We start from the raw sequence: 288,358 nt of genomic DNA, 5'->3' as shown, positions 1-288,358 counted from the left end.
TCCCTGAGGAGCAACTGCCTAGGGATAGAACAAGAGGTCTTGACTTTAATGTTGGCCTGGGTCTCATTCCCCTTCCCTTTGTCCAGAGAAGTATCTTGCAAGCTTTAAAAGGTCCAAAAGATGTTGGACTTCACAACTTCCCATCATTATCCTAATGGTATCCAGATGAACTGATGGCAAAGTATGTGTTGGGAGTTTAAGAATGGAAGGAGATTCATGGCTGTACTTGGAGACAAGAAAAAAAAATATATTATGCTGAAGGCAAAGTAAGCATCCCATGAATGGAAGAAAAGAATTTCCAGTAGTCAAGAGCTATGAATTACCCCTTTGCCATATGTGCTCTAAACTTAAGCCCACTTCCTCTTTTATTCTGTATATGTTTATGGAGGAATATATCAGAGACTTTTATGGGCAATGTTCTGTATCAACTTTTTATTATGTCACCTTAGTAAACAATCCTTTCTCAATACTACTTAAGTATGGTGAACTAAACTGACTATCAACTGATAACTTTAAGGGGAAACACATGAGGGGGGCTCGGACTGATAGTATTAGAGAATCACCCTCAACTCTCCAGGGGTATCCCTAGAACCCTGAGACAGAGTTGTAGCCTTTATCTGAGACTCAGTAGTTACCTGTACAAGTAAGGATTAGAATAAAGACATTCAGGGTTTATGTGGGTTACTCTTCTATTTTATTCTGTTTGTTGCACTTATGACATATTAAAGATAAATTTATGGGAAAATGTAATCCTGAAGAGACGCTGGCCAGCTACTTCTAGAGTTTTATTTCTCATAGCAATTGTCTAATGACTTCTATGTTTTAAAGATTAATTTCCCCCTTTCTTCAACACCAGAATTTCTGACATTTCCTGACCTTAGTGCTTTTTTAAGCTGAAAATTCTTGCATCATCTCAAGAACTGGGTTAATTGTGTTCTTATCCCAAAGAAAGAATTCTTGTTTCTCCACTCACAGTCCATTTCTTCTTAGAGTAGAATTCATAAACAAATAGTAACCAGGAGACAATAACATAATAAAACATATAAATCCTTCCTGCTATAGGCTCAATCTACACTAGAATTTCTAGGATGTAGAGATACTGAATGCTCCTTTATGCCAGAAGAATAATATAGCAACACCATTTCAGAAGAGTACTTGACTTACATTTCACATGTGACTTATCATCAGGTGAAGATGGAGTCAAGGTCTCTACTGACTTAAACAGTAGATGGAATTCAAGGTCCAGTACAGGAATGATCTCAAAAGCATTGGTTGTTTGTCTTACTGAGGCAACATCCTTTGACTTTATCTGTCTAGAGTTAATCTCTCATGGAGAAAAATTAATGGAATCAGCAGGAAAGTGGCAGTGCCATTGTTGTCTTTTCTTTCTTTAATTTTTTTTTAGTTTTCAACATTCATTTCAACAAGATTTTGAGTTGCAAATTTTCTGCCCATCCCTCCTCTCCCCCAACCCAAGATTGCATGTTACCTGATATAGGCTCTCTATGTACATTTATATTAAACATATTTTCAAGTTAATCATGTTGTAAAGAAGAATTAGAACCAATTGGTTGTTGTTGTGTTGTTTTGTTTGTCCTTCACTTTTGAAGAGGACCATGACATCAGGGAAATGATGACATGACTTGCAGTTGACTTTGAGTGACAGAGGGCTGTCCCAGGTCACCAGTCTCACTTTCTCATCCAGAGTCATATGGATCCAATGACTAGATATTCATCAGGATGATAGGAGATGACGCAGGATGTAATGGGAGACCCTGGCCCTTTCAAGCTAAGGCCTTTAAAGGCTCTCACTTGGAATGAGGTAGCAACCTTTCAGTGAATAGGCTTCTTAAAGACGTGAGTCAAGGGAAGACTCTTTAGCTAGAAAAAAGAAAAAATCAAGCTGGGAGGGGAAGACCCTCAGGGTTGCTCTTCCAAAGAAAAACAGTTACCATTGACAATCACTCTAAGCCAGGAGGATCCAAAAAACAGCCTTTAAGTGAAACTTGGGCAGAGTTCTATTGTGGTTCAATCTATAACCAATTGGAGAAAACACAAGAAAGAAGAATAAAAGGGAGAGAGACCAAATAGTATTCTTTGATCTCCACTTAGATTCTGTAGTTGTGTTCTTGGATTTTTTTTTTCTGTATGTGGATAGCATTTTCCATCAAGAATCTTTTAGGATAGTCTTAGATTCTTGCATTGCTAAGAAAAGATAAGTCCATCAAGGTTAGTTACTATACAATGCTACTGTCATTGAGTACAATGTTCTTCTGGTTCTACTCACTTCACTCAGCATCAATTCATGTAAGTCTTTCCAGGTTTTTCTGAAGTCTGCCTCCTCATCATTTCTTACAGAACAATAGTATTCCATGACATTTATACACCATGAGTTGTTCATTCATTCCTTAATTGATGGGCATCCCCTCAATGTGAATGTCCAGTTCTTTGCACCACAAAAAGAGCTGCTATAAATATTTTTGTACATGTGGTTCTTTTCCCCATTTTTATGATCTCTTTGGGATCTTTGTCTTTTCATCCCATTCCAAAATTCTTACTGATGTTTACAGCCATTCTCCGCTGCTGTTAAGTCACCATCATTTCCTCTCTCACTTGACCAGTCCAGAGCCTCTGGTGGGTTCTTGTGACTCAATAAAAGATTAGCTGCACAGCAGGGATGTTGAATTTATTAGTATTCTGAACAGGAACATTATTAAATAAAGTATTTCCACACTCAAAGAAAAGAAAAAGAGATTATACACACTGTGTACAGGCCATTTTTTGATGAAGTGGCTCATTAATATTTCCATTTTTAAACAAAAGAATGGAGAGAGCAATGTGTCTAGAGTTAGGAGGGGCTGAGCTAAAATTTGATCTCACATACTTACTAGCTGGGTGACCCTGGGTGAGTCATTTAACCTTTTCCTTCCTCAATTTCCTCATCTGTAAAATGGCTGAAAATATCACCTACCTTACAAGGTTTTTGTAAGGTTCAAAGGAGATAATTTGTATAAAGTACTTTGAAAAGTATGAAGCGCTATATAAATGTTAGTTAGTGTTATTATAACTACTATTGTTGCTGGCATTACTGTCCCTGGGCCTCTGTTTCCTCGGGTGTAAAAAGATAACCAAGATCGATAACCTCCAGATTATTTAAATAGCTTCTAAAGTCTTTGAGGTATCTGTTCTATTTCTTTTTCTTTCCTCCCTCTACACTTTTTCACTTGGTGATTTCATCAGCTCCCGGGAATTCAATAATTATCTCCAGTTCTAAGTTTGACTTGTCCTGCCCTAACCTCTCTCTTGATCTCCACTCTTGCATCTCCCACTGTTTACCAAGAGTCTTTAACTGGATACCTTTTAGATATATTTTACTCAGTATATGAGGCAGCTAGGTGGTGCAGTGGATAGAGCACCAGTGCAAAAGTCAGGAGGACCTGAGTTCAAGTCTCACCTCAGACACTTGACACTCACCAGCTGTGTGACCTTGGGCAAGTCACTTAACCCCTATTGCCTTATCCTGGGTCATCTCCAGTCATCCTAACGAATATCTGGTCACTGGATTCAGATGGCTCTGGAAGAGAAGTGAGGCTGGTGACCTGCACAGCCCTCCCTCACTCAAAACAAAGTCAAGTGAAAGTCATGTCATTACTTCTCTGATGGCATGGTCTTCTTCAGCAATGGACAAACACACACAACTCAGTATACCCAAAATTGAACTCATGTCTTTTCTATCAAACAGCCCATTCTTCCTAATTTCTCTATTATTGCAGTTTGTTATCATAGTCCCAATCATAAGGTTTACAACCAAGGTGATACTTGTCACCCTCTCATTCTCCCAAATAGAATCTAATGCCTCCCTTCACCTGGTTTTTAAACCTTTCCTAAGGTGGCCCTCCCTACCTTTCTAATTTTCTCATTCCTTCCACACCCCATCTCTCAACTCAAGGATATTTTACTGTGGTTGATCCCCTATTCAGAAATCTTGCCCTTCTCATCTCAACTTCCTGGATTTCCTAGTTTCCTTCAAGTCTCAGCTAAAGTCCCTCTTCCTTAAAGTCCCACTCTCAGTTCCCCTTAGTGTTAGTACTTTCCCTGTGTTGATTATTTCAATTTTATTCTGTATATATTCTGTTTTTATATAGTTTTCAGCAATATTGGCTCCTCCATTAGATTTTGAACTCCTACATAGCATGGACTATATTTTATTTTTCATTATCCCTAATACTTAGTGTTGTACCTAACCCATAGTAAGCACTTGACAAACAGGTGCTAACTTGTTGTCGACTGAATATGATTCTACATATTGGCTATTTTACTTTGAGCAAGCTACAACCTTTCAGGGCTTTAGATCAGTGGTCTCAAAAGGGGAGGTTTTGACCCAAGAGAACAAAGTGTAGGGGGTACGCTAGTAATGAGGGAAGGATTTTACAAGCTCAGTGCAACCTCCTGGATTAGATTATAAATACCTTGAGGACCAGCACCTGAGAAAGGAAGGGAGAGGGTGGAAATTTGCATAGCTAAAACCATAGAGGGTAGAGAGTGGAGTGAGGAAGTTCTGGATAATGGGTAAAAGCATTGCCTTGAAAATACATCCTGAGATTGGTCATCACAAGAAGAGGATGGGATTCATCTCATCTTGTCACCCTTAGTTAGTTTGATGACAAATCCCTTGGAGCCATTCCATGGTCCCCTGGGGCAGGGGCTCATTAATATTTAATTTAAGATTGAGTGAGTATAATAGGATGAGCAAGAAGGATTAAGATCAGATTTTAACAAGTTTTGCTTCCCTGAAAACCCTTCTTTCTCTTAAATTGCCTTAGGAATGCTTTTTAAATTCCCCATTTCTGTCATCATAATTACTGTACTTCATTGCATAATCACCGCAGTATAATCATTGCACCCTGGCTTTGAGATTTGTTTTTGTTTTTGTTTTTTCAGTCCAAAAATTGGTTTGTAACCTTCCTTTGCAATCTAATTGCATTGTATAATTCTGGTCATCATACCATGTAGAAGGTAAACAGAGCAGCAATGCATTCATCAGTGGCAAGTATATACACATCTATTAGTACAAGCTCATTGTCACTATTCAATTTTAACATATATTCACAAGTATTCCATCCATCTGAATCTTGCATCAAAGACAGTTTAGTAATAAATGATTAAGTAATACCAGTGTCATTTTTTAAAAGCTTCATATAATGGTTTCATCCCACTTTTTTGCAAGAAAATTTGGCATAAAATTGGCAACAATTATGCAGTGAAATATGCATTCTCAGTTTTTCCCTCTTTCTCAGTAGCCAAATATTAATATTTTCCTTTAACACATCTTTTGCATCTGTCCCTTTCTTTCTATTAACATAGTTACCACCTTGCTTCAGAATATCCTTTTCCCTTACTTGGAGGATTGTAGGAACTTCCTAATGGATCTGTCTAAATAAGTCTCTTTTTCTCTCTAATCTGATCTCCATACATTTCTTAAAGCAATTTTCCTAAAACACATATCTATCTATATCACTGCAAAATTGTTTCTTTATTTAAATGGAATACTTCATCCTTTTCCAAATTACAATTTTTACATTGATTTTTAAACATTTTTGAGTTTCAAATTCTCTCCCTCCATCCCCTTGTTCCTCATTGAGAAGGCAAACAATTTGATATAGGTCATACATGTATCATTGCAAATTTAATATACTTTAATGACTCTCTATTGATTCAAGAATCAACTCTTAGTTAAACTTTATTGTAATGTTTTTATATTTATGTTTTATATATGTTTTATGACAGAAAATTATTAGGACATCTGTAAAATTTAAAATATATGAATATATACTCTTTTTTTAATTGATGGGGCATGTGATCAAAAAAGTTTGAGATTGCTGCTTTAGACAACTCTTTAAGACTAAAAGTTGCAGATACTTTTTAGAAAGCCTTTTTGATCACCACTCCCAACAGTTCATACGTATAGAGTGTTTTAAAGTAAACCTAGCAACTTCCTCAAAAGGGTTCTGTGTGAACAAAGTGATTTGTCTTGTGTCACACAGCTAAGGAGAATTAACTACCTTTGTGGGATAATATAAAGACAGCTCACCCTATACTGAGAAGAATGCTTACTGAAAAATCCAAATTGTTTTGCATTTGAATGAGTAGATTTCAATAACTACAATCTGGAGAGTAATTTGGGTTTTTAAAATCTATGGCCTTAAATATTTTAAAACTAAAATTCGAAGATTTCATTAATGTGAATATTTCTTCCACCAAATGAATTAAATTCAGTCAACATTTAGTAAGTGCCTACTGGAATCAAATAACTGCACAGTGGAGACCACATCTCTTCTGTAAGTAGAAGATGGTCTTTGGATGTTGTTAAAAAAAAATCATGACCCCAAAGTCAACATGCTAATGGCCCTCTATGAAATGAACTTGGCTAGTGCTTGGAGATCAGGTATATGGCCGATCACCAGGCCTGCTCTTTAAGCTTATCCATCTTGGTAGAATGTCCACAAATTCTTGCTCCAAGGGCATAGAAATTGAGAGCCCTGAGTCATATCTACACCTGGATAAGGTAGGACTTAAATGGAAGAGGGGAGTCAAATATAATTCAAAATACTGTCTTTTGCTCAACAAAAGACAGAAAACTGTCCTCTTCCTGAACCCTTTCATTTCCTGCAGACTCAGGGCTCAGGCTACAAACACACACACGCACACACACACACATATTCCTCTTTAACCACAAACATCAGCTGTCTTAGCTTGTGGTTTCTGTCAGTCAGTACAACAGTAACAATGGGCCAAATTCATCATTTGTTTTCTGAAGCCTAATACCATCTGGTAAATTACAAGGGAATTCAAGAACATTCTGTTTTCTCTGAGGCTGGACTATGCTAACTTTTCTGTTAAAAAGAGAGGAAGAGAGAGAGGGAGGGGGAGAGATAGAGAGAGAGAGAGAGAGAAAGAGAGAGAGAGAGAGAGAGAGAGAGAGAGAGAGAGAGAGAGAGAGAGAGAGAGAGAGAGAGAGAGAGAGAAGAGAGAGAGCAGAAGAAAAGCCTGAAGGCAAGCTACAGGAAAAACATTGAGAAAAGAAAAATCCCCAAATAATTTTCTATCATTGCTGAGGGAGGGAGTAGGGAGAGGTTGGATGAGGGAGTCCAATTTCATGATGAAGTTTAAAAAATTTTCAGCAGCTCATCTTGATAGAATTCAGAAAGGAATTTCAGGCTCCTTAAGTTGTTTTGGGGTATTTTTTGTTCCGTGTCACCAAGGAACCAGTGAAAAACAGGCATGTTGCTGAATACTTAACCAATCACATTGGAAAAATAGTAGGAAGGTATAATTAGAGTGAGAGATAGAGAAAAGGGAGAGAGCAAGACAGAGAGAAAGAGAGAGACACAGAGAGAGGAGGGGGCACAGATTAAGCAAAACAGGAAATGCTTTATCGATATATCCCTGAATAAAATAAAATTATTGTTAAATTTTCATGACCTTCAAAAAAGAAAAGAAACTAGTGAATTATAGATCCATAATAACAGAACTGATAGATAGATAGATAGATAGATAGATAGATAGATAGATAGATAGATGGATGGATGGACGGACGGACGGACGGACGGACGGACGGACGGACAGACAGACAGACAGACAGACAGATAGATAGATAGATAGATAGATAGATAGATAGATAGATAGATAGATAGATAGATAGATATGTATGAAAGCTGGCATAATGGATAAAGGATCTAGGTTCAAATCTTGCCTCTGACATATATTCTGTGTGATTACAGGCCAATCATTTAACTCCTTGTTGCCCAAGGCAACCATCTAAGCTATAAAATCGATTTTGGTGACCTACATTAATGGAAGTTGTTTCTGTGTTGGAGAATTCTTTACTTCAGTGAAATCACAGGTTTTGTGGAGACCCTGAAATAGACCAACCAGGGTGGATAGAAAGTAACATCAAGGTAGCCTCAGGAGAGTCAACTCACATGTAGGGGTCTGATCTCATCAGTGGCCTGAGCCAAGGCCAAGACACCTTGAAACCTTAAGTATTTGGCTGAAGCAGTTTAGACCAAGAAAGAAACCTCAGGGCATTACAGATGGAACCCATTGCTGCAAGAATGCCCAAGGCCACTTAAAGGGAAAAAAAGTGGTAAATAAAATTCAGTCCTTGCAGTCCCATATCATTCATTGTGTGGACTAACCCAAGTATCAGCTTTCCAATATGGAAACTGAGTTACATGAGATGTAGAAACCAAGGAAAAGTATGAATCCTATGAGGAAATATCAACTTGATTTAAAAGATGGTCAAAAGGTAAATCTCAAGAAGGACAGTAACATAACAAGTCCAGGTAGTAACTCAGTGAAAAAAAATATTCATCACAGGAACTACAGGAATCCCTAGAATGAATAAGAGATGTAGAATGGAAAACCCAGGGAGGAAAAAATGACAAAGAAATCTGACAACTTAAAATAGTATGCAAATGTGTTGGTTGGTTGGCTGACTGATTGTTGTTCTGTGTTCTCAAAGACGACCAAAATGACATCACTATGTTGGGCTCAAGATATTGTGTCTGACTGTGGCTAATCAGACCAATATGAGTTTGGAAGGCTTTATCACAGGTCAGGCATAAAAAGTCCATGGGAACATTTGAAGTGGAGATGTCTCTAAATTTGTACATGCAATGTTTTTTTTTGAGCTACTTTCATTCTATTTTTCTCATAGAGCACAACACTTTGATATAGGCATGGCATACTTGGCAGTCCTGTGCCAATGTCTCCCATATCTCACAACTGATTCCAATGTTCTTCACAGAGACATTGAGACTATCCTTGTATCACTTCTTTTGATCTTGTCAGTGCTTGCCTTGTACGAATTCTATATAATATAGTCTTTTAGGCAAATACATATTTGGGACTCAAATAATGTGGCCATCACAACAAATTTTCACTTTTTGCAGTAGAGTTTGAATGCAGAAGAGTTTAGCTTGAGAAAGGACCCCACTGTCCAGTATCTTATCTCGCCAGGTACTCTTCAAAATCATCTTAAGACAATTCAGATGGAAGGGACTCAGTTTCCTGGCACGGAGCTGGTAGACTTTCTAGATTTTATAGGCATACATCAATAAAATCACTACAACAGTTCTGTAGAACTTCAGCTTGGTAGGCAGTCTAGCACCTCTTCTCTCCCACACTTTCCTTGAGAGTCTCTCAAACAGTGAGCTAGCTCTGGCAATGTGTGTATCTACCTCATTATCAATGTGTACATCCCTGAAAAGTATACTGCCAAAGTAAGTAGACTTATCCATATCAAAACATGGCGTAGATCAAACAGAAAACAAGTCAATAAGACAGGAAGAGATATTTCCAAAAAGAAGGAAGAAAATATAAGATAGGCAACACTGAACAGTTTAATCTAGGGAATCAAGATAGTGGATTATAGGTAGCAACTCAGCCAAACTCTCACAACACTCCCCTCCAAACAATTTTAAAACAACACTTCAAATAGAATTTTGTATCAGCAGAGTCAACAAAATATCAGAGTGGGATATTTTTCCACCTTAAGTTAAATGAGAAGTTTGGGAGAAAAGGTCTGTGACACCAGTGTGGGGACTGAACCAGAGCACATACTGGGATAGCAGAGAGGAAAAGTAGAACTTGAAGTTGGAAGGGAACAGGAACCCCTCCAGGGTAAAGACCAGAGCAGAAAGGAAAGAAAGAGATCAATGACCATATCTCTTGCTAATCATACCACCTGGGAAGCACCAAAAACATATAGAACCAGAAGTAGTTAAAAAACACAGCATGAAAAAACCTAAAACTTGGGACAGTGTCTCCCCACCCCAAGGTGAGGAGACCCCAATTTTAATATACAGTTCAAAGACAAGCAATAGTCTGGAATAAATAAGCAAAAACCCAAAGTAAAACTTAACCATGAAAACCTACTACAATGCCAGGAAAACCAAGACACAAACTGAGAAGGCAACAACATGAAATAGCTACAACCATAGCCTCAGAGGGAAAAAATGATCATTGTGTTCAATTATCAAGCCCAATATGAAATCCCCATAAAAGGTTAAAGAAAACAACAATGGTAGAGGAAAAATTGGGAAAAGCAAGGAGTGATGCAAGAAAATTATGAAAAGAAAATTAGCATCTTGCAAAAGAGACACAAAAAATAACAAAGAAAATAACATTTTAGAAAACATAAAAGGTCAAACATAAAAGGAGTTACAAAAATTCACCAAAGAAAAGAACTCATTGAAAAGTAAAATTTGTCAGCTGGAAAAAGAGGTAAAAAGTCTCACTGAAGAATATAATCCTTTAAAAAATAGAATAGGATAAATTCTAAGCATAGAATTCTAAAAATAGAATTTGTTGAAGCAAATGATTTAATGTGACATCAAGAAACAATAAAACAAAGTCAAAAGAAAAAATAGAAGAAAATGTGAACTATCACATTAACAAAACAACTGACCTCGAAAATAGATTAAGGAGAGATAATTTAAAATTATTGGATTACCTGAAAATCATGGTAAAAGAAAGAACTTAGACATCATATTTCAAGATATGATCAGAGAAAACTGATCTGATATCCTAATACCTGAGGGTAAAATATAAATGGAAAGACTCCACCAATTAACACCTAAAAGAGATGCCAAAATAAAAATGTCTAGGAATATTATAGCCAGAGTTCCCAGGTCAATGACAAAATACTTCAAAGAGTCAGAAGGAAACCATTCAAATATTGTGAAATCATAGTCATGATAACACAAGATTTGGCAGCTGCCAAGTAAAAGAAATATAAGACTTGGAATATGATGTTCTAGAAGGCAAAAGGGCTGGGATTACAGCCAAGGATCATCTGTACAGAGAAACAGTATAATCTTTCAATGGGCAAAATGGAAATTTGATTAAATGGAGGACTTTCAAGCATTCCTGATGAAAAAAAAACCAGAGCTGAATAGAAAATTTGACTTTTAAATACACACTCAAGAGAACATTAAAAAGGTAAACATGGAAGAGAAATCATAAGAGGCTCAATAAAGTTAAAATATTTACATTTCTATATGGGATGATGATACATGAATCTTCTAAGAAGTTTATCATTATTCAGACATTGAATGGAATTTAAATAGACAGAGGCCATAGGTGTGAGTTGATTGTTTCAGATTATTTTGGAGCAATCTTTTAAAATAAATAAAGAACTAAATTTATTTAAAATAAATAAAGAGCTAATAAAATGAATAAAGAACTAAAGGGATGCACAGAAGAAGGGGGAAGGGAGAGGTAGATTGAGGAAAATTATCTCACATAAAAGAGGCACACAAGAAAGACCTTTTTACAGTAGATGGAAAATTGGACAGGGTTGCATGTAATGCTTGAACCTAACTCTGACTGGAATTGGCTCAAATATGTATATGCTCTGTTCAAAGTAGAAATTTATTCTACTGGGGCAGAGCCAAGATGGTGGAAGTCAAAAGATGCATATAATCTAGTGCATCCCCCACAGCCCACAAAATACTAGTAAAAAATGATTCTCAACAAATTCTAGAGCAGCAGAAGCCACAGAACAACAGAGTAAAAGAGATTTCCACTCAAAGGTAACCGAGAAGGCCAACAGAAAAGGTTTATCTCATGGGATGCTGAGCAGAGCAGAGACCAGCCCTGGCTACTTGGCACTGGGAGGAACAGGATCTGAATAGAACTCCAGAGCAGAGTTCCTAGCAGGGAAGGTCCCAGATTCCTCAACCCGCAAGCAACAAAGAAAGGTTTAAAAGTCAGTGTGGGAGGGCTTTCCCAACTGGGCAAGAGGGAAACATGGTTCCTCTAGTAATAGCCCCAGGCAAGGGCAGCAACAGTAGCAGCAGACTGCAGGCAGCTACAATGACCAGGAAGCAACCTGGGTCCACTGTCCAGGCAGCTCAGCTTAAAGCCTCTGGGGCTAGGGAGCAGTTGATCTAAACCTCAACCCTCAGTAATGACCCCACTCCCACCCAAAGCCCTGGGGAATCCAGAAGCTGAGTCAAATCTCATCCTTGAACATGATACTAGGGAAAGGAGGGGAAATAGGACCCTCCTCTTGACAAAGGATTCAGAAGTCAAATAACTGGCTGGGAAAATGACCAAAAAAGGGAAAAAAATAAGACCATAGAAGGTTAATTTCTTGGTGAACAGGTGTCTCTTCCATCCTTTTGTCTGAGTAAGAACAAGGCATACTGTTATAGGGGCCTCCAAAGTGAACTTAATCTGGACTCAGGCAATAGAAGAGCTTGAAAAGTGAGTTAGCAGCTTGCTAAAGGAGAATCAAAAAAAGCTGAGGGAAATAATACCTTTAAAAAGAGGCTAACTCAATTGGGAAAAGAGGTCCAAAAAGCCAATGAGGAGAAGGAGGCTTTAAAAAGCAGAATTACTCAAATGGAGGAGAAGGTTCAAAAGCTCACTGAACAAAATAGTTCTTTGAAAGAGAGAATTGAGTTCAGGGAAATGAATGACTATGAGATAAACCAAGCAGCTAAAAAACAAAACCAAAAGTTTGAAAAAATAGAAGACAATGTGAAACATCTCATTGGAAAAACAACTGACCTAGAAAATAGATCCAGGAGAGACAATTTAAAAATTATGGGACTACCTGAAAGTCATGATCAAAAAAAGAGCCTAGCCATTATCTTCCATGAAATTATCAAGGAAAACTGTCCTGATATGCTAGAACCAGAGGGCAAAATAAATATTGAAGGAATCCATCAATCACCTCCTGAAAGAGACCCAAAGAGAGAAACTCCTAGAAATATTGTGGCCAAATTTCAGAATTCCCAGGTAAAGGAGAAAATGCAGTAAGCAGTTAGAAATAAGCAATTCGAGCATTGTGGAAATATAATCAGGATAACGCAGGATCTGGCAACTTCAATATTAAGGGATTGAATGGCTTAGAATATGATGTTCCAGAAGTCAAAGGAACTGGGATTAAAACCAAGAATCAGCTACTCAGAAAAACTGAGTATAATACTTCAAGGGAATAAATGGTCATTCAATGATATAGAGGACTTTCAAGCATTCTTCATGAAAAGATCAGAGCTGAATAGAAAATCTGACTTTCAAACACAAGAATCAAGAGAAGCATGAAAAGGTAAACAGGAAAGAGAATCATAAAAGACTTTCTAAAGCTGAACTGTTTGCATTCTTACATGGAAAGAAAATATTTGTAACTCTTGAGATGTTCTCAGTATTTGGGTAGGTGGAGGGATTGTACACACACACACACACACACACACACACACACACACACACACACATAGATGGAGTACAGGTTCTGTTGAATCAGAAGAGATGTTATCCACAAAAAAAAATAAAATAAAATAAAATTTAAGGGGTGAGGGAGGAAAATACTGGGAGGAGAAAGGGAGAAATGGAATGGGGCAAGCCATATTTCATAAAAGAGATAAGAAGAATCTTGTTCAATGAAGTAGAAAAGGGAAAAGGGGAGAGGGAAAAAGTGAAGTTACTCTCTCCACGTATAGCTTAAGGAGGGAATAACATGCTCACTAAATTTGATATGATAATCTATCTTACACTAAAGGAAAGAAGGGGAGGAGGTGATAGAGGGGTTAGGGGAATGATAGAAGGGTGGGCAAATGGAAGAAGGGAGTAAGTAGAAATAAACACTTTTGGGAATGGAGAAGGTCATATGAGGAAACAAAAAAATAAGAGGGGTAGAGTAGGATAGAGAGTAATATAGTTAATATTACACAACATGATTATTATGAAAGTCTTTTGCAAAACAACACACATTTAGTCTTTATTGAATTGCTTGCCTTCTCAGTGGGGATGGGTAGGGAGGGAGGGAGGGAGAAAAGTGGGAATTCAAAGTATTAGAAAGAAATGTTGAGAATTATTATTGTATATAACTGGGAAATAAGAAACACAGGTAATGGGGTACAGAAATTTATCTTGCCCTACAAGAAAAGAGAGAAGATGGGGATAAGGAAAGGGTGAGGTATGAATGAAGGGAGGGTACACTGAAGGAAGGAGTAATCAGAATGCAAGGTATTATGGGGTTAGGGGAGGGGAGAGATGGGGAGAAAAATTGGACATATTATTAAATGATGCAAAAGCAATTAGTATTAACACAATTGACTGAATTAATGACTGAGACTAAGTCAGAGACATCTTTAGTTTGGGGAAAAGAAATTTAGTCTAAGCTTCCTAGAGGCAGGTAACCTTGGGCAAAATTTGACATTGATGGAAGAGTTAAGGTTTTAATGGTAAATTTGATTTTATGATTGTTACTTAATCAGGAAATAGAACATGTATAGAAAGGCATGTAAGCCACTTAAGACTTGCCTCGAAAGATGTTCCTTAGCCAATGAGAAATTATAGTTATATCTAAAACCTGGTTGTTGGAATTTTCTATTTTAAGATTCTATGGGATTATTAACTGACTGTTCTTCTGAGTCTAACTCTAGGTATCGATAGCAAGAAAGGCAGCCTGAGCCTCCAATCCATGATGCCAGTAATCCTGTGAGATGCTAGTATGAACTGCAAAAGGTGATCTCATGGGAAGAGTTGGAGAGCAGCTGTTCAGCTGGAGCTGAGGTGGAATTCTCCTGACTCAATTTCCCCACTGACACTTTTAAGCCTGACTGAATGCAAGTTGACAATCTACTCCTGCCTGGAACTGACATGAAGTTGGGGAGATATTGTTTCCCTGTGATACCACTACTCTTAGTGGCAATTTCCTATAGTCAAAAGGTTTGTAAGCTTAATACCAGATCCATTAAATTATAGATTGTTGGTAGGGGAACATCCAAGGACAAGTCTAAAATTAAGCTGTCAGACTTAGGATTTTAGACTAACAACAATAAGTTAGAGTCTGTTAATTCTCGGTAATACTATGGAGACAATTACGTCAATTGCTTGTGAAGTTAGCATATATAGTTATTATTTGTGTCTCAGTTGGTTAAGGTTAAAAAAAAATTGTGGTTTATTTTGTAAATGCTTCAAAAGAAGTATCACCTGACCAAAGTTGGAATTGTTTCATGTGATATGTACTGTTAAAAATGAAAAATAAATTAAAATAAAATACACAAAAGAAAAAAACAAAAAAAAATTATCCTACTTAACAAGAAAATTGCAGAGGAAGGGGATAAGAAAAAAAACTGGGTGGATCAAGGGATGCAGTGGTCAGGAGGAAGACAGATTTTTGAAGAGAGATAGGATAAAAAGAGAGAAGAATAAACAAAAGAAAATAGGATAGAGGGGAAAACACAGTTAGTAATCATAACTGTGAATTAAAATAGGATGAGATCACCCTTGAAATGGAAGCAGACAGCAGAATAGATTAGAAATCAAAATCTAACAATATTTTGTTTACAAGATGCATCCTTGAAATAGAAAGAGAGAAACAGTTAAAATAAGGAGATGGAGTAAAAATCTATAATGCTTCAGCTAAAGTCAATAAAGAGCATGTGTAGCAATCATGATCTTAGACAAAGCAAAAGCAACAAGAGACTTATTTAAAAGAGATAATTCATCACAGCTGATAGAGCACCAGACCTGCAGTCAGAAATAACTGTGTTCAAATCAAGCCTCCTATATTAATTAGATGTGTGACCCTGGGCAAGTCACTTAACCCCAGTTTGTCTCAGTTTTCTCATCTGTAAAATGAGCTGGAGAAGGAAATGGCAAAACACTCCAGTATCTTTGCCAATAAAACCCCAAATGGGGTCACAAAGAGTAGTACATGACTGAAACAGCTGAAGAACAAAAACAAGAAAGAAGCAGGGAATCTACATTTTATCATGGACAATGAACTAATACAAAAAAAATGACAATAAAATTCAGGCCCTTTTCTTCAAATATATAGGGAATGAATCAAATTTATAGACTGACAATTCCCCAACTGATAAATTTTAAAATTATAGGAACAGAAAGTTTTCAGAAGAATAAATCAAAGTTATCAATAGGCAAAAGAAAAAATACTCAAATACTATCTTTGGAAAATAATTTGGAATTGTGCCCAAATGGACTATAAAACTAGGCATACCCCTTTACCCAGCAATACTATTTCTAGGTCTGTACTACAAAATGATCAAAGAAAAAGATGAAAAGGAGACATATGTTCAAAAATATTTATAACAACTTTTTTTGTGGTGGCAAAGAATTAGATACTGAGAGCATGCCCATCGTGGGTATATGACTGTGATGGAATACTATTGTGTTCTAGGAAAATGATGAGAGGGATGACTTTGGAGAAATATGAGAAGACCTGCATGTAATTATTTATGCAGAATGAAATGGACAAAACCAGAAAATCACTGTACTCAGTAACAGCAATATTGTAATTATGATCAACTATGAAAGACTTAACTACTCTAAACAATGCAATAATTAAAGGCAGTTCTGAAGGACTCATGATGAAAAATGTTATCCACCTCCAGAGAGAAAACCAACGTATTCTAAACAAGAACTGGAAAAGAAAAGCAAATCTATTAGAAAACAGATCAAGAAGAGATAATCTAAGAATTATTATGCAATATGAAAACCACAATAAAGATAAAACCTGAATTCCAGATTTTCAGAATTTATGAATGAAAGTGGCCCCAGAAAAGGGAAAATGAAAATTGAAAAAATCCAATGGTTACTTTTATCTTCTTCTGAGTTTGTGTTTTGATTTTCCCTGTCACTGTAGTAACTTTCTATAGTCAGCATCTTTTTCTACCATTTGCTCATTTTTCTTGCCTATTCCTTGTCTTTTAACTCTATGGTAAAGCAGGGCTCTGCTTTTAGAGTGGAGGGGACACTATTTCAAGTTTCAGGATTTTTGTGGAACTGTTTTCAGAGATAATTCTGGGGACCTACAAGTTTTTGGTTCTTTCAAAGATCTAAGGAGAGATACAATTAATATTCTCTTGGTCCAGAGAGTATGTGAATGACCACAAGCACTGTTTTCTGCCCTGGGACTGTGACCAGCATCCCAGCTCCTCAATGGCTACAAACTCTGGTGTGCTAGTGCTCTTCCTCATCCTGATACTGAGACACAGGACTCCAACCCAGATCCACGTATGGGCAATGCAACAGAATCCTGCCTCCAACGTCAGAAAAGAGACTCCTGTAATCTCTTTCTAACCAGTTGTCTAACCTATAACTTCTGTGAGCTGAGAGGCTTAGAAATGACCATTTTTGCTACAAATTTCATCTTCCCCAAGAACTTCTGTTGGTTTGCTAGGGCTTGGCCTGCACTGGGCTGCATTTCACTCTCACCCGGGTGCAAAAGACCTTTCCTGCCAAACTTCTAATTGTCTTGGGCTGGAAAATTGTTTTTGCCCCATTCTTTTTCTGTTTCTACCACACATGAATTAGGTTTAAGGCATTATTTAAGGTTGTTTGGAGGAGTTTGGGGAAGAGGTCTGCAATCTTGACTCCACCCTCCCCAATGGTTATTTTTGGAAACTCAAGAATAAAAACTCTCAAGACATAACCAAAACTCAGAGTTTTCAGATTTATAAAAATACTGGAAAGAAAAAATGGAAAGTATTTTCAAGTATCCAGGAGCTATAATGAGGAGTACACAAGACGTTGGAACTGTCATCTTAAAGAAGTCAAGACTTTGGAATATAATATTGCATAGGGCAAGAAATAATGGTTTAGAGTGGAGAATAATCTATCTGGTAAAACTAAGAAAAATACTACAGTGGAAAATTGAATCTTTAATGGCATAGAGGATTTCCAAGGACTTATGATGAAAATATCAGCACTTAAGAGACATTTTGATGGAATTGGCCAATGGTGTCTCTATTCTATCATTGTTGTTCTTGTTTTAAAACATCTAAGTTTTTCAACTTTCAATTTTATCATTCTCTTATTTTGATATTTAGGATTTTTCTTTGATACTTAATTTGGGGTTTTGTATTTTCTGTTTTCTAATGTTTTTAGAAAATATTGTATGTCCAATTCACTGATTTTATCATTCTTTTATTGTATGTAAGCATTTAGATATATACATAGTTATGTATATATATGTATGTATGCATACGTTTGGGTATATGTATGTTCGTATATATATACATATATATGTGTACATAGATATACAAACAAATAGATATGTACTGTTCTGGCTACATCCCACAAATTCAGGTATATTGTCTCATTGCTGTCATTATCTTTAATGAAACTACTGACTGTTTTTGTGTTTTGTTCTTTGATCCACTCACTCTGTAGGATTAGGTTAGTTTCAGACTAATTTTTCTCTTTTTTTCTCAATTTACTTATTTATTTTCAGTTTTCAACATTCATTTCCACAAAATTTTGAGTTCTAACTTCTCTCCCTCCCTCCCTCCCCACACTTCCCCACTGAGAAGACAAGCAATTCAAGATAGGAGATATATATATATATATATATATATATATATATATATATATATATATATATATATATATATATATATATATAAAATGTAATTTTGCTAAAGAGTTCCATAATAGTCATGTTGTGAAAGACTACCTTATATTTCCCTTCATCCTATTGTGCCCACCTATTCATTCTATTCTCTCTTTTGTCCTTATTCCTCCCCAAAAGTGTTTACTTCTAATTACCCCCCTCCACTCATTTGCCCTCCCTTCTATCATTCCCCTATACCCCACTTATCCCTTTCTCCCCTACTTTCCTGTAGTGTAAGATAGATTTTCATACCAAAGTGAGTGGGCATATTATTCCCTCTATAAGCCAAATGTGATGAGAGTAAGCTTCACTTTTTTGTCCTCTCACTTCTTCCCTTTTCTCCTCCATTGAAACAGCCTTTGCTTGCCTCTTAAACAAGAGATAATTTGCCCCATTCCATTTCTCCTTTTCTCCTCCCAATATATTCCTCTTTCACTCCTTAATTATATTTTTCAAAAAATATCATCCCTTCCTATTCAACTCACCCTGTGTCCTCTGTCTATATGTATATAACATTACTACTACATATAATCCAACTACTCAAATACTAAGAAAAGTCCGAAGAGTTACAAATATTATCTCTCCACAGAGGAATGTAAACAGTTCAGCTCTAGAAAGTCCCTTATGACTTCTCTTTGCTGTTTACCTTTTCATGCTTCTCTTCATTCTTGTGTTTGGAAGTCAAATTTTCTATTCAGCTCTGGTCTTTTCATCAAGAATGTTTGAAAGTCCTTTATTTCATTGAATAATCATTTTTTACCCTGAAGTATTATACTCAGTTTTGCTGGGTAGGTGGTTCTTGGTTTTAATCCTAGCTCCGTTGACTTCTGGAATATCCTTTGATCCTTTAATGTAGAAGTTGCTAGAACTTGTGTTATCCTGATTGTATTTCCACAATACTCAAATTGCTTCTTTTCTAGCTGCTTGAAATATTTTCTAATTGACCTGTCAACTCTGGAATTCGACTACAATATTTCTAGGAATTTCTTCTTTTAATTGCTTTCAGGAGGTGATTGGTGGATTCTTTCAATATTTGTTTTGCCCTCTGGTTCTAGAATATCAGGGCAGTTTTCCTTGATGATTTCATGAAAGAAGATGTCTAGGCTATTTTTTTGATCATGACTTTCAGGTAGTCCCATAATTTTAAATTGTCTCTCCTGCATCTATTTTCCAGTCAGTTGTTTTTCCAATGAGATATTTCACATTATCTTCCAGTTTTTCATTCTTTTGGTTTTGTTTTGTAATTTCTTGGTTTCTCATAAAGTCATTAGCTTCCATCTGTTCCATTCTAATTTTTAGGAATTATTTTCTTCAGTGAACTTCTGAACCTCCTTTTCCATTTGACTAATTCTGCTTTTTGAAGCTTTCTTCTCCTCATTGCCTTTTTGGATCTCCTTTGCCAATTGAATTAGACTATTTTTTGGGTCTCCTTTAACAAGCCGTTGACTTGCTTTTCATGATTTTCTTGCATCACTCTCATTTTTCTTCCCAAATTTTCCTCCACCTCTCTTACTTGATTTTCAAAATCTTTTTTGAGCTCTTCCATGAACTGAGACCATTGCATATTTATTTTTGAGGTTTTGGACACAGGAGCCTTGACTTTTTATTTCTTCCTCTGATGGTAAGTGTTGCTCTTCCTAACCTGAAAGGATAGAAGAAAATACCTGTTCACCAAGAAAGTAACATTCTATAGTCTCATTTTTACCCCTTTTTTGGGCAGAATGTAGCATATCATTTTCTTTTGTATTACATTTTGGTTTGTTTTATGATTTCTCCCATTCATTTTAATTCTTCTATGCAACATGACTAAGGTGGAAATGTATTTAATAGAAATGTGTGTGTAGAACCTATATAAAATTGTATGCCATCTTGGGAGAGTGAGGGAGGGGGAAGGAGGGAGAGAAAGGGGAAAAAAATCTGAGTAAATGGAAGGGATTGTAGAACACTGAAAACAAATAAAATAATAATAAAAAAAGGAAAAAAGAAAAATATTAGAAAGGTGTCTTGTTTTCTTATTTTTGCAAATAGCTCATGAAATATTTGAAACAATTTTTCTTTGAAGGTTTAATATTATTAACTGTTAATCTCATCTGTCCCTGAAGGTTTTTTTTTAGTAGGGGGGGGGGGGGGTCTTTTATAATGTGTTCAATTTATTTTTCTCTTTTGGTTTATTTAAGTAGCACATTTCTTTTTTTTTTTTTACTTTTGGTAAATTTGAGAATTTTTATAATTATACATTTATTTCCTCTACCAATTTTGTTATTCACATACAAATGAATCAAAATAATTTATGTTTCCTTTGTCTTCTCTTCAATTTTTTGTGTTTTATCCTTTTAAAAATGTTACATGAGCAATTTCTCTCTTTTCTTAAATAAGATTTCAAAGGAAAATGGACAGAAGTCTGGCAGAAATTAGGTTTAAAATAACAACTCACTCCACATACATCTCACAACTTAAAGCTCATATTAATAAGCTTGAAATGGACACACCACAAATATATACAGGTATATTGAATATCTGGTCACTGTACTTAGATGACTCTGGAAGAGAAAGTAGGCTGGTGACTTTGCACACCCCTTGCTCATTGAAAATCAAAGTCATTTGCAAGTCATGTCACTTTTTCTCTCATGACATGGTCCTCTTCAAGAATAAAGGAGAAACACAACTTGTGAGTAGTCTGAGCTGCCTGAATGGGAACCAAGTCAGTTGGGTAATTCAGTTCATCCTCTACCTCTTCCCCTCCCTCTTCCTGTCCCCTTCCCCCTCCCTATCTGCTCCCCCATTCCATTTTTCTTCCTCTTCCTGTCCTCTCCAAAGGAAGGTAAAATTTTATGGCCAAAAGCTGTTTTTTTCCTTGGAATTTACTGGCTAGATTTCTTTTTCCAAGACTAATCCTTGAATCCAATTCACTCTGAAGCTCATAGATTGCACAACAGTAGGTTCCTGCCCACGCACCACTTACTGGTTGTATTTGGGCCCTCTTTGATCAGAGTGAATGTCAATAATAACAGAAACCTGAGGGTCTTCCCCTCCCAGTTCGATTTTTTTTAACTATCATCCTTTGACTCACTTCTTGAAGAGGGTTTTTCACTGAGTGGATCTTACCTCACTCAAAGTGAGAACCTGAAAAGACCTTAGCTTAAACAGGCCAGGGTTTCTCAGTGCATCCTAGGCCATCTTTAGTTGTCCTGATGAATATCTAGCAACTAGACCCAGATGGCTCTGGAGAAGAAAGTGATGCTGGTCAACTTGTATAGCCCTGCCTCATTCAAATCAAAGTCAACTGCAAGTCATGTCATCATATCCAGGATGTCATGATCTTCTTAGAGAATGAAGGACAAACAAACACACAAAATGTGTATATGTATATATGTCTAAGTATATGTACACGTTTGTGTATAGTTTGCAGTGTAAGCACCCTTTGGATCACAGTTTCTATTTCTATTGCAGCCTTTACAGCCATCATCTGAGGAGGCAATTTCTATGGAGAAAGAGTTAGCCATTCCCTCCAATCAACTATCATTTTTGGTGGAGTTAAGCTAACCTAGCTAAAGTATCATAGCACACTGAAGAAGAGATAGAAAACAGAATGTGCCAAGTCATACGGCTATCACCATCACCAGCTCCACCTTGACCACTATCTCCCTGCAGACCTTAATGGAGTGAACCTAGGACCCTGAAACCAAGAGCCTTGGAAATAGCAAACTACTATTTCTTCTTCCAAGCCCCTGCAGTCATCTTTGAGGAGAGATATTATTACAAAGAAGGGGCATTCCTGCCTCATCACCAGTACTAACAGCTGCTCACCAGTTATCACAGACAGACAGATAGGCACAGGGGCCAAAGAAGTGGTAACTTCTGCCTCCAATCTAGTTCTCATGACCATGATCTGTGGAAGTGGCTCAAATGTTGGAGCCAGTTATCTCCACAAAATGCTGACCAACTGTCATTCACAGGTTACACAAACCATTCTTGCTGATGCAGCAGGGCTCCCTGGGTGAGAAATGAGATGCAGCATGTGCCAGGAAGCTTTAACCATCACCACCACCTTGACTATCATTATATCCCAGATCCTGATGGAGACAGTCCAGGAGCCTGAGACCAAGAATCTTCTCAATAATAGTATTTCTGGTACCTTTCCTCAGTAACCATTCTGGGAAGCAACTCATGGAAATGCTTATCAGCAAAGACCTTGCTACTGGCTCAACATCAAAATTAGTATGGCTTTATCTGGTGAAGTGACATTAAAGAAAAGGCAGTACTATCTAAATCATCACTGTACCCAAAGGCTCATGGGAATGTTTTATCTGACTTGTACCTAAAATCTTCCTGTATTGTCTCCCCCATTAAAAGGTGAGTTCCTTGACAGAAAAGAAAAACTGTCTTGGGACAGCTAGGTGGCCCTTTGGAGAGAGCACCATTCCTGGAGTCAGGAGGACATGAATTCACAATGTTTGACATTTACTAGCTGTGTGACCCTGGGCAAATCACTTAACCCAGATTGCTTTACCACAAAAAAAATTGAAAACAAGAATGCTGAAAAAAAAAGAAAAATGTTTTACCTTTCTATTTGTATCCCCAGTATTTAGCACAGTGTTTTGCATATTACAAAGATTTAATAAATGCTTCATTTCCCACACTCATTCAGATAAAATATTTTATAATGAACAAATTAGAGACCAAGGAAGAAGTTATCTTTTGTATTTATGAGGGGAAGAGTTCATAATTAAACAAGTGAGGATAACCAAAATTAAAACGGGCAGTTTTTTAAAAAAATATAAGATTCATGAAAATTTTACAAATATATAATGTAGCTAAAATTAAAAGGTAAATGAGTAACTAGGGGAAAAATCCTTGAAACAAGTTGTTTTTTTTTTTTTATAAAGGTATACTAATGTATATTCATAGTTGCTTGGTTGTTGTCCTTCCTTCTCAAAGAGGACCAAAATGACATCACCATGATAAAGTGAAATTTCAGTGTGTCTGACTGCGGTTGATCAGACCAATATGAGCTTGGAATGCTCTACCACAGGTTGGGCACAGATAGTCCATGTAATATTTAAGGTGGATACGCCAAATTTGTGCATCCAACTTTTATTTTGTGCTGTCTCAATTCTGCTTTGCTCATAGAGAACATCACCCTTTCTGATGTGGGCACGCTATGCTGAGTGGTCCTGTGCCAGTGTATCCCATGTTGCATAGTTGAATCCAAAGTTCTTGAGAGACACTTTGAGAGTGTCCTTGTTTCACTTCTTCTGACCACCATGTGATCTCCTGCCCCATTTGAGTTTTCCATAAAATAGTCTTTTTGGCAAGAGTACATTTTGCATTCAAATAACATGGCCAGCCCATCATAGTTGCACTCTCTGAAGCAGAGTTTGAATGCTTGGCAGTTCAGGTCGAGCAAGGACTTTAGCATCTAGTACCTTATCCTTCCAGGTGATTCTCAGAATCTTCCTAAGACAGCTCAAATGGAAGCAATTCAGTTTCCTGGTATGATGCTGGTAGACTGTCCACATTTCGCAGGCATATAACAATGAGGTCAGCACAAATAGCTCTATGGACCTTGAGTTTGGGAGTCTGTCTAATACCTCTTCTCTCCAAAACTTTTCTTCAGACCTCCAAAACGCTGAGTTAGTTTTGGAAATGGGTGCATCAACTTCATTGTCAATGTGTACGTCAGCCTCATTGTCAACATGTACGTTAAGCTCATTGTCAATGTGTACATCCCTGGAAAGTATACTACCAAATTCAAAACTATTCCATTTGTTGTAAGTTCCACATATGGATGGTGTGGTGGTGGCAACCAAATTTTGACATAATTCTCCATAAACTCTCATGACTAACAGTGTCAAAGGACTTGATCAGATCTACAGATGTTGTGTAGAGACATCTTTTCTCCTCCTGGCATTTCTTCTGGAGCTATTGGGCAGCAAACACCATATAGATTGTTCCTCAGCAGTTTCTGAAGCCACACTTGCTCTCATGTATATGACTATCTTCCAAGTGAAGGATCAGACTATTAAGGAGAATTCTAGCATGAATTTTGCCAGTAATGACTAAGAAAGAGAATGAACTGTGATTGTCACAGGATAATCTATTCCCTTTACCTTTATAGAGATAGACAATGGAGATATCCTTGAACTGTTGGGGGATAACTTCCTCTTTCCACATAGCCTAGAAAATTTCAGTCAGCTTTTATATGAACAATGGTCCCCCTACCTTGTAAATCTCAGCTGGAATAGAATCAACACCAGGTGCTTTGCCACATAAAAGGAGCCTCATGACCCTCAAAACCTCTTCTTCAGTTGTAACTTCAGCTAAGGAGAGAATGACTTCAACCTGAGGAAAATGATCAGTGGCCTCAGCTTTGATTGATGATGGTCTAGTGAGAATACTATGGAAGTATTCAGTCCATCTCTCTAGGATCATATCCTTTTCTCTAATCAATGTGGCTCTGTCAGCAATCAGGAGTTGTGATGCACCATAGGTTTTTGATCCATAAAATAGCTTTCAGGGAATCATAAAAGTGCTTCGGATTGTTACTAAAAGCCCTGAACCTCCCTAAACTTTGCTTGTACTTTGCTTTTGATGGAATTGAATGCTGCCTTCTTACAGGTGGATGAACTATGCTGTTGGTAAATCCTTTAGAGTTCTCGTTTTTCGTTTAACAGCTTCTGACTTTCCCCATCATTTTCATCAAATCAGTCTTGGTGTTTGAGAATGTTTTGACCCAGATGAACAAATGCAGTACTGTACACCAAATGTCTGGAAGCTGCCTGCTCCTTTTCTTCTCCACTGTTGCCAACTGTGTGTTGGCTCAACTTTCCCTCCAAATCAGCAACAAACTGTTCACACTTAGAGGAGAGCTCTAATTTGCTGACATTAATTCTTCTGGTAGTCATTTTGCTTTGGGGGTGGCTCTTTTGATGAATGTGAATATTTAGCTTGGAAAGGATAAGTCTTTGATCAGTCCAGCAATCTGCACTTCACATCACCTTTGGCACTCTCACATCTTATCTGTCTCTTCTCTTTACAATCACGTAGTCTTGTTTACAGTGAGGGTGCAACCATGAAATTTTATTGCATTTAGGTAAATGGAAGACAGTGTTGGTGATAAGAAGGTCATGGGATGCACAAGTCTTCAGCAGTAAATGACCATTGCTGTTGCTGTTTCCAACTCCATTTCTCCCTAGGACTCCCTGCCAAGTATGGTAGTCTGGGCCTACTCTAGTATTAAAGTGGCCCAGAATTAAAAGCTTGCCCCCTTTTGACACATTGACAATAAGGGTCACTAGGTCTTCAAAAAATTTTTCTTTGACTTCATCAGGGTTTGTCATGGTGGAAGCATAGGCACTGATGATGGTGGCATGGTGTTTTCCTGCAAGTGGCAATCGCATTGTCATGAGCCTGTCACTCACTCCTTTTGGCAGGCATACCAGCTTGCTGATTAGATTAGTTTTGATTGCAAAACCCACACCAGCTTCACAGCACTCCCCTTCACTTCACCCACTCCAGAAAAAGCTGTATCCAGCTCCAACTTCAGCATGCTGGCCTTCATTTGCCAACCTTGTTTCACTCAGGGCTGCTATTTGAATGTGATACCTGTTGAGTTCCCTTGCAACAAGAGCTGTTTGTCTTTCAGGTCTACTGGATATTGTGCTGTCTATTAGTGTGTGCACATTCCATGTGCCAGTGGTGAGTGGAATTATCTTTGCAAATGTTCTTGTACATTTTGTACATTTTTTTGTATTTTGACCTTATAGTGGGATTCCCTGCCTGCCACAGTAATCAGGCCATATCACCTGCTTCACCTGCCTTCATGGCGGTGAACAAATTGTTCTCATCTGCCCATTCCACCAGAGGAAGTCTTCACATGTTTGGGGTAGATACCTCCCCAACTCAACAATGTGTTTGAGAACCCTTGGTTGCCCTCAACTTGGTTTAGCCCATCTGCCAAAATGGTTTTCTGGCATGTGACTGCTGTGCATGCTGCAGTTCCTTGGAGCCACGGGTAAGACTTGGGTGGAACATCTTGACACCAAAGGTAGAAAGAGATGGGAAAAGGGTTCTGTAGCCATCACACCAAAGGTACTGGTCCTCCCTGAACACACCCTATACCGCTATATTCATAGTACAATTCATAATAATGTATCCTAATTCCTATTTAGAAGTCTGAGAACCATTTCCAGTTAGTAAATGAAGAACAAGTGGTGGTTTCCAAAGGAAGAAATGAAATTATTACCAATTTAAATATTTCAGTTTAAAGCAACTTTATACCTTTACATCACACCCATATCAGACATTCAAAGATGACAAAAGGGAAATGACAAATACTGAAAAGACTATGGAAAAAGAAATACCCTAGTACATTATGGGTGGAGCTATGAATTGCTCTATATTTTCTGGAAAGGTATTGGGAACAATGCTATAAAAGTAAATACTCATTCCCTCAACCACAGCAGCAATTTGCCCAAGAAATCAAAGGGGAAAAAATGAACTTACATGTACAAAAATACTTATAGCAGCTGTCTTCACAGCAACAAAAATTGGAAAGTAAGAATTTAGTAGGGTTAATATGGTACATGTGTGATATGCCATAACAAATTATGAAGTGGAGGTAATTGTGAAGACCTCTATGAACTTACTCAAAGCAAAGTGAACAAAACTAGGAAAGAGTATAACAGTGACAACAGCAATAAAAAATATCAACCTTAAAAATTTTAGATATTCAATGAAGAGAATGATAAATTATGAGTTCTTTTTAATTGTTTGTTTATTTATTATTCATTAGCTTCCATCTGCTCCATTCTAATTTTTAAAGAACTATTTTCTTCGATGAGCTTTTGAACCTCCTTTTCCATTTGACTAATTCTGCTCACACAGCATGGTCAGGGTTGGGCTGCACTCCTCTTTGAGGCTGGTGTGATTCCTGTCCACCTTTCAGTCTGTCTTTCACTCTGTCATTTTGTGGCTTCTGCTGCTCTAGAATTTGTTTAGGGTCATTTTTACAGGTATTTTATGAGGGAGATTTGGCAGTAGGGACACTAATTAGATTGTGGAGAGGAACCAGGACAGCTTGGGGGATGCCCTCTGCCACTCAAAGCCTGAGGAGTCATGATGAAGAAGCCCTGACTCTTTTTCCTATCTCCCAATGTGTGTTTGCATGACTGTTGTCAAAATGAAGTAATCCAGGAACCATCAAAAATTTATATTACATGTAATTGGGGGAAAATAAAATACTATAAAAATAGGAAAATATATGATAAAATTCCTAAGCATACCATTTTTTTCCATTTTAATGTATGAGTTCATTGTAACTTGTAAATACAGAGTAGAAATTAACATACACCAAATCCAATTTAAACTTCTCCATGAAGAGATAAGTAATCAATTATATATAATAATAGAAAATCAGAACTGCTGAACCTTCATGGAAGAATTTTAGTGATTGCCTATTTTAACCTCTTCCCCTTTGTCCTCACATTACAAGTTTTATAGATTAGGAAAGCGAACTCAGGAATAGCTTTCTCATAATAAGCCAGCTAAGAAGTGATTAATTTGGTACTGTACTAAGACCTCCTGTGATCCTCTTCAGTGTTTTTTCAATGCAATAACTTTTTTTTTATTTTTATTTTTCAACATTCACATCCACAAGATTTTGAGTTCCAAATTTTCTCCCCATCTCTCCCCTCCACCCACCCCAAGACATTGTACATTCCACCGACCCTTTCTCCAATCTACTTTCCCTTCTATCGTACCCCCTCACTTCTCTCACCCTGTTCCCCTCTATTTTCTTATAGGGCAAGATAGATTTCTATATCCTCTTGCCTGTATGCTTTATTTCCCAATTGCATGTAAAAACAATTTTTAACATTAGTTTTTGAAATTTTGAGTTCCACCATCTCTTCCTTCCTCCCTCCCATCCCCACTGAAAAGACAAACAATTTGATATAGGTTATACATGTCTAGTCATGCAAAACATTTCCGTAACAGTTAAGATGTGAAAGACTAACTTTATTTCCCTCCATTCCATCCAGCCCCTCATTTATTCTACTCTCTCTTTTGACCCTGTCCCTCCTGAAAAGTATTTACTTCTAAATACCCCCTTCTCCTATTTGCCCTCTCTTCTATTATCCCTCCACCCCTCCTTTAGACCTTCCCCCCTACTTTCCTGTAGTTTAAGATACTCAATACCAAATTGAGTATGTATGTTATTCACTTCTTAATTCAATTCCTGTGAGAGTAAGGTTCACTCTTTCCCACTCACCTCCCTCCTCTTCCCCTTCATTGAAAAAGCTTTTTCTTATCTCTTTAATGTGAGAGATAATTTATCCTATTATATTTCTCCCTTTCTCCTTCTCTCAATATATTTCTCTCTCATCTCTTAACTTATTGTTTTTTATATCATCCCTTCTTATTCAACTCACCCTCTGCCCTCTGTCTACATGTACATAATCCCTCCAATTACCCTAATACTAAGAAAAGTCTCAAGAGTTACAGATATTATCTTTCCATGTAGGAATATAAAAAGTTCAACATCAGTAAGTCCTCTTTTCTGTTTACTTTTTCATGCTTCTCTTGATTCTTGTGTTTAAAAGTCAAATTTTCTATTCAGCTCTTGTCTTTTCATCAAGAATGTTTGAAAGTCCTCTATTTCGTTAAATGCCCATTTTCCCCTGAAGTATTATACTCATTTTTGCTGGGTTGGTGATTCTTGGTTTTAATCCTAACTCCTTTGACTTCTGGAATATCACATTCCAAGCCCTTTGATTTCAGTGAAGAAACTGCTAGATTTTGTGTTATCTTGATTGTGTTTCCACAATACTTGAACTGCTTCTTTTTGGCTGCTTGCAACATTTTCTCCTTGATCTGGGAGCTCTCTAATTTGGCTACAATATTCCTAGTTTTCCTTTTGGGATCTCTTTCAGCAGAAGATTGGTGGATTCCTTCAATATATATTTTACCTTCAGGTTCTAGAACATCAGGGAAGTTTTCCTTGATAATTTCTTGAAAGATGATGTCTAAGTTCTTTTTTTGATCATGGCTTCCAGGTAGTTCCATACTTTTTAAATTGTCTCTCCTGGATCTATTTTCCAGGTCAGTTGTTTTTCCAATTAGTTATTTCACACTGCCTTCTATGTATTCATGCTTTGGTTTTGTTTTATAATTTCTTGATTTTCATAAAGTTATTAGCTTCCATCTGCTCCATTGTAATCTTTAATGAATTCTTTTCTTCAGTGAGCTTTTGACATCTTTTTCCATCTGACCATGATTTTTAAGGCATTCTTCTCCTCATTGACTTTTTGGATCTCTTTTGTCATTTGGGTTAGTTTATTTTTTTTAAAGTATTATTTTCTTCAGCATTTTTTGGGTCCCCTTTAGCAAACAGTTGACTCATTTTTCATTATTTTCTCTCTTCACTTTCATTTTTCTTCTCAATTTTTGCTTTACTTCTCTTACTTGAGAAATCCTTTTTGAGCTTTTCCAAGGCCTGAGTCCAATTCCCATTTTTCTTGGAGGCTTTGGATGTAGAAGTTTTGTAGTCTTCTTCTATTTGTGTATTTTGATCTTCTTTGTCACCAAAGTAAGATTCTATAGTCTGATTCTTTTTCCAGCTTTTGATAATTTCCCCAGCCATTTACTTGATTTTTGAGCTCTGTGTGAAGGTAATTCTCTGCTTCCAGTGGTGGGGGGTGTGGTGTCAGTCATTTGATCCCCTCACAATCTATGGGTCTAGAGTTCCAGAAATAGTGGCTGCAGCTGCAGCTGGCACTGCCATGGGCTCCTCCACCCCCTCCACCACCCTGGGGCTGGGGTCAGACCACTCTATTCTCTCACACAGGTCTGACAGGTTTTTTTCACTGACCTTCTAATTTGTCCTAGGCGTTTTGGGGTTGTGAAGTCTGGAAGTCATCACAGGTGCCAGAGACTTAGTACCCCTGTGTCCTGCTTAGGTCCTGGCTGTGCCAGTATGGCCCACATTGAATTGTGCTCTGTTCCCAGTCTGGCATGATAGATGCTTCCTGTTGACCTTCCAGGCTGTCTTCAGCTGGATATTGGCTTCACTTAGTCATTCTGTGGGTTCTGCAGCTCTAGAATTTTTTGGAGTCATATTTACAGGTATTTGACTGGGCTTGGGGAGAGAGTACTAGCAATTCTTTGTTTCTATTCCACCATCTTGACTCCACCCCTCTTCTCCAGTGTTTTTTCAAGCATTCAACTCCATTTTAATTGTTAAAGAATCATGTTTTAATATATTCTATCTACTTAAAAAACCTGATGACATGATTCCAATGTATTTGTAAGAATAATATACCATATGATTCTTCTCCAAAACCCTTCAAGATAGGCACGATGTTTTTTAAGATTTGATGAACACCCGTATGGAAAAGTTTGAACAGAATACAGGAAATGGATGGAATAAGGCTTAGATCCTTTCTTCAATATGTAAGAAGAGCCATGCTCTCTAAATTCCACCTGCTGAATGTGAGATATCAGTATCTATTTGGGAAGGAGATACTATGAATTGCATTTACTTCTCCCAGAGAATGTTGGGGCCAGTGACCACCAAAAGCAAATGTAGCTTAGGAACAGAAAACATTGTAAAATCTAGAATGGAAATAGGATTCCCCACATCCTCAGCATTTTTATTTTGAGATGTGAAACTTGTGAAGGACAGCAAAACCTGCTATCAGTAATCTCTTCTGTTCTAAATTTAAGCTTTCATTTTTTAAGGCTGCTAATTTTAAGAAAGTAACATAAAAGCAGCCAGACCTTGAGGCCTGTGAGGTAATTGACAGCTCTTATACTTTGGAAGAGAACAGAGTTCAGTATGTCTCTCAGTGACATCAATAATCCTCTAATTTTTTATTTGCTTCCATTAGAAATCTTGACTTTTCCTCAACTCAAGGAACTAACTTGAACTCCGCAGCATCTCTCCCAGTCACCTCTCTTCCCTCCACCAACACTCTCATGCCAGTCCTCCCTATCCTCATCTTAGACTCTGATAGCAAACTTCTAATGGATCTTTTATAGCCTCTTTTCTCCAACTTGTCCTTCATACCATTGCCAAAAAAGTCATGCATACATAAAGATATGAGAAAGGGGGCAGAGTCAAGATGGCAGAGTAAAGGCAAAGATTCAGCTGAACTTTCCCAAATCCCCCCCCAAACAATATTTAAAATGCACCTCCAAATGAATTCTGGAGTTGCAGAACCAACAAATGGACCAGGTAAGATAATTTTCCACTCCAGTACAACTTACAAAGTTGACAGGAAAGATCTCTCACAATGGAGTGAGAGTGGAGCACAATCCAGAGCTGGTTGTGGCCTGGCAAGCCAGTAACAGACAGTGAAAGTGAATGAATCTTCAGTAGGGACTTCCAGAGCTCTCAGCCCATAGATGCTAAGGGGGGGGGGGGGGAGGGTGTCAAACAACTGTTCAGAAAAAAGATTCTGGGGAACGCTTTGGTGGCAGTGGGAGCAGGTGTCTGCTGCATTGTACATACATAGTTCTTGATCACAGTCCCAGGTTTAGCATTAGCAGGATCAGGAACAATGGTTATAGTTCCAGGATAAAAAAGAGTAGCTGTGGTTATTCACAGACCAGAACATAGAGCAGTGATCACACCTCTCCTTAGATCATACCACCTTGAAAGAATTCCTTGAAAGAATTGAAAACTTACAGATCCCAAGAATTAGCTTTGAAAATAGCAACACAGAAAACCAAAATATTGGGACAGTGTCCCTAACACCATAGGAAGAAAGAGAACATTTTAACATAGTTCAAGGTTGAGAAATAGGCTGGAAATAAACAACAATAATAAAAAAACACAATCTTACCATATAAAGTTAATATGGTGACAGTGAAGGTCAAACACAAATTCAGAAGAGGACAATAGAAGAGTGTCAAATTAACTACATACAAAGACTCAAAGAAAAATATGAATTATTCTTAGGCCCAAAATGAATTCCTGAAAGAGCCTAAAAAGGATTGTAAAATCATATGAGGTAGAGGAACAATTGGAAAAAGAAAAGAAACGATAATGATATAAGAAAATCATGGAAGAAGAGTCAACAACTTGTTAAAGGAGGCACAAAAAATAAGGAAGAAAATAATATCTTAAAAAACAGAATAGTCTAAATGGTCAAAAAGCACAAAAACGAACTCTTTAAGAAGCAGACTTGACCAAATGGAAAAGGAGACAAATAAACTCACTGAAAAGAATATTCTTACAAATTAGAATTTGATAAGTAAAAGCTCATGACTCCATGAGAAATCACAAAACAGTAAGACAAAGTCAAAAGAATGAAAAAGTAGAAGAAAATATGAAATATCTTTTTGAAAAAACAACTGATAAGAGGGTGGTGTCAATATAGCAGAATAAGACAGGAATTCACCTGAACTATCTCAAGTTCACTTCTAAACAACTATAAAATAACACCCCAAAATGAATTCTGAAGCAACAGAACCAACAGAAGAAGGGGGTGAAATAATTGTCCATCCCAAAACTTAGAAGGTTGGCAGGAAAGATTTGTCTCACTCAGGTAAAAAGGGAATATAATCTACAGCAGATTGCATCATGGCAAACTAGCAGTGTGCTATGTCCTAGTAAGCCAGCAAAACATCTTAAGCCCCAGAACAGGTCAACAGTGAGTCTCTATGGTTCCAGTGCAGCAAGCCAGCATCACAACAGGTCAACAGTAAGGCTTCAAGCCCCTAGCACAGCATACTAGTGACCACACCTTGGGTCCCCAGTGCAAGATGTTTGGAACAGTGCCTCCTCTACACTAGAAGAAGAGCCTAACTTTAAAAGTCATGAAATACACTGGAAAAAAAAGAACAAAAAAGAATCTGACTATTGAAAGTTTTTATGGTAACAGGAAAGATCAAAATATAAACTCAGAAGAGGATAACAGTGTCAAAATGTCTATGTGTAAGGCCTCAAAAATAAAGTGAATTATTCTTGTGCCCAAAAACAACTTTTGAAAGATCTCAAAAATTATTTTAAAAATCAAATAAGAGAGGCAGAAGAAAAGTTGGCAAAGGAAATGAGAATGATACAAGAGAATCATAAAAAAGAATCAACAACTTGGTAAAGGAAGCACAGAAATAAAATTTTTAAAAAATACGTACAAAAATGTACTCAAGAAAACAACACCTTGAAAAGCAGAATTGGTCAACTAGAAGGAGCTACAAAAGCTCAAACAAGAAAAAAAATTAATTTAATATTAGAATTGACAAATGAAAAAAGAGGTGCAAAAGCTCCCTGAAAAATGAAACAAAATGCAAAAGATGCAAAAGACAAAAAAAAACCCAAAATAAGAAATATCTCATTGGACAAACAACTGATTTGGAAAATACATCCAGAAGAGATAAATTAAGAATTATTTGACTGGCTGAAAGTCATGATGGAAAATAAAAAAGAGCCAAGACATCATTTTTCAATAAATTATGAAGGAAAATTGTGCTGATATTCTAGAACTAGGGGATAAAATAGAAATTGAAAGAATTCACTGATCACTTCTTAAAAGAGATGTCCAAACAAAAACTCCCAAAACTATTATTGACAAATTTCAAAACTCCTAGGTCAAGAAGAAAATATTAAAAGCTGTCAGAAACAATGGAAATATCATGGAGACACAGTCAGGATTACTCAAGATTTAGCAGCTTCTACATTAAATAATCTTATCCTTAAGAATGAGTGTGTCAAAGAACAAGACATAGAAACAATCATTTCATTGAAAATGATAACAACTATTAAGCAACATACCAAAATTTATGGGATATAGTAAATGAAACATTTAGGGGGAAATTTATATTTTTATACTCTTACATGAATAAAATAAAGAAAACAGATCAACAAACTGGGTACACAAATAAATAAACTTCAAAAAGAACAAATTAAAAATCCCCAATCAAACACCAAATTGGAAAACCTGAAAGATGAAAGGAAAGTTTAATAAAATGGGAAGAAAACAACTGAACTAATAAATAAACCTAGGATCTGGCTTTATGAAAATAAACAATAAAATAAATGAGCAAATAAAATAGATAAAAGGATTGGTCAATTTGAATATAAAAGGGAGGGGGAACAAAATCACCAGTATTAAAAGTGAAAAGGGTGCATTATCCAAAAATGAAGATGAAATTGAAGTAATTATTAGCAGCTATTTTGCCCAATTAAATATCAATAAACCTAAGAACCTAAGTGAAATGGATGAATATTTATAAAAATAAATTGCCCAGATTAACAGAAGAAATACTGTGCTAAAATATCCCTATTTTAGAAAAAGAAATGTAGTCATCAATGAACTCACTAAGAAAAAAATCACCAAGATATAGTGGATGACCAAGTAAATTATGCCAAACATTTGAAGAACAGTTAATTCAAATACTATATAAACTCTTTGGGAAAATAGGTGAAGAAGAAGTCCTACCCAATTTATTTTACAACACAAATATAATACTGATACATAAACAAGAAGGCTCAAACATAGAGAAAGAAAACTACAGACCAATTTCTCTAAAGAATATTAATACAAAAAATTTAAGTAGAATACTAGTAGGAGATTACAGCAGTATATCACAAACATACTCTATGAGTAGGCTGAATTTTTGCCAGGAATGCAGGACTGGTTCAGTATCAGGAAATCTATCAACATAATTGAACACAACAATAACATTAACAACATTAACAACAAAAATCATTATCTCAGTAGGTGAAGAAAAGTATTTTGACAATTTGCAATATGCATTCATATTAAGAAAAACTAGAAAACATAGGAATAAATGGAGTTTTTGATAAATAGTATTTATATAAAATCATTATAAAGCATTATCTGTAGTGGATAGTCTTTCCAATAGGATCAGGGATTAAGAATGCCCATTATCACTATTACTCTTCAACATTCTTCTAGAAATGTTACCTATAGCAATACGAAAAGAAAAAAAAAATTGAAGGAATTAGAATAGGAAATGAAGAAACAAAACTATAACTCCTTGCCAAAGATATGACATTATGCTTGGAGTATCCTAGAAAATCAGCTAAAAAAAACTAGTTGAAATAAATAACAAGTTTAGCAAAGTTTCAGTATATAAAATTAACCCACATAAATCATGAGCATTTCTGTTACCAACAAAACCTAGCAGCAAGAGATAGAAAAAAAAAATTGTAGGGGCAGAGCCAAGATGGCAGAGTAGAAATATGGACTTGTAGAAGCTCCCCCATATGGATCATAAAATAACAGTAAAAAAATGACTCTAAACAAATCCTAGAGCAGCAGAAGTCATAAAATGATATGGTGAAAGAGATTTCCAGCCCAACACAGTCTAGAAGGCTGACAGGAAAAGTCTATTACACCAGGCTTGGAGCAGAGCACAGCCCATGGAGTGCAGCCCAGTTTTGGCCACATGGCACCAGTAGTAACAGGACTGGAACAGGCCTCAGGGGACAGAATTCCCAGCAGCAGTTGAGGTTCCCAGATTACTCAATCCACAAATGCCAAAGATAACTTCAAAGGTCAGTGACAAAGCTCTCTCACCTGGGTGAGAAGGGAACATGGTACAGTCCCAACAGCAGCAGTGACCAAAGCAGCAGCATCCATTTTTTGATTCCTCAGCCTAGAGACCTTGGGGAAATTGGGCTGCTGATCTGGATCTCAGCCCTGAGCAGAGGTACTGGGCTGGCAGTTGAGTTGGGGGTAACTCTGGAGAGGGACTCCTACTGGCAGATCTTGGGAAGAACAGAGTCCTTGTGGTTGCTCATAGGCAATAGCATAGGCCAGGAGAGGGGCAAACTCCTTTCCCTTGATTGTGACACCTTGGAGGAACTGAAAACATACAGGTCCCCAGAAGATACCCTCCTCTTGACAAAAGACTCAAAAGTCGAGTAACTGGCTGGGAAAATGTCCAAAAAGGGGGGAAAAATAAGACTAGAGAAGGCTACTTTCTTGGTGAACAGGTATTTTCTTCCATCCTTTCAGATGAGGAAGAACAATGTATACCATCAGAGGAAGATCTAAAAGCCAAGGTTTCTGCATCCAAAACATCCAAAATAAACATGCAGTGGTCTCAGGCCATGGAAGAGCTCAAAAAAAAAAAAGATTTTGAAAATCAAGTAAGAGAGGTGGAGGAAAAGTTCGGGAGAGAAATGAGAGTGATATAAGAAAATCATGAAAAGCAAGTCAACAGGTTTCTAAAGAAGACTCAAAAATATGTTAAAGAAAATAACACCTTTAAAAATATGATAGCTAAATTGGCAAAAGAGGTCCAAAAACTCAATGAGGAAAAGAATATTTCAAAAAGCAGAATTAATCAAATGGAAAAGGAAGTTCCAAAACTCACTGAAGAAAATAGTTCTTTAAAAATTAGAATGGAGCAGATGGAAGCTAATGAGAAACTAAGAAATTACAAAACAAAAACAAAAGAATGACAAACTAGAAGACAATATGAAATATATACATTGAAAAAACAACTGACCTGGAAAAGAGATGAAGGAGAGACAATTTATAAATTATGGAACTACCTGAAAGACATGATCAGAAAAAGAGCTGAGATATCATATTTCATGAAATCATCAAGGAAAACTACCCTGATATTCTGGAACCAGAGGGTAAAATTAATATTGAAAGAATTCAACAATCACCTCCTGAAAGAGATCCAAAAAGAAAAACTCGTAGGAATATTGTAGTCAAATTCCAGAGTTCTCAGGTCAAGGAGAAAATATTGCAAGCAGCCAGAAAGAAACAATTCCAGCATTGTAGAAATACAAAAAGGATAACACAGGATCTGGCAGCTTCTACATTAAGGGATTGAAGGGCTTGGAATATCATCTTCCAGAAGTTAAAGGAACTAGGACTAAAACAAAGAATAACTTACCCAGCAAAAGTGGGTATAATACTTCAAGGGAAAAAATGGTTATTCAATGAAATAGAGGAATTTCAAGTAGTCTTGATGAAAAGACCAGAGTTGAATAGCAAACTTGACTTTCAAACACACGAATCATGAGAAACATGAAAAGGCAAACAGGAAAGAGAAATTAAAAGGGACTTACTAATGCTGAACTGTTTACATTCCTACATGAAAAGATAATATTTGCAACTCTTGAGACTTTTCTCAGTATTTGGGTAGTTGCAGGGGTTATATACATACAGACAGAGGGTACAGGGTGAGTTTAATAGGAAGGGATGATATTTTTTAAAAAAATAAAAATAAGGGGTGAGAGAGGACTATATTAGGAGGAGAAAGGGAAAAATGGAATGGGGCAAATTATCTCTCATAAAAGAGGCAAGAAAAAGCTTTTTCAGTGGAGGGGGTAAAGGGGAGAAGTGAGAGGGAAAAAAGTGAAGCTTACTCTCATCTCATTTGGCTTAAGGAAGGAATAAAATGCACACTCAATTTGGTATGAAAATCTATCTTACACTACAGGAAAGTAGGGGAGAAAGGGATAAGTGGGGTGTGGGGGCATGATAGAAAGGAGGGCAAATGAGAGGAGGGGGGTAATTAGAAGTAAACACTTTTGGGGAGGAATAAGGACAAAAGAGAGAATAGAATGAATAGGTGGGCAGAATAGGATGGAGGGAAATATAAGTAGTCTTTCACAACATGATTGTTATGGAACTCTTCAGCAAAACTACATATATATATATACATATATACATGTATACACATGTATATATGTATATATATCCTATATTGAAATATTGAATTGCTTGCATTCTCAGTGGCAATGGGTGAGGAGGGAGTAAGAAAGAGAAGTTGGAACTCAGAATTTTAGGAACGAGTTTTGAGAATTGGTTTTGTATGTAACTTAGAAATAAGAAATGCAGATACTGGGATATAAAAATCTATCTTACCCTATAGGAAAAGAGAGGAAATGGGGATATGGGAAACAAGAGATGTGATAGAAGGGAGGGTAGATTGGGGGAAGGGGTAATCAGAATACATGGTGTTGGGAAATATGGGAAGAAAATTTGGTACTCAAAATTTTGTGGAAATGATTGTTGAGAACTAAAAATAAATAAATAAACATTAAAAAAACTGCATTTAAAATAACTGTGGACAATATTAAATTCTTGGGAGTCTGTTTCCTAAGACAAATCCAAGAACTATCTGAATACAATTACAAAACACTTTTCACACACAAAAAAATCATTCCTTTATAACAACTTTTCATGCTCAGTTATTAAATGAAACTTACCCAGAATTGAAGTTTAAACTGATGGCACCAAAGTAATGGATGCCAGGTTCTTGGGGGAAAACCTAGAATAATGAAGGAAGAATGTCATAGTCTGATTTTGGGTTAGCAAGCTCAGAAAATACTTGCTATGTATCTATATCAAGGCTTACATCATCTCATACCAGAGTGTGCTGGAGTCAATTCATATCAACTCATGCAAACCAATTGTGAAATTTTCAATGTGAACATTTGTACCTCAGAAACAGACAATGACATAAATCAGGATTTCATGTATTGTTTTGTTGAGTGTCTAGACTACCATTCTGCACTCTTTAGTTCAAGGATCAATTCTGGCCCACTACCTGTTTTTATAAGAAAGATTCTTAGCTTCTGTATCAGACAAAAACAGGCAATGGGCGAGATTTGGTCCATAGGCTGTACTTTCTTTTTTGACCTCCTGGTCTAGACTTAAGAAAGTAATGGAGACCATGTTAATGATAAAGATTGCGTTTTAATTTTTTTTCCCATAGAGCTTGTTGCTAAATATTTACCAGCATAACTCCTGTCTCAAACCCTCAGTAGTAACAACAGATGACTCCTCTTCACTTGTGGAAAACTCAGTCTCATAGAGTTCAATTCAATCCAGATACTCATTAAAGTCTCACGAAATTCCTTCAAACTTCTCCTTAAGAGTTAGATGCAGTCTCTTAGGAAGTAAACTGGATTATTCTGTTCTTTTCTTTGTCATCTCTTTGGTAAATACATGAAAGTCTTTCCAAAATCTGTATAATTGACAGCTTCTCACAAATTCTTCACAGAATTTTCTTTATTAAGTTTTCTCATTAATATATCATTTATAATATCTCTGACAAGAAAGATGTTTCACACCACCTCTTTCCTACATCTCCACAGGTTTCTCACAGATCCTCATTTATCACACATAAAACACAAATTTTATCTCTGACTCTTTAAGGATAAGTATTTCATAGTCAGAAATTGCTCAATTGTCATTCATAAACTGATCATACAAACTGCTTTTCTCAAACTTCCATTGGTTTTTGTATGTCTAGGGAGACAATATTTCACCCTAGTCTTTCTGAGAAAGATATTCAAAACAAGGATTGAAAAAATATGAGTTATTATGCTCATATTAAATATTTCTCAATTAATAACGCAACATGAGGTGAAGGTAACTGATTTCTTCAGTGCTGTGCAGAAGTGCGATGAGGCTCAAATTATAAAATAGATGCAAAACAATTTTCAAACTTTCATAAGCCATATGAATACTGGTTGTTATTAGTATCACTATCATTATTATGATTAGCAGCAGCAGCAGTAACCTACTTATAGTCAACAACCAGGCCTCTAGTCTGAGGATGACCAGTGTCTGAGCCTTCTACTACACTGCTGCTAAGCTCAAGCAATGCTTATAGAGTAATACAGGTACACGATGGTAAATATTTTCCAACTAGGATGGGGGTGGGTGGAGGAAATGCATACATACTTTTAAATTTAATCTGCATTATCGATTCTTTCCTAAGTTTAGCCAATCAGTACAACAATAAATCAAGTTCTGACTTAAAGTGATTGCTGATTTCTGCAGAGGAAATGCTTATATTGAAAATTTTACAATCATTTCTCAATAACCAGTTAGAACAGACCCTAATGTATTCCTGGAGCTATAAGAATAAAGAGTAACTGAAAAAGCTTAATTTTGGGGACCAACAATGGACTATATCCAATCTAGCTGTGTCCAGAGAGTCTCACCCCCAAATTGGTCATAGGGGTAAATTTTTCACAATAGCAACCCTAGATTATCTACTAAATAGTAAAGTTACTATCTGCATGTGTATAAGAAGTGTCCATCACTGTACTTAGTACTTTTTTAAGTACTAAGTATTAGTAGCATCATTAAATGATATTACTGATGGTTGATTGGCTGTTGTCCTTTGCTCTTGAAAAGGACCAAAATGATGTCACTATGCTAGTGTCAAGTTTCAGTGTGTCCAACTGTGGCTGATCAGACCAATATGAACTTGAAATGTCCACCACAGGTAGAACAAATAGTTCATGCGAACATTTGGGATGTATTCTCTAAGCTTGCACGTCCTGCATTTCCTTTGAGCTATTTCAATTATGTTTTGTTCATAGAGCACAGCACCCTTTCTGATGTGGGCACACCATGCTGAGCAGTCCTGTGCTGGTGTCTCCCACGTTGTACAATCAAATCCAAAGTTCTTCAGAGAGATCTTGAGTGTGTCCTTGTATTGTTTCTTCTGACTGCCATATGAGCACTTGTTCCAGGGGAGGTCTCCATAAAATGGTCTTTTTGGTAAGCATATGTTTTGTGTTCGAACAACATGGTCAACTCATCAGAGCTGCCCTCTCTGAAACAGAGTTTGAATGCTTGGCAGTTTAGTTTGAGAAAGGACCTCAGTGTCTGGTACCTTATCCTGCCTGGTGATCCTCAGACTCTTCCAAAGACAGTTCAAATGGAAGCAATTCAATTTCCTGGCATGGTGCTGGTATATAGTACAGACATACAGCAATGAGGTCAGCATAATGGCTCTGCAGATCTTCAGTTTGGTAGTCAGTCTAATACTTCTTCTTTCCCATGTTTTGCTTCAGAACCTCCCAAACACTGAGCTAGTTCTGGCAAAGTGTGTTGCAACCTCATTATTAAAGTGTACATCCCTGGAAAGTGTACTACCAAGGTAAGTGAACTTATCCACAACATTCAGAACTTTTCCATTTCCTGTAACTGATGGTTCTGATGAAGATTGGAAAGCAGGGGGGTTAGATACCCACAAAGGTGAGGTCAAGGTAAAGATTTATTATGCTTTTCAGCGTGCAAGAGTTCTTAGGGAACTTGCAACCTCAGAGAGGTAGAAAGTTTATATAAGATATTCTATAGGAAATATGTGCCAAATACACTAACTAGGTGTTTTGGGGTGGGATTAGGGAATGGTCAAGGAGTAGTTAGTTCTTAAAGGAACATGCACTTTTGATATCTACTGCGCAGGTATTTTACCCAGAGTTCATCGGGAAGTAGCCCAAAATGAGGACTACCTGGAGGTGTGGTTTTAGGTCTGAAACATCACTAAGTTAACTAAAGGTTAGGGCTGGCTCAGAAATACCTGGTTGCTCATATCAATGTCTCGTTAGATAAGATAAATGTAAGAGAGTATACACATGTCTAAGTCTAGGATACATATGATTGGTCAGTGAGTAGTAAATGTCCTTATGACCCAGTGCACACCCCATTCAGCCAGTACACAGATGGATCAGATGAACAAGCTCTATAGATGCAGTTGGCTACTATAGCAGGAAGGGAGATAACTGTTGTTGCTAGGGCAGGCTGTGTCCTTGGGCTAGGGAGAAACTGTCTGGGATAGTGTTTTGAACCTGAGGAGAAATGCGACTTTTAAAGAGAAATATTATTTTAGAATTGGGGCCAAAGCACACATACCCAAGTCCCCATCAGTTCTGCATATGAATGGTGTGGTGGTGGCTGCTGGAGCACTTGTGTTTTCTTGGTGTTAATTGTTAGGCCAAAATGATCACAAGTAGCAGAGAACTGATCCATACCTTGTATCTCAGCTTTAGAGGCTGCACTGAGTACACAATCATCTGCAAACAGAAAATCATGCACCAACAATTACCCCACTTTGGTCTTGACTTGTAACCTTTTCAAGCTGAAGAATTTACCATCAGTGTGGTAGCTGACCTTGATGCTATGTTCATTTCATTGAAAACATTTGAAAACATAGCTGAAAACATTATGGTAAAAAGCATAGGAGCAAGTACACAGCCTTGTTTCACTCTATTGTTGACTGGGGAGTCATGAGAGCATTGCCCACTATTCAGAACCCAGGCAAGCATGCTGTCATGAAATTGATGTCCAGTGCTGATAAACTTCTGTTGGCGACCAAATTTTGACTTAATTTTCCATAAGTCCTCATGACTGACAGTATCAAAGTCCTTGATCAGATCTACAAACTTTATGTATAGGCCTCTGTTCTGCTCCTGTCATTTCTTCTGGAGTTGTGGGGCAGCAAATACCATACCAACTGTTCCTTGGCCCTTTCTGAAGCCACACTGGCTCTCAGGTGGATGACTATCTTCAAAGTGAAGGATCAGCCTATTAAGGAGGCAAGAATCTTGCCAGAAATGACTAAGAGAGAGATTCCCTACCCCATGATTGTCACAGGATTATCTATTTCCTTTACCTTTATAGAGCTGGACAATGGAGGCATTCTTGAACTCTTGGGGTTAACCTCCTCTTGCCTAGAACTTGGAAAATTTCATTCAGCTTTTGTACAAGCAATGGACCCTGACCTTGTAAATCTCAGATGGAATAGAATCAGTGGCAGCTGCTTTGCCACACAAAAACATTAAAAACATCTTCTTTAGTTGGAATGAAGGAAAATGAAAACTATGACTTAATTTGGTACAGAATTAAATAAATGTGAGTTACGGTTACTATTGTTTCAAACTTTCCAGGGTACACGGTTTAATCAAGATGGATATTTCTTCCAGTGTTATAAGTCACAAACCCTCTACCACTTAGATGACCTTCAGTAGTCCTTGTGGATGAAAAAAAAGTGTGACCTTATGGGAGACCTTCTAGTTCTCTTTGAACTTAGCAAAGGTAGTTCTCATTTTTACAAATAATCAAGACCTACATTTTCTTTGATAAAAGAATTCACGTTCACCTCAGTACCAAATGAAGTCTTCAAGAACTTCGGTAGAAGATCAGAATTATAGCTATTTCAAATTTTAAATGATAGGTTTCAGTTTCCATCTTCACTTACGTATGATTAACACATAAACCAGAAACAATTATGCTCCCACCCATTCCACAGAGACTAAAAACCATCTCCTCCCTAAATAAAGAGGGCAAACAGATGGGCCTTCCCCTGCTCACTGAAGGTCAATAGATTCAGGCTGTGCTAGATAAACAAGAGTAATTACTTCCAAAATATCACCACCCACAAATTCCCTTGCTCCACCTCCCAACAGAATCCAAATCCAGAGTTGGTCCCAATCTGTTGGACTCCTCAGGAGACTTGACTAGAAATGTCTCATTTTTTTAGTTTTATCTTTTGCTCTTCTCCAGCACTAGAAATCACTGACTGATACTGAGTAACACTGAGAAGCTGAAGGGACATTTTGCTATTGAGCTGAGTCTATATCCTTCAGTACAACATAACTTGGTCTTGCAAGATTGCTTCATTCTTTTTTGTCTCAGCCACATGGGCTTCACTCTTGCTTCTTTAAATTTCACTTTGTTTTATTCAAGATCAATAAGAAAATATAGTAAAATAGTAAATAGGATTTCCTCACCAACAAATACTAAGACTTACTCTTGATTACTTGATCAAATGGGGAAAATGGCATGTTAACTTACAGAACTCTTTAAGTAATTAACAATCATATCTCAAACATGTGCAAAGCACTGAATGAGTCTCTCATGGAGACAGAAAGCAGCAAAATCCACATTCTCTACCTTTCAAGGACACTTAGTGGATCAGTATATAGCGCACTGGAACCTGTAGAGAGGAAGACTTGAGGTCAGGTCTAGATTCTTCACTAGCTACATGATCCTGAACAAGTCATTAACCTCAGCTTGTCTCAGTTTCTTCATCTGTGAAATGGGTTGAATAATAGCACCTGCTTCCCAGGGCTTCTGAAAAGATAAAAGGTGATATTCTGATAGAGCTTGCAAAGTTTAAATGACTATATGGTAATGATAACCACAATAGCAACCACAGTCAGCATTTATATAGTACCTACTAAGTATCAGGCAATGTGCTAACATATTTTTTTTTATTCTTGCAAGGCAAAGTAAGTACACATAAAAACTTGAAAATAGTCACAAAATTATACAATAATAAGAGCAAAGTGGTAAGTAAGTGAAAGATTTGGGATTCAAACCTAGATTCAACTTTAAATCTAGTATTTTTCTTCTTAATTAAAAAAAATCATGCTAAGGAAAAAGAAAATGAAAAAAGCAATTCCCCTAAAACTAATCAACATTCTCCATATATATTTATATATTCATTCATGCATAAACATATATGTGTATACACATGGTGATATGTGCATATACATACAACCACATATGCATACATACATGTACACACAGATATAATTCCATACCATATCTACTGAGTTCCCCATCTGCACAAAGAAGGGAGATAGTTGAATCTTTTTATCTCTTCGTGGGAGCCAAACTTCCTCACTGGCATTATACAATGTTGAGTTTTCATTTTATTTTACTTTTTCCATTAGCATTGTGAGAGTTATAATGTGTATTGTTTTTCTGGTTAGGCATATTTTATTCTATAGAAATTCACCTAAATCTCTTGTAGCTTCTCAGAGTTCTTCATATTTCTCATCTTGCTTTTAGAGCAGCTACATCCCATTATATTCATTACATATCAAAATGAGCTTCTGTTTTGTTTCCAGTTCACTCCCTACACACACACACACACACACACACACACACACACACACACACACACACACGTACACACACACACACAAACTTACACATATACACTCACACATACATTGCAATGAGGAATACTTTGGTGCATAAGATGCTTTTTTGTTTTTGACTTCCTTAAGTTACATGCCTAGCAGTGGGATCTCTAGATGATTTAGCCACTTTCTTAGGGTAATGGATCAATTTACAGTTCCACCAGCAATGCATCAGGGTGCCCCTCTTTCCACAACCCCTTTAACACTGACTGTTCCCTTATTTTGTCATCTTTGCCAATTTGCTTGGTGTGAAGTGAGGTCTCAGATTGGCTTTAATTTGCATATCACTCATTATTTATCTGGATCATTCTTTCATGTGGCTGTTATTAGTTTGTAATTCCTCTTTAGAGAATTATTTGTTCATATCCTTTGACCAGCCACTCACAGGGGAATGGATTTAGTCCTTAAAATTCTGCTGTGCCCACAGGCTGTCTTTCTAAAAGCATAGTCAAAATCTGTTCAACTCCTGGATTTTACAGAGCTGTGTTGATGTGCAACAATGATTTAATAAGCAATGGTCACATTGATCAATCTGGTTCCATTGCTGTCATAAGTGCATCAGGCCTTAGAGCTACAAAGGCCTTGGGAGATGAATCAGTTCAACCTCTCCTTTTATAAGAATGGAAATAAAAGCAAAGAAAAGTCAAATGACATTTCCAAAGATACACAGTTAGGAAATCTTAGTTTGTTTGTTTTTTTTATTTTAATAAATAATGCCACAGATAGAATGAGAACTCAAGCATCATTACTTTCAGAACAATGCCATTTCCATCTGAGACCTATCACACTGTCTATCAGAGGAGAAAGATGAGTGAAGAGGCGTTCTCAAGTTCACACAATTAGAAGAAAGTTAGTATTACCAATACTATCGAGGCAACTAGGTGACATAGTATTTAGAGCACTGGGCCTTGAGTCAGGAAGACCTGAGACAAAACCCAGACTGAGACACTTATTAGCTGGTTGTCCCTAGGCAAGTCACTTTACCCTGCTTGCCTCAGTTTCCTCATCTGTAAAATAAGCTGGAGAAGAAAATAGAAAATCACTCAAATATCTTTACCAAGAAAACCCTAGATTGAGTCACAAAGATTTGGGCATGACTGTAAATGACTGAAAACAATTTACCTGACTACCAATATCAATGTTTGACAAGAAAAAGAGCCATGGTCAACACACACGAAATGGAATTATTGGGTACTCTGCAATGTTTGATGGTAAACCCCAACAGCAAATCCAGGTTTCATGGGAAAGAGTCATCCAATAAATGAAATATTTAGGGCAAACATATACTAGATAGATAGATAGATAGATAGATAGATAGATAGATAGATAGATAGATAGATAGATAGATACATATATGTATATATATATAGATATCTAAATATATAGGTAGATTGATATACATATATAGAGATATATAGATATAGATATATGCATATATATAGATAGATATAGATATATAACATATCTCTATATATACTATATATATGTATATATAGTATAGATAGATAGATACTAGATATATATACTAGAAATATATCCTTATTCATCCCTGTTGTTTGCTGATAAAAAGAAGTACAATTAAATATTTTCACCTAAAAGAATTAGTCAAATTGACTACAGGCTTTAGCTGATCTTTAAAATATTTTGCCATCATGATTAGTTATCAGCATCAAATATAATTTTGTTCATTTCTCCTTGCTCATTCTCTATATCCTGAAAGAAAATTTCTTATTTTTCATGATAGATTCCTAATTCTATCATTAAAAATAATGATCTTAATGGACATACATGAAAGAAAGTGACTAGCTACAAACAAAAATCAACACTGAGTATCTAACCAAAACCCACATAAATAAGAATGAGAATCTGTATTACAGTCAAAATTCACACATGTGAAATTTGGGCATTTGCCATTTCTGAGAGGAAAGAATCATCAGCTTTGTGCCTGACAGGTCAGAATCATAGAATTGGAAAGCTTTAAGAGATCATCACACTGAAATCCTTATGTGAGCAGTCCTGTGAAAAAAAATTATAAATTATCATTTAAGGCATAGAATAAAGTGCAACAGGAGAAACAAAAGTTTTCTGGCCACAAACAACTAAGAATGATTATAAATCATTTTGCTAAGTTCTGATGGATGTGTAATGGAGTCAACTTAACTAATTTTTATAGATCAAGGTATTTAGTAGTATTTACCACCAAACAATAGGTAGAAAGCTGACCACATATAGTATAGGTTTCTCTTCAACATTTAATTTATTGTATTTCAATTTCCTTTGAATGTTTGTTTGTTCGCTGTTAGAGTTTGAGCTTGAACAATATAAAGTAGTTGATGACATAACTTCCTGTATATGAGCCACAGTTCTATTTTCCTTGGCAAACATTAATGGTCAGATTAATAACTTGTTCTGCTCATTGTTAATATTCAGAACTTGGAACACTCCATGGACAGATGTATTGGCTCATAGTTGTGTTAAGTTCAGTTTCTCTTAAAGAGATTCCTTCTTGCCCAAAAAAACCAAAATTAATTGTAGATAGTCCATCTAAAGGAGAAAAAACTAAAATAATTTTAATCCTGTTTCTATCTCCATTTGAATAAAGGCATAGAAGATAAAAATCTACAATATAACATGAAATAATTCAATGACTACAGAAAGAATGAAGCCAGCTTATAATTTTATATTCACTTTCAGAAAATGAGCTTCTCATATATATATTTCTCTTTTTCTTAGAACACCTTTGCTTGTTAATAATGTTATAAACACAAAGGATTAGAAAGTGAAAAAAATAACTCAGAGTATGGAGACTTAGAAATAGGAGTTTGTACATGAAAATCGGTAGAGGCCCAGATGGGGAAAAAAGGAAACAATTAAGCCCTTCATTTAGAAATCTATTCCCTCAAAACAAGAGATTCATAAAGAGAAGGATTGCTTAAATAAAGGGAAATAAGTTGTAAAACTGCCCTTGGATAAGACATGCAGACCAGGTTCAGGGATTAGGGATCTGGGGTTGACTGGAAGTTGTTCCATGACCCTTAGGTCATAAATTGAACTGTACTGGGTGATAACACTTCTCTGCATCCCTGCAGCACATAAGGCAACTTACATTTTTCACCAATGGATCGCCTGCCAATGTACAGGGTAAATTCAGAGGGATGTTCAGAAAAAATTTTCTCTAGGGGTCAACACATAAGGCACTCCACTTTTTTCCAATGGATCTCTGCCAAAGTACTGATTGATTCAAATGGAGGTCCAAATTTGCCTGAGAATGAACAAGTAGGATTAGTTTGAAAAGAGAGCAAATATATTCAGATGAGCCTAGAACATATGTATTACTACCCAAAAGGGATTAAACACTCAGGGTTGATTGGAATCAGTCTTTCAGGTCCTGGATGAGTCCCCAAGGGTAATAATACACTCTTGGTTCCCAGAATGCTAGGGCACTTAGTGTTTTTTCAATGTGGAGCACTTACCTCTAAATTCATATCCATGGATTGGATTCAGTCCCTGGAAACCTTGATGTCTAACATTATGTTGAGCTCTTTTTTTCTAACTCTCTGGCTCTTTACATCTCTACCATAAAGCTCAAGGACAATACGTTAAAGCCTAGGAATGGCTCAGGACTCGGCTTACTTCAAAAAAGTAGGACTAGAAGATTACTCAAACTATAAAGTGCTAAATAAAAACTAGCTATCTTCATCAAACAGATATAGGAAGCCATTTAGTATCTCCCTATGAAAGAAATGCTAAAGACATAAAAGACTCATAAGTACATTTTACCCAAGAAACTTAAACATGAAGCAATAACATAACTATCTCAATATTCTCCCAATGTTGATACTGAGAACAACAAAACTTGAGTCATTTTGTGAAACAGCTAAATTGCTATTACACCTTCATCTTGACTCTGTATTGTATGAACAATTTCTGTATAGTCCTTATCTCCTGAGAAGTCAGTCTAGGACTTGAGATTTGTGATTGTGATTGGAGGAATAATCTATCTCATGGTCCCCATGAAGAGAAGGACAGTGTGTCTTCAAATTGTATTGAAACTATGCTTGAGATCTGATTAACTCAATGGACTACAGTCTCTAGCTATTGATAAAACTTCAATACAACCAATTCTCTTTGAGGTTTGGTCTGAAGACCACAGAAGACAACTCAGAAGCAGGAGACTTTCTATCAGCTATCTCAATTCATAGAGTTCTTAGTGCATATGCTTATTAAATAGTGGAATGGCTTGTGTGTGTCTCATTTTTATTCCAATATCAAACCTAAAGTACCAGGGAAATGGCCTGAATATAGCTTAACTTAGAACATTTTGAGTAACCATTATAGAATTAGAAGAGAATGATTTTGTTGAATGAGGAGATGGGTAGTGTAGAGAACAGTGAACATGGATTGGTTCATGTTATTAGTAATTGTTTAGGATAAGGTCTCCTCTACCACTAAGAGATTTGATAGTAAACTCTCTGTGGCCCTTCAGCAAGGAATGAACAATGTGAATATACTATATCTTTAAGGATGATATTGGTATCCAGACCCATTGATTAATGGGCCTGAGCTTGGAACAGTGTCTATCTCCTTTTCCCTCCAAAATTGTAATTTTAGGATATTTTGAAAATGAAACTGAAGTAAGTACTTCTCTTACTAATCAATCAAGAATTTTGTCACTATTAGGGCACTCAGAAGGCATGGGAGTGAGTTAATTATGTTGGAATGATCTAAAAAAATGGATGGGAAAAAAGAGGAATGTATTAGGAGATGAGGGAAGGGAGAGGAAAATGGCGGAAATTATAATTATCTCACCTAAAAGAGACATAAAAGGAAGAAATTTTACAGTGGAGGATAAAATAATTGGGGGCTAGGGGTCAGGCACTTCTTGAACCTCAATGTAAACTAATTTCATTCAAAGATGGAAATTATATATACATATATGTGTGTAGATATATATGTATATATAATATATGTGTGTATATATGTGTATAGATATATCTACACACATACACACAGATATATACAGATATCTATGCACATGTATTCATAGATATATGTGTATGTATATAGATAGACATACACATTCGTGTGTGTGTGTGTGTGTGTATGTGTGTGCTTTTAAGTATTGAAATCTATCTGACCCAACTGGGAGGTAGGAATGGAAGGGGGAGATTGGAATCTTGTTTGAGGGTGGTCCATCCTGTCACATACCATAGCATAGGTGAAAAGATTCTAAGTATCTTCTAGAGGACTCTCATCATTTAAATGCTCTTGAACCTTTAACTAGGTACTCTTCCAGACAGAGAAGTACTAAGAGGGGAAAGAAAAAAAAATCAAAAGTTAAAGCAAAATAAACACAGAGAAACAGTAACAAAAAATTTAGCAGTAGCCCCTGCTCTTGAAGGTGTTATCAATAAAGGAAAAACACAGACAAAATACAGGGAGAACAAAACCTAGAAATCTCTGGCTTTTCCTCTTCTTTTCAGAAGACTGAGTCTCAGATCTCAATGATCTGGTCTATGTGATGACTTATAAAATCTTTTCAGTTTACTGTCAATCTCCTGATTGAAGATGGTGACAATAAGCAAGAGAAGCACCAGGAACATTAAAGCCACACAGACAATGACGTCTCTGCCACAGTCAATAATTCTTCATCACTTATCAGGGTCATCTGTAGTAAAGCAGCGAAGAGATCATATACTCCTTGCGTCCAACCTATCCTGGCATCTCGGCACCTAAGTTGATACCTAGGCTTTCCCAATACCATCACTCACTCTGCATTAGCAGTCTCTGTGAAAGGGCTATACCCTTCTTTCACAGAAACAAATAAAGACCAGTCCATAGAGTACAGTTTTCTACTCAGTTGCTCTGCCAGATTTGAGATATATTGCCCCAAATTTCATTTAATTCAAAGGTTAAGTCATAGCTCTACAGAGTTTAGTACAGGGCCTGATACATAGGAGGTACTTAAGAAGTGTTTATACACTACAGTAGCACGAAATATATCCCCTTAATTTTCATCATCATCACCATCCTCATCATCACTTTCCATTTGACATCATTTTTTTAACTAACAATAAGAAAACCCTCTGCCAATATACATCAACAACTTTTTTGTAACTCTTAGACTGTTGCCTGAAGCCACTCAGATAGTAAAGTATGTCACCAGTGGGACTTGGGAACTCAGCTTTCACTGACTCCAAGGCCACTTTTCTATCCATTATTTCACACTGGTTCTATTTGATTTCATCTCCTTTCAAACATATAAAGATCAAAAATCAATCCTCGTAGTAGCCATTTCTTCTACAGTAAAAAACATCCTCAATCATTTCAACCATTGTTCAGAGAACATTGTTTCTAGCCCCCAGTCATCCTCCTCTGGAATCAATGAGATGTGCCAGCTAGCTGATATTTGATGCCCAAATAATGTATTTTATAACCACATGGAAAGAAAAATTGCTTTCCTTTCCTCAACTTTGATTACTCCCAGAACCATGGGGAGACATTAGTGTCCATCTTTTGTTGTTCCATCATTTCAGTTGTGCACAACTGTTTGTGACCCCATTTGGAGTTTTCTTTGCAGAGATGCTAAAGTACTTTGCCATTTCTTTCTCCAGCCCATTTTATAGCTGAAGAAATTGAGGTAAACAGGTTTAAGTGACTTGTGCAAGGTCACGCAGAAAATGTGTGAGGCCAGATTTGAACTCATGTCTTCTGACTTCAGACCCAGTACTCTCTCCACGGTGTCATTTACCTGTCCTCTGGTGGCTATCTGGCCATATCTTATTCGATTCTCTATTATCTGTCCCTTATAATAAAAGAAGATTAAAGATTATTACTTTTATGGTATTGTGCTCTTAAAAAGAACATATTTATCACATACACTTCATCAGAATTTTTCTTTCACCAAAGCATCATATTGATTCAGGGAGAAGTCATGACCGAAAATACATCCATATAATGCCATAAAACATTGTTAAAGCATTTAGTTTTAAATTCAAACCAGAGAGACACAAAAGCTTTTGTAATTTCCTCTCAAAATGGGATGACAATGTCTTACTAGCACTGATATATTGTTCTGTAATTGACCCAATATATTCTGGCAGAGTCATTACATTTTATCCTATAAATATTCAGTCAGACTTGTATAAACACCTATTATGCATGATGAACTCTCTAAAGAAAACACTTGGGTCATTATACAGTAGAGCGGTTAGTTCTTGCTGAGTAACTGGCATGTTAAATAATCTCCACTTTTCTAAAAGAACTGAGTAAGTTGAAGTCTACAAACAAGAGGCAGGAGAATTTAAATATTTGGATTTATGTATCAATGAAATGCACACCTCCAGCATCATACTCTCGATGCTTTCCATTAGTAGCTACAATGGAAAAATGAGTATTTTATTATCTCAAAATAAAAGTAGACAACCATCAATTGGAGAACAAGAGATATCACATTTCAGGTGAAGTCACACTTGACAAGGGTTTTTCAGGCTCTACCTAGAGATCTCTAAGGGAAAGGAACCTACTGCCTTTCTATGCAGCATATTCAACTTTATTTTATTTTATTTTATTTTTATTTTTTATTATTTTTTTTATTATTATTTTTTAATGTTTAACAATCACTGCCATACAATTGAGATTTTATCCCCCCCACACCTACCCCCCACTACCCCCCTCCCTCCCCACGACTGCATACAATTCTGTATAGGTTCTATATATACTTTCCTATTGAGTATATTTTCACTATAGTCATGCTATGTAGTCAGACTAAAATAAATGAAAGAAATCATATAACAAATCAAAACATGATACACAAACACATACACATACACAAACATGATCTGCTACATTTTGTGAATGACTTCCATATTTCTTTCTCTGAGTGTGGAAGGCATTTTGCCTTGAGAACCACCTTTGGGATTTTTTTTTTTTATAAGAAGTTTTTGAGTTATTACAAATTCCAAGTCTACCAGAAAAAACTCTCACACACTGTGGTCGTTGCTGTGCACAAAGTTCTCCTGGTTCTGCTCCTTTCACTCAGCATCAGGTCATATAAGTCCTTCCAGGCCTCTCTGAAGTCTTCTTGTTCATCATTTCTTATGGCACAATAGTGCTCCATTACATTCATATACCATAATTTATTCAGCCATTCCCCAATTGATGGACATCCCCTTGACTTCCAGTTTTTGGCAACTACATAGAGTGCTGCTATAAATATTTTTGTACATGTGGGACCCTTTCCCATTTTTATGATCTCTTGGAGATATAGTCCTAGTAGCAATATTGCTGGGTCAAAGGGTATGCACATTTTTGTAGCCCTTTGGGCATAGTTCCAAATTGCTCTCCAGAATGGTTGGATGCACTCGCAGCTCCACCAACAATGAATTAGTGTTCCAACTCTCCCACATCCTCTCCAGCATTTATGATTTTCTTGTTCTGTCATGTTTGCCAATCTTATAGGTGTGATGTGGTACCTCAGAGTTGTTTTGATTTGCATCTCTCTAATCAATAGTGATTTAGAGCATTTTTTCATATGATTATAGATATCTTTAATTCCTTCCTCTGAAAATTGCCTGTTCATATTCTTTGACCATTTATCAATTGGGGAATACATTCAACTTTTAAAAGCTGATTATTAAGAAGGTTTTCCTGATATCCAGCCTGATTTTTGCTCTTTGCTACTTTCACCCATTGCTTCTGCCTTTGCACTCTGGAGTCAAATGGGAAGACTTACTTTTCCCCTACAAGACAGTCTTTCTAATACTTCTAGACATATGTCTCATTCTACTCAGGAGTCTTCTCTTCTCCAGTCTAAACATGCCAAATTTCTGTAACCAATACTCATGTGGCATGGATTCAAGACACTCAGCCATCCTGGCTGCCAACCTCCAGGTACCCTCCAACTTATCAATGTCTTTCTTAAGTCATGGTACCCAGAACTAAATTCAATATTTCATACAAAACCAAATAAGGGCAAAGAGCCATGTGACCATCACCTGCCTATTTGTGGAATCCATACTTCTCTTAATGAGCCTCAAGATTTCGTGAGCTTTTGTGTCTGCTGCATCACACTTTTGACTCATATTTAGTCAATATACAATCCACTATCCTCTCTGCCCTCAGATCTTTTTCAGAACTACCGCCTATCTATGCCTTCCTAATGTTATAGTTGTGAACTTAATTTATGTGCCCACATATCCTTGTTAAATTCCATATTATTAGATTCAGCCAAATACTCTACCCTTTAGGGAAGCTTGTGGATCTTTTCCATGATTCACTGTGTTAGTTAACCTTCCCAGTATTGTGTCATCTGGAAATTTTGTCAGTAGACCATCTATGTCTTTATCCACATCACGTTTTTTTTTTTTTAAATAGCAAAGTATCCAGGGTCAAGAAAAAGATCTATGGATCATTGGAAACCTCCTGCCATATTGATGTTGAGTCATTAACAATGAGCCCTTGAGTATGGCTCTCACAACAGTCCTGAATACATTACCCTGGCTTCCTTTATGGTTTTTAATTTTGGCCTCTCCAAAGAAGACCTGATAACTCATATTACTCACCTCTGCATATTCTATGATTCAGTCGAATTTGGACTGCCTCAAAAACAGCACCTCCTATCTCTGCAGATGGGATAAGATTGTCCATATGCCTGAAATATATGCTCTCCCAGAATGCTTCAAATTCTTCAAGGTTCAGCTAAGATTTCATCTTCTATAGGAACAATAGTAATTATTGTTGTTAATTTTGTTATAATAATTTTATTGTTATAATCATTTTATTAATACTTTTGTTGTTAGTTATTTAGTTAATATTAATTAATAATAAATATTGGTCATCAACAATAATGTCTCAGTTTTATGCCATTTTTATTTCCAGATGTATCCCTCCTTCTACCCCTATTGACATCTTTTGACACAAAGAAAAAAGCAGACAAAAGAAGAAAAAAGCATGTAAGCAACATTAACCAACATATCAACTAAGTATTTATGTCATTACATATTATGATTCATATCCATAGTTTACTACCTCTGAAAAGAAAGGATAGTGGTACCTTATCTCATCTTTTCTCTGACACCATGTTTGACCATTAATATTGAACAGCATAGAGTTTCATTCTGTGATTTTCTTGACCTCCTCATTTAACTGAAATTATTCTCTCCAAAGTTACCAATACACATTTAACTACCAAATGTAATGGATTTTTTCCTTAGTCTTCATCCTTATCCTCTCTGAAATCTTTAACACTATCAATCACTCTCTCTTTTTTATACTCTCTTCTTTCTAGGTTTTCATGACAACTGTTCTCTACTGGTTCTCCTTCTACCTGACTAACCATTTTTTCTCAGTCTCTTAGACCATCCAGGTCATGTCTGCTAACCATGGATATTCCCAAAGGTGTTATCCTGGGTCCTCTTCTATTCCTCTTCTATGTTATTTTCTCTTGGTGGTTTCATCAGCTTCCCTGGATTCTACTCTCATCTCTTTGCTGATGATTTCCAAATCTACTTATCCTCTGTGCTGACCTCCAATTTCATATCTCCAATCTGTCTGTTGTAAACCTAGAACTAAATGTGTCATAGACATGTTAAATTCAAGACGGCAAAAACTGTACTCAGTACCTCTCTCCCATTCCTCACACAACACTCCTTTTTTTCCTAACTTTCTTATTATAGTTGAGGGCATATACACTACCAAAAGAGCCAGTTGATTGGTTTTCTTTCCACTCTGCATCTGGAATCTCCTTAATTATAATACCCTCCTTCTGTTGATTATTTCCTAGTTATCCTATGTTTAGCATGTTTGTTGTACATAGCTGTTTGCATATTGGCTCCCCATTAGATTGTGAGCTCCTCAAGAACTGGGATTATATTTTGCCTTTCCTTGTATCCGCAGCACTTAGTGTAATACCTGCACACAGCAGGCATTTAATAAATGTTCATTGACTGACTGATACACCCTACTCTCTGGGATTTATTTTCCTTTTTTTATCCATTGAGAGGATCATTTATTTAAAGAAACTAAATCTCATAACTACTTACCCTTGGAGATTAGGACATTTTGAAACTTTTTTTTTAGGATGAATTGGGACATTTTGCTTGGGGGAAACTTGCATTCTCCAGCATTCTTTCTTATTTTAATATTTTATTTTTCTCAATTATATGTAAAATCAATTATAACATTTTGTTTTTACAATTTTGAGCTACAAATTCTATCTATCAATAGAATAGATAGAATTTCTCTTTCTTTCCTCCTCCTTGAGGTGGTAAGAAATTTGATGTAGGTTATACATGTGCAATCGTACAAAACATATTTCCATATTAGTCATTTTGTGAAGAAAACGCAGACAAAAACAAAAAAGGTAAACCAAAAAAAAAAAGAGTTTGATTAAATCTACCTTCATATTTTATCAGCTTTTCCTCTAGAGGTGGGGAGCATTTTTCATCCTAGGTCCTTCAGAATGTTTAGGCCTTTATGTTACTGAGAATAGCTAAGTCATTTACAGTTGATCATCATTATAATACAGCTGTTACTATGTAAACTGTTCTTTTTCTGCTCACTTCACTTTGCATCAGTTCATGTAAGTCTTTCTAGATGTGTTTGGTTTTTTTTTTCTGAAAGCATCCTGATCATTTTACTATAGCACAATAATATTCCATTACAATTGTATACCACAACTTGTTTAGCCATTCCTCAGTTGATGGGCAGCTTCTCAATTTCCAACTCTTTGCCACCACAAAAAATATTTATAGCAGAAATATTTCTGCACATAAAGGTCCTTCTCTTATTTTTAAATCTGAGATACAAACCTACTAGTGTTATCACTGGGTCTAAAGGTATACAGTTGTATAGCCCTTTGGGCATAGTTTTAAATTGCTCCCTAGAATCATTAGATCAGTTTTCCTACAATGCATTAGTGTCCCAATTTTACCACAGTCCCTCCAATATTTGTTATTTTTCTTTTCTGTAATATCAACCAATTTGAAAAATGTGAAATGGTATGTCAGGGTTGTTTTAATTGGCATTTCTTCAACCAATGATGATTTAGAACATTTTTTCATATGACTCTAAATAACTTTGTTTGTTTGTTTGTTTTTTCATCTAAAAACTACCTATACATAGCCTTTGCTCATTTATACATAGGGGAATGACTCATAAAATAAATTTGACTTAGTTCTCCACATGTCTGAGAAATGAGACCTTTATCAGAAACATTTGTTGTAAAATATTTTTCTCGGTTTTCTGCTTTTGTTCTAGTCATGGTTGCATTGGTTTTGTTTGTACAAAACCTTTTTAATTTAATGTAATAAAAATTATACATTTTGCATTCCACAATGCTCTTATCTTGTTTGACAATAAATTCTCCCTTTGTCCATAGATCTGATAACTAAACTATTCTGCACTTTCCTAATTTGCTTATTGTATCACTCTTGTCTAAATCATGGACCTATTTTGACCTAATCTTAGTATACTGGGTGATGTGTTGCTCTATACTAAACTTCTGTCAATCTGCTTTCCAGTTTTCCCAGCAGTTTTCGTTATATGCTGAATTTTTGTGCATAAAGTTGAGATCTTTTCATTTATCAAATGCGAAATTGCTTTGGTCATATCTTAGTGTGTATTGTGTACCTAATCTATTCCACTGATCCACTATTCTACTTCTTGGCCAGTGCCAGATTGTTTCAATGATTGCCACTTTGTAATACAGTTTAAAAATTGATACTGCTAAACAATCTTTCTTCACATTTTTTATCAAATTAATTCCCTTGATATTCTTCCAGGCAACTTTTGCTACTAATTTTTCTAGTTCTATAAATATTTTTGGTAGATGGATTATTATGGTACTGAATAAGTAACTTAATTTACATATAGCTGTCAGTTTTATTATATCAGCTAATCCATTCCATGAGCAATTAATATTTTTCATGTGTTTATATCTGATTGTATTTGTGGGAAAAGTGATTGTGATTGCAATTGTTGTTCATATTGTTCCTGGTTTGTCTTGGGAGACAGACTCCCAAGAATTTTATATTCTATATATTTATTTTAAATGGAATTTCTTTCTCTACCTCTTGTTGATGGACTCTGTAAGTAATACATAGAAATGCTGATGATTTATGTGAATTTATTTTATATCTTATGATTGCTAAAGTTGTTAATTATTTCAACTAGTTCTTTTAGTTGATTCTCTAGGGTTCTCTAAATATAACATAACATTGTCTATGAACAGTGATAGTTTTGTTTCCTCACTGCCTCTTCTAATTCCTTCAATTCCTTTTCTTCTTCCATTCTTACACCTAGGATTTCTAGTACAATATTGAACAATATTGGTAATGAAGAGCATCTTTGCTTCACCATTGGGAAGGCTTCAAGTTTATCTCTATTATGGATAATGCTAGTTCTTGGTTTTAAATATGTACTACTAAATCATTTAACAAATATATCATTATTTCCATTCTTTTCTAGTGTTTTTAATAGGAATTAGCATTGTATGTTGTCTTTTTTTCTGAATCTAATAAGAAAATCTTATGATTTCTGTGATTTTTGTTATTCAAATCATCGATTATAATGATGCTTGTCTTAATTTTAAGCAAGTCAAGCATTTCTTGTATAATCCCACCTGATCATGCTCCATAATCTTGTTGTAATCTCCTTACTGATATTTTATTTAAATTTTTCACATCAATATTCATTAGGGAAATTAGTCTATAGTTTTATTTTCCAATGAGGCATTTTACATTTTTTTCAATTTTTTTCATTCTTTTGATTTTTTTCTATTGTTTCTTCACATTGGCTTTCACTTGCCCAATTCTAATTTTTAGAAAATCATTTTCTTTTTTTTTTTCATTTTTGACACAGTCCATATCAAATAAAACAATTCCAATTTTTGGTCATGTGATATTTCTTTTAAAGCCTTTACAATATAGACAACAAATGATTTTTTAACCTTAACCAACTGAGACACAAATAATAACTATGTATGCTAACTTCACAAGCCCTTGACCTAATTATATCCACACTATTACTAAGAATTAATGGATGCTAACTTATTGTTGTTGGTCTAAAGTCCTATACCTAATAGCTTAATTTTAGACTTAACCTCAGATATTCCTCTACCAACAATCTATAATTTAATGGATCTAATATTAAACTTACAAATCTTTTGACTATAGGAAATTGCCACTAAGAGTAGGGACACTGCAGGAAAGCAATATCTCCCCAACTTCATGTCAGTTCCAGGCAGGAGTAGATTGTCAACTTGCATTCTCAGGCTTAAAGTCTGCCAGGTGTCAGTGGGGAAATTGAGTCAGAAGAATCCTACCTCAGCCCAGGCTGAATAGCTGCTCTCCCACTCTTCCCATGAGACCACCTTTTCATTGCATACCAATATCTCACAGGTTTAGTGGCATCATGGATTGGAGGCTCAGATCACCTTTCTTGCTATCCATACCTGGAGTTAGACTCAGAAGAACATCACTTAATAGTCCCATAGAATCTTAAAATAGCAAGTTCCAACAACCAGGTTTCAGATATGACTATAATTTCACATTGACTAAAGAATATCTTTTGAGGCAAGTCTTAAGTGGCTTACATGCCTTTCTATGCATATTCGAGTTCCTGATTAAATAACAATGATAAAATCAAATTTACCATTAAATTAACTTTTCCATCTATGCCAAATTTTACCCGAGGTTAATTGCCTAGGAAACTTAGACTAAATGTCTTTTCCCCAAACTAAAGATATCTCTGATTTAGTCTCAGTAATTAATTCAGTCAGTTGTTTTAATACTAATTGCTTTTGCATCCATTCTGTAACATGTCCAATTTTTCTCCCCATCTCTCCCCTCCCCTCATCCCATAATATCTTGCATTCTGATTACCCCTTCCCTCAATGAACTCCCCTTTTTATCACACCCCACCCTTCCCTTATCCCCATCTTCTCTCTTTTCTTGTAGGGCAAGATAAATTTCTATATGCCATTACCTGTGTTTCTTATTTCCCAGTTATGTACAATAATAATTCTCAACATTTGTTTCTAATACTTTGAATTCCAAATTCACTCCCTCTCTCCCTCCTTACCCATCCCCTCTGAGAACACAAGCAATTCAATGCAGACTAAATATGTGTCATCTTGCAAAAGACTTCCATAATAATCATGTTGTGTAATACTAACTATATTGCCCTCTGTCCTACTCTATCCCCTCTTGTTTTTTTCTTCCCTCATTTGACCTTCTCCCTTCCCAAAAGTGTTTATCTCTAGCTACTCCCTTCTCTCATTTGCCCTCCCTTCTGTCATTCCCCTCACCCCACTTATCACCTTCTTTCCTTTAGTGTAAGATAGATTTTCATACCAAATTTAGTGAGCATGTTATTCCATCCTTACGCCATATGTGGAGGGAGTAGCTTCACTTTTCCCCTCTACCTTTCTCCCTTTTCTCCTCTGTTGAACAAGATTTTTCTTATCTCTTTTATGAGTTGTACCCTGCCCCATTCCATTTCAACCTTTCTCTTCCCAGTATTTTCCTCCCTCTCTCCTTAATTTTTATTTTATTTTTGTTTTTTGTGGATATCCTCTCTTCTGATACAACACAACCTGTACTCTCTGTCTATGTGTGTGTGTGTGTGTGTGTGTGTGTGTATACAATCCCTCCACCTCCACAAGTACTGAGAAAATCTCAAGAGTTGCACATATTGTCTTTCCATGTAGGAATGTAAACAGTTCAACTTTAGAAACTCTTTTAAGATTTCTCTTTCCTGTTTACCTTTTCATGCTTCCCTTGATTCTTGTGTTTGAAAGTCAAATTTTTTCTTCAGTTTTTGTCTTTTCATCATGAATGCTTGAAAGTCCTCTATATCATTGAATGACCATTTATTCCCTTGAAATATACTCAGTTTTGCTGGGTAGGTGATTCTTGGTTTTAATCGCAATTCCTTTGACTTCTGGAATATCCTGTTCCAAACCTTTCAATCCCTTAATGTTGAAGCTGCCAGATCCTGTGTTATCCTGATGGTATTTCCACAATACTTGAATTGCTTCTTTCTAGGTGCTTGCAGTATTTTCTCCTTTACCTGGGAACTCTGAAATTTGGCCACAATGTTCCTAGGAGTTTCTTTCTTTGGATCTCTTTCAGGAGGTGATCAGTGGATTATTTCAATATTTATTTTGCCCTCTGGTTCTAGAAAATCAGTACAGTTTTCCTTGATAATTTCATGGAAAATAATGTCTAGGCTCTTTTTTTGATCATGGCTTTCAGGTAGTCCCATAATTTTTAAATTGTCTCTCCTGGATCTATTTTCCAGGTCAGTTGTTTTTTCCAGTGAGATGTTTCACATTATCTTCTATTTTTTTCCAAACTTTTGGTTTTGTATTTTAACTGCTTGGTTTATGTCATAGTCATTAGCTTCCCTGAGGTCAATTCTCTCTTTTAAAAGACTATTTTGTTCAGTGAGTTTTTGAACCTTATCCTCCATTTGGCTATTTCTGCTTTTTAAAGCCTCCTTCTCCTCATTGGCTTTTTGGATCTCTTTTGCCAATTGAGTTAGCCTCTTTTTAAAGGTGTTATTTTCCTCAGCATTTTGTTGGTTCTCCTTTAAAAAGCTGCTAACTGGCTTTTCCAGCTCTTCTATTTCCTGAGCCCAATTTAAGTTCACTTTGGAGGCCCTGGAGCCAGGGGCCTTGACTTCCTGTGACAGTATGCCCTGTTCTTACTCAGACAAAAGGATGGGAGGAGACACCTGTTCACCAAGAAATTAACCTTCTATGGTCTTATTTTTTTCCAGTTTTGGGGCATTTTCCCAGCCAGTTACTTGACTTCTGAATCCTTTGTCAGAAGGATGATCCTATTGCCCCTTCTCTCCCCAATATCATTTTCTTTTTTTTTTTGACTGCTGTTGTTTAATCAGATTTGTGACTTAATAAAACTCTCCGTTGTTCAGAGCTGTGCCTTTCATCCCTAAGCAGAGCTTTTTCTTACATATGTACACTCTCTCCAATATAAAAATCTTTTTTTTTTTTTTGCACAGAAAAACAAACACTGATTGATTCTTGGTGAGGATGGACAGTGTCCTAGCACAAGGGTCAGGCCCAGAGGGAACAGGCCATATGGTGTGTGGGGGGTGTAGAGACAAATCAGGCCAAGGATGCTGAGTTCTGGACCGCTCCTCCTCCCTTGGTCAGGCAGCCACAAGGCTGGGGGAGTAGAGAGAGGAGGCAAGGAGGTTACCACTAGCCCACAGCTGTGTGTCTTAGTTGAATGGCATGCCAGGGGGCCAATAGTGGCTCTGCGTGGGGGGAGGGATAAAGGGTGACCAGGGCATTAAATCCCTGCCTTTCAGGACTTGCTTCTTGGGACAAGTGGGGTCTAAGCTCTTAGACATGCAAGTATGAGGCTAGCACCCACCTTCTGGGTAACCCCTGGTGTACAGCTGGGTGGATTTCATTTTGCCCCTAAGCCAAGGTGAAGCAGAGGCAGGAAGTGACCTGGCCCATAGACAGCACTTTCTAAATGCTTACTGATGCATTGCACTCCCTCATGCTGCCTGTCTCTCACCTGCAGAAGCTTGAGAAGGGAAGAAAAGAGGGGAAAGGGGAGAGAAAGAGAAACCCATCCCTTCCTGGATGCTGGTTCTTCCGCCCACCCCCACAACCTTGTGACTGACTATAGGGGAGTGTATGGAAACCTGGGAACAGAGGTTAGTAACCTAGACTATAGACACCCTGAGGGATGACTTGGGCCACCACCTGAATTTTCTGTCTGTCCCAATATCATTTTCAAGGCTGCTATTGGACTCAGCTGCTCAATTCCCCTTGGGCTTTGGGTGGGGTCAGGGTCATCACTGAGGGCTGAGGTTTAGAGTGGCTGCTCCCTACCACCAGAGGCTTTCAGCTGAACTGCCTGGACAATGGACCCAGGTTGCTTCTCAGCCACCGTAGCTGAGTGCAGTCTGCTGCTGCTGTAGGTGTGGTCAGGAATCCTGTTTCCCTCTCACCCCATGGAAAAGTCCTTCGACGCTGACTTTTGGAGCTTTCTTTGGCACTTGTGGGTTGAGGTATCTGGGACCCTCTCTGTTAGGAACTCTGCCCCAGAGATCTGTTCAGGTACTGTTCCTCCTGGCGTCCTGTGAGATAGACCTTTCCTGTGGGTCTTCCAGGTTACCTTTGGCTGGAAACCTCTTTCACTCTGTTGTTCTTTGGCTTTTTCAGCTCAAGAATTTGTTGAGAGTCATTTTTTACAAGTATTTTGTGGGTTGGGGGGAAGTGCTAGAGTATATGCATCTTTCTACTCCACCATTTTGGCTCCTCCCTAGAAAATCATTTTCTTCAATGACCTTTTTAAACTTTCTTTTTCCTTTTGTCCAATTTTACTTTTTAAAGAGTTATTTTCTTCAGTGAATTTTCTTTTGTTACCTTTTATTTCCATCTGTTGAAATCCACTTTTTAAAGAGTTCACATCAGTGGATTTTTGTGCCTCTTTCACCATTTGGCCTATTTTTATTGTATTATTTTATTCTTTCAACACTCACTTCTTTCCCCAAAATGCATCCTCTACCTCCCTTATTTGATTTTTAAAATCCTTTTTGAATTCTTCCATGGGTTCTTTTTGGTCCTGAGACTAATTCATATTTTTCTTTGCAGCTTTTCATATAGTCATTTTCATATAGCCATTCTGACATTGATGTCCTCTTCTGAGTTTATATTTTAATCTTCCCTTCATCAAGGTAACTTTCTGTTGTCAGGTTCTTTTTATGTAACTCATTTTCTAGACTACTTCCTGACTTTAATTTCATGATAAAGTTGGACTCTGCTCCAGTAGTGGTTTTATTCTGTTGTTAGCAGAGTTTGTTCTAGGGGTCTGTAATCTTTCAGTGATTCTAAGATTGTATGATAAAAGGAGAGGTGTGGTCACTTATCTCCTGGTCTGTACTCTGGTCTTTAAGTGACCACAATTGCTGTATTTTGACTTGCAACCATTACCAGCATCCCCCCTCTCCCAAGGCAGGGAATTGCAATTTTTAGTGCTCCTCTCCACTCTTGGACTGCTATCTAAAGCTGAGTATGAGGAATGTAACAGAGTCCTGCACCTAGTGCCAACAGAGGCTCTCTTGCATTCTTCTTCTGACCAGTCGCCTGACCCTCTTGTTGTCTGTTAGCTAAGACCTCTGGAGGTTGCTGTGGCAGCTTTAGTTGCTCTCAAGGCCTGCTGCCTTGGGCAGAGGCACAGGGCCTTGCTGCTGACTTGCAACAGGTTCAGGGGCTCACTGTTTGCCAACCATGTTGTATGCTGAACTGTACTCTTCTCTTATCCTAGCAAGAAAGATTTTTCCTGACAACCTTCTAAATAGTCTGTATCTGAAATGTTTTTTTAACTCATCTTTTTGTTGGTTTTACCACTTCAGAATTCATTTGGATGCATTATTTTAAAGTTACTTGAAATGGAATTTTGGAAGAGGTTGGATGACTCCCCACCTTCACTCCACCATGTTAGCTCTACCTCCACTCTGGGACTTCTTGTGGGAAGCCAAGGTGAGCTGCTGAAGACCAAGAGCTAAGGGAAACTACAGCTAGTGACTTTCAGGAATCAATGGCATCCAAAAAGTATATAAATGGAAACAACACTGAGGCCTCTGAGGATTATTTTTCATTTCTATTTCTCCTTAATGGGAGCTTAGCCCATAGGCAACTAGTGCCCAATTAAGTGTTTGGGCAGTTACTTCCTGGCTTCCTTCTTCCAAACGAGAAGATAAGGTCAAAGAAGGATAAGTTAATTGGAGATTCTCAGCCACCCTTCAAAAGAGACTAGAATCTAAACTTGTGTTTCTGTAACTATTAACACTTCTTTCCTTATGTTTTTTTTCAGTTGCCTGATATGAAATTAATGACCACCAATTCAGGTTCCTGTGATCACTTTCAAAAGTGAGGCAAGATTGGGAGAGAGAGATTCTTCCCCACTTCCAAGAGATAAAAGACATTTTCCATACCTTAGCAGGAGTAGGAGTTCAAAAGAAAGAATCTGGAGTCCACAGGAAAAAGAGAGAATATATGAGTCTTGATTATCCCCTAAATACAAAGAGATGTTAAAGAAAAGTAAAAGTGCAATGAGATGAGCACAAAGGAACTGTGACCAAAGCTACAGAGAGTGGTAAGACTCTCAAATAGGCTGAAACAGTTAAATCTTCTGCCATTTAAGTAAAAGACATTGGGGATCCTAGCCTTGTTTGGTATTACATTATCATCATTAACAACAACCAGTTTTACTGTAAACATTCAGTATGTGCCAACTACTTTAAATTATTATCTCATTTGACCTTCACACAGATGAGGAAACTGAGGCAAGCAGAGGTTAAGTGCTTTGATCAGAGTTACAGATATGAAGTGTTTGAGGTCAAATTTGAACTCAGTTCTTAACTCCAGACCCTGTACTATACCCACTGCATCACTTAGCTGCCCATAACCCCCAAATTCCATCATGACTCTAATTACACCTGAAGTCCCACATTACAAGTTGACTATGTCACATACAAGCAGCCCATTATAGGTGGGCCCTTTGTGATAGAAAGAAGGTACACTGGGTTGGGAAATTCTAGAGCACTTTCAATAAAACTATGCAGCATCCCTATCCCAAAAGAACATTTTTCATACTAATAATACACCATCCTGGTGGTGATCTATGGAATATCACCCTCTCAGAGGAATCAAATTTATAAATAGCTCAAAGGGAAATGGGACATATGATGAGTACAAGTAAGCTTCAATATATATCTCTTGATGATTTGGAAATGACATGACATAGGACTGGAAAAGTTAGTAGTGACAGTGATAGATTTAGATGAAAGCCAGTGAATGACCAGTATCTCAAGAAGGAAGTTCATCTTTTTCCTTAAGGTCAAGCAATCCCTGACTATGATACTTTTGCACTGATCAGCACCTACCTACTCTCACACCAAATGAATTTTGTTCGCTGTTTTCTTTATATGTTCTAATTCACACGCCTTGATTAAAAAACAAACAAAAAACCATTCATTTTTATTAGCATAATAGGCTTTACTGTGGTTATTTGAAGAAAATTGGAAGTGGAGAGAGGTGGAGATAGAGTTCATCTGGAGTGGGGACAAAATGTTCACTTAGTGCTTGGTTTAGGGGATAGCTCCCTGGCTAAAGAGCAGGGAGAAAAATGAACTGTCCATTCTGCAGTGCCAGGACTTACTTGGGTTTAAGCCATGCTGAGATAATAAATAAAAGAGGCAAATAAAATAAAATTTTAAAAATGTTACATTCAACCATGCATTCACCCCAGATGCAATTCATGCCTAACCTTACGTAATGGCAAGTAAAATGTGATCTTTCGCTGTTTTTATTTTAGTATAGTCAAAAAGTATATTGCCTCAATCTGAATGTGACTGGGGAGGATCTTTCCCACCCATAGTTGGCCTGGGAAGATTTGTAAAAAGGTCCATGTTTTTTGTTAATGAGGCATTGGTTCTCAAGGGATGTGATGCCCCCTGGCTCTTAAAACTGTATAAAGACTCTGAGGGTGAGGTTTTTCTTTGGGGCTTAGTTTTGGTAAGACAGTTTGAGTGCCAGAGGAGGACTCTGGGAAGCCACTAAGGAGCCCCCTGGTTTTGAGAACCCAGATGTTGTGTTTCCTTCTCTGGTAACTATGATCAGACAGAGAAAGTGATGTCTGTTGATTATTTGGAGGTTCCCCTGAACTAAGTGCATGATATATGTACTTGACAAAAGGAAAGATACATGTACTTGATTAAAGTGATTGTTAACCATTCAAAAGTTGCCTTTCCTTTTATTAATGCAGATCTAAGAACTTGTGACAGCAGGTCCCCCTGTGTATGTTGGGGTGCTTAATGATACACCTTATCATTATTGGATACTAGAATGCTTATTGGAACTAGAATAAGAAAAAACCATTCACAAAAGGAACTGTGCAGTCTAACATTACCTTAACTCCCTCTATTCATGACACTTGTTCATTACAAATGGAACGTACCATATTTCATTAATATACATGTGACATGTATGAATTCTCCAACCACAACCTGGCTGTCACAGAGTGCATTCAGGTTGGCAAAAATGCACTGTCTGCCTGGTACTGAGTAAGAAAATCCAGGAGTGGGGGAAAGGGCAGGACCAGTGGGAGAGGGTTAAAGGGGAATACTGTCTACTAAGAAAACTACCTTTGCAGAATTCATGGGTTGGAGACCAAGAAGACGGTCACAAAAAGAGGTAACTCTGTCAGAGACAGTTTCTGTTTAGCTTTTTCTAATGATTCCAAGACACAATGTAATGAGATGTAAATTACTATCTTTTATTTGACTGTTCTTAGTTTGTTTGATTTTTAAGATGGTTTTCAAAGCTAGGAATGATCATTTCAACATATTAAACATATTTTATCAGGTTGCTATTTTGTGAGTGCAATGGCTGCCTTTTTTGGAGCAAAATGATGCCTTTTATTCATGACAAATAAAACAAAGTGGGGGTGGTAATTTAGACCCCATTTTACTCCTTTACTCAAAAGTTCTTTTGGTGAAGAGGTACAAAATGTTAATTCCAGAAGTCCTGGAAAATTTCCCCATTTTTTTAAACATTAAGAATTTGTTGAAGATTTTTTAAGTCTGAACATATTGTTTAAATTATAATCTTTTTCCCCGTGTGACAACCTCACACAAACAAAGTATTTAAAGATGAAGATCTGTCATTGCTATGTTTAATTAATGGAGATTTTTGGAACTAAGGAACAAGGTTTTTAAAATGACAAAAACAAAATCACAAACTAACATTTTTCCAACTAGCATGTCAACCTGTTTCAAACCGGCATTCCAAATCAACCAGAATTTCTGTTTACAGGTGTCATCTGTTTAAAGCGATCATTGGCAATCTTGCTTCACACTTGAAAATATTTTTTCTATCAGTTCTAAGATTCTGGTGACATAGCATATAGCATCTTGAAAGGTTTGGCATCCTCAGTATCTTGGCACATGGCATCAGAGTACCAGTCTATGGCATTCAACATCTATGACTGTGGAACTTCTGGGGTCCTCAGGGTTACCCAAGTACTTACACCTATGACTGACCTAATTTTCTGGGTGTAACTCCAGGTTTTGGGGATTTCCATTGGTCTTTTAAGTTCAGAAGGACACTACCAGGAAAGCTGCTTTTTAAATTTTTTTTCCATTTGCTTAAGTAGTGTGTGGAATATTTTGTTTTAAATTTAGAGTCCCTGATGAACCTTTTTGTCACAATTGTCTAAATCCAATATGTTCATATTTATTGATAGCCAGAGTTCTCACTAAATTTAACTGAAATGGAAAGTATTTTTTATGGACAGTACCATCTTAACAACGAGGAATAACGGACTGATAGCCTTTGTGTTCAATTGGTATCCATTCAATGACCACCACCCCCTTAGAGGAGGTTGCCTACATGGACAAGAGTAGATTGATTTCTTGTAGTTTCATTCAAGGGAAAGAGTTCTCATACTGATGACACCACAGAACCATAATAGTAGAGATTTTTTAAAAATAATTCAGGAATACAAATAACTTTGCTATGTTTAGAGAACTGTAATTTTTCCAAAACAATTTTTGTCAAAGTTAAAACCATATTTTATTTTCTTCCTGATGTTTCTTTTATAAAAGGTTAGTTGTTTTGAACAATCCTAAATATATAAAATGTAGTAAAAGCAAAAATATTTTTAGTAATTTTGGATTAGTATGTTTTAGAGTGTTAAAATGATGCTGGTATACTCTCCCATTGCTCCTCCCCTGTTCAATGACTTTCCAAGTCTTACTGATTTTTCCTTCAAATTTTTGCATCTGTCTCCTCTCTACTCAGTCTAGCAGAATGGAGTGAAATGTATGGGATACCGTATTTGGTCTCAGAAACACCTAAATTCAAATCCTACCTTAGCTACTTACTAGCTCTGTGACCCTGCCCAAATCATTTAATTATTTTTCCTTGAGTTATCTGTAAAAATGAGGAGGTTGTGGTCCATGACATCCTCCAAAGTCTCTTATGACTCTGAAACTATGATCCTATATCCTAGGTCAGGTCTTCATCCCCTCCTAAGAGGACTATTGCAATAGTTTCCAAGCTAGTCTATTTCTTAAACTGTAGGTCATGACCATGCAGTGGTGATGAGTCACTATTTAAAGAATGCTGAAGGGGTCCTGAGTGGAGAAAATGTAAGAAGCCCTGATCTAGATCCTCTCTAAACCATGTTTCACTCATTGACTTGACTTGAGTTGAATTGAATTGAACTGACATTGACTCTTCTGTCAAATTGACATTTCTAAAACACACAGTGATGACTATTTTCTCCCTTATTCAAAAATCTTTGGCTCTATTTTTTTATCTCAGATTTTATGAAAAACCTTTTCTTTGACATTCAAAACTCTCCACAATTTGGCTGCAATCTACCTTTCCAGTTCTGTCTCATATTACTTCCCTTCATATCCACAGTTCTAATGAAATTGGACTACTAGCTGTTTTCTAAAGACTCAAATCTGCCACCTCCACATTTTTGCTCAAGTGGATCCCTATGTACATGTCTGGAATGCACCTCTATCATTTCCTTCAAAGCACAAAGCTTTTCCTGATCTTTCTCCTCACTTAGTTTCACCCTTGAAATTATTTTGTATATCTCCATACGTAACATGCAATATGATTGTATCTCATTGAAAGACCACACTCACCCAATCTCAAAATAAAACTGGTTTTCAAAGGTAAGACAAACTGAATTGTCATCAACTTCTTATTTCCATATTTACCATATATTTTAATGGCACTGGAAAAGAATAAACATATCAGGTTGTGCAGATTTAAAGGTATGTGTATGTATATATATGCACATATATATATATATATATGTTTTGCCAAAACCTTTCAACTCACCAGATTCTTCCCCTTCTTCTGCTAAAACATACCCCTTTAATATCAGCATTCTAATGCTGTACATACACATTATATGGCAACAAGTCATAAAATATAATCCTGAATAATTAAAAAAATGAACATTAACACAGGGGACATGGAGAAGAGAACTGTAGGAGCAAGTAAGCTGCAACATGTAACCAATGAGGAGGTTCCACCTTCTACCCAACAGCTTCTCCACTAATGTGTAGTGTTACTGGTCTTCTTTCTGTTCATCAAATAAAATATTCCATCTTTCAAATGAGGACATTTTCACTAGCAATTTTTCATGTTTGGAATGCTCTCCCTTGTCATCTCCACCTTCTGGCTTCCCTGGTTTCCTTCAAATTCCAGTCAAAATTCTACTTTCTATAGGAAGCCTTTTCCAACCTCCTTTAATTCTAGTATCTTTTCATTGTTGATTATTTCCAGTTTATCCTGCATGCAGCTTGTTTGTGAATTTGTTTGCACATTGTCTTCCCCATTAAATTGTGAGTTTCTTGAAAGTAGATACCGTCTTTTGCCTTTTTTTGTTTCTCTAGTACTTAACACAGTACCTGACATGTAGGAAATACATTTAATAAATGTTTACTGACTGCCTGATTAAAAAAAATAGGAGCAAAGAAAGCAAGAAAGGAAATATATAATAGGAAGCTATAGATTGGTCATGAGGTAAGAGTGAAAAATGACAAATAAAGAGACAGAGTAGAGTATTCCACTGGTATATATACTTACATTGTCAGGAGAAATTGAGGAAAGGCAAATTTGGGGGTGGTCAACCTGAGAACTCATGAGAGAGAATGCACAAGAGTTTCATGGAACAGGTAGAAGTAGATGAGTTGGGATTTGAGTCATTGGAAAGGACTCCAAAATTTGTAAAATTTCACATGCCCATGAATATTTCAGTAAGGTAAAAACACTATGGCTATTGTATACAGCTTTTATAAAGAAATGGAGGAACAAAAAAGAAGATCCCTGTGTACATCTCTCCTTCCACCATTTCTTCACAGCAATAAAGCAGTAAGAATTATGGCGATTTGCTACTGTGTAAAATTTAACACTGTTAAAACAAAATCAGCCTTTGCAATGTACACATTCATGAGGAAATTTTGATGTATGATACTCGTGAATTCACCATATCTATTTTCTATTCTCATACTTAAATTACTTACATTACTTATATTCTCATACTTAAATACTTACATTATCTATTCTCATACTTAAAATTATAATATTGAACATACATTCTTGCTTGCCCATCCAGTGATAACCTAAAATCTCTTTTTATTTATGTATTATGTAAAACAGTATTGTTTCCAGTGAGAAGTGAGAAAATTAGCTGATAACAAGGATAACAAAACATTTTAATTCATATAAATACACCTTAGCAACTAGATATTTCTTACAGAAAAAACAAACTTTATTAAATAATTTATGGTTTAAAATTAAGTATGAGTAAAGGGTACAGTGGGTAATCAAAGCAAATCATGTAATTTTCTACCATTTTCAATTGGAGAGACTGTAAAACTCATATTGTCTATTTTGCCAAAACAGGAACTCTCCATGGATGACAGATGCTGTTCCCTGCTTAATGGAAGTCCTCAAATTTTATTCTGCATCTCATTGGAAAGAAAATATAACTTTTTTAAAATAGAATAAACTTGGGGAAAGGAATCAGTGTGCAATGCTTAGCACCAAATGTTTTTTTTTCCTCCCTCTGAGCACCAAATGCTTCAAGGAAAACATTCCAAGTATCAAAGTTTTCAGATAGATAAATATTTATGGATTAAATCCATAAAGAACAGACACTGTTATGAAATATATATAGATGCCTTCAAAACTTTCTATCTAGGCAGAGTAGACACATAAGTTAAGAGTCATTTCCCACTTAATTGTTTTTACCACCTTATGCAACACAATTGGGATAATGGATATGGGTTTATTGGTATATGCTGAGAAAATAGCATCAGATTGACATCATGTCCAGTAAATAAAGCAGATTTTCTTCTTCATGCATCAAATAAATACAGAATTTTATTGAAAGTTTAAGACATAGTTATATTTTAATTGTGAACATCTTTACAAATATGTCCCCTGAAAGGGGAAAACTGCATGCATGTTGTGTATGCTAAAAGTAATATTTTTCTCCCTGATGATTGTCAGCTTTTGGTGACTTGTACATGCTAGAGGTGACTAAAAGTTCTGAAAATTTCTAGTCATCTAATTGGGACAGAGTCTCTTAAATACATTCCATTAAAGTGTTCTTAAAATGCATTATATACAATGTAATGCTATGTTTGTTTCTAACACTTATATGAATTAACCTTGTTATCCTGAGCCTCTGATATTGGAGAAGTTTTTATTCTGTTCTACTTTGGTATGCTCTCTTTGTGGAAAGAATACTGCTCCAAAAAAAAAAAAAGTATGATTTTTGTTTTAAACTTAACCTGAGAAATTCTAACATCTTGTATATCTCTAAGCAGAGTTTTATTCAAGCCCTGATGAATTCTTTTTTTTTTTCTTAATCTAGGGCTAGACTATTGCCTCTTTCCTTCAAAAAGTACTCCAGAAAGTGCTATCAAGCTCAAAATCCTTTTGCATGACAATTTAGGAAAAGCCACTTGTCCTTGGGGTGGGGGCTATTTACATTGTTCACCAACCATTTTATAAACATGTTATTAGACAAACTGAAAGCCAACATCAAAGAGTCATTGGCCTCTTGCATTAACATCACTAACAGTCCTTCCTGAAGTTCAAAAGACAGCATACTGGTTAGTAAATCTAGAAAGAAGAGGCTCATTCCAACCAAAGGTAAGTTGAAGAGGCAGAGGTGACAACAGTGATAGACCCTAAAACCACAGTTACAACTCCAAATCACAGGCTGATCACTATGCAGGTATGGACATGGTCCTCTTTCTGATCAATCCTGCACCCATAGAGAGCACTACTACATTCAGGTACAAAATACAATTTTAAATTGATTGAAACAAGGCACATTCCTTCAGTGAACCAAAAGAAAGTTGTCAGATCGGCTTAGGTAAGACTTTTATTTATGAAATACTTGCACACATGTCTTGGCTTCAGCCAGTGACAGAAATAAACTCAAGCAAGAAATTTAAGCAAAGGCAAAGGATATCTATATCTCCATATACAGGCATATAGAGATATAGATATGGTGTCTTTGAGCAGTGCCACCAGTTTAGTGACTGACCAAGGGAATCATTCATATCTCTTGAAATGTCCATGATGAGCACAAAAGGGTGGTGAGAACAGGATGCTCTACATCGCTCTTCTCATCTCGCGCACGCAGCGTGCCCATTCAACGGGAAGTGTTCGCCTGCGCCCTCCCCCCGCCATGTGATGGTTGTTGAACTTATTTTTAGTGTCATTTGATAAGCTTCTCTGCTCACAGAGAGACATCCCACTGACCCAGCCACTGGTCATTGTCTATACCAGTTCACATCAAAGCAGGCGCGCTTTGTCAGGTTTCGACTCGAATATCCATTTTGCATCTGAAGTACAGTATCAAAAGCGACTGGATCATTTGAGTCTTTTTCTTCAGCTGCTCCCTTCTTCCTCCCCCACAGTGTTTCTGCTCACACTAACATAATTTGGCATCGTCAACGTGACATGACGATGGTTTTTCTAAAAAAATTATAATACATACATTGTCAATGAATTGTGATAGCTAACGCTCTTGAAAATTCTGTTTGTAAGTTGAAGAGAGGAGGTCTTTTTCGACTGCTGAATCAGAACCAATGTAGAGTGCCCCTCAAAATCCGAGTAATGCGCATATAGTAATAGGTCATTCAATGTCAAAAGGCATAAAAAAGATGAGCAAAATCTTCACAGGCTGCTGCTTGCTGTTGCCTTTAATTATATTAATTAAACTTTGAAATTCTCATGCAAAGAGAATTGCTGGCTTGTGACGCTGAAGAGCCCTTGGAGATTTGAAGGGGGGACCCTGAGATACTAGATTTAAGGCAACCCCTTCTTGTAAATTTGAAGGAAAAACCTACCCTAATGTATAAGCCTGAAACAGTCAGGTATGGTATAGAGGACAATTGTTACAAGCATTATTAAAATCTAAAAATAGAAAAAGGAAAAAAAAATCTCCTGGCCACAGTGTCAAGGACTTGAAGCATCAGTCTCTCAAAATCTGCTCAGTATCTATCTTTGGTTATGGGGCTGTCTTCCTAGAGGATAACGCTCTATTAATTTCCTTCTTGTCCCGGGTGTGTAATGAAAGAAAGGTGTCTTCGAAAACTAAAGGGCAAAGTCTTTCTTGCTACCAATACCTTAAGGCATCCTGTCTACATTTTGTCATGCATGTGCACTTCTCAGTGTTAAAATGACAAGATTTTCCAGTCAGAAACTTCCCGTAAGGCACACTGTGATAGGGGACTCACAAGGATTTTATGATATGACATCGCTATAAGGCAATGAATGAACTTTTCAATTTGCCTAGCCTGGTGGGACTCTTCCATACGTTCTGCCTATGGCTAACAATCTCTCTATATTAATTACAAGTGCCATGTTTCCATCAGAGAGGACTTACTTCTCTATTAATGATACACCATGGCCAATTCTTTTGTAGTCTCAATCTAGATATCATCTTCATGGTATTCTGTTTCCTCTGTTCCAGCTTTCTCTCTCTTTACATATAAATACTGGATTTTCTGTCAGCATGCTACATGAAAATTAATGTTCCTCTTCATTTCCACTGCCATGCATCATGGGTTACCACTATGTTGTAATGAACTCCTACCTAGATGGTAGAACAAGTGACTAAAACAGCTTGGTGCAAGCAAGGCTGGTTTGTGAAATCCAAAAAGAGGAGAAATCACAATAGAACAATCTAGGCTGAGAGGCATTAAGCTGCTTTTCCAAGTAATGAAAAAAAATGTTTCGTTGTCTTCATTTGTTTGGAAACTGGTAGAGAGACAGAGCTCCATCTTCGTACCTTCAGTTTTTCCTGTCATCTTTTTTACTGAGATTGAACACGGGAAAAGTTTATGCATCGGCCCTGAGAAAGAAAAAAATCAGAAAGTTTTATTGCTTTGTTGCATAGTAAAGATAAACTCACACACCACATATCCACAGACATGCGCGCACACACATGCACACACACACACACACACACAGCTTCCAGCTGTTGGTTTTTTGCAATATGTAATGAGCTGTTTACCATGGTTTCTATTTTTCCCAAAAGCTGGAATATTAAGAAGGTCCTTCCTAAAGAATAATTTTTATTTTCCAGGTGTCAAACTGTGGCAGTGTATATGATTTCCCCCCCCAAAAAAGGTTCACCTAAGTCAGTTTCATTAGCATAGTTAAGTAAAAATGACAGGAAAAATAAACCTGTTGCCTAAGTATCTAAGGTACAGCATTTCATTCCTGTGATAGTTATCCAAAGCTACACTGTACAACAAACTGAAATAAAAACATGTTTTATATAATATATTGCTTGTAAAACAGGTAAAGCAGCACAATCACAAATTTTAAGCCTCTCTTAATGGGTGCATGGGTAGAGTGAAATAGGAATAGGAAGAAGGAGGGCAAATATTCCATTGTTACTGATGGATTTTCTTCTGCTTAGTGCACAATACCACTTTGATAAAGGCACTTTCCATATATCTCACATTTTCAGTACATTTTTGTCGCAGTGTTTCTGATTAGTGACTTTTCTCTCCTCTTGTTTCTTCTAGTTATTGCACTGAACAATACAGGTGACAGCCAAGTCACTCAACCGAGCTGAAGGCCAGGAACACATCTGGTGAGGCAGGCTCTGATTTAGCATCAAGACTGCCTTAAGCTACTGAAGCTTTTTTTTTTTTTTTTTTTTTTTTTTACCATTTAGTTCAGAACAGGCATATTCACTTATATTTGAATTATTTAAGAGTTTTCAAAGTTCTCTCTTTTCTACTTTAGATAATGGTCAAATGGCAGTCCCACCACTAAAGAATTTCTGAGCTCTCTATGCCACAATTTCCTTATTTGTAAATGAAGGAGACAGGACAGGTAATCTTTATAGAATCACCTCTCAGCTTCCCAAGTCAATGATTCTTCCCAAGTCGATGTTACATATATTATCTGCATATCTAGGTATATAATACCCCATACAAGTCACAAGGAAGTACAAATCAGAGCATCCCCTCATTAGCCTGTCATTCATATGAATATGAATGAAAATATGAAATGAATAAAAAAATGAAAACACATACATGTGAGTGATACAAGCCTGTTCACTTTAAATGCCTGCTACATAAATGTGCCCAGAATCACTAAAAGTATCTTATAAAGAGCCTAAACCAAAGAGGATTTCCTTCTAATGATGATATTCGACAATCATCCCTGTTTACACATGGGATAGGGAAAGGGAATGGACCTGTGATGTCCCTGGTATTGAGAACTCCAGTATGAGAGAACACCTTTTACCAGTGCAATGTAACCACCTTCTCTATAATGTACAGTTTTCAAACCCTGCCTAAGATCATTGACAGTTTAAGTGACTTGTTCAGGCTTAGAAAGCCAATATGTGTCAGAAGAGGGATCTGAACCCATGTCTGCTTGACCCTATGACCAACTCCATCCACAGTGTTATGATATTTCATGCTGTTTCATGCTATTTTATACTATTCATATAATATTATGCTAACTCCATCAAATCCTAGGAAACCACAAAGTTTCCTCAGGGCTTCAGTAATGAAAAAGAGACTACCATAACCATCTACTTTTGGGGAAAAAAGTGAATGCACATATGGGCCCTTCTATTTCTCTGATCTTTGTAGAATAAGGAATGTCGCACCTACTTTGCACCACTCCATGTACTAGACATTTTTTAAAAACAAATACCTCATTTTACCACAACTCTGTGGGGTATCATTCTTATTTTACAGTTGAAGACAAGCTTAAGTGACCTGCCCAGGATCACACAGCTAGTAAGTGTCAGAGGTTGGATTTGAACTTGAATCACTTTTCTCCAGGCCCAGAGTTCTATCTACTGTTGCTATAAGCTGCCTCCAGGATAGGCCTGGTAGTGATTGCACTGAGCCAAAGGATATGAAGAAGTTAGTAACTTAGGGACATAGCTCCAAATTTCCCTCCAGAATGTCTGGACCAAATTCATACCCCCCACTAATAGTGTATCCATGTGCCTATTTCCCCACAGTCCCTCCAATATTTGTCATTTTTCCTTTTTGTCAACAATGACAATCTAGTGGGTATAGGCAGAAATTCAGAGTTGCTTTGAACTTGAATTTCTTAAATTATTATTATCCCAAGTTTTTCTTTAATAACATGGCCATGAATAGCTACAATTTCTTCCAACCTCCTATGATAGAGGAGGCAAATAGGCAACTTGTTGGTGACACATAGTAGCAAAATTCCCCGCTGAACCATCCTAAAATGGCATTGGGAAATTTTTAATTAATTATAAATGTTATTTAAAAATATAATAATTAGGTAAATTATTTTAGATGTCTAAAAGTCAATAAAAATACAACAGAACATAAATTATTTGAATTTGAGTTTTTCCAATATGGAGTTCCAAGAGATCCCCTTCTATTTGAGTGTGACACCACTGCTCTTGTGTAAATTTATGAAAAGTTCATTGAGTAAGAAAGATCCTTAAAAATAAACAAAGATATTTCAATTGGAGGAATATAGTTTCTCTTCTCTCTGTGTGATACTGATAAATATTGGAAACCAGAAGGAGTAAAATTGTTCTATGTGAATTCAACCACTCAGGTAACAATGTCTAGATTTAGGGAAATATTTGATATTTTTTCCATTTATAACATTAAGCATCTATAATGTTTTTGTTTTTTGTTGTTGTTGTTAAGTGCATTTTTTTTTTCTAATCTAAATGTAAAATAACATTTCTTGGGAGAAAAGCAATATTGAAATTCATCCTCCATCACATTAAAACTAATTAAATGTAGTTAAATACAGTTTTATAACATTTAAAATTTTAGGGTGTTTTTTGGAAATTTCTGAAAAAAATTTTCTTTTAAAATTTTTAAAATCTTATTAACTATTGAGTGTGTTAAATTTATTTTTATAGCGTTTTATTTCATTCTCAAATTTCTTTATAAAGCATTTATTTTTCTGGCTCATTTCCTGCTGTGGATTTAAGATAATATGAATCAGTTAACCAAGTCTTTTGCCCCAGAATTACTTTGGAAAATTGCACTTTAATCTGTTAAGATGGAAATTAGAAATCCGGGGAGTATGAGAATCATAATTTTTGACAATACTACTCTTATGAATTAAAATACAATCAAAGACATATACTCTGTATCTTCATTGCATAAAACTGAGAATTAACAAGGTTAATTTGACAACTATAATAGAGAACCTGTTTGGTTATTGAAGATGAGGAAAAAAAAACAACTGTGGATATGAATTGGCCAGCATAAGTAGCCATTCAATTTCTAATTTTATATCTCTTTTGGTATAGTGTATCAAAAGACATGGTACTAGAAAACACAGTAGATAGCAAAGTGCATTAAAAAAAATTGTCTAGAACGCAGACCACAGTCAGATAGGAAACCTTTTGAGTGAGACCATTATTCTCTACCATCTTGCACAGGCACTGAAAATAAGAAAATGAACTGGTATTGAATAGGAAGACACGAAACTTCATTTAACTTGAAAATCTATTCAGATGATCAACTTTATAACATCAATATTCATCTGGTGATAGCAGATGATTCCAAGTCATCAAACAGCATAATTTCAGAAGAGTCAAGATAGTGAATCCAAAAGAAAATGGACTGGTATGTGACAGTTTTATATACATACATACATACATATGTTATAATTATGTGTATGTAAGATATAACTACAATTAGTTATAGTTATAATATGGCATATTATGAGCAATGCATTCCAGGTAACAAGGGATAACACACACAGCACCTAGAAAGAAGGTGAAAATGTAGATGAGTGAAGTATAACAGAAAGAAAACTCATTTGCTACGAGAAAATTCACAACAATTAAGCAAAAAAAAAAGAAGAAGAACAAAACACAAGACAAGAGTGTCCAATGAATAGAGTAGATTCTGCAGGGAGGATTAATGGAAGGACCTGAATAAGAATTGGGTTGGGCAAGAAGGGAAGCAGAATTTGCAATCCACATATTTGGAAGGAGTGCACCCAACAATGAAGTAGCAGATCTATTAAAGTGTCTAAGCACCCCAAGACACAAAACAACATCTAACAAGCATGTTGTGAATGAAGACCTGATGACTTGTATCCTGGGAGTCTTACAAACAGCTCCTACTCATACTGGCATGATTCTAGATAAAAATTCCTTATGATCTGTAAAGTGTCCACTAACAAAATACACAAAATAAAGCCTGATAAAAGAAACCATGTGGTAAAAATTTTATATTACAAATCAAAAATAAGCATGACTTCTAACACCTTCAAATCATTTCCACAAATGGATATTAAAAAGAGGAAGATAAAAACTATAAAATTAAAGTAAATGAAACACTATGTGACTAGTATGATAAGTTTTTATTTGTTTCCTCATTCCAATATATACCTAAGAAGAATATGAATTGAGTTAATTCATTAACATTAAGAAGAATATTAATCATAAAAGCCAGTCAGAGAAGCAGTGTGCCATAGTGGATGGAGAACTTCAAAAGTAAAAAGACTTGGTTCAAGTCCTAAGCTCTGGCACATACTGACTTGGGCAAGTTAATTACCCTCTCAGGGATATAGATCATCTCTAGACTAAGTTATAGAGAAGGTGCCAAAGTATTTAGATAGAGGGAGTTCCCTTGGATGGTGATTCCCTCTACTAAAGATGTCACAGGTCCAAACTCTATTCATGAAAAAAAAAAAACCCAAAAAAGATATGAGAAAGCATTTTCTCATCTTTGTTGTTGTTTTTCAGTCATGTTTTTCATGACCCCATGGGGTTTTCTTGGGTACGATAATGAAGTGGTGGGCCATTTCCTTCTTCAGTAGATTATGGCAAACAGAGGTTAAGTGATTTGCCCAGGATCACATAGCTAGTAAGTATCTGAGGTCAGATTTGAACTCAGATCTGCCTGACTACAAGCCTAGTACTCTATGCAATGAGCCACCAGCTGCCTCCTCCTTGTCATTAATTTATTTTTCTTTAATTATTAATGATATAAAAGTATTCCCTAATGAAAAACCCAAGAATACCATTATTTCCCACTCATACTATCACGTTGTTTTATACAAAAACCCACAGCTTCTTAATCAACAGTCAATCTGAATTCAGATGCATCATGCCCTGTAATTCAATGAGTCATAAAACTTAACAATATAGACGTATAGTCTGTATAAAACTAAACTCAATCAGTGGCTTAGGACTACATTAATTGAAAAATGAGTTATGATTTTCCTTTGGGAAATTATCATTACTTAAATGAATTCAAAAGCAAGTCTCTGTTTTACAAATTTTCATTGAAATTCTGAATTATTTGAGGAAAAATTTGCAAATGTTTAAAGCAAAAGATCTAACTACAGAGATACATAAATATATTTTTAAGAAATAGGGGTGATTTGTATAGTACCATAATATCTAATTACCAAGGCTTCATTAATTTAGAACTTCCTTACTAAGAAAACTAACAGTACTTGAGATTACAGGAACATATCATCTCCTTACAACATCAAACTGTTTTTAAGTCGATTAGATCCAGCTAATGTGCTGCCTTAGATGTAGCAGGCACTTACAAAAAATTGTTGTTTTTGATGGTTGCTACTCACAATGCAAGATTTGAAGAGAGCTCATCTGCAGCTAGAGATAAAATGTAAACTACCAGGGAAACTGCTTTGTCAATGATCATATATAAGGAAGAATGGCTATTTAAGAGTTTGTAGATCAATGTATCATATATCAAAGGTCCTGATAGCTTATAACCTTAGGATTCTTTTCAGATGCACATATCTGGTCTGGGAAAGCATACTCAGTAGTCCTACAGGCTTCTAACCCATGACAGAAGGAGAATCTACTCATATTTTTAAATTAAGATTTCATTTACTCAAGTTTCACTTTCTTACATTAATCCCATAAATTAATGAGATTTTACTGTTTAAAATGCTATTTTAATGATCAACACTTAGAAGTAACTACAACATTTTAAAATCTCAGAGATTTCATCCATGTGGGTACAAACCATAAATGAGTAGATATTCTCAGGAGTTACCACAGCCAAAAGTAATTTAGTACCTGATCTTCTATTGATAAGTCTCTCTATGGTTACAGTATATCATTGAGATATATGCTCTAAATGTCTCCAGTCTAGGAATATTATATTAAGGTTAATGTACTTATTAATTTTATTTTTGTCCCAAAACAAGTAAAACTAGCTTTAAGTAGGAGGAAAGAAGGAAACAAGAAATTATTAAACACCCACTATATAACAGACCCTGTGTGAAGTATTTTTTTAACAAACATTAGCTCATTTGATCTTTACAACCCTGGAAGACAGTTTTTATTATTATTCCTGTTTTTTAATTGAGGGAACTGAGGCAAGTAGAGGTTAAATAAATTTCCTAGGGTCACACAGCTAGTAAGTTTCTGAAGCTAAATTTGAACTCAAGTCTTCCTGATTCTAGACCCAGCACTCTATCCCCTGAGTATACCTAGCTGCCTCTAAGGGATGTTGATATGGTAGTAAAAGCAGTCAATTTGTATTTAGAGGATGTGGGTTCAGATTCCTTCCTGTGTGTCACTTAATTTCTTACCTTCTTCATTTCCTTATCTGCAAATCATAGACTTGGACTAGTATTCATCTCTCTTTAGAGTTCATGTGCTTCATTTTTAATTTAAAAAAGAAAAGAGAATGAGAGAAAAGTGGCAAAACTCATACAATTTCAGTAGTTCACCTTGCCCATCTCCAGTCTTTAGGCAGGTATTTATTCTTATTTCACAGAAGAGGCAGTCAAAGGACTGAATGTGATTGTCTGAAGACCTCTGAGGGCAGAGTTCCTTCTACTTTAAACCAAACTGGTTATGGTTCTGAAGTTTTCCTTTCTTTGTTTGCACAATTCTGGAAATTGTGGTTGGTTGGTTGTTGTCCTTCATGCTCAAAGAGGACCAAAATGACCTCACTATGCTGGGGTCAAAGTAAGTGTGTCTAACTGTGGCTAATCAGATCAATACAAATTCAAAAAGCTCTACCACCGGTTGGGCACAAATTATCCATATGAATATTTAGAGTGGAGATGTTTCTAAATTTGCATATCTCATATTTCTTCTGACATACTGCAATTCTGCTTTGCCCGTAGAGTACAGTGCCTTCTTGGATGTAAGCATGTCATGCTGGGAGGTCACACATTAATAGGAAATGCCTTTGTAAGTACAAATATAATAACTTTAAAATGTGTCAAAATCATCTTGAAAAAAGAGGTTGTATTCTATGACACAGGAAATGATTAATTAAGAATTAATAGGAATAATTCTGTGAAGAAAAACTGAAGTAGCTGATAAGTTTGGATTTGCTTATCCTTTTTGTAAAGGCTTGAGCAAAGAATGGTTTTTTTGATAACTTACAACTTTCAGGGAGTCATAGAATAACAAAGAGCAGTCTTTAAGAAATATAGTTCACCCTACAGGACCTCATTCCTCATAAATAAAGTCACTATCTCTTAGATTCAGTCCCTTGTATTCTGGGCTATTTTTAATACAATTGCATAAGACTGAAAAATAGTGATAAACACCTCTGTCTTTAGTCAATTCAGACTAATGGGTTGCAAGTCCACCTCACTATCATTGTATTTTTATAATTTTATTTTCTCTCTTAATTGTGAAGTTTCTAAAGAGGAGAGACTTCCTCTTTTTCTTTCCACCATTATACATAAATCTTCTGGGTTCTTCACTAATCAGAAGATGGATAAATAAAATCTATAGCCTCTTTGCTTTTACTAGCTTCTCCCTTTTCACTTTCAAGTGGGTTCTGCTCTCACTTTTATTGGAAAACCTCTTATTCAACTTTATTATCCATGTCTTTTACATCCCTCAAAGTACACTTGAGTGGACAGTCTACATCTGTTCACTTCAATTTCTAAAAAACATATTTAAATCTCTGTTACTTGGGCTTTAGTCACCAACTCTCTATCATAACTACTCCAAGGTCACCTTGATGAATGCTTGACCAAAACTAATAGTCTTTTTCCAGTTCTTTCTCTCTCCTTTAAAATGAACTGAATTGGACTGATATCTTTGACCACTGTTTCCAAAAAATTCTTTACTTCTTTTGTTTCTATATAATTCTTCTATTGCTGTCCTCTTGGGTTTCCTTTTCCTTCTATAGTTGCTCTTAAAACAATATTCACAAGTCTCAAGCCAAAACTCTTTTCTATTTCTTGTTGCCTGGATCATCATGGTATCAAGTATTCTCTATATCCAAGTGTAATGGTGTGTGTGCGTGTGTGTGTGTGCATGTGTGTGTGTGTGCATTTGTTCATCATTGCTGAAGAAGAGTAGGCCATCAGAGAAATAATGACATGACTTGCACTTGACTTTGTTTTGAGTGAGGGAGGGCTGTGCAGGTCACCAGCCTCACTTCTCCTCCACAGCCATCTGAATCCAGTGGCCAGATATTCACCAAAATGAGTGGGGATGACCCAGGATGAGGCAATTGGGGTTTAGTGACTTGCCCAAGGTCACACAGCTAGTGAGTGTCAAGTGTCTGAAGTGAGATTTGAACTCAGGTCCTCCTGTTTCCTGCACTGGTGCTCTATTCACTGCACCACCTAGCTACTCCAAGTGTAATGGTAATTTAAACAGGAAGATCTTTCCCATTCATTAACAGACCCTGTGTCACATGGAAGTCTGATTCACATGGAGTCTGTGGTAAGAGAAGTTTGCTGAATCAGTGGAAGACGAAGAGGTAGAGCTAGAGCAGAGCTGAGAAGAAATTAGTGAGAGAGCAGAAGCAAGCCTGAAGCTGACTTTGAGTGACAGAAGGGTATTTTGTTTAGGGGAAACTGTTTGGGATTTATTTAAGAAAGCTGGCTTGTGGGAAGCCTAGCAGGGAGATGACTTGGAGCTGGTACTGTCCTCTGCACTGTTATTGTGTGTAGATTTTTGTTGGTGTGATGGATTTGGCATTCCAATGTCTGAATAAATGTTTTGTTTCTGTCTTCCATGTGGAGAGCCTGTTATATTTTGGATTCAGAATTGTATTGGGATGTTCGTGGTTGCTGTAGGCACTGTGAATATCACATTGGTGCTACCTCAGGTGACCACTGTAACATTATTCCCCCTCTAGTTCTATATCTATATATGCTTACTATAAATGAAAAATGTGTTATCTTGTCAAAGCTGCATTCAAAATTTTGCTCACAAAATTTGCACAAGTCAATGCTATTAAATTTCTCTCCATTCCTTTCCATTTTCATATGCATCACCTCAATCTAAATTAAGATTAATTACCTTATGCATACCTCATTGTCAGGCACCTATATTTGACTTTTATCTGTGGTCATATCATCCTCCATGTAGCTCTTTGAATAATCTTCCTTGAGTACTAAAAAAAGAATAATTCATATCTTTCCTGCTGAGAAACTCATAAAACCACTATCATATCAAATACAAATTCTTGATCATTGACTTTGGAATCAAAATCATGAGCTCAAATCTTGGCTTCTAGCCACATAATTTTTATTTCCTCAACTGCTGATATGGTTCTGTTGATAGAACTTTGAACTTGGAGTTAAGAAGAGTTCTTTTTGAATCCTAGATAAGACCCTTCCTAGCTGTCTGATCCTGATGAGTCATTTTACCTCTCTTAACTGTTTCCTGATCCTTTAAGTGGTAATAATAACAGCACCTACCTCCCTAGGTTCTTGTGAAGATGAAATGAGACAATAGTAGCTGGTATTTATATAAAGCTTGAAGGTTTGCAAAAAGTTTTATAAATATTATGTCATTTTACCCTCACAACCACTTTGGGAGGTAGGGACTATTATTATCATCATTTTACAGATGAATAAATTGAGACAGATAAAGGGTAAGTGACTTGCTCAGTCACATAGTAGTATGAATCTGAGTCAGGATTTGAACTCAGGTCTTCCCGCCTCCAGGTCAGGCACTTTATTTACTGGAACACACACACACACACACTTACTTTTCAGACCTTAAAGTACCACAGAAATGTTAGTTAAATGATAATAATTGCTACTGTTATTACCTATAGAAAAACTAAATGACCTCTGATGTCTTTTGTAGATCATGATTTTCTACTAATTGTGCATTTCCCTCTCTGCAGACCTCACTTCTTTCCTGTACAAAAGAAATAGAAACTTCGCATCTATTTCTTTTGCATCCCTTTTCTTCCTCGTTCTCCCTTTGCTATTTCTCTAAATACTAACATTGTAGTCTGCACAGCACAGATGCTTTCAAAATGCAAACCAAAATGCAAACCTGATGGAAAACCGTGAATGAAATAGTGAAGAGAAAGCCTGCACTCAGGCATGCCTGAATATCACTATTCTTCACTTAAATCTACAAGGTCTTCCCTGAATACCTAACTCACTGAGTCTAATGGCAAAAAAAAAAAAAAAAAAAAAAAAAAATACCCTGGTCAAAACAGCTGGCTTTATTTCATTCAGTCAGTCATTAGTCTGTTTGTTCTGTAAGAAAAAAAAATGGGATTCTCTAAACAATGACAACGTTACCATCCACCTGGCCTTGAATTCTCCAACAAGATGGCCCATGCAACAGCTTTTCAGAAAAGCTTACTCAGGCAATATATTCTATTGGGATAAAACAGAATAGATTTGAGAAAGGGATTCACAAATAGAATCTTGGTCACAATTATCACCGAGCTGGTTCAGCTCCACAGTCTACCAGGCATAACATAGCCAATGCTCCAAAGACTTTCAGATTCATGAAAGAGTCAAAAATGAGTTCTTTAAAAAGGAGTAAGAGATAAGGTTCCTTGTGGTTTCACAAGTAGGAAACAGAAGTAGATATTTAGTTAAAGAATAAAAAAGATTCATTTCCTCCAAGTAACTTTTCAGTTAACTAAACAAAGAGGTAACAATGTGATGAGCACATGCTGACAGATGACAGATGGGTCTGGAGTTAAGAAGACCTGAGTTCAAATCCAGCTATCTAATTCTACGTGGATGACCCTGGGCATGTCCCTTAACCTCTGCCTTGGTGTTGTCAACTGTAAGATGGGATAATAATAGCATCTGTGCCCCAGAGTTGTTCTAAGAATCAAATGAGATGTCATTTGTAAAATGCTTAGCACCATGCATGGTAAGCAGTAGATGCTACATAAATGCTGTTATTATTAATTATTTGCTGTTGCTGTTTTCTGTTGTAGGTATAGAAGCTGGGATCCAACCTTGTCCCACCTTTGGAAACAGACATCATTGCTTCACTTTCACCATAGACAGTAAAGGCAACATTAACCAATGCAAGTGTCAGATTTCCTGGTTTCAAGGAGCATTAAAATTCTGCTGGCATTAACATTCTCATGCTCCTTTACTAGCTTTCTGCACAGGGTATATTTCACTGCTATAACAGTTATAATATTATGCTCACCTCATAAATATCCGTTGACAAGCTGAGGCATACAACTGCATTTTAGTTTAGCGTTTTTAAAATACAGATAGCTGATTTATTTATATCTTCACTTCTTAAAGAGGTTACTAAACCTCTGCAGGAGTAAACAGTGTTCAAAGTTTAAAGTTCGATACAGCCACATGTTCCAACATGCACATGCACAGTACATGAAGATGAATAAAGAATTGCAGAAACTTGAAATGGACTTTAAAAGGAGAGCACGACAGATTAACAGAGTGCTCTAGGGAAGATTCCCCATAGTCAACAAGAGTCCAACTGATGAGAGGGTGGAGGAACTGTAGTCACGTATGCACAGATGTTGAAGTTGAGGTTGTTCTACTCTAATCCAAAAATAAAATGAAATAAAGAAAACGCAAAATCCTTTTTGCTGATATTGTCACTTGGAGACACAAATTGCTGTATCACTGTCTTCCATGAAGATCTGGGTAATTTAGGATAGATTATATTATTCAATTTTTAATCTGCAAATATTTTATTATACAAGGGGATTGTGTACCACATGGTTATTCAGCATCATATCTGACAATTGTAGCCTCTAATTCTAAATGTGATCTCATTAGACAACCATAGTACCTATGGTCATATAGTGACTACGTATATACTATTTAACTGTCGAAAAGTTCAGACAAGTGGATATATTGATATTTATGTATTGCCCAACTGTCAATACTCAATCAAAGACAAAACCTGACTCAACAGTTTTTCCATGGGGATTCCAATTCTCTAGGGTTTAAGGTATAACAAGAAGATAAAAGAAAGAGAATCCTTAGTTTAATTAAATATGTTGATTAAAGAGCTGGAACAAAGATAATATAAAGAAGGAAACAGAATAAGTATCAAAAATTTGATCTGAATTGATTTGCGGTAAAATGAAAAATCTAAATGAAAAGGTTAAAATTTCTTAAACGTTCTTCTGGATGCAAACTCATATATGTCCTCATCACCTCCTTATTTCAAATGAGCACATGAAGAAACAGTCACAATGAGTTTTTCACTATGGTCTTGTTTCAAAAATCCAGAGATCCACTGGTCAGAAAACCAAAAGCATTTTTGGTTTGCAAAGGAATAGTCGGCTAGGAAACAAAAGGGCATATTTATGTATGGAGAGACAGTTTTGTTTCCTCTCCAAATAAAATCTTCTCACTATGACTGAGAACAGGTAAAGTTGATAACCATAGAAACCTTGGTAGGAAATTAAGATTCTTGTAATGCTTTTCACAATGGACTACTCTTTCCTATCTCCCCCTTTTAATTTATTTCAGTCCACTCCCCTTTCCCCAAAATATGCATTTCTAAGAATAATGATGATAGCTAGCATTTATATATCCTTTATTATTTGTCAGGACCTTCCTCAATCGCTGTCTTGCTGTGGTGGAGGAGCTTGTGTAGCTCAATGAAACTATGAGCTATACCATGCAGAGTTATCCAAGATGGACAGGTCATATCAGAGAGTTCTGACAAAAGGTGATCCACTGGAGAAGGAATTGGCAAACCACTCTGGTATCTTTGCAAAGAAAAACTTATGGACAGTATTAAAATGATAAAAGATATGACACAGGACGATGAGCCCCTCTTGTCAGAAAGAGTAGAGGACAACTCCAAATAGCTCCAGTACCAATGCAGTGGCCAGGCCAAAGCTGCAAGAAGCTCAGCTGCAGATGTGTCTAGTGAGGAAAGGAAAGTTTGGTGCTTTAAAGATCAGTATGGAACAGGAACCTGAATGTAAGATCTGTGAACCAATGTAAGCTGGATGTGGTCAAATAGGAAAGGGAAAGATTAAACAGTAACATCTTGGATATCAGTGAATGGAAATGGATGGGAATGAGTGAATTTAATTCAGGTGATCACTGCATATACTACTGTGAGTATGAATCCCTTAAAAGAAATGAAGTAGTCCTCATAGTCAATAAAAGAGTAAAAAAGCAATAGTGGGGTATAATCTCAAAAATGATTGATATCTGTTTGACTCCAACACCATTTAACTTCATACTATTACAAGTTTATGCTTCTACCACTGATGCCAAAAAAAATTGATCAGTTCTATGAAGACCTAAAATATCTTCCAGAAATAACACACACACACACACACACATGCACACGCACGCGTGCGCACACACACACACACACATACAACATATCACATTCACATAGGAGATTGAAATGCTAAAGTAGGAAATCAACAGATAATTGGAATAAAGGGCAAGTACGGCCTTGGGTTACAAAATGAAGCAGGACGGAGATTAATAGAGTTTTGTCAAGATAACACTGCTCATACCAAGCACTTTTTCAACAACCCAAAAGTCAGTTCTAAACATGGACATCACCAGAGGGTCAAAATTGAAATCAGATTGATTATATACCATGCAACCAAAGGTGGAGTAGCTGTATACAGTTGGTTAAAACAAGATTGGAGCTAATGTTGGCTCAGATCATGAGTTTCTTATTAAAAAATTCAGACTTAAGAAAAGAAATAAAAACCATCAGACCAAATAGGCATGACCTCAACAACATCCTTCAGGAATGAAGAGGAAATGATGAATAGATGTAAGGGATTAGATTTAGTAGATAGAGTTCTTGAAGAACTATGGACAGAAGTTTGCAATATTGTATAGGAGGCAGAAAAAAACAAAACAAAACAAAAACATTCTAAAGAAAAAGAACAGCAAGAAAGCAATATGGTTATCAGAGGAGGTTTTTACAAATAAGTGAGAAAAGAAGTAGAGTTAAAGGTAAAGGAGTACGGCGAAGATATACCCATCTGAATACAGAATTCTACAAAATATCAAGGAAAGATAAGGTTTTCTAAAATGAGCAATACAAAGAAATAGAAGAAAACAATAGAATGGTCTAGACAAGAGCTTTCTTCAAGATAATGAGAGATAAAAATGGAATGTTTCACCCAAAAATGGTCATGACATGAGACAAAAATGGTACAGAATTAATGGAAGTAGAAAAGATTAAAACAATATGGAAAGAATATGGAGAATAACCATATAAAAAAGATTTTAACATAACTGATAACTACAATGGTGTAGTTGCTAATAGAGAACCAGACATTTTGGAGAATGAAGTCAAATGGGCCTTAGAAGCATTACTAACGACATGGCTAGTGGAGATGATGGAATTTCAGCCAAGTTATTTAAAACCCTAAAAAATGATGCTCTTAAAATGTTGTATTTAATATGTCAGTAAATTTGTAAAACTCAACAGTGACCACTGGATTGGAAAAGATCAGTTTACGTCCCAGTCCTAAAGAAGGGCAATGCCAAGGAATGTTCAAATTACCAAACAGTTACACTCATTTAACAAGGTTATACTTAAAATTCTGAGAACTAGGCTTCAGTAACATGTGAACCAAGAATTATTAGAAGCTGGTATTACTGGTTTTTCAAGAGACAGTATAAACAGGGACTAAATTGCCAACATTTGCTGGATTATTGAGAAGACAAGGGAGTTCCAGAAAATCATCTACTTCTGCTTCATGACTACACTAAAAACTTCGACTGTGTGGATCATAACAAAATGTATCAGGTCCTCAAAGAGATGGGAGTATCAGATCATCTTCTCTCCTGAGAAATCGGTATGTGGGTCAAGAAGCAACACATAGAACCAAACATGGAACACCTGAAATTGGTTTAAAATTGGAAAAGGATTATGATAAGGCTATATGTTATCACCTTATTTGACTTATACAGAGAGTACATTATGGAAAATGCCAGTCAATGAATCAAAAGCCAGAATTAATGTTGCTGGGAGAAATATCAACAATCTCATATATGCAGAAGATATTACTCCAAAGACAGAAAGTGAAGAACTAAGAAGACTTAATGAGGATGAAAGAGTAGAGTGTGGAAGCTGGCTTGAAGCTTAACATAAAAAAACCCTAAAATCTTGGCAACTGGTCCTATCACTTCCTTGTAAATAGAGGGAGAAGAAATGGAAGCAGTATCAGATTTTTTTTTTTATTCTTGGGCTCAAAGATTACTGCAGATGGCAACTGCAGCCATTAAATTAAAAGATGCTTGCTTCTTGGAAGGAAAGCTGTGGAGAATCTGCATAGCATACTAAAGAGCAGAGATGTCACCTTGATGACAAAGGTCCATACAATCAAAGCTATGGCCTTTCCAGTAATAATGCAGGCTGTGAGAGTTGGACTGTAAGGAAAGCTTAGCATCACGTAACTGACGTTTTCAAATTATGGTGCTGGAGTAGACTTTTGAGAGTCTCTTGGACAGCAAGGAGATCAAATCAGTCAATACTTAAATAAATTAATTAAGACTATTCACTGGAAGGTCAAATACTGAAGCTTAAATACTTTGGCCACATAATGAGAAGACATGACTCATTGAAAAAGACCCTGATGTTTGGAAAGATTCAAGGCAAAAGGAAAATGGGATACCAGAGGATGAGATAGATGGATAGTGTCATGGAAGTGATGGACATGAGCTTAGATCAGGAGAAGGTGTAGTATAGAAGGGTCTAGCATGCAATGGTATGGGACCATGAAGGGTCAGACATGACTGAACGACTGAACAACAACAAAATTATGCTAAATACATTACAAAAATTTTTTTATTTGACTTTCACAAAAAGCCTCTGGGGTAGGAGCTATTATTATCCTCAATTTATAGTTAAGAAAATTGAGGCAGAGAGAAGTTAAGTGACTTGACCAGGACCACACAACTAGTAAGTGTCTGAGGTCAAATGTGAACACAGGCTTTCCTTACTCCAGGTCCAGTACATTATCCTCAAACCATAATATGGTATGAGCAATGGGAATTTGGGATTAAACCTTTGCTATAATCCTACACTAATTTAATCAGTAGTGTTACTGAACCCAAGTTCCTTACTTCTTGCACAATGGTTTTTTCAAGAGAATAATGCATTCTCCTCTTCACAGAGCTTAGAGAAGCAGGTTTATAAACGTTTTGGAGTCAGAGGTATGAAAATTATTATCATAATAATCTTTTAGGGTCAATACTTTCATATTTTACATTATTTTTCACTTTACCCATTAGTAAAAAATATAAACTAGATTTGGTTTTTCTTCAGTACTTTCTGCTTCTTTTGTCATAAACTGAAAGGATTTGGGAAACTGACCAGCTTGTTTATATGTCTAGGTGTAGGAATTAGCTTTCTATAATAAAACAAATACATTTTAATTTTCTCCTTCACTAGACTGTATGGCACATGGAAGAGAGATTTTAGCTCTTCTATCTTTGTATTCAGAAACCTCCAACAGTGTTGCGCTTGAAACATTTGTTTTTGTTAAATTGAATTGAATTTCTTCTAAATTCATACAACAGTGAATAAAACTTTAAGAAGAGGATAGCATATTCTGTATCACTATGAGATTACCCGAGGCTCAGATATTTTGTGCATAAAACATATGCATGTCTACTGTATATAAAAGTCCTCTAAAAACCACTGTCATCTAACCCTAACTTTACTTGCCACTAACTCAAGCCTTCCTAGCTGATGTAATGGATAGAGTGCTGGACCTGAAGTCAGGAAGATGTGAGTTCAAGCCTAGCTTCAGATACTTAATAGCTATGTAACTTAGGGAAAGTCATTTAGTATCTGTCTGTCTCAGCTTTCCTAATGGTGAAATGTAGATGATAATAGCACCTACCTCCCAGGTTTGCTGTGAAGATCAAATGAAATAATATTTTAAAGAATTTGGCACACTGACTTGCACATAGTAGGTGCTTCATAAATGCTAGCTATCATTATTATTCATAGTGATAGGAATCCTTTATGGTTAATGATGAATTCAAAGTAAATTACAATGACTAGAGAAATCTAAGTGGACCAGTGGATAGAGCACCAGACCTAGACTCAGAAAGACTCATCTTCCTGGGTTCAAATCTGACCTCGGGCAGTTACTAACTGCATGATACTGGGCAAGTTTCTTAACTCTGTTTGCCTCAGTTCCTCATCTGTAAAAATAAGCTGGAGAAGGAAATAGCAAACCATGCCAGTATCTTTGCCCAAGTATACCACAAATAGGGTCACGAAGAGTCAGACACAATTGAAATGACTGGACACATAAAGAATAAAGATGTACACTATTTTCTTCTGAAACAAAGGTAGTTTTACTGCTCCAATGAACCTGTCATATATCACTTTCCTCTCCTAGAATAACTGGAGGAAAATTAAAAAAATTCCTAGACATGCAATTAATCCAACTACATTAATAATTAAAAGGTTCTAAAGGTCAAATATGTGAACTTATATGCTTGCATCCGTAACAGCCATCTCAATACTCTGCAAGGAACCACATGCAGCCTGTGCCAGGGCCCGGGTTCTCTGATACAAGAGCCCTTCTTACCTAGCCTGAGTTTTCCTTCTAGCAGTATGATAGATATTTCCTTTTCTGTTCTTGACCATTACAGAAATCCAGATTGTACATTGTGATAATTTAATTTTTATTAATAACATTTCACTGTATTTCTAACCAATTTAACTTCTTTGTTACTTGAAACTTTATAGGACTTTTTTTTAAAAAAGCCATACATTTTTCAGACTTCCAGTTAAGATGACAAGCTGATAGAGGAACGGAGATCACTCATGAATATTCCAGTAAAGTTCTAAAAATTTACCAGAAAGTACAATTATGAAGAAAACCAAAGAGAAACTGTTAAAACCTCCTTCATCTACACCAGGACTAACTAGAAGAATTGGAGAAGCTTATAGGCGTTCTGAGCAAAACGAAAGAGACAAAAGCCATAGCACTCAGGGAACACATGCTAGAGCAAAATCAGGAGACAAGACCTGCTTGGCACCCAGGTGGCCCAGCTTAAGGTAGAAATACCACAACAATGAGCGTTTTGCAGGAGGGCTGACACCAGTTCAAATGGAAATAACTGCTTGGGAATAAATCATAAGCAAAAGATAAAGGAATGACTAAATCTAAAACTTGATTTGAGTCCCCAGATGGTAGAGCCAATACTCAGGGACTGCAACCTAATCTTAGCTCTCACATGAAGGATATAAAGACAGACATATAGAGAATACAGTGGGGAAAGGATCAAACAGGACCTGACCAACCCATCTACTAGGATGGAAGGAATAGTATTCCCTAAGTACAAAGTCCCACAGAAACTGACTTCAAGCTATTAGTGAACAGTAAGACTAGTGTCTTATGAACAGTATGACTACGTCTAATGAAACAGAGAAACACTATGGATTGAGTGAAGTCAAATGGGTAACCCCAGAAAAGAGTAACTCCACAAGTGCTAATAGAGCCTTAGACAAAAGCAAGGGTTTGGGCATAAGAAATTCATATACAACTGGACTTAAAGTTCAATTAAAGAAGAGAAAAATATGGATAACACTGAATGAAAAAACAAAAATGTCAAGAAAATAGTTTGTTACATAAGGTGCTATAACTTTTCCAAGTAGCAGAGTGTCTGGAAAAGGAATAGGTCTATCAGAAACCAATAATTTCATGAAATAATAAATATTAGAACAAAGTCCCAAAATTCAGGGAATAAGAGAAAATATGTTAATAGTAGTAAATATAGGCAGTTAAATAGCAACAGGGGATTGAGTGCTGGGTCTGGAGTCAGCAAAACCTGAGTTCAAATTTGGCCTCAGATAGTTACCAGCTCTGGGAACAGGACAATTTGCCTAATCCTGTCTGCTTCAGTTTCTTCATCTGTAAAATGAGCTGGAGATAGAAATCGCAAACTATTCCAGTATCCTTGCCAAGAAAACCCCAAATGGGGTCACAAAGAGTCAGACACAACTGAAATGACTCAACGGCACAAACACGAGAATACAGAGAATCTACAGCAAAAAAAATGATTTACTTAGAAAAGAGGTAGAGAGTTAAACTAAGAATTTTCAGACTACCTGAATACTACAACTAAACAAAAATCTGGCTGTCATATTTCAAGAAGTCGTGAAGACCTGCTCAGATATAAGAGAATCAGAAAGCAAGGGGATAAAATAAAGAATCTACTGGTTATATCCTGAAAGAAACTACAAAAATAAAACTCTTAGCAATGTTACAGCCAAAATCCAGAGTTGCTAGGTCAAAGAACCAACACCCAAAAGATCCAGAAAGAAAGAACTCAAGCACAAGGGAACTGTAGTTAGGATAACGCACAACTTAGAAGCCATTATAAAGGAGTGAAATCTTGAAAAACAGTATTCTAAAAGGCTTCCAACTTGTCAACAAACATTTACTAAGTGCCAGGCCCTGTACTAAGTGTTGGGGACACAAAGAAAAAGGGGAAAAAGCTGAGTATAATTCTGTAGATGAACAATGGACCTTTAACAGATTTAAGAACTTTCAAGTATTCCTGATGAAAAGATTAGTTGGAATCTTTGAAATGTAAACACTGGAGCTAAGGGAAATGTAGAAAGGCAAATACATTTTAGTAACTGTAGGACTAAAATATAATGAAATGCTTACATTCTAATGCCCAGAGGTGGGAGGAAAAAGAGACAAGCATTTCTTCGGAATCCCACTGGTTTCTAAGATCAAAGAAATAGTTTTTTGCTTTTTTTTTTTTTTTAAAGAAAAGATAAACACAAGTCATGTTCAGTGAGATAATGTCAGTTTTAAGAGAAGAAAGGGGAGGTTAAAAAAAAGGACATACCATGAATAAAGTCAGGAAGATCATGGAGAAAAGTGCTATTTCTAATAGTTGAGGTGTACAAGAAGAAAAGCAAACAAGCAAAAAAGAGGGTTATTCAATTTAGAGGGCATCTCAGAAAGCTTGCACATCTGAAATGGACAAAGAAGGGTTGAATGCACAAAAATAGTTTCATCTAGAAATATATTCAATTTCATGGGTGTTGGGAGGGAGTGTAAGAGGATGTGATGGAGGGAAAAATATACTTATCAATAACTGTGAAAGTGATAAGCTTACACATGAGAAAAAGGGTAGTAGAACTGATTAGGAAACAGAATCTAACAATATATTACTTACAGAAACATAATGAAACAAAGATTTTGGGGATGTTAAAATGAAGGTTGGAGCAGAATTTATTGAGCCTCAAGTAAATTATTCAAAAAGCAGGAGTGACAGTCATGACATCAGATAGATCAACAGTGAAAATTAACATTTTAAAAAATAAATAAGATGTTATGCTTAACAGAGTATGAAATATTATCAATACTGTATATGTGTATATACAAAACACACAAATATATATATATGTATATATGTATGCATACACACATATATACACATATACATATTGAATAGCATAGGATCTGAATAGGAAAAGCTAATAGAATAACAGGGTGAAATAGGTAGTAAAATCATAATCGGTGAGGAGGTGAAAATGTTCCTAAAGACTTAGATATCAGGGGTGGGGAACCCGTATTGTGGAGGCTACATGAGGCCTTCTAGGTCCTTGGGTAAGTCCTAATTTATAGAGCAAATCCATTTTATTAAGCAGATTTGTTCTGTGCAGTTTTGTCAGGGCAAGAAAGTAGGATCTTTTGTTGTTTTTCTTTTAGCATAATCAACTGCCTCTGACTGAATCTTGCCTTTATCACCCAAGAGTCTTTATTAAGGATAAAGAACAGAGTTTCTTTAACTAGAAACAGTATATGTATTTATATTGCTAATGCTAGTAAAGATCTTCCCCCACTCATTAATGGGCCTGCTCATTAAAGGGAGTGTAACTAGGGAAGATTTGTTTAGAAGGTCCACATCTTTGTTAATGAGGTTCTCAGGGGTTGGGATGCCCTCTGGCTCAAAAAAAGGTATAAAGACTCTGAGTCGAGGTTTGACTTGGAGGCTTAGTTTTTGGAAAAAACTTTGTGGGTCAGACAATACTCTGCAAGCTACTAAGGAGCCCCCAGGTTTGAAAAATCAGGTAAATGTTGGTGCTACCCTCTCTGGCAACTATGGTCAGACAGTTGGACCTGTCTGTTGATTTGTGGTATATGTATTACTTATTTTGGAAGTTTGGAAGTGCTATCTGTTGATTTCCTGAGCTAAGTGAAAGACATATGTACTTGATTAAAGGAGAATGTTAACCCCTCAAAAGTTGCCTTTTCTTTTAGAAGAGCAGATCAAAGAACCTGTGATAGCAAGTTCCCCTGTGTATGTTGGGGTGTTTACTGATACAAGTTTGGATTAAGTGAAAGAGTTGCACTTGAGGACCTGGAGGGCCACATGTGATCTTGAAGCTGCAGGTTCCTAACCCCTAGGGATGAATGTAATAAAATAAAAACGAGAAAGGACCTAAAGAGAATTTTAGACACATTAGTTTTGATAGTGCTCTAGTAATTAGAAAACGAGATGAGAAAAGGAATTCATGCGTTTCTCAGCTTTGCAAGACAACTTTACAAAAACTGATCATGCACTAGAACATGAAACACTTCATGAACAAATGAAGAAGATTTAAAACATCCGTTGCCAAAAAACAATGCAATAAAATTAAAATAAATAAATAAAGGATTTAAACTTAAATAGACTAAATAATTTAATCCTAAAGAACTGGAGGGTAAAAGAACAAAATATAGAAGCAATAGGCATTTTCATCAAAGAAGTGTTTGTCATGTAAGTCAAAACAGCTTTTATGAGAAAATTCATAAGCTTAAATATGATCATCAGGAGAGAAGAGAAAGAACTAATCAAGGAATGTGGCATGCACCAACAATAAAACAATTAATAAATAAAAAAACCCAATCAAATGAAAAAATGAAAATCTGAAAAAATCAAAGAAGAAATAAAACTGAAAACAATAAAAGAGCTGCTATATCGTTAAAGTATGAAGGTTTGGGGGGAAGGCAGAAAAAAGCTGATAAAACAAAAGAAAGCTACATTGATTTTAAAAAAGAGGAAAAGGAAAACCTAACTGCCAAAATAAAAATGCAATTCATAGTAAATTAAAGGAGAAATAAATAAAATTATTAGAAATTTTCATATAATCAGGTCCCAATTAATGTAAATGAAATGGATAAATGCTAACATAAAATACATAGATTAATAGAACAAGAAATAGAAATTTTAAATCAATCACAGAAAAATAAAGTTATGAAGTCATTTCAGAAGAAAAAATGTAGTTACAAGTACATCTTTTGAAACATTCAAATAAAAACTAATTTCAAAATTACATTATTTGCAACAATAGGGAAATATAGGATCCATTAAAACTTGTTCTGAGACAAATATGGCACCAATATCTAAACAAGGGAGAGACAGTGTAGAGAAAGAAAACTGAACACCAATATATCTAGTGAATATTAGTGCAAAAACATTAAATACAATATTTACAAAGAGACTGCAGCATCATAATTTAAATACAATACTCTATTTTTAGATTGGAGCTATACAGAACATAGAAATGTATTATACTGAGCTGTCATAGTGCGTTCTGGCATCTTCCCACCACCGGTATAAAATTTATAGGAGATAACAATAGAATACATGCATTCCTTTTCAGTGAATACACCCCTAAAAGAAAGCATAGTAGCATCCTTTCTAATTCAATTAAAACAGAATGAAGATTCTAAAAGCATAGCACTGTAATTGTTCAGCACATCCAGAACTAATATTTGGAAGTCAGATCAGTTTGAAAGCACAAAATAATCTTATACTGGTAAACCCTACCTTTAAATAATACTACCATTTTGACTCAATTTTTCTGATATCAGTGTACCATGCAACTGGAAAGCTAATTGCTTATTTAATTTTGTACTATTAAAAGTCACTTTTATAAAAATGCATTTTCACAGTTATTTTTGCCTGTAAATTATGAGAGCAGTGAAGCTTTTGATAAATGCAAAAACATATTTTTGTTAGTTTTTTTCCTGATATTTCTGCTTTTAAATATATGACTTAACATATGTTTAACACATAGCATATGGAAATAAGAAAAAGCAAAGTCTGAATTCCATGCACAAATATTGGTTCAAAAGCTAACATTGTATATATATGTAGTGATAGAAGGCAATCTCAAATCATGTGGGTTATTGGGTTTGAGAACTAATACAGGAATGTTTTTCTCTGCCAAAATCACAGTCCTTTAAGATTTTATTTTTTTTCTTGTTGCTATCACATTACTCAGAATCTTTAGAGTTTACTTAACTTGATGCAGGACTATTTCAGGAAATTATTGTATTCATATGTTTGGCAATCATTTTTACAGTATATTTCTAAGAATAACATATTTATAACATAAAATCATTAAAACACCATACACACGCACACACACACACACACACACACACACACACACACACACACTCATGCACCAGCAGTGACCATTAAAGCAACTGCATTGTGAAGTCCAAAGTGAAAATCATAGATTTGTAACTGGTTAGGAACTTATGCTCAAGTGTCAATTCTGTAGCTATGTACCTTGGTACCTATGTACCTTTGTACCATAGGTAGCTATGTTACCTTAGTAAGTGATTTCACTTATTTGGCATTTAGATTCCTCATTTGTAGATTGAAAGGATTGGGTGAGATGATCTCACAAGTCCCTTCTAATTCTAATATTGTACATCTATATAACTTGCATTTATACACTTAACTCAAAAACAACACTGATACAAATGAAGAAGTAAGCATAATAAGTCTAATGAAGAATGGGAAAATCATATTCTTCGAGAACCTAGGTAAGTAGAAAATCCAACTTTTATGCAAAAGGGACAAATTTGAGATAAACAATCTAAAAACACAATTATCTTAATTTTTCAAAAGTAAATTACTCCAGGATATGTCACTGGATATAAGTAGAATCAGTCTAAACACCTTCTACATCCCAAAACAAATATATACATGTATATATTTGGTTCAATAAGGCAAACCATATTTATTGGATGTCTGTTATTTGTAAAGTCATTATCGTCTACACCCCTGAAATATGAAAGATTTTGCATATACGGTAATTTCATTACCCTGAACATTTAATTAATGCCATAATGTCATTCCTAAACAATGCACCAAAATGATGCTTTATTGTATTAGATTCTATAGAATCTTGCTCAAACCCTTCCAATAGCTGAAGAGTCAAGTTAAACATTGTTGGTGGTGTTCATTTGACCATGGATTCGGGAAAATAAATTAAATAATTCTATTAAGTTTATACAGTACTTTTAAAAGTGCTTGACCATACATGATTGCATTTGGTTCTCAAAACTATAGGTCTTAAATATATATATACGTACACATATGTGTGCACATGTGTGTGTACATATATACATATATGCATGTATTACAAAGAATTACATGTAAATAGCTTTATTTGATGAAGAGACAAATGTCTTTTCTTGAAGTTAACGAGTTAAGCATATAAATGTAGACATTCTTCTATGAAGCTAAAAATCCAAGCAACATTCTTATAGGTAGGAACAGCAGTGAGGGTGCTATGTCTTAGTAAGACATAGGGTAAAAATGACTAAGCTATTTTAAAAAAAATTAAGTCAACATTGGCAGGATAAACTTCAAATCTATCTTCATCAAAGACTTTGATTAAAAGAATAAAAACTTCAGGCTACTCTTTACAAATATTTTGAAGTGAATATCATATCATTCTAGTTCATTTTCATTAAACAAAGGTTTATCCAACATGTTCAATATTAGTTTGATTATGTCTTCTGAATATTAGAGATGAATTAAGAAATGCCGTTTAAGATCATTCCTCTCAAATATATCCCCCATGTCAATCAGAGCAGATATTAACCCAAAATTATATTTTTAAGTTCACCTTCCATGTCTTCTCCCTCTTTCAAATGCTATCAGAGTGCAGTTGCCCCTTGGGCAATTCTTCAAGGAATAAGCTATTTAGGTGATTGATAGATAGATAGCATCTAAACTAGATATATCTGCATATATAGCCATCTAGATGTATCAATATGTATATATCAGTAGATAGCTATATATCCATATCTAGATCCATAGATAAACTTATCTATGGATACACATCTATATGAATTTTTCAGCTAGTAGAAAGCTTACAACTTTAAGCAACATTTAAAAATGTTTTAGCCACTCTTCATGGAAATCTGTATTAAAGTATTTCTGCCTTCTTAATCATTGAATATAATTTAAGTTATTAATCATATATTCAGGAAACTTTAAGTACATCTAATGACTATTGCACCATATTAAAAGACAATGATAGGTTCAGAGCTAATTGAGGCATATATAGACATATACTAAAATGGTCTGTGCTCTTTGAGTTCTTTTGTCTGCCTTGTTAAGTTTTTTTTTTTATCTTTTCCCTTGTCAGACTGCCAGCTGTCACCTGTCATTGCTATCAGTGTGCTTATTTCTCTCAGTTTTATCCTATCCCCCTTATATTTTGCCACTTCTAAATCTAGGGTTGACAGGAGTATCAGAAACAAGCTATAGAATTGTCTGTAAAGTAAGAGAAAATAAGCTCAGAGCGAGGACATGAAGAACTATTCTATCAGTAAAGCTCACAAACTTTAGTGTTTGAAATTTCTTAATATTCTTTAGCTGTGTTCCATCCACACTGACAATACTACCAGCTCACTGAATTTTAGGTAGGTGAAGGATCAGTGTATTTTGCAGATCTCTTCAAAGGGATGAAAAAGAATAAATATACAATTCATAGTCATAAGCTGACCATACGTTCATGTTTTTCTTAATCCAAATTTTCAATCACGTTAGATATTTTCTAGACACTAAAGGGGTCAAAATGAAGTTCTCTACTCAACGAAATCCAGTGAACATAAACCAATCACATCGGTGCTGAAAAGCACATGTGCATAAAATCAACATTTAAATTGTATACATTTTTTTATTTTAAAATCTTGCAGACAGACTTCATCTTGTTTTCTTTTGAAGGCAGTGTTGTTATTGTTATTTTTATTATCATTTTATTTGTTTTCAGTGTTCTACAATCACTTCCATATCACTTAGATTTCCCCCCTCCCTCCCCCTCTTTACATCCTCTCTCCCCCTTTCCTCCTCCCTCCCTCCGCGAGACGGCACACAATTTTATATAGATTCTATGTTGTTATTTTTTAACTGCTTTTGTATAGGACAAACTTAAAATAAACCCCTTCTATTTTTTCTTTATCGCTGAGAGACAGAAAATTAACAGTAGAGCTCGTCAAGATTAAAGGAAGGACACCAGCTACAGATATTTTATACTCAGTGACATGCCTCCTTTTCTTGGCTTTGAAAACTAGGGTTCCCTCTCTCTCCCTCTCTGTCTCTCTCTGTCTCTGTTTCTCTCCCTCTCTCGATCTCTCTCAACCTCTCTCTTTTTCTCTGTCTTCTTCCCTCCCTTCCCCCCCCCTTTCCACTTTCAGATAAATGCCAGTCATTTGGCCAGGGCTAACTCACAGAAGGTACAGCAGGCACAGATGGTACTAATGCATAAATGTAATCTAGCAAAAGGATGCCAATGCCAACTCCGAAAAGCTTCCAAATAACTGCAGTGCACTTACAGGGATTCTGTGATTGGCAAGGTTAAAGCTGCAACTGTGAGAGCTTACTGTTCCCAGATCAACAATAGAAATTCTAAAACAAATGAACATATTTAATTTATTTTGCTTGCCTCAAACGTATTAATTTAGATGTTATTTAGATAGATTATATATATATTGTTAAATAATAACATTTAATGGGGATAATTCTCGAGTTAGTGCTTTCCCCATTCTGAGGCTTATATGCAACCTTCAGGTTAGCTTTTTTTTGAGCCAGATAGAGAGTGCCTGATGAGGACGTTCCTCAACCAATGCAAATTGGTATTTCCTCTTCAAGATGCAGAGTTAAGAGTTTTGCGATCTTCAGCAAAGAGATATTTAGAGAGTCAAGCTTTACCCTTACGAGACATGCACACAGGATGAAAAATACTCTTTCAATGCACATTTCTATTTAGTATCTGTAAATTACTGGCACTAAATCTTCCTTTAGATAGTGAATAAGTCATCTATTTCTTTTCTCTTCAAACCAAATGACTGCTCCACGTAGGTAAGCAAAGAACAATTTTAGGATTCGGTTTTCTGGGGAAAAATTTAAATCTCACAATGCACCTTATTGATTATGTTATATTATAGGCCTATGCTAGAATTTAAGTGTGTGTTCTTAAATAACTTAAATAACTATAGGATTGCTACCTATACCTAGAAGGGACTGAGTCATCTAACATATTGCTCATTAAGACAATTTCCTCTTTTATTGAAAACCTCTCCCTAGGAATTCTGAGACTGAGTAAAATCCCAAAGAAAGGATTAATTGTAACTTTGGAAATGCCTTACATGGAGGGTAGGAACTTTTTAAAATGACTTTTCATTATCAATTAACATTTATGTATACCCTATTGAAACATTTTGCTCTATTAGCCATATTTGGGATTATTCTGAAGTCAAAATAAAGATTTTTGGCTTTGTAAGAAAGAATATGCATTAATTCATAGAATTTTGTGCTAGAAGGAACCTCTGACTGTCTAATTACACACACCAAAGTCAAGGGAAGTGAAGTGGTCACTCAGATAATTAATGCTAGAGATGGCATTATAACCCAGTTTTCTTGAACCACTTGTTTTCACTCTGTTTGGTCTATAGGAAATGAAACATTGTGTGTGACTTCTAAACTGACTGTGAAAGAAATTCCAATACAGGGTTTCAAAAATACTACATGAAATAACAGTAGCAAAGGAATAAGTTTAAAGACTGCCAAGATAACTTCTTTCAAGTTCAACACCAATTTGACCAAATGTATTATGACATATTTGTTTAAAAAAGCAATCAGTGTACCCACTTTAGAGTCACATTTTTATGAGCCAACTTTCAATTGTCTAGCTATAGGAATGAAAGGTATTAGTGATGCAAATAATCAAAAAGACAGAAAATTTTAAAATGTCCTCCATTTAGTTTTAGTAGGTGATTTTGTACTTATGCTTCCATTGAGATCTCTGATAACATGGAGATTCATAACATTTCAAGTCAATTAATAAACCTGGCCATAAAAGTCTGACTCAAGAGAATAGAAATGGAGGCAAGAGGGTACTGGAGGAACACCTCAATGAGCCATGGGAATAGGGTTGGCAGCAAACGTAAGGAGACAATTTGACCTGAAGTTGGTGTGCCAGGCATGCCATGCCCTGACAAATGACACAGCACCTGTCATCAAAAGCATCATCAAACTTTCATGATTACATTTTACTGGAACAATCCTCCTGGGACAGAAAAACTGACAGTCTTCATATACTACACTGATGTTTTGGCCAGCCAGCCACCTTTACCAATGAAGACACTTTAAAAATGGAAGACACATTTGCAGTTATTTTTTTTTTTCTGGGGGAACTAAAAAATAAATAAAAGTTGACAATGAAGATATAATTCTCTATTTTTTTGTATGATTTCTGTTTTCTCAATTAGACTGTAAGCAATTCTAAGTCCCATATTATTCTAGGGCATAACTATTGAGAAAAACAAAGTTATTATGATAATAATTTTAATTATTGAAATCTGGAATTTTTTTCTTTGTTGTCTAAATATCACTAAACTTCATATATATGGAAGAACAAAACACAATCTTTCCAAAAAGTTTATGAAATAGTAAATTTTCAAACCATAGCAAAACTTTGTAAAAAATTACAGTTTCCAAAGGATATTTTTATTAACAATTTGCTTTTAAAGAAAATTAAGATATTGTAAGAACAAGATCTTACTGAGCTCTATGTCACATGTATCATTGATATGGCACAGGATAGGAAGCACTAGAAATGGGATCAGAAAATACCTGGCCCAAGTCTTATCTAACACACAGAAGCCTCTGGAACTATGGACTTCTCTAGGAGCAGTTCCTGATACGGATAATACCACCTCACTGAGTTGTTGTAAAAGAACAAAATGAGATGAACTGTAGAAAAGGGCTTAACTACATTAACGTGCTATAGAAATTTCAGCTCATCTTATCCAGGAACATTTTTCAAGGAGAGAGAATCATAGAATTTCAGAGTTTGTAGGGTCCTCACTAGCCATCTAGTTTAAAACACACATTAAAGGAATCCCAGCAAAACAAGCATTCATTTAGCCTCTCATTGAAAACCTCCAAGGAGGAGTAACCTACCTCCTTTACCTGTTCCTAGAAGCACAATAGACTGTTAAGATTCTTCTAAGTCCTAACTTTTTCATCCTGTGTGTTAACTATTCCTCCTGACTTTGTACTATTTCTAAATTAAGTAACTTGGTTAAGTAAATGAGGTGCTCAGAAGGACCAGCAATTCTGATGTGAACACTTGCTGAGCCCCATTGCAGGGCTGCTCATTAACTATGGTGTCCATTCAGTTCACCTGACTCTCACCCATGGCTCCAAGAAGCTGTAGCCTGTGCTGTGGTCGCACCGGATGAGACTGTTTCAACAGATGGGTTCAACCAGTTTGAGGGTAACCATCAACAGATCTCAAACCTGCTGATGAATTAGGGGGATGTCTACTCCAAGCAAGTGGGGACTTCCCCCAGCAGAATGGGAGGATAAGAACAAAGTGTTCCAATGGACATCAAGGTTGCTAAAGCAAGCATTGTGGAATGCTCAGAGTTTGGTCATTTATTAAAGACACCAAGGTCATCCATTGGATCCTTGGCCATCTCCAGTCATCTTGATTTTTATCTTGCCACTGGACTTCAATGACTCAGGAAGAGAGACTGAAGTTGATGATTTTGTGTAGTGCTGCCTTACTTAAGTCCAACTCACACATAAGTCAAGGCATCATCTCATGATGTCATTGGCAGCCTTTGAAAAGTGAAAGACAAACAACAAATTAAGTAACTATGCCATTGACAGAAATGCTAAGCACAACAGGACCAGAGAAAAGGAATAACTAAGTCATGCTTCATTATTCTCCATTTTTTTGTATGAGTTCTGTTTTCTCAATTAGACTAAAAGAGACTTGAGGATAGCAATTGTGTCTTAATTAGTTAATTTCCCTTTCCCTCCTACAAACAACTAGCACAATATTGAGCAAATAACAGACACTGAATCAATAACTATTGACTGAATAAAAAGCAAAATAATTCAGTGAATAAAAACATATATTGCAAAAAGTAGAATGCAATAAAATGTCACATAATGCCATACAATGGAACTGAGATAGAACTAAAGAGATGGGTGGGAGTTAAGTGGAAGAAGAAAGGAGTATTTCACTGCAGGCAATGGATACTGTACAAACAAATTCATAGAGGCAGGAATTCATATCTGAGTAATCCTAAAGGAAACAACTTTACAGGAATGAAAGGTACCCAGGGGAGGATATAGCACTGATCAGAGCCCTGGACTGTTAGAGAAAAGTTTGAATTTGATGCAGAAGGAAATGGGATGTTGCTACATATTCCCAGATGGAGGCTGATGAGATGAAAGTGTATAGGAAGGTGGATCTGTCGGTAGAAATGATTTCTGTGGACCAGAGACATATAAATTAGCTTTGAGGTTGCATTAATTCAGATGTGAAATGAAAGGGGTCAAGACTGATATGGTGGACATTTTAAATGGAATCAATCCAAGAAATACTCTGAAGGATGAAATCCCAGGTTTTGGTGACAGATGGCACACAGTGTATAAAAGAATGGTAAAAATCAAAGGATGATTTTAAGATTTCTAGCCTGAGAAACTGGAAAACCTGAAACAGACAAAAGTTTTAATTTCTCTACTTGATTGCATAAAATTCCTTGTGTCTTCCTTCATTCATAAGTGTGTGACAATGGGCAAATCACTGAACCATTCTGAGTCTCTAATTTCCAATGGAGTATAATACCTATTAAATTTAACTAACAGGATTGTTGTGAGGGGTAAATATGATAATGTATCTAAAGAGCTTTACCATCCTTGAATTCTATATGAGTTATCATTTCTAATCCTTAACTCTAGACATGTACATACATATTTATATTTAGTTATTTTTATTATGTATTAGAAAAACTAAGACTAAATTAGTTCAAGTGCATTAAAAAAACTAAAAAGCTCAGAAAGAAAGGAAAATACCCCAACACTAAGGAACTCACAAGTCCAACTCCCCTCCCTCCATGCATTTGTTACACCATTCAGTGCTGTTCCAAAAGAAGGAAAACTTAGAACACAAATGTCACACTTTTAATGATTGAATTATACTAGTTCTCTAAGAAAGGGAGCTGGTCACGTGATTCTGGAACAGGGACCTTTGTCTCCTCTCTTTTGTAGAAGTAGTGAGTGAAGGTTTTCTTCCCCTTACACCTTCACAAGTGGTTGCTATCTGCTGACCAGCAGGAGATAATTGGTCAAGTCATTCTTCACTCAAAATTGTAGTCATCTCCTAAGCAAGTCATCCTACAGATAAACCCTTCCATTATACCTTGTTAACGCCACTACCTTCCCTCTTTACAAGTCCCATAAGATCTTAGATCTACAGTTCAAAAGGAGATCAGAAGCCACCTAGATCAAAGCCCTTATTTTACAGATAATGAGATGGAGGTCTACTGAATGAGGGAAAGTCACTGGCCCAAGGTTCTACAGGCAATGAGCATCAGAGACAGGCTTCAACTGGTCTTTTTGATCCTGAATACATGCTCTTCCTACCATATCACACTGCTTAAGCTACAAATGGTTCAATGTAAGCAAAAAAGAACTAGGATCAGGAGAACTTTGAGACTTCTTAGTTGTTTGTGCATAGATAAATTACTTTACCTTGAGTCTCTATTTCATCTCCTGCAAAATGGGCACAATCTTTTTACCACATTCCAGGGATGATGTGAGGAAAGTTCTCTGAAAATATCAAAATGCTATATGAATGTGAACTACTGGAGGTGAAGGGAGGAGGGGGTTGAAAGGGAGAGGGAAGAAAAACAAGCAACAACTTCATAAAGCAACTCCTATGTGTCAGGCACTGCTAAATTCTTTATAAATATTATCTCATTTGATCCTCACAACAACCTTGAGGTTTAGGTGCTAATATTATCCCCATTTTACAGTTGAGGGAAATGAAGCAGACTGAGATTGAGTGACTTGCCCAGGGTCACAAAGGCAATATGTGTCTGAGGTCAGACTGAGATTATTCCAGCTCATTTTAGGTCTTTTCTTTTAGAGAATGCTATCCTGATTTTTCCTTCTGTCCTTTTCTTTGATTTTTAAGACAACTAAAATTATATATTTTATCCATGCCATCAATAGTCACTTGCAGATACCTCTCATTTTAAATTTTATAAAAAGTAAGAAAAAAAATAGGTTCCTATTCCATTCCTTGCTTTGGTTCTTTGAAAACATACAAGTGTTACTACAATATATCACAGAGATTATACATGGTAAGGAAGTGGGATTGTTAGCAGGAATGCAGAAATGGCTTTAAGGAAAACTATTGGGATAATTGATTATATCAATAATAAAAGTAACAAAAAGCTTTGGATCTATCAATAGATATCTATCCATAAATCTGAGGTAATTGTTCCATATTCTAATTTTCTTGTAATATCTCTCTTTATATTTAGAGGATGTGTCCATTTTGACCTTATCTGGGTAAATTCTGTAAGATATTGGTCTATGTCAATTTTTGCCAGACTGCTTTCTAGCTTTCTCAACATTTTTTTTTTACCAATTAATGAATTCTAAATTTGCATTTCTCTGTGCTTTTTCTCTTTCTATGCCATGCATGACATCCCCTCTGTGGGATGCTTACCAAAGCATCTAAAATGCCTGTTTAGATTCAGTTACAGAATGTTTCTTTAAAAGATGGGCCATGAGTCATCTCAATGACAGTGGCAAATATCTTTAGCCACTGCTCTGCCTGATATTAATGATAAATGCATCATTAAATAATTATTTCCTGACTCCCATTACAAGAGTTGGGCCCAAGAAGGGAACTTCCTCATCCTTTGGAGCTTCTATAGGTAATCCTGAGGAGCTGCGATTTTCTAGAACCCTCATTCATGAGCCCACACCACTGTATTCCCCATTGATCATCAGCCAGATTTAATTAGCATTTAGAAAGATATATTTATTAATGTGGTGTAGTAAGAACAGTTGGTCCAAAATATTGTCCCCTCCCCCCAAACAAAAGTCTAGGACACACCCTCTTTCAAATATATGAGAAATCCTAGGGAGGCAGCAAAGATACTGATTGATAGAATTAATAATTCAAACAAAGTTGTAAGCCATGAAGTAAAACCTAAAAATCAACAGCATTTCTATAAAACAAAAATAATATAAGAGGCAATAATAGAGGAATTACCTTCCAAATAATTATATAGGGCAAATAATCTCTGGGGATCAGTTTACCAAAGCATGCAAAAGACTTGTTTAAATTCGATTACAGAATGCTTCTTTAAAAGATCATGAATCTTCCCAACGGCAGTGGCAAATATCTTTGGCCATTGCTCTGCCTGACCATGAAAAATGTATCATTAAATAAAGCTATCTCTTTTATACTTTCCAAGAAATCTTGGATAATTTTCAGATATGGATAGAGGAGATATTCTTTTGTAAGATACCTTAAGATAGCTTTCTTTCCTCCTACTGGAAAAAACAAGCTTTTTTTCTTCATTTAATTATTAGCATGGTAGGATCTCCTATTCTCTATGTCTTTCAATCAATTGTTTGATTGCAAAGATTCGGCCTGTAACAGAATAATGCTTGCAAAAACTTGTCTGATTCCTCCAAATACCCTCATTGAAAATGCCCTTGATAGTTTTCTCAGCAACATTTTTATATTTTAATACAATTTCTAGATCCATAACTGCTGAGATTCTCTTAATCAACTTGTATTAATAAAAACATTTTCATCCTCTCCCATTCAAGTACTTTGCAAAATGATACTTTAAAAGTCCTCAAAATTATGCTATATTCAATATGTATGAATGTGTGAACACATTAAAATTTAGCTGCTTTTCCCATCTTTGTTATAATGACACTGAAAAAACAAGTGTATGAAAAATGCCTATTGTCTCAACTATGGTTAAAGCTGGATGGATAGATAACCTACAGATTTTGTTCATCTATGTTTGTATGCATATTTGTGTATATGTATGTAAATGCATATGTGTATGTATGTGTGCATATGTATGTATGTATATGTGTACATATTATATCTATATATATAGCTGTATCAGTTAAAGTAAATGTATTAATGGGCCTAATAATTTAGGCCCAAGATGAAAGTGGAAAATAAAAGCCAAGAGAAATGCCTATGGAAAGTTACAGAACTCCTTCAACAATTCCAAACTATGTCCCTAAATAAAGACCTGTTTAAAAAATACCACTTTATACTAGTTTCTTTTGTCATGGCTTTTAGACTCAGCAAACTATAAGTTTCAAATGACTGAGAACAAGTTTTGCCCAGAGGGCAACTGAGAGGCACATGTTGGGTAAAAAGGCTTTAGCAAATAAGGAAAAATAAAGAATGCCATCAAGGAAATATGCAATTTTTTTAAAAAGAAAGTGTCATATGGTCAGAGCAAGGGATAATCACTGGAAATATAAGTGCTCCATTGATTCTTTCAGTATCAAGAGGAAGGCTTCCAGCACATTTCAGCAGATTTCTTTGAGTATAAAAACAGACGTATGATTTTGTAAACTCATGGAGGACATGGGCAAGAGTTGCATAAGATGAACAGATAGGATTTGGGGTCATCTTCGGAGGGAACATTTACATAGTCCATAGATCCAGTTTATTTTTGAGTATGACAACAGATACATGCTTATGTTCATTTATTTCCTCTTCTCCTCTGCCTTTTGCCATCTCTATTTTCCTTCAATTTAAGCTCAGATTTTATAAAGATGCTAATCTGATGAATCACCTCAGCTCTTCATATTTTCTTCCTCCTCAGATTGCCTTACATTTACATGTCTGGATATGTCTTGCGTATTTCCAGTGTAATAGAAGCATCTTGAGGGCAAAGACTCTTTCACTTTTGTCTTTGTCCTTAAATATTTTAGTTAAATTGATTTATTCTTCTAAAACACATAAAAAAGTAAATGAATAAAAAAATAAGCCCTTCATGGGATGAGAAGGGTCAGACGTGGAACAAATATGTATCTAAGAAATGCAAGGTAACTAATTTTGGAATATTCAAATACTAATGAAGTAAGGGATATAAGATATGTTAACTTCCCTTGCCAAACACAAACTTGGTACCTCAACTTCAGAGTACAATATCAAAAACAATACATAAGGAAGTATATTTTGTAATATCCTCAAACTGTAGTCTGCAGTTACTGGAACAATCAGAGGAAATAAACTCATTTTAAATATTTCTCATTTCCTTCATGATACTAAAATAATATCTCATGAACGGCCCAAAATGAGTTTATAAACTCCCTCTAGTCAAGTTGAATTTAAGTCCAAGGTGGATAATCACTGAAAAAATGGGAACAATTTACATTTGTTTAGCATAGTCATAACTGTTAAACCTGTATTTTACTCATATTTTTTTTAGTTTTGATTTTACCATTTTCCAATTTAATTCAGGACTTTGTCCCAGCGATCATTTTCCCTAACATGGCTCTATGGCTACCCCATTTCTCCTCTGCTCTTATTTAGCTGTCTTATATAAAGGCATAGAATTTACTTAAATTTTTAATACTTATCTTTTTATGTATCTCCCCTACTTTTGACTTTCTTCACCTTCCTAGGGGAGTATGTGGTCCAAAATTTTAGCTATCTTTTCAGCATCCTTTTGTTTGTTTGCTTACAATGGCTTCAAACTCATGATCAGTTGGAGTTTGAAGTAGTCCAGTTGTCTAACATGAGGCTTTTACCTTATATTATATTTCTTTCTCATTTGGGGTTTCAGCTTTAGTTGCTCTACCTCTAGCACTTAATTCCTTTTTTTCTAAAGGATTTTTAGGTTGGAAAGGTTCGTGCAAAAATCACCACTCTGCCATATCAATCACATCAAAGAATCTGTTTTTAATTTCTTAAATGATATATATGCAAAGCCCTACTCAGATCAAGATTAGCTTGACATAACTATCATAAAAATGAAGGTACTGCAAAGTAAGCACGTTACTGATATAAACAACAGCATAAAAATGTCTATTATTTCCCTTTAGCAGAGCACTTTCTAGCCTACAGTATCTAATCATCCTTTACTGTGTGTGATGTCAAAAACGCTTACTGCACAAGCAGAGATCTGTGTTTCTTTTGCCACAGACAATAAATCTTTAGTGTCTTCTTCTGATATGCATCACTCCACTTGATCTCAAGGGGCACTGTACGTCTCTCTTTTTTCCTTCTCCCTCTCTGAACAAGGTCACTTTCCAGTGATGATATAAGATATCAAAGATTATGTATAGGGACATTCATTAATTAATATCTACTAGTAATTACTTTCTCAGCAGATATTTTAGAACGCTAAATAAGGACTTCTCAAACAAAACACCTGATGTATTCTTAAATATCCATTTCAGAAATAGAAAGAAACATCATGAGTTTTTGAAACACTTTTATGTAGTTTTGTTTAATTATTTTGGGGTAATAAGCTTAGTTGGGGGAGTTTCTATAATTGTTGGGAAATGTCTTACGTAAAAATGAAATGTGTGAAAATTTAGAAAAAATGAGGTGAACAATTAAGAAATAGAGAAATGAAAATTTATAAAACTTAAAATTAACAATGAGCATTGAAAAGCATATTTAATAACTGCTTATTAGTTCTATTTTTATTTTCATCTCTTTAAAAGACAAACATATATTTTATAGACACATAATTTATAAATAATATATATAAATACCAAAAAAATATATATATATACACATATACGTACATTTGTGTGGTTATATATATATACACACATACACATTCATACGTAAATATATACACAAATAATATACATGCACTATTATAGAGTGTGTATATAAAATCAAATATACATACACACATTTATGAATATGTATATGCATATAATCATTTCAGAAAGTATTGAGCACTTTTTAAAGTTGATTGTTTTTATTATTTCCTTTTTTTAATAAAAACAATGTCCTTTTTACATTATTTTATCCACTATTCACTGGATTAGAAAAGTCATATAAAACAGGAGCTATTCTCTACCATGCAGTTATTGTAATACAAACACAATTCACAAAGAACTTTCCTCACAGTTATTTATAAAATAAGTTTTATAAGTATCATTCTCCCCATTTCCAGATGAAGAAATCATAGAGGTGGAATCACGGTCACATACAGAGTAGACAGGTTAGAATGAATAATTAATAATAATAATGATGACATTGTCTTCATGATCTAATCTTCTTAATTTTAAGGGAGGCTGCCCTCTAGTTTTTGCACTAGAATTGCTTATTTTTGGAGAACAGCTTTACGACTCTTTTTTTTTTTTTTTTTTACTTCTGAATGTTATTCTATAGCTTAATTTATTAACCATATTATAAAATCCATATCTGCATTTAAGATTTTAAATAATTAAACAAGATCTTCACACAGCCCACTGTAATGATAGAAGGGTTTCCCAAAGCTTCCCTTTCTAGGATGAGGTCTAAGGAGGGTTGTTGATATGGAAATAGCAAAGTCTATTCGTTACTACTTTCCCATTTGCTTAGCATTTTAACAAGCTAGCAATTTCTCAAAGTAAAATGAAATAAGACTTCCTAAGGAGAATCTGTGAGTCTGCCTCCTGGATTCTGTGCTGGTAACACAGGGAGAACTCCTAGAGAGAACAATACAGAATGAAATAATCACCTAATGAAATATTTATATGAAATGGTGAACTTTCTTTCTTTGAAGATTAATGTGTGTGTGTGTGTGTGTGTGTGTGTGTGTGTGTGTGTGTGTGTGTGTGTGTGTGTGTGAAAGAGAGAGAGAGACAGGGAGAAAGGGAGAGAGAGAGAGAGAGAGAGAGAGAGAGAGAGAGAGAGAGAGAGAGAGAGAGAGAGAGAGAGAGAGAGAGAGAGAGAGCTGTCATCTAAAATGTGTTGGATTCTACCATCACACTTTAGTAAGAAATAACTTCTGGGTGATACTGATCACAAGCCAGTTGTTTTAAAGAGTGAAAATATGTACATATTCTTTAAAGCACACTTATTTGCTGATTTCAATATATAAAGAAGATCTGAATCAAATTCTGTCTTAAAATAACAGCACTTTTTTCATAAAAACACCTACAGTTATGGCACACACTCATTCATTAGAAGCCATTTTCTTTTAAAGAGTATTTTTTAGACTTTTAGTTCTACCACTTAGTGAGGACCAGAAGGCTTTCAACTGCATGACATCATGAAAGACCAGAAATCCATTTTTGTCATTCTTGTTTTACAGAGGAAAGTAAATCCTTATCTGCTTATTGATATTAATCAAGCTTAAATTTTCAAAACATTTTCTCCAACGAGTTGGTATTCTGAATTTTTTTAAAAGAAAGTTACATCCCATAGAGCACTGGACTTAGACACTGGAAGAGGTGAGTTCAAATCTTACCCCAGGAACTTAATAATTGTGTGATTTTGGGAAAATCATTAGCTGTCTCAACCTTAGTTTCCTCAACTGTAAAATGGGGATAAAAAAAGCACCCACCACACAAGGTTATCATGAGGATCATATGAGATAACATTTGCAAAGTGTGATGAGCACCTTAAAAAACAACATAAATGATAGCCATTGTTATTGTTGTCATCTCTGATCTCTAATATAGCTTATTAATTTCAACATTATCTTTTCTTCCAGTTTGCTATTATATGTAATTTCAGCTGCTAATAGATGTTATTTCAAAATCTGTACTATAATTTCATCTCAATCCCTGAATAACCATTTTTAGGAGGGCCGAGTCATTTATTTTTCTTTTTTACATACAGAAAATTAGAGAAAACAGGAATGAAGTGACTAACCAATTTTTAAAAAGCAGATTTGTTCAGGAATTGTACCCTGGCACAGGCACTGAATAAGCACTTAAATACCTGCTGATTTTTCCAGAGCTGGCTGGGACATCAGACTATTAGTCTAAACTTGTTTTACAAAGCATGAAGCTGAGGCTGAGGGAGGTAAAGAAACTTGTTACAATAAACTTTAGAAGGCGGATTTGAATCTATATCTTCATCAGTCTCCTCTCAAGGACAATGTTATTTCCACTGCATGCTTGTTTGGGTGTTTGTTAGAAAATCTGTTTTGGGACTAAACAAAATTTGTTTATCAAAAGTCTAAAAAAGAATCCACATGATGAGCCATATTTTTTACAATCTAAAGAAAAATGTTAAATTTCTTGGTTCATCTGATCCTTTTACAAAAATTACCAGTTTCTCATTTCTGGATCATTCTTGTATAGCATCACGACTTTTTGACCATAATAACAGGCCCTCGGGTGTGAAACAAGCTTTACCTGGGGATAGGGAAGAGTGGCTCACTTCAAACTTGAATCAATAATATATGTGCTTGTATACACATACTGTTGTCCCTTCCACATTGACACTTTCTCCACTCTCTATATATCACAGGTTGGCAAAAAAAATTAAATGGAAAATTTTGAGGAGTTTTGCAGAAGCCGCAGATGATACATGAAGTACAGTAGACAATGGAGAAAAAAGTTTAGAAACTCAGAAATGTATAAAATATATGCATCGTATCATACAATATCAATATGTTTTATCTTATAATACCATAATAATTCAGATTTCTTCTCTGGTATGGAGGGCCACAAAATTTTATGCAGATTTTCCAGATTGTGGGGGTGCTATGCTTCTAACTTCCATGATATGGAAGGCATAACTGTACATATGTATGTATGTGTATGTATTGTTTACAGTATATACATACATGCACATATATACGCATATGTGCATATGTACATATGTGAAATATATGTATAATATGTTACACAAATACTTATATGTGTATGTATGAAATGACAAGTCTAGGATATCTACAGACAGATGACTGTCAGTGCTATCAACATGAGACCATGATACTTCCTTAGGTCCCTGTGTTACCTTTATTCAAAAATAAGTAATAGCTCTTCAGCATGTAACCACATGCTTACTGAGCATTGTGCTTCTTCTTGTAACATCCAACACAATGCCATGCACACAAGATACACTAAATAAATGTCTTTTGAATAAAATGAGTTTGTATCAAGACAAAATGAGAGACTCAAAGAGCATTAATTTTATGAAGAGAAAGGCATTCATTACATAATTTTGATCTATAGCAGATACCAAGGAGATAGAAATTGAGACAAATGATGGAAAAAATCATTTCAGCCTGCATCCCTGCAAAGGGAATTTAGGCTTGAGATAGGTCACAGTTAAACTGAGATATCTATGGCATTCTATACACTCCATACCTCAAGTCTCTCCCCTCTCTGCTACATCCTTCACACAGTTGCCAAAGGTAACATTATAAAGTACAATCTGAGCATGGCATTTCCTTGCTCAATTAAATCTATGAGGTCTTGCCCTAATGCACTCAACTGCCAATACCTCCCACACCTAAATTGCCGTGAACTTATTTGAATATCCACTGGTACATATGAACATAGTCTTCCCTGAAGACATCAAGTTTCATGAGGTCAGAGACTGTTTCACTTTTGTAATTATGTCCATGCCTATGACAGATTGTAGGACACATTTAATAAATAATTGTTGGTTAATTTACTGATAGAGCTAACATATTTTTGATTCCAAAATATTTAAGGTGACCCAGAAACAGGAGAAACTCAACATGAGTGAGAATAGGAAATTAGTAACACATTGTGAATAAATGTGGCTAGATTTTTGAAGCTGGAAATAAATTTGTCTGCTTCTTGCTTTAATTGTTTCTAAAAAATAGTTTCCTATAGAATATAACTTCAGTAAAATTGCTGAAAATTAATCCATGCCAATTATCAGCATGCCTGTACAGCTAGGTCCTGATTAGTGTGAATAATGAATCTTTGAATTCATTAAAAGTCAAATTAATTGAAACTATTAAAAGTTATAATTACATAAAATAAGGTAATTGGTTACAGCCCAATATATAGATAGTTTGAATATATGGTATGAATTCGAATTATACCACTACTTCATGAGATTCATTATTCACACTAATTGGAAACTAGCTGTATATTACCAACAAACCCAGTGGAAAGAGATAGAAAGAGAAATTCCACCCCAAATAATTACACAATGTATAAGAGAATACACACACACACACACACACACACACACACACACACACACACACACTAAAACAGTCTTGAGAGAAAGACAGGCAGGCATAAATAATTAGAAAAATAAATTGCTCATAGGTAGGATGAGCAAATATAATAAAAAATGATCTTACTCTCTTAGGAATTCATTTATCAGTGTCTCACCAAATAAACTATCAAAGAAATACTCTGTAGAATTAGAAAAACATAACAAAACCCATACAGAGGAACAAAGTATCAATAATCTCAAGGGAAAAGGGGGGTCTAGTAGTACCAGATCACAAACTATAATACATAGCAATAAGCATCAACACTAGTTGTTACTGGTTAAAAAACATGAGTAGTCAAACCATGGAACAGATTAGGCACTTGATATACAGAAACAAATGAATATCAAGGTCCCCTTTTACTATGTTAAGGACCCAATACTTGGAACACACAAGCAAACTTCTGGGGGAATTCTAAAGTAATGTGTCTGAAATTAGGTGTAGGCCAAACAAAGTCAGCTCCAAACAGATACACAACTTTATATATATGTATATAACAAAAATCATGTAATAAATTAATTAGATGAGCAAGGAAGAAATTAACTTTCAGATGTATGGAGAGGGAAGAATTCATGACCACATATGGAAAAGGAAGGATTTAATTATATTAAATTAATAAGATTTTGCACAAATAAAATTAATGTAATTAAAAATGGGAAGGTAAATTGTTACCAGAGAGGAAAGAGAGGGATTTTATAGCAAGTTTCTCTGATAAATTTCTCATTTCTATGATATAGAGGAAACTGATCCAAAATTATAAAAGAATATGAACCACAAAGATGAATAATCAAAGGATACAAATAGTTTAAAAAGGAAGAAATCCAAACTACCAATAGGCATGGGCAAAAATGTCCCAAATCACAATTCTAACCCATCAGATTGGAAAGATTAATAAGAAAATGAAAAGTTTAAGGGCTTTAAGAGAATTGATACACTAATGTCCCATTGGTGAACATCTTTGTTTGACAACTGTATCCTTACCAGTGAAGTAAATCTTCAAAAATAGATATACATAGATACAGCTGTCTATCTATACCTACATCTTTCTGTCCATCTGCAATCTTTGTATCTATGTATCTGTCTATCTATCTATCCATCTATCTATCTATCTATCTATCTATCTATCTATCTATCTATCTATCTATCTGTCTATCTGTCTATCTGTCTATCTGTCTATCTGTCTATCTGTCTGTCTGTCTGTCTGTCTGTCTGTCTATCTATCCACTTCTTGCTTGTGCCAAGTCAATCACTTAAATTGCCTGATACTTGACTTAGGACAGCTTCATGAAATGACTAGCATATACAGGTAATATAGTTTTTCTGTATAAATATGTATTTGGAAAAGCACATTTTATTTGGTGTATGTTAACCTCAATATTACATTTAAAAAAAATAACTTGAAAAAATAGTTGAGATGGTATAAACTAAAATTTTTGTTGTTTAATTATTTTCAGTCAGGCCTGACACTTTGCGTCCCCCTTTGGGGTTTTCTTGGCAAAGATACTAGAGAGCTTTGTCATTTTTTTCTCAGCTCATTTTACAGATGAGGAAATTGAGGCAAACAGGGTGAAGTGACGTGCCCAGGATCACACAGGTAGTACGTGTCTGAGGTCACACTTGAACTCACAAACAGGAGTGTTTCTGATGCCAGGCCCTCTGTGCTCTGTGCCACCTAGTTACTCATAAACTAAAGTAGCAATGGAAAAAAAAAAATAAAAACTATTGCATATTGTGAAGGAACCAGGAATCCTCACTAGATACTGTGAAGAAACATTTGGAAAAGTATTTATTCATGAATCCTCCCAACATGAGAACTTTTATGTTCTTTTATTTTAAATCACTGTATATAACTCTAAGGTCTGATCTCTGACTGCAACTGAAAATAATCTCTCCTTAATTTTTTTTTTCTACCTTTGGACTTTCTTCTGCTTTTATCCTATTTCTACCTTCAGAGTTCTCAAACTATACTTTGGCAAAGCCTTTATGGATAGTGTTATGAACTCCTCTTTTGAAATGCAATCTAACCATTTTTGTCCTTTGCCTTACCACTCTTCCTCCTTCAACTCCATATACGTTTTCATATTTATTAATATTTAGTCTTAATATTTATACCTTATCTACACAAGGCAGATCATTAGCTAAATGACCAAGAACAACATTTAACTGTTCTTCCATATAGCACTCAGAATATGCTGTCATAAATCATGAAATTTAAAAAACATAGCAATTTCATAACCTGTACTTTCAAATTAAGTGACAGATATATGACAACCTTAGGATATAACAGCTTAGGACAAAATGGAGCATTCTTTCATCACACTGAAAAGAGAGACAAAAATGGAAAGACAGGAGACACAGGAGACCACAAACAGGATGACGCATCAGCGATCAACATTGTTTAGTATACTATCACATGTCACTTGTATGTCTGGGCTGACTAAAAGAAGGATGCCTGTTAAATAGAGGATGACAGGTAGTAATTATTCTAATACAGTACATTGTACACTAAACAAGGATGGCTGGGATAAAGTGTCAAATACAGGTCATTAATGCTGACAAGAGCTGGAGTCAGCTCTAACAGCTGTCTACCTCCCAGGTGGGCTGACCCCCACTGCCATAATCCTTCCTCAGTGGTAAACCTAGCTCATTCATGATGCTGTACAGTGAAAAAGCATATAATTTACAATAGCATCAAAAGCGATATAAAGTATTAAGCTTCCATGTTCTTTATAAACTACTTTCTGAGCATGGTCTATATCTTTAGAAGCCATTTAATTCATAAGATGGTTAGATCCAGACTAAAATGGCTCTTTTTTTTTTTTTGCAGAAAACTTTGCACAACATTTTGGTAAAATATATAGAAAGCTTTAAAAAATGCAGTTCCATATTCAGTGTTTACAAACAGATTAATCACCTGATACAGTGATTAAAATATTTTAGGGTGTAGAAAAAAGACAAAAATGACTATTACATTAGCTTTGCCCATTAACTACAAATGGTTATATTTGGAATAGAAAATCTGTTTATCTTGGAAAAGTCATTTAATCATCCTCATCTTCATTTCCCTTATCTATTAAATATAGATCGTAATTTCTGTTTTTTTCTTTTTTCATTCTATTATTGTAAGGATTACAGTGAGGCTCATATTAAATGTTTACATTAAGTATTTCTAAAAACCCATTAATCCCTACAAAACTGCCAGCTATTATCAACTAATGCTCCAAAGATCGTTGTGTGACAACACCCAACCATGAATTTATTATTTGTTCATTTCTTGAAGCATAAGCGGAATTAAAATTATCTTTTAGGAGACAGAAATACAAAAGCTTCCCTCCCTACTCATATCACCCCATTAATTTTTTGTCCCAAATGCGCGCTCTCTCTCTCTCTCTCTGTCTCTCTCTCTCTGACTCTCTGTCTGTCTGTCTGTCTGTCTGTCTCTGTCTCTCCATATACCCATACATACATACACACATATAATATATATATGTTTAATATTTCTCAAAAATGTCAGAAATATCACTGACCTCATGCTTCATCACCTCCTTTCTTTTTCTGTAGGTAGTCTAGCCATTAGAAACTGGCCAATTTTCTTTCTGATACCTTAGTTACTATATCGGTCATTTTCTGAGAGATAGAATGGTATAGTGACTAGAGTGTAAAATGTAAAATCTTACACTTTGATTCCAAACATCAGTTTCCTAGTATAAGATAAAGGAAGACCTAATTAAACAATAGTTTGGTCTAAAAGCTGATCTGGAAGTTTTGACAAGTTATGAGCTCAATATGAATCAGAAGGGTGATAGAGAGGCCCCAAGAGCTCAAATGATCCTGAGATGCTTTAAGCAAGAACTGCCAGGTGACTATCACATTAGTCAGACCATAAAGGGAGCACTGTATTCAGTTGTAGGTATCTCTTTTTGGGAAAGGCACCGCTAACCTAGACCAGAGGTGTCAGATGCCACAATCTCAGGGTCACTTGAACAAGATTAAAAGAAAATGTTTAACAAAGTAAATACAATACAATGAAAATAGATAATATTTCATTTAAAAACTAATTCAATATGTGGTCCACAGGGATGGGTTAGTGACTTCTATTTCTATTTGAGTTTGACACCATTAAGGTACACAGCTTTCAGGAATGAGTAACCAAGGACATGAAGTCTGATCCCAGGAGGATTGCAAGAAAGAACTGGGAATCCTTAGTTTATAGAATGGACACACTAGTTATCTTCATGAATCTGGAAGTTGATCATGTAAAAGAGTGTTTAAATTTTTTTTTGTTTGATCTAATAGGAAAGAACTAGTCTCCACGTTAAGAAAAAAAGGAACATAAAATCATTGACATACCTATATTTAAAATAATTTCTTTTAAGAGACATATGGATGTTTCAATTAACCCTTCCTACTCCATAAAACTCTAAAGTTTATTCACAACATTCATAATCTTTAATTAAAACTTTATTATATTTTCTTCAACTATACTTGTTTAAATTTTCACATATTTTTTTCCTCCGAAGATGATATCTTGACTTTGTTGACATGTCTTCTTAAAAATTTTAAAGTTGGGGGCAGGTTGGTGGTGCAGTGAGTGGAGCACCAGCCCTGGAATCAGGAGAACCTCAGTTCAAATCGGACCTCAGATACCTGACACACTTACTAACTGTGTAACCTTAGAGAAGTCACAATCCCAATTTCTTTGCCTTCTCCTCTCAAAAAATATATCAAAGCTGGAACATTCTATAAAGCAACAGTTCTCAAAATGTGGTCTATGGACCCCTAAGGGTTGTCAAAATTTTTCAGGGGTCTGTAAAGTCAAAAGCATTTTTACATAATATTAAGATAATGGTGAGACTTAATCCTTCTTAAAATACTCCTCCCTTTTCCAACTACATATATGTGTGAGGATGAACTGTCTTCATGTGCATTAGCCAAAATAACGTATTGTAACAGATTGAAAGGAGGAGCAGATATAAAGATTCCATCTGTCTTCTATCAGCTAGATATTTAAGATATTTGTAAAAGTAAGTAAAAAAATGTCACTTTGCTCACCAATTTCTTTGTGTTGCAAAATGTGGTTATTTTTCACAAACTACATTAACCAATAATGGATTTATTGTTCCCATTTTTAAATTAATTATTTTTAAATAATCAGTTTTAATTTCTAATGTAGTAAATACCAAAAGAAATAAGCAACAGTGCTCTGTGGAGTCCTCAATATTTTTTTTTGAGTGTAAAGGTGTATTTAGCACTTTAACGGTTCAAAGAGGTCCCTACCAATTCAAAGAGGAACCCATAGCTCAAAGGCCACATGTGGCTAGGTCCTCAAGTGTGGAAAAGTTAAAAAAGGAAATTTAGGGGAGCTGTTATAAAAGTAGAAGTAACTTTGGAATGAGCTACTATTTCAGCAAAACATATTTTACATTTTCATCAGGTGATCAGAGAGTCTTTTGAGATGTCTCATCTGTATGTCACTTCCCATGTATCATGTACTTGTGTGTATGTGTGTGCATTGAAAAATCTTGAACTTACTATCTTAAATGTAGAAATGAATAATTGCTGGTGGCAAATATACTAAAAAGTGAACCTGAAGAAGCTTTATCCCCTTTACTTTCTCACTCTTCGAACACCATATTTACCATAAACAGAATTATTAGAAATGTTGTCCATATCCATTTTCATTAACACAGGGGAAAAAACAAACTGGAAGTGTATTTTTAGGAATATGTTTAGAACTGTCTTGGTAATAGTCACTTTCTATTAGATCACAGAGGAAACTTGACAGGCACAATTACTTGTATCACATACCAACATGGAAATGTTAAACAGAGATTGGAAAAATAATAAATTCAAAAATATATTTGTCTGAAGTTTGAAATAATCATGTAAATTTACATTTTCAGGTGTAAAATAAATGAAAAGTATTCTGATCTAAAACAATGTCAATTCCATACTTAATACAGTAGCTGTGAAAGCAACTACATTTACAGAATATTGTCTTGAATTTTTGTCATGATGTCTGTCTCATCACAGGGAAATTTTCTTCATATCAGCCTTCCCTATTAAGAGAAATCTGTTTTCCTAAGCTAAATATAATCAATGATTAATGGATCTAATTATTTCCTACCCCTAATATCACATTGGTGGAGAACTATATTTTTTGCAGATATTTTCATAGATTAGCTCTCTATTTCCAGTAGTTTGACTAAAACAATCACAGCTCAATGTCTGACTGCAAAAAGATGTGTTTATAACAATACTGGCAATTTTATTATGCTTATCTTTCATATTTAAGTCCTTTTCAATTATTTGAAGAAAGAAATTAACTCTAGTCCAGCAGCAACTTTTATTTCCTTTTCTTCTTATTATCCTACAACTGTCATTTCATTACACATCAAGTCGGGTTCTGGGTTGGATATGAGCCATCATGTCTACATGTCTACTACCCTGGTAGTTTATGTCTGATATTGGAACAATATGAGACACTAGTAGATCACTGAAGAGTTAAAAAGCTTTACTTAGCCACAGTAGGAGAAAGATATCCAATAAGGATAGGCATTAAAAAAAAACTCAAGTTGATTCAGATGAGTGGAACTTTCTTACTTGAGATGCCAATCATGACCCACCAGTTAAACATCAGAAAATTCTTGAAGTTAATGGTGGCTGCTTGGTACTCAGGAAAACTGGAATGGATCTCAACAGCCTGAGATGTAGTTCTGTGAACCAACCAAGTCTAAAGCCTTTTAAGGAAATACTCATTTGCATAGGGAGATGGAGAGTTACTAATACAAATCCTTAAATTACCTGACACAAATGGTAAATCATATCAAGGAAATGTGTTACTTTGTTGAGATGTTCTAGGAAACAGCACACCAAGTTCTTGACACAGAACCTCTTCCTTAATATTTCTAACTTTCATCTTTCTATCTCAAAGAATAGGAGTATATTCATCTTTTAGTAGCTTAGAATATTTTCTAACTAGATATCAATTTAATTGATGTAAAGTATCTCAATTCTAAATTTTAAATAGAGTATTTTAAAAGATTAAAGCTATATGTACAATCACTTTTAGACATGCTTACCAAAGAATTAACTTCATGTTGCTTATTATCAAATAGATACTTGTATGAATATTTACTTTTAATGTATCATAAAATTAATGTTTCAGTCTTTAAAATAAATATACTGAGGTTTAAAATATATACATTCTAAAAAAACTGACACAAAGGAAAATTTCTAATGTATACATATGTTTACATATGTACATTTTTTCATAATATTCTACAAGTAGAGTCAATAATTTTGACCTGAGCTAAGAAAGTCTACCACAGTTGCCAAGAAAACATCCAAAAATATTAATACAAATTTAAGTCACATACATTTTTGGTCTATTTAAGTAGACCCCATAAAATCATTCTGTCAAAGAAAATTGTTATTTATCTGTCACTCTATCTATGCCAATCTAAACAAAGACAGATATAGATAAGATTGAAAGATAAATGAATCATATATAAGTAAAATTGGATCAAAAAACTAAATCATGGGAGGAGTTTAAAACATTGGTAAGAAACACATTTTTTAAGACTTATATTCTCTAGGAAAGGTTTTTTGGGGGTAAAATTTGGGATGAATTCAAACATAGACTCTGTTTCTCCCCTTCTCTACCCAATGAAACCATGGCAAAGATGGCATAAATAATTAAAGGTAAACAAAGAAATTAGAGCTATTTTATTCTGATTTCAATAAAAGGGTAGAAATCTGGATGACAATCAGATGACTTCAGGAAGCCAATAAATTAAGGCACATCATGCTGCCTTATTTAAACTTCATAACATTATCTGAACCATTACAAATTTTTGAGCTGCAGCAGTTTGTAAAATTTTCAAAGCAATCTACTCAAAATTAAATATATATATATATTTTCCATTTTAGCTGTTTATTTTCTGTGAAAGGGGGACAAAAGAAAGGAGAAGGAAGAGAAGAAAGAAGAGGAGGAAGAAGTGGAGAAGAAGAAGATGGAGAAGAAAGTGGAGGAGGAGGAGAAGAAGAAGGAGAAGAAGGAGGAGGAGAAGCAGGAGGAGGGAGAGGAGAAGGAGAAGGAGAAGAAGAAGGAGAAGGAGAAGGAGAAGAAGAAGAAGAAGAAGAAGAAGAAGAAGAAGAAGAAGAAGAAGAAGAAGAAGAAGAAGGAGAAGAAGAAGAAGGAGAAGAAGAAGAAGAAGAAGAAGAAGAAGAAGAAGAAGAAGAAGAAGAAGAAGAAGAAGAAGAAGAAGAAGAAGAAAGAGGAGGAGGAGAAGTAGACAATGATGAAAACAGTGACACTACAGACTTTTTTTTTTTTGGTCAGCACACATCTTCTAATCCAAATGAATTATCATTGATCATTGTTTCAATGAATTAATCAGCTTTGAAACAACTTTTAGGTAAACATTAAACTTTCTGGTCAAAATCACTGATCTTTGGAAAATTTTCAAGTAGTGACTCTTTCTCTGATTTAAAAATATCAAGAAAAACATGTATGTATAAAGAACAGAGAACTAGAGAAAGGAACACTAGGACAAAACAGAATGAAATTCAAATAAAAATCTACTACGTTCTGAGTGTTGTGCTTTTTATAAAGCATTTAAACTTTATTATAGGCTTAGCTGTCTCACAAGACTAATATTAAAGATGCATTTTGAAGATTTAAATTAAGATGATTGTTTTACATTTAACATTTTCCCACTATACAAGTTGCAAAATCGATTTTAGAATTGAACAAAGGGAGAACACTCTCTCCATATATTCATATAAACATATGTGTTTATATATTGGTGTGTCTATAGAGAGAGAGATAACATACATATGTAGAGATAAGATTTGTATATGTAGATAGATTGGGTAGATAGATAATGTACATATCAATACATGTGGTGACATGAAGCCACATTAATACATTATTTATAATTAAAGTAGATTTTACTTTTAAATCCTGTTAAAGCATAAATCATTAAAAAATTACACACATCAAAAGGCAATAGTTTCTATGTTAAAATTTGATATATTCCATTATCTCACATTTATCTTTTTTTCCCCTTCCTTATAGAAGGTGATAAAAAGCAGATAGGTTTTATAAGGATAAAAAACTGACAGATTTAAATGTAGTAGCTTAGACAGGCTATAATCATTGTTACATTCATTTTTAATCACCATCAATCTATATTAATTTTTAAAAGATTATTCCAAATGGTATTGGCAAGATATTAATTAAGGGTTCAGAGTTCCCACACTGTTACAATCATCCAAATACAATTTGAAATATTTTGAAGTATCTGCAGCTATTTTAGGGTGTAGAGATGGAAAATGGAAAAATTGAAAAACATTAAATCTAATCCCTTCATGTCTTTTTCACAGATCAGGAAACTGAGGCTCAATAATTTGCCCTGAGGTCTCATAAATAGCAAAGGCTGCATGTGAATCAGGTCTTACTTATTTCTGGGAAGACTGATATCTTTTCAGTCTCTCAGGCTGAAATTTGAGAATCATCCTTCAATCTTCACTCACCCTCACCTCCTTCAGATGTTTCATCATTTTCAGTCTTGATGACTCAACTTCCTTCCACAAGATCTTTCATATCTGTCCCCTTTCTACCATAGTTAGAATTCTCATGAAATTTCACCAGGGCTATTGTAACAGATGCCCTTATCTCCAATCTGCCTCCCCTCTCTGCTGCAGGAATTTTATGGCACTACTCTCTCTTGGTTCTCCTCCCATCAGTCTGGTTGCTCCTTGTTGAATTTATTGGCTCTATGTCCATAACATGTGATTTTACTGTAGATGTACCTCCAAGGATCTATCCTGGGCCCTTTGTTCTCTATATACTCTTTTTTCTTGGTGATTGTACTGACTTTTACTGATTTAATTATCATCACTATGTTGATGACTCATAGATCTGTCTATCCAGCTGAAGTATTTTACTGGCAAATGGATGTTTCAAATGATATTCGCTATAGACACCATCAACTCAAATTATCCAAATGAGAACTCACTATCTTTCTATCTCATTCTTCCCATTTACCAATCTTCCATATATCTGTCAATGGCACCACCATTCCTCCTATTCTCTGATAACCTTGATATTTTTTATTTCATTCTCCTTTACTCATATATCTAAGCAACTGCCAAACCTTACCATTTCTCCCTCCACTCCTTCTCTCTATTCATATCCACCACCACAGATCAGGTCTGATCACCTCTCACCAAGAGCCTATTAATTGGTCTCCTTCCTCATGTTTCACCCCAAACAAATTCTTCTTCCACACAGCTGTCAAAATTATTTCCCTTATGGACAGATATGACTATGTCACTCCTCAATGGCTTCCTATTACTTATAGGATAAAATGCAATCTCTTCTGTTTGGCTTTTAAAATCTTTCATGATCTGGTCTCAAATTGAACTTTCAAGCCTCAGAATATATTATTTCCCCTCTCATGCTCTATGGTGCAGCCAAAATGGATTTTTGTCTATTTCTTACACAAAGCACTCCATCTCCCTTCTCTATGCCTTTGCGCTACCATTGGCTATACTAGAAATACACTGCTTCCTCACCTCTACCTCAAAGAACCTCCTCACTTTCTTCAAGATTCTATTCGCCCACTATTATTTGCATGGAGTCTTTCCTGAACCCCCGAAATGTAAGTACCCTCCCCTCAACTACTTTATGGTAATTTTTTAAAAATGCATTCTGTATTCATTTATGTTTGTATCTGCTATTTCCTCTGAAAGAACTCCTTGAGAGAAGAAACTGTTTCAATTTTTTTGTCTTTTTTTATCCCAGTGCATGAACATGTGAAATATTCAATAAATCCTGATTGATTGATTTCAAAGACTATTTCTAAAATATTTCTCCTTGATGAATAATCAGATAAGTTTCTATAGCCATTAAATACAATTAATGTCTTTAAATTGCTACTTAATATTGGAAATCATATTAGAAATAAATTTATCAATGAAAATTAACCCAGCAAGACTAAGTCGCACGATCTCACTACATGGAAATACACAATGAGAAATTAAAAGTAACTCTTAAGACAAAGGCTCCTTCAACATTTCAAGATTGGCTCTAAGTCTGAATGAACAAGGCTAATTGGAAATATAGTCATGGATTTTCAACTTTATTAATTCCATAATTTAAAACTCCGCATTTACAGAAATACTTCATTCCTCCCATCAATTGCTTCTAAGAAATCTCTCTCTCTCTCTCTCTCTCTCTCTCTCCTCTCTCTCTCTCTCTCTCTCTCTCTCTCTCATCCCCCCCCCCCCCCTCTCTCTCTCTTTCTCTCTCTCTCTCACTCCCTGTAACATCTTCACCTCATAAACTCACATTTCGTCTTGAGCAAAGTATTTTGTATTCAGGTAAACATGAAGGTGATATTATCAAGATTTACCGCTGTTGCTCTATGCAGGGATTTTATTTGGATTTATTGTTACTTGTCTATCTATCCTAACTGCCCTACAAGTAACTGTCAAAAGGTGAAGGACTGAATATTAACTCAGGGAAACGTTTGAAAGATGCAAATGAAAATATTTATGTAGGATACACACACATATAGAAGACTATCTGCTATCTTTACCTGTTAACTTTCCTATCTCATAAACAAGAATCTGATGCTAATGTATGAACAGGACATTAAGCGTTTAACTTCATAATTAATAACCAATTTTAAAATCTTGGTAATTAATAGCAATGACAGGGCCAATTCCTTTTTCCTGTTTTGACCATTATGGCAACACTCCTCATGTGTTTCTTCCCTAAGACACTCCACCACTCTCATTCCATCCTTATCTTCGGATAGAAAAACCTAAGGTTGTGAAACTTTAATTCTATTATCTGAGGTCTTCTTAGTCTGAAAAGCTGACAGGTTAACATAGCCAACATTATCAAATTTACTACCAGCTTCTTGGACAGCTGCCCTGCTTTAAGCAGTTAATGGAAAAGGAAGTAATCTGGTTAAGAGTATAGTCTAGTCCATAAATCTGGGTGCAGAGGACAGTTAAATCCGACATTTTTTCTGAAGAGAAGAAACTGAATTAAACTGTCAGCTGTCTGCTTGCTAGTTCTTGAGGCTAGCCAGCATTTCCATAAACCAGACTAATGAGATACTCCCTATTAACTTGGTCACATTAGGCTTCACAGTCCATGGCCACTTTGAAGGGGCTGGAGTCTCAATCTGCCTGAGATTGCTGAGGCTTGAGGTAAGGGAAAAGCTGTTATTCTTCAAAGACTTTTCTATCCACAGTAAACAAACATAAAACCAAAATGTTCTCTAAGTAATAGCCAAAATAGGAATACAAAGGAAAATACAATAAACTAATTAATACATGAATATAATATATTAAGCACTGAAGAATATTCGGCTCTTTAAAAATTAGGCACCTTCTCCCCCTACTTCTGTTTAAAGTTGAATCTAAAAGGAAATAATATATTTAAGATTTATAGCACGTATAAACAAAAATAATGCATTTACCATCCCAAACAGGTAGATTTTTCTGTGTCCATTATTAGTTACTAATTCTATGCATCAGTAGGCACAACTGAATCTGGGAATAAAAATGCAAAGTAATTTGATAATTGCTATTTTGCTTTAATCATCAGTTCTTCACTAGCATTATCTTAAATTTATTTTTTGTATCTTTTATATTACTTCTATGTGTACATATTTTCCCTCAATAAAATAGAAGCTACCTGAAAGTGTGTTCCATATTTTTCATGGTAGCGCCAGCATTGATCAAGATGGCGGAATGCTTACGAACCATGGAATGTTACGTCAGTAAGATAAGCTAAAAGGCCTTGTTCAGGAAAAGGTCTAGATGCAAGAAAATATGAAGCATGTTTGGGGTGACTTCCTATCTATATTCTGTACATATTTTTATTTACTTTTCTGTGTCCATGTTATTTCACAATAAATTATAAGTTCCTTGAAGGAAAGGACTGTTTTATTTTGGTCTTTGTGTTGGATCAGCAGGGAAAAACAAAAACAAAAAATTGACCAGGTGAATCTCATTAACCTTTTTCTGTCTTTATGTCATATAATTCATCAAGAGTGACTGGATGGGAGGAACAGAGCTACCTGAACAACTTGATGAGTTGGAAGTCACCAGTTCTAATCTTTCCTTTGAGAAGGAAGACCATCAGGGCTTCCCACTTGCCCTACTCCTGTGTCTTAAGTTTCTCTTTTGTTTTTCTTCAGTCATTTTCAGTCAAGTCTAATTCTTCTTGACCTCATTTGGAACTTTCTTGGCAAAGGTACTGGAGGGGTTTGCCATTTCCTTCTTCAGCTTGTTTTACAGATAAGGAACTGAGGCAAACACAGTTAAGTGACTTGCTCAGGGTCACACAGCTAGTAAATGTGAGGTCAGATTTGAATTGAGGAAGATGAGTCTTCCTGACTCCAGGTCCAGCAACCTAGCCGTCCCTACTACGTTGTAGTTAATATTCTGGGTGCTAGGGTTACAGACAAAATGAAAACATGCTTGTCCTAATAGAGATCACATTCTATGAAAAGTAAAGGATTTGTACTTTAGGTAATAGATTGGGGAAGATATTTTAATGTCATCTGGGGACAGATGCTTTAAACTTTCCCAAAATGTTTCTTCCTCTATGGATTCAGCTACCATGACTCAGTTGTCTTCCCCAAGGCCTTGTTTTGTTTGTTTATGTTTGGCCAGAGTATAGGCCAGAAGGCCTGAGAGTCTTCCCCTCTCAGATTGATTTATTTTTTGCCTAGGTAAAAAGGCTGCTCTTTGCTTCATTTCTTACCTAGCCTTAATCACTGAATGGGTATTGCCTCAATCAAACTTAGACCTGTTAAAGGCCTTAGCTTAAAAAGGCCAAGCTCTCCCATGGCATCTGGGACCGTCTCTAGTCTTCTTGATCTATATCTTGGGCACTGAACCCAGATGGCTCCAGAGGAGAAATTGAGGTTGGTGACATTCCATAGTCGTCTCTTGCTAAAATCTACTTCACGTGCGTGTCACGGAATCACCTTCCTGATGTAAAAGTCCTTTCTGAGAATGAAGGTCCAACAACAATATCTATTACATTTCACTTCATGTTCTCATCACCTTCCTTTAATTTAATTATCAATATTATACTTATCTAATCCCAACCTCTCTGCTTTTATATTCAATGACCTTAAATTGGATGTCCCATAGATAAACGTTAACTCAACACGTCCAAAATTGAACTCATTATCTTTTCCTCAAAGCCCTCACTTCTAAATAACATAACAATAAATGGATATTTCCTTAGCATTGTGTGTGTGTGTGTGTGTGTGTGTGTGTGTGTGTGTGTGTGTGAGAGAGAGAGAGAGAGAGAGAGACAGAGACAGACAGAGAGAGAGAGAGACAGAGACAGAGACAGAGAGAAAGAGAGACAGAGACAGAGAGAGACAGAGAGAGAGAGAGAGAGAGAGAGAGAGAGAGAGAGAGAGAGAGAGAGAGAGAGAGAGAGAGAGAAAGAAAGAATCAGAATTACATACAATTAGGAAAAAATAGGACCCTTTCCTATAACATCACAGCTAAAGTAAGGATGTCCATTGTCACCAATGCTATTTAATATAGTGATAAAAATGTTAACTACAGTAATTAAGACAAGAAAAAGAAATTAGGGAAATAAGCAAAGGCAAAGAAGGAACAAAATGATTACTTTGGACAGATGACATGATGATGGACTAGAGAGTCAACTGAAATTAATTGAAACAATTAATAACCATCAAAAGTTTCAGGATGTAAAATAAATGCACATAAATCATCAGTATTTCTGTACATTATCAACAAAATATATCAGGAAGAAGTAGAAAAAGAAATTCTATTTAAAATAAGTACAGAATAAAATACTTGCGAGTCCAACTATGAAGATACATATAGAAATTCTATGGATGTGACCAAAAAAACATGTTTCACAAATAAAGATAGATCTAAATAACTGGAGAAACATTAATTGAACATGGGTAGGCCAAACCAATATAATAAAAATGAGATGATTACCTAAATTGATTTACTTATTCAAACCATAATAATCAAATTACAAAAGGGTTACTGTACACACTTTTAAAAATTGAAATGCATCTGGAGGAACAAAAGGTCAAAAATCTCAAAAAAACTGAAAATAAAAGGGAAGGAAGTGGGTTTAACAATACCAGATGTTAAACTAATCAACAAATCACTAATGAAAATAATTTGCACTGGTTCAGAAATAGAGAGGTTGGTATGTACAATAGATTTAGTATACCATATACAGAAACAATTATACAGAAGCCTAGTATTTGATGAACTCAAAGGTCTTAGGTATTAGGAAAAGACCTCATTATTTAACAAAAAGTAAAATTGCTAAGAAAACTGAAAAATAATATGCAAAAAACTAGATCTAGTTCCATATCACATCATATCCCAACATAAGTTCCAAATAGGCACATGGTTTTGACATAAAGGATGATATCATAAACAAATTAGAGGAGCAAGGAAAAAAATACCCTTAAGTTCTATAAATAGGGGCAGAGTTTGTGATCACAGTAGGGACAGAGAGGATCATGGACAATAAAATGGGCAAATTTGATTACAGAAATAAGGTTTTGCACAAACAAAACCAATGCTGCTAACACTAGAAAGGAAATGATTTATTGGGGTGGGGGTAGTCTTTGCCACAAGCTTTTATGATAAAGGAGTAATTTCCAAGGAACCAATTCAAATCTAAAAGAATAAGAGCTATGCCCCAATTGTTAAGTGTTCAAAATATTTGAACAGTCCATTTTCAGAGAAAAAGAAGGAATTCAAGCTATCCATAGTCATATAAAAAATTCTACAAATCAGTAATAATTAGGGAAATACAAATTAATTTTAATTTAATTTAATTCTACTTCACACATGCAGATGGGCAATATTGACAAAAGAGAAAAAAATATGTAAGTACAGGAATGGCTTTGGAAAAACAGGCACATTAGAGCTACTGGTGTAGCTGTGAATTGGTCTTGGCATTCTGAAAATAAATTTGGAACTATGCCTCAAGTTTTACTAAATTATGAATAGCCTTTGACCCAGCAATACCACCACAATGCCTATACCTAAAGAGATCAAATAAATAGGGGAAAGATCCATATGTACAAACATGTTTATAGCAGCTTTTTTATAGCAGCAAAGAACTAGAAATGTCGAGGTATTTATCAACTGGGAAATAATTGATCCAAAAATATGGCATAAAATATAATAAAATATAACTGATTACAAGAAATGATGAAAGGATGGTTTTAGAGAAACCTGGGAAGATCTGTATGAACTGTTATGGTATGAAAAGGATACAACCGCAAAAGCAATTTATAAAATAACAATACTGTAAAAACAAGAGACTTTGAACAAACTGTTATCAGTATTCAGTGTTCAACCAGGATTCCAAAGGACCAAAGATAAAATTTGCTATCCACCTCCAGATAAAAGGATGATGGACCTGGGATAGGAATGTGTGTATATACAGATACATACACATATATTATGTATGTGCATATTATATGTACACATATACATACATACATAATACACACATGTGCATATTATGCATTTATCTATATGTATGTATGTGTATGTATGTCTATACATGCCCAATGCAGAAATTGGTTTTGCTTGACTATGCACATATGTGACAAGCTTTTTCTTTTTCTTTCTTCCCTTCTATTACTGGTGGGAATACGGAGAAGGGGGGAAATTATCCTTGCTAGTTCATAACATAAAGTTTTATTTATAAAAGGAAAGAAAAAGAAAATCATTGGAACTAGCATAATCTGGGGGGGACCTAATAGCTCAACTAATTTGAGGTATTACTTAAATCTTCTGAAATCTCCAATGCTGTTAAGGTTCACCTAATACTGCTTCAGTGTAAAAAAAATACGAAAAAGTTAATTAAATACAAACTTTCAAAAATCTGTCAATAAATTCTGTGTCCAGCAATGCCCCTGACAGACATACACGTATCTCAAATGACATATTACTTTAAGAACTAAACCACAAAGTCCCAAGTTAAATTTTGAAACTTTTTTCTTGAAATCAAACTTTCAGAGTTTGTTACTATTTTTAATCAGATAACGGAAAAGCACATGCTATTTTATTTTTTCAGTTCTAGTAATCTATGTGCTGAAAAGTGGTGTAGTACACGAACAATTATTTTCCAATCAAAGTTCAAAATCATTTAGACATATTCAACATATTTTAAATGCCACTGTTTCACATAAAAATAATTCAAGTTACTGGAAAATGAAAATGCAATTTAAACAAGAAAATTAAATGACCCTTTATCTGTCAAGCTCCCTTACAAGAATAATGTCATCAATTTTTATTTGAATAGGAATTTACACAAGCCATACTCAAAATTACAAAAGAGAATGAAGTAAAAACTAAATAAAATCTTCTCACTAAAACCCCTCCCTTAATCAAAGGGAACATTTTCTTAACTGAATTGTAAGAGTGTCCTTTCCTCTTAGAGCACCTTTATTTTAAAGCTTTAAAAATGAAGCTTATAATAGATTTTCTCATAGCTATAATGGTTTATTGTCACACAGATTAGGTACTCAGGGATATCTCATTTGGAAAGAGGACATTTAGTTAATAGAGTCCTAAACTAGAATTTGTATATTCAACACAAGGGGGTAAAAAGTTTATTTTGAATCATAATATAATAAAATTTACCTTGGATATTACATAAATTTCACACACATATGAAAGGTAATGTTCTCAACGACTAAGCATATTACTATGCCATATATGTTTCAAAATTTCTAATATCAACTGAAGGTTGTCTTTATTGTCATCTGCATTTGGAGCAACCAGTGCCTCAAATCTAAACTGGTAAGCCCACCAAAATTAAATAACATGCTTACATGTACATAAAGATATCTAAACATGTCCTTTTGTTGACTCTTTAACACTCAGTGCTAACATAAACTGTAAAAAAAAAATACATTCTTTAATTGTGAAGTTATTTTAAAAAACAATGTAATGGGATTTTCAGAATGAACACTCTATTGATTTTTTTTATTGTTGATTATCACTAGCTCAGATTAATTATTTTTAGTCAAAGCACAGACACAGATATACAAAAGCAAAAAAAAAAAAGTAACATCTGTAATAGTAGATTTGGAGCAGGAGCATGTGGTTTCTAATCCAACTTCCAACTCTTAGTATTTGGGTGAACCTGCGCATGTTATTGCAACCTTTTGAGAGCCTTCGTTTTCTCATTTATAAAATAAAAGAGTTATATTTTCTGCCTCTTAAATTCTTTGATTCTATCATCCTTCATTTCCTCCTTGGTAAAATCCAACTTGATTAAATGATTTCTAAGTCCATGGAAACTCCCGAACCAATGCCTAGATGATCTCATAATCCCATGGCACACCTAAACATCAACTAATCTATAGAAGGAGTGAAAATGATTAGTAAATTCATGAATTAGAGCTTAATTTTTACTTCTACCATAAAACTTATTTCAGTAAATTAAGATGCTTTTTCTTGACAGAAATCATTTAAAAAGGTCAGGATGGGAGAATTTCATATGCATTTTATTTGCATTGGGAACTCAGACCCACTTATTACTTTTATGCACACCAATCTATAACCAATCAATAAAAACAATGACAGTTTTAAATTCTCAAATCTTCCAAATAAAAGTATAAACGGAACTCTGATATATGACTTGTGAATTACTTATTCTTCCCTTGAACTGGTGACATATATAGATTTAGATATAGATATCCAGAAAATATGTTCTGCATGAACATATGTATATAGCTAAAAATTTATAGTCAGTGAGATATTATTCTAATCATAGAAGGCTCATGCCCTAGGCTACACTGGAAAATTTTATCTCTTAATTACATGTAAAACAAAGTCGATTACATCTCCTAGCTTGTTCAGGACATAATGATATTTTATGGGTGCTTTGTAATGAAAAGACGATAGATAATAAAGAATAAAGGATACTTAGCAACATAAAAGATAGAAATATTTAGTTAATACATTTTTCCAATGATTTCATATCATAGTAAGCCCAAAGGATCCATCTAAAGTACAAAGAGAGATGGCAAATAATCTGATTAGTGCAAAGGTTCTTAGTATGTGTGCATACGTGTGTGTGTGTGTGTGTGTGTGTGTGTGTGTGTATTACTCCCATTTACCAGTATGGACTCTAGGGTACCTATGGACCCTTTCTTGGAATAATATTCTGAAATTCATGATATAAAATACAAAGGAAATAAACTGTATTGAAGTGCACATGGTTAAAATATTTTAAAATGTTGATATTTACAATTCTTTAAATTTTAAGAAATTGAATTAAAGAACAGTAAAGTCATCTTGCACAAGTCACAATTTCACTAGATCTCAGTATCCACATCTGTAAAATGAAAGGATTTAAATAAATGGTCAGGGGTTCATTACAGCCCTAGGTTAATGATCTTGCAATGTGAATATGGCAGAAGATACACATGCATTCAGCTGAGTTCAAATACAATACATGTTCTAATAATTTCTAAAACTAAATAAAATATATCTACACAATACAAAATTTCTAGATAAAAACAAATTTAGATCACAGATTTAGAGTTGGAAGGGGACTTTGCAATCATCTTGTACAACCCTATCAATTTAAAAAAGAGGGAACTGAGGCACAAAGAGAGGCAAAATTGAATCAGTGGTAAGTAGTAGTCCTGAGACTCACACCCAAACTGACTCCAAAATCCAAGAGACTTTCCACAGTACTCTTAGATGATACCAAAGACTGAGGCATTTAAAACATCAGGATGTACTAAATGATCACTCGCTCTATGGGAAACATCTTCCACTCGCTAGGAGCTTACCATCAAACTGAAGACAAAAGATGAACACAAAATAACAATAACATAACAGATACAACCTGGCCATTGTTCAAACCTCAGGTTCTAAGTGTAAAAAAATACAAGATAATAGGAGCAAAGGAGAGAGAAATGACTGGGGGTCAGAGGAATTAGTGAAGTAACTATTAACATAATGAGACAGAGCCATATGCATAGTCACAATTTGTCATATAAATTTATATTTTACTGACTTTTTGGTCCTAATGACACAGAAATTGGTTCAGAGAATGAACATACACCCAGACCTAGAATTGTAAGCAGTACTGGCCTTCAGGATGCCAGAACTCTGGAATGCAGTTCAAATGGTCTATATTCAAAAAGAAATAGATTTATTTTTTTGGTTACATATAATGATCTCACCATCAGTATCAAGTGATATGTAATGTGTCAGCTTTCAATAAGACTTACATTTATAGAGAGTTTTTGACTGTTTCAGAGCAATTTTAAATCTGTTATGGAATTATGCTCCCATTAGCTGTTATTTATTAGGTGGGATGGTGGATTCTATCATAAAACACACAGTCACACAATAATGAATTTATACAAAGTTTCCTTTTAAATTTGAAAATGATTTTGCTTTAATTCTAAATTTATTTGATAAATAGGAAAAAATAACATGGAGAAGTGTATTTACTTGGTCTTTCAAAATAATAGATTTTTAATAATCCTTCAATGACAATGAAATTTTTTTTTAGAAATCAGGAGTATCTGTTAGTAAATTTTGTTCTTAGTCACAAGAATGCAACCTAAGAAATTTTTTTACTAAAATTTTTACTAAAAACATAAAACTTAATCTTGTTTCCTTTTTAATATAATTTTTAAAACCCTATGAAATAGGTGAATTGGTAAACTAAAATGATGTTGGGCATTTAGGTTCTACTATTGGAGACTGTAAATTTACCTATGTAGAGTGGTTGGATGTGGTAATGCCATCTGAAGGTTAACATAACCTCAATTAAAGCCAAGAAGCTCTTTAGAGAGTTAATTGGTTTGTGGAAAAACTCCAAAAAACTATTGCTTTTGCTTTTTTTTCCCTCTGCCTTGCTGCCTCTTTTCCTTCTCCCTCAGTCTCTTCAAACAAAAGCGAGAATGTTGGTGATGCATCATTTATAAATTACTTTCAATTGCACAAAACCAAACATTACTTTGAAAACAAAACCAACTCCTGCTGTGGAAGCAGCATGTTTGATGGGAGCCCTTCAAAAGCATTCATGGCCTAATGGAGGCTGTTTACGTGGAGGCTTCGATCCATACCTGCTGTCCCCTGTCACTCCCTAGAAACTTGGTGGCAGATGTTGCTGTGCTAAGTTGTCTCTGAAGTGGCTCTCTGTCCTCATCTCCCCACCACAACAGAGTCAAACTATATTAGATCTCTTTATTTGTGCCTAAGGCAAGTTTAGGAGCACAGCTGTGTCCACCCCGGCTCTACCTTTGGTGTTTTGGACCCCCAGGCAGCAAATGTGGGACCAAAACTGTTCTGCCACTATCAACTACGTCCACTGACAATCCAGCAGCCTCCCTGCAGGCTGGGAAGGACCTGTGCCTCTGTTCCACAGATGTCAGAGACAACCTGCTAACTCACACCTGTACAAGCTTCCCTAACCTTGTGGATTGTGAGATGAAAAATGGATGACTCTGAGGACTTCCATTCACAATCAAAGCTCCTTGTCTTGTCTGTGTGCAGCCCTCAAACTGGGCCACCCTCCGTAGAAGCAGGCACCATGGGATAGTGGGTGGGGGCAGGGATTTTCTCTCTCTCTCTGCTTTGATACTTTATGCCTAAACTTCAATTAGTTGATCAAGGACATTAATTCAGCAGTGAATTCTTCTGAAAACTAGTACAATGAAGCCTCTGAGCTGGAGAAGAAAAACATTTGTTTGGCTTAAAATTTAGCATAACAAGACTTCCAGAGTGAGTGGGGGGGAGAAGGAGAGGGAGAGAAGGAGAGAAGGAGAGAGAGAGAGAGAGAGAGAGAGAGAGAGAGAGAGAGAGAGAGAGAGAGAGAGAGAGAGAGAGAGAGAGAGAGAGAGAGAGAGAGAGAAGGAGAGAGAGGGAGAAGGAGGAGGAGGGGGAAAGAGGTCGAGAGATCTTGAGAGATCGTGTTGATTCTGCTTATTGAAGTAAACTCTCTTGAGGGTCTAGAAGCTTATCTGTAGTGAAAAACTTATGAATAAATGTTTTTAGGAGAGAAGAAATATTGTTAATTATTATTTTGATGCCATGGGTCAGACACCCTAGAGATGACAAATGTATTTTTTACCTTGTTAGCAATATGCCTGTCTTTTTTTTTTTACACACATCTCTACAGATTTTTTTTTAATTTTGTTTAATCTTGCTTTTGAAGTTCACAGAAGACAGAACACTTATTCACTGTGGCCTCAAGAATAGACACAAATTTTTCTTAAGTTGTCAACAAGGTATAAAGACTGCCAGGGCATCACAAATAAATATTTCTCTTAGCACAGTTGTCTCACTGTTTAGATTAGGTTCATACTTTTCCAAAACAAAGACTTTTTTGGTAACAGTACATTTACAAAATAAGACTTTTGTAGAGTATGGTTTACATTAGAAAATATCTTTAAAATGCTGATTCAATTTTTTAAAGGGATCATTTTGCAAGAGAGTTACAAACAACTTTTAAAAAGAGAAAATAATATTGAAATCCATAATTAAGTATTCCAATAAGTGCTCCCAGACTATCTCCTCTGTCTGTCAACCCAGCCCACCAGCTGGCAGTTTAGCTTATCAATAAGCAAGGATCATGAGCTGCATTCCCCTTCTGTACCATGCTTCCCACTGGACCCAAATGGAGACTCTACAGGCCCACTAGAAAACAGGCTGTTCAGGCTGCCCTACTTTGCAACCTTCCCACTAATGCAGGAACTCTGGGCTCCTTCTCAAAGAGAAAGTGTGGAGGAGGGAGAGAGTCATAGTATAACAAACAAATGAATGGGCTTTTACCAGATATTCTGCACCAGCCCCTCCAGACTCCTAGGCATTGCCATTTGACTTGACAATGTGACTTAAGGACTTCTGGGCATTGTCATAAGCTCTGAAGCACCTTTTATCTGTCTGGCAACTGACCTTCTTCTAAATGCTGCCTCTTTATTTAGAAGGTGAACTCATCAAGAGCAGAGACTGCCTAGCTTTTCAACTTGTACCCTCAGTGCTTAGCAAAGTGCTTGCTTGTCACATAGCAAGCACTAAGCAAATGCTTTTGTTCTTCTTTCACATATGCAAGAGGCGTGCTGAGTGGTTAACACATAAAGGCGATTATTTGAAATATTGAGTTCAATTTTGAAGTGTGTCACAATGAGTTTGGTTATCTCCTCAGTAACTAGGGACCAGCTTTACAGGGATGCCAAAATGCACAAAGAAGAAACATCCATTCTCTTATGTCATGAAGTTTGGTACAACTTTACATCAGTGCTTAAAGAGATGACAGGGCAGAGCCAAGAAGGTGGAGTAGAAAGATGCACATATTCTAGCTCTTCCCCCACAGTCCATAAAATACCTGTAAGAAATGACTCTCAATAAATTCTAGAGCAGCAGAAGTCACAGAATGACAGAGTGAAAGAGATTTCCAATCAAAGGAAACTTGGAAGGCCAACAGGAAAGGTCTATTCCACAGGATGCTAAGCAGAGCAAAGTCCAGTCCTCATCTGGTGGCACCAGGAGAAACAGGACCAGAACAGGCCTCCAGGGCAGAATCCCCAGCAGGGAGGGTCTTAGATCTCTCAACCCACAAGCACTAAAGAAAGCTTCAAAGGTCAGTGAGAGAGCTTTCCCAGCTGGGTGAGAGGGGAGCAGGCCCCCCCTCCCCCCCCCAGCACAAGCCCTAGGTGGTGGCAGTGGTAGCAGCAAAGGTGCTGGCAGCAGCAGTGGCCCCTGCAAGCTTCCACCTGTGAAGCACTCCACCTGAAGCCCCTGGAGAAATTGGGTAGTTGATCTGAACCTCAGCCCTGAGTGGCAGCCCTGCCCCCCTCAAAGTACCTGGGGGAATACAGCAGCTGATCTGAGTCTCAGTTCTGAGTACTGTCCTGGTGAGGAGGTGCACTAGGATCCTCCTTTTGACAAAGGATACAGAAGTCAAGTAACTGACTGGGAAAATGCCCAAAAAAGGGAAAAAGTAAGCCCATAGAAGGTTACTTTCTTGGTGAACAGGTACTTCCTTCCATCCTTTCAGATGAGGAAGAATAATGCATACTGTCAGAGGAAGTCAAGGCTTCCGCCTCCAGTACCTCCAAAATGAATGTGCAATGGGCTCAGGCCATGGAAGAGCTTGAAAAGCAAGTCAACAGCTTGCTAAAGGAGACCCAAAAAAATACTGAAGAAACTAACACCTTAAAAAATAGCCTAACTCAATTAGAAAAAGAGGTCCAAAAAGACAATGAGGAGAAGAAGGCTTTAAAAAGCAGAATCAGCCAAATGAAAAAAGAGGCTCCAAAGCTCACTGAAGAAAATAGTTCTTTAAAAATGAGAGTGGAGCTGAGGGAAGCTAATGACTTTTCGAGAAACCAAGAAATTACAAAACAAAACCAAAAGAATGAAAAAATAGAAGAAAATGTGAAACATCTCAATGAAAAAACAACTGACCTGGAAAATAGATCTAGGAAAGACAATTTAAAAATTATGGGACTACCTGAAAGCCACAAACAAAAGAAGAGCCTAGACATCATCTTTCGTGAAATCATCAAGGAAAACTGCCCTGATATTCTAGAACCAGAGGGCAAAATAATTATTGAAAAAAATCCACCGATCCCTCCTGAAAGAGACCTGAAAAGAGAAACTCCTAGAAATATTGTGGCCAAATTTAAGAGTTCCCAGGTCAAGGAGAAAATATTACAAGCACCTAGAAAGAAGCAATTCGAGTACTATGGAAATACCATCAGGATAACACAGGATCTTGCCCTTTCTACATTAAGGGATCAAAGGGTTTGGAATAGGATATTCCAGAAGTCAAAAGAACTGGGATTAAAACTAAGAATCACCTACCCAGCAAAACTGAGTATAATACTCCAGGGGGAAAAAATGGTCATTCAATGATACAGAGGACTTTTAGGCATTCTTGATGAAAGGACCAGAATTGAAGAAAAAATTTGACTTTCAAACACAAGAATCTCAAGAGAAGCATGAAAAGGTATACAGGAAAGAGAAATCACAAAGGACTTTCTAAAGTTGAACTGTTTACATTCCTACATGGAAAGATAATATTTGTAATTCTTGAGACTTTTCTCAGTATTCGGGTAGGTGGAGGGATTATACACACATACACACACACACACACACACACACATACAGACAGAGAGCACAGGTTGAATTGAATCAGAAGGGATGATATCTATAAAAAAAATTAGATTAAATTAAAGGATGAGGGGCATATAACGGGAGGAGAAAGGGAAAAATGGAATGGGGCAAATTATCACTCATAAAAGAGACAATAAAAATCTTATTCAATGGACAAGAAAAGGGAGGAAGTGAGAGGGGAAAAGTGAAGCTTACTCTCTTCACATTTGACTTAAGGAAGGAATAGCATGGTCACTCAATTTGGTATGAAAATCTATCTTACACTACAGGAAAGTAGGGGAGAAGGGGACAGATGGGGTGAGGAGGAAGATAGAAGGAAGGACAAATGGGAGAAGAGAGTAACTAGAAGTAAACACTTTTGGGGAGGGACAAGGTCAAATGAGAGAATAGAATAAATGGGGGACAGGGTAGGATGGAGGGAAATATAGCTAGTCTTATACAACATGACTATTGTGGAAGTCTTTTGCAAAATGACATATAGATAGCTTACGTTGAATTGCTTGCCTTCTCAGTGGGGATGGGTGGGGAGCGAGGAAGGGAGAGAAGTTGGAATTCAAAATATTAGAAACAAATGTTGAGAAATGCTGTTGCTTATGACTGGGAAAAAAAAAGAAATACAGGCAGTTGGGTATAGAAATCTGTCTTGCCCTACAAGAAAATAGAGAAGATGGTGATAGGGGAAGGAAGGGGTATGATAGAAGGGAGGGCATATTGAGTGAAGGGGTAATCAGAATGGCAGGTGTTATGGGGTTGGGGGGAGGGGAGAGATGGGGAGAAAAATTGGAACTCAAAATTTCATGGAAATGAATATCTTTATCTAAAAATAAATAAATAAATAAAATTTACAATAGCATAGAGTAAGGGAGACCTGTCTAGGTAAGAACTTCATATAGAAAATTAGAAGATAACTTAGTCAACCAGAACTCATTATGAGTCAATAGCTTAAAACAACTACTAAAAGAGTTAATTATTTGGAATCCAGAATTTTAAAAAAAATGAATGTCAAAAATTTTGTTTCACAAAAGTTGAGAAGACATAAAATAAAAATTAAATTTAACAATGTAAAAAAAATATAGAGTACGACAAGGGGGATAACTACCTCAAGGTCCCAAGAAAAGAGTTGACAATTCTTGAAAGGGCATGCATTTGGGGAAGAAATGAAGGCAGGGAGAGAGAGGTAGTGAGAGAGAGAGAGAGGGAGAGAGAGAGAGAGAGAGAGAGAGAGAGAGAGAGAGAGAGAGAGAGAGAGAGAGAGAGAGAGAGAGAGGAAGGAAAGAAGGAAGGAAGGAAGGAAGGAAGGAAGGAAGGAAGGAAGGAAGGAAGGAAGGAAGGAAGGAAGGAAGGAAGGAAGGAAGGAAGGAAGGAAGGAAGGAAGGAAGGAAAAGAGAAAAAAAGGGAGAAATATCTCTTCTTGAAGTAAGTTTAACTTTCTTATTCTTGTGGCAATTGCAAATTCAGGGTGCAGGATAGTGACTAATATTGGAACTTAGACTGGCTTGAAGAAAGAATCATAGAAATTAATGGGACGGTAAAATTGTGATTCCCTGTACCTGGTTTCAAATAAACAGTATCTTCACTATGTTTTAGAGTTGGAAATGTTTCTATAAATTACCATCAAAATACTTAATGATCAAATGAACAAGAGAAGAAGAGGAAAGCATATGTAATGAAGACATGCTTTTTGCCTCTAAATAAAGTTCAAATATAACGTAAATCAAAGTTTTCAAACATGGGCAGTGAATGGTGTTTAGACATGCAGAATGTCCCAAGAGACTTCTTGAAGTTTTAAGTTACAAAAAATGTATAGTAATATAACCTTCAAAGAGGCTGGATGCAATACCTTTTACATAATCAGGAAATATTTTAATGACGGAGGAAGATTTTAAGATGGGTGTCTAGATGGTGCCCCATGCTCAGCATTAATTGATGAGAGTTGAATGTCTAATTTTAGGGATAACTTCTTCTTGGAAAAATAGTCATCATACTCATGCCTGACATTCTTAACACATAAAAACTCAAGAGTTTAGAGTAACAAATACTCTCAATTCATCATAAACTAGGATCAAAACATAAGCACACTCCCCCCCCCAATATCATATGATTTGAATACATTCTTCTCATAAAATAAGATCTTGAGTCAGTTCATTAAATGAGATATCTAAAGCTTCCAATATAAAACTCACTAACACTTTAAGGTTTACCTAAACAACAAAGTGTGAAACATTACAGAAAGGCACTTCTGCAATACAATCCCAGAAAGTGGTTAATAAAAATGCTGCTAAAGTCTATGGCTTTGTTTTCCTAAAAATATCTGATTCATAAATTAAGTTTTTCCTTTTAAAGAAGTGTTTTGGAAAATATGTTGTCTAGCAAAATTGAAATTTTGAAACTCATGCTAGATTTCTTTGCAAATTTCTCTAGAACAACACTTTGCGAAAGAAATATCTTTAACTCACTGGATCTAACTATCCAACCCATTGGATATAAATATCCAATGACTATTATTTCTCTCCCAATATGTTTTCCCTTACTATTGTTACCAACTTTACCTAGTTTCAGGCTGTGTCTTATTACAAAATATTGAGCTGGGTAAACATTTCAGATAATTATTTCCTCAGAAAATCCATGTTTGATTTTTGATGTAATTCAAGTTCTTTTTTTTAAATAAATTTTTATTGGCATCTTTTTTTAACATCATCATAGTTTTCCTCAGTATCCTTTCTCTTCCCCCTCTTTAAATGCCATCCCATATAAGGAACTGCATTTTTTAAGACAAAAAGAAGGGGAAAAAATTCAGCACAATTGAGGTCTAAAAATTTCATGAACAATGTGCAACACTTGTGCACCTCCCACCTCTGTGAAGAGGTGTTGACTTTTCATCTCTCGCCTTTCAAGCCATACCTGTTCTTTTACATAATTTTGCAGCATTCATTTCTGATTGTGTATGTTGCTTTTATGAATTAATTTTATTAAATTAATGAAGTAAAAACTATAATCCAAGCCTAGAAGAATGATATTCAGAATAAACTTCGAAAAAAAATGTAAACCCACTAATTTTTTAGCTTTGTTCAGTCAAACAAAACAAAACAAAAAGATAAAAAAGTAACTCTCCAGGGAAAAGTGTGGCTGCGTTACAGCTATGTAACACCGCAATAGCTATGTTACTCTGTAACAGCTAAATGGGGACAGAATTACTCAACTCCTATTTTGCTTCTGTTTTTTTTTTTCCCACTAAGGATAATGGTCTTCAACGGGGAAAAGATGGAATAATCACCCCAAAAATAGAAATTGTAGTTCAGATATATCCTGGCCCAGTGGAAAATGTGGTGGATTTGGCACTCGATGATCTAAGTTCAAATCCTAGCTCTACTACTTACTGCCTTTGTGAATTGGGGCGTCATTTCCCGTGGGAAATGAGTAGTTTTAACTAAGGTTAAAGGTCTAAAGTCTCTTCCAGCCCTAAATCTTTGATGCTCTAATGCTAAAATAAATGTTGAACCAGCAAAAGAACATCGATTTGTTTTGAATGAACCCAAGAAAAATGCATCCTAATCAGCCTAGAGAATTTGTAAATGGAACCATCAGTAATCTTTGAGAAATGATAAAAAATGCCTTTAAAAAGATAAAATGTTTTCTTAATTTCCAAAAAAAGGAGAAAATGGTAGATTTTGGAAACTATGGGCCAAGAAGCTAAAAGTTCAGACTTAGTATAATTCTAGAGAGAATACTGAAGGCATGGATTGTGAGTACTTAGAAACGAATAAAGTGAGTACTGAGAATTATAGAGGGTTATTAAAATGTTATGGCAATTTAACCCTATTTTTTTATCTCTTAAAAATATTAGCAAATCGAGATAACATCATATATATATATGTATATATGCATTTATGTGTGTTATGTATATATATATATACATATATGTGTATAACATTTAGCTTTAATGGAAAAGATTCATGAAATCTTCTATAATATATTTTTCTGGTTAAGATGGTGAAATTTGGGGTCAAATAGCAAAAATGTGAAGTAAATCCAACAGAATCCACCAAACGTTTGACCATTCAACACCAACCTAAAAGAAGGTAATTAATGGAATGTTACAAAGAAATGCTTTCCTACTCTTCTATTAAACACTTTTGTCAATCACTCAAATGAAGATGTCATAAAATAAATAGAACACAGAAAACCAAGAGGATAATTAATGTGATAGATAATAAGAATTAAGACCACAGTTACTTATATACTTGTCCCATTCTTTCCTCTATACTGGAAATGGTTTTAGGACACAGTCTGTGTCTTTTTCATCTTTCTAGCTCTACATATAGCACAGTGTTTTGTACCTAGTAGGTACTTAACAAACATTTATAAAATATAATTAAATCTTTATAGCTTAGATTGATAAACCAAAACAAGCAAGATGAAGTTAAATAGATAAGTGTGAAGATAGGCATTAAGTTCAGAAAACCAGCTGTTAGCATATGAGAGGGAGATTGGGGTTTGCAGAGGTTCCTGTTTTCAATGAGCTAAATTTGAGACAGGAGTGCAATGTTGATGCCAAGAAAGCTACTGCCATCTCAGGTGGCATTGACAGAAAAATAGCACCTCAACATGAGAAACAATAGTCTCTTTTGTCAGACAACAGGGGGAGGATTGTGCAAACAATTCCACATGCCACAGTGTAAGGGTTTTGGCAAAGTAGAGTGTGTCCAGAAGATCTGAAGAAGGGATCTAGGAATTCTAATATAGAAATGACTACAGAAGAAACCTAGTACCTTTAATCTTTCTACAGAATAAAAAGCTAAGAATATATATGTCAGATGTCTGAATACATTCTAAATTTCCCCACAAGGAAGGCCTGAGACCAAATGGATGAAAAGGTACAAAGAATTTTCTAATTAGATTTGTACAATAATTTAAGAAGCTGCTTCATAAGGCAGTGAGTAAAGTCCTAGAGATATTCTAACAGAGGCTGTTTTACTGTTTCTCAGGGATACTTTAGGAGGATTGCAATTGGTAGATGATTAAGGTATATGGTTATCAAATATTCTAGGATTCTATACCATCTGACTTATGAAGAGGCACTATTCTATGTTTTGGGAAAGATATAAAATTAAAAAAACTAGCATCTATGTTTATTAAAATAAATTAATTTAATCAGTTCAGCCACCTTTAAAAGAAAATAACTTACACAGTTTTAATGAATATAATGAAAACAACATTTCTGAAACCAAATAAATAAACATAAAATGAATTAACCTCAATCACAAACCTCTACTAACATTTCATTATTCTTGTCTCAAATGATCTCTATTATACCATATGAAAACCTTTAACATTGTATTTCTGAAGTCGTACTTCCATATTTCATTAAGCATAAATATTTCTACTCTAAAATAGGGCAAGAGAAAGTACAGAAACTTATATTGGTCAGATCTTCAAGTAACTCCAGTACCTCTAACACAAAGAGTAAATTCAACAAATTCTTGTATGTATTTATACTTTGTACTTACGTTTGTTTCTTGGGAACATCACAATCATTCGTGCCTATGGCTTAAACAAAAAACTATGGCAAGTGTCTATCTAAGATGCAGTGACTTAATGATTCAATTTCCCATCACTATGGTCGATAATTCATTAAAAATTCTCTTGGGATAGAAACCATTCCTTCAATAGATAAAACGAGAACTTTGAATTTTTTTCACTTAAGAGTTTGCTGCATTTACTGTCCTGAAATGATCACACTTCACATTCCCTTCATACCATCACCATAACATATACAAACCTCATCTCCTTCCTGAGGTCGCATCAAAGAAACTCTGTCATACTGTCGACGTAACAAAGCCCAGAGTGCATCGAGCCGGCCCTGTAATGACAAAGGAATCGCATAGTAGTAACTAATACATAGTAAATGATGAATGTCTGTTGAATAAATGACTCAAAAAAATGAAATAAAAATAATTGTACTACAACTGAAGGCTCCTGGCTCTGATTTCTGACATGTGAAGGAAAAAAAATCAATTCTTTAATGTGGAAATTTGGACCTGTCTTCACTCCTGTTCCTTACTATGACAGACACCAACCATTTACTATTAGCTATGCTTCAGTTTACTTGGTTCTGTGAGACTCCCTGAACCCTAACCTTGGAAATAACTTAAGAAATAGATCATTTAAAGGTCTGATTTTCCCTTCTTTTCTTTTGGTCTCCTTTGTTTCATTGTCATTCATTTCCTTATCATCCCCATATTCACTCAGTATACAAGCAGAAGGAAGAACCTCTCCATGTCAGATATTGCTTATAATAAACGATATTGAGAAACACCTAGGTGATACAATGGATAGAGCACTGGACCTGGAATCAGGAAGACCTAAGTTAAAATACAGAATCTGACACTAGCTGTGTGACCTTGGGCAAGGTACTTAACTGTTATTTGCCTCAGTTTCTTCAACTGTAAAATGGGGATGATGAGGATCAAATGGAATAATATTTGTTGAGTACTTAGCATAGTGCCTGGCACATAGTGGGCACTATATGAGCTCTATCTACCATTATTATTTATTATCACCATCATGATCATATTGAATGGGATACTTAAAGAAACAAATGGAACTGTTTCTATTTTTTAAAAATATCTTATATTTCTATCATACAATAATATGAATATTTTCTTTTCGACTATGTAATCATGTTAGAAATAATATAAACAAAAAATAGACTTTTTTTGGAGAAAGGATAATTTGTAGTCTGCTAAAAATGTCTAGATCTCATAGTGTCTTGTGAAGTCTTTCAATAACAGTTTTAGTATAGCCTTCAACGAAAGTGAGTTTCATCAGAAAAATTACCTTTTGTCAAGGTAATGTCATTATGATATAGTGGTTAGGGAGTTTTTCTTGGACCCAATAAAAACAGTTCTGGTCCCACCTCTGACCCATGCTGGTCATGTGACCTTGAATTTGACATGGAATTTCTCAGTACCCTAGGCCACTCCCTATGCATTGCCAGGGAAATGCTGACTTGCTTAGTTAAAGGGTGTTTCCTCTTCCAGGTATTTTCTATATCATTGAATTTACAGATCCAGTCTCTATTGAATCCCTTCCAGTCTTTGAACTGTCTTGTCCATGACAAGCATTTTTTTCTTCACAGGAATATTTAGCAGATTTTGTATATTGAAAATAATCTTCTCCCCCTTGTTCAAACTTCAAGAAGGCAATATCGCATTGCAAAAGAATTAAGAAGATCCCCTTCCACTATCACGTCTCTCTGGTGATTTCTAAGAGACTATTTTGTAATAACAGTTAGTCAGTTCCTTGAATTGTTTTTCAGTGGCAACCACAATTTCCTCTATGCTTCTCTACAGCTGATCATGTATCATCACAAGCTCAAAGGATCCTTGAAATTTTTGATTCCCCATCCCAGCAGTGACTTCAACATGTCTTACAGCCTCACTGAGGTGCATTCTCTTAGAGTTAGAACTTAAGCTCATATTTCCCTGAAATAATGTTATTGTTGTTCAGTTGTTTCAGTCATTTCTGACTCTTTACGGCCCCATTTGAGGTTTTCTTGGCAAAGACACCAGAGTGGTCTACCATGTCCTTTCCCAGCTCATTTTACAGATGAGGAAATTGAGACAAACAGGGTTAAGTGCCTGTCCAGGATCACACAGCTGGTAAGTGCCTCAGGCCAGATTTGACCTCCACCACCTAATGGTCTTGAAGTAATATAGCCACTCTCAAAAAACAGAATTAAAAACACAACACATGAGAGCAGGGAAATACATGTAGATAGCATGACATCTACCATTCAATTAATGGAAAGGGAAGGAAACCAGCTTGGTCCAGTTTCATCTGCTGACAGTCAGATGTCTGAGTCAGCTTCATCTCAGTAGGAGCATACATGCATGACAAAATGAAACCAAAATCACTGTTTGGCTCAAGTAATTTGCACGCAAATGTCAGTATTTTATAAATATTTGCATTTTTTTGTTCATCCAGTGGATAGAATCAGAAGATTTATGAATTAGAGCAAAAGGAATTAAGAAAAACTGAAAACACTCAAACTTCAATAATATGAATGTATAGAGGAATACAATAAAATGGAGTATATGTAATTGTATTGATTATTCCTGACTCTGACAATAGATAAGGAAATGTTCCTCTTTGCTTTCATTGGGGAGATGAGGGGCGATAGGTGCAGAATGGTACACAAGACCATTATATCTGATAGCTTGGCTTACTGTTTCTCTGTTACGTGGAATAGATCACTGTGGGGACATGGAGGAGAGAGAGAAACTTCTGGGATGTAGGATGCTTATCTTTTATCAGGGATGGAAAGATAAAAGGATTTTGGGTCATCTGAATATGGAGTCAATACTGTAAACTTTCACATAACTCAACTTGGAAAGACAATTCCTTCAAGGATGGAGAGTGTACTGAGTGGAATACTTCTTTATTCCTCTTCCTCACTGAGTTGCAGAAAGGGGAATGACAAGTTGACAGAATCATAAGCTCTGATGATGAAAGTCAGAACCCAAGTCAGGGTAGGAGAGATCCTTCTAAAATCCCCAATGGCTAATGCCAATTGTAATTGGAAAAAGAAATGCTGCAATGGATGTGGAAGGACACAGATGAGAGAATGCCTCAGCTGCAGCTATGGTCATCTGAGAATTGGGCAGAGGCATCAGCTCTAAAAAGGGCCACAGCCCACAGTAAAACTGAGGAACATTTAATGAGGAATTTTGTTGGAGTTGGGTAGAATATAATTCACCTGTTATAGAGGATACACTATTCTTTGATCCTTCTTTCCCCTTAACTAAAACTTTTGGATATAAAAATACAATACTTCTAAAATAATAATTTAGAACAATATTTATAATAATTTGTAATAAAAATGTATGAAACTTTTATGAATAAGACCAGCATACTTGCAAGTATAGAGTTGTAGCCAGTATGTTGGCCTGTCCAATTAGGATACTTTCCAGGGATTTCTAAGTAGGAGTCTGAGCCAGAACTCGCTGAACACCTTCCAAAAATGTTCCTAGGATCCTTGCACCATAAGCATCTCTGACACAAGAGCTACATATGGTTGGGGTTTTTTAAACAAATTTCAGCCAACAAAAAACATTAACTAAATGAAAATGAATCTCTGAATATGCAGAGGCCTAGGTGAGGTTGGATGGCAGATTGGAAGGTTACCTTGATTGGAGTGTACCACTTTGTCTGAGGGGCCTGGTACGTAGGTTTGGGCCGAGGAGGTCTAGGCCTGACAGGTTCTTCTGTTTCTTCAGGAATCGTCACCACAGCATTTTTGGCTTTTTCTAGCCTTGCACCTTCTTCAGTAGAGCCTTTATCACCCCAACGGACCTGAAGGAAGAAACCAGTGAATAGATGTTTTCAGAGGTAGAGCAGCACCTCTACGGGTGAGATTCTTATGCCACCTAACAGGAGCTTGGTTGCTTATATCATAGTGAAAAAGAGAACCTGACTGGAGCCAAAGCTCAAAGGCTTTTCCTCAGTGGAAAGTCCTGAAGACCTGAGTTCAAATAGCGCCTTAGACAAACTACCCCTGAGTAAGTCACTTAACCACTGACTTCCTCATTTTCTGCAGCTGAAAAATGGGTTTCTAAATAGTCATAACTTCCCCCGATTGTTGTGAATATCAAAGAAGACAATATTGTTAAAGTGCTAAGCAAAGTGATTGGCACATTGTAGGAGCTTAATAAACTATTGTATCCTTTGTTCCTTTCTTTTATGAAGCACTGAAACATGTTTGAAAACACATAAACAATAACAAATCACTAAGCATTTGTTGAGTGCATTGTATGTGCCGAGTACTCCACCAAGTGATAGGGATACAAAGATAAATGAAAAACACTTCCTTCCTTCAAAGAACAATATTCCTTCCTTCCCTCCTTCCTTTCTTTCCCCTCCTTTCTTCCTTTTCTCCTTCCTTCCTTTCTCCCTTCCCTCCCTCCCTCCTTCCTTCCTCTCTTCCTTCCTTCCTTCCTTCCTTCCTTCCTTCCTTCCTTCCTTCCTTCCTTCCTTCCTTCCTTCCTTCCTTCCTTCCTTCCTTCTTGGAATATTCTGCTTCTTCAAATCTGTCTCTTAGAATCTACTTCCTTGAAGGCTCAACTGAAATGCCTTCTTTTACAAGAAATTTTTTTCTAACTATGGTTAATTTCCATTTACCTTACATGTAGCTTTAAAGTGTCTATTTATAAATATGCCTCTCCTTCAAGGAATGCTAGGTTCTTTGAGGAAAAGGGCTGTTTTTAATTGATCTTTGGATCCCCATTACTTAGCACAGCTGTTGTTCGGCTGCTCAGATGCATCCAACTATTCCTGACTCTGTACCACAGCATATCAGGCCCTTTATCCTCTAATATTGCTTGAAGTCTGTCCAAGGTCACGTTCATCTTTTCTATGATGCGATGTATCCATCTTTGCCCTTCCCTTTTCCTTTTGCCTTCTGTCTTTCCTTCTGTACAGTACTTAGCACTTAGTACTTAATGGGTACTTACTGATTCATTTATTTGTATTTATCAAGCATGTTTTATTTTGCAAGCCTTACATTTTTACCCAAAGGAATCACTTGGTCAAAATTTTCATTAGGCATGATGAGCAACTGAAGATTTCCAGTGGAGATTTGATGGGGAGGCTGATTCTTGTGTATAGTTTGTACCAGATGACCTCAAGTTCCTTTCAGCTCTTGGGTAATGGGATTCTGTGATTTTCCATCAAAGAATGGAATACAATTTTAACATATATTCTTTGAAATTAAGTATAAATGAAAGGACAATTAAATTGTCATCATTTTTCACTGATTCAGATTAAATGGCACATGGTCTTTAACGCTGACGCACATATTTTTGGGTATGTATGCAAATCATCATATATGAAATATTTCCTTAAAAAAATGATGTTTCAGGAGCCACACTAAATCTCCCTCTGTAAGAGGATATCATCTCCCTCTGCTCACCTAGCAGAGTAACAGACACCACGCCTCACCAACATGCCCATGGTGCTTGCTTACAGACAGAAGAGACAAATCTGAAAAAGATCCTCTTTCAGGAGGAACTGATTTTGGTGATCAGTTTTGGTGGTCATAGAGGAATCTTGTTCAGATCAGGGATTCAGAAACCACCATCTGGCTAGCCATCAATGCACACTTATTAAACAACAACTCACGATGTGTTAGGCATTGTAATAAGCATTAGGGATACAAAGAGAAAGGAAACAATTCCTATTACAAGGAAGTTACATTCTATCACTCCAAAACAAAGAGTTTCCTCAGAAGATTCTCTACCCATGTGACATTATAGAACCAAACTAATGTTTAATAAAATCGCATCCTGAGATATTAAGTATAATAGATTAACAAAGAAATTGCAGAACTCTGAGGAAAGAGAAATAGGTTAAATTCAGCAGGGGGGAAGAGAATTTTTTAAAATAATTTAAATTTTATCTAATTTTAAATTTTTAAAAATGTTTTAAAGCTTTTAAGATACACACACATACACACGCACATTTGAGTATTTTAAGGACCACAGTTAGTAGGAGATAATGCAACTACAACTAGGTCCTGATTAGTAAAACTAATGAATACCATGAAGTGGTTGTCTGTATCTACATTTACACTAGTGAAAATTATAACTCTGAAAAGACGCTAATTGGTTAAAAGTCAATAGAATTACGCAGTGTGAATCCAGATAATGGGACATTAGGGACATTCATTATTTGCACTATCAGTCCGTAGTTGGTTGTATTTCAGAGAAAGAACTATCCATAACTTTACCCTAAGTCTTATTTGGGTATTTTTGTCTTTCTCTTAATCTCTTTCCATTTTCAAGCGGTCCCTATTAAGTCATTAAAATGAGTCTATATCTTTCAGTATGATCAACTGTATTTTATTAGTGTTTTTATAAGGTTATTAAAATATGTTTTAAATATTTTAAAACTGTTAGGTGAAAGCAAGTGACTGCCTTTCCAAAGAAATTACATTTTTCCTTCAAGTTATGGTAGCTTTATGTAGATAAAACAAATACAGGTGAAGTCTAACAAGAGGGTTAAATTGTATAGCTGAGTGGGAATCAGGGGCTGTAGGGTCAGTTATCCCATAAAGCCTGAAAGTAATGGCATTAAAAGAAGCAGCACATTTTATAGAGGAAGTAAACTTAGAAAATTCATTATCTTCAAAAGGGATAAATGATAAAAATGTAAATTGGCTAAAGAAGGTGTAAGATACATCACTAGATGAAAGGTAATGATGGTTTAAGGAAAACAGAACATGAAGTGTCACATATTTAATCTTTCCAGGTGAGAGTTATTTAGGGCAACCATATAGTCCTATAAAACTTGACTTTCACTATATTGAGAGGGGGATGGCTTAGTTTAATGTATCATTCTTCTAATCTATGATCGTATTTCTAAAATTCATAAATTTCTAATTTTTTAAAAACAAACAACAAATGGGTTCCCGGGATAGGTAGGTGGCATAGAGAGCTGGGCCTACAATCAGGAAGACTCATCCTCACGTAACTATTAAGGAACCTTGTGATTAAATCAGCTCATATATCCTAAACTATCGAGAAAATCCAAGTCAACAATCACTTTTTAAGCACTGACTGTGTTCCAGGCTCTGTCCTAAGCAGTGGTGATACAAAGAATAGCAAAAAAAGAAAACTCCCTAGTCTCAAGAAACTCAGTCTTATGGAAGAGATAACATGCAAATAGCTATGTACAAACAAATTATGAACAGAACAAATCAGAAATAATCTTAGAAGGAAGTCATTAGCAGTAAGGGAGACTGGGAAAAGCTTCCTGAAGAAAATAGTAAGCTTGCTGGGACCTAAAGGAAGACAAGAAACAGAAAGGAGTAAAAAGAGAATTCCAAGCATGAAAAGGTATAAAAGTAGAATGTTTTGTGCAAAGAACTGCAAGGCTAGTGGAGGGGAATATGGTATAAAAAGACAGGGAAGGTTAAAAAGGCAAGATTATATGAAAGGCTCTAAAAGCCAAAGCAAATATTTTATATTTGATCCTGGAGGTAAATAGGGAGCCACTAGAGTTTATTGAATGCAGGGGAAGGTGCCATAGTCATACCCAGTCTTTAGAAGATCAGTTTGACAGCTGAGTAGAGAATGGTTTGAAGTTGGGAGATTCTAGAGGCAGGGAGATCAATCAGAAGGTTGTTGCAATAGTCCAGAAGTGAGGTGATAGAGGCTTTGATCAAGGTTGCGGTAGTATAAGAAGACAGAAAGGGGGATATAGAAGAGATGTGACAAATGTAGAATTGACAAGAAATTAGATGTGGGGAGTGAGAATCAGGAGAAAAGGATAACCGGATGACAATTAGGTTGGGAACCTGAATGACTGGGAGGATGGCAGTGCCATGAGAGTACACTCAGAAAAAGTGAAAGGTTTGGTAGGAAAGATGACAAATTCAGTTTTAGACATGTTGAGTTTAAAACATCTGAAGGACACATGGTTCAAAATATCTGAAGGGCAGCTGAAGATATGAGACTGGATGTCAAGAGAATTTAGGGCTGGACAAATAGATCTGAAAATCTTCAGTACGGAGATAACAATTTTGCCAATGGAGGCTGATAAGATCAACAAAGAAAACTGTATAGAGGGAGAAAAGAAGGGGGCTCAGGACTGAGCCTTGGACATCTCCCCTGGTTAGTGGGAAGGACCTGGATAAGGATCTAAAAACAGTTGGTGAGGGGTCAAGAAAGATGAAGGTTGAGAAGAGGCCATTAGAATTGGCAACTGAGAGATCACTGATCTCTATCAAACTTCCATCTCTGCAGCCTTTCATAATGAGGATCATCCTTTTCTACTTAACATTTTCTTCTTGTTTCCATGACACTGCTCCCTCCTCATTCTCCCACTTGTTTGACTGATCCTGATTCCTTTGCACAATCATCATCTAAATCAAAATCACTAACTATGGCTGTCCCCCAAGGGTCTAGACATGGTCCTCTGCTCTTTTTTCATATTTCCTCACTTGATATTAACAGTCACCACAGGTTCAATGATCATCTCAGTGGAAAAGATTCCCACATCCTTGTATCTGGCCCTCATCTCTCTCCTGAATTCTAGTTCTGCTTCACACATTGTTTTTTGTACATCTCAAACTAGATGGACATAGGCATCTCAAATTTAAGACACCCAAAATAATATATCCCCCAAAATCTCTCTTCTTCCCAATTTCCATATTTCTGTCAAAGGTACCACCATCTTTCCCAGGTTCACAACCTCAATTCCACCCTCAGCTCTACTCATGCTTACCTTACACATCCAATCTGCCATTTCTACCTTCAGCACATCTCTCCACTTATAGTAGCTACCATCCTATGCAAATCTTCATTATCTTACTCTTAGATGATACTAAATTTTGGTTGGTATCTCTGCATGGTCTCTCTGATTGAGCTGCCAAAGTGATTTTCCTAAAGTGTAGACCTGACCATGTCACCCTGCCCCTCCAAGGTCAAATCTAAAGTCATCAGTTTGACATTTTAAATCTTTCACAATTTAGCCCCTTCCTTTCTAATCTTTGTACATTACTCCCTTAGGCATACTTAACAATCCAGTCAAAGCAGCTAACTTGCTGTTCCTTGCATGGGACACTCCACCCCCTGACACTGTGTCTTTGCATAGGATCTCCTCCATAACTGGGATACTTTTTCCCTTATTTCCATCTCTGATCTTCCCTGGATGCCTTTAAGACCCAGCTAAACTTCCACCTTCTGCAATGGACCCTTCCCAATCCCTCTGAATGCTAGGGCCGTCCTGATAAGATAACATTCCAATACACAGGCTCTTGTGCGCGCACACACACACACACACACACACACACACACACACACACACACAGAAACAGCATGTCCAGTCATTTACTTGTTTCCTTTATTAGAATGTGAATTCTAATTCACATTAGAATGTGAATCCTTTAATGATGACAGTATTTTACCTTTTGCTGAATGTCTAGCACTTAGCATAATGTCTGGCACCTAATGAACACTGAATAAGCTTGTGGACTGACTGAGTCTAGACAACTCCCTAATGCTGTAAGTTACAAGGTTCCATTCCCGAACAGAAATGAATGTTTCTTCACTTTGATTTCCAAACATCTATGAAATCTTCTGTCCTGCCCATGCTTACATACATATGTGTATATACGTAAGTATAATATACACATTTATATATATTCTATGTGTCTCTGGGTTGCCAAAATATAAGATCACAGTAACTGTGGATAATGATGCTATACGTTTAATAGGCTCACAGAGTTTTTGGACAACTTAGCTAGGGAAGAGAATCTTGGAGTTGGAGTAATCAGAAGGGGTGGAGAGGTGGAGAGAGAGAAAAAGAGGGGAGGGAGGGATGGAATAAGGGAGAGAGAAAGGAAGTGGGAGGAAAAGGGAGAGAGAGAGGAAACGAGAGGGGGAGAGGGAGACAGAGAAATATGCAAGCAGAAGAGCATGTGAATAAGAGATGAGAAAATGGGCATTTTCCAGAAGGGAAGATAGGCGCTGCGATGAAGCTGAAACAGCAGTTTTGACTACTGCAAATAGCAAAGTTCAGTCCATGACTCTTATTTCCCCTACTTTCCTAAGACACACATGCAACTCTGACTGAGATCTCTATCCCAACTTCTATGCTTTGCTTTAATGTTTCATTATATTTGTTTACTATATGATACTGTTAATAAATTACATAGTTATTAACAATGTTTTGTTTTTCCTAAACCAATAGCTTTGTGGTTTGAGATTGGGAGAAAGGAAACTAACTCGTGAAAGAAGAGATTCCCCTGTTTTGTTCCAAATTGGGGATTGGGCCAATTAAAGAGAGAATATTTAAAAGTTTTGTATATTTTGACAATATTCCAGATCATACCCACTAAAGTGGTTCTGAAGAATAAAGTTGGAATAAAGCATATAAAGAGATTCACTAGTAGCAGATTGGGGGTGGGGTGTTGGTGTGCTTATCCCTGATTGCACAGTTCATAAACTAGCATCACTCACACCCCACAGGTCTCCACATATGTGTGTATACATTTGTGTGTATCCTCACACACACATACACACAGACTCACACCTTTTTTAGTCCAGTGTTTGCTGTTCCATTCAAAACCTCCTAGTGAGAACTTGGAAGTGAGTGAGGACTTTTTCAAAATCATTAACAGATGAATTAGAGGAAAAAAGAATAAAGGCCCTTAAAAGGGGGAAAAAACTAGCAGATTTGGTATATTTGGCTCTTCCATTACAGAGGGAAACAAGAAATTTGAAATTTGATCTCTGCTAATTTTCTTTGGTTTCCATTAAAATTTGTAGAGAATTTGCAGGCAAATGAAATAATTGAAAATGAAGTAACTTCAAAGATAGAAATAAAGAACCCAGCAAGTTTCCCCCTGTGATTTGGTGGGAGAAAAGCATGAAGTTATTATGTATTACTGATGAGCTATTTCAGCAGTGTTAATAACATCTAGCACTCTTATATCCTGTTTTCGTGCAAATTGCCCTTATAATAGTCATGAGATGCTTGCCAGAAAGCAGGGTTATGGAGGAATTACTGGAGAGAAGCCAGCACCAGATCAAAGTCCATAACCTCAGCCTGAAGAGCACCTTATTATGGCTTGTTCTTCAGTCCATAAGTATTTCTCATCTTTATGCTTTGATACTGTTTTTATTGATTCTATTTCATCTAAAATATTTTTTCAAGTGATGTGTTTTCCAGGTTTGAACTAACAGGAATAAGAAAGAGAATTTGCTTTTTGCTTGTTTGTTTTTTCTACTTCCACTTCTGTTTCCATCACAAACAAAAAATGTAGGAAAGATGTTAAATCCATTTAGACACTCCTCTCAAGAAGCTTAAAATCTAATTGGAGATAAAATGTACAATCTACAGTGTAAGTGAGGCAAAAGAGAAAGTGAATGGAGGTAGGAGAGGAGACCAAAATGGGCAGCGTTACAGTTACAGGCTCCTTTGATATCTCATCAATTTCCTTGTTTCCAAGTATTCCCTGCATCAGAGCTGAAATGCTGATACTCCCAAAAGACTTATTCTGTTTGGGTCCTTGGTTAAGTGGAATTAGTAATGCTGTTCTTCTATTAATGAAATTAATTCCTTCACAAAGAATTTTAAAACTAATAAAGGGATAGCATGAATAGAAGAAAATTGGAAGGACAGATTTTGATTTTTTTCTCAGAAATATGTTACAGTTTACTTTTTCGTTTGTTTTAAATAGTACAAACCTCCATTCTTTTAATTCCTCCAACTCCTCGACCTCCATAATAGGAAGCATCTACTGTTGGCCATTTTTTGTTAGGCAGTGGTTCTTCTTCTTCCTGGGTAAACGTAAAAGAAAAAATAATTCATTTAATTTCTTATAATAAAGTTTTATAAAAGTTTATCCACAAATTCAGTCCAATGTGAGTTTGGGATGTTACAGCTATGAGTATCAAACAGGTAGATAGGTCATGAATATTCAGACTCTAACGTATTTTGGAGTGCTTGCGTATCTATGCATGTATACATACCTATTTTACACTCACATATACACTTACATACATACTGACGTGCATATATACCGTATATGTATATGTGTGTGTGTGTGTGTGTGTGTGTTTGAATTTCTTAGGTGGGACTTGAACCTGAATCTTTTTGGCTCTAAAATTATTAGCTTTGTCCATTATGACACACTGTCTTCTCCCCACCCCTTATCTTTCCTTCTACCTCTCTCTCTCTCCCTCACTCCCTCCTTCCCTCCTTCTCTCTCTCTCTCTCTCTCTCTCTCTCTCTCTCTCTCTCTCTCTCTCTCTCTCTCTCTCTTTCTGTGTGTGTGTGTGCGTAAACAGACACATGGAAAGGGAGGAGAAGGGAAAGAGGACAGAATAAAAGAGAATAGGAGATATGGAGGAAAAAACAGACCAAGAGAAAAAAACAGAGAGACATTCAGAACTTCTAGAGCAAGTGTTCTTAATCCAGGGTCCATGGCCTTGAATGGGAAAAAAAATATTAACATCTTTATCTCAACATACTTGGTTTCTTTGGTCATCTTATGTATCATATTTTATTTACTTATAACATCATGCTGAGAAGGGCTATAAAAGTCTGTCTACATATCTTAAGACTTTTCAATTAAAAGATGCCAAAGAACATCTGGAGGTCAGAAGGAGTGGAAAGCCTGTTTCCATCTTCTCTATCCTGTGGCCTAGGCTGAAAGTATTGCTTCTAAGTCTTAACTTTCACCAGTCACAAGGAGGCTGTGATATTAGAAAAGTGAATAACTCCTTCATTCAAGTGAGTGGTAGAGGTCAAAAGTATTACTCCCTTCCCCAAGATTCCATCTTTCCTTTTTATTCTAATCACACTGCTTTGTCATTTAAAAAAAGACAACATTTGATTTTCAGAAATCTTTTTTTAAGTCAATTTTTGTTTGAAAGCAAAAAGGAGTTAAAGTAAGGAAATATAATGATCTAAGATAATTTCATGTAGTAGATCTACATGAAACTGAACCATAAACATAAGAAATTTTGTAGAATAAAAGAATACCTGTTTCACTAACACTAATGCTATTAACGTTGTACAATATGCTTGTGGGTCAACTAAAGTCAATTTTGAAATAGTTGGTATTTTAAGATTACCAGTAAGACTAAAAAGATTTGCAGATACTACTGCCTTTTTCTGTTTTATTATTCTGAAAGAGTAATTTCAGGAACTTTGACATTGATTCATTAGGATTTGCTAAAACTCTACCTTATCTTGAATCTGACATCCTAATCTATATTTTCTCAGTACATAAAGCTTCTTACTGTTTCTTACATGCAGGAAACTATAAAACTTTTGAGACAAATAAAAATTGACCTATGAAACTTTATATTATTCATTCTATTCCTAAATGGTATGAATATAATTGGGGTTCTTTAAACAAAACTAGAGTATAATGTATCTGAATGCCAGCCATAACACATAAATCATGAAAAACAATCAAAAATTACATGAAACCATATAAAATAACCAATGACTACATACCTCTTTGGGTGGCGGTGGTGGTGGTGGGGGAGGATCTTTGATAACCTGTGGTAAGAACATCAGACAGAAAGCTTAAGTAAAATAGTAATACAAGCAAAGATGCTCAAATCTAATTGCAGATTTTGCCGGTAGAAGCCTTCTGCTATGATTCATCCATGTTTGTTCATTAATGATAATTACAAATGTCAGCTCCCTTGGCTATTGATCACTAAGATCATATAGAAGTCAACACTCTAGTTTCCTTTGGCTTTTACCATCAATCAAAATCAACTTGTTGACAAGGAGTCTTTGGGGCAAGCATTAAAAAAAGCGAGTAGCCCTTTTAAAAATAATTAATTGCATGTAGTTTGCCATTCATCTCCATTCATGAAATCATATGCAGTTAATTGCTATAAGTAAGCAGAAATACAGCCTAAAGCCTAAATTGGACTGTCTTTTCCTGGACCTTCATGCTAAGATGCTGAAAAATTCCTTACCCAGTGACAAGTATGAAGTAGCTTTAGGAACTTATATGTCTTTTCCCAGATGTCTAAACTATTTGTTCAATCTATTTTATTAAGTGCTAATATTTGGGGACATAGGATATATGTATATATATATATATATATATATATATATATATATACACATATATATATATGTGTGTGTGTGTGTGTGTGTGTGTGTGTATCTCCTTAGTTGAGCATTGAATAGACTGCCTTCTATCTCATTTTCTTTTAATTATAAAAGGTCTGAATTTTTCAAGTCACTGTGAAGGATGTGCTGAGAACAGCTTAGATTTGCCTGAGTTAAAAACATTTTCTTCCCTCTCAAATACCATAAATTAAGAAACATTCAAAGAACATAAGTAAATCAACTTACATACAACTCAGCAGACAGAGGTTAAGCTTAACTGACAATCTTTACATGTAAGATTTTGAATTATGTAATATATATATAATAACATTATGTATGACATTCCTTTAATGTCTATGTTCAGAGTCGTATCAAAAAGCTTAAAACCATTTTTCTTTTGGATCATATCCCCAAAGTCATAGGTTTTCAGGGTTGGAAGTTATTTCTGCAGTTATCCAAATATATCCACCCAAAAGAATCCTACTGTGATATATCTGACAAGATAGCCAGCCTATGCTCTAGAATCACTAAGGGGAAAGCTGCCATGTCCTATCCAGGACAGCTGGCTCTACCTAATGAGATGGTTCTAGTTACTTCAGAGAGTTTTGTTTTCGCTGCTGTTTTCCTGGACAAATTTGGCTCTTTGCTACTTTTTCCCGTTAAGGCTGCCCTCTAGGACCACATAGAATTAAACTAATTTCAAATCCTCATTAACAAATGCTTATACTACAGCTATCGTGCTAAGGTTCAGTGGAGAGTGTGCTGGACCTTGAGTTAGGAAGTCCTGAGTTCAAATTTAGCTTCTAGATACTTCCAAACTGGGCAAGACAACTCAGGGCAACTTAGCCTCTATTTCACTTAATTTCTTCAGCTGTCAAATGGAAATAATAGTAGCACAGACCTAGGGTTGTTGTGAGGATCAAATGAGATAATGCTTGTGGAGTGCTTAGCATAATGCCTGGCACATAGTAGGCACAATATTAATGTCTGCTTCCATCCTTTCCCTCTATACCTCCCAATCTTCTCTTCTTCAGGCTAATGATCCCTAGATCCTTATATTGATTACTTGAAATCATTCCCCATTCTGGTTGCTCTATATTGGATATTTTCTAGCTTGACAATCTCACTAGCAAACTGCATTGTCAGAAAAGAAAACTATATTCTGGATGTGATCTGTACAGAGTATACAGAAGGACTATCACTTTTTTTTTCTTTTTCAAGGCTATGTCTCTCTAACTATAGCCCAGGATTGCATCCACTTTTTGGATACCACATCCCACTGACTCCTATTTACTTTCCAATCCGTTAACACCTTCAGACTTTTTTTTTCAGATGAACTCCTATCTAGTCATGCTTCCCCTGTCTTGTGCTTATGAGATGGATGCTTTTTTAACCCAAGGATAAGACTTTGACTTATTTTAACTCCAATACCATTAAGTCTCATCTTATTTTTTCAACTCGATGGACAGCCTGTCAAGATTCCTTTGAATTTTATAAGACAAGATTTCATGTGGTCATTCACTCATTTTCCTCAGAAACATCACAAACTAACTATAGAAAAGACTGAAAAAATTAAAAATGGGGATGAAAAGCAAAAATACATTAAAATTGTTCCAGAAAAAATGCAAATAGATTCAGTTCTGCAAGCTATAGTCACATTTGCTTTACAAATGAAGTAACAATCCATTTATCAGCCTTCAGCACTGACCTCTACACTTTTAACTCCATAACTATACTTCTAACTTCTAGTCTTTCCCACCTGAATATCATGCTATTACAACAAATTAAATATGTTCAAAAAATAAGTTCATTATCTTCCAGATATACCTGCCAATGGCACCATTTCCACAGTCTCAGTCATAAACTTTATTTTTTCCTTGTCTTTAATCTCCTTTTATACCCTTCCCCCTCCAACCTTTCCAGACTTCTTATGCTTCACCTTCCCCAACACAACATATATACCTTTTAATCTAATAATACTGACTTATTTGCTGTTCCTCTAAAAAGACATCTCTAAATTCCCATCCTTTTCCCTGGCTGTCCCCCATGCCAAGAATGCTTTCTCTTCTCATCTCTTCTGCTTTTCTTTGACTTTCTCCAAATCCTAGGTAAAAGCTCACTTTCTAAAGGAACCCTTTCCTGATTTGCCTTAATCTGAGTGCCTTTCCTCTGTTAGTATCTCCAATTCATCCTGTATATAGCTTGTTTGAACATAGTTATTAGTATGATGTCTCTCCTATTAGCAAGCTCCAGGACATCAGGGATTGTCTTTGACCTTTCTTTGTAACCCCAGTATTTAAGAGAGTGGCTGGCACTGTGCTTAATGAATGTTTAATGATTGACTGATTTATCAGTCATTATATCCTATGTATTTTCCTTGTGACATGTTACAGAAGGTCAGAGTTCTATAGACCACAGAGCCCATCAAGTCCAATCTAGAACTGAAGTAGAATCTCCTCTACAATATTCTGGGTCAAGAGATGATCTTTACCTGAATTCTCCAGTGAGCAGAAACTTACTACTCTCAGGACGGCTCATTATACTTTAGGATAGATCTAAATGTTAAGAATGAAGGAGCTAGGCGGTACAGTGGATGGTGCTGATTTATGACAAGTTTTGCACTCTTTCCACTTCACCTTTCTAGGTAACTAGTTGGCACCATGGATAGCATCCTACACCTGACTCCTAGATCTGGAGACAGGAAGACTTGAATTCAAATTTAGCATCAAATACTTATTAGTTATGTGACCTTGAACAAATAATTAAGCTTTACTTTCCTCAGTTTCCTCAACTATAAAATGAGGACAATATCCTTGGGGTTGTTGTAAGGATTAGATGAGATAATATTAGTAATGTGTTTGGTACAATATATAGTCACATGTATTGTAGGCAGTTTATAAATGCTTATTCCCTCCCTCATCTCTATCCTTCCTAAAATGTGATGTTCATTCCTGAAAAAAATTTCAGATGTGGTCTGTCTAGGACAGGGTAGAGAGAAGTCTCTTCTCTAATTCTAATTACCACTGTGGTCCTATTCTAGACCAAAATTGCATTAGCTTTTATGCCTACTATGTCATGTTTTTGACTCACATTTGTCTTGCAGGACAGTAAGAGCTGAAACTCTCTTTCATGAAAATATATTGCTTTTGTTTTAGTCACCTTGTCACCACCCTCATCCAGGCCCTCACCAAATCACACCCTGGATCATAATAACCATCTCCGGCCTTGCCATCTGCCTTCATTCCATGGTACATACCACTACAATACTGAACTTCCTTTAAAAAAACTGTTCTCATCACCTTAGAAGGGAAGATTAGGGGGAAATGACAGCATGCTAGGACCCAGAAGGGCCCAGTTTCTTCATAAATTCTTCAGAAATAAAGATTTTTTAAAAAGAGAAAATGACCTATGAATTCTTCCACACAGTCTGGGGCTGCACAAAAACAAAAAAATACCAGCAGAATCTTACATTGTAGAGAAGCTAGAAAGTCACATGCAAAGTATAGTTTCATAGGAGAAAGAAGGGACAGATCAGAACCCAGCACAGCAAGGAGTAGTTTGGGGGGGGGAGGGGGGTCTCTTCCCTATCTTGCAAAGACTAAAGTGCCAGGACTAGCCTCCAACAACATCAGGGAGTGACCTGAGGACCTCATCACCTTCCCTAGAAGAGAGAAAAACAGATGAGTATTCAGGTCACTGAAGACTGATGGGAGGCAAAGCTGGACAGTTCCTCCAGAAGATGGGACCTACTTTTATCCAAAAAATCCCAGATTAAATAGGGTCTACTCATCCTGGACCATAGTTCCTTATGAAAACTATTGTCAAATAAATGCCCATCATCTTGCATCAGGTCAGTTACTCCCTGAGTACCTCTCTGAGCTGACAGTTGCCCCAATCTCCTGTTCAAACTTCACCAGTCAATCTATCTAGAGCTATAAGAAAGTGTGATAGGGGAAGTCCAAAGATGAAGGTCGGGATTACTCCACCCAGAAGGCACACTATCTATGTAGCTAAAGGAGGTGGGAGGGAGTGGGAGAGGACATAAGGAAGAAGCAAAAACCCAACACAGTGCAATAAACCCATCTCTTTTTTTAAAAGTAACCTCTTTCTTGCTGTTATTTATTGATGAATTGGCTTCAGAGGGAATTCATTTTTATGGGGTTGTGTGTAGGATTTCTCATTTAATCCACCTAAAAGGTGACAAAGGGCAATCTCCATCTTGGGCTTGTAATTAACTCAGTTGCCTTTGGAAGAGCAAATCCTCTATAAACCAGTGAAGAAGACAAAACTCTGAAATTGTCAGAAATTCTGAGGTACTCCCATTAGACTATACCTTCATTAGCTATTCATTAATTGCTCATTAATTTACTGCTTAAAGAGCTCCTCCAATCCTCCCAGTTTCTTGGTGGTTAAAAAGTTTCCTGTCTTCTGAATCCCCTAGGGAGGAAGCCACTCAGCTGAGAATGGTATCCCAAGGGGAGAGTAGAAAGATAAACCTGACCACCTGTTCAAGTTTCCAATGCTCATCATAATCCCTGTTTGTATTTTCTTCCATTCCAGCCTTGGCAAAGGCTAGATTGGATTACAGTTGGATTGCACCAATTTCAGATCATGGAAGTAGAACACCGCTTTTTTTTTGATCATGGAAGTAGAACACCATTTCTGTTTGATGGTGAGATAAAAATCAAAACCTTCTCTGTGGGATTCTGAGGTGGAAATGAAAAATAGATCATGGTCTGTTGAGAAAACTGAGGAACTGGGAGCTTAAGATGCTTGACAGAACATTGACATGCATGCTGAAGCCCTCTAGGTGGGTGATAGGGTAGGGAAAAAGTCAGGCACTGTATTCACTGATACAGGAAGAAGAATTTCCTATTGGTGGTCAGTAGATAAGAACCAGAGGGATGTAGATTTTGAGATAAATTTGGATAGATTGAACCACAAAGGAGGAAGGGCCTGCTAAATGATGGCAAAAGAGGGTGAGTCTGAAAGAGGCAATGGGAAACAAGGAATATTCTCACTCCATCTTTGAAAATAATGAATTAGAGTACCAGAAAAAAAATGGTAAGGGATGCAGTTTCATGTATGTGGAGTAAGGTCTCAGTGAGTACCAGAAGATGGAAAGAGCATGACAGAAAGAAGTTTAAAAGAAAAGGAAAATTAATTATTATAACCGACAAGTTCCAGAAGGCACAGTGGAAGGAGTAAATTGACAGAAATCAGAACATTGAAGAAACAAAGGTTTGAGATGAGAGAAGAGTAGCAGGGTTTGGAGGAGGTTTGTTCTCCAGGAGTTTGGGCTTAAGTATCACAGGGACTGGGAAATTAGGAAGGGGAAGTAAGAGTTTATTGACCATTGGATAATGCTGATTTGGAACTCAAGGACCTGATCTAAATCCCAAATGCACCGTTCCTGGCTCTGTGGACCCCAGACCACTGTTATCTAGTGTCACATGGTTAACCTCTTTGGCCTTAATTTTATCATCTGTCAAACACAGGGGTTTAACTACATGATTTCTAAGGTACCTTCCACTCCTAAATTCTCCACTTCTAGGAAGTGAGCTATTAAATAAAATATTTGCCAAAGAAAGGTAAAAAGTGCCCCCTTTCTTTATTAAAAAAAATGATTCAGAATAAAGTGAAATTTCAGTACTAAATTCTAATGAATTATAAAAGAAAAAATCAGTAAGAATGTTACTCTTATGTTACAGTGTAATATAAGGACACTGGTAATTCAAAAATACATGTATTCATATGTACTATAATTTATGAGAATTTGGAGATTTTAAAAGGCATAATATTGCAACATTGCCAGTATTTTTTTTCCACTTAGCATACTTCAGTGTTGCATTGAAGATTCTGGAAAATACTTCCACCACTTTATAAACCATATGTAGAGTTTGATTCTTCTCCAATTTTTTTTATTTGTTATTATCATCATCAGGGAGACTCACATCTCATCTACTTAGCTGAAAGAATGAAGATTTCAGTTTGGAGGAGAGCCGATTTCTTTAAAAAAAAAAAGTCAGTTGCTTCAGGCAACAGTCCTTTTGATCTGCTCATTAACACTTTTCAAATGTTCGAGTGATGTGGGCATTCTTTGCGCTAGAAAATGTCAGCACTCGAGCCTGGAGCCAGCTTGATACAATCATATGTTCTGATATTGGGAGAAGAGTGAAAAGAACTGTCAACAGTGAACTGCCTTGGAGGGAAAAAAAATAAAGATACTCTACAAGGACTGCAGATGAAGTAGGATTTCAGAATTGATTCTTGCCAGTAACTAAAAAGACTGCCCTAGCCATCAGCCAGTGTAGTAAGCCAATAAAACAGCTATCTCTGCATGCACATAAAATTGTTAAAAAATATTTTCCCCCTTTTTTCTTTTCTTTCTTTCTGGTAAATAGTATTTTTTTTTCCCAACTATATGTAAAGATAGTTTTCAGCATTCATTTTTATAAGATTTGGAGTTTCAATATTTTTCCCCCTCCCGTTCTCTTCTCGCCAAGAAGGCAAACAATCTGATATAGGTTATACGTGCATAATGTAAACATATTTCCACATTAGTCATGTCAGGAAAGAAGAAATAGAACAAAAGGGAAAAGTCACAAAAACAAAACAAAAATAGTGAAAATAGTGTGCTTTGATCTGCATGCAGAATCCATAGTTCTTTCTCTGGATGTGGATAGCATATTCCGTCATGAGTCTTTTGAAGTTGTCTGGATCATTGTATTGCTGAGAAGAGCTAAGTCAATAATAGTTGATCATCGCACAATGCTGCTATTACTGTATACAATATTCTCTTTGTTCTGCTCATTTTGATCAGTATCAGTTCATGTAAGATTTTCCAGGTTTTTTTTTTTTCTGAAATCTGCCACTCATCATTTCTTATACCACAATAGTATTCCATTATATTAATATAACACAACTTTGCTTAGTCATTCCCTAATTGATGGGCATCCCCCAAATTTATATTTGTTGGCCACCACAAAAAGAGATGCTGTAAATATTTCTTGTATGTGTAGGTCCTTTTCGCTTTTTTATGATCTCTTTGGGATGTAGACCTAGTAGTGGTATTGCTCAATCAAAGGGTAGGTGCAGTTTTATAGTCCTTTGGGTATAATTCCAAATTCCTCTCCAGAGTAATTGGATCAGTTCACAACTCCACCAACAATTCATTAGCGTCTCAATTTTCCCACATCTTCAATATTTATCATTTTCCTTTTCTGTCACGTTAGCCAATCTAATAGGTGTGAGGTGACACCTCAGAGTTGTTTTAATTTGCATTTAATCAATAGTGATTTAGAGCACTTTTGTGACTATTGATAGCTTTAATTTCTTCACCTGAAAACTACTAGTTCTTATCCTTTGATCATTTATCAATTGGGAAATGACTTGTATTCTTATAAATTTGACTTAGTTCTCTATATATTTGAGAAATAAGGTCTTTTTCAGAAACATTTGCTGTAAACATTGTTTCACAGTTTCTCCTTTCCTTCTAATCTTATGTTGGTTTTGTTTGTTCAAAGACTTTTAAATTTAATATAATCAAATATTTTAAATTTAATATAATCAGACTTATGCATTTAGCATTTCATAATGTTCTCTTTCTCTTGTGTAGTCATAAATTCTTCCTCCAGATCTGACAGGTAAACTATTCCTTGCTTTCCTAGTTTGCTTATGGTATTAGTCTTTATATCTAAATCATGTACCCATTTTGACCCTATCTTGGTATAAGGTATAAGATGTTGGTCTATGCCTAGTTTCTTCCACACTATTTCCCAGTTTTCCCAGCAGATTTTGTCAAATAGTGAGTTCTTATCCCAGAAACTGGAGTCTTTGGGTTTAACAAACAGTAGATTACTATAATTATTTACTACTGTATCTTGTGTACTTAATCTAGTCCACTGACCCCCCCCCCCACTCTATTTCTTAGCCAGTCCAAAATAGTTTTGATCATTGCTGCTTTATAATACAGTTTTTGATCTGGTATGGGTAAGTCACCATCCTTTGCATTGTTTTCATTAATTCTCCTGATATTCCTGACCTTTGGTTCTTTCAGATGAATTTTGCTACTATTATTTCTAGTTCTATAAACTAATATTTTGGCGGTTTAGTCAGTATGACTCTGAATTAATAAATTAAGTTAGGTAGAATTGTCATTTTCATTATATTAGCTCAGCCTACCCGTGAGAAATTGATATTTTTCCAATTGTTTAGATCTGACTTTATTTGTGCAATAAGTGGTTTGTAATTGTGTTCAGATAGTTCCTTGGTTTGTCTTGGCAAATGAACACCCAAATATTTTATATTGCCTATAGTTATTTTAAATAGAATTTCATTGTTTATCTTTCCTTGTTGAGCATGGTTGGTAATTTATAGAAATGGTAATGATTTACGTGAGTTTATTTTATATCCCTTTTTTTCCTTTTTAAAAAAATTAAGACATAGCATTTGTGCTTTGAAGAGGAAGAGCACTCTATAAACACAAAGTTCTATAACGATTAATAGTTAGGAAGTACTAGTTTTTTTTCTGAATCAAATGAAATTAGATGTTTCCAAGACCAAAGTAAACACTAGGTTATCTCATATCCTCCCTTTCCTTTCTTATAGCTTTGAAGAAATAATCATTTAGACATCTTTTCTTAAAGTAAGGAATTGATCAGAAAAAAGAATGATAAATTGCTTCAAAATATCTGATGGGGATTGAAAAATAAATCATAAGAAAATATTATAATGAGTTAACATTTCTGTAATCAAAAAACTAGGATAGAGATTATTTTGGTGTTCTGTTCAGTTTAAATGAGAGCTTGTTGGAAGTCAACAACATGGAAGCAATAGGTCCTAAGATAACACTCTATTTCAAGAAGTAACAGAACATAAATTATTTTAATTAATGGTGCAAAGGCAGCATATTAAAAATTTAAATACTCATGCTTTATTGCTCATTCAAAAGATCGGGCTGATTTCTATGTAACTCAATAAGGGTGCCATAAGCCCTCTTCAACAATAAAAAGAAGTGCAACGTTGAATCGTTATTACTATTTGGAAAGTACAGCACAGCTGTTGCTAGCCACGGAAATGATCCTATAGAGCTCTGATGAGATAGCTCCTCCTGTGAAAGCTCCACTTCAAACAAGAAAATTTGGCTTCCAAATGACAACTTTTAGAATGGTCTCTCATTAAAATGTATTGTATATGCAATACCTATAATTCTCTGAGCATGAAGAGACTACCGATGTTTGCTAAAGACTGAGGAACTCTGGGAAAGTAAAGTAGAGGAAAGTGGTTCTATCACTTCTAACATTTATGGAAGAAGCACGGTAAAGGAGAGTGTTTGATTTGGAAGCAGAAGATCTTGGTCTCACTCCTATTTCTGGCACTTGTTACCTGTATAATAAAGAACAAGTCAGGAAGCATAGCATCTTTGACACTCAGTTTCCTAACCTGTAAATAAGGGGGCTGAAGCTCTGAAACCGTGTGATTATTTGAAACTGTTTGGTCATAAATGAATGAGAATTAATAACAAAGCATACATTAAAGTAAAGACTTCCTATGTACCATGCGTTGTGCTAAGTACAAGGGGATGCAAATAAGAAAACTAATCTCTCCACTTTCCAGAAATTCACATCCTAATTGGGGGATAAAACACAAAAGAACACTCAGCTGCAGGGTACATGGAGAGGACTCAATGCCCTAAATACCTAAATGGGGCTGACTGCTTGCCAGACTCAGAGATCCTTAGGTTATTTAAGCGATTAAGATAACAAGGCTGGGGCCAATAGCATGGTCTGTTGTCTCTACTTGTCATCAGAAGGAATGGAATTATTGACTTCCATTTCATTCAAATACTGGGAATAGACAAGTGGCCCCAGAAGATAGCAACTCTTCCCAGTGTCCAACAGTCCAGGATTGGTTATGAGTTATGAGAACACGTGGATCAGGGAAAGGGGTAAAAGGGCAAGGGGGAAGGGGTAAGATAGCCCATATGGGGACAGCCTTTCTGGACACCTAGTGAAATGACCTAAGTATAAATTCACTTTCCTCTTTTCATAGCCCTACCCCTCTACTTTTGAATTCCTTGTCTTTTTGTCCTATCCCAAACTCGGAGTTACCTCTACCATTGGCCTTCTCTGCTGTTATGCATGTGCTCTGTAAAGCTATGGAATAAAGTTCCAACTTGGCCAACAACAAAGTTATGTCATCTAATTTCAACTGGACCCTCAATGCTTCAAAGCAAGCCTTCTGATGTACTGTCACACTGTCAACGGTCACTAGTCTAAAACATCTCTCTTAAAGCTACCTGAATTATCCTTCTTCCCTTCCTCTTTAGCAGAGGATTTCCTCTCAAACAGAAGTCATCTGTCATGAGTCTTACTTTTTCTATTTCATAAAAGAAAATCTCTCTATATCATTCATCTTTCTTTTCTTTCTTCCTTTTCTTTTTTCTTTCCATCTTTCTCTTTCCCTTTCCTTTCTTGTTAAATCTAAACTTTAAAAAGTGTGAACTTAAATTTAAATATTAAAAATAGAACATACATTGTAGACAAAACTACAAATTTCTTCAATGATCAGGTCAATTTTCTTACAGTATATAATTAATTCAACCAGTTACTTTGAAAATGGTCCTGCTTGTTTATGCTTCCTTCAAAACTCCTTTCTGTTCAGTTTAGAATGTTTCAATGCCCTTTTTTCTCCTTCCTTTCTGCTTTTGGAATTTTTACAGTTACCCTCCCCAAGTCTCCGCCAATTAAAGAAAAAGGAAGAAAATCCCTCACAATGAATAACCAAAATTAAGTAAAACAAATCAATACAGCAACTATGTCTAACAATGTGTGTTGTTTTTGGCATCTTGAATCCCTTTCTTCTCTGTCTGAAAATGGGTAACATGCTTCTTCACTGGTCTTCTAGATTCTCAATTAGTCACTTCTCTGGAGTTCTAGAGTTTTTCAAGGTTGTTTTTCTTTGCAATGTTTTTATTATATAAATTATTCTCCTGGTTCTGCTCATGTAATTCTGCATTAATTAATACAAATCTTCCTAAAATTATATGAAATCATCTTTTTAATCATTTTTAAGCACATTTCCCCAATCTCTTCTCCTTTATTCTAATCTTGGGGAAAGGGATAAGGATGGTCCTTCTCCTTGCCAAGACAAAAGCTTCTATCTGTGCTCTTAATCCTATCCCCTCCTGTATTCCTGTGAAGTGTGTTTCCTTTAACCATTCCTCCATCTCTTATTTTGAGCATCTCCTTATCTACTGGTATCTTCTCTGCCACCCAAAAATACCTCCAGATCTCCCCTATTTTTAAGTGAACAAGTCAAGTATTAAAACATAAACACAAAGTAGCCTTTATTTGATTGTATCATACTATCAAGTAATCGATCAATATGTGTCTTTCTTTCTTTTGGTGTCCCCAGTACTTAGTGCAGTACATGACTGGAATATTGAGAACAGGTTGATTCAAGTCATTTAGAAACCCTCTTTTTATAGAAATAGAACAGTAATGACAAATAGATGTATACTGCTCAGAGTTACAAACTCATTCCTTATATTCTTCATTTGATCAAATCAATAACTTTATCAAGTATCAAGTACAAGTATTATGTTACAGATCAGGAAATTTAGGGTTACAGACTTAACAAGAGTTGCCCAAGATAGCTAGCTAATAGTGGAGCAAGTATGAAGGAAAAAACCTCAACCCAGTTCTTTCGACTATAGTTCTAATGTCCGTTGTAATGTCTCACTTGCAGAACTCAATTCTTTCAACTAAAATTATAATGTTCTTTCTTAGCTCACATAGTATCTATATACCATAGGCTTGCATGGGCAAGGTGTGCACAGAAGAAAGAGTAACGCCTGATACAATATTTCACAATTTCATTGATTTTTTCATTGATAGTTCAATGATTCCATAATCTTTTGATGTTATTATTACTATGTGAGTACAAATCATAATTCATTAATATATTCTCAACCTCTGCCATTCCTCTCCATGTCTTTCAATTAGTCCCCCTAAGATTATCTATTTGGTAAACCACAAAGCTTCCTTTAGTTCTTCTCATATTTCATAACTATAAGGTAGCAGTTGATCCCTTCATCATACTTTTAATACATGACCAATCTACTTCATTGTCTACCCTATGAATTCTTTGTGATGTCATTTATGCCACTGCTTACGTTAATCCTTAGTAAAATGTTCTACCCATCATTCATTTTTCCAAGATATTCCAGAATCCATGTCCTCAGACCCTGGAGAAATAAGTTAATTTCTATTTGGAGCTCCTATCCCGGGTCCTAATGATTTTAACTGATGTATGAATGAATCTAAACTTACCTAGTCCACTATCTCTACCAGGTCCCAGACAAATTCATCTTTTACCTTTATACTCTGTCAAGTTAAATTCTACCTCTTGGGCTTGGCATAGCAAGCAAATCCATAGTACCACTGCTTCTAGAAAGATGTCAACTCATTGCCCTATGAATCAACTCACCACCCCTGTAAATCCCCACACCAAAATTCTCTTTCCTATATACAGCTTTGCATTTGTCCCCCTAGCACTTAGCACAGTGACTATGATAAGTAGTAAACATTTAAATGCTTTATTTATTTTTCTTTCATTCATTCATTCTTTGGTAATTTCATTTCTTTTGAGATCCTGCTATTCTACAATGTATAGCTGTATAGCAACACTGGAGTACACTGGTATTTAAAAAATAAAAAGTCAGATTCTAGAGTAGTGAAAAACTTAAGGCAACTGAAAAGATCACAATCATTTAAATGTGATAGGGTTCATTCTTCCTCTTTGTATCAGATTCTGAGTCCAATTCATATGTATTAACAGGATATCTATTCAACTGCATGTCATATCTGGGCAATACTTCCTTTTCATTTAAGTTGTTTATTGTTATAGTTGTTTTGGTGTTGTTTTTTTTTTCCCAATTGATGGCTAGGACAACTTTAATCGGCAATGAATTCCACTGAAAATTCCCTGAAGTGGTCTACAGTGTCCAGCAATCAACAGAGTGTTATACACAAACAATATATTCAATTGGGAATATCTCTTCTATTTAAACTTTGCTCATAATAGACCCAATAAAAGTCAATAGTCATTTAACTCTTATAAAGGAGTCACTATGTGCCAGTCACTGTGCCAAGGACTGGGGATGATGGGAAATAACTAGAACAGAGCCATCATGAAGCCAGAGTCATCCAAAATAAGTGCAGCCAGGAAGAACAAGGAAAGATGTCTGAGGAGTCATCTGCCCTGTGTCCTCTCCTTAAATGGAAAGGTTTATGACTCTACCCTCCAATGAGAGGGGCAGAGAACACAGATGAAGCATAAGCAACAAGGCTGATTGGATCTTTTAAAAAATAAATATCCTAATGATGAATTTTTAATTTGCTAAAGGCATGATAAAGAATTCAAAGTAATCTGAAAAAAAGTGTAGCTGTGGGGGATATCTGAAAAAATGTCTGGACAGTAATAAACATACCTAGTTGGATATGTCATGTAATTTTATATAATCTTGACATATATATCTTTTTTTTCTTCTTTACTAATCAGCAAACCCTTTCCATGTTTTCACCAAGATTACTCTCAACAAATGCTGGTACCACTGTAGTGAAGATTGTTTAGAGAAAAGTTAATAGCTGCCAACATCTTCTAGCTACCTTCTTTCTTCACTTTGTCTCTAATGTTTTTCATGGTTTTTACATCACCCTCTTTGAAATATCTTGAAAATCAATTCAGGTTCCCTTTAAAATTATTCTACTTGGAGCAAAATGTTTTTCAGTATGCATCTGGTCAGATTCATCTATCTTTCTTCAACATCTTTGTATGTCATGGTAACTTCTTACCATAGTACTTTGGATACTAAAGTGGAAGGATCCAAAAGTAGTGATTATACTATTACCAGTGATAAAAAGAGAGCCCCATAGATCCATAGCACATCTATTCCACTCCACAACCTTCTGCCATTTTAATGTGTACATGCTCTCAGGATAAACTGACACCACTACAGGATTATTTCTCTCCCAATGTGCAAACCTTTCAATAGAACTTCTAATTTTCTATTCTCTATAACAGATGTTAGCCCCAGAGCCTCAAATATCTTTATGGTGACCTCTCTGTTCTTCTCAACATCAGCCCTGAAACATAGAAGGACCAAGTGTTCCAAGGAATGATTTTTCTTGTTGTCTTTGAATACATAATGAACTCCTTCATTAATATCTTTAAGGAGAACCTTGGGATTATTTTCCATTTATTCATAACTTCTTGATAGCATTTGGATTTATTTATAGCAAGAATATCTTTTTTATGGATGTGGCTTAACTCCTTTAATAGTTATTCATCATTAAGTAAAATCACACATTAAAAAAGTACTTTAAAATAAATCTAAATTTTTAAAGTGTTTAAGAATTATATGGTTTTTACTATTCTCTGCCCCCATTTTCTGTCCCTGCACTGTCCCTGCAGAAAGAGAAAATGACTACACAGGCCTTGGCAAACATGCATTTTAAGCCTATTTTAAATGTCATTATGGCCAAAAATGTGATGACAAATTTCTCTAGCATTAGCTATCAAGATTTAGACCACAAACAATCTTTCACCAGGGCCATACTCAAAGTCTTGGGAGCCTTCCAAAACTAGAATTCCACTGACAGGCTCTGAGAGCCAAAAGTCTCTTTGAGAATGAATCATCAATCAATCAATCAATCAATGAAGCATCAGAGTTGGGCTCCTGTGAAGGCCTGAATTTAATAAATGCTGACTTCGATGGCAGCGACCCTTTCATTGAGTTTTTTTTAAGGTTATCTCAATTTAAATGCTATAGTTCAAAACACCACGTTCAGTATTCTGCATGTGAGCAAAGATGCTTTCAGTTATCTCTGTAATAAAGATAGGTATATGGTATGTAAGATCTAATTTAAACCACAATGCTTATTTCCTTTCTCTTTCCCCTAGATCTCACATTGAACCACTTCTTCTTGCTCTTTGGAAAAGTGTATCTCTTCTTGTCGTTCTTTCCAAATAGTCTTTTTCATGTATAATTGAGACTCTCATTCTTTAGCCTGTGCTAAGGAAACATTCAGGGTATACTCTCTACCTACTAGTCATTTGTACTTGGAATACAATGAAGAGAAATCTTTGCAAGTCTAGTCAGGGAAAAAGTTTTTTTTCTTTGTCTACAGAAAAAGTTTTTCTTTGGTTGTTCCCAAAACCATCTCCCATTCTTCCATGACTTCCCTTTCTTCTAAACTTAAAACTTTCAATGTTTCATTGTTATTTTCCCTTCTCTAGGAAAAGAAGAGTGATATCATTCACCTGAATCAATGTTATCTCCCTAAGGATGTATTTCATTTTTTAGCCTTAAAATTAATGAATTTTGTTCCCAGTTAAAGTAATTTCAGGTGCTAGCAAGCAGGTGGTGAAGCATTTACTGGCATCACTGAAACCAGTGTAGGCCAGTGATGTCATACTCAAATAGAAATGGAGGCTAATAAACTACACATGAGGAATCCTGCAAGCCACAGGATTTTGACTTAGAAAGTCACATATCAACATCATCAATGTTATATTCTATTTTTATTTATTTTGTCAAATATGTCCTAATTACATTTGAATCTGATTTAGTCCACATTCAGGAGTGCTGTGGGTCACATGTGTTCTGCCAGCTACATGTCTGACACTCTGGTGTAGGCAACATCTTGCCTCTATGCTGACTCCAACTAAAATGTTTTCCAGAAAAATAATCCCTTAGAATCATAGAATTTTTGCAGTGGAAAAGATTAGAGGACACCCAATCCAGCATAAACAGGAAAAAGAATAACCACAAGCACATGCATGACAGCTTGTCATTCAGGTTTTGCTTGGAGACCTCCAGGGAGAGGGAATCCCACTTCCTCCAAGGCAGCACATTTTACATTTGGGCAAATCTAATTATTAGCAAGATTTTCCTGACAAAAGGCCTAAATTTGTCTCTTTACAACTTCCACCCACTGCTCCTGGTTCTACTCTCCGGGGACAATCAGAAAATGGGTCACCCCTCTTTTCCATTAGATAGTTCTTTAAATACTTGAACATAGCTTTCATGGTCCACCTGGGCATTCTCTTCTCCAGGCAAAATATGACTATTTCCTTACAGAGCATCCAACAAGGATCCAAATCTCTTTAAAGTCTTGGCTGCCCTCCTCCATGTGCAATCTGGCTTAACAAGGTCCTTTTAAGCTGTGGTGCCCAGAAGTCTGACATTAATGACATTTTTGAGCACTGCAGTCATTCAACTGTAATATTTGAAGAGCAGGAAACCAATTGCTTGGCAACATGATTTATTAGGGTTAAAAAAAAAAAAACTTGTCTTTAGAAGGGTATGGTGTCAGAGCACCTGTTATATCTGCTTAAACTAAGAATTTCAGAACTCTAGTCAGTACTTATACTGAAGAGGACTGAGACAGGAAACTGAATATGAAACAGTAAAGGAGGAAATGGATTAGTTCAGGATGTTTACTATCTCCACCATTATGTGCTTGTATTCCACAGTTCTGACATAGCTAAAACTCTTAGTAATTGAATAAGAAGTATAAAATAAACCTTATTTTGAAATCTATCGAAATCCAGAGCAGAGTTTTTAAAAGGATAATTTAAAATAAAAGAAAACTCAGACCAGTCATGATCTACTATGGAGCTAAAATTACATGGTGTTCTGGGTCTTACTCAATAACTGTTTTCCCAAATTTAGCAGTATGGAAGATCCGAAGGAAAGTTTTTAATATGAACTCATTTACATGCTGGCATTTAAGGAAACAAAGGAAAATCCAAAATAGACTGGACACCTCTGAAAAAGTTTCTTCCCATTTGCCTCTTTTTCTACCTCAGTGTTACTTAGTACAGAATGCTTGCACAAATACTATTTAAATGATGCAAATTGAAACTATCCCCTAATGGTTTCATAGTAATTCTGATACTCCCAATATCATATGTGTGAGCTTTTGAGAGACTCACATCAACTCCAGGGTGTACTTGTAAAATGCCTTTTAAAGAGGAAAGTGGCCCTGAAACACCATACACGCTTGACTGGTTAAAGGGAAAACAAAGAACTCTTATAAACCTTTAACAGGGATATTGAATAGATTATAAACCTCTTCTGATGAAACCTGACATCACCCCATTTCTTTTAAACTGTTCATTTTTTTTCTTATGCTTCTGCTGGGAGACCCTTCCAACCTTACCCCTCCTGACCAATCAAATTTTCAAAATGAAGTGACTTAATAAACTCAGTCATTAACGCTTATTGACACATGGAGGTTTTAGCAACCAACTACAATCATGACTAAGAATTCTGAGGTGTTTTCCTGTTAGTAATTTTGATACCATTCAAGAATAGCATTTTAGCCTACATTTTCAACTTTTTTCTTTAAAAAAATGATGTTCTTGATTTCTTCTCACTCACCACTTTGCAGCAAAGGGGCCAGAACCACCACATTAAGCCGATAGCCACGAGAAGAAGTAGTACCAAGATAGCAATGACTGCTGCGATTCCATTGGACTGCAAGAAAAAAGTCAGTGTTCAGCAAGACTGAAATCCAAATCTCAAGCACAGATTCGTTTTAAAGGAAGGAGCAAAGTGTGAGGCAAAAGTGTAATTGTCTCCAAACTGCATTTCTCCTTTGTTGCTACTTTCCATCCAAACCCTCTTTCTTCTCCCAGATATGACACATGAAGTTGTACAGTAAGTTACAGTGCTACACAATGCCTTATGCACTGTCCCAAGCTCACAAAGGATCATGCGATGAACTGAGATTTGAACCAAAGGACGCTGACTTCAAATTCAATATTAGTGGAAGAAAGTGGCTTCAGACTTTGGAAAGATGAGTTAAATCCACAAGCAGACACATATGAGTTGTGTGACCTTCAGCAAGCAACAACCTCTCAGAGAGTAGACCAGTGGCATCTGACTCAAATAGAAATAGGTCCCTGCTGGCTGCTTACTGACTAAAAAACCACAAATTAGCATTACCTATGTCCAATGTGTGTTTAATTTGTCAAATATTTCCCAGTGACATTTCATCTGACTCTAGCCTCACTCAGACATTTTGCCAACTGCCACAAACTGGATATCTCTGATGTAGATAATTCTTTAGGAATATAAACAGCAGAAAAAATATCAACCAGTTTCATAGAGGGGAAAACATCATTGGGGAGTTGTCTGTTTCAGTTAAATCAGACACCTGATACCTATCCCTAAAATTGAAACATTTTGAAACTTCAAACAACTCTTCAAAGATCTATTTTTATGGTTAATAAACAAACAAGTCAATATGGCTTTTTTTCTAAGTTACATGATGTTTTGCTAAACTTTCTCGACACTTAGCTTCCTGAATGAAATTGTAATTACGTTTTAGGTCAGGGATGGGAAACCTGGAGCCCTCTAGGTCCTCAAGTATGGTCCTTTGATTCCACACTTGAAGATCTAGAGGGTTACATGTAACCTCAAGGCTGTAGGGTTCCCCACCGCTGTACTAGTCTATCTTCATGTGGAATTCCCATACTGGCTGGCTTTCTCATATATATGAGAATTTTATCAAATAATCAATAAGCTACAAAGCCTCAAAGACTTCTTACTACATGACAACTGAACTTCTCAAGTTCTTCCATTCTAATAACAATTAAAATCTAAAGGACTTAGCAAAACTATCAAGAGATAAAATACCTTAAGAACAGATAAATATTCAAAAACTCAAAGACAGAATTGTTGAGTACTACTGCATGCCAGAATTTGTCATTGGTATCAGCACTTCATGTATACAACACAACAGACAGTAAAAGCTTAATTAATGTTTGTGGAACTGAATTGCACTGAACATTCAAATACACACATACACAAATACATACATATACACACACACATATATGTGCATATACATATATGTGTATGCATGTATATACACTTATGTTCTAAATGTAGGAACTGAAACAACAATGAAGATTGTCAAAGCGTGCAGAACATTTGCATTTCCTCTTTTTTGAAAATCCAGGCTTTGTACACTAATAAGGAAATGAAATCTGAGAACCTAACTCTGTTATAACTTTTAGAAGTTAATTTTATCTTCCGGGCATGTGCCATAGATCTTTTTAAAAATATGTTGAAATGTAGGAGAAAATAGAACCAATGGGGCCTGGTAATGAAGAACAGACATGAAGAAATCACAGCTAGCAATTCACTGTGACTAGAGGGACAAAAACAGTAGTCAATGTGAAGACATCTGGCATATCTTCATTACACAAATATTTATTGCGTGCTCATTAGCAATAAGTATTGAATGGTAAAATGAATGAATGGATGGATAGAGGGATGGATGAATGAATGAAAAGATGATATTATTTGTAATAAAAAACAAATATGATCTAAAGGAGAGAAAAAGATGTATACGCAGAAAAACCCTATTATACTAAATACAGTACAAAAATGCAATAAAGAAAAGACAAAGTGAAATACCAATTCATTTTATGATAATGATTGCAGAAAACAGGAATGAGAAAACTGGGTGCAAATGGAAATCAACTTTTCAGCAAATTAGAAAGTAGAGAATAACTAGGCAAAATTTGCTAACAAGCAATGCCTTTGAGGAAACCAGCCAAGCTGGCACAATAGGAGGAAACAATACAGCCCAGATGCCCTTTACAACTACTACATAAAGACATAGGAAATGGACAACAATAAGTCCCGATCAGGAAATCCAAGGAAAATTTACAGTTTGTTTTTTTTTTCACCCACAGGCTCAGACCAGCATAGGAAGACAGCAGTCTACGCACAATGGAGTCAGTTTAGCCAGGAAGGCATGGTTCAAAATAGGGCTTTTGGTTAGGCAATAGGGCAGTAAGACACCCTGGATACAGCAAAGGGGGCAAAACACTGTGCAGGGAACAGAATAAGGTGCTACATCTCGAAAGGATTGCTTATTCCATGCAAATCAGGGCAAGGAGTGGTCATAGGCTAGAGACTAAGTACTGGGCAATGAACATCTATCCCAGATACAGTTGTGGAATAGGGAAGATTTTAATTAAATTGGGAAAGCTAAAATAAGCAAAAATGTTCCAGAGGTTAACATCTTTCCATCTCTCACAGTCTCTATCCAAGAAGACAGAGTTATGAGCCAGAAGCAGGTTGCCATTATTAAGCTCTGGAGTGGAATAATGTTGGTTGTAAGACATATCTAACTTCTAATCTAAAACTGACTTGTCGGTGAAACATGAACTTTACCACTTTGCCCATCATAGACCCAAAATTCATGCCAGCTTAGATCTCTCGGTAGTACAATTAATGTCACTCTATTGTCACTTCAGTATAAGCTTTTAGTGTTTTATTGATCTGTTAGTACTCTGTTTGGACTTGTCTTTGTAAATATAGAGACGTCTGTGGCTTCACAGGCAGTTTACAAGCAAAAGATGACATGATGGGACACCTGTGTGAAAATGTTGTCATGACTGAAATTGATGTGGGTCACAAATTGAACAGCAATGTCTGTCAGGGTTCACTTAATAGATTCTCTGTGTACTAAATGCCCCTGTGTACTTATGTATAGGACATAAAACTGAATTATATTAGAAAAAATGATAGTTATGAGGCTCTGACCATTGGAGTAGAACAAAGTTTCAGTTCAGGCTTCAGGTCAATCTGAAGGCTAAAGAACAAGAGCACGGAGCTTGGATGAAGAAGTAGCCTGCCACTCTAGGACAGAAAGCTTCAGAGCTTTCCAGCTAGTTAATGGTAACAGGGTCAAGCAACAGATAGAACACCAGTTAAGGAGCTTATAAAGTTCAGATTAGGAGACTTGCATTAAGAAGACTTTTTCCTAGATCAGAAAGACTTGGGAATATTGAAAGACTCCAGCTAGAATTGTCACTGAAACCTTTAAAAAACAGAATTATCAATAACCGGACAAAGTAGCAGCAGAAACAAAGGGCAGAGAAAACAGAACCAAACAAGGCAAGTGGAGAAGAAAGTCTTGAAGAATAAACAAAAAAAAAATTTCTATCACAAAAAGCTATTATGGTAATAGTGATAATAGACACACAGAAGAAAAGAATGAGACTAGAACATCACTAAGGAAAGCCTCAAAGGAAATACATACATATATACACACATACATATATACACATGTACATATGCACGCACACATACATATATCTATACATATGCATATACACACATGTACATATATTTGCATATATCCATATATGCATACTTACACACAAATATATGCACATATATGCATAAATATATGCACATATATGCATACATACATGCATACATATACACACATATATATAAATGATAGATAGATAGAAAGATAAATAGATAGACAGATAGATAGATAGATAGATAGATAGATAGATAGATAGATCTCCTGAGCATAACTTCAGTTAGAATTCCTGGAAGACATGAAACAAGAGTGTGAAGTCATTCATATCTAATTTAGTTGGCTTCACCATGTTCTAAGACTTGATGAATCTAGCATAATATCCAGATCCCAGAGGGGAAGCCCTACAGTATTCTCTTGCTTACTTACACATTCTGTAGCTGTGACTGTCAAAGTGCTGTAGAGGACAGATTTCCCTTCATTCAAACTCACAGAAACCTCAAGAGTTCTGAAAGAAAATGAGAAAGCAATTTAAATAAAACTATACAACTTTGTGATAAATTTTTATAAACTTGAATCAAAAATTTTACTTTGTATATATGGATCAAGGTTTTTCATCAGCAATGGATGGCTATATTTTCCCCAGACCCTCTAGTTTGAAGAGGAACCACAAAGTGATAACTTTCCAGCTTTGACTACACCTCATCAAAGGGGAAGGAGTCAAAAAGTGAATGACAGGAAATATAGAGAAAAGGACTGCAATTACCAAAGATATCAGGAGGAATGAAACTAATTTACAGACCTTGTGCATAAGAAAAATCAATACAAAACATATTAATAACAGAAGGAAAGATATCCTCCATCTAAGATAAATGAGTTCAGACATCTAAGAATAAACATTGCAAGACACAGGAAAATTAATCAAAGCCAATGAGGCAGATGACTGTGTGAATTCCCAAGAGCATGGAACCACAGCAGATATTCCTCCATAGCTTAAGAGAATAATAGTAACTGTGAAAGCAGAATATGTGGTCTGCACAGCAGAAATAATCTGGAAGACAGAAAACCATGATTCAACAATGGCAAACCTCACATGAGAAACAAAGTGAAAACAACTGTTTGAGAATGCAAATACACAGAAGTGAAGGTCAAATAATAAATTAAATAATAAGGCAATTTTTCTACTTATAAAGAGAATACAAGCCAAGTATGTTTAATCTGTAGTGTTGAGAAAGAAGAAAATACCAAGGATTCTCAATTTAAAAAGTTTAACAAACATTTATAAAATGCCTATGGTGCAGATAGTAGCATAGTACAGATAGGAGCAACAATGTTGCTCCTCTTCTGCTACTCTGAAAATATCTTCAAAGTGGGATTATTTGAAAATGTTTTATTTTGTTTTTAATTAAAGCAAAACATACAAGTCTTCTTTTAATGTGATTAATTACTGAAGGCACAAGGATACACACACATAAAAACATATAGTCTCTAATCTTAAAGAATTTATATTCTACTGGAGGATACAATATGTACATAAATATTTTTAATAGGAAGGAAGAATTTATACCTAAGAGGAAGCACAAAAGGCTTCAAGTAGGAAGAATCAGCCCAGCTAAACCTTTAAAGGATGTAAAGTTGCTGAGAGAGGTAGAAGTGAAAGAGGCTATCCAAGGGAGATGCAAAGATGGAGTAGGAAGATAGAATAGTGAATTCAAGAAACAATAGGTAGATCAGTTTAGCCAGAAAGTCAAATGTGTGATGAGGACTATGCAGATGGAAATCTGGAAATGTCAATACATATTATCATGGACCATAAATATCAAGGTGAGGAGCTTATATTTCATTCTAGAACCAATAGGAAATCACTGAAGAGTTTTGATCGTAGATCTGTGCTTTAGAACAACTTCCCAATCTATGATGATTTCACAAAAATCAACTGGCTGCTTTTGAATCTTTTAAAACCAAATTATAGTATTCTACTATACTGTATGCATGCAGAGGGAATAAACTTGGGACTGGAAATCAATATGACAGTTAAAAGGTCTGTGTATTTCCCCCTGAGGAATTGTTTAACCCTAGGCAAATCACAATCTCTCTGCATCTACATTTTGTCACCTATAAATTGGGGACAATATTAGTCCTGCCTATCTCACATGGTTGCTGTGAGGTTGTCCTTTTTTGAGGAAAGTATTGGTAAAGTTACACTACTGTAGTCTCCTAAAAGACAACCATTGTCAGTATCTCATCAGCAACTGTCTTTTTGTTTACCTGTGCAAAATGTCACTGGCTCTGTGTAATAATTTGAAAGTTAAAAAAATTGGATGGAAGGTCCCATAGTTTTTAGAGTACAGAGACATGGCAGATGGTAATGTATGTTCTTTTATGTCATTAACATTGATAAAATCACATCAATTTCTGATGCAGAGAAATTCATGAGGGCCAATGTCTTCTTTTCTGTGTCTTCAATAGTTGCAAAGCAAATGTCAGACCGCATCCTAGGACGATGGATTCACGGAGCTGGACTGGAAGGTCCTTCTCTGAAGCACCTACTATTGGATTCAGGGGTCCTGAGCTTTCTCTGTATTAGTATATTAGCTGTTCCCCACATATTATATTACCATCTCTCTGCCTCTGGGGAAGAAAGCCCTCATGCCTCAAATGCATTTCCTCCTCACTTCCTCTTGAGAGAATCCCTGGCCTCCTTAAAGGCTCTCTACATGGTCCCCTTTCTGATTTCCCATTTCAGTTAGCCTCCTTTCCTTCTAGAAATCATAGTACATTGTTTCATACATACTTTCTTTTGCTAACATATATGCACATCATATCCAATCTGCTAGACTATAAGCTATTTGAGCACAGTGAATATTTTTTCATCTTTGTACTAACACAGCAATTTATATATAGTGGTTTAATTTTTTAATTGAAATGAATTGTTTAATTGAATAATTTAATTCAATATTTAATTGAGCTGAAATATACGCAGATGTCTACCTATAAATTATATGGACAAAAAGACATTATATAGGTATGTCATATATATTATATGTAACAAAGGTATATCTTTTACACAGAGTAGGAATACTGCAGGTTTCCAAAAGAGCAGAACAGTCGATTAGCAAATAGTGAATTTTGCCTCTGAGCAAGACGTTATGCTGGGCTACAAAGACATTAAAATATGGGCTCTCTTCTCAAGGAACTTATAATCATACATACATATACATGAAAGAGATAACTAGTAGTACCTACTAAAAATCACATAGTAAGCACTAGATTAATATTACAAACTATAAGTGTGATGGAGACCATGGGTAGGAACAATATCTCCTCCACAGAGGCTAGGCAAGGTTTTTCATGAAAAGTAATAAAACCATCATCTATTCCTCAAACTTCTTATGTAGTTTCCTCATCACCTGAGCCAAGACAAGAAGTAAGGAGTACCCTTCTGGCCAGGTACATTCCCAGTGCAAATGCAAAGGGAAGGAAGCTGGTCCTACCCATATCCTTGCTGAAAATCCTTTCCTTGTGCTTAATAAAGTCTTATTTTTGTTAAAAGTGAGATGGTATACTACTACCTCATTTTGGTCCAGTCCTAAGCCTGGAATACCAGAACAGTCCAAAGCAGACCTGGCCTAGAAAACTGGACATAGGCAGCAAGATTTGTTTGGAATGACCTCATGGCTGACCTCATAGCTTAATTGGAAGAAAGGAAGTAGGAAGGGAAGGGAGACCCAGATGATTGGATGCCCCCATGTGCCTAGCCTACCTCATGGATACCATGCTTCTGGTCAGGCTTCTGTTGGCATATCATAAGTCTTTCTCAATGGGACAGCATGGAGGACCCTACTGGTTAGGGGTATGAGAATTAGCAAGTAAGCTACTCCTTTGAATTCAGCAAAGAGAGGTAGCTGTGAATTTTCTCTGTGATAAACATTGTAAAATAGTATTTGTTGAATTTGCAAAACTTTGTACTGTTATCTCCAAGACTACCAGCTGTCAAAGGCCCTAGCTCTCATAGAAGAATGCTGACTTCAGGACTTTCTAAGAAATGTATTAAATACATTGCTTGGGACTTATTATGATATTTAGGAGGCCCTTAAGAACTGTACCATATGTATTTTGAGACATTAATACAAGGCACTGGGGGAACATCTGGAAAGGACAATGTTTTTAACTACCCCAGAAACCTAGAGAATTTTCCATAACTGAATATATAGAAAGTATGGCAAACATACCCCAGTTAATTTACTGAGGATGAGGGGTAGGTGAGATTGAGTCAGAGACATTCCAACTTCAGTCCTGAACATGTGGTATATAACTTTTTCTTTCTCAGACTTCTAAAGCAGGGCCCCAATGAGAGCCTCAGGTGCCTTCTTCCACCCTAGCAGAAGCAGACTACTTTTTGTTAGAACACATATACTAGCCTAGGTGAGCCTGAGACTTGTCTATGTCTTCTGCTTTCTTCCCCCTTTCCCCAAGCACAGATGAATGAATACAAATTCTAAAAGGGCCATCCCCAGCCTTGGCAGAAACCTCATGAGTTTCAGAGGTTAGAAGTTCCTGGATCCCTCAGACAGACCTAATTAGAAAAAAACAGAGTTTCTGTATTGACCATATTAATGGAAAGAAGAGTCCAAGCCTTGGCTTGACTGGATATAACTGTCTTAGTAGTTTCATGGAGCCATTCCTAATCTCATCAAGATAGTGAACCAGCCAGGGGTGGTGTGACATCCTGGCTTAAAGGACTGTGCAATAGTTAGAATAGAATGGTTCCAGCACAGCATGGCGGCAGCAGCATGCAGGCCCAGTAGAAGCGGCAATTCATAGGAACCAGGAGAGGAAAAATAGCAAAGGCTCAGATAAGAAATCTATAACTCTCCTTCACTTAATGTAATCTGGAGCTTGGAAGGCCCCTGTATATGTCCATCACTAAAATACCCAGGGGTAAAAAGACAACTGGAGGGGACAGGCAACCCTTGGGGAACAAAAGGTGAAATGGTTGGGAGATATTTTGCTTTGTGATAACAGAGAGGTAAAATTTTCTATGGGACATCTCAAACTGGCTGTACTCAGACATGTTAAACTTAACAGGTCCAGATCTGAATCTTTCCTTCTAAATATTTCCCTTTTCCTAAATCCCCTATTGTTCTTGAGGGCCACCACCTTCCCAGTCTGCCAGGATCATCACCTAGGTGTCATTCTCTCTCTCTCTGTCTCCCTCTCTCTCTCCCTCCCTCCTTCTCTCTGTCTCTCTCTGTCTCTGTCTTGCTCTTTCTGCCTGTCTGCCTCTCTCCACTCATATCCAATCCCCTTCCAAGCCCTGTCAATTTTTACTTTCTTAACATATCTTGTATATTATACCCTTCTCTTCTCTGACACTGGCAACACCCTGATACAAACTCTCATCACCTCACATTTGGACTATTGCAATAACTCACTGATTATACTCCCTGCCTCAGGTCTCTCCCCATTCTAATCTAATCCTTGCTCAGCCTTGCACTGTTCTCTAAGTCCAGATCTGATACTCCTATTCAATAAGCCAGAGTAACTCCCTATTACTTCCAAGATCAAATATAATATCCTCTCTTTTATGATCAAAGGTTTCCACCTGTAATACCTTCTTACACCTTGCTGTTCTCCCCTAAGCCCCATGCACTCTGTGATCCAGTGACAATGAACCCATTTCTGTCCCTTGAATAAGACACTGTCTTCTGACTCCAGGATTTTCACTAGCTATAGTCCATGCCTAGAATTCCCTTTCCACTAGCCTCCTTCCTAGCAGCTCTCCCTGTTTTCCTTCAAGTCTCTGTGAAAATCCCACCTTCTGCAGGAAACATGTTCCTATCCCTTTTAATAGTGGTGCCTTTTGTCTTTTGGTAATCTCCAGTCCATCATGTCTTTAACTTGTTTGTATGGGGCTCTTCTTGTTTTCTTCCCCATTGGACTGTGAGGTCCTGGAGAGCAGGGACTATTCTTTTGCATTTCATTGTATCCCCAGTGCTTAACATGGTGCCTGACACAGAGTAAATCTTGATTGTTTACAAAATATCTGCATAACCACTTGGTTCCAGTGGAAGAAGGTAATCCCTCAGCAGCGACCTCTAAAGGTACACAGGGATCCTTGCTACCTCATGGAGCTTCCAAGGAATGAAAAGTCTAGCCTGGTGGGCTGGAAAACTCTGAGATGGTAGTGGCACAGGGTGCCATTTTGTTACATACCCTACCCCTGAGACAGATCACATTTGAGATGATAATGACCTTTTATGTACCTGACTACAAATATCCTTGACTTGCGATAAGGATCAATGACTAAGTCACAAGGATCATCGTCTGTGGTGGCCCTGATGTGCCAGGTTCTTCCCCAAGTTAATCATCACCCCTTTATGTCCGGAAACGGCTCTGTGATCTTCTCCTGAAATCACTCCTACCCACCACCACCACTTGGACTGTGCTGTTTGAAAAGATTCAAACACTGCTTGTCGTATTTTTTTTCTTTTTGTTTTTCTTTTCCCTGTATGAAGCTTCTCCTCCAATGAAGCCTATCCCAGATTTTTCACAACCCTAAAGTCAGGATTTTTCAGTATTTATGACTACTGAAATGGTGGTGGGTACCCTACAAGGCTTTTAGGATCTTTCCACCAAAGGGTAGGATATTGTAGGAGCAACATCTACTCCCTAGAGGTAAGGCTATATTTTTTCTCTTAAAATGGAAATGAAACCATCCTTGAGACTTAATTAGTTCAGGGATTAAGGTTTGAATTATTGACCTGGTCACCTTTTAATAAAATGCCCAGTGCTAAGGAGTTGGGAGCTCCTCAGGCCTAACACAACTTTCTAATCAGACATGCCATTGAGACAAATGTGAAGGCTGTGCCTACATGAATCAATGTAATATCTTTGCTTAATTTCTTTTCCATGTAATTGCTAAGTAAACTTTATTTTGTTAATACTTGATCTACAAGTGTCACCTTTCCTTCTAATCCAGAAAAGCTTCAGCCAGTCCTGGCAGAGGAAAGATTGTGAAGAAGAAAAAGAAAATCAGACTAGCATGAATCAAGGAAGGTTCTGCAGAAGAGTTAGGATCTGAACTGGGTCTTAATGAAGAAATTTACGTGGCCCAGAAGTAAGGAAAGGACTTTCCCTGTAGAATAACCAAAGGCACTAATATAGGAAAACACAAGGCCTATTCATGGGCAATAGATAATTCAAAAGTAATTTCTATTTGGCTTTGGAATATATTATGTAACTTTCCTCAATGTAGGCTCCTAATTATTATTACTTTACCAAATATTTTAAAATATATACATATTCCCTAATATCTAAGGAGAGACCTGAAGCAAGATCCCATAGGAGAAATGGATGAATTTGGAATTTTTAAAATTCTCACAGATGATCCACACAACAAGAGCTCTGGCTCTGAATAACTGAGTCAACTATACACAATTTCCAATATTATCTGTTGATTCAAAATAACAGTCTCTCTAAAACTATTCACATTCCTATAAATACATATCCTGCTGGTAAGATACAAAGCTCATTTCATATTGACAAACTAGTAGCTCTTTCTTATATATAAGTTTTCAAAAAGTCAATAAAAAACTACACTCTGTGCCTATGTTGACTCTCCAAATCCTTCATACTGGGTCAGTGAAGCATTTTTTTTTCTCTATCAATGAACTATGTAAAACGCTGGATAGAAGTTCTTATGAAACACAGACCTGCTTCCTTTTGGTGGTTTTTCTTGATTTCTTTTGTAGTGAATTACATAGATGTGTGAGTAGGCACACACAGGAAAAAGGAACCAAGTTCAGGTAGCATTTAATAAAAGTTTTCAAAAAAGTACAGCGTACAAAGTACAATAGTAAGCTAAGTCCGTGATGAGATTCTAGGATAAACAAAACTTTCTCTCAAAGCAATATGTTATTATTAATGAAACTTGTTATTGATTTCCAACAGAATGAAGCTTGTGTCTTTATGCCCTTAGGGTTTAGTTCCTGGTCTGGCACATAGTAAATACTTAACAAATTTTTGTTAATTGATTGAGACTTCCCTAGACAAAAATATTTTTACATCTATAAGATTGTCTGTAAAATGGATGAGACTAAACTTTTGGAAACAAACTTTAGAAATCACTCACTATGATATTTTTTCTTAATTTTTTTTGAAGATACAAGGCAAAAGTGGTCCATGAAAGCAAGCATAAAGTATTTACATTTCTAGCAAAATGAACACAATCTCAGAGATGGTTTGTTGAGAAATTATTTTAACCTCAGTCTGATTGTGAGGAAGAGAAAAAAGGAGGAAAGGGTCAGAGCAATGAAAATAAAAAGAAAATTAAGAAATCCAGAAAACTCTTCTTTTTTGTTTACTAGAAGAAAAGGCATGGAAAAGGGCAAAAATCATGAATTAATATGTTTCCCCACTTAGGTTTTGCCCTGACATAAGATGACCTCATTTAGTTACAACACAGTGATACCTTGATTAACATATCCCTTGGAAAACAATCTCTTTTATAGGAAGTCAGTCACTTTTAGCAAAGAAAAAGAAAAGTTCAGAAGCCATTCAGCAGACCAATCCCCACGTGCAACTACATGACAAGTGTATCTCCTGGCACAGTTTCTTCCTGTCTCTGGCTCACTAGAGGTAAGCAGGACTAATCCTGAGCAACATTGTGAAGTCAGCCAGGAAGCTGACACAATACTTCATCATCTCTGTCTTCAGGTTCCTCTTTCATCTTCCTCTAACCCCTATTAGCAACAACCCACATCCCATCATACAACTTGGGGGTGGGGAAAGAGAACAGAACAGGACATAAGCAGAGGTAGAGTTTATTTTTTTCCTTCATTCAGTTTCTTTTATGTTTGATCTTCTGACAAACAAGCCCTAAAAACATAGTAAGCTTACCCAGCTAAATAGATACATTTTTGAAATATACATATTTTTCTTCCATCGAAAAACTGGAGGGAGGTAGGGCAGATGGTCAAAAGAAATGATTCATAATCTCCCCCTTCCAGTACTTGCAGATGCTCCTTTAGAGAAGAAGGACAAGAGCTGTGCTTCACTGAGGTTGTTAAAGTTTTCTCCCCAAAAGCTGGAAATGGAGGATCTTTTTTCTCTAGTATAACAAATTCTTTTCAGAAGCAAAATCATAGAGAGTTGGAGCCAAGATGGTAGATTAGAGGTAGCCTCCAAGTGAACTTTTCCAACATTCCCCTCCAAACAACTTCAAGATAAAGCTTCAAATCAAACTTTGCAGTGTCAGAGTGAAAAAAACAACAACAAAGAGATGAGCAGAGAGTTTTTTGGCCTAAGACAGCTTAAGAGATCAACAGAAGAAGTCTGTGATGCCAGCTCTGTTGGGAGCCCACACCTATGGCTTTGGCAAGGCCATCACAGTATTGGCACTCTCCACCCACAGACGGTAGGGGATTATAGGGGACCCTTTTCTGGCACTAGGTACAGCTGATGCTGATCGATAACTCTACTGCCAATTCATGATTCTGAATTGCAGAGAGGAGAGCTAGTGGTCAGTCATAAGTTCTAAAGCAAATAGGAGTACTAGCACTTGTGGCTGCAGGGGACCAGGGACCCTTCCTAGGTAAAGACAAGAGCATAGATCAGGAAAGCCATTATCATACTCCTCCCTGGATCATACCATCTGAAGCATCACAAACTTTGGAGATGCCCAGAACTAGCTCAGAAAACAGCAGCACAAAAAATCTTGAAGCTTGGGACAGAGCCTACTTTATGTTAAAGTTTGTCTTTTCTTACCTAGGGGCTCAAAATAAGGAACCGTACTGAAAAGTGAACAAACAAACACACAGACAAAAAATGAGAACCTGACCATAAAATGCTAATACAGAAGCAATTAAAACCAAGACATAAACTAAGAAGAGGAGAACAATTTGAAAGTAACTATCAACAAAGCACCAAAGAAATGCTAATTAGATCTAAACTCAATAAGATTTCCTAGAAGAGTTAAAGGAAGAGATAAAAGTGGAAAAGAAAAAAATGGGAAAAGAAATAAAACATTGTAAGAAAGTCATGAAAAGAGAATTAACAGCTTGATAAAAGAGGCACAAAAAATAGTGAAGAAAATAACACATTAAAAACAGAATTGGTCTAATGGTAAATGAGGCACAAAAATCACTTAAAAGAAGAACCTATTAAAAAGTAGAGTTGGTCAAATGGAAAAGGAAGTACAAAAACTCATTGAAGAAAATAATTCCTTAAAAATTAAAATTGGACAACTAGAAGCTAATGACTCCATGAGGCATCAAGAAACAATAAAACAAAGACAATGAAAAAAATAGAAGAAAATGTGAAATAGCTCATCATAAAAACAAATGATCTAGAAAAGAGAATGAAGAGAAATAATTTAAAAATTATTCAACTACCTGAAGAGTTGCTGTTCAGCTATTTTTCAGTCACGCCCAACTCTTTGTCACCCCATTTGATGTTTTCTTGGAAAAGATACTTGAGTAATTTTCCATTTTCTTCTCCTGCTCGTTTTACAGATAAGGGAACTGAGCCAAATAGAACTAAATGACTTGTCACAGGTGAGACAATTAATAGGTGTCTAAGGCCAGATCTTAACTCAGGAAGACGAGACTTTCTGGCACCAGGCCCAACACTGTACCCACTATACCATCTCAAGCACCTACTTATGAATAAAATCTTATTCTGTGTACTGGGAATACACAGGTAAACATGAGACAGGCTTTGCCGTTAAGGACTTTATACTCTATAGTATGTGGATAACTCACATAGGAGAAAGTGATATAAAAACAAAGGAAAGGTATAGTGAGAAATTCAAGGGAGAAAAATTGCTGGCATGGGATTATGCAATGTTTTCATGTACAATGATGATACCTGAATTGGGCTTTTAAAAGAAGGAAGAGAAGTGTAAGAAAATAGATTACATGCATGAAGGACATAATAGACAAAGATGAAAAAAGAGTGGAGATCATAGGTGAGTTTGGAAACACGCTATATGAGGAAAAGCAGTATGTGAAAAGATTGGAAAGTTAGGTTAGAGCAAGATTTTGAAGGACCCTATATAGCAAGATTTTGAAGGATCAAGAAATTTTTCCTTTATTAAGTTTTATAGTAGAAAAATAACATGCTTCAATACAGGCCTCCCCAATAATCCTTTCATTCTGCTTCCCAAGTACTTTTTCCTAGTTATTTCATTTCTAATTATGATCAATACATTATTCCCTTACCAAAAAGAAAAAGAAGGAAAAAGAAGATAATCTATCAGCAAATATTTATGTGCAAGATTATGTTATAGAAGCAATGGAAAAATGTATGATAGAGGGTCATCAATAAGAGAGTGATGAAAAAAACTGATGCATGAATGTAATAGAATATCTCTATGTTTGGGGAAACAATGAATACCATTACTTCAGAGGCTTATGGAAAAATTGATAAAATGATGCAAAGTGTAGGAAGGGGAACCAGGAAAATACACACAATGACTATGACACTGTAAATGGACACAAGAGCAATGACTGAAATTGAATATTGTGCACTTATAATTCCCAAGCTTGACCCCACAGATCAGCTATGAGAATCCACATCCTTCCCATCTTTATAGAGGTAGGAGTCTAGGAGTATGCATATAATGTGGGACTTCATTGACATGTTGGTTGGTTTTGCTGGGTTGCTTTTTTGTTGCAGCTATCCTTTCATTATTTTTATTAGGGACAGCTCTCTAGTAGGGATAGGATGAGAGATGTGGGATGAAGGAAATGTATGTTATGTAAAAAATTATGTTGATAAAAACCTTTTGTAAAGAGTCTATGCAAAGTGTGAGGAACAGAAGGAAATACCGTGAGACATGTCCGATGCAATAGTTTACATTCCAATGACCTAACAAAAGTTTTTCCTCTACTTTCAGATAATGGGAGATTGTTCTACATTTTCTTTAAATTGATGCAATGGAGAGAGAGATGGACTTGAAGTCAGAAAAAAACTGGACTCAAATCCTGCACCAATCATCTACTAACTGTGTGAATTTGGACAAATCTCTTGACCTCTCTGTACCTCAATTTCCTCAACCAGAAAATTAGAGGGTGGGTCTCAATGATCTCCAAAATTTCATTCAGTTCTAAATCTATGATTCAATAATTATTCTCCACCAATATAATACCAATTATGTTGTTATGGAAAGGGTTGTAGATGATGGTGACGGCATTATTTAAACATGCTCTCCATAACCATGGTTTATTATTTTAAGAATAACTTTTAAAGAAGGCACAAGGAAGAATAATCAGTAACAAATAAATATAGTAATCTATTGTTTGAAAAACCCAAAGACCCACACTTTGGGGACAAAAACTCACTCTCTAACCAAAATTACTTGGAAAAAATTATGGCACAAACTAGGTATAGATAAACCTCTCATCTTATATACCAAGACAAGGTCAAAATGGCTTCATGACTCAAACATAAAGGGTGATACCACAAATAAATTAGGAGAGCAAGGAATAGTTCATCTGTCTGACCTAAAAGGAGGGAAGAATTTATGACCAAACAAGAGACAAAGAGCATTTCAAGACATAAAAATGGATAATTTTGATTATGTTAAATTTAAAATGTTTTGCACAAATATAATCAATGTATCTAAGACTGGAAGGAAAGCAAAAAGCTGGGAAACAGTAAATTTCTCTGCTAAAAGATTCATTTCTCAAATATATGGAGAACCTGGTCAAATTTATAAGAAAAAGGCATTCCCCAGTTGATGAAAGGTTAAAGGTTATGAACATACAATTTTCAGATGAAGAAACCAAAGGAATCTATGGTCATATGAAAACAAATGTTCTAAATCATTATTGATTAAATGAATGCAAATTAGAACAACTCTAAGATATGACCTCCCACCTATCATAATGATATAATATATATAATATACCATACATAATATTATAATATACAATATAATATATATAATATAATATATGCCAGAAAAGGAAAATGATACATGTTGGAGGAATGTGAGAAAATTGAGACACTGATGCACTATTGGTAGCGTTGTGAACTGATTCAACCATTCTGGAGAGAAATTTGGAACTATGACTGAAAGGCTATAAAACTATGTATACCCCTTTGATCCAACAATACCACCACTAGGTCGGCATTCCAAAGAAATGTTTCAAAGTGGAAAGGACCTAGTTGCACGAAAAAATATTTATAGCCTCTCATTTACTGGTGGCAAAGAATTGGAAATTGAGGGGGTGCCCATCAATTGGGGAATAGTTGAACAAGTTACAGCATATGATTGTAATAGAATACTACTGCTATAAGAAATGGTGAGCAGCACGGTTTCAGGAAAAACCTGGCTTTACATGAACTGGTGCAAAGTGAAGTGAGCAGAGCCAAGAGCACATCGTACATAGTAAAAGTAATACTATACGATGATCACCTGTGAATGTCTTAGCTATTGTCAGAAACACAATGATTCAAGGCAATTCTAAAAAGTGCATGATGAAAAAATGGTATCCACATCCAGATGATGGAATCTGAATGCAAATCAAAGCATACTATATTTCACTTTATTTTTTACGGGTTTTTTGTCTGTGTCTTTTACAGCATGACTAATAATATAAATGTGTTTTTTATGATTCACACATATAACCTATGTCAAACTGCTTACCATCTCTGGGTGGGGAAGAGGGAAAGAAGGGCAGGAGAGAAAGTGGAACTCAAAACCTTAGAAACATGAATGTAAAAAGTGTCTTCACAAGTAACTGGGAAAAATAAAATACTTTGTTTTTAAAAAGGAATAAACAAGTCCACCTTGTGGAACCCTGGAATATAGTTGGAAATCACTGACCTGAGAGAACTGGAGTTCTAGTTCTGGCTTTACCAAAGTTAAAACATCTCTGTGATTTAAAAAATGGTAGTTTACTTAAATAATAATCCTAAGTTTTTCTCTCCAAGAAAGAGGATTAAATAACTTACATTTTTCCACATAAAGAACTATTTCCCAACACTATATAAATCTATGAGAGCATGATTTATTGGACAACGTATCGAACAAGCCACATCTAGAATATTTTAACTAGTCTCACATTTTTTTAGAGTTATATTGAGAAATCAGAATGCATCCAGAGGAGGTTATGGTTGGGAAGTGTCTACAAAGTGAGAGGATTAGAGAGGATGAGCTCTAAATCTATGAATCCATGATTCTATGAAATTATTATAATAAAGGACCTAAGGGCATTTTTGCCTCGACTTCAACAAGTCACTTCATTCAACAAATATTTGTTAAGTATCTGCTGTGAGCATCCCATGGACTGAGTTCTAGAATATACAGATCATATATATGTACTGAGAGAGAGAGACAGATATACACATGTGTGTATACATACATATATACATATATGCATATATGTGTGTGTATGTTTGTGTGTGTATGTGCATGTGCATAGTTAGTTAGGGAGACATGAGACCAGTCTTTAACTATGTGAAGGGCAGCTAGACTGTATAATGATTATATTTTGCCCATGTACCTCCCAAGGACAGACTTGGAGTCAGTGGTAGATATTATAGGATGCAGATTTCAGCTTTCTATAAACAAGAACCTTTCTCACAGTTAAGGTATCTCAAAAGTAAACATGATTTCCATCTGAAGCAATGAACTCCCTGTCACTGGAAGTTTTCAAATAAAAAAATAGGTGACCATGTGTCAAGAATGTTGAAGAAAAACCCTTTCAGTAGCAGCGTGATTGGACTAGTTGACCTTAAAAGAGGTTTCTTTCTGTAAAATCTTAAGATACCACTTTGTTATATGAATTTATTTTATTGACATGTCTAGTATTTGATGACTCATATAAAAGCAGTTACAAAAATGGTGACTTTCAGTAAAACACTGAAAAAATTTGTATATTAAATTGTATATTAGACTAACTTATTGCAATATGTATTTAAACACTTTGGTGGCATGGTGATAGGCAAAATACAGATTTGTGGGATAAAAATTCACATATCCCAAACTTGAAGTAAAATGTTGAAACATGAACAAATATAAAACTCCTTTAGAACAATTTATGCCCTTTATTGTTCATAAAACTAACTTTTTAAAAGCTGTACTAAGTATTAAATACCAGTACTTGATTTCAAAATATCTTTAGTCACCATAATTTTAATAACTTTTTGAGTAGTTGCCAGTTTAATTTTCAGTCTGTGAAAACTGGAGGTAAATTATTTATTACTTCCAGCAAATGTCTTTCACAATTTTACTTAATTTTTTTTCATCTTTTTTAATGGATCATAAAGTAGAAATATTTTATTATATATTCACAAAGTGAGGAGCAAATTAGTATTTTGCACATTGGTCACTGTGAGTTAAAATGCAAGCAATATTTCATAGAGTATGATTTTTTTAAAGCCACAGTTTCACTGACATAATACGAGGTCATATCACTTCTTCAGAACAATCAGTACGTCTACGTTAGCAGCTACTTCTTTGAAAAGGCAGTAGAGAATGTCTCTATAAATATGACATTGTATTTGCAAAATAAACTTCCTTTCTTTTAATGCTGGAAAACGATACTGAAGATGGGATAAAGAAGTAGAAAAAGGAAGTAGTAACTATTAAGAGTCCTCATAGCTTTATCAAGAATAGATTATGTCACCATAGCCTCATTTCCTTTCTTTATCTAGAGTAAATAAACTGATGGAAAGAAAGAATGCGTGCAGACACGATATACTTTGTACTCCTATCTAGCCTACCAGAGATTTATCAAATATTTTGCTGAACTCATTTAAATTTATTTGGAATAGGCTGAATGTTCAGAACCAATGAATAATCATTGATGAGTCAATGCCAATTCAGGAACTCTGGCTCAGGAGGAAGAAGTTAGGAGGGCAAAGGTTTGTGTTTGTCCTTCGTTTTCAAAGAAGACCAGGACATCAAGATAATGACATGACTTGCAGTTGACCTTAATTTCAGTGAGCGAGGGCTGTGCAAGGTCAGCAACCTCACTTTCTTCTCCTGAACCATCTGGATCCAGTGGCCTGGTATTCATCAGAATGGCTGGAGATGGTCCAGGATGCCATGTGAGACCCTGGTCCTATCAGACTAAGGTCCTATAGCATTCTCACTTTGAGTGAGATACACCCTTCAATGAAAAGGCTTCTTTAAGTAGTTCAAAAGTTTGAAGACAACATGGAAACCTCTCACAGAGAAATTAAGTGACTTGCCCAGGATCATACTGTTAATAGCATCTAAGGTAATATTTGAACTGAGGTCTTCCAAATTCATTGGATTCAGAGTTCAGAAAACACATTTCTAACTGGCATGTCTTCAACTAGGCTGAGAGTGAGAAGACAAAAAAAATACTCTTTTGGTCCTCTATGATACAGTAATTTTAGAAGAAAACAATTACATTAGATCTCATTGACTTTTTAAAATATTCCTTCTGTCAATAAACAATTTCATTATATTGAAAATTAACCTTTTATTGAAAATTACTGAAAATTATCAATCTTTGGATGCTTTCCTCAACTATTCTAATCTACTTCAAATCTACTACTCTGTTTCCAACACCAGAATAGCTTTAAAAGACTTATAACTTCATTAAGAGTTTCAGAACTCCCTGTCTGAGCATCAGGGTATCTTAGGAAGCATTTTGCTCTTGTCTTTTTGTCCTTGTGCAATTACTTACACAGTAATTGACACAAAATGGATGTTTAATAAATTCCTGTTAGTTTTATTTATGGATCATTATTACTAACAACATTCATTTCTAAAATTAACATTTGAAAGAACAAAATTTCAATCTTTGCAAATTTTTGGTTGCACTATTTATGGAATGAAATAAAGAAACAAAGGTGAGTGTGTCTCACTGACCTGGCACATGGAGCTAGAATTGCAGTACCACCACAAAATGTCACAATGATATTAAATGAGTCTATTGATTCAATGTAAGATCCTACAGTCACTGCATAATGCTTACACCTTTCCTCTGTTCCTGAGGTTTTCCCTAATGTAGAGGACACTGAGAGAAAAGAAGATCTGCATTATAAATCAATAGAAAACTTAACAAAAAGGTGATGACTTCATAGCTAGAGAGTGGGTCTGTTCAATTTCACCAAATTTCATTTGAGAAAATTTAACATTTCAATGTACTATTGTCAAATACATCTCTTAATTAAAACGTCTCTCCAAATGTTATGATAGATCAGGAACATAAAATGTCATGATGGGAGAAAAATGAAAGAAAAGTTTATGAATGTATGAGAAACACTAGAATGTAAAATACAAATTTCATAATGCTGAAGTAATCAATCTCATATCATCAGAAATTCATTGGATTCAGAGTTCAGAAAACAAACAAACACATTTCTAACTGGCATGTCTTCAACTAGGTTGAGAGTGAGAAGACAAAAAAATACTTTTTTGGTCCTCTATGATATAGTAATTTTAGAAGAAAACAGTTACATTAGATTCAGTGACTTTTTTTATATTGCTTCTTTCAATGAACAATTTCATTATATTGAAAACTAACCTTTTATTGAAAATTATCAGTCTTTGGATGTTTTCCCCAACTATTCTATTTTCAGTTGTAATCTTATTTTACAGACTCAGCCTATATTCTCAGATGATCTATCAAACAGTTAAGTTTAACACTGAGGAATGTAATACAACCAATATATCAATTAAATATTTCTGGAAAACACAAATGGATATTGAGGTGTATTAAACAGCTTGAAAATTCAAGTAATATTTTTGAGTAATAGTTTTTCAGTTCTATTACCCTGGGAACTTGTGTGCCTTTCTGTGTTTACTGAGAGAATTAGGACCCCCACCTACAAGATGGATGCATGCTGCCAATCAGGGATGATATGAAAATGTAGTCATCAATAGTGCTGACACATCCTGACAATATCACATGAAAAGTGATGTATACTTACAAGTGATTATTACCTAAGTAGCTCGATATTATGGGCTCTAGTCTCTCCAGTGTCTTTTGTTTATTGACCACTAGGGAGACACATTAACTCTTTCAAGTCATTAGAATTCTATTTTTCACATTGTTGTAACAAATCCCTACTTTGCATTTACAAAGCAGTGACATTTAATTCAATGTTCCAATGCACCAATTCAATCTATTTGGTTTTTATCACAGGAATCTAGCATCCAAAAATACATTTCCAAACCTGTCTAAATGCAGAAATCAGAAGAAATAATTAAATATAAGAGATGTGTCATTTGCTGTCTTGATAATGGAATCTATAACCATTGTGTGGATTATCTCTCTTCTTTATTTGAAAAGATGTGCAAATTAAGGTCACTTTTTTTTTGTCCTGAGAAATAAAACAGAAGTAATCAATCAACCTACCAATCTGATGTTAAGCAAAGCTTCATTTTAAGGAAAACAGATTCAGGATGACTAGCCAAAGTGGGGGAGGGGAGGATGAAAAGGTTTCTTATTCTAATTAACCATAAGCTACTTGCCTTGATTTTTTTTATCAGTGATCAAAACCACAAAACTGTCAACATATACCAATGTCCTACTTTCTGCCCCAAACATGGGGAAAAAAAAAGCTTTCCAATCTTGCCTTTTGTAAGAAATTATATTACCAACTATCATTTTATTTAGATATTTATTCTACTTTTGCCAGAAGGTTGTGGCCAATGTTTTTGAAAGCACATTTTACTATACCATATGCCTACTAAAATTATCTCTATCAAACAAGCTGCAGGATGAGGCAATTGGATCATTCTGTTCTGCTTTTCTTTCTTTGCAACATGTTTAAGTATATTTATCTGATTTGCTCTGTTCTGCTCAAGTTACAGGTTTAAGATGTCAACTCTGCAAGAGGCAGTTGTGAATGGCTTACAACCAAAGGCCACAGAGTAAGCCCCTCTTATAAAGACTAATGACAGCTGCACATTAACTGTGAGTAAGGAATAGAAAGAGGAAGTGGAGTCGTGGACCTACAAATGTCTAAACCACTTTAACACCTCTCTTAAGAACATCTAACTAAATTCATATGCAAATGAACTTCATAAAACAATGAACTCCCAAACAATCTAGATTTTTTTAAGTGTAGTATATACGGTGAGAGGAATGGAGAAGAAAAAAATTCTCATAATGTTGATAACAATTGTCTCCTGCAATAAATGCTAAAAATTTTTAAAACCTTTAATCTAGAACAGTGGCCTACAATGTAAGGAGCATGAGACTCCCCACCCTCACCCCAGAAGAGCTTTGGTAAGACTCATAGAGATGCACAGGAATCAGAAGGGGGGAAGATGGGTCACATGCTACCTTCCTCCAAATACCAATCCCAGTGCTTGTCTCCAATACCTCCCTAGCTCCCTATTTACCAAAATAGCCTTATTCTCAGCCCTCCCTCCTTAATGCAAACTCCTAAAATGTCCCCTTGTCTTTGGGGCAGTTACAACTTAATTGCCCAAGCATAGCCACACCCTGCACTCTGATCCCCTGGTGGTTATACTCTGTGCTCCCTGAGAGTGGATAGTAAGGGTGTGCTGTATGCCCCGGTTTCCTGCCTCCCTCCTTTTTACAGCTCTCATTTTTTCATAGGATCATAAGTCATGGGATTCAAATTTTTCTTCAAAAAGTCTTCTGAGCTTCTCTACCTTTATCAAGGACACTGCCATCATTACACTCTCCCAAGTTCAAAGCAGTACCATCCTTTAGACCCCCTATCATGCCACATATCTGATCAGTCGCCAATTCCTGTTCTGTTGTACTGACACAATTTTTCTTGAATCTTGTCATTTTTTCTGTATGTACATAACCAACATCCTTGTCACCTTTAACTGGACAACTGCAATAGCTTCCTGATTGGCCTTCTTGCCTTAGCTCTCTCCTTATAGATGTCTAAGTGATTTAGGAATAAAACACAAGTTTGACCATGTCACTCCCTTACTCCAGCAGCTACACTCTAGTAGCTTCCTATTGCCTTTAGTTTCAAGCACAAATGAACAAAAACTCCTCTGTTTAGCACTGGAGGCCATTCAGAATTGGGTCTTTACATATTATACGTTATATCATTTCCTGTATTTCACAGTCCAAATCCAAAAATGAGTTGGAAGCTAGGTTATGATTAAGCAGAACCATATAAAGAAAAAATTAATGGACTTGTATAGATAACTTTCTTCTGAGTTGAAATCAGAGACAATTTACTTTGGCTTTTTGCTTTTACGTTCCACATAGTGAATATGTACAGGAAGAGAAATGTGACTACTTATCAAAAGGAGCTTTGTGCACTATTATGAACTATTATTGAACTACTGTACTGTTTTTCAATTTTAAGAAGTATTTAAAAATTAATTTACTTCACCATCTAAAATGATTAAATTAAATGCATTAGAATTATAAGAAAATTGTTAGAGTGGAGCCAAGATGGTGGAGAAAAAGCAGGTATTCACCTAAGATTACCCAAATCCCCCTCCAAACAACTTTAATTAATGGCTCAAAGCAAATTCTGGAGTGGCAGAACCAACAAAGGGACAGAGAGAAACAATTTTCTAGCCTAAGATAACTTAGAAGATCAGCAGGAAAGGTCTGCCACACCAGGGTAAGAGTGGAACACAGTCCATCTTAGGCTGTGCAATAATGACCATGAAACACCAAATTAGCAGCAGACTTGGGGAAGGAGGGGTGGCCATATTAGTAGCTGCAGCAGCTACTTCTAAAACTCAGCCTACAGTTGTTAAAAGGGCCAGATAACTGGTCATAAGCAGATTGCAGAAGTTCTTTTGCTGGCATGGGGAGAGGACTCTGCTGTATTACACATACTTAGATCCACTCCCAGTCCTCAGTCACACTTGGACTACTGCAATAGTCTGCTGGTTGGTCTACCTGCCTCATCTCTCCCCATTCCACTCCATCCTCCACTGAATCACCAAAGTGATTTTCCTAAAGTGTACGTCCTACCAGGTCACTCCCCTGCTATTGTGTAATAAACTCCAGTGGCTCACTATTGCTTCTAGGCCCAAATACAAAATTCTGGTATTCAAAGCCCCTCCCCCTCACCTCTCCAATCTCCATACATCTTCTTCCTCATGACATAGTTTTCAGTTCAGTGATACTGGCCTCCTTGCTGTTACAGGAACAAGACATTCCATCTGGACGCTGGACATTTTCTCTGGCTGTCTCCTGTGCCTGGAATGTTCTCCTTCCTCAACTCTGCTTGAGAGTTTCCCTGGCTTCTTTTAAGTCTCAGCTAAAATTCCACCTTCTACAGAAAGTCTTTTCTAGCCCCTCTTATTTCTAACATCTTTCTTGTTTGAATTATTTCCTATTAGTCTTATATATAGCTTGTATGTACATGTTTGTTTGTCTCTTCTTCATTAGATTTGATCTCCTTGAGGGCAGGAATTATCTCTTGCATCTTTTTTCTAATCCCAGTGCTTAGCTCAGTGTGTGACACATTAACACTTAATAAGTGTGTATTAACTGACTGACTAAATTGGTACCACCACTTCCTTTCTTCTCACTCTCTTCTTACCTCTACAGCCTGGTTTCTAGCCTCATCATTAAACTGAAACTGAAACTGCACTCTCTAAAGTTGCCAGCGATGTCCTGATTTCCATACTGAATGGCATTTTTTTTTTCTCAATCCTCATACTTCTGGCATGTCTTCAGCATTTTACACTAGAGATCACCCTCTCTTCTAAATACCCTTTACAATCTGGCTTCTGATATCATCATTCAACTGAAACTTCTCTCACCAATGATTTCTTAATTGCCAAAACTAGCTTTTTCTTAATGTTCATCCATATAGACTTTTCTGCAGCAACTGATTCTGTTAACCAACCTCTCTTTCAGTATATTCTTTCCTCTCTAGACTTTCATAACACTGCTCTCTTCTAGCTTGCCTGTAAACCTGAACATTCCTCATTGTCCTTTGATAGATCTTCATCCAGGTCACACCCACTAATAATAACTTATCTGGGCCTTCTTCTCTTTTCCCACCTATATTATTTAACTTGGATATCTCATCAACTTCCATGGGATTCTATTATCATCTCTATGAAGATACAGCCATAGCCTTAATCTCTTTTCTGGGCTCAAGTGGCATGTTACCTACTGACTTTTGGACAGCTCAAGTTAGATTTCTTATAGGCATCTCAAATTCAACATATCCATAACAGAACTCATTTTTCCTCTCAAATCCTTCTTCTTCCCATCTCTCCTATTACTGTCAAGAGGACCATCATCTTCCTTGATTTGTGTGTGAATTGGATTTAAGGGAGGTAGAGTTCTGCAAAGTCATCAATCGCACTCTTCCAGAGTCATTCAATTACATTAGTAAGACAAAAGTCAAAAAGACTGGTGATGACCCAGGATGTAGTGGCTCACTTTGGCTTCAATGCCTGACTAAGTTTTAAGAGTTTCACAGTATCTGCTTCAGCCACCTTCATGAACACTGGAACAATTATTCTTATCTGCCAATTCTGCCAGGGGAAGTCTTCACATGCTTGGGGTAGACATCTCGCTAACTCACTGATGGGTTTGAAACCTATTGGCTACCCTCAACTTGGTATAGCTTGCCTGCCAAGATGGTTTTTACCAAAACGTGGCCATTGTGCATGCTACAACTTCTTGAAAACAAAGGTAAAAGTTGAGTGCCAAGGGACACTAAAGGTAAATAAGCAGTCCTGAAAAGGGATCAGCCAGCCCTCACACCAGTGGGAGTAATCTGCTAAAAATGCATGGCCCTATGTCCCTTTTCTGCTCTCTTCCTGTCAAGCTTGTGTTCAGATGAAAGGTAAGAATCCAAAGTTAATTTAGGAGATTACATGATAGAACTAAATCCAACTGAGGAAACATCACAAAGGAAGGAGCAGTATCAATGGACCAGACTGATGGAATAAGAGGCACATGTCTACAGAGACAGCTCTGACACCATGCAGCTGGCTTTGGGGTAGCCTATGTAGGATTATGTCACTAAAGTGCTGCTAATTATTTAAGTGAAAGGAGGAATGATCACCACATCTGTTACCCTCACACAAGAAAAACTTTCATTGAATGTTGAGCCAGATGTGTTTACATGAAACATATACTAACTAGCTACTTAATGGGCTGGAATCCTTGGCCAAAAGCTAATTAAGCAGACATTAAATAGCCATCACCTTACAAATATAAACTAGTATAGTTTCATTGACTTTAATCAAATCTCATGAGAGATTTTGTCATCTACACAAAAAACCCACTAAAGAATATAAATTCACTGCAAAGGATGAAGCTTGATTAGTTAAAGCAAGTGTTAGTTGCAGTGAAAAATAATGTCCCTATGCACTGAACTAATTTCAAGTTAAAACAGTTATTATATTTAGAAATATCACACTAAATACATAGAAACACAGAAATCTCATCTGCTAAGTGCTTTGATTTAGTGAGGTCCTTCAAAGAAAAGATTCAACTTATCACTGACATGTCTGCTTCTTAAATTTTTTTTCTGAGATGGCAAGTGAAGGATTATGGGGGAAAAAACTTTAAAAATATTCATTCATTTTATTTCATACAATCTTTTTGCAAAGAGACAATTAGAGGATCATAGATTTAAGAGCTTACAAGGACCTTGGAAATCATCTAATCCCACTGCCTCCTTTAATAAATAAACAGAGGCCCTGAGAAATCAAAAGACTTGTCTACAGAAAGAAGAGTAGCCACTATCTGAACCCAAACCCTCTGACTTACTTTTACTCCTATCATAGATAGGAAACCAGATCCAAGGCCCGAAGGGTCCTTCCCAAGACTGATATAGGTCAGTTAGTCCAACCTGCTCATTTTACAAATAAGAAAACTGAGTCACAGAGAAATTTAGTGATGTGCCTAAAATCCTTGACTTTCTTTTCAGTAGGACTCCAAATTCAAGGTTCTTTCCATTGCCTCCAATTGTCTCAGAAACCCATTATTCTGGCTGTCAGAATTCAGCCAGGCTGAATGGAGGAAAGGAGCCCATATGCCAAAGAGAATTGGCCACTGGGCCAGGGAAACAGTCCATTCAATAGACTTTCCTTTAAGTGTCTCTACTCTTTACTTCTCCCTAAGCCTGAAGCTTAGAAATTAAGCAGCAATCTTCCTTAGACTTCTAGCCAGAAAAGAATGACTCTCTCTGTACCCCATCAACTTCCAGAAGCCCATCTCCCAGCAGCAATGGTGAATGTGTGCACATGGCAGTGAGCTTGCCTGGACAAGCTGGATTCTGAAACTCAAATTCCTGGCTGGTTCCAGCTAGAACCTTGATTTTAAGGAAAGGGTTCACTCTAACCATGTCATTCCTTCACAGGTTGTTCTGTTGACAAATCTCCATAAGATTTTCCATACATGTCCCCACAACAGTTTCCTTTATCCCCTCCCTACTTTTCAGTTATCTTCTATGTGGTGGCTTTCCCCCATTCCAATGTAAGCTCACTGAGGGCAGTTGCCCTTATATTTATATATTTATATAAATTCTTATATATTTATATTTATATTCCCATATTTCTTATATTTATATTCCTATATAATATTCTTATATTTATATTCCTACTCTGGGCACATAGTAAGCATTTAACAAATGCTTCCTGACTTCACTGGTTGCCTTTTCTCCATGGCATTTCTTTTCCTGAGCACTGGTCATTGAGAAGTGATCCTAAGAGGGATGCTTCTAGTCTTGGTAGCAATCTGATTCAGACTGGGAGCACCTGCATCTGGGACTAGTTTTCCATCCGAAGGCAATTGTTGTAACAGCTTCTGGGGGAAGAAAATGGCCATCACCAAAAATGCATTACAGAAGAAAGAACTAAGGAAACTCAAGCTCTGCCTTCGTAAGCCAGGATCTCTAAGTTTGAGTTGTACAGACAGTGCAGGTCAGACACGAAAGTGGACTATCTCTTCAGCAATCCCTCCTTGCCTTTTAAAGGTCAGGTTTCACCAGGATATGAAGGTGGTCTGTCTGCATGAATCTAGAGCAAGGAACAGGACTGAGCTTTTTGTTGATAGGAAGAAAGTTACCTGTCCTGCAGGTTCTTTGAGAATACGACCTGATTAACTTTTAACTCAATTCTCAGCACAGTGACTGGAATATAGTAGGTAGGGCTTGCTGATAGACTGACCCAACCTCTACTTGAAGACCTCCAAGGAGAGGTAACCCACCAATTCTCAAAGCAGCACATTCCACTTTGGGTCTGCTCTAATTATTAAGTTTTTCATTTGGTTGGTTGATTTGATTTGTTTTAGTTTTCAAGATGATTTCAAGCTTAAATTGGTTTCTCTGCAACTTACACTCATTGCCACTGATTCTGCCATCTAAAGACAATCCTTCCTCCAGCTTTTAGTCATTCAAATACTTGGAGAGAGCTATCCTATTCCCCTTTGGGCCTTTTCAACTCCAAGCTAACCATTCCCAGATTCGCCAATTAATCCTGATCTGAACTTAAGTCCCTTCACCATCTTGACTAGCTTCCTAGGAACTCTCCAGCTAAGCAATGTCCTACAACTGAATCCCCTAGATATAGCCCTTGAAGTCAAACCAAATGCGAAGAAAATCACCAACAAAATAGTCAGTTCCCTGCTTACATTGATGAAAAATGGAGACAGCCTTCCTCCATTAACAAATATCTTCATCACACGAAGAGACTATTTCTAACTATGTGCCTGAAGACTATCTGACAATGAAGATTTAAGTTGTAGCTTTGAATGGAACATCTGCTACATATTTTATCTAGTATTCACACTTCTAGGTGTCATTCGTACTTTTCTTTAAATCTTGTTCTTCTTGGTTTCCATTCACTTATCACAATAAAAACATGAGAGTCATAATAAAAACTCCAATGGTTATGTTTATGTAGATATGGCAATTCAGATGATATTAAAACATTCAGTTGATTCAATATAGCTTGTCTGTGGGCTTTTCTCATGACAAGGAGACAAGCATATTAACTTACTATTTACTGAACTTTAAAATGAGGAGTTTCTACTAAATAATCTCTAAAATAGATTCTTTCAAACTCTAAAATCTATGACCTGATTCTACCTGTGTTCCAAGATGGCTCCATTTTGGGGGGTACATTTGATGTTTAGATTCTTATCCAGTTAAGCCATACACTTGTAGTTACAATGTTTGTTCTTGCTGTCAAGACATTTTTTTCAGTTGTGTCCAACTCCCTATGACCTCATTTGACATTTTCTTGGCAGAGATACTGGAGTAGTTTCCCATTTCCTTTTCCAGTTCATTTTACAGATAATGAACTGAGATGAATAGATTTAAGTGACTTGCCCAGGATCGCAGAGCTAGTAAGTGTTTGGGGCCAGATTTCAACTCACGAAGATGAGTCTTCCAGATTCTAGGTCCAGCACTCAATTTGCTGTACCACCTAGCTGCCCATAGGCAACCGTGAAGTAAATCTAAAAATAAATGTAGAAGTATTTCCTAAAAGAATGGAAGAAAAAGGTCCTAGGGGCACCCTTTAATATCAGTTTTCACCAAATTCATACCCTGGGTTAGGCCAAAATCCAAAGAAGGGATCTGACCCTATTAGAATAATGTCAAATATCCTATAAACAGTGTGTGTGTGTGTGTGTGTGTGTGTGTGTGTGTGTGTGTGTGTGTTTCTTCCCTAGGTTCAAAGCATCAGGGCTCAAAATATTATTTCAAATAAAGATGAAGATTCCAGAGTCTAGAAGAGTACTGGACTCATGTTTATTTAAGAGATGATTATGATGCATTTTCATTATTATGTTCCGTTTATTTATTTATTAACTCTAGGCTAAGAGGAAAAACAACTGCATGCAGTATCAAAATATGCTTATTTGCATCTGTGTCTGCAATCACTCTGAATATGTTGAGTAGTGAATTAGAGCTCATTTCTTTACAGTACGTTCAGAAGGGTAATGGCAGATCAGTGTGAAAAAGCTTAAGAACAAGGCAGATCCATAGCGCCCTATAGACTAGAGAGTCCAAACCGATGGAGAGAAAGTTGATGACTCAGAACCATAGAGCACTTGGAACTTACTCAGCATTCAGTGACTCCATAATGACATATGTAACTGTGTCATTATAGCCAGTTATATACTTGGTCAGATATTTAAGTCCTGAGTGTTTTTATGTCTTTTTCATTAAGTCTGATCTCGTTTCCTCGTTCAGATCCTAGTTACTCTAGGAGAAAAACGTTGCTTTTTAATTACTTTGTGACTTTCATTCACAGAAGAGTACCATGATCTTCACTGAGGGAGCTACTACTTAATTGTTGCTGAAATGATAAATACAAAAATATTTGAATAAAGATATTAAATCATTTTATACTATGAGTCTGAGATCATATGACCTTTCTGAAAATGTCATACAGAAAAACTAGCCAACCACAGCAGTTTTCAAAAGCATTTATGAATGCATGTATATGTATATACATACATTCATAATTGTATATATGCATGCATGTATGTATGTATGTATGTATGTGTGTACATAGAAAGTATTTTTGTTGCTATTGTGCAGTCATCTCAGACATGTCTGACACTTCATGTCCCCCTTTGGGGTTATCTTGGCAAAGACACTGGAGTGGTTTACCATTTCCTTCTCTAGCTCATTTTACAGATGAAGAAACTGAAGCAAACAGGGTTAAGTGACTTGCTTAGGGTCATACAGTTAATTAAGTGTCTGAAGTGAGATCTGAATACAGGTTTTGCTGACTCCAGGCCTAGAGCTCTATCCACTGCACTGCCTTGCTGCTGTATGTATTTATGTGTGTGAATATGTATGTGTTTGTATATGTATGCATATGTGTGTATACATATATATGTATGTGTGTATACATTTATACATATCTACATATACACATAAAGCATGTGGGAATATATATACGTATATATTTACATGGATATGTATATATGTTAGGTTGAATTTTTTTTTTCCTTTGCAACAGGAAAGAATAAAATCTACACACTATAGTAGTATGACTTCTAAATAAGCAAATGTTCAGGGACTCTATTGTCCTGATAATTCATTTCATAAGGACAATTTTATTTTTTAAATACATACATATACACACATGTATGTATTTATGTGTGTGAATATTCATGTGTATGTATATGCATGTATATGTATGTATGTGTGTATATTTGTGAGTATGTATGTACAAATATGTGTATATACATATGAATCTATATATGCGTATATAAACACATATATATCCATGTATGTGTTCATCCTTCCTTGCTGAAGAAGACCGTGCCATCAGAGAAATGATGACATGACTTGCACTTGACTTTGTTTTGAGTGGGGGAGGGCTGTGCAGGTCACCAGCCTCACTTCTCCTCCAGAGCCATCTGAATCCAGTAACCAGATATTCATCAGGATGACTAGAGATGACCCAGGATGAGGAAATGGGGTTAAGTGACTTGCCCAAGGTCACACAGCTAGTGACAGTCAAGTGTCTGAGGTGAGATTTGAACTCAGATCCTCCAGACTCCTGCACCACCTAGCTGCCCCTTATATCTACATATATATACATTTATATACATATATATACACATGTATATTTATGTATATGCATGCATATATGTATATTCCAAATATTGACTGGTATCCATTAAGATTTAAACTAATATTATAAGAATTTTTATTTTCTTTTATGAATTTTTATTGTTTGGGGTTCAGGATCTCTTTACTTTTTGAGGAAGTTATTGAGTTGCCTGAAATCTGACCCATGGAATATAAAAATTTACTTAACGTCTCAAACATTACTCAGAGAAGAAGCCAAAAGGGCTCCCCAAAGGAAGTGAATTTGATTTGAAGAAAGATCCTCACAGTGATTTTCTACTTAGGGGGAAATATTTTTTTCACACCATTAATATCTATTGAAACTATATATGTATATATATACACACATACATATATGAACATATGTGTATATATAAACATACATGTGTGTGTGCATAAAATACCTATCCCCACCGTGTGCATGTATGTATATGAATACACATATAAAATATCCATAAATTCCACATAAAAGTTTTCTTAAAAATCAGTGTATAGAAGATGTTAGACATGCTCTGTTTCCCTAATCACTACCATCCCAAGCCACCAGTACTCCAGGTCATAACCAGCTCTGTATAGCACTCCTCTGGTTCTACCCTAACCCAACTCCTCTCCTATCTATATCTCACCCTGGTTCTAGCCATCCTTTCCTGAACCTCCTCTAACCTAATGAAGTGAACAGAAGCAGAGTGGTTAAGGATTATTTGAGGCAAAGGGAATTAAAAATCACAAGTTGAACCATTACTTAATGCACTTCATCACAAATCCTCCATCCCCCCAAACCAATTATTTATTTAAACCAGGAAATACCTTAATAAAAGGAAGGGCTATTGAAAGGTGTGACTCATGGCTGGGTTGAGTCCACGTGACAGACTACTGACACAATGTTCTGTGAGTATGCTAAGCAGCCTGGCTGTTACTCTTCCTTCCAACTTCATAAATCAGGATGACTCTGAGGTTTCCAGAAGGTCAGCTGGGGAATAGCCTTCCTGGACACTCAACCACAACTTATGAGTGCATATCCTGTCTAAGCAAGCCTGTGCTTGGGTAAGGGCTGCCTCTTCTGTCTTTTTTCCTTTGGAGCAGGATCTTGTAAGAACTTGAAAATCCTGAAGGCTTGCAATCACAGTAATAGCATCTCTCATAAGCAAATCAGAGTCAAGGATATCCCCTGCCCAAACGGCCATGGTGGACAGAAAGAGGGACATGGCCTAATCAGGCAGTTCAATCATTATGATTGCAACAGCAGCGGCAGAAGGAGGTTTGTGCCAAATAAGGAAGCAACCTCAAAAAATGGCCATTGGAAATCATTCCCACTTTTGGCATTTCAATGGAAATGAAATGTAAAATGACTAACAATGTTTCCAAAACTATTTGTGTCCTAACCAGCCTGCAGCAATAGCCTCCCCAATGAACTGTGCTAGTACTGATAAGATAACCATTCATATACATCATGAGTCTTTAAGCTTTGATATCCTTTATCTGTTTGGGAAGAGGCTTACTGCATATCTAATTCATATTTCTACAATAAATACCTTATTTTTTTACTTTTCTCATCTCTGAAGAAGCTCTCCAGTCAGTCAATAAACATTCTTACTATGTGCCAGATGCTGTGCCAAAACATTAGTAATACAAAGAGATAAAAGTCAGTCCCTGCTCTCAAAGAGCTCAAAGTCTAACAGGGGAGACATCACCAAACAAATACACCCAACATGCTACATACTGGATGAAAAATAGGAAATAATGAACAGAGAGAAGGCACTAAAATGAAGAGGGGATGGGAAGGTTTCCTGTAGAAGATGGAATTTTAATTGGGACTTGCAGGAAGCTAGAAAGTAGAGAAGAGGAGGGAGAATATTCCAGTCATGGGAGACAGCCATAGAAAATACCAAGAGTAAAAAGAGGGACAGCAAGAAGGCATGTGTCACTGGAGTGTGTGTGTGTGTGTGTGTGTGTGTGTGTGTGTGTATGTGTGTGTGTGTGTGTGTGTGTGTGTGTGATAAGAAAACTGGAAAAGTAAGAGAATGCTAGGATATGAAGGTATTTGGAGGCCAAACAGGGGATTTTGTAAATTAAAGGTATATTTTTAATGTTTCCCCTGAAAGTTTCTCTTATACCGAGATAAAGTAATGAAATTGGCTCATTACACAGAATTTCACAGTTCAGGAAGTACTAAATTCTCTGTGTGAAGGCAGGATCAACAAAAAGCCACTGTTCCAATAAGAAAAAATATGACCATGTCATATTTGAAAAAATTGGAGTTCTTGTCCTAGAACATCTCAGCACCTAGAACCATACAGCCAGATAGACTTCATCAACGCTGGGCTGGCTCATGGTGGCCTTTGGGATTCCTGCCCTGAGTAAGCACATTCTGGTGCACACATGACACATTAGCCGTAGTAGTTCTAAGATACTATGGAAGATAACAAATCAGGATCTCATTTCAGAAGCACAATTACACTTATCTACATTGGAAATTTTTCTAAACATCTATGACTTAAATGCAAATGGACTTGAAAGAAATCAAAATTTTACCCCCAATATTTAAAAAAAAAATCTGTTTATGCCCCAGTAACCAACTTATTTACATGAAAACCAGACATTTCCATTTTTAACAAACAGTGCGAATGGGTGTTTGAGGTACCAAAGTATTTTACTCAGAGCAAGGTGTTTAATATCCATCAAGGGAATTACATGAAAATAAAGGAAACTATCTTAACCAAAATTCTATCTTTAACATTTAGCATAATTTTTCCCAAACATGACTATAAAATTATATGCCTATATGATACATTACATGTGTGTATATGTATGTATTTACATATATGTATACAATATTTACACACATATATCCATACACATACAAATATATGAGGAGGTATATATATAAATATATATAATATGCATATTATATACCATATAATATATTATATATAATATTATATAACAATAATATTGTATAATATATAATATAACATATATATTATTATAATATATAATATAACACATTATATATTATACAAATAATAAATGATACACAAAATAATAATATTAAAATAATATAATAAATAATGTTTCATTATATATACATATAACATATACATATACATGTATTTTTTTGTAAGGGACTTACTCTCCAACTTCATGCAGGACAGGTGCTGGACAGAGCATAGAGTTCGACTGCACGCTTACTGGTTTGACACCTAAAAAATAAGGTATTGCTAAATTAATAAATAATTACACTGCACAATCTCATGATTTCACAAGCAAGGCATGTGGCAAACAGGGTCAAATTTGTTGGAAAATATAAATGTTACAGCAGAAATATGTGTAGACAAGTCCTTTTGGGAAGGAAAAAACTAAAACAAAACAATAGAAAAGGGACAGAGGGGGAGGGAGAGAGAGAGGGAATATATCATATGATCAATAAACAGTCCAGTGTATCATTCATTATCCTTTTACAAGATAAAATTGACATAATTTCTGACAATATGAAATTATATGAATTATATGCTTCTTCTGTTCTTTATGAAGACATAATCTGATGATGCAAAAATAGTGACAGAAAGAGAAAAAAGAGCATGAATGACCTAAGGGGAAAAGACTGAACTTACAATTTAGTTGTTTTTTTTTTTTAAATTTCTACCAACAATAAACTTTTCTTCCCTCATATCTTCCCCCTCCCTATAAATCTTTACTGTCTCATGCCCACTTAGAGCAGATAACCCAGCTCCCTATTTCACTGAGATTGGTGACACCCAATGTAATCTCTCTTAACTTTTTCCTTCATGTTTCAAATCTCAGCATCACTATTGACTGTCTCCTGATTCCCTCTTATCACAGATGAGGCACTTCTCACCAAGATCAATCCCTCTCTATCCCCCCACTTGAACCCAGGGACCTTCGACTTCCCCCAAAATGATCCTCCATCAATAATCGCACTTCTCCCATGTATCTTCCATCGTTCCCTCATCATTGGCTCCTTTTTGTCTAAAAACACTGAAGTCTCCACAAACCTAAAAAAGACTTTCTCTTACACCTGATCCAGTTACTGGCTCATCTCTCTTTCCTTTCATAGACAAACTTTTAAAAATATGTATATTCTTATTTTCTCTCCTTCCTCATTTTTCCATTATCTCTTCAGTCCTCCTGATTGATCTTGAGCCTCTATCATTCTAGTAGGACCATGCTATGATCATCAACGATGATCATAAACCACAATCACAAAATTGTGATCACAAAATACAAGGGCCTTTTCTTCCCTAATTCTTATGTTCCTACAGTTCATGACTGACTGACCGCTCCCCTGTTACTAGATAATCACTGGCTTGACTTATGAAAAAGTCTCTCCTGGTCTATCTCCCTTCTCTCTAGCCACTCCTTTGTCTCCTTCAAAGGCCTCTCAATATCTTTGTGACCATTTAACACTTCCTCAAGAGGCTGCCTCAGCTTGCTTCCTTCCTCCTTACACTCTCACTGGACACTTTCATTTACTCAGAACATTTTAACTGAATGCTAGTCTTAGTACTGAATATTTTCTTACCTCTTTCATATTGCCAACTGCTTATAGGACATCTCACCTAAATAATGCATCAGTACTTCAAGCTCAGAAAGTTGAATATATCTATTCCCCTAAGTCTCCTGCCTTCACCTTGTTTGTGTAGGACACCATCATTTACCATTCTCCCATAATCATAATCACAAGAGTTTATGATTTTTCCTATTTCTCATAATCCAATGAGTCACTAAATACTATTGAGTCTACTTCTTTGAGGTCACTAGGTGGTACAGTGAATGGAATGCTAGATCTAGAGGCAGGAAGATCTGAGTTCAAATTCAGACTCAGATATTTAACAGGTGGGCAAGTCAATTATCCTCTATCTCAATATTTTCAACTGTAAAACAGGAATAATAAAATGAAAGATAACCCTTCTCAGGGTTATGGTGAGTTTTAAATGACATATTTGTAAAGTGCTTAGGACATCGCTTGGCACATAGTAGGTGGTTAATAAGTGCTTATTTCCTTCCTCCTCTCCTTCCTTCCTTCCCCCTTTTGTCTTTTCTTTCTTATTTCCTTCATCCTTCCTCACTTCTTTTCTTCATTTTCTTCCTTCCTTGATTGCTTCCTCCTTCCTTTCCATATACATATATACATATATATATACACATATATATACATATACATAAACACACATATATATGTACATACATGTGTGTATACCCCCTTATCTCCACTCACACAGTCATCACCCTAGTTCATATCATCATCACTTCTTACCATTACTGCTACAATGGTCACTGAATTGATCTCCCTACCTCAAGTCTCTCTCACCTTTAATCAATCCTTCACCCAGCTGCCACACTCAGATTTCAAAGCAAAGGTCCTTGCTTAAAAAGCTCCCAGGGCCTAGTGTTGTAGTACACATCTGTAATCTCTGTTGCTGGAGAGAATAAAGCTGGTACATTGCTTGAATTCAGAAGTTTCAAGCTAAAGTGAGCTAAGTAAATCAGGAATCTGTACAGGGTCCTTCACCAACACGGTGAATTCCCAAGAGTGGAGCATCACCAGCTGTCTAAGGAAGACCAGAATGACCCAGGTCACAAAATGGAGAAGGTTAATGCTTCAATGCCAATCACTAGTGTGAGCTAGCCCATGAGTGGCCACTCTACTTCCAGCTCGGATGAGATAGAAAGAACCAGTCCCAACATGTTTTGATTCCTGGATGAAAAACAAACTCTTGTGTTAAACATTAAACCCTCTTGACAATCTGACTCCAGCCAATCTTTCCACACTTATTCCATATTAGTCTCTTTTACAGGCTCTATGCTCCAGATAAACTAGCCTAGAACTTGTCCCCGTCTATGACGTTCATCCCTTATCTCTACGACTTTGCATTCTGTCCTTACCACTACCTCCTGAAAGCATTAGCTTTCTCTATATCTCACCTCCTACATAAGGCTTATCCCCAAATCCAGGCTGCTGCTCCAAAATTACTATGTATTTACCTTGAATATGTTTTATATTTACTTTCATGTATATATGTAATCTTCAGGAATTATTTTGATCTGAGGTTTGCATTCTCAGTACTGATACATAGAAGTTTACTTTAAAAATGCTTTTTGGATTGTTGAATGACTGAGGGAGATATAAAATCTTCACAACATGGTCCTACAACATAGTCCTTACATCATAGCTAAAACAAGCATTCATCATCATAATAAAAATAGAACTATTTACCTGAGAGACTTTCAAAGAGTTTCAAGGAGGAAAGGATTATTTTCAGTCTAGTATATCAGAAAAAGCAAAATTTGGTTGAGACCTTAAAAGATACATCTGTTCACCATCTCATTTAAAGCTGAGTTGTTTAATGCCATGGAAAGAAGACTTTCCTTAGCATTCTGTAAGTGCTATGAAAAAGACATGCCTATTTTATGTCTAATTTATCTAAATAACTGCCTATTCAACATAACTTTAGAATGGATTCTTTACAATGAAAATGGTGATGCTTAGGAATGAAATAGGCATCAACTTTATTATTCTGGAGGTTTCACCAGCCACCAATTAGTACCAACAGAGAGAAACAGAAACATTCCATCTGGATATCTTCAAAAACCCATGCCAGACAGCAAAAGTAACCCAGCTGACACAGAGCATAAACTTCCAAGAGAGCAGAAGCCAGATATGGAAAAATGTTTGTAAGGGTCACTGACTCAGAGAACGAGTCATTAAGGGTCATGTAAGTTTTTTAAAAGCATCTTAATTTAACTGAAGCATCTTTTGAGATACCTCTCTCTCTCTCTCTCTCTCTCTCTCTCTCTCTCTCTCTCTCTCTCTCTGTCTCTGTGTCTCTGTCTCTGTGTCTCTGTCTCTGTCTCTGTCTCTCTCTATCTCTCTCTGTCTCTGTGTCTCTGTCTCTGTGTCTCTGTCTCTGTCTCTGTCTCTCTCTCTCTCTCTCTCTCTTCTGTCTCTGTGTCTCTGTCTCTGTGTCTCTGTCTCTGTGTCTCTGTCTCTCTCTCTCTCTCTCTCTCTCTCTCTCTCCTCCAGAGAAAAGAAAAGTTAGCACAAAGCATGGTAACCCTAAGGCCTTTTAAGTACTATCACTTAAGAAGGTCAAAGCTATGTTGTGTTTCTGTTTCTGTACCTATAGATGTAAATAACTGAGTGATTTTTACAAGGACTGGAAGAAATTAAATCAAGGGCTTGATTCTTACAGAATTTAGAGATCCCTCTTGTCTGATGTACATGGAATTCTCTCTGAAAACAATGCCTCATATTTTCCCATGCACTCAAATATAAATAAAAATGACTAACAATAAAGGTAAGGATGAAAATAAAAAGCATAAGAAAATTCATTGTGATACATTATGATACATGCAAGCATACATATATACATACACATGTGTGTATATATGCATGTTATGTGTATATGTGTATACATACATATATAGCACATGTGTGCGTGTATATATATACATATAGCATATATGTATATACACATATATACTATATCAGCATCAATCAATCAAAAACCAGTAAATTAATTATCTACTATAGTCCAAGGACTGGGCTAAGCTCTGGAGATATACACACAAACATATACATACATACACTCCCTACTCATAAGAATTTACATTCTAATATGAAGGCAAAATAATATGCCAGTATATATAAACAGAATATAAATAAATAGGAGGTAGTTAAATAAAAGGAAGTTGGGAAGGAGGGCAGTAGAAATAAGGGGGCCCATGAAAGCCGGTGATCTGATAGCTACATCTTCAGGGAAACATAAGATTCTAAGAAGAAGAGGAAGGAATACATCCTACAAACATGGGAGATAACCTGGGCAACTGGAGATGATTTCACTGGCCTCCTTTATTATTTATCATATTCACATATATAATTTTATCATTTAAATTATGTTACAAATGCTAGATATGTATATTATATAATATACATATAACATACAATAGATATTTACCCTTTTCTTTTTGTTATTTACGTATATATATATTTGTGTGTAGATGTTTGTATTATATATGTATGTATGTATATATATGGGTATATGTGTGTGTGCATTTGTCCCAACTAAAATTCCATTTTTACAGGAAACCTTTCCCAATGCCTCTTCATTCTAGTGCCTTCCTTCTATTAATTATTTCCGATTTATCTTGTATAAGTTTGCTCTGCATATATTTGTTCACATATTGTCTTCCCCTTTAGATTGTGAGCTCCTTGAGGACAGGGAATGCCTCTAGCTTTTTTTTTTTTTTTTTTGCATTCCAGCTTTTAACACAGGAACTGGCACTCAGTAAATAGGCGTTAATAAATGTTTATTGATTGATTGGAGCTGGAGTGCCACGTGTGGGGAAGAGAGAGAAGTCCAGTCTGGTGAGACCATAGAGTGTAGGAGGTAGAAGCAATGTCTAATGAAGCTAGAGAGAGGTCTGAGCATTTGAGGGATAAGCTTAATGAGTAAAGTTGCAATTTTCTGGAAAAGCCAAGGGTTGGGATTAAGTACAGCTCTGAACATGAAACCAAAAAGTACACATAATAAAGAGATTTTATTTATGCCTACCCCCTTGTAACCAGCTTTAAATATCTGACTCTTAAAATTAGAAGGTATGTTGAAGATCATCTTTTTCAACCACCAATTGCAAGAATTGCTGCATTGGAATCAATGGAGAAATTCTCTTTTTCCTTTATAAATGGGGGGGGTGAATAAATATAATATTTCTTTTTAATAAATAGGAAACCTTTTTGTGATGGTTCATTCAGCTAATAAGGATGTAATTCTAGGATGATGGGAATACTTACTCATGGTATAGGTTTCATTCACAGTAAAGGTACAGGAAGCACTGTTTTCACTTCTGCCCACCACAAAACCTCTTCCTGTCAGCACAATTTGAAATTCCTCTAAAAAGCAAAAGGAAAACAAACATTTGCTTTAATATTTTTAAATTTTTATAATAGCAACCCATGGAAGTATCCAATAAGCAGCTTGAAATGTTCTCTTGTGACGATGATGATGATGATAATGCCCAGTAAGTGCCAGACACCATTAAGTGCTTACAAATATCTCATTCAGTCTTCACAACAGCCCCACAGGTAGGTACTATTATTATCTCCATTCTACAGTTAAGGAAGCTGAGGTAAAAAAAGTAAACTTTTGACTTCTCCAAGATCATGCAGCTAGCCAGTGCCTGAAGCCCAATTTGAACTCAGGTCTTCCTGACTTCAGTCCACTGTGCCACCTCGCTGCCCTATAATAAATCAGCAATATCATTATATTTCCTTCTGTCTCAACAAAATCCTTAGATTCTCAGTGAAGCAGCCAATAATAACACCATGCTAAAGAAACGGAAAATAATTAAGTTGTGGAGTGGAGGTGACCTGGGGTTCTCGACACCAGAATACAAAATCTGGAAAGTTGAAAATCAGGCACTGAGTACTGGTTCAGTGATCAACTAGACTCTGTTATTTGTACACAAGTCAACCTAAACTCAAACAAGCTTATTACCAGGTGAGCCACAGAAAGCCATTTAAGTAACTGAAAAATCACCAACTGACTTTTGGAGAGGCTGCCAGAAATGTCTATGGAGGAACTGCCTACACCAGAGAAATTACACATCCTAGAAATACTTAAAAGTATTTGTCAAATGTTGACTAGTTAGTTGAACTGAAATGAAATCATCAAAGCATCAACTATTAGCCAGAGAGGAAATAAACTTCTCTGGGTCCCCTTCTAAAAATAATAACATCTGGGATTCATATAGTCATTCATAGTTTGCAATGATTTTTGCTAACATACATTAGTTCATTCAATCATTGACAGCAAGAGTTCTTTACCTTTCTCTTTCTTTTTTTTTTTTTTTTTTTGTCATGAACCCCTTTGGCAATTTGGTGAAACCCAAATGTACAAAATAAAATATACCCAATTAAATAGGAAGCTAATTATATTGAAATATGGTTATGTTTTAAAATACCAAGTTCATGGACACCAAGTGAAGAATCCCTCCTTTAGAGGACTAATATTCTTCCTCTTAGGTTGGATCCAGAGAGGGAGCACAGTAGGCAAAAGTGGGCAGAGAGACAGAATAGGAGTTCCAAAGACCTGGCTTTGAGCCCTTACTAGACATGTATTCAGCGTGGGACAATAAGCAAGTTACTTAACATCTCAGGGACTCAAACAGCACTTTACAACCATATTTCACAGGTGAGTTGCCCATTTGCAGTAGTGGGGACTGTTTCCACACAAGTAAAACTACTTTGCACCAATATAGGTCCTCCAGGAGAAGTGTTCAAAACTCCACCAGCTTCTAGACAAGTACCAAACAGTTGCCTACACAGGAAGACATGTGATTTCTTTACCTTTTGATCATCAACCTTTGGTCTATCAGTCCACCTCTAGTGATTGTCTCTGTGTAAAAGTTACTATACTAACCTCTATAAGGTGGAGAAAAAAATAAATAAAAGCAACGTTTTAAAATATTTTTTAAAAAATCTGAATTGCTGTTAACTCGAATTATATGGGTAGCATAGCAAGACCACTGGATTAGGAATCAAGGACTTCTGTTTGAATTTTGGCTCCTTAACTATGGGGAGGAGGGGGAAGGTCTCATCACTTCACCACTACAGACCTTACTTTCTTCATATGTAGAATAAAGTGACTGATGACCTAGGTGATCCCAAAAGTTTCCTGCAAGAATTATGCACATGACAGTAAACATTTTTCAACTAGGAAATGATTGCAGGGATGTGATTTTGTAGTGAAGTTGCTACAGTTGCTACAGGTAAGGAACAGCAGACAATCTAATTAAATTAGATAACAGAAAATTTTCTGGAAAAATCCAAGGAAAAGAATAATGCTTTCCCTCTTTCCACCAATACTTTACATTCCCTGAACACTAAAGATAGAGCAAACTCGTTGTTGTTGCTTAGTTTTTGTTTTTTCCCAAACATGTGATTATACTGTAACCCATAACTTATCCTCTAAACATAGGAAAATATAAAAGACCATAACCTTGTCAACAGTACCTCCCATCTCCCCCATACTTACATACAACATATATAGTTGCTGTCAAATACTGTTCATTCTGAGTTCTAATTACTTTTTTCCTATAAGTCATATACTTAATACTCTATCCTAATCTTGCTCTTAAAAAAAAATGTTTCCTATTAATTATCATTAGCTTAAGAGCTAGGACTGTTGCTGGGGATAGGAGGGAAAGAGGAGGCAGCCAATGGAAAATAACATTTGTAGCCAGAAAGCTCCTCCTCATTTATATACAGATGATATAAAGTTAAAAAAAATATTCCAGGTAGACTTAAAGGAGGCAAGATTTCACAAAATAGAGGAAGGATAGAGCCAAGAATCCATGATGGAAGGATGAGCGTCTAAACTGACTGTAGAAATGTAAATATGAGGCATGCTTCATTTCCTCCTGCAGGATGCCTCCCAAAATTATTGCCTAAATGTAAATTGTAACCATTCAGGGGCTCTCAAAGCTTGAGGTCCAAGAGAATGCTCTGATTTGCTACAGCATCCTAGGAATGACTGATTTCCATCACAATTTTACAAAGCTATACCAAAAAGTTTAACATTATATTGAGCCCAAAGAAGTCACTGAGCAGTTTTTCATGACTTATCTTTTCTGTTTCAATGTGTATATACAATGATTTGGACTGCTTGATTTTTGTTTGAATAAATGTACATAAGCATTTATAATTATTAAGATCTGGAATTAATTTTTGTACTGGATTCACCATTGGAAATTAAATCATTATCAGAGAAGAGTGCTGCAAAGATTTTTTGTTATCATTGTTCCTTTGACTTTTAGCTGCATTGGTTAGTTTATGCAAAAAAATTATGAAAAAATATGTTGAGCCATGAAAAATTCTCTAAAACTCGCCAAATACCCATAAAGAGAAAAAAAGTCTAACACACTATTTTAGGAACATATTATTTAGAGATGGAGGAGACTCCTTTTCTAGTCCAAGTACCTCACTTTACAGACAAGAATACCTGTACTTAGGAGGTAATGTGTACAGGATCACATAGGTAAACCTCTTGTATCACTCTTCTAACAGAGTTGGAATTTGAACTCAGGTCCTATACCTCCGAATTTGACCTTCTTTCCTTTGTGCATTCTTTTATTTATTTGTTTGCTTATTTAGTTAATTAGTTAGTTAGTACATTCTTTAAAATATAACCCAAATTTTTAATGCTTAAATTCATAGAAATTTGCCTAGGAAAAACCAACAGGGAAAGAGTTGCTAGACTCAAATGGGTTCTCTTCCCATATTATTGGAAGACAAAAGCCAGAGAATGGATCACCAGCAAACTCAAAGATGGTATGTGGGTACCTTCCAGCGTCATGGAATATCACAATGTACATGTTTATTCTTTATTAACTTGACAAGTATTAAATCTAATTTTACTTTGATAATTAGAGAATTTCATGATGCCAATAGATATTATAATTATATGAGTCATCCAAGTTCTATGAAACTAGGGTGAGGAACCACTATTTCCACTATGAGTCAAAAGTAGTAACTTTCCAGATATCAAGACAGGCATCTCGAGGACCAAAATGATGATGGGTAAAATGATGAGTATTTAGGAGTTATTGTGTCTTTTAGTCTTTAGAGAGAGTTAAGGCAACTAGTTTGATGAAGGGCTTTATGTCTATGCTATATGAGGTTCAATTAAAGATGTTTCAAATGCTTAACTATAAAGACTCGAAGAATATAAAAGTCATCTGTCTACATGTATCTGAAAGGATATCATGTGAAAGAGACATTTAACTTGTTCTGCTTGACTTCAGAAGGCAGAACCTGGAACAATGGGTAGAAGCTACAAAAAGGAAGGTTTAAGATTAATAACAGGAAAAACTTCCTAACGATGAGAGCTATCCAAAAGTAGATTTGTTGTTGGTCAGTCATGCCTGACTCTTCATAACCCCTATTTTGGGTTTTCTTGGCCATTTTTTCTGTAGCTAATTAAAATCATGAGGAAACTGAGGTAAACAGGGTTAAGTGACTTGCCCAGGGTCACAAAACTAGGAAGTATCTAAGGCCAGATTTGAACTCAGGAAGATGAGTCTTCCTGACTCCAAGCCCAGTACTTTATCCACGGTATGACCTAGCTGCCCTAAAAGTAGGCCAAGCTACTGCAAAAGGCATTGGATTCCACCCTCATTGGAGCTCTCCAAAAAAGACAAGAATCTTCTCTGGAATGAGTTGGACTAGATGCCCCTTAAGTCCTATGTAACTCCAAAATTTTGTGGCTGTGAACACTATAGCTATCCAAAATGTTGAGTCTGATAGAAAAACTATGAAATGGAACTTGGGTATTTTTTATTTCCAACATGAGTTTTAATTTTTTTTTAATTTTAATTCAAATACAAAATTGGAGACACTTACGGCCCACACAGACACTTGATGGTCTCAAGTCCAGTATTTCTGTGCATGATTTTTCTAATATCTGCAACAGAGAAAAGGGAAATAATATGTAGATTAAATTTCACAATGATCAAGGAGTTTTAAAATGACAGATAACATGTAAAACGAGGAAGGAAACAAGCCTTTATGAAACCATGCCAAATACTTTGCAAAAATATCATTGGTAGGAAGGAAAGAAGGAAGAAAGGAAGGGAGGAAGAAAGGAAGGAAGGAAGGAAGGAAGGAAGGAAGGAAGGAAGGAAGGAAGGAAGGAAGGAAGGAAGGAAGGAAGGAAGGAAGGAAGTGAGGAGGGGAGGGGAGGGAAAGAAGGGGAGGGGAGAGCAGGGGAGGGGAGAGAAGGGAAGGGAAGAGAAGGAAAGGAGAGGAGAGGAGAGGAGAAGAGGGAGGAGTAGAGGGAGGGAGGGAAGGTGGGAGGGAAGGAGGGAAAGAAGAAAGGAAATAAGCAGTAAGCATTTACTATGTGTCAGGCACTGTGCTAAGTGTTTTAAAAATATTATCTCATTTGATTCCCACAACTCCTCTGGGAGGTAAAGCACTTCATTATCCCCATTTTACAATTGAGGATATTCAGACAGGCAGGGTTTAGTAACTTGCAAAGGGTTAAACAGCTACTAAGTATCTGAGGCAACATTTGAACTTAGGTTTTCCTGATTCCAAGCCCAGCACTCCATTCACTGACCACCTATCAGCTAAGAATGCTTACTTTAGAACATACCTATGGTGCTTTCACTATGACTCTTGCTTCTGTTAAGATCTATTTTAAGTTTTTATACTCTGTGTCTACTATAACCTAAGGAAAGCATAAAATTACACCCAACCTGGTCAATATCAACAGTAAGAACAGTGCCAGCCATCCCCAGAATTAAGTCAGGTCAACAAATTCTAGCAAATCAGTCACAATCCAGACAGATTGTTTTCCACTTACAGATGAAGCCTGAATCCAATAAATTAATGACTATTATCTTGGACACAGAGTTTGTATTCTACTTTCCAGGCTTAATTCCCTTGGATACTAGTCCTGAGTCATGATCCAAACATGACTCTCACAAAACACAGACCCTGCCTCTTGCACACATATCCCCTCCCAAACAAGATCAGGGAAAGAGAGTGACTCAACTGAGTTCCTTCAGAGACTCAGGGACCAACTATACAAGGCATAAGGTTCCAAATGAAAAAAAAAAAAAAAAAAGAAAGCAAATCCAACAACACATGATGAAGCAAGTTGTTTGGAAAGAATGCAAGAATTCTTGCTTTATTGCTTGGGTTGCTCTGTACTCCAGCGTCATAGGTTCATAAATTCCAGATGATGATCTCTGTTTGCCATAAGACAGATAATCTACAGTAGTTTCCAAACTTTCCATGCATAAAATTGGGAATGAGGAGAGAATTAAAATAGGAAAGGAGTATTAACATAGTAAAGTGTTTCCTTTGACATAAGTGGAAATGAATCATTTACCCCCAAAGCAATTGCTGAGTCATGTCCGTAAACATAAATTTATTTACCAAAATAATACCATTCAGAGTTTCTCTGTCGTGCATCCTTCACATTTTTTGAATGAAGATTAAATGGTTAAGATTTTTTAAAATATTAAATGAATAAGCTTCAGAACATTGGTTCTACCTGGACATAGGAGTGATGACTGTGATTTCAGGAACTCAAGTCTGCCTATAATAGGATGTTAATTCCTGTAATTAAATACCCGGGATAAAATGCAAGCATGTTTTCTGGGAGAGACAACACTTTCAGACATTGTCATTTTCTAATACCTGAAGACAAATGAATTTAAACATAGCAGCTAGTACAACATTAGGAAAAAGCTAGAAGAGAAGAGTTCATTGAACAGGCAAGTTTGCTAAGATAGAAAGAAGTTAAAAAAAAAAAAAGATTCCAAGAACAGAAAACTGAGGTTAAAAAAAAAAAAAAAACAGGTTTACAGGAAAGACACCACAGATAAACCAGCAGAGTGACTAATAAGGACAAATAAACCAACATTCAAAGAAAAAAAGTGATCTCAATGAACAAGTATTTACAACAAAGGCCACAATCAAAACTAGTCAAGGAAGGACTCAAATGACAATGGAGCGTGTGTTCGTCCTTCGTTGCCGAAGAAGACCATGCCATCAGAGAAATGATGACATGACTTGCACTTGACTTTGTTTTGAGTGAGGGAGGGCTGTGCAGGTCACCAGCCTCACTTCTCCTCCACAGCTATCTGAATCCAGTGACCAGATATTCATCAGGATGACTGAAGATGACCCAGGATGAGGCAATTGGGGTTAAGTGACTTGCCCAAGGTCACACAGCTAGTGAGTGCCAAGTGTCCAAGGTGAGATTTGAACTCAGGTCCTCCTGACTCCTGCACTGGTGCTCTATCCACTGCACCACCTAGCTGCCCCGACAATGGAGTAAAACTCTAAGAATTTACAGAGTGGTTCAGATAAACAATCAAAAATATCAAAGAAATGAAGTCAGAAACTGGCCCGTATTTTGTTTTCTTACTGGACCTGTGATTTTATTGCCTATTATAAAATCAGTGAGGAGCTTCCTCTACTAGTGCAAACCAGAAGCTGCTCTCCAATTTTTTCAAGGGTTGCACAGGCCCCTGACAGGCCTGATTTACTCAGTCACAAGATCACTATATGCCAGAGATGGAACTTGAACCCAGGTCTCCTTGACTGCTTCCCAGCTCTCTATCCACTACATCCCACTGCCTCACAAGAAATAAGTAATACATTTTTAAAAGACAGGAAGAAACTTCAAGGAAAAAGACAAGACAAAATGCCTCTAAAAATGATTGATTCTCTGATAAAGAAAACAAAATAATTTACACCTATGCAAAATACAAATGTAGAAGGAAAATTAATTTAAAAAAATCAAAATACAGTAAGATTGAAAGAGTTCATGAGAGCTCTACAAATTAAGAACAGAAATTGACGAAAGAATGTGCAAAGTTAAACTCTGAATTACAGGTTGTAGAGGGAAAGAAATCATACACGCATTCATGCACACGCGCACACACACACACACAAACACAAACACACACACATACACACACCTCTGATATGATACTTCAAGACATCTGGCATGAAAATTCTTCAGAAATATTTAAGATAGTTGGCAAACTATATATCAAGGGAGTTCGAACAACAGGGGGAAAATCTACATTCAATTCATCGCAGAAAATTATAATCAGATTTTAGATTTGTAACATAAAACAAATTTTGTAAAGCAGAAGAAAAAAACTTTCATCTTTAAAGGAAGAATAATCAGAATACCATAGGATTAAATCTTTTTAATGTGAAATTTCAAAAATTGTGCCATAATATTCCAAAAAGCAAAGATCAGCTACACCCAAAAATAAGATACGGTGAAAATCCGAGCCTACTTATCAAAGAAAATAATTGGATATTCATTAATAGGAAAGAATTTGAGTCATTCTTTCAAAAGAACCCAGAGGTAAGCACAGAAGTGAACTCAGAGGTGAAGGAACAGGGAACCAGAGCTTTGAAAGGAGAATGAAATGATGTTAACGGGTTCAAGAAATGGGGAGAAGGTAAAGAACAGGATCCGAACCCATGGACTTGGATTACAGAGGACTCTGCACTACATCTTGATATCACCTTCAAGAATTCATATTTTTAAGAATGGATTCTAGAGTATCCTAGAAAAGGGAAGGAGTAATCAAAATAGAAGAATTCAAAGAGAGTTTCTTAGAAAGAGTAATTATGAATTAAAATTACTGAAATAGAAGAATGAGTGAGCATGGGGGAAGGAGGATTATATAGTTTACTCTAGCCTATGATAGAAGACAGAGATAAAGGGAGAGGAGAGAGACAGAGACAGAGACACAGAGACAGAGACAGAGACAGACAGAGACAGAGACAGACAGAGAGTGAGAGAGAGAGAGGGAGAGAGAGAGAGGCAGACAGACAGAGACAGACAGAGAGAGAGAGAGACAGAGAGAGAAAGAGAGACAGAGACAGAGAGAGAGACAGAGACAGAGAGAGAGAGACAGAGACAGACAGACAGAGAGAGGGAGAGAGAGAGAAAGAGAGAGACAGAGAGAGAGACAGAGAGAGAGAGGGAGAGAGAGAGAAAGAGAGAGACAGAGACAGAGACAGAGACAGACAGAGAGTGAGAGAGAGAGAGGGAGAGAGAGAGAGACAGAGAGAGAGAGGGAGAGAGAGAGAAAGAGAGAGACAGAGAGAGAGAGGGAGAGAGAGAGAAAGAGAGAGACAGAGACAGAGACAGAGACAGACAGAGAGTGAGAGAGAGAGAGGGAGAGAGAGAGAGACAGAGACAGAGACAGAGACAGACAGAGAGTGAGAGAGAGAGAGGGAGAGAGAGAGAGACAGAGAGAGAGAGGGAGAGAGAGAGAAAGAGAGAGACAGAGACAGACAGAGAGACAGAGACGGACAGCAGGGGAGGGGGGGCAGGGGAGAGAAACCCAAGGAGCTTAACTGATAATCTGTCTTAGTTGTATCGGAAGCCATGAATAAATCTAACGTCAGCCTCGCTCCTTTCGGATCTGGTCTCTGCTTTGCTCTGCCCTTCCGCTGTATCTTCTGGAACCGATGTCCTGTTGTTAACAAACTACCCTTCATGTTAGACCTGTGGACAACTCACAAAAAAATTACTTCGCATATGCTTTGTATTTGTTTATATGTGCATATGTTGGTCTCCCTGGTGCTGTGGAACAGCAGTCTCAATCTGACCACAAGTTTAACACTCTTGCTGCAGAATATAGGCTGCTCAAATTGAGAGCAGGGTCTTGTTCTTTTCACCTCTGTATATGTAATGCCTTGAAAAGAGTAGGTATTTAATAAATGCTTAATGAATTTGAATTGGCTTACTAATCTTTCAGACCTGGGCAGTCAACATCTAAAGTATGCAACGTGAAATAACTATCTGAAAATGCTTATGAAGTAATGAGATTATGATTCTTGCTCTTAAACTCTTTTGAACAGCTGAATAAATGGAAAGGGCTATGCAGTTGCTAATTCAAGTATCATACCAGAATTTAGAAAAGTAGAAAAGAAGCTATCCTTGCATGAAAAATCATCTAGCCTTGCAATTAAGTATAAATGCTGAAAATAAAAAACCCCACAGTTTGGGATAAATACAGATGGCCAAATATGTTTTCTAGTGCAAAGAAATCCAAAGAGATATGAGACAACTCATGCATTATTAGTAACAAAATCTCAGATTCATAATTTCATATTTTCCATTTAGACTTTATCAGCTTTTTATTACATTAAGAAAAAATTAACTGTTTACCATGATGCTTACTCATCCAAAATTAGTCAATATTTTTACTCCTCAGCTGTTCTAATTTATTTCATATTCATATGTTTTGTACTAGTTTATTATATTTCTACTATGTTTATAAAGTTAAAAAGAAACTTGCATCACTAAAAATTAACAACAATAATAACTAGATGTTGTTAAGCAAATAATATTATAGGTCAAATGTTAATCTGTTGCAAAAGTTCAAGTGCGCCTACTGAGCCTGAGTTTAGATTTAGGGGGCAATAGCAAGTAGAATAAATCAGTTTCTGACAAATATGCAGCTGGATTACTTTTAAATAAGCATTTATCTAAATCTAACTAACGGAACAATAAATATGTTAGGCACTTCAAATAATCCCCATGCCACGTAAGAGTGGAATAATTATGTTTGCTTAAATTGGTAGATATTTGCTTCAAACATTTCAGTCTTTCTGCATATCCATGAATTTTTAAATAAAAGAATTTCTAAAAATGTTTTACACTTCTATACATGCTATATAAATGCATATGTATACACATATTATGTTATCTATTATGTCTCAGTTTTGTATAGAAAGGCAAAGTAACTTCAACTTTTTTCATTTCTTCTTCAAAGTAGTAATTTGGTTTTCCTTTTTAAAAAGCAGACTAGCTAAAGTTTTATTGACTTTTTAGGTTAATTTTTTAAAGCCTCTAGTTTTATTCAGCAAGTCAATGGTATTTTTGCACTCAATTTTGCTCATCTCTGATTTTTAGAATTTCTTTTTTGTTATTTATTCATATTATTTTGATTTGCTGATTTCGTGGTGTATCTAATTTCTTGATCTGTTCTTTTACTTTTTCTGTTGATTAAAGTGCTTAGAAACAAATCTTCCTTTCAAGACTGCTTTGGCTGCATCTCAAACATTTTGGAACTTGGTTTCATTATTCTCATTATCAGTCATTTCTATGACTTTTTTCTTTGATCAGCAAGTTCTTTAGGACTAAATTCTTTGGCTTCAAAATAATTGCTAATTGTTTCTTCAAAAGCCCCTTACTAAATATATATTTTTCTAAAAATCTATGACTTTCTTGTTTATATTTGGTTAGATTTGTCTCAGAGGGAGTGTTTGATTTCACCATTATTATGATTTTATTATTTTGAAAAATCATGATTTGGATAACTTTTCCTTTAAATATTTAGGTTCTATGTCATTCACTGCATATGTATTGAGTAGTGATATTATGTCACTGTCTAAAATGTCTTCAAATTTAATGTAGTTTCCAGGTTTATTTCTTTTTAATCAAGTCTATTTTATTACTTCCTTGTCTGAGATTGTGATTTCTACACCTGTTTTTTTAAGTTGAGCTGATGGAAAATAGATTTTGCTACCCTACAATCTTTCCACTTCAAGTTTATTTCTTGTAAACAACATGGTTTCTCAATCAAGTCAACTCCCTTCACATAATCTAAGTTGGCTATAGATAGTGATGGTCATATTCTAGATCTTTCAATCACCCACTTCCATATTCTGGAACTACTATTTTCTCTGATCATAATTTTCTATCATTCATTCTATCTCTCTTAATATTTTGTTTTGTTATTTTACTCTTGGACCTATTTTTCATCCTCACTTGTTCAGTCATTTTTAGTTGTGCTCAACTTTGTGATGCCTTTTGGGGTATTGTTGGCAAAGATACTGGTGTGGTTTGCATTTCCTTCTCCAGTTCATTTTACAGATGAGGAAACTGGGGCAAACAGGGTTAAATTACTTGTCTAGGGTCCCACAGCTAGTGAGTATCTAGCACTGGATTTGAACTCACAAAGATTAGTTTTCCTGACTTCAGGCCCAACATTCTATCCACTGCAACACAGAGTTACCTCCAATTCCTTCCCTCTCAGTAATTTTCTAGACTATCATCTGTGTTCTGGCTACATTCTCCCCTTTTCTCTATCTTTGATCCCTTGTTTCTTTGTTCTATTAATGCTTATGTGTGCCCTCCCTGGCTTTATCATTTTATTCCTCCTTTCATGAGCTCCCCTTGGAAGATGGGAGCTTATTTTGCTTATACTAATTAGGTCCACTTCATCCATCCTCCCCTTTAATATTACTCTCTCCTCTCTCCTGTCTTCACCTGAGTCTCTGTTGAATTTAAGAATTTCTATATCAGATTGTGAGTGTATATATGTTTGTATCCAATCCTCTTTTGTCCAGTTAGGTTGAAAGTGTGATTCATGTGTAGCCTATTCTCTATACCTTTTCTCCATGTTTCTATCATGTACCCAAATTATGTGTTTGATCCTTTCTTTACCTGATGCACTTTCTTAATCCTTGCTTTAGCAAGGAAGTGGGTGATTGCAAGATCTATTAAAATTAGCGTCCAAGCTAAAACCAGGCACATTTGACCATATGCAAGCACATCCAGTGTCTCCCTATTTTCTATCTGTTTTGACTATGTAGGCCAACTTGCTGGACTGAATCCCATCCATCCACCCCCGACAATTTGTTGCTGAACTAGAAAAGCTGAACTCAAGATTCCTCACCTGGTTAAAATTAAGTGAAAGAATGGAAATGATACTAAGTTCAATTTCCAGAGAAGATAAGAAGGAATTGGATCAAGGGTGCATGTGGAGAGGTTGATTTTGGCAAGGAGAAAGACACTAAGACACGACTTGGATGGAAGATAATGAAAGGAAAGTCAGGGTGATGTGAGATAAGGAGGGGGAAAAGAATGTCTCCAAGAATGGTCTCACTATTTTAAATGCAATAGGAGACAAAGTCCTCAGCTGAAACAGTTGGAGGAGGGTTAACATAAAAAGAAACAACAAGATTTGGAAAAGCCACTGTAGAAAGTAAGAGAGCAAATCAAGTAGAGAGGAACAAACCGACTGCCTTGCAACAATGAAGGCCAGTTGAGCTTAGATACTCCAAACTTGTAGTAAATCCAGTAAACATAGTTAGGTAACTTTATCCACCTCCATTTAACAGCATGTGAATAGGAGCAAAAGGGGAAGAGTGGGGAATATAATCCATGATTCATGTTCATCAAAGTGTGAACAGCAAAAGAACAGGAGGGTAAAGGTTGAATTAAGTGTAGTGTAGAGCTGAATTGATTCACTAAGTGGTTCAAGATAGATAAGGAAATAGAATGTGGTCCCTGAAGGATTATAGCCTGGGAAAGCATCAAGATCTAGAGGAATTGGAGGTTACATCAAGAGTATAGTACAGAATTTGGATTCTTAAGGCATAGGGAAAGATAGAAGGATAAAATATTATGATCATATAAAGGCATTTCAAAATTTATGAACTTGAAAGTAGAATAGTTGTGGATAATCATGGGCATGACCATCTGCATGTGTAGGTAATGCTCAATGGAAGAGTAGGTCATGGGAATGAAGTGATAGAGGAATTAGGAAATTAGGAAAATTGAGAGAATATTGATTTTTGTGTTTAAGTCTCAAGCATGAGGTCAGAAGATGGGAAGGAAAGATTGTGAGTCAGGTCATAGATTCCTTGAAGAATAAAGGAAAATGAGTACCTTGATGGTTTATAGATAATGGCTATCAGGGTCTGAGTTGAGTGATGATTTTGAACAGGATGAACCTTAAAGGCGAAGAGAATGAAGATGATGAAGGGTAGTTCTAGAAGTGGTTTTTTAGTTCAAGGAATATTGCAACTCCCTTACTACAATCAATGAATTGTAGAGCATGAGAAAAAGTCTAGCTAGGATTGAAAGCAGGAAAAAGAGAAGTTATATTGTCTCAGTAATGGCCAGATGATGGAAGGAGTGAAGAAGGATAGAGGTTTAAGATAAAGAAAAGTTTAATTTTGGAGCAGGCACCCAAAGTATACAATGCAAGGTGATGGATTATATGGAGTTCAACAATGGGGCAGGATTGGAAACGAGGGTAGGGTTGAGGTGAATGTCCTTAAGGGGCTGGTGAGTCTAGCATCTGGAATGGGGTTTGTTCAGCAGCAGCAGGGAGTTCAAGTTTACTGGGAGTATAAAGAGATGGCAATATATGAACCAACAAGAAGTGGATTGAGATAAAGTATCAGAGGTTGAGAAAAAGTTCACTGGAAGAGGCAGATCTTCCCTTGAGGTTCAGACTCCTGTCAGACGGTGATATTCTGTCCCATGAGATCCAATGGGTTTTGCTTCACAGCAGGAGTACCAAGGTATGTACTTCCTGATGAGTAGCAATTGATTATCCACATCAGTTTGTATCAATCATCCTTTTGGATAGCAATATTTTCTCTGATTTTTCTTCTTTTTTACAATATCTTCAGTGTAGATTTAATTTTGTCAGGTTACTTTTCTTGACTTTATCTTCTTACATGCCACTAATCTCACAGTGTCAAGGACAGAGGTTTTAGGATAAAATATAGTGGTCCTATTATCACTGATTTATATAAATATTTATACTTGTTTCTGTTCGGTCATTTTTCAGTTGTGCCCAATTCTTCATGACCACATTTGGGGTTTTCTTGGCAAAGATACTAGAGTGACTTGCTGCTTCCTTCTACAGTGCATTTTACAGAAGGGGAAACTGAGGCAAAGAGGGTTAAGTGAACTGCCCAGGGTCACATAACTAGTAAGTATCTGAGGTTCGATTGGAACTCCCTCATTCCCGGTCTGGCACTGCACCACCTAGTTGCTCTAAAAGTTTCTAGAAATCCTGACAAATGTCCAGTTTCCATGTATTTTTTGGCCTCTTTCCATCTTCAACTGTGAATACTCATGGGATGATGTTGTATAGTTGAATCTCAAGCCAAGTTTTTCATAGATTTATTTTGGCCTCCTCCACCTTTGCTGTTTCAATGAAGTAATAATGGTAGCAACAATCCACCATTTTCCTCTACTATATTGTACGAATGTGCTTGTATTGTAAATCAGAGTTGACCTCAAAAACAGTCTCTCTCTCTCTCTAATCAATGAGATGCTTTGGAATATCTTACCTACTTCTTCATAGAATTTCTCTACCTCATCATTGCTATTAAGCTCTTTGATGCACTCATTGAGAAATTAGCTTTCTGGTAATCCTTTTTGCTCATGATCATGCACTGAAAAATGAAATTCAACCATCCCATGAAATTATGTTTCTTGTTGCCTTTTGGTACTCAATGAAACTAACTTTGCCAACTACTTTTGTGATCCTCCAAGGAGAACCTGTGGACCATCCTTCCACGTAGCTGAAACTTTTTCTGGTCCTTCTGGTTTCAAGTATTGTGAGAATATCAATAAAGGTGTGGTTTACTTCTTCCAATAGTGTGTTAATTTACTATTCACTGTATAAAAAGCTCACATTCAAAATATTAACAGATAAGCTAATGTTTAAAGATGGTTTAAAAAGTATACTTCTTAGCATTATCCATACCTTTGTCTGATACCCCATACCATCTTGGAAGAAGCAAAAAGGGGCTTTACAAAATTGAGTGACATTTTTTTTCTTTCATGAAGTGCAATGGACAATTGGGAGAGGAGAAAAAATAAATAAGATACTCAAGTATCTCTGGGCTCTCCTTTGATATACAGTCTAACGTTAATCTAAATATGTTGACGTTGTTACCACCAGAAGGGACCGTAAAGTTCATGTAGTCCAACCCCATCATATAGCAAAACAGAAAACTGTGACCCAGACAGTTAAAGGAATTTACCCAAGAACACCCAGTGGAAAAGCTGAGATTCAAACTCAGATCCTTTGACTCCCCATTTAGTGCTTTGGAAGCACCACTTAAGAAAGTGGAATAGTGAGTGGATAAGGGAGCTCTTAGTAGGATTTCCTAGAAGAATTGAGATCCCAGTTCAAGTTGTACAATATAAATCTAAACACTATAAATTTATAGCACATCCATTCAGAAAAATTGCAAGATTTTCTTTGTCTTTGTTCAGCAGCACACATACAGAAACAAAGGTGGCAAATAATGGGAGTGATCCATGTCTGAGACTTGGCTAGACATAATTATTAATATAATAAGAGGGTTAGGGACTCAAGAGAGAAGAACACTGTAGAGTTCAATCGAATCACTAAAGGGTCAGGATGAGAAAAAGAAGAGGATGTGACTAATGCAGGCAAGCTGGGCAAGAATTGGGAAGTCAAGATATCGGAGGTCATGATGTGCATAAAGAATCAGATTTTGTAAGAGAAGACATAAGGAGAAGTGAAAAAAACAATAGACTATGGTTAGAAAGGGGATTCTGGAATTCCAGAAAAGGTAGTACATTTGAGGATGATGAAATATTGAGTTCAATTTAAACCAGTTCCACAAACATTGCTTCTTATATATAAGGCACAGATAGAAATGAAAAACCCTCTGTATTTTTCCTCAGAGAACTTGCACTTTTTTGGAGGATACAAGCAAATAAACAGATAAGTAAAGACTATTACTTTGAGGAAGAAGAAAGATCACTAAACTAGGGGGAATCAGGAATTCTTGCATTAGGTGACATATGGGCTCATCCTGAAAAGAAGCTAGGGATTCTGAATGTTGAAGATGATTAGGAAGTGGATTTTAGGGATAGACGTGTGTTTGTCCTTTGTTGCCAAAGAAGACCATGCTATCAGAGAAATAATGACATGACTTGCACTTGACTTTGTTTTGAGTGAGGGAGGTCTGTGCAGGTCACAGCCTCACTTCTCCTCCAGAGCCATCTGAATCCAGTGACCAGATACTCATCATGATGACTGGAGATGACCCAGGATGAGGCAATTGGGATTAAGTGACTTGCCCAAGGTCACACAGCTAGTAAGTGTCAAATGTCTGAGGTGAGATTTGAACTCAAGTCCTCCTGACTCCTGCACTGGTGCTCTATCCAGTGCACCAGGGATAGAGGACAACAAGTATAAAGGCATCAGCAGCATTTGAGGCACAGGTCGGAAACAAGCCCAGAGTGGGTTTAAATACTAAATAGTAATTGTTTCTCTTTTACCCAGAAACCCTGAGAGTCTTCTCCTCCCAGTTTGATTTGATTTTTTTTTTTTTTATTAAAGGGGCCATCCCTTGAGCAAATACTTAAAAGAAGCCAATTCACTGAATGGAGGTATCTCAAAGTGAGAATGCTATAAAACCTTAGTCTGAAAGGGCCAGGGTCACACATTGCATCCTGGACCATTTCCAGCTGTCCTGATGAAGACCCTGATGGCTTTGGAGAATAAAGTGAGGTTGGTGACCTTGCACAGCCCTCCCTCATTCAAATCAAAGGCAACTGCAAGACATGTCCTCATCTTGATGTCGTGGTCCTCTTTGAGAACAAAGGACAAACACAACAACATTTTTCACTGCACTGTGATGCCTCCCCTATAGCTATAGAAGAGTAACAACGACGTGAACTTACATCACACACTTTTTCCAGAATCACATTTTGCCAAAGCTATAGGCTGAAGATGTGAACAGACCACTTCAGACGAAACCTGATTATATATGTTCCTATTTTTGCAGAAGGGCTGGGGTGAAGCGAGGTGACAAGGGGTCTGTCCGAGTCAGAGGAAGAGGGAAGGGATATTATTCATTTCAAATCCTATTAAAGTTTACTTTATATTACACACACCAAAAGCATTTACCTCCAGTTCTCCCAAATGAAAAATTTTATCAATTCATTATTGTCAGTTTTAGCTGAGGAAAGGATCTGACTGAACTAATTTATATTGGTGTGGACCAGAATCTAAGCAGCAACACTACAAAGACTGGAAGAGATGGGCATGTTGAGGTTACAAAGGCCAGGAATTGACCACTGAAGACCACTGCCACAGCTGCCTGACCATGTAGACACAGGCACTATAAATTGTGTGTGTGTTCATCCTTCATTGCCAAAGAAGACCATGCCATCAGAGAAATGATGACATGACTTGCACTTGACTTTGTTTTGAGTGAGGGAGGGCTGTGCAGGTCACCAGCCTCACTTCTCCTCCAGAGCCATCTGAATCCAGTGACCAGATATTCCTCAGGATGACTGGAGATGACCCAGGATGCACTGGGAAACCTTGGGTCCTTTAAGCCAAGGTCTTTGCAAGTACTCACGTAAGGTAAGGCAACACCCATTCATTGAATAGGCCTGTTTAAGAAGTAGCCAGGGTGTGGCCCCTTTAATGAGGTCAAGAAAAAGAAAGACTTCAGGCTGGGTGGGAAACAACAACAGCTACTATTGATAATCACTCTAAAGCTAAGAGGGTTCAGAAGAGCCCTTAGGCAGGGGCCATTGGTGTCCCAGCTTCAGAGTGCAGTAGGTTTATTACGTTTAAGGTTTGGGGAGAGGACAGGACAGGACAGAACAGGAAGGAAGGGAAGGGAAATCTCCCCATTGCTTGCCTTTTTGGATATAAGACCTCCATACTTGTTAAGTTATTTTTTTTTTCCATGATAAATGTCCTAGGCTAATCAGTGACTCTCAGTGCATTCTTATTTGGTGTCTAATTTGGTGTCTTATTTGGTGTCTAATTGGCTGCCTCTCTTACAGCTGTCCAATGCTTCACCCTGCCTCTTAACCATGTGGGAGTCAGCATGTTCTGCCTGGGGCCTGGGCCATAAAACATGAGTCCTGAACTGAGTAAAGTTGTTGTCTTCCCTCCCCATTCCCCCCAAAGGAGGCATGGCTCCTTTGTGGGATCCCTGTTTTCATTCTCTCCTATGTCTAGAATGTACTCCCTCCTCATCCTCACCTATTAGCAACCCTAGCTTCCATCAAAACTCAAAGCTGACAATATTTTCGCAATGAAGCTTTTCCCAATCCCTTCAGCTACTAGCGCTTTTTCCAACAAATGTTTTGTATGCATTTTGTATACATTTATATGTGTACATTTTGCTTCCTATGTTCAAATAATGAGCTCCCCGAGGGCAAGGACTTCTTGTCAGCTTCGTTCTTAAGTATTACTTAGTATTTATCATAGTGCTAAGTAGTCACCTAGGTACTTAATAAATGCTAAGTTAGTATTTAATAAATGCTTGCTGATTGATCAATGATGAATTTTGATTATCATTCTCCTAAGATTCAATTTTACCAATAAACCCAAAGACATAAAAGGGCACCAAATAATATACCCCACTCCCCCACCCCAAGGCTGGCTTTGAGATGTCTAGAACCCCATCCTTCCAGACCCATCTTGTATTTACCACAAGGCAACACTGCCATCCTCAAGACTGGGCTTTCAGACTTGCAAGTACATGACCCTACCAGGCCCTGTTTTTGCCTGCCAGGAGAAAGCATCATCAAAGTACTTGAAAATTCTAATGACCTGTCTTCAACCCCAGAATTCTTCCCATATGCAGATGCTGTATCTGTACTCATTCCCCAATAGTGTACATACTCCCACCTCCTCTTATTCCCCATCCCACGGAAGCTGAACCTGAGTACCAAAAAACCAACCTCTTCTCCCCAACACCAGTTGTTTAAAGCTTCATCCCTATCTATATTAGCTCTTTTCCTACCACTCCAGAGCCGCCTGGCCCCTCCACGGTACTCACTGAGACTCCCAATCTCCAGTAACAAACTTTCTTTCATTTTCGCACCATTTTCTTTTTTTGTCACATATTTTACATCTTCTGGCACTTGCTTAATTAAACCTGTGTCCCACTGAAAGACAATGCATCACTGTGCATCCTGCCTAGTACTAGGAGAGCTTTCTCTCATTCCCTCCTCATTGAGTGGGACCTTACAGATTCTTCCTCTACCAACACCTCTCAATTTTTTTCTCTTCTGAGATTCACTAAATCCAGTCCATATTCTGATCATTGTTCCCAACCAACTTTCCCATACCCCAATATTCACTCTCTTTTCAGTGAGCTCAGTGTTTGTCTCACTATCTCCATTCCAAATTCGGACCTTATACAGGTGACTCCATACATGTTGAGGTGCTCGTGAATACCCAAACTTGCCTGTTCCTTAATCTGCTCCCAACTCTTCCACTCAACCTTAGCTACACACAGTGATAGTCATATCCTTGATATTACCACAAATGTTCCACTTCCCTGCTCCGGAGTTCCTAATCCCTCCGTCTGACTTATCTTCTATCATTCCATCTTTCCCCATTCCTCTTTGCTCCTGAACCTATTCTTTATCCTCACAATGACTCCCAATTCCTCCATACCTCAGTGCTTTCCCAGACTGTCATCCTTGCTCTGGCTATACCCTTCTCCCTTTCTTCCATTCTTAACTCCTTAGTAAGTCAGTTCAACTCTACACTATCCTTCCCAAACTCTAATCCTGGATTACTCCCATCATCCATCTCTTTCACTCCTATTTAAATGCTCCTGCCAGGGGGACTAGAGGCCAAATGATCTCATAGCAGCTCTAAAGTCTAGGGGCAGCAGAGACACCATAAAGATCACCTAAAGACCAGCTGGCAAAAGATCTTCAAAACTGACACTGACCTTGAGGAGAAGGTTAGGGCATTGAAAGAGAGAACTGAATCTGAAAAGGGGAAGATGCCTTTCTGGTACTAGGCCAAAAATTAATTTGTGCTGGCAATATCCTCAATGATGACACTACTCTCAAAGAATATAAAATTGAGGAGAAAATTTTGTGGTGGTCATGGTGACAAAAACCAAATCACCCACTACTTCAACACCATCACCAGCTAAATATAAAAAATCGAACTCTGCTACCATTAGTATAGTAAGTTTATCTACAGCAGCATCTGCAACTCAAACCCTACCTCTTTCCGCTGCCTTTGCTCCCACCTTATACTCACATCTGTCATTCCAGCATCAGATGCAGTGGTTGACTTGTGAACTTATACCTCCTAGTGCTTCTAAGGAAGAAAAACCAACAGAGATACACATACTTTGTAAGTATACAGAATCTCTGTTTAATGAATACCAGTATGATGTCTGGTTCTAAATTAGTAACATCATTCTGCAAAGAATTTCAGAATTATGGAAACAGAGTGACCAAATGGCTATGCCACTGACCCAGAGATTTTGTTATTAAAAATATACCCCATGGAGGTTAGTGACAATAAAAGAGGTTACATCTATACCAAAATATTTATAGAAGGGCTTTTATGGGAGCAAAGAAATGGAAACAAATCAGAATGCTATTGACTGGGAATTGACTAAACAAATAGTGATACGCAAACAAAAGGGAATGATGAATATAATGAATACAGAGAAGTGTGAAAAGATTTATTCAAAATGATACAAAGTAAAAGTAAGCAAACTAGGAAAATAACATACAAAATGATTACAAAAAGTAATTGGAAAGACTTTCAACAAAGTCAGTGAAACTGAATGCTGGGAAATTATAATGACCAAGGTTAGCTCCAAAAAAAGAGATAGGAGAAGACATCTCTCTGTGTTTCTTTGCAGAAATGGGAGCTCATGAATTTGGAATATTACACATAATATCAAATTTTTTATTTGTTGGTTAGTTTTGTAGAACTTTATTCTCTCTTCTATTTTTTTCTTCATTATCAAAAGGAATGGTTCAGTGGGAAGAAGAAAGAGAAAGGGAAGAGGCACAATATGAAACACAGATGATGTTAAATCATAAGATATCAACAGATATAACAACAGATTTAACAGATATAACAACAGATTTAAAAGAAAAAAGGAAAAAAAATTCAAGGCCATGGAAATATTTTTGGATCATTGAACATGCTGTATTCAAGTCCAGTCTAGTTGGCATCCCTATTCAAGGCTTAGCTACTTTTAGTTATTCCTATTTGTTGAAATGTCTTTCATTCATCTCTGAAGCTCTACATTTTCTATGAACTTCAACTACCTCTCATGGCAATAGTAGTCTGGAGCTGACTGGAGGAGCCATTTGCATTACATTAGTTATTTGTAGGCAGGGTACTTATGAGATTGGAGGCTCTACCATGTCATGGAAAGGCTGATAGTAAGCATTTAATAATTATTTTTATTCATTCATTACTTATAAATCCCAAATTTTAACTCCTGGCTATGAGTCCCAAATTCCATATAAAATATCTGACATTAATCTCATAACAACTAAGTTTCATATTTCTTCCAGAAGATGTATAATTATTTTATAATTGAAGCTATCTATCCTAATTAAAACTAATTCTTTCTGAATAAAGACAAAAAAAGTTTGTGGTACAAAAGAACCCTCAATTACTTAATTTAGAGGTGCCCAAGAAAGCATTTGTGTCAATATGCCAATGGAAAGACAACATCCATCCTTCACAGATTAGGATTATATGTTCTTTACTTTTAATCAGAGGTTGCTAATTCTGAGGCAATGATTATATATATGTATACATATACTTGTAATTATAATATTCTCTCTGATACTAAAATATTTCAAATATTCTACCCATTAGGGTTTCTGAAGATAATCTCACAGAACTTCTTTCACAAGGGGACTGGACAAGAAAAGATGACTGTGCCCTATTCTCTACTTGTTTTTGGTTAGCATTTACCATGAATGTGATCTCAAGAACCAGCTGTCATCGAGTCACATGTTGAGTGCAGATGTTTGGCAAAAGTTGAAAGTGGATCTCAGTGTTGATACAAATGCTGTTGCTCCTTTGCTGTAGCTTGACTTGAGCAAAGGACCAAAACATAGTTTCGCCATGGATGCACTTCACACATTTCAAATTAATTTGGATTGAGTGTAACTGTAATCTAGTGCGATGTAGTCATATTGTATGATTCTATCACATGCCTCAATTGCATATTAGGTAACAAGTGGCAGAGAGGTACCTTGTCACCAAAACTGATCAAAGTTATACAAGTTTGAGAATCACTATTAAGTCAGGGATGAAATTATTCTGTGAAAGCTGTGGAAGAGAATCTCATGTTGGCCCTGATTCCAAACATATTTCTTACTTTGCTATTTCAGCCATGGTTTTGGACTGCATCATGATGTATTTCTCCAGTTGATGACTTTGACTACAGGACTGTATATTAGATGACTATTTTTTGTCAAATGATAAACAGATTGTAAAGGGATCATCTTGCGCAGGTAACCAGATTGTAACAAAAGGGCTGTGCTACCCAAGTTACTGAAGAAGTAGGCCCTAAAATGGTAATTATGTCGACATAGGAATTTGGCTACCATTAAGTGATTTATTTATGCTATAAATAGAACCTTTTTTCCTTTGAAAATGTAGGGCCTAAATCAAGTCATATTTAAATGAGCAGATGTGAGCCTCTAAATCTGTCCATACTGTACTTGTTGTTGTTGTGTTCATCCTTCATTTTCAAAGAGGATCATGACATCAGAGGAAGGATGACATGATTTGCACTGGACTTTGTTTTGAGTGAGGGAGGGCTGTGCAAGGTCACCAGCTTCACTTTCTCCTCCTGAATCATCTGGATCCAGTGACCAGATATTCATCAGGATGACTGGAGATGACCCAGGATGCAATGGGAGACCTTGGTCTTTTAGGATAAGATCTTTTTAGGTACTCACTTAAAGAGGTAATGCCCATTCAATTGGATAGCCTAGGATGTAACATAATCATGAATGTTTATTAATGAGTCCGTTTAGAAAATGATGCTGGTAGTACCTAAAGAGTATCCCCTTGTAACCAAACTGTGAATATTTTTCTTCAGAGAATTCTATGGGAGGGGGGGAAGGTCCATTCAAAATAAAATTGGACAAAATCCAAATTAAGAAACACAAAGAAATTCAAAGGTTAAGATTTATAAATTATAGTTCAAGCATCTCTTATTCTTACTACTTTACAGTAAACCTAAATTAAGGCTTGGATTACTGGGTAACTTGTGATGGTTATCCAGCCTTTAAGTGAGAAAGAGGGAAACTTCTAGTTACAGAGAGAGTTGAGAGATGTAGGGCTTAGATATGAGAATAGTGCTTCACCTACAGTACATAAATAAACTCTTGTTTAATGCTGAAGAACACTTTGCATGAGAAATTCAACTCAATCTCAAAAACTAATCAATAAAAACAATACAACCATTTTAATGAAACTGGATGTTCCTGACTAAAAAACATATCACAAAATAGTTCTCAACAAAACTTGGCACTATTAGACACAGGTCCTGTATTGAATGGCTTTGCTAAAATATTTTATTACAAAGCAGTCACACATACAAAAATATTTATAGCAATTCTTTTTTTGTGGTGGTCAAGAACTGGAAATCAAGGAAATGCTCATCAATTGGAGAATGGCTGAGCAAGTTTTGGTATATGAATGTAATGGAATGTTATTTTGCTATAAGAAATGACAAACAGGCAGACTTCAGAAATACCTGAATAGACTTATATGAACTGATACTGAGTGAAGTGAACAGAACCAGAAGAACATTGTACACAGTAACAGACAGTATTCAAGGACTGTTTTTGATACACTTAGTCTTCCATAGCAAGGCAAGGACCTAAAACATTTCTAGAGGACTCATGATAGAAGATGCCATCCACATCCAGAGAAAGAACTATGAAGTCAGAATGCAGAATGAAGCAGACTATTTTCTGTTTTGGTATGTCTGGTTTTAGTTAGTTTTACTCATGCTTTCTCCCATTCATTTTAATTCTTCTATACAATGTGACTAATGTGAAAATATGTTTAATAATGTATGTGCAGAACTTATATAAGATTGGATGCCATCATGTGGAGCGAAGGGAGAGGGAGGGAGAGTAAATTTAAAACTTATGGAAGTGATGTTGAAAATTGAAAACTAATAAATAAGTTAGAAAATAATAAATGTTTTACTGCTTTTTGTTTAAAGGGCACACTCACTGGAGGGAGAAATAAGGGTAGGAAGGGAGAGAATATAGAAATGATAGTAATGTAAAAACAAAAAGAATTAACCAATGGTTCACTTTTAAAAGAACTCTCTAGTAATAGAAAAAAATACAGAAATGAATCAATGAAAGAGAGGAGAGATACTAGATGCATAGATAAAATATTAGGGTTTGCCAGATCTATACAGAAAACAAAATAATCCTGAGGAAAGGATTACTTATTTTTTTAAAAAATGTACCAGGAGATTGGCTGACAAATTGGCAGAAGAACAATTTAGACCTACATCCCAGACAACAATATATCTTAGTGAATTCCAATTATATGACAGTCATAAAAAAGATAAAAGAAAATAGAATAATTTACTTAGCTTAATAGTGGAAAGATGATTTGATAAGTAGAAAGGATAATTAAGGAGAAAATTGAGTACTTGATTAAAATTAAAATTTTGAATATGCAACACTAATAATCAATTCAGAGAAAACAAATTTGATATCTGAAATGCATAAGAACTCCTAAATTTTTTCAAATGGTCAAAACTATGAACAAATAACTTTCACTAGAGAAAAAAAAAACTGTTAATAATCACTTGAAAAGGTTCAGCAACACTAATAATCAAAAAGTTGAGAAGTAACACAGCTTTGAAGTACCACTTTCTCCTCTTCAAATTAGCAAAAATAATTAAGAACAAAGAAGCAAACGATTTGTGTGAGGCTTTAAAGCAATGCACTTATTGCTAGTAGAATTCTAAATTAGGAGAATTTCTTCTGAAGATCATCTAGTAGTACAAAAATGAGAGTTGCCAAAATAATCGCATACATTGACTCAATGATTTCATTTTAGCCTGAAAATTATGACCCAGTACATTGGGGAAGAAAACAAACACTGTCTCTAGAGTTAGAGGAGGGAAGGTAGAGTGGATAGAGTGTTGGACTAGAAGTCAGGAAGAGGAGGTGAAATCCTGCATCAGTCACTTACTACTTCACTCAGTCTCTGCAAAATGATATGGCTAGACCATATGACCACTGAGACTTCTTTCAGGTCTAGTACGAGTCTATGAATCCTGAAAGCATTATCCCATACATACATCCACACGTGCCTGCATGTATGTTTGCATATACACCAATTTTTTTAAACTAAATACTCAAAGATTTTCAGAGCATCTCTATTATTGCAAAAACCCAGAAGTAATGAAAATATCCAAAAATAAAAGAATGGCTGGGCAAATTGCTGTACTATTAGCATTATGTACCATAATGAAGATGGACACATGTGAAGTAGAAAGAACTTTAGGAAATAATGTGAAACCAGAAAACAGGAAGAAAAAAGCTGGGTTTACACTAGTGACGATCATATACAAGACAATGAATGGTACTGAACAAAGTGAAGAAACCTTGGAGAGAGTAACTAAAAGGTTATGATATTTCACATACTGAAATTCATTCAATTACATGTAAATAGTCATAAAGCATGTTTAATTGATTGTATTGGTATTTAATAGCATTTATAATATTCATTAAAAATTTTAAAATAAAGCAAAAAGGATATGAATGTATGGCATTTTTTTTCTTTTGTTGCATGCATAAAAACATAGATTTTAATGAGGTCTTATCTTAATTAATCACATAATACCACCAAGCTCCAGCTTTAGTTACAAACAGTGTAGGGAGTTGTTCCCACAAGTTCAGGCTGTGGTGGCTGATGGCATCCATATGCCACAAGTCTACATGCCAAAAGACAACAGAGAGGGAGGGCTAGAAATGGAAGCCCAACAATAAGGGATTTGGGGGAAGGACCCCATCCCCACCCAAAATTTCCTGACTCCCAGGAGACTGAGCAAAAGAAAGGGGCTCAGATGAATCCAAAGCACTGATTGGCACTGACTGCCCCTATAATCTCATTCTATATGCAGCTCCTGATAATTGGGACTTTTTCAAAAGGTAGAATACTTTTTTCTTCATATAGCCTATTCAAATGCTTTAATTCTTAGAATGTTTATTAGGAATAACAGATATTCCCTCCAGCATTGATTTTCCAACATCAGAGTCTATTACGGATTATTACTGACAACACGTAAAAAAAAAATCTGCTAAGTAAAAATCTCTCAAACACCATACTAGTTCGGGGCTTTCCCACTGCTTGCCTGTATTCTTGCAATAGGTTCTTAATAGGTCTCCCTGTCTCAAGTCTCTTCCCTCTCTGATCCATCCTAAGCACGGCTTGTGTACTGCAATTCATAAAACACAGCTCCAACCTTGACTAGAAAATTTTAGAGTCTACCAATTGCCTGCAAGTTAAAATACAATGTTTTCTGCCTAACATTCAATTCCAATCCCCATCAATATATCTTTGTAAAATGAATTCAAGCATCCTACGTTCCAGCCAACATGGCCCATTACTTGGTTGTTATATACAATTCTCCATTTTGGTACTTTTGCACATATGTGAATGTCACTCATATTCTGAATGATCCCTTTCCTCACCTTTTCCCTAGGGAATCCCAACCTCCCTTCAAACTTCAGATAAACTATTTTGCCCCAGGTCTATTCTGGTGCCTCAAGTTAGTAGTTATGCTTTTCCACTTAAAACTGCTTTGTATTTAATTGTATTATAGTGTACTTAATCTATAGTTTTCTCCTCAGTTGTAGTTTGTCCTGCATTCTTGAGGAGGATTAAGACTTCAGGGAGGTGATGTCATCGTATGCAAGTGAATTGGATTTAAGTGAGAGAGGCTGTGCAAAGTCATCAGCCTCACTTTCTCCTCCAGAACCATCAGGAACTAGTAGAGAGATACAAATCAGGAAAACTGGAGATGGTTCTGGATGTAATGGGAGGCCTTAGCCTTTTTAATCTAAAGTCTTTAATAGGCACCAGTTTGACTAAGGTAGTACCCATCCGGTGAACTCTACCTTGGAGAGTCCAACTCCATCCAATGGACTGGTCGTGTTGTTCAAATGCTAAACATGAGCTTGCTTAAAAGACCATTTTATGGAGAACTCATACAGGCAAACACTCATATGGCGGCAAGAAGAAGTGATACAAAGACATTCTCAAGGTCTCTCATACGAACTTTGGAATTGATTTTGTGACATGGGAAACACTGGCACAGGATTGCCCAGCATGGCATGCCCTCATCAGAGGAGAGGTTGTGCTTTATGATGAAAGCAGAATTAAAATAACTCAAAAGAAACAAGAGATGCACAAACTTAGAGAACCCACTCCAAATGTTCACATGGAATATTTGTGCCTGACCAGTGATAGAGCATTCTGAGCTCATATAAGTCTAATCAGATGCATTGTAACTTCATTCTAACATAGTAATATCATTTTGATCTTCTTCAAGAACAATGGACAACAATCTATTAAGGACAGATAAGAAATGAGGCAGAGAATGACTTCTATCTAGTCAAAAAAATCAAACTGTAAGGGGAAGACCCTCAGGATTTCTAACCAAAATAGAAACAATTGCTATTTACATTCACTGTGAGCCAATCAAGGCTCAAACAATGATCTGGGACCTATTTTTGACCAAATGTTGCCAGTCAGAGTGACTTGGGTTTTCTTCCCATTAGAACATAGAAGACCGCCTCTTGGGCAACTTTGTAACCCCAATACCGAGTACCGTGACTGACATATAGTAAGCACTTAATAAGTGTTTGCTGACTTAAAGAGAATATATGTGCTTACAAATCCTTCAAGACTGAATGGTAAGTGATTAAGACCACTGTTTGTCATGATGCTCACCATGTCAAGGAATGTCAAATTAAAAATGATAGTGAAAGCTCTATCTGTTCAATGGTCAAGTCTCACTCTTTTAAAAACTTTGTAAACTTTATAATATCTCCCAAATAGACCCCATTCTCTCTGACACTGCTACCAGACTGGTTCAAGCCCCTATCACCTCAGAACTGATCTATGGAAATAGCCCACTGGTTGATCTTGCTGCCTCATTCACTCCTCACTCTGGCTCATCCTCTCTTCAGCCATCAAATGAGTCTTCCTAATGTACAAATGTGACCACGTCACCCTACCCCATTCCCCAACCCCATTCACTAAACTCCAGTGGCCCTCTCTTACCTTTAGGATCAAATATAAAATCCTCTGGAATTCAAAGTCTTTTATAGCCTGCCCCACTACTACCTTTCCAATCTTCTCATATCGTATTTCCCCTCCCTTGAGTATTCTTAGACCCATTTACACTGGCCTCCTTGCTGTTCCTCTAATAAGACATTCCATCTCTAGAAACTGGGTCTTTTCACTGGCTGTCTCCCAGTTCTCTCCAGCCTCATCTCCTCCTCCTGGTTTTTCTAGCTTCCTTCAAGTTCCAGCTAAAATTCTACCTTCTGCAGAAAGCCTTTTTCTGATCCTTTTTAATTCCACTGTCTTCCTTCTATTAATTGTTTCCATAAAATGTATTCTGTATATATTTACTTTCTCATTTGAACGGGGGGGGGGGGGGGGGGGGGGCAGGGGCGGAGAAAGAAGATTGACAAAAGTGATACCAAAAAAGACTTTTACTGAGTATGCCCATAAGAGAACAGAAGGGGATTCAGAAGGTGGCACAGGCAAGAAGGATAATTTTGGGGAAAAAATGTGTAGAATTTATTAGATATTTTTTTAAAAAGAAAGTAGTATAAAATGGACATTCATGGTTTCATACAGAATTTGTTTGTGTTCTGCTGTGTATATGAAAATGCTCTTTTTGGAATTTAACTTAAGTTTAGATTTTTTTCTGAATTAATAAATTTACCTACATGATGAACTGAGGCAGTGGAAAGAAAGACAAATCAAAGGAAAAATAAACATGGTTACTGACATATAACTGAAGACAACATTGATGGAATCTGAAATCTATAAGATTATTTTTTGCCATTTTTCAATTTTTCTAATATTTGTTAAAATAGAACTGAAAAGAACACAGTTGTGTTCATGTATCAACTAAGAGTATAGGGATTCAAATGAAAAACTGACATTGTCAAGGATATTATAATCCTATGACTGTAAATATATATATTTACACATATATTCATCTGTTTATTAGTGACTTGCCAACCTTCAAAAAAACCCTGTTTTTCCCCTTCTGAGTCATCTTCAGCAGTTGCCTAAGTTTTATTTTATTTTCAGAAAACATGAAGTGGGAAAAGGGGGTAAGGAGTATCAGTTCTCAAATTCATCAACCTCTGACTTGCCTTCTGAGCTCCAGTCTCATGTCTCTATCTCTATAAAGAACAATCCCGTACAAACTCCTCATCATCACTTCAGATTCAATCTAAACAAGACACCTAATCATCTCCCCTTTCCTCAAACCTGATTTCTTCTGACTATCTATCCTATTTCTCTCAATGCCACTCAATCTCAGGATCTCTGATATTTCTCTCTCTTCCACCCTCTATTATTAAGACTTGGAAATTCTTCCTTCAAATATGTCATTTTCATTCTTTTCTTTCTGTTCTCACTGCCATCATCCTAGTTCAGGGCTCCATCACCTGTCACCAACATCACTCCAATAAACTCCTAGGTGGTCTCCCACTGACAGTCTCTTTCCATTTTGCTCCAACTCAAACTCTATTTCTATGTTGCTTACCTTAAGTCACCACTTGGATTAAAAAAAAAAAAATGAACCTTGGTTGATGTGGACTTCAGAAGCTAAGCTATCTAACCCGCATGCAGGACACCTACACATCCCTAAGAGGGAATCATTAAAGATAAATAGTTTGAGAGCAGCACCTAGCTGCTCTTGATGAATTCAAGTTACTTCCCTTTATGAATTACAATTCTGGATACTGAAAAAATTGGTGAATGTAATTTTGAATTATTGTCAAAGATCTTTGAAAGGTTGTTGAGAACAGGAGAGGAGCTATAAAACTGGAGGACACACTGTCCTGATTAAAAATAAAGAGGAAGAAAAAAAGAATGAAAGAAAAAAAAACCAATACACTTGATGATGATTCCTGACAAGATTCAAAACATATAGATATGGTTGGTAAGCATCTAGATGAGGGAGCAAAAATCATAAAGAGTCATGATGGATTCAATGAACAGGTCATGCCACACTAACTTTATTTCCTTCTTTGACTGGGTTACTAAGTGGCATATCAGGTAAATACTTACAGTTTAACTAGATTTTAGTAAAGTGTCTAAGTAGCTCCTACAATTCATATTTTTTTTAAAATGGTAATGTGGGCTAGTTGATAGTATAATTAGATGGATTTAGATAGAAATAGTTGAATGTCCACACTCAAAGAAGAGTTAATTGTTCAAAGCCAACTTGAAATCTACAGTGAATTAACATGGGCTTGATCCCATGATATTTGATACTTTTATTAGAGACTTAGCTAAGGGTTAAGCTGACATTTTTTATCAAGTTTGCATATGAAATAAGAAATTGAGAGGATAACAGACTTGGCTGAACAAAATAAAATTAAATAGGGATAAATATAAAGTTTTATACTTGGGATTCAGAAGTTGATTACACAAAATAGCACAGTGGATAGAACACAGATTCTGAAATCAGAGGATCTGGATTCAGATCCCAGTTCTGATGCTTACTACCAGAGGATGTTATAAATGTCACTTAACCTTCCTCTGCCTCAGTTTCCTCATCTATAAAATGGAAGACTGGACTAGATGGTCTTTGAGGTCCTTTCCAGCACTAGAGTTATGATATTCAAAGGTACAATGTTATGATCTCTACAAAAGATATAGGGGTTGCTAGATGGCATAGTAGATAGAGCACTAGCCCTGAAGTCAAGGGGATCTGAATTGAAATCCAGCCCGAGACATTTACCACCTGTGTGACCCTGGGCAAGTCACTTAACCCTGATTGCCTCCAAAAAAAAAAAAATAAAAGATGGGGATTTCAGTCGTTTGCAAGCTCAAAGGAGTTAATATGCAAATATGATACAACAGCTCAAAAAGCTAATGGAATTCTGTATAACCTCCATGACCAAGGAAATGACAAGTATCACTGGATTTTTCCTTGCTCAGGTCACATCTGTCCCATTCTCATAAATCCATCATTAACTAGAGAATGTCCTAAAAGAACCACCAGTTTGGGAGTGGTTGAAGAACTAGAGATATGTAGCGAGAAAAGATAGAAGACTCAGAGGAAACATGCTAATTGTCAAATAATTGAAAGGTCACCATGAGGAAGAGGACTTCACACTTGTTCTCCTTGGGCCCAGAAGTTAATAAAAAAGAACAGGAAGTTTCAAAGATTCAGGTTTGATGTCAGCAATAACTTCCACATCTGTAATTGGAAGGAACTTCCTTTGGGGGAAGGGGATTTCCCCTGATTTAAGGTCTCCCAGCAAATTCTGAGTTGCTACTTGTCAGATATCTTGGGGAGGCGGGGGGGGGGGGGGGGGGGAGAGACAGGAAAGTTAATAGACTGTAGTAGATGACCAATGATTTTCCTTTTAATTGTGTTTCTGTGGAGTTTTGGTTTGGTTATTTTAGACTTTTTTAATTTTGTTTTTTTGTTTTGTTTTTTTGCTTCAGCCTCTGCTGGAAATTCCAAGGAACTATACTACCTAGAGTGACAAGGAACTCACTACCTCATGAATCAGCCCACTCCATTTTGGGTCATTTCTAATTGTTAGCAACATTTTCCTTGGATTAAGCTAAGATCTATTTCCCCATAAAAAAAATCTACTCACCTCTCTTAATTCTATCTTCTTAGGCCAAGCAAAACAAATCTAATCACTTTTCCACATGACAATTCTTCAAATACTTAAAGAAAGTTCTCCAAATCTTCATTTTTCCAAGGATAAATGCCCTTGGTTCCTTCAGCTGATTCTGCCTTCAGCACCTTGAAGTTCCCTGTTCCCTACCATCACCATACACACACATACACCCCACCATGGTTTCTCTCCTCAAGTCACTTCCCACAATGTCAACATTCTTCCTAAAATTTCACACTGCTGCTGGGTACAATATTCCAAATGGGTTCTAACTATGGCATATTATAATCCTCCCATTAATTCAATCTTAGCCTCTTTGATTTTCAAAAAAAATCCATTTCCATTCCCTACAGGATAAAATCTCAGTATTTCAGTCCTGGTATTTAAGACCCTCCAAGAAGGGCTAAGCAGTTAGATGGCACAGTAGATAAAGGGCTGCACTTAGAATCAAGAAAACCTAAGTTCAAATTTGATCTCAGATACTTAATAGCTGTATGACCCTGGACAAGTCACAACATCTAACTGCCTCAGTTTCTTCAACTGTAAAATGCACTTCCATCACGGTGCCTAGCATAAGACTGAGGAAATCAAATATGCTCATTCTATAATTACTTCTTAGGAGAAAAGAAGGTAACTGTCATGAAACTGCAAAGGAAATTTACAAATGGGTGAGATAAATGGAAAATAAACCATTCTTCTATATATCTTGATTCTTAACTCTACTAAATAGATAACCAGATATATGAGGCATTTACTTAGTGTTTACTTTTCATCTCCTTGCTAGTGGTTTTAGTTTCATGAACTTCTTTTTAACTACCCTGAGAAAGTGCTTTTACCTAGGAGGCAGGAGACAGGGAGATATAAAGATCTTTGTGTGTGTGTCTGTGTGTGCATGTGTGTGTGTGTGTGTGTGTATGTGTCTACGCGCGCACAAAGAGACAGACAAATAGATAACAGATAAATTGATTACATGAAGTATGTATTACATGCTAATCCATTATGTCAGATGTAAAAACGTGACCAAGACAGGCAGTGAAAAGAGAAGGGAACCCAGGAGAGAGCCTTTGGGGATGGATACCCATGGTTGGTGGGTGTGACTTGCAGTGGCAAAGGTTGCAGAGTGGAGACTGGAAGCCGGACTGCAGAGAGTTAAGAAGAGAGTGAGAGAAGTTCTTGTGGACTAATTTCTCAATCATTTAAGCCACAAAGGCAAGCTGGGAGGACAAAAGCTAATGGGAAAGACGAGATCAAACAAGGATTTTCAAGAATGAGGAAGACATTAATGAATATGACATATTCTAATATAGGGGAATTAGAAAACTTTTTTAGAGGAAAAGGGCATCTATGGAGGGACTAAATAATGGTTTAAGGAAGAGCTAAGGAGAGCAGGGCCTCAAGTCAGAGGTTTCTCCAAGGGAAGAAGGAGATGGGAGGGAAAAATTTCTGGAGCATGAGTCCAGAATAGGTGAGATGAGGTTTGGCTGTGGTCCTTCCCTAAATGGTGGTTCCAGGAAAGGAGTCATTACCCCAGAGAACAGTGCTTCAGGGTGGGGCTTTGGTAAAGGAAGGTACATCACAGGCAAGACATAGTGAATGAATCTAAGAACAAGGGAAGTGAAGCATGACTGGGATCCTTCCAAAAACTGTGGTCCCAGGGAGAAAGATGATGATCAAAAATACAGGAGAGAACCTTTAACAATGAATGAAAATATCCTTTATATTTATTTACACATACATATATACATAAATGTTAAAAAAGAAATTGAAATCTAAAAGTCTTCTGAATCAACTAAAATTCAGGAAAGGGAACTAAATTTGTAAAAGCCAAGATGTTCATAACTGTGGGTTTTTCAGTCCCTTGCTTTTAATTTAGACAAACCAGTGCTATTATTTGGTTTTCTTTTTTTAAAACACAGTTTGGAAAGACACTAGGCTTAATTTAAAACTCCTGTCTCTGGTGCACCAAGAAATAATTTTTGTATAAACTGTATTGTAACAATAGAGGAAACCTTGCAGGTTAGGCCACCAGACTGTGTTGTGTTTTTCAGACACAATGGAAAGAACCTTGAACTTACCCCTGAAAATCTGAATTCAAAGCCCCAGATCTCTGATACGCTAGCTGTGGTAGTCAGGGATGCCAAACCCTCCTAGGCTCCATGCCCTCAGCCCTAAAATAGAGATGCTAACATTTATATTGCCTACCTTAGAGAAGGTTTTTGTGAGGAAAACATTTTGTAAGTCTTAAAGCATGATAGAAATGTGAGCTGAAAAGAAGAGTGGACTAGGTTATGTTTCCACCCCCATAACAGCCAAGGCCTCTCTTTTCAACCGGAGTATTTTATCCACAATGCTACCTGAAACACCACTACCTCAGAAGAACCAAAGATAGGAGTCACACAGAAGGCACATGGTAAGTGTGAGCACGCTGTGACAGTATACACTCAACAAAGAACTCCAAAGAAACATAAAAGTATAAAATATTATCAACCAAGAGAAGGCCTGGTCAGAGTCCCCAGAGTAAGTGATAACAGCTTACATTTCTCTTGTGAATTTCAAGTGGGATAGGTTGGAAAAGACAGAAAAAAAAGAGGAGGTAGAATTCATTGAAGGGATTTATTTAATATAAATGGCATGGTGATGGAAGTCCTTTACTGTTCTCACAGGAAAGATCTTAAGAGTCATCAAAAGTCTCCTCAGCAACTGAAGCTGGTAGCAGCAGTAGCCAAGTCTGGTAAATACAAAGAGACAAAAGAAACAGTGGTGCCATATGTTCACAGACACATGGAAGCCAGTTGGAGAAATAAGGCAGCTGAAGCAGGCAGAGGCTCTCTCCCCTTTCCCACATCCTGAGGCACATGGCATTTCCTCCTCCTGACCCAAATGCTACCAGGAAAGAGAGGAAGAGTTTGTCCATTCCAAACTCTTTGTACACATATTCAGTTCTGGCTCAACCACTAGTTAAAAGGTTTTACATCATGACAGAGTGAGCCTAATGAAAACAGTCAGAGGATACCTACACTTGCTTTGAGGTAGAACCCTCCATCAGATATTTCCAGAAAAAATTCACCAAACTTACATTTATATATTGACGGGGACCTCAAATACCTCACTTTATACTGACAGGAAAGAACATAAAAAATTAAGAATACTGTTAAAGAGTAAATTGGCAGCTATGGGAAGGACATACCAGAGAGAGAAAAGACTAAAAACTGGGACATCAGTCAGGTCACCATTCAGAGCATATGTGATAAAAGCCTGAACTATAGCTGTGGCTGAACTAAAGACAAATGAGAGAAAAGGTATGTCCATGAAAATGACTAAACTGGGCAGCAAGACCTGGGGACAATGGAAAGGAAAGACTACAAATCCAGGAGAGTAAGACAATGCTGATGAGGGAAAGTGAGGAGGAAAGAAGAATCACTTGTTCCCAAAGTGACAATTTTAAAAGGTAAATCTCTACACAATCAACGACGTCATATTGAGAGAAAAAATAGAATGTTAAAGGGGAACATTGGGAAGTTTGTTTTATTTTTTGCTCCTTTCTACTATAATTTTAACTGTTAGTGTATGTTATGCTTAGGAGGTTATGTTGCAGATAAAATCATATCCTTCTTGTGCACTGTCCATGGTGATTTTGCTAGTGGAGGTCTCCTGCCCAATAAACTCCAATGTCTTCCGAATACCTCCAAGAGTGAATAGAAACTCGTCTATTTGTTGTGCCTGTACCTAGAATGTTCCCATGCCTCTCCCAGAAAACCTCTTGACATCCTTTGCTCCTTAACATCCCTGGCTTCTTTCAAGACTCCACTTAAACATCAACTTTTGCAATGGTCACCATTCCCTTGATCACCTGAGTCTTCCTGTCTGAGGTCCCCTTCTTTTCTGTATATATTTTATAGTTACTTCAGTGAGGTGCTTTAGAGAGCACAATTCTGACAGCCTGGCCATGTGCCATGTGCCCAAACCTTTTTAACTAACAGACTATTTTATGGAGAACTCACACAAGGCAAGCTCTCACATAGAGGTCAAAAGAAGTGACACAAGGACACTCTCAAGGTCTCTCTGAAGAACTTTAATATTGATTTGAGACATGAAAGATGTTGGCACAAGACCACCCAGCATGGCATGCCTGCATCAAAGAAGTTTCTGTGCTCTATGAGCAAAGCAAAATCACAGTAGCACAAAGGAAACACGAGGTGCACAAATCTAGAGACATCTCCTTATCTAGCTCAAATGAACACTCAAAAGTCCAATCTGTGGTAGAGCCTTCTGAGATCTTATTAGACTGATCAACCACAGTGGAAAACACTGTATACCTTGACCTCAACCTCACAATGTCATTGGTCCTCTTCAAGTATGAAGAACAAACAACAAAAACAAGAACAATTTATTTACATGTCAACTTCCTCATTGGTATGTAAGCTCCTTAAGAACAGGTACCATTTTTGATGGTGGTGGTGGTGGTGCTGTGGGGGTGTGAATGTTCATTTGTTTTGCCTTCCCTCATATCCTCGGCATTTAACATAGTACATGACACATAGCAAGTGCTCGATTAGTCGATATTTAACCTTCCAATTACTTACAAATGTTTTCTAAGAATTGTACTGTATTCAACTCACTCTATGACAACAGGACTAATGACTGAAAGACACTTTGGGGATCATCTAGTTAATGTTCCTCTTTTTATAGATGAAGAAACTGAGATGCAGAGAAGTGATTTTCCCAATAATCCATTTGCAGTACGTCACAGAGTCAGACTATGTACTGCTTTTAATGCAATGTCCATCCTATTAAAATCATGCTGTAGCTATGTTATTGTTCCCCGGTGAATACAGTAGCAAGTGTTAAAGTCTTTTGGATACTAATTATCACTATTAAACACGCAATACTCCTTTAGCTATGGGATATAGCTTCCCTATGCCACTCGAAGCCTGTTTTATAGTGAAACCAGACTTATACCAATGAAAAGTTTTCTCTAAATTAGAAAGAAATGGATACTTTCCACTTAAAAATACATTTTGGAAGTTACAAAAAATTCCACTTCAATAAAATCCATTCTGAATAATGTTTGTTCTGGGTGGGGGAAGAGGGGATTCCCTTCAAAGGTTTACTTAAGGGAATTTTCTAAGGTCATAATTAAAGGTCAGATGAAAGTAAGATTGTTGCTCCTTGAAAGGAAAAGTTCTGCTTTAAAAGATACATTTAATGATGTTTTGGTTTGATGGTCATAGTGATGTTGCAAATATGTAGCACAAAGTTTTGCTAATCTTTAGAGATAAGGATAGTAAAAACAAAAACTTCTATTGAGAAAAGCCTGAGAGCTCCGCTTTTTATTTCTAAAAGGTTCCTCCCCTTGTTTAGGAAGGTACATGTAATGAACCCCGGAGATAAGGAGAGAGGGAGAGAGGAAGGGAGGGAGGGAGAGAGAGAGGGAAGGAGGGAGGGAGAGAGAGAGAGAGAGAGAGAGAGAGAGAGAGAGAGAGAGAGAGAGAGAGAGAGAGAGAGAGAGAGAGAGATTTAATTTCAAAATCAAAAATGTTCTGGGCTCTTAAAATAGGAAGTACATGAATAGTGAAAAAGTTGAGCCCTGGTTTCTTGTTCCCATACCACTGACTGTTTTTGGGGTTTTTTTTTTGCATTTGGGAGTGGGGTGGGGGAGGAATTGCACATTCCTAATGCTTCATATTCCACAAAAGAAAAGATTTTGAAAATTAAAGACAAAAAAATACATAAATTGGAAATCAAAAAGACTATAAAAATGATCAATGAAACTAGAAGTTCATTTTTTTGAAAATTAACAAAATTGATTAGACTTTAGCAAACCTGATTTAAAAAGAAAAAAGCATAAAATCAAGTCAACAAAATAGCAACTGAACAGGGTAAAATCACAAGAAAATCAGAAGAAATAAAAATATTAAGAGTTGCACAACTATATGTAAACAAAAGTGAGAACGCAAAAGAAATAGATTACTTTCAAAAATATGAAATATCTAAACTAACAGAAGACTAAATAAAGATCTTAAATAATCCAACCTCAAAAAATATATAACTTGTTGCAAAATAATTACATGGGGGCTTCATAGAATGGGAAGGGATTAAGGCAAGAGAGTAGGGAGGGGAAGAATAGTCTAATGCTTCTAATATATTTACAGGAGAACTTTACCAAATTTCTAAAGAACAAGAAAACCAACACTATTATTCTCAAAACCTGAAAAAAATGAAGAACTTTGAATCAAATTTTCTTAATATGTATAATTTTAAATAAAATCTTATCGACCAGACTACAGCAAGTCCTCTATGAAATCACTTATTGTGACTAAGTTGTATTTATATCATGGACATGAGGTTAGTTCAACATTCAGAAAACAATATCATTAATCATGATAATAAAATAAGTTTAAAACGAAATAAATAAAAACAATTTCTATCTTATGTCATTCTCATACAACCCCTGAAAACTTTTAAGAAAATTATGCGATCTAAAAGAAGCTCTGCAAGCCAAACCCGCCTCAAAATAAAAGGTACTTCTATGTATTTGTATGTATTTGACATGAGTACCTATTATGTGCCCCACTAGAATTTAAGTTACTTGAAGACAGGGACTGTTTCCTTTTTTGTTGTTTTATCCCCAGTGCTTAATACAGTGCCTGCAGTATAAAAGAGAATTGATAAATGCTTACTGACTGGTTTCTTCCAAATCAGTGTTCTAATACTCAACAAGGCAGAAAAGCAATGCAAAGATGATAGAGATAGGAAGCAGTATGTGCCAGACACATCACAACCTTGGTCCTGATCACCATCTCCCCTCAGACTCTGATGGAGAAGTTCAGGACCCTTGACCCAAGAGCCTTAGGAAGAGCAATCAATGCTCTAGCCTCTGGAGACAAATCTCTGAAAAGTGGTAGCCTAGTCACAGCTGCTGCAGGTGCCACAATCACAGCTACCCAGGACTCAGAAAATGTAGTTCTTGCCTCCAAAGTCCTTGGCATTGTCAAGTGGTTCGACATCACAAAATAATACCATTTTCTCAGGAGAAATGACATTGAAAAACTAGCATTAATACATGCTTCCTTATGGGTAATGGTTCTGTATGACCTGCAGCTGTAACCTTCCACAGGTCCTGGCCTCTTTACTTTAGAATGGGAGCTCCATTGAGAGCAAGAACTGTCTTTTCTGTTTGTATACTCCACATGTAGCCTAGTGGTTTGTACACATTGAGAGCTTAATAAATGCTTCATTTGTTCTATCAACAGACTCTTCCCTTTTGAGGTTCAAAACATTATTATGTCACCTTCTCCACATCACCCTCCCTATCATCTTACTTAGCTGTCCAGTGATTCAGAGGTGTCAGGCACTGGGCTGGCCCATAACGGCCCCACAACACTGCCCAGCGTGACTACAACAAGATTAAAATTGAATTGGGATCTATTTAACAAAATAAGCCAAAGTATAATAAAACAGAGATAACATTTGATTGCAAACCTAATTCAGTATGCAGTCTGCAGGGATCTTCATGTACAGCTTAGTGGCCCCTTTTCTATTTTGAGCTTGACATTACGTAATAAATGATTGGTAAAAAACAAAGACTCCCTGAAAATGTTACAATCAAAAACACAAATCACTGACTCCTCTAGAAACTGTACCTTAATTATCAACGTCTGACTTCAAATTTAAACCCAGAAATTTAATATTTTATTAAACTATGGTCAGTAAATAGTGATTTTTTCCATCTAACTCCCTCCATTCAAGACAAAAGCAACATAACCGTTTTCCAGATCATCTCAGGTCAGTTCAAAATACATGTATGATTATGAAAGTTTTCTCCCCACAGCCAAGTTACTCACAGAGTTAATTATTCCTTTAAGAGCTTGAAATCCTCCTGTGACAGGGAATACTTGGTCTTTGGCATCAGCAATTTTTTCAAGCTTTAAAAAAAGTAGGAAAAAATGATGATTGACAGGGGTGTGGGGATAAAGATGTACTTAAAGCCTAGTAAGTTTTATGCTGTGATTCTAGGAGAAAGTCACAATTCATTGATACAGTGATATGGTATATTTATTAAGAACAAAATACAACAGATGGTCATAAAATTAGTTTATGAACCAAGATGATTTAGGTGAACTACCCTCCCTAAACTAAGGAAGGACTCAGACACATCAAATTATGTGAGTTATAGCCATGTCCTGCTGCAAAATTAAATATAAAGTGCTTTTGAGATTGATAAGATTGTGTTTGTTTTTTGAAAATACGCAAATTTCCAAAATTCAGACAGGTAAAATAAAAGTCAAAGATAAGCAATAAAACTCATAGAAAATTTGAGAAAACCCTGCTGTTTCCAAAACCCACATTAGTCAAAGTTTATTTTAAGGAGAGAGATTTTAAATCCAACAACAAGAGCAAAATTAAATAGATTTGTGTTTTAGATTGGTATCTTCAGTTGGTAAAAGGATAATTTCTGAGTTCTTTTGTTCTTCAGTAATGGATACATTCTAAATCACTGACCCTGTTCACTGATTTCAGTGATTTATAGCACGAGATAAACTATCTTAATAGAAATCTCCATGAATTCTGTTTTTCACCATACTTCAGTAACACTTATTTTAGGAGGCATCTCTCTGAATTGAGAAAAAGCTATAAATCTGATTGCTTACCTGCGCTTGATCAAAATCAAGAACTCCAACACAATAAACTCTGGCCCCCAGGGTCCTGGCTATGTTTGCCTATCAAAGAAAGCCATTATTTAAACACTGGGTTGCACAGGAAAAGCTCCATGACAAAATGCAACAGAACATATTTCAGGGCCTCAGTTCGAGACACACCTCTTTGGCTGCATACTGGGGCACAAGGCCATCCAACTTGCCATCAGTCAGTGCAATGACTATACTGGAGGTTTTCAAGCCCCCTGCACCCTTAATTTGTTCATTGGCCTGGAAAAGAAAAGAAAAATTTTCAATTTACTCTTTACCAATGGGTTCTTTATATTGAATTCAACAATTTGACAAAATCAAAATGAAAATAGCTGACAGTTTAGATCATGCCCTTTCTAATTTTTGATGCAGATATTTAATATATATTTAATTAGATAACCAGATAATTATATATAAATATATTCATGTCCTTATTATACATGTATGTGTCATGTTTTGCTATTATGAATAAAGTTACTAACAAAAATGAAAAAGTCTTTAATGATCACAGATCAGAGGATCATAGAAATAGGGAAGGAAGGGACCTCAGAGGTATTCTAGTCTAACCACCTTATTTTATAGATGAGGAAACCAAACTCCAACAAAGTGAAGTGATCTTCCCAAGGTCACACAGGTAGCAAGCACCAGAAGTAGATCTGACCCCAGTCTCTTAATTTCATGTTTAATGCTCTTTCAACTGAATTTTTATTTGTCACTTTCACAATTTAGGTCTATCATTAGATTCACCATAGATAATCATCATAATTATTTCAAAATTATCCTATGGTACCAATGAGAGAGAATACTCTGCACTATAATAAATAAATTACAAGATGGATAACTCACATTTCCATACTGTTTATAGTTTAGAAACGATTTCCTCACAACCATCCCCATGAGGTATGTAATAAAAGTATCATTATCTCCATTTTTGACAAGTGAGATTGAGAGAAGTTAAGTCAGTGGTCAGGTCACATGGTTAAGTCTTCTGACTTCAAGCTCTGTACACTTTTTATTCATTCATTCATTCAGCAACCATTCATTAAGCCCCTACTATATACAAATTACCTTTCCATTACACTATCCATAATTCTATTATCTTCTCAAGAGGTAATGTGACATAGTAGATAGACCAGGGGGGAGAAGCTGTGGCCTTGATGCCACATGTGGCCTTCTAGGTCCTTGGGTACAACCTTTTGACTGAGTCCAAGTATTATAAGGGGATTTGTTCTATCAAGTTTGGATTCAATCAAAGAGTCATATTTGAGGACCTAAAGGGCCACCTGTGGCCTCAAGGCCACAGCTTCTCCACCCCTGGGATAGTCAGAAAAGCCTGTGTTCAAATCTTCCACTCTGACATGATGACTATGAGACCCTAAGCAAACCACTCAACCTCTCAGCATCCAGCAGCAGTCTCCAAAATTATAAACAATTGCTAATCTATGTCAGTAGAGGGAGTTCCACAGAATCACCAAATTGAAATGTTAGAAACCTCAACACAAAGAAGTCCCTGCTATAAAGTATCTGAAGTGGTTCTCCAGTCATGGCTTAAATACCTCAGGGAGAGAATTCATCAGCTCTGAAGGCAGCCCATTTCACTTTTGGACAGTTCTCATGGTGAGAACAGTTAGGAGGTTGTTTGGGGTTTCCCCCCCAAAAAATACTAAGCCTAAATGGACTTCTGTGCAATTTCCATTCATTGTTCCTGGTTCTACCATTTTGGAACAAATGAAACAGATCAAAGCCCTCCTTCACAAGATGGTCCTTCCAATACTAGAAGCCAGCTATGGTGGCCACACTGAGACCTCTCTCTTCTCCATGTTCAACATGCCCAGTCCCTTCAAACCCAGCTCATACATCACTAACTCAAATTCCTTCACCATTGAGGTTCTGTGTTTCAGGGCATTCTCCAGATTTTTAATGCCCTCAAACTTTGGTGCCCAGAATTAAACACATTGGGATTATCACTACCCTGTCCCTGGAAACTATGCCCCTCTTAATGCATACCAAGACGGCATTAGCTACTTTGGTTGTCACCATGGCACTGATAATTCATATTGGGTTCATAAGCCCACTAAAATCTCCTGATCTTTTTCAGAATAAATGAAAAATATTTTTTAGTATCAATAAATCACCATATATTTATTGAGTACCTACTATGTGCTAGGTGTTTAAGGGTACAAGCACAATGAATCACTAACTTCAATGAGCTCACATTTAAAGCAAAAGATTCCATTTATCCCTATGGAACTTCATTGTTTTAGAAAGATTCAGGTCAATGAACGATCATCATATTGTCAGTTATTCTGGAGCCTGAGAGCTAAACACTGAGTTAGTTTTCTCCCCTTGCTTTGTGTTATCTGCAAAGTTGAGCTTGTCATTTAGATCTCTTACTAAGTCACTGGGGCAAAAATCTGTTAGAATAACACAGGGCGAACTACAAACCCCTAGTACCCTTTCCTGGATAGCCTTTGCCATGATGATACTGAAACATGGATGACTTCTTTTGGAGTATGCTCATCCAAGAAGTTATGTATCCAATCATTATATATCTTCTCCACAATAAATTATAAGAAACTTTATCAAAAAATTTGCTAAAATCTAGGTAAGCTATATTCACCATATATCTCTTCTTTGTCTGGCATGAGCTATTCCAGAAGCTATGCTGGTTCTTTGTGGTCTCTATTTCCCTAATTAGATATTAATCAACTATCTCTTCCTTTTAGGAACTTTCCCAGGAACTGGAGTCAAGCTCACTGGTCAAGAGTCTACACATTCTGTTCTTTTCTCTGTTTTTGAAAATCAGGAAATTTGGACAATATTTGTCCATCTCCGATGCTGTGGCATCTTTTCAATTTTTCTCAGCAGTTACCTAAACCAGTGAAACCACAAGTCTGTTCCTTTCAATTTGAAAAAGATGTTTTACTGTGGACAAAGGAAGAAGGCACATTTTCTCCTCATCACAAGTATAACATACTTACCTGTCTTAATCCTTCATAGATATATGTCTCTCCTGCTGGCTTGACATTTTTCAGATTTTTTAAGCCTTCAGTGATCTTTGCTCTGTAAATATATATTTTTTTAAAAATGATATAAATGAAATTTATAAATGAAACTACGCAACACATTTTTCAAAAGAAATATAACTTGCTCATTCGTCTATAATTCTTATAAATGTCTATACTATATTTTACATATTTAACTTATTATTAGCATTTATAAACACCTACAATATGTGTACTAGTTGTTAAAGTATATTGATACTAATAATAATAACAAAAATAACTAATATATGTGTGTATATAATACCTTATGTATGGGTATGTGTGTGTGTGTGTCTGTGTATATACATATATATACATATATAGTACCTTAAGAAGTAGCCATGTGGACTAAGGACAAGTAATCTGTTTGCTTGTCTATAAAATGAGTTTTATAACAACTGTACACACAACTACAGTTATATATCTGTGAGACATGGAACACTAAAGTCTGGACAGAGGAGGTAGCCATAGCGTAATGGAAAGAGAATGGGCCATGGAGTCAGGAAGGCCTGGGTTTGAGTTCTGACTCTGATACATAATAGCTGTGTTACCTAAGGGCAAGAGTTCTTAATCAGGAGTCTGACTTAATAATTTGAAAGCTATATTTCAACATAACTGGTTTCTTATGAAAATTGCACCATTTATTTATTATGCATTGAAAACATTCTGAAAAGGGGTTCATAGGTTTCATTAGCTTGCCAAAGAAGTCCATGACTCAAACAAGGTTAAGGACTCAAGACCTAGACAAATAATTTAAACTCTTAGGGCCACAGAAATTCACTGAATTCCAGAGCAGTTCATACGGATATATGGCTTATAAAAAAGGAAGAATTTGCTTTTTAGATCTATGAATAAAGGAAGAGCTCATGAAGAAACATGACCAAGGGACAGAAAAATCACAGAGGATAAAGTGGACAGTTTTGATTATATAAAATTATCAAGATTTTATCAAAGCAAAATCAACATAGCTAAACTTGGCAGGGAAACAAGTTATTGGGAGGGAAAAAATTTTGTAGCAATTTTTTCTGAGAAAATTCTCATATCCTGGATAAGTAACTTGTTAAAATTTCTAAGAATAAGAACCGTTCCACAATTGAAAAATGGTCAAAGGATATGAAGAGGCAGTTTTCAAAAGAAGAAATGCAAACTACCCACATCATGTGAGAAAAAAATATTCCAGATTACAAATTAAAGCCATGACACCCATCGACCCAGTGATGCTACCACTAGACATATTCCCAAAAGATCAAGAATTGAGAAAAAGACCCACTGGTTCAAAAATATTTATTACAGCCCTTTTTGTAGGAGAAAGGACCTAGAAACTAAGTGAGTACCCATCAATTGGGGAATAGCCAAACAAATTATGGTATATAAACATAGTGAAATACAACTGAGCAGTGAATTGTCCATTTTTTTAAGTAAAAAAGTTTTGCTTGCTTGTTCATTTTAAGTTGTAGAGCAGAAGGCAAGATCTATCTTGATAGGGGCTCTCCATACTAATAAAACCACAGCATGATCAATATAGAATTGGAAGAGACTGGATCCAGGGAGACTAAGAGACTTGCTCAAAATCACAGAAGTCATCAATGTCCAAAACAACATTAAAATCCACATATTCTCTCTCCCAACCCACTTCTCATTCCCCCATACCATATATAGGTTGACAAAAAATTATTTTTGTTCTGTATATTTATATATGTATATAACATAATATATAAGTACATCAAGGTTAGCGGATGTGCTTGATACACATCATTGTCTTTGAGCCTCATAGCAGTCATCTAAGGACTCAGATAGGCAAATGAAGATTTGTGATCTCAGCGTTTTGGATATCCCCACTCCCCATAAAATTTGGCTCCCAATCCATCCATGCCCAGCCACCATGGGTGACTCTTGCTCATGCCTTCCTGTAAGTCCATCATAGAGGTTCCAAACAACATGAAACCAGAAACCTTTCCTAGATTTATCCTAATACCACAAAATACCCAAGGGAGCATTCAAGCTTTTCACATGTTGGCCTTCACTCTTGTCACATAGCCTTTTTCAATCCCAAATCTACAGTGTCCCTTAGGACACCCTTTAACTTCTTCAAAATTGTCTATTTGTTCTATAGCACGACCTGCTCACATTCAATGTGCATCTCTACACCACTCAATCTGTAATGCTTTTTTTTTCTTTTTTAAAAAGGAAAATATAATTTATATGTACAACAAAGAATCATGATACAGAAGGTAGTGGGATGGGTGAGGAATGTGAAAGCAGAAGGCTTAAAGTGAGGAAAAAGCAGAGGGGATAGTAAAGACAGTGGTAGCAGAGGGGCTCACTATGCAAAATGTCACTTTCCCTTTGTCCTCAGGAGGGAAATACTTGCCTAACCTCCTTCTCCCCCCAGTTCTCTCTTTTGGTCTCAGAAGTATGGAGGCAAGCATTCCTTAGCTAGGACTTAGTGTTTTGGTTTTTTTCAGACTATAGACTTGCATGTCTTAAAGTCATATGATTTGAAGCGCTATCTTTGTTATTGTCCTCATCTTACAAATAAATCAACTAGAATTTGGAGAACAAGTGACTTATTCACAGTTACAGAGCCAGTAAATGTCAGAGACAGAACTGGAGACCAAGTCTTCCTTATTTCACATCTACCACCCTGGTTTTCAAAGGCTAGAACGAAGGAATGTTCTAGAAGATTCTACACAGCTGGAAGTTCTGGCCACAGATAGTATTTACTATCTGAAGACCATTATAACTGAGAACCGAGAGGCCAATCAATCATCAAGCTGCCTGCCAGGGGATGACAATGTATGAAACAAAGAAAAACTGTAAAGAGCTTACAGTTCTGTGATGTCTCCTTCTGTTTCAACAGTGATGGTAGCAGAATGGAAAAAAAGAAAGCAAAGAGTGTAAAATACCACAATTTTTTTTCCCTTCAACTATATGAGCATTGATTCAGCTTTTAGTACCTTTACCAATGACCAGTGAATGAGTTGATGCACTACCACAAAAAATGAGTCACTTTCATATTGATGTTCTAAGTTTAAATGAAACTGGAAAGTATAAATAATTTATGGCTAAACTGAAAATAACAACTAACATTTATTTACTATTTACTATGTTCCAGGCACAGTGCTAAGTGCTTTCCAATCATTATCTCATTTGATCTTCACAACCTTTGGAGGTTATTTTTAACCCCATTGTACAAACAAGGAAACTGAGGCAAAAAAGGTGAAGCGGCTTGCCCAGGAACACATAGCTAGTAAGTGTCTGAGGCTAGATTTGGATGAAGGTCTTCCTGCTTTAAAGCCCAACACTCTATATATTGCATTTAGCTGCCCGCAGCTCACAGGCTCTACTTGAAGAGGTAAATAAAGGATTTTACAGTTAGATATCCAAAAATAATTGAGCAAAGTCACCCAAAAATTATCATATAATCAAAGCCAACAAGAAACCCTTCATAGCAAATTCAATCTTCTCACTTTCCTCACTATAAGCAAAAAAAAAAAAAAAAACAAACACCATGAAGATGATTTATGACCATTAGCCCATCTAACTTTGTTTTAATCAAAGGCATTGAAGAAGAAGAAGAAAATGAATCTGGAGAAAAGTTGGAGTGCTGAACAACTACATCAGGATAGTACCAGGGGCAACTGAAGGGAGAGCAAACAGACAAAAGAATATATAGATTTTCCAGCACTTTTAAAACAATCTATTCTCATTACTAATGAACTGTGAACTCTGATTCTATTGCATCTATATGTGTGGAAGAAGAAGAAACAGCACAGAACAGTCAAACCTAGCTGTAGCAAGAGGAATTTTCTCAGGGAGTACTGAGTCAGAAGCAGGAGCAGCATGTAGGGCTGATAGCAGAGGCTTTCCCCATTTCTATAGAGGAGGAGATGGCATAGTAACTGAGGAGGGAAATTAGAGAATGGGGAGCTAACCATTGGGGCAAAACTGCTGTCCAGACAAGTGGCCTCCCCCCAGTTTTCTTCAATTGATCTACACCTAGGGAGAGGATGCTCTTTGTGGAGCTACAGGCGGAGACTAAAAAGTAAAAATCCTCCAGTGGGAAGAGATGTCTACATCCCAAAGATGGAGCCCCTCCCCCCAAAAACAGAGTACTTCTCCAGTTCCAAGGAATCATTTATCTTCTAGCTCCAGATTTATATGTAGATAGGCAAACTTTGTTACACATGCAAGTCATTGTTAATAAAAGTGGCACTTAAGAAAATGAAATTAGAACATGACCAACAACACAAAAATGAAATACATGTTGGATACAACATAATTGTGAAGAACCCAAGAATCAGTTTTTAAGATCTCTCAAAGGGAAGAAAAAAATGAAAAGTCAAACTACGAGCAATATTATTACCTCAAAAGTATAATCCAAAAACCATCAACAACTATTGACCTCTAGGTCTATTGTTTCTCTAATGTTTCAATGGGTTGATAAGCTCATCAATGCAGTATAGATCTCTCTAATGCTGTATTTATATATGTAGGTTTATATATGTGTATGTATGTATGTATATATTCACAACTCATACAAACGTATGCAACTTTGTTCCATATTCTTCCATAAATCTTCCACAGGAAGTACACACAGCATGTTGGGATCCTTCCTCTAGAAATATTAACATTACCTAGGGGGTCAGTGTAGCAAAGGAAGGCCTTCATCAAGTAGGTAAGACGCTAAGAAGAATTTATAAGTGAGAACGAGCAAAAATCATATATGAGAATGGATTGACAGACTACAATCTGTACCAGTGGAGTGAATGTCCATAGACAAACCTTAGAACTGCTGAAGCACTATTAACATCTGTTCAGCACTATTACTTAACATCGGAATTGCAGAAATGGGCTCTGGAGGAGAAGTGAGCTGGTGACCTGCACAGCCCTCCCTCACTCAAAACAAAATCAAGTGCAAGTCATATCATCATTTCTCTGATGGCATGGTCTTCTTTGGCAACAAAGGATAAACACAATCCTGTGAGTAGATGCAGCTGGTTGAATAGGGCCTCGATAGCTGGGTAACTCAGCTCCTCCTCTCCTGTCTGCCTCCCCCTCCCTTTCCTTCTCCTCTGCAAAGGAAGGTAAATTTGGATGGCCAAAAGATGCCCAGTTGATTTGGGTTTAACTGGCTCCTCTCCTCTTCTCTCCTCTCCTTGCCTTTCCTGTCTTTTCCTTTCTCAAAACCTTAAACCTACAGGACTCTGAAGCTGGGAAGCCAATGGACCCCTACCCAAGGGCTCTTCTGGGCCCTCCTACCTTTAGAGTGATTATCGATAGTAACTGTTGTTGTTTCCCTCCTAGCCGGACGTCTTTCTTTTTCTTGGTCTCATTAAAGGGGCCATGCCCTGGCTACTTCTTAAACAGGCCTATTCAATGAATGGGCATTGCCTCACCCTAAGTGAGTACCTGCAAAGACCTTGGCCTATAGGGCCCAAGGTCTCTCAGTGCATCCTGGGTCATCTTCAGTCATCCTGAGGAATATCAGGTCACTGGATTCAGATGGCTCTGCAGGAGCAGTGAGGCTGGTGACCTACACAGACCTCCCTCACTCAAAACAAAGTCATGGTCTTCTTTGGCAACAAAGGACAAACACAATGCAGAAATATACTGAACAAGAGTCAGCACAATCATGGTGCTTTCATTGCAAGATGAGACAATAGAAACACAAATGTTTATAGAGCATCAAATCTCCTTTGATTTTTGAGGAGTTCCCCAATGTTCTAAATTCAATGTGAGCTATGATATTCTAACAAATAAACAACATCTTATACTCTAAACCAGAATAGATGACTTTTGAAATAACATTTCTTGATAATCATTTTTGCTGTTGTTGCTCAGCCATGTCTGACTCTTTAGGACCTCATTTGGAGCTTTCTTGGCAAAGATGGAGTGGTTTGCCACTTCCTTCCCCAGCTCATTTTACAGGTGAGAAAATTAAGGCAAATAGGGGGAAGTGACTTGCCCAGGGTCACACAGTTAGTAAGTATCTGAGGCCAGATTTGAACACAGGAAAATGAGTCTTCCTGACCATGCCACTTAGCTGCCCTAGTGGCCTTCATCATACCTCTGCTAAGTTATTAAACTGGAGATTTCAGAGGAATATGTGCTCTATATGTCAAGAGCTTAAAACACTGGCCAAGAAAGTTAACAGAATCTTGAGCTACCTTGAGAGACACAGTGTCCAGTTCTGCTATACTCTGCCCTGCTCAGACAACATCTGGAATATTGTATTCACTTCTGAGATTTCTTAGGGATCAGAATCAGAATCACAAAATCTCATATTCAAATCTCAATCCAAACATTCCAGAATAAATATATCCCCTACAAACATTCGTTCATTCTTCACTTGGAGGGAGTGGGAACCCACCACTTCCCAACAAAGCTCATTTTTTTACCAAATAGCTCAGGAAGTTTTAAGACTGGAGATTAAATGTTTAGCCATTAAGTCTTTTGTAACTTAGATCTGCATTACTAATTCTGCTTCCTGGAGCCAAGCGGAGTAAACATATTTCCTTTGCCACGTTACTGTACTTCAAATAAATAATGACAGTTTTCACATCCTCCCTAAGTTTTCCCTTCTCCTAGCTCAACATTCCTAGTTATTTCAACAGATATTAACATAGTATAAAGTAGAAGCCTTTCAACAACCTAACTGCCTTCTACTGAACAACCTCCAACTTAGGAAAGCCCTTCCTAAAATGTAGAGATGTGACCTGACCAGAACAAAGTAAAATTCAACATTTATTAAGTGCCTACTGTTGACAAGGCACTGAACATACAAAGGCAAAACCAAAATGGTCCTAGCACTGAAGGAGGTGCCATTTAACTGGAAAAGTTTCCAGAAGTACAAGTGAATTCTCCATGTACACATCTATGATTTCCTTTCCTTTTTCTCTTGCCATGGCCTATCCACCAGTCTATCTCCTCACTTCACACACACACACACACACACACACACACACACACAATATCATCAGATTCAGATCTAAATTGAAGAGATCATGTACTCTATCAACTTCTTCATTTTACAAAGGAGGAAACGGAAATGTGATCAAGTTAAGTGAGTTGTCCAAGGTGACACACATAGTAAGTAGCAGATTTCTGCTAAGGAGGACCTAAAACTTAATTGTATGCATTAAGTCCTTCCCTATTAAGGTACTATGTAACCTCAGTTTCTCTATATTCACTCATACTTCAGGATATCATTTTGCCATTATTGATATTCTACTCTGATACTTTTCAGCAAATTGTGTTGAGTTTTTCTTTTTGCTTTTTTCCACACTCATATTAATTTCCTAAGCAAAGAGACCATGTTTTATTTCCTCTATCTTCCTTCCATTTATCCACCAAAATCTGTTGTAATGCACCCTCACTATTACTGAACAAATACTTGTTAATTAAATAGTCCAATCCACAAAAGAAGAAATTCATTATTCCACAGATGAAGGAGTCAATTACATACAGTAGGATTTTGTTTTATCTAAATATTTATGTTCAGCATCTACAGAAACAACTTGAAACTGACTATGACTGAATGCAGATTATAAACCAAATATTTGGTGCTTGCCAGGAATGAGTGGCAGCGTGTCCTCAAGCACTAATGTTTTGCTGCCAAAAGAGGGGGAAAAAGACAACTGAAATTGAAGTTTACATAAATGGATTTCACAATGTAAAAATAACCTTCCCTCGTCAGTTCACCACTACATCTTATGACCAGGCATCATCAGTACATAAAGTATGCTTCTATCACTAATTCTAGAGAAACTTAACAAAAATATAATTCAGAACCAATGGGTGTATCATCTTGAAGGTAATTCCACTTAGCAGGAATTCTTTGTTTTTAAGTCTTGGCACAGTCAGAACTTAATATTGCATCAACTACTCAAGATTTCTTTTGAGTTTTCATCACTATTATATCCTTCTTTTTTGAAGGAAGGTCATCATGTTCAACTAAAATAAAGTAATCTTGTAGATTTATGCAGTTGGAGGAGAGGTGGATAGGTCTCCCAGTGGTCATTCTTTAGAAGCTTTTCCACAAAGCTAAGGGGTGGAATCCCTGCATAATGCTTCACTCTTCACAGAACTGCTAACATGGTAAGATTCTGCATCTGTGGCTACTTTTGATGCGGCATAACTATGGAAGCAAAACATGTCATGCCTGTCACCAGTAGTACAAGTTTATAAATTTCACAGTCTATCTAGAGAAAGGCAGCTAGTCTACAAATACAGTAGAGCCTCTCCCCAGTTCAAGTAGTGATGTTAATGATATGTGTGGTGACAGGGAGCGGGGGTGAGAGAGGGAGCAGGAAACAAAGGGAGGAGCAAAGAGGATAGAGCTAACTGTTGTAACAGAGTGTTGCATAAATTTAGCTGACTTTGGAGGGAAACAAGGTTTTCTAAGAGATGGAGGTGAAGTAGAAGTAAGCTTCAGTCAATGCAATGACACAAAGATGACAGATAAAGTATCCACATGTGAGGAAGGAAATGAAGAGCACTCTGCCTTAAGTAATGTGTAATATGACTGGAAAGGTAGGTTGGGGCTTTAAACACGAAACAGAAGAATAGGTTTTTGATGCTAAAGGCAATAAAAAACAAGTGGAATATATTGAGTGGGAAAGTGACATAATCAGACCTAAACTTTTACAAAATCAGTTTACTAGCCATGGAGAAGATGGTTTGGTGTAGGGAGGCACTTGAAGAGTTGTCAGAGGTAATATGAAGCTGAACTAGGATGGTGGCCAAGTACATAGAAAGGAGATTGGCGGCAAGAAAAGTGGAGGTAGAATACATGAGATCTGGTGACTGATTAGAGTAGAGGAAGGAGTAAGAGTGATGAGTAAATATTAAGATTTTACAAGTCGGAGAGACTTTTATGACAGAAATAAAGAAGTTCAGATGAGGTATGGGCTGAGGGGGAAAGATAACATTTTAGTATTATTAGGAAAATAGCTTTGATCTCATAGATATCCTGACAGAGTCTAGGGGACGTCTACTTTGAGAACTGCTGGCCTAAATCACTGGGATTAAGTCAGACAAATTACAAGAGAATCTCAAATCTATGACCTTCTTGTTTTCTGTTGTTGTCTCATTCAAGGATGGAGAACTGGCAGCCTAAAGGCCACATGTGGCCCTTTGGGACCTCACTTGAGGACCTAGAATGCCACATGTGTCCTTAAAACTGCAGGTTCCCCACTCTGGTTTAGTTGAATATTATGAGTTTTTCCTTTTTGGGTGGGAAATGCAGTTTCACTTAGCTAGCTAGAGCTGCTACAGGAGAGGGGTGAAGGGAGGAAAAGAAATAAGCAAATTTGAAAGGTACTGAGCAGAATTCATCATCTCTTAAAATTATATTAAAATGTTTCTGAACAAAGACTTCAATACTTGCACTAACTTAAAAATATTATAAGGGTCTTTCCTACATCCACTAAATAGGGACATTCAAATGAAGATATTTAAGAATAGAATTTGAAATACTACTAAACGATATAAATCTCATTCCTTATGGCTTCTTGTCATGTTTAATATGATATTTTGAGCACTTCTGTAGCAGACAATGATATACTGATTCATGATGGAAGACAAAGGCCTGCCACAAGGATTTATAGTTTCTTAACTTTGTCTCATCTTTATTGACTTTCTGTAGCAACACTGCAAAACATCAAAGTGTTGCTTCTTATACTTGCATAAGTACTCAAGAAATAGAAGTTATGGAATTGAAACGATGAAATCTGATTTGTTTAATCCGTATTGCTTCCCATTGCACTCAATTTCATTGTAAGTAAAAGTTATGAATTTGCAAGAGTAAGGCTTTTAAAGCTACATAGTAGTTTTCTCCCAGCAAGTTACAAAAATAATAAGGGCTTCTATGCAATATGACTAAATTCCCTCCCATTTACACTAAGTCAAATTTGTAAAGAGTCACTTTACATAAGGACTTAGAATGTAAGTCAAAAGACAAATTAAATTTTCATTAAGAACAGGTTGACCAATACCAGGGAGCATTTTTAGCCCCAGGAAACCTGAAAGACAATATAGTGACAGAGTGCCAATGGGCAGGGGAAGAGCTTGGGAGTTTGGACACCACGCAAACCAGCAGAAGATGTTTGTCCATGCTAAGATAAGCCCCCATTTCATAAAAACAAAAAAACAAAAAAAACCTTTCAAAATAGATAAATTCAGGAATAGCTGATGTGCATTAATACATGAGTCTTTGATCTATACAAGGTTCCACTTCAGGGTTTATTTTTTCCAGTAATCTTCTTTGGAATGTTTGGGGTGGGGGGGAAGCAATTTATTAAAAAAAAAAATATTTACATGCATTTTTTCAGGGACATTTATACCATCTGAATTGAAATATACATTTCTTCCTTCATTGAGCCTGCAGGTTGGGGAATTGTACCTCTACAACTATACAAGCCTTTCATGTAATTTACCAAAATAAACTTAAAATGATACATGACAGACTTAAAAGTTGACAATATAAGGAAATTAAAGAATCAATGAAGAAATTACTTTTCAGATCTACAGACAAGAAAAGAGTTTGTGACCAAAGAAGGTATACAAAGAGTCATAGGGACAAAATAAAGAATTTTGGTTATATAAAATCAAGAAATTTTTGCACAAAGAAAACCAATGTAGTTAAAAATCACATAGTAAACAGGTAACTGGGGGAAATATTTACAGGAAGTTTCTCATATCATATGTATATATAAGATCTCATACCATGTGTATACTTAAACATATAATGATCTGGTTCAAATTTAAAAGAAAATGAAATTCCCCAAAAACTAGTCAAATAATATTCACAAAGAATATATTCTGAAGATATCTACAACCACATTACAAAATAAAACACTATAAATGTATAATAATTAGAGAAATGCAAATTACAGCCACCCCATATCATTAAGGTTAGTAAAGGCTCCACCTCCTATCATTAAGGTTCCACCTCCTATCATTAAGGTTCCACCTCCTATCATTAAGGTTAGCAAAGTGACAAAGAAAGATAACAATTGCTCAAGAAGTTGTGGAAAAACAGAAAAACTAAGAGCAGGCTGATGGAGCTATGAATTGTCCCATACATGATGGAGAACAATTTGTACCTATACCCAAAAGGTGACCCAGACAAACTTCTCCTTCTAGGCTGATATCCCAAAAGAGATCAAAGAACAAGGAAATGTTTATAATAGCTCTTTCTGTAATGGCAAAAATCTAGAAAGAAAAGTACTCACTAAATAGGAATGACTGAACAAATGATGGTAAATGAATGGAATGCACTATTATTGTGTCATAAGAAAAAATATATTTTCAGAGAAATCTTAGGAAGATCTCTGTAAAATGAAGTATGCTGAAGTGAGGACTAAGAGAACAATTTATATAATAAGAGCAACATGATTTTAAAAATAGACAGCTTTGAAAGACTTCAGAATTCCAATCAATATACTGACCAAACACAATACCAGAGGTCAGAAGATGAAACATGCTACCTCTCTGACAGTGAGGAACTCATAATGCAGGATGAGACAGATTTTTGGGATATGTCCAATGTGAGAATTTGGTTTGATGATACACATTTGTTAAAAGGGTTTTCTTTTTCTTTTCTTTTCTTTTTTTGTTATTGTTCAGTTGGGAAGGATATGGGAGGGTGTGAAGATAAATGCTTGTTGATTAAGAAAATAATGATAATATAAAAGTTAAAAAATAAAGCTATACTGATCAGTTAACGAGTCCTATAGAAAGGTGTACTATAAATACAATTTGAACTCAAAGAATATGAATAACCTCTTCTAGAATTCTTCAAATGAATCAATTGGCCCTGGAAACATAATGAAGTAAAAAGAAAAAAAGCATGCCTATTGTTTATATGAAAGTCATAACTTTTAAATCTCATGCAGAATTTTTCTTTGTACTTTTTAAAAATAGTAACAAAGCTCTTCCTGAAGTATTGTGTGTGTGTATGTGTGTGTATACAAGACTACATTCAGCATAAATTGAGTTAAGTGTAAGATAATGATCAATGATTCACAATCTTTTTTTCTGAAATGATTGCAATCAACTGCATTTAAAATATATTATCTATTTGGTTTAGATTAACAATGGTTTATTCAAAATGACCTGTGGATTGCTTTCTACCAGCATCTTTCTGGGTGTGCTTTATTGGTTTATTAAGGGGAAAAGAGGAAAGGTATGACTAAGGAGTGTATGAGTGTGCGAGCGCGCACGTGTGTATGTGTGTGTGTGGGTGTGGGTGTGGGTGTGTGTGGGCGTGACAAGACAAGGGAATATTTTGTAGGAAAAGAAGAATAGCCAATGATATAACATCTTAGACAACATTCCAAAGTTAAATATATGACGCTGAGATTATTTCTTGTTTCATTACCCACACTTCTTTTTCTCTCCATTAGTACAGATAGTTGACATGAGTGTACATTTTCTTGACTCCACTGAGAGGCTTAAATCATTATTAGAAACATCAATCATTCTACTAAGATCATTCCTTACTAAAAGGCTTCCTAGTGAAATGATAATACACCAACCTGTCTCCCGTTAGTGGCAAAATAGTGGTCGCTTGGGAAGAAAACACTATGAAAGATAATCTCATCCGAGGGCTGAAAAGTAAGAACACAGATGGTTAGATTTTTGAAAAAAAAGGTAATAATATAGTATAGGCATTCACAGCCTACATATATATGTATATAGATATGCATGCATATCTATACACATATATAATATTCAAGGAAGCCTGTTTAAATGTGTGTATATTTGTATATTTTATCTATATGCATACATACACATTTACATTTGAATAGGCTTCCTTGAATGATTTGAATGATTTGGGTCTTGTGAATGGACAGTGAAGAGACGTGGCACCAGACTTGAAAACAGAAAGATGTGGGTTCAAAGCTTGAGTCTGACATGTATTAGCTGCCTGACCATGAGCTAGCTCATAGTCATTTAAACTTCCAGTGGCCCCAGGCAAATCTCTAGGACTTTAAGGTCTAGAGAGCTGCTGAATTCTATCCTGGAGAACTCTCTCCATGGATGACTCCAAGCCCTACATCCTTCCCCTCCCCCAAGTATACCTTTAAACTGTGTTACCATCATTACCTAAGTTATGTGTTTTTATTCTTCTCTGTAACCAGTATTTCTCTGACACATCAACATGTACTCAGAAATATATTACACTGGAAAAAAAAATTCCAATGCAACATCAAATTCTTTTGCAGGAAATGCTTTCTTCTCTGAGTGTTTTTAACAATAATCTGTCAATTTCATCTGATAGATTATTACCAGTGATACTCAATTTTGACCAACAAATTGGACTAAACAGTTAAATGCTAAAAAGTACTGTCACAAAATCCTCCCTGAATTGTTCACATTCAAGTGAACACTGAAATCCAACATGTAAATACTACATTGAAAAATATGAAAGAAAAGTGCAAAGCACATTTTTAATTACACTCCTCCAGTCTTCCCGATCCCAGCAATTATACTTCCCACAGGAAACAATTCTTGCTGTCAATTATATCTACTCAACAGTAGGAACCACATTTCACAGAATGATTCTTACATCTGAGAGACTCCATGGAACCATTACTGAAAATCGGAAGTTGTGAACTGATTCAATAACTCATCTTAATTATTCAGATAGGCTCTTTAGCAATCTTTTATCATCTTAGCATAGCTTATTCCCATCCCCTTTCTACAATGCATCAGAAAGTTAGAGCTAAAGAAATGGGTATTGTATAAAGGACTCTGTGTTTGATTTCCAGACCATTTCAAATCAGAAAAGGACATCCTCTTACAAAGGACATTCATTTCAATCCAACAAGCAGTTATTACAAGTGCTGGGCATTAGGAATACCTCCAAGAGAAAAGTCATTCCCTTCAAAGAACTTTTACTTTGTTGGGGGTGGGGGGGAGGGAGGGAGGGGATACAACAAAAGATCATTGATTTAAAACTGAAAGAGACCTTAGAGGTGATGCAGTCCAACCCCTCTTTGGGAGATGAAGAAACTGATGCCCAGAGATAAGTAATTAATTAGTCCAATGTGTGGTGCGTTTTAGAAGTGGAATTCAAATACAGGTCCTATGATTCAAATGGTGTTACTCATATGTTGTTACTACAAAGTGTATACAAAGTCATTTCAAGAGGTAGAATGCTAAACACTAGGGAGATCTTGAATGCCCTTATGTAGAATGTGGCATCTCAGCAGTATATGTTTTAAAGAAGACTGGGAATTAGATTGAAGTGCTCTGATTCTCATTTGGTTCTTTCCTCAGGTGCTTACTTTTGGCTGCTCCTTAATAGGGCTTAAAGCTTGCTGTTGTGGGAAGTACTAGATTTGGAGGCAGAAGACCTGAATTTTCATCCTCCCAGGCTGATGGAAAGGAAAATGATCTTCCTGTTAAGAGTACTAAATAAATATGTTATTATTATGGAATAGAATCAGGTCTGGTACAGTTGAAAGAAAGTTGGATTTGTAGTCAAGGCTTAACTTTTGGTTCTACTGTTTATTTGTCTGTATGACTTTGTAAGTAAGTCATACAGTGAGTAAGTCACTGATGCTCTCAGGGCCCCAGTTTCCTCATCTAAAAATGACAGGTTCAGACAAGATCACCTTTTTGCTCCCTTCTAGGATCCAAGGTCCCTTCTAGCTCTACATTTATGATCCCACAAACTCTCATTTGTCCCTTTCATATGAATCAAGAGATCCACTTTTTTAGATTTCTATTTTTGAAAGAAATATGCATTTATTTCATTTTCCCAAGCATTTCCACAAGAGCACCTTATTGTATTTCAGAAATTGATTTTTTTTAAAAAAATGGTTTCAGGTTGGCTTTGCAAAGCAGAAGTGTGGATGACTTTTCATGGACAAACAACAAGCATACATTGTTTAACAGGGACAGGCTGATCTGCTGCCAATAACTGAAAGCATAGATTTCCTAGGCTTCTACAGATTGTTTGAAGTTACTTGCAAAATGAGTTTCAAAATGTTTTGATCATCCAAGGCTGCTTTACAGAAAACATTTGGACTAACAAGAATGAAGGAAGTAATATTTAATGATACAGCTCCTCTTCATGTCCTTTCCATTAGATGGTTAAAGTTCCAGCTGCCTACTGCATTTTACTTAACATAATGGGGGGAGAGGGGAACCTAACCAAATCAGATAAGTTTTGTTGGTTACTTTTAAAGAATGCTACCAGGAAGTTACACCCTTTAAAGATAACTACATTTTAGCTAAAGAACAAGCTGAGTTGAACAGTTATGCCTTTTATAGAAGTCATTCCTTACAACTGCAATTTACTGGCATATATAGAAGAGTTAAATTTTAAGAGTTAAACACACCCACACATTATGTAAACATCAACCTTTTCTTTCAACAGACACAGATAAAGGGCCTTTTTTGGTATTTGTTTAGCAACACACATTTCAAAATCTTTTTTTCTTTTAATTTAGAAATCCTAATATGTTAAAAACTGGATAAAAGAAATGTATTAAGTGATAAAATATTTTAAAACGTAAATGAAATATAAAAACAAAGGAAAACTAAGGAAAAGACATTTGATGTAGCATTGAAGATGCTGTTAAAGTCTTAGCCAAGTTTCAGGTACCCAACGGTACCAAAGACTCATAATATCTAAATTAAAAAGTATTGATAAACTGATTCCTTTTTTTCCTTCTCTATCTTTTTAATGACTGTCAGGGAAAGTGATCGGTGGATCCAGTTCAGATATGCCTTAAGGATTCTGAAAATCAAAATAAACCAATATTCTGAAAGAGGGTTGTCATCAGTTCTTTTAAAGTTCTTTCATTCATCCTTTTAATTATTTCTTTCTAGCAACTTCCTATTTCTATTTTCTTTGAAGAGAGAAAAACGGAAATACCTCACAAATCTTTCCGTAAGCTGTTTAACAAAATCGTAGATCTCAATCCAGTTTTGTGCAACACTGCCAGATCTGAAAACACAAATTCAGCCAATTAGAATATGACCTTGAAGGAATCAAAACATAGGTTTGTCACGTTGACATTTCCAACAAAACCACAGCCTTTCAATTTGTGAGGACCTTTTCGCTTGGGTGCTTGGCAAGCGGCTAGATAAGCGAGGAGAAAACTTACTAGTTTGTCTTCCCAGGAGATAGACCTATCCACTAAGGGTACTGACCGGGGTCACATTTATCTATTATCAACCCATCTATCTTCTTGCCTGTCCCACTAGGAGACAAGAAACACTGTGGGTTTGAACTGCGATGTATCTCTGGGGAGGATTCAGTGCTAAAAACTTTAACTTTAAGGGGTTGTAGCAGGAAGGGAGGAAGCGCAGAGTCCCCACCCCACCCCCACCTGGATTCCACGCTAGCTGGCACAGGAGGCCCCACAGGTCAGCCAAAGAGCACCCCTCACTTTCCCAATGATCTCAGGATCAGAAAGTTGGCCCCAGGATAAGGTGGCAGAACCGATCTGGCCAAGTACTTACTCCCCCCCGCCCCCGCCCCCCCACACACACATCCTACCCCCTCCTTCCATAGACCCAGACAGCACTTAGGACTACCAGAGGCAGTTTGAAAAGAGCATCCAAGAAAGCGCAACAGTTCATTTGCATCTCCGCACTCACACACGCACACTTGACCGCGACCAACCCCCCCCCCCAACCCCGCCCCAGAATTCCCTCCCCCCCCCCAACCACAGAGGCATTGGCGTTGGCACTGACTTGTCCAGCACGAAGTAGAGGTCAAAGGCTCCGCTGCAGGAGGGTTGCTCCTCTGCTTGGACTCGCGCCGGACCGGCGGTCAGTGGCCCTCCGGGGCCCCGCAGCAGCCAGAACCAAAGCCAAAGGCAGAGCGGGCGGCTACCGGCCCCCATCCCGGCCAGCCTGGGACGCCGCCGCCGCTCCGCTCCGGCCTCCGAAGCTCAGCTCAGCCGGGCTGAGCTCAGCTCAGTTCAGGCGCAGCAGCGTAGCTTAGGACAGCCCAGCACAGCCGAGCCCGGCTTCTCCTCCGGCCCGGGAGGAGCTCTGCCGCAGGACAAAGGGAGCCAGGGCCGCCCCTGGCCCAGTCCCCGCCCTCGTCCCAAATCCAGGCGGACGGGCCGGGGAGAAGCCCACGCCCTCCGCCCCGGAGGAGTTCTGCCAACCGCGACGGAGGGCGGCCCGGGCGGCCCGGCCCGGGCTCCGGCACGGGATGCAGCTGCGCCGGGTCCTGGGACTGCTCCTGCAGCTGGGCCCAGGCGGCTGCCCCGCCCCGCCGGCGCGCTCCAACTTTTCTGAACCGTTTCTGCGCTCCTCCCCGAGGCCCCTCGGTGGGAGGAGGCTGCTTAGGCAAGGGCAGCTGTCCGACTTTAGGGAGAGAAGGGACCGCTAATCCCCACCTCCCGCCCCCGTCCCCGCCCTCCAAAGGGACTCGGCTAGCTTGCGTGTGATGCCAAGGGAGTGTGGAGGGGGTGTCATGGAGCCCCGGAACTGAGCCACGCAAGAGCCCGCTGGGCTCGGCGTTAGAAAGAAGTCAGCCTTGGAGAGGGGAGAAAAAGTGCTAGGGACTGTTAAGTGGGATAAAAGGGGAGCCGGGGTGGGCTTCAGGGGGCCATCTGGTATTCATGCAGATGAGAAAACCGAAGCCCAGAGAGTGTACTGAAGTGTCCGAGGTTAACGAGAGGAACCGGGAAAGTGGTAGCATTGCATACCTTGTAGAGTGCCAAGGCTTCAAGTTTTGCTTCTGATAGATACTGGCCTGGTGACCCTAGAGAAGTCACTTGACTACTAGAGACCCTAGACAAATTGCAGAGAAAATGGAGAACTGCTTTGGTGGAAACCACTTCTTAGGCCAATGAAATAATACCTACCACTCATCTGATGTTCATAGCAACTCTACAGAGTAAGATGCCGCTATTATGCCCATTTGTCATGTCCAGTCGTCGGGATCTCTATCTGGCCACTGAACCCAGAAGGGAGGCAGAGGAAAAAGAGAGGCTGGTATCTTTGCACAACCCTCCCTCACTTAAATCCAATTCACTTCATGACATCACCTTCCTGATGCCATGCTCCTCTGGAAAAGCAAAAGGACAAAGCCTAGCTAAATTATAGAGAGATAGCCTATATATCTCTATTCTCATTTCTGGCTCCAAGAAGCTGTAGCACGTGAAGCAGCCATACCCCTGTAAAGTCATCTTGGCAGACAGACTAAACTAGGTTGAGGACAACCAATGGTCCTCAAACGCAAGAATGAGCTAGGGGGATGTCTATTCCAAGCACCAGAGACTTCCCACCCCTAACCTTACCAGCTGTTCCAAACCACAAGAAGTCCATGAAACAGTTGCTTAGCACTTGGTCAGACATGGAAAACAGGAAGGTCTTTCATTATGTCCCAGTGATCTAGACTTTTGCCTTGCCACTGGACTTCATGGAAGAGAGGGTGATTCTGCTGACATTGTATAACTCTACTTCACTTAAATCCAGTCTACTGGAAAGGCAAGATATTGCCCTGCGATATCAACAATAACATAACTTATCCTCTAGCTAGCCTGTTTAGCATTTGTAGAGTATATTATTACTTTACAAGAGAGCTCATGGCAAAGAGCTAAACTTTTACACACACACACACACACACACACACACACACACACACATACACACACTCATTGCTCCACTGATTATCAGACCACATTTCTTTTGAAAGAAGTCTTCATTTTACAGATTCTTTGGAATGAGTCAAGAGAAGATTTGGGGAGAGGGGCAGAGAGGGGAAGCAGTTAGGATAAGAAGTTGTAGCTGTTCAACTTTAACTAGCTTGATGCAGCATATCCAACCTTCCTTAAAGATGAATGGTGTTCACAATCTTACTGGGACAAAGTCCCTGTAGTCAAGGTCATTCTAATGGAAAGATTTTTTAAAAAAGGGAAAGTTAATCCTAAATGCTTCCAGCCTCCTTATTTTCATTTTCTCTGCCCGTTCTTGACTTCCCAGTCCTGTCATGGGCTCCTGGCATTTTAACTGCCAGCTCCTCAGGTATTTTCTCATAGAAATACTTTAGGTAAACTTCAGGTTAAATTGACTTCTGGGTGCTATTATTCATCTATTAAAAATTTGGCATATGTGTGTTAGGTACTGTGCCAGGTCTGTGGAAATAAAAAATGACAAAATCAAATCAGCCCAGGCCTTCAGATACTGCTCTTCTAGGTAGCCTGATTTATAAGCATTTCTAATAGAACTTTTTTTTTTTTTTTTAGCGCTGAGATCCTTTATTGTAACCCACTCAAGTTATGAACAGAAAAACTAAGGTCCACAAAGTATCACAAGATAAGTCAATGACAGAGACAGAAACCATCAAAAAAAAGTAGATTTCATTCAAGGTGTCAAGGAGATACAATGAATAACCTTGCCCCCCTAGGCTCAAACTCTTGCCTCTCCATGCATGGAGGAAGACAGGAATGTCTTAGAAAGCATGCAAGGGGTCGAGGGAGAAGACCCTAGGTATAAGAATGAGGTCAGCCAAGAGCTGGTTGACACTGGTTGACACTATCAAACCAGTGTTTGATATTCAGCCCCTTTCTGCTTCCTCCATGGCAGGACCTTGGAGAGATGTCCCTAAACATGCCAAGCTTCTAAAAAGCTAGGACATGCTCAGAAATGTTCCCCCATTGGCAGGGTAAAAGCCTATTAACCAGAGAAGCTCTGATCTCAGCCCAGATATAAAGATGAATTTTGCAAATGTCGGTAGTGACCTGACACCTGGTCTTTCTGAAGGTGTGGAACTGTGTGGCCGGCACAGTGGTAAAAACTGGAATCCTCCCAGGATTGGAATAAGGAGTGATGGTTGGGGGACAGCAAATCACTGTTTTCAGAAAATCAGGCATTTGTTGTTGGCTGGCATGTCAATCATTTTCTCTAGGTAGAGGCCATTGATTTGAGCAAGCTGCTGCAAAAGAGATACATCCTGCAGTCCTCAGGCTGGATTCCTGCGTCTGAAGCTGATGTCAAAATCCACATTGCTCTGGGTATGATGGTACCGTTGATGGCATAAGGCTCATAGGTGATCAACAAAACATTAGGTTTCAGCATTTGTCTGGTTGTTTTGAAGAACCCCTCTGTGCAGCTCATGGGGCTGATGTAAATCATATTAATACAGAGCACCAGGTCCAATGACCTATGCTGGATCCTTCCCCATTTTCCACAACTGCTGGAAGCATTCAGGAATAGGGGTGGCTTCATGTTCTGAGGTTGCCATTTCTTGATGAAAGTCAAAATGCTGTGGAGGCTCTGCTGGTCCACCTCCGTGGGCTGCCACACCACCTTGGGAAAGGCCTTCAAGAAATGGGCTACATGCTGACCTGGACCTGACACTATCTCCAGTACCTGGAAATTGAACTGGGCTGGATCTACGAACTGCTGCAGGACCCAGAGAATGGACTCCTTGTTACCCTCTGCTGCTGCAGCCATAAGCATGCTCTTGAGTCTGATCCCCCAATGCTTCCTCTAACTGATCTCTTAACTTACAAGGCCTCTTCTCTTGCCCCAGTCTCACCCTAATTCTCCCCTTTAATCTCTCCCTGACTCCCCCCACTTCCTTTGCCCTGATCTCTCCCTGGTCCCCCACACTTTACTCAGCAATCTCCCTGAAGCTCTGTCCTCCTTGATTCTACTTGTCCTAGCCTTTGATGCTCCCCAGGATCTGATTTCTCTCCTGTAATCTCTGATTAGGAAACCAACAAAACTCAGGACAGGGAGTGGGGGACCAAATGACCATGGATCCCTGCATCCCTAAATTTCCTATCTCCACAGGGTGGAGGTCTGGTAGCTCCTGACCCCCTCTAATAGCATTTCTACAGGAAGATGTGTTCCAATTTCCAAATAATTGCCTTAAAAGTGAACTTTTAGTATACAACCTGTTTCTAAGATGGAGTATCCCTGTATAATGTTGAAAGAATGAAGGTCTAACCATGAAATCAAGATCAAGAACACAGAGCTTTCTTTTAGACACTATTTTGCCTCTGTTTAAGACACAGCTCTTAATGAAAATTCTAGAATGTACTGCACATGAAGAATCTTTCAGTTCAAATAACCAAGTACTTATCAAGCACCTATATTGTGCTAACCACTGAACTAGGCTCCTGGAATACAAAGACAAAAGAGAAACTGAGAAAAAAAACTGAGAAAACAAGATCGTACTTTCCAAAAACATTTTCACCTGAAATATGCAGATAGTGAAATAATTTGGCTCATTGTTTTATAAAACTCTGCCCTTTTTATGCATGCACAGATTTAAGGCTAGAAGGAACCTTAGTTATATCGCCAGATGAAGAAACTAAAGTCTTCTCAGTGAAGGTGAAGTCATTCATTCAAGGCCACACGCGTAGGAGAGAGCAGATCTGGGCCAGCTCCCAGATCACCTTGGGATTGCACCAAGATTTTTCACTCTCAGAAAATTCTTCTATGTGGCTAACCTAACTGGACCTTTAGGAATAGCCCCTGACTTCCGACTGCAAAGCATGTGCCAATGAATCTGGAAACCTTTAGCCTCCTAACATTACTTTAACAGGACTCCTAAGCTTTGAAGTTGCCAGAAAAAAAGAAAACATCTACTAAAAGCACACAGCTCATAAGAACATAGATTTGATCCAAAAGAAGATGAAGATGTCATTTTGTCTAACCCCCTCATTGCATGTAGGAGGAAATTACTGTCCTAAGACCTTAAGTGACTTAACCAAAGTCACATAGGTAGAAAATTTTAGAGTCAGGTTTTCAGCTCAGGTCCTCAGATTCCTGAGTCATTACACTACATTTTATGCACTTTTACTATCTATGTGGGACTCATAGTGGTGTCAAGTGAAGTTTTGACAATTGGTTGAAACTTTGAAATTTAGTGAAACTTAATGGGGAAAAATGTAAAGCCTCACACTTAGGTTTAATAAATCACTTTCACAAATCCAGGGTGGGGAGGAATAGTTAGATGACAGTTTATTTAAAAAAAAAAAAAAAGACCTGGGGATATTAGTGGACCAAAAGCTCAATATGAGTCAGTGGTATGATAAGGAGGTCAAGGAAGTGTATGCATTCTTAGGCAACATTAAAATGGGCATGGTGCCCAGGAATAAGAAGGTTATAGTTCCACTCTGTTCTGGAATGCTCAGATATTATCTGGATTATTGTGTTCAGTTCTGGGGGACAAATTTTAGGGAAGACATTGATTAGCTAAATAGCTTCTAGAGTAGGAAGATCGAAATGGCAAAAGCCTTGAAGTCATACTACATAAGAATCAAAGGGAGCCCTCATGTTTTGTTGCTTCATCATATCAGTCATGTGCAGCTCTTTGTGACTCCATTTGGGCTTCTCTTTGCAAAGACACTGGACTAATTTGCCATTTCCTTCTCCAGCTCATTTTACATATAAGGAAACTAAGGTAGATAGAGTGAAATGACTTGCCTAGAGTCACACAGTTAGTAAATGTCTGAGGCTGGATTTGAACTCAGGTCCCCCTGATTCCAGGACCAGTGCTCTATTTATTGTACCACCTAGCTTAGCTCATGAAAAGAAGATGGCAGAGTTAGAGTATGCATTTTTGCCCTGTTCACCCAAAATACCTTCTTCACAACAACATATGAACTAAACCAATTTGTAAACAAGAAAGCCAAGAAAAAGTCACAATGAGTCATTTTTTCCAGTCCAGGACATCTTTGGAAGATAGGCAGAGAGGTCAAACATAAGTGGCAGCATAACAGTGCTGAGTATTCCAGTACCCAGGGATGGCAAGTGGGCTGAACCAGAGTTAGAAGGACCGAGGCATAAAGGGATGCTGGGGGCCCTTAAACTTGCCCTAGGAATAGTAACAGGGTCAGGTGGTAGTTCTATCACCCAATATCTAGTTCTGGATCATAGTTCCAGGAGGAGCAGCTATAAGTGAGAGAGGCCCCAGCTGTGTGTAAAGCAAGGGACAACTTCTAAAAGTTTACCTATGACCAAGAATAGAAGGCCCCAGTATAGCACCAATGCTATACTCACAGTACTTATGACAGACATGAATATGCCAGCACAGTTCTGAATATTGAAATGCAACAGACTCCCACATGGAAGACAGAACCAAAACGTTTATTCAGACACCAGAAAGTCAAATCCCAGCACCAGAAAGCAAAATCCATCATAGTAACAAAGAAATCTAGACACAATAACAATGCAGAGGGCAAGTTATTCCAAAGCCTTTTTTCTGTTAAACTTCCCACAAACCAGCTCCCCTAAATGAATCACAAACAGGCTCCCTTAAACAAAATCACAACATGCTCTCTCACTCATGCTAGTCAGCACCCTGCTTACTTGCCTCCTTCAGTTCTGACTGCTCTCTGACTAACTTCCTCTCAGCTCTGCTCTAGCTCCACCCCTTCCTGTTCCATGTGTCTTAGACTCAACATTCTGTTTAAGTGGTTCAAGTGTGTGTATGCTTCTGAGGCCTACTTCAATAGTAATATTTGGTAATTAATTGATTCTCTAGAGAAAGGAAAATTAAACTGATGATTTTACCAGTTTTTAAGAAAAAAATAGTATAACTTTCTACTGTATAAATCTATACTATCCTTTACATAATAGACATTGGAAATGTAACTGTTGTGAAAGTAAAAAAAAAAATTGTATTTTTTACTGGAAGTGATTCATGTTCATATTATATTTAAAGTGACTCATCCTGTGATATCTATGGCAATTCATATGAAGTAAGAATACCTCTCAAATAGGATAAAGGTTTATGTAGTGAGCTGGAAACTCCTTCTAACTAAATTGCTCTTTGAGTTGTAAATTCAAGACCTTGGAAAGTTACATTAACTCTCTCAGAAGCTCAGAGTATTCACTAATTCACTAATAAATGGTTTTTTTTAATATGAACATTCTTTTTTCTTATGAATTTAACAACACTTAATAAACACAGACATTTCAGTGTACAGTAAAAAAGAACAAAAAAGAGGGGATAACAAATGAAATGGAACTTTTACTACTTATACTTTCTTTTAAAAAGAAGTACATGTTGAATTTACTACAATAGCAACAAAATTATCTTACTTGTGTATCATTCTGAACTTTCTTATCAATTTTTAAAATGTTTTACTGATGCTCTTTTCTTTCATCTTTATTTATCTCTGTAACTAATGACTCATTCTCACCCTTGCTCTAACAGAAACTCTCCAGATAATTGTCATAAAAAAACACTTCAAAAGATTGACCATGTTTGAAAACTGTGTCTCATTTAGTGTCTCTAGTCCACCACTTCCCTGCCAAGAAGAAGAAGATATGTTTCATCATCAACCTATT

At 36.4% G+C, this 288,358-nt stretch overlaps 1 protein-coding gene and 1 pseudogene across 1 annotated transcript; both read right to left on the bottom strand.

The window, feature by feature from the left end:
- Positions 1 to 73,111: 73,111 nt before the first annotated feature.
- Positions 73,112 to 281,349, bottom strand: ANTXR2 (ANTXR cell adhesion molecule 2). Its single transcript, XM_072623281.1, has 17 exons — positions 280,787 to 281,349; positions 279,963 to 280,034; positions 276,610 to 276,681; positions 264,005 to 264,086; positions 261,156 to 261,263; positions 260,988 to 261,056; positions 260,181 to 260,261; positions 224,700 to 224,760; positions 220,092 to 220,190; positions 214,410 to 214,479; positions 183,197 to 183,275; positions 179,077 to 179,172; positions 161,010 to 161,054; positions 159,230 to 159,322; positions 151,167 to 151,334; positions 147,760 to 147,840; positions 73,112 to 75,109 (listed from the first exon to the last, which is right to left on the bottom strand). The coding sequence occupies exons 1-17, from the start codon at positions 280,936 to 280,938 to the stop codon at positions 75,071 to 75,073; spliced, it is 1,467 nt and encodes a 488-aa protein (XP_072479382.1). The 5' UTR covers positions 280,939 to 281,349; the 3' UTR covers positions 73,112 to 75,070.
- A 2,548-nt stretch (positions 281,350 to 283,897) lies between these two features.
- Positions 283,898 to 284,512, bottom strand: LOC140514960 (methyltransferase-like 26; annotated as a pseudogene).
- Positions 284,513 to 288,358: the final 3,846 nt, after the last annotated feature.

This window comes from Notamacropus eugenii, chromosome 7 (assembly GCF_028372415.1).
Source record: "Notamacropus eugenii isolate mMacEug1 chromosome 7, mMacEug1.pri_v2, whole genome shotgun sequence".
Lineage (NCBI taxonomy): Eukaryota > Metazoa > Chordata > Mammalia > Diprotodontia > Macropodidae > Notamacropus > Notamacropus eugenii.
The sequence above is the reverse complement of the archived record's forward strand: the minus strand, read 5'-3'. Positions and strand labels throughout refer to the sequence as shown.

Bases quoted from the DNA above. Each gene is read 5' to 3' on its own strand.
- ANTXR2 (XM_072623281.1), bottom strand. From the start codon at position 280,938: ATGGGGGCCGGTAGCCGCCCGCTCTGCCTTTGGCTTTGGTTCTGGCTG. The intron at 260,262-260,987 runs GTAAGCAATCAG...CTTTTTTTAAAG, and splicing joins TTGATTTTGATCAAGCGCAG to CTTGAAAAAATTGCTGATGC. The intron at 75,110-147,759 runs GTTTGTATATGT...TTTCTTTCTCAG, and splicing joins GACCTCAGGAAGGAGATGAG to GGCCGATGCATAAACTTTTC.